Source organism: Phalacrocorax carbo, chromosome 3, assembly GCF_963921805.1.
Source record: "Phalacrocorax carbo chromosome 3, bPhaCar2.1, whole genome shotgun sequence".
Lineage (NCBI taxonomy): Eukaryota > Metazoa > Chordata > Aves > Suliformes > Phalacrocoracidae > Phalacrocorax > Phalacrocorax carbo.
Genome location: NC_087515.1, coordinates 66,859,089 through 67,147,446, shown reverse-complemented (window position 1 = coordinate 67,147,446; position 288,358 = coordinate 66,859,089). Strand labels below are relative to the sequence as shown.

Sequence of the window (288,358 nt, the reverse complement as noted above, 5' to 3'; positions counted from 1 at the left end):
GACATCTGCCTATGTTAATGTGGCTGTTATCTCCATAGTATGAATAAAGTGAGATTTCAGCATTTTACTGTAACAAAGACCTCCAACCATAGCCTCAAAGCTACAATCATGTTAGCTCTCATCTATGCTACAGTATGAAGCCATTTTTAAACAATTACAAAAACAAAAATATATTGTAACCAGATCATGCAATATTGCTGGCTTTTCTGTTGTTCTTTCTTTCAGTGCAGATGAGTCCCAAAGGACAAATGTAGTTGATGAAGACTGACCCAAGGTGGGTATATAACAGTAGAGAGAAAAGCCACTCTCTAAAGAAATGTAAACAGATCTTAAACTTGGAGTTGAAGGCATAATTTATTTCTTTTTCTGAAGTACCAGGTTGACTTAATTTGCCAGCTGTTCGTTTCCACCAGTAATTCATGAGCAAAAGCAAAGAAAACACTTTTCAGGAATGCTTCTATGCCCAAATAATAGCCATTATTTTAACTCAGAAGGTTCTCAGGAAGGACGGGGAAAATAAGCCACTAAGTCTGTAAAATGCTGCACAACCTTAAAATAATAAATGTTGCTTCTCACATCCAGGATGTGCTGAGGTTGTGATGAAAGATTGGTAAGTGGTTTTTTAGACTGCTGAGCCCCAAACCCTTCTTTCTGGATTTCTTCTGTAGTTATGGATGTCATTCCTAGCTAGGAAATGTAGGCAGTTTTCCTTTCTCTTCTGCTTCTGGTGCAAGTGATTTTTAAGAGGAAATCTAAACTAACAGATCTTCACCACAATCCCCTCTTTCCAAACAAAATCCTTAGTTTTAGGCCTTTGCCAAAAAAGCAAGTGACAATGCTTTGTGGAGAAGTTTTTTTTGTCACATAACTCCAACAACTTACAGAAACTGAAGACCAGATAAACCATTTATGAAACCAACCACAGGACCTGTTGGGGAGTGCTATTATCTGTCTTTTGGAGAGTTACATCCTTGCCGCTTTTACTTCAACCTTTTAAACAGATGAACTGTGAATCATTTCCGTGTACCATTTCCTAATCCTGCTCTACACAGTCCGACTTGCCTCAGCTGCTCTCAGAGACCAGGAGGACATCTGCCCCCCTCTGGGATTAGGGTCAGGAACTGGGGAGGAGGAGAGAAGTGACAGTCCTGCAGGCTGGTACTGGCTCCCTGCCACCCCCCCAAAACCAGAGCCTGTGATGTGACTCCCACCACCCTGACCGACCTGCCTCGGCATCTTCCCATGGGAGATGTGATTTGAGCTGGAGCTAATCCTCCCCCACTCTTTTAATCAGTCAGGTCACTACAGGGTTTGGGGTGCATAAAACACTCCAGAGCTGCAGCAGATTTCCAGTCCCAGCTGTAGCATTTTGCCTTGCAATTCAGGGTGGTTCTCAGCCTGGAGAATGCTGTGGAGTTCATATGTCAAGACAGAGCTGCTGGGAAGCCCAAGCCTTTCATGCTCCCAGTCCCACCATGACAGTAAATCAAAGCACTCAGTATTTCCTTCTGCAGAAGAGCCGGTGCCCGCTGCTCATTCACAAAAATGCTGCGAGTCCTGCTAGTATGAGCAAAGCCACCTTTCTCTGTCATCTGGCATCCCATCCTGGCAGTGGGTTGGTCTCGTACTTGCAAGGAAGGCTGTAAGAGAAGTTCATCTGCTGCACCTGTTAGAAAAAAGTCCTGAAGGCAAGCAAAGATGTTGGAATGATCCCTCATGTCACAGGCAGTGGCACTTCAGGAATGATTTCATATGCCAGCCAGACTCCAGCTTCCCTGATTCCTCAGAGTCTTGTCATGGTTCGCATACGCCATGTGGCACCAAACGTGAAAAACTGGAGACCACTGATCAGCCTGCTCTAGAAAGCAGATTTAGGGCACCGCGGATTAACTTGGTTTTTATTTGGTAGGCTTCTTGGCTTGCTTCTGTTCCCTCCCTTGTCCTTCTCCACACCTTCTCTATGTTTTTGGGCAACTTGACAGAGTTTGAGACATGCTGAAAATACTAATTAATTTATGGTTAGACTGCAGCGTTGATTCCATGGGGGAAAGGGCAGCATACAACTTTCATATATAAAGAAGAAATAAGGAACCAAGTGGCTCCAGGTCTTCCTGAAGCTACAGGGGAGGATGAACGCCTGTAAGTGCAAGCAACAGATCATCTCCCACTCTGCTGTTGTGAATCCCTGCCTCTCTCTCCCCTAGAGGAAGGAAGGAGAAGCAGCCTGCCAGGGTTGCTAGTGATTCATACGATGATTTAGGTAGCTCATGCAGGCAAAGGAGGGAACTCTGGGGTCCCTTATTCATCCCAGGCATTATGAATAAATTGTCTTTTCCATAGTTAGCTTCAGTAAAGAACTAGACTACAACCTAACCTGCATGCATACATTTATGACAGTGAAATCTAGCTCTCTACCATCTGTCTCTACCACCTTTTTGTAAACTGTGCCAGAGTGATAGCCCTAACTAATGTGTATTGGCATAAAGGACATAATTTCATCTTAGGACAAACCCCTCCCTCCATGTCCCTTGCCCAGAGTGATCGCCATGTCCTGCACAGACACTTATGGCTCACATTCAGGAGAAAGGACTGCATGTTTATAGCCACTTACCACTTCAGTGCCTGGAAGATAAACTAGCTGGAAAATGCACAAGTAAGACTTGGGGTTAGGAAACCAAAGGCTTCTCATAATGTGTTATGCTACACTACTGAGTGCTTAAAAAAAATCAGCACTGAGGGCAGTTTGATCACAAGCCACCTTTCCCTGAGTCCCCAGGAAGCAATGGTGAGACAGTGGCTAGCCTAAGAGGAAGATTAACTAGCTCAACCATCAGGTGTCCATGCCACGTACTGAAATTCAGGCAGATTCAAGTCCTACAGGTAACTCATACTAATGGCAGATGGGGGGATGTTAGTCCAAGCCAATGGCAGCAGAGCAGGAGGTTCTTGGGGAAACATGGCAAGGCCAGAAGCTTGAGGACATAGCAAGTGTCTCAGCTGGCAGCTGTGCCACATGGTGGAGTAAGAGGAAGAAAAGCACATGGACAACAGAGAGGCTCAACAGGAAAGATCCAACAGATGAAGGCAGCAACAAACATGAAGCAAATCCCAACCAAAGCAAATAGTGCAAAGAGCAGGAGAGATTGGCCCGGAGAGCAGAATGTGTGATGATCCCGAGATTAACAGGTCACCCTGGGACTGCAGTAAAAATGTGTCCCTGTAAAGAACTATGGCCTAAGAACATCTCACTGCCCCACAAGTCAGCATATGCTGGCTCAGAAGACAAAGTATTGAAAAGAGATAACACTGAAGATGTAGGAACTTGCATGATATTTCAGAGGAGGAGGATGAACTACCAAAAGGAAGAGTCTGAAGGAGATAGGAAGAAGGCAATCAGAAGATGCACCACTAAAGTGCCAAAGCACACACACACTATGTCAGCAAATAATTCTCCTAATAAGAAGAGTTTATTTTTAGAAACTAGGAGCCTTCTTATTTTGTTATCCAGAATTTAGTTACTGAAAGTGGATCATATAAGGTATATACAACGCCTGTTTTGACACACCCTGGTTACTTGACTGGCTACATGTGTGTTATCTGTCACAAAAAGTTAACATTTCATAATTAAAGCATAACCCCTCCAGGCATCATTTGTGTCATCGGCTCACATGACAGCTGCGAAGGATTTTCTTTGCAGTGAGTGTCACAAAGCAAGGCTGTGCAGCAGGGTTTCACACAACTACATTAATTTCTAAGCATGGTGGCTGCTTGCTGATTTGTGAGTAATGTAAATGTTTTGTTTAGTCGGCTAAGCTCAACAAGAAAATAACTGGGTTTCCTAGTGGACTTGGAATTTTTTGGCTTTGAATTCTGATGCTGCATCTCTTCTGTAGCACAGATTTTTGCAGTTTAGACAAGAGTGTTTCTGGGTCAGGAGGAAAGCAGACTTTATGTGTTTGTAGTGGAAATTACACCTAGAGAGCATGAATTATTATGTCTACCTAGATAAAAGTAGGTATAGCTTTAGAAAAATGAAAATAATATCTATACTAGGAATCACTGTAAAGACATAGCACCACCATACTAAAAACAAAGTATCAACATACTATCACATCTAGTACCCAGACCCTCTGCAAAACTGAAGTTTTGCACATACAAAACTGTTACACACTGGAGGCTTTGCGTTGATAATTAGCTACCTTTTGGAAACTCTTCTGTTTTATTTCCTTATCATTTCTTTACTGCCTGATCTCTTAGTGAGAAGTAATGCATCCAGAGTAACTGCAAACGTGAAATGAGAAACAAGTTAGACCATAAACAACAAAATAACTGTTAGTCAGGAGAGGATGCAGCCCTAATATGAAGGGAAGAGATTGTGACTGTGATCCATCACAGTTGTCAAAGCACCCACAGCGTTAGCCCATGCCATTGGCAGAGGGGAGGAAACAATAAAGCAAGTCAATCCAGATTTGGCATTGGTGCCTTCCGTTGTGGCAGATCGCCATGTTACATCAGAAAGCTGGAGTGTGTGATGCATGGACAAAAAGTAGTGCACACTGACCACCTTTGGTCTAAAGCCACCTGCACCCATCTACTGGACAGAAAGAGAAGTCACTTACTTGTGGAGCTGAAGATCAAGAACGTTGCTGCCAAAACTTTGCCTTTTAGTTACTCCTATGTCACAAATGCTATAGTGTAATTCAGGCTTCATTATTTAGACTGTGTCTGGGCTCAGCAATGCCAAGCTTACCTCCTGGTCCCTAATCACCACATCCTTAGCACATGTCCCGTGGGCACTAATAAACAGGGTCTGAGGAGCATCCACAGGATTGAGGAGTATGCAGAATTGAAAACCCTCCCCTGAACCACTCAGTACATACTCTCTGGCTTCCGAAGGAATAAATTCCTCTGTGTTTCTGTGCAAACTTTAAAAAAGACAGAAACACGCAAATGCCCTCTTTGAGAAGGTAGCCATAGCAAACTGAGGGTGGGAATCAAGTCCAGAGTTCCCTGACAAAGAAATCCATGTTAACTTCTGAGTCATTGTTCCCCTTGCTAGGCCTGTCTTTCCTGGTGTTGAAGGATTGCAAAGTACTTTATAGGATGCTTTAAGTGTTAATCATGAAGGATAACTGAATGGGTTGCACGGGACTAATCACTTTGGGCTCCCTATTCAACAGGTAGTAATTGTTGTATTTTAGAGACAATTCTAAAAAGTACCCTATAAATTGTGTAGCTATCAACATGGTCATCAGCATTGGTTAAAGTTTCATTACCTGCGCATCTTCCAGACTGTGAAAATTACCTGCTTAATAAAGAACATACTAATGGCACCGATGTATACTGGATGGTGGGTTTTAATCCGCTCAGAACCCCATCCTGGGCCAAACTTGCCTGTTTCTGTTAGAGGGGAAAGAACACAACAGTGTTTTTATTCCTTCTTACTCTTTTCATCTGAAATTCACTCAAAATTTCTCCCTCACGTTTTTACTTCTGTTCTAAAGTGGGCTTGAATGGGCCACAGAATTGTGTTGTGTAAGAAAAGCAGAATCCCCTGAGGTAGTGAAGTGAGAGGTGTGGAGGACGAGGAGGTATCTGGATCAAGCCTTCCTTCCTCCGTTGTTCTGCTCTCTCTCACGGGCTTTCTTGAGAGGCATCTTTTAATGTCCTGCCCCAGGTAGCTTTTCAGCACATCAGCTCTCCTGTGCTGGGAGTGCTTCCTAACATCTGTTTCAGATTTGTAGCTCCTTTGTTTCCATTTATGTCCCTTCTCAATCATTATTGTTTTTAGGCCCAAAATATTAAATTGTATAGAAAATGTCCAGATAGGCTAAGACTGGTGTATGTGTGAGGTAAATTTTATTTTAATTGTTGTTTTCTATCATATTAAGCACAGGAGGGTCAGCTGCTTTGTTGACAGGAGAGAGAAGATTTTTATCTGTCTTCATTTAACAAAGCAAAGGCTGTAGAGAGGCTCCATCTTTTACAGACCAGCTCTTGCAGCCAGAAAAACATGACAAGGTTTTGAGCTCAGAGCCCTCATCACATCACACTTCTACCATCAAATCAGCACTACTACAACAAAATGAACTGATTTAGAAATGAAGCAATTTCTTATTGTAATGAGTCTCTTGGTTACTGCAGTCCTTGCAGGATGACAGAGCCGAGGGAACTGCACCTTAAGGAGGTCCTGGTACCCATCTTTGGGTCTGATTTTTAGATTATACCAGGGCTCCCATTAGTGCAGGGCTGAACAATGAGTACCCAGGTACTGAATGAAAGTGCCGGGATGTTTTTTTATCTCCTCATGATTACCAAACAACAGAACTATTTTGCATGGTGTTAAAAAAATAAGATGGGAATAGAAGTGCTTAGTTGTTACAGTTTATGGAGGCAATTCAGTCAGTGCAAAATGGGAGCTTAATCTTGACCTACTATGATAAACTATTAAAAAAATAAGATTTAGATACTGTGCCTAATGGGTAAACATTGTACAAAATAACCTATATAGTATAAAGTAAGACAGCACAATAAATGCACATGTACAGCTAACAGTCCTCTTCATTTTCTGTTCATTTTCACCCTTTATTGCTGATGGTAGTTTCTTTTTCCTTTTCCCGTTCTCTAACCTTCATGCATGAGTTTCTAGCTCAGTCACTTATACCCGACGAGAGGAGAGGTAGTCAAAAACATCTAATATATCCTAAGACAGTGCATGGAAGTTTAGTATGTGGCATTACTTTGGGGAGCAGAGGTCATCTGGCAACCAAGAGGATTAAGCACCTCGCTGTTTGCAAGATTGTACTGGTTTTTTCCAGTGCAGCATGTCTAGTATTTAAGCTTTGCCCTGATTCCATACATTGCTCCAAGCCACATCCCGTTCAATGGAGTTAGCAGAGCCTCTGTGTAACTTCTCTGTGGGGCCATTTTTATGTTCTACGCTGGTAGGACATCAATAGCTCAGTACCACAGACGTGGTTTTGGCTGGGGTGTGGAGTTTGGAGGCAGCCTCCAAAGCAACTTGCTGCATTCTTTGGCAGTCAAACTACAGAAGCATATGGCACTGAGTTACTTACTGGATAATATTAAAAATAGTATAAGGCTCTGCATTTTAACGGAGCAACTATATTGCTGCTCATTAAACACTTCAGAAATGTCCATCTTCATAAATATAAAATATAGAATTACATATGCCAAAGAAAGGCATTATTACAGTTCCTTAAAATGAAATCTTCCAGGTTTTAAAATGCTTAGTAATACTGGCCCGCTGACATCCTTCTTGTGACCTTAAAACAATTTTTTGTTGTTTCCTTTAAATAATTTAGTGAGTGATTGCTCAGTGATGATGTTTAAATAAAAACACAATGTGATAGTTAATCTGCGAGACAGATGCTATTAATATTGGATGGAGGTAGTTTTAGAAGTATTCTGCCTGAATCTGAAGTACTAAGCTGGATATAAATAGTGGTGGATTTCCCTTATGTGGAAAATGTAATAGCCCCGTTAAGCATGTCTTCACTGCAGAGTAAGGCAGTATATTGGCCCTCAGCTTTGAGTACCAGCTTTAGCTGAGATGAGGTGCAAGGAACCAGGCTGCCAAGCTACACTGGGCTAATGAATCCTCATTAGCTTGGTGCTTCCCTGGATATTTCTGTTGGCCTTCGCGGGGCATCTCCCCTAATCCTTTCTCACTGCAGTAACTGGAGTTGTTCCAAACCTAACCCTTTGGGGGAATGGTGTCTTTTGGACACAAGGAGAGAAGCGGGAGGCAGGGGGTGATAGGATGACCCTGAGCAGCTTTGAATAGCTGAGTTATGCAGCCTAACCGTAATCACTTCAAATGAAGTAATCTCAATCTGTAGCAACAAGTAGTGGGTAGCGATGTCTATGGCATGGCCTTGGAGAGGGATTCTCTAGCTTAAGGTCACTAACCAATGGCCGAGCGACAAATGTGATGCCTGCACGAGCCCTAGCTGTCTCCATAAAGCCTCTGTGTCTGTGAGCTAGTCTTCACCAGTAAACTGGAAAAATGAGAAAGCTGAATGAAGGTGAAAAGCTGCCTCTAACCTCTCTTTTTAATGTCATTATCCTGCACAGACTGGCAGCATAAGTTTGTGTATGGGCATGATTAATCTAGTAAAATGCAGAGCTGAGCTAAGAGTAAAAAAATAATTCCACTCTGAAAATGTACTGTTACAGAGGGCTGTTATATGGTCAGATCACTGTCCTCAAATGCCCACAATTTTGACATAAGATAGAAGAGACGATTCTGTGTATGTATGTGCCAACAAAATGCTGGCAGGTATATGCTACCTTCTTTCCAGCCCACCCTTCTTTCTGCCCTAGAGAGAAGAAATGTTAAAACTGCTGCTACTTCACATTGTAGGCTATACTCACAGCTATACATTAAATTATTTTTAAACAGTTCCACTTAGAATTCCTATAACGGGCTTCATTCTTCCCTTTGTCCTTTGTTTTTTCACTTCTACTAACAAAATAAAAGACAGATCAGCTAAGGATCTTTGTTTAATAATTATTGGCATACAGTAAATTTAGTAATGCTAGAGTTAGTCCTGGAAGGATGTTAATAAGATTACTCATATTACTGATGCACTTAATAAATATTTGCTGGCTACTGCTGGGTGATCTGTAGTTCTATAATCTTATACTTCAAGTTAGGGAGGTGCCCAGCTCAGTACTGAGGGGAAGGCTGATCTGGCCGTTAGTTACTGCCCCACATTTGGGAGATGCAGCTGCAGTTTCTTGCTTTACCAGAGACACCTTTGCACAAAGCACATGGGCTAAAGTCTCACACAGGCTTTAGCACGGGTTTTTCTGTGCTAAGAGGTCCAGAGGTGCCACCAAAAGCAGCATTGCAGTCAGCAGAGGTGCCACACAGGGATCCAAGGCAGGGCACACATGTGCTGGAACTGCCCCAGCCGTCTACCCCTCCACAAAAGAAGAAAATATTTAATTTTTAACAGAGGAAGGTGTCTGTTTTAGGATTTGATTGGTGGTGGCGCAAATGCTTCTGCTGGCACACAGACAAGGGTAGTGCTGGGGTGGGATGAGAGGACTGACGCTTTTCCATCAGTGGCAGTATTTGTGAACCAGGAGCCACTGTCCCCCTCTACTCCACCATCCCATCTGTAAAATGGGGCACTAATACTCCTCTTCCCCACAGGAAATTTGATGATCGACACATTCCTGCTGCTGAGGCACTCAGGTGTAAGAGGTATATGAGTATAAGCTATATCAGGCCTCCATCCAGAACCTGGGGCATGTATTTCAGCTGTTTGTCTCACATACTCCAGTCAGAAACCTCAGAAGTTTTCTTCACCCCCCTGCTGTGTCATTTTCAGGATAACTTAACCTTTTTTCCTCTCCCTTGCAGTTCCTTTTAAATATTGGGACAATTCTGAAAATAAAAATACTATGCAGAAGAAAACTTTTTAGTACTTTAACATATTCCATTTTCCCCAATATTTTGGCCAACAGCAGTCTCATAATTTGATACTAATCTTCTCACCATACAAAAAATCTGACATATTTCACTGAATTTATTGTCTGCTGAAAAATATTTTCTGAGTCATGTAGGATGGAGGCCAGTTGGAATATCTCTGTTTAAAGACTTCAATTTTTTATCATTATGAATAATGATGGTGGTAGTTACGATAGGCATTTGCAGTACTGAAAGTTGGGACAAGGCAAATGTTTTTGGAATCCAAGTCCAGAGTTAACACCTGAAACGGTTTTCTTGATGAAAGAATATGAGAGTATTCCTACAGTGAGAAACTTTGGGCCCTCCTAAAAGAGTTACCAGTGTGTAGCATGTCTAGGTGAGAATTAACAAGGGGACAAAATAACACATTGTAAATGCTGGAAAAGTGATAACAGTAAAGAAAGTGGGGAAACCATGAAGATGCAAGAGGGAACAATCAGGAAGACTAAGATGACAATAAGAAAGGTACAATTGATTTAGTAAGGAAAATGTCTTTGGGGTATATTACTTGGAAGAAAAGTGTCCGGAGTTCTGTGATGAAACTATCAATTTTGGGTTTCTAAAATTAATCTTGTGTTTTCATGATAAACACCCTATGATCTGGATAAATTTTCTCATACTGATACAGAAATAGTAATCTTACTGTTTTCTGGTACTCAGACCTTTTCTAAAAATCTTCTAATACAGAACTTCTGCACAGTGAAATTAATTCTTCTGCCATTAGATTTGCTTTTCTTAGACACCTTTTGCAGTCTCCCAGATCCTGGTCTGAAAATCACTGCTGTAGGGAAACAGGCTACATAAACCCACCCATTTCTACTGCAAAAGTTGCAGTTTAAAGTGGGTGAATCATATTTAGTAATTTGACAAAGAAAATTCAATGACAAATGTGTTATAAAACTTCATTTTTTCCCCAGAGTACCTCTTGTTGCTATATGTAAACATTAGCAATATACACCAATATTGAATATGTACATGGTACAGCTGGTTGAACGATTCTTTGCAAAGAATACCTACAAAAGTAACCAATCTTCTGCCAGTAAGTCAGCCTAATTTCTACAAACACGTTTCTTGTTTATCATATTCACCAAAGATTTTCCAGCAATTGATTCTACATGGTATTTACAAACTATTTGGTATGACTAATGCCTTGCATTTTATTATCATTCATTCATTGCTGCTTAAATGGAGGACCTGAAATTTCTAGGAAGTTAATGTAGGTAAAGTACTTGGCATTTGTTTTCCTACTGTAGCTTTTGTAGCTAAAAACCATTAATGTGGCGACAATGTTCATTTATTGCTTTATGGTGTTTCTATACTGAATACTCTGATAAAGATGCACATTTTCATAATAAAAGTTTTAGTTCTTCAAGCACACACAGTCTTCTACCTCCATTTTGCAGCAGAAATATTTTTTTAAAAAATGTAAGTACTTCTTGTAGAGTTTGGTATTTGTGTCACTCATACAACAAAGATTCAGAGGTTCATGGGGTTTTTTTCATAACTTGTTTGCCAAAAAGTACCAGACTAACATAAGCAACAAGTCAGTCTCTTGAAATGCTTTCTTCCACTCTTATGATACATTTCAAAGCCATTAGAAGCTAATCTGACAACATTTTTATGTGACATGGTTGTCAGTAGCAAAAAAAGAAAGGCATGGGAAAGCAGTGGGAAAAACCTGAAAATAAGAGACTTCAATGTATTTGGGAACAGCTGCTAGTGAGATACATGTGTGTGCAGGAAATACACTGCCCTGAAGGATCAGCATTTCAACAGAGGTTGGATAACACTTTAAGGTATACTGTACAGTGTCTTTACTGTTACTGTATTTACACAGAGAAACACAGAAGACAGCAGCTTGATGAAACAGATTGCAAATGAAAGGAAAGTGACAACCTTTTCTAAGAAGGTTGACTTAGGAGTCTGTGAACAATTAAGAAATTAAATCCCTGTTTCAAGAGGGTAACTAAGGGCACAGGTAACACCATTCTGAAGCAATGGTTAACATGTAGCCAAAACACATCGTGGAGTCTTGAAAAGTCATCTTGAAATTTCAGCACCCACTTTGAGCGCTTCCCTGGGTGAAAGCGAGTGACCGACATTGTATGATGGGCCAGTGACAATGTTAAAAACAAGATCACAAAAGCCTTTCCAGTTCTGGCCTAATTAATATACCTACTACCTATGTTTTGCTTCTAATTTTCACTGAACTCTCCGCTTCAGAATAATTATGATTACTACATTGATTATGCGGTAGTATGGAGGAATTTTCTTAGTTTAGTTATGTGGTCTTTGTGCAATTGATCACAACGCTCAGTTTGCAAATGCATCACAAATTGTCCCGCAATTCGGGTGAACTAGCAGCGAGATGTTAGCTGTTCATTTTGCAATATTAAAGCTGCAGAAGTAGTACAAACTTCTGAAAGGCCTGGAGATAGTGCTTAATGTGACATGAAAAGCACCGAGAATTGGTGTACCAGTTACAGAGCTGAAACTGTGAATAACTTCCTACATAAATTGTATTTTTTAAATAAAAAGGCTGAATTAAGAAGGCTGCATGTGTCTTAGTGCTACAAGGTACATTTTGAAAATCCACTGAAGGAATTTAGCTGCTCCGCTCTCCGATGTTGATGACAGCGCACACCTCTTTGAAAAATCACTCTCTGTGCTTTGCATATGTTAGAGTCCTCCAGCTCCATAATCTCCCAGAGTGTATTGTTATTGCATTTTTGACAGCTGGTTCACATACCAATAGTGATGTAACCCAGCTGACCTTATACCCTTTGCAGGTCATGCATGATTCTTGTATTCACAGTTTAATAAAGCTAGGAAACAAGACTTGCATAGAAATACATCCTTCCTTGGGCAAAGTGAGTTGCAGCAGCTCTAAATTGATTTAATGATATAATGGAAATAGCAAAGTGTCTATCTGTGTCAAATTGTGTATTTTTTTTATGACAGTAAACCACCATGTGCATTTTGATTCCTTCTCAGAACAGCATATCTAGGGAGTCACAATGGATGTGGCAGGTAGAAAGTGAGTCTTTCTCATTTCAATGCTGGCTTATTTATTTTTACATCATTTAAAGCACATGATTTTGTAGTTTCTTTTGCTTCCCATCTCCAAAAACACAGTAACTCTCCCAGACAAAAAGTTCCGAACAGAATTGGTTTTGCTGCTATTTAATGATGCCAGAGTGACCAAAAATTCCTTTGGATAGTCCTTTTCATAATATTTTTAAAATTTTTTTAAAAGTTATTTTGGTGCTCTGTTTTCTGTTGGCTGTTTCTCAAAATTTCCTCTGTTAATGTTAATTAGGTTTGTAGAATGCTTGCACAGAGGATTATGTGAAGTCATGTACAAAGATGTTGCTTTACTTTGTTCTAAATAAAACAGAGAAATTTAAGATGGTGTTGATAAAGATAGTTTCAGATGCATCCTTGTGTATTATGAAAAATCATAGGAGGCTACGCCTGCTCTAGAACAGGTTTTGAATAAATGAGAGTTGTGGACTATATGAGAGTGAGATTTTCTTTTTCTTCTCTCTGCTCTATGATCATGCTTTTATTGATCCAATTCCATGCCTGAGATGATGGAAGATGTTAAACATCCCAGTAGCACGGCTGAAGTCTGTGAAACAGCCTTTACCTTGAGTTGCCCTGACGGTCGGAGCGGTGGGGAAGTTGGAATACACAAAGGAGCATTGACAAAGATAAACAGAGAGGAGCAAGAGCCACCAGGCAACTTTTCACAGCTCGGTGCGTAGCACTGCCATGAGACGCTGATGACTTCATTACTGACTAACTTGCTTCTAAGTGGAACTGATATGCCTGCACTCTCAGTGCAGGAAAGTAGTTTAAATGCCAAAATAATTCAGCAGGCTCTGCCCACTTTATTTTTCCTCAGCTATCTAGTTGTGAAGGTGCAAATATTGTAACCCCAAAGGGATTTTAGGGATCATTAGTGGCGCAGAAGGCTGAAGACATGAGTGACGCTTGGCTGAAAGCCTGCGACTGATTGGTAGCCACAAATGTGGTTTTGAACTACAGAAGAGGAGTGAGATCATCATCATTAGGAAGGGAAAGAAAGATGGAAACAAGATGACTATTTTCACAGGGAATTAAAAGATTTGTACCTTTGCCTTCAGCTTGTGTTGCTGGAAGAAAGTTTTAAAAGATAAGGGAAAGAAAAGGACCATATCCACCATAAAATCAAAAAAACCCCAAAGACTAGAGAGATTGACAAGGGCACGGGTAACACAGTGAAACTTCACTAACCTTCAGTTAATTTGTTCTTATGTTCCTATTAGTGAAACCAGAAAGATGTTTTTTCAGCAGTATTTATTTCACTAAACATATAAAGTATAAATGAGAGCAGGAGGGAGAAAGTAGCTAGTAGTTGACTTCTAGAAATAATTTCCGGTCACAACACAGTCACTTTATGAACTGTTTAAAAAAAATAACCTTCCACCAAAATCACAGTATATAAAATACTTGTCTATGTGCTGAAAAAATCCTCACTTTACATTTCATTCTACAGGGTAAGCCGCTTAAGTCCAACTTCAGCCTTCAGAGCATGACAAACAGCTCTCTTTTTAAAAACATTAAACGCACTCTGAAATATAAACAAGGCAGAAAGAAGTAACTTCTTTTATTTGATGAAACAAGAAAAAGAGAGGGAGTGGGGGAGCAAATGAAGTTTCTCTGAGGCCATGTAAGGGTTTTCTTTATTAGTTTGCTCTATCTAGAGCTCCATTCACTCTGTTTTCACACATTTCCCTGGTGAAACTTTGCAGGAAAAACAAAAATGCAACTCCTTTTCCTCAAAATAATAGCTGCAAAACAGACAACCACTACAGAAGGAAATAGGTTATTGCACCAGGAACAAGGGTCTCGCCTGAAGTCATAGGAAAGTTGCACTAAATGAAAGACAATTGACTGCACTAGACACTGGACCAAGCACTGTATGCTGTTGAGTTGAAACCACGTATTTTCATCATAAATCTGAAGCTTAGGCTGGCCTTTACAATAGTTTGGAAGTATTTAACAGAGTAAGCATGCTCTGTTGTGCATGAGGCCGTGCCAGAGCACCTCAAAGTGCGTGGCCATGGAAGCTGTGTTGGAGCCGGCTTTGGAGGGACTGTAGCCATGGGCAAGGCTGTGTTGGAGCAAGTTTGCATCTGGAGGGACTGCAGCTGTGGGTAAGACCATGCTGGAGCAGGTATAGCTCTGAAAGCATTGAGGCCCATGCAGAAGGCCACGCTGGAACAAGCGCACCTCAAAGTGACTGTGGCTCTTGATAAGCCTATGCTGCAGCAGGTGTGCCCCTGGAGAGACTGTGGCTCCTGGGTAAGGCTCCACTTGGAGCAGGTACAACCCTAAAGGACTACAGTCTGTGGATAAGTCCAAACCAGAGGAGGGGCAAGGGGAGGAGTTAATTACAATGTTAAACCTAATGGTCTGATCCAAATGGACCAGGGGTGGAGACTGTAATGGACATACCTTTAAATTGTTCTAACCCGGGATTTGAGTTACATGTTATGGAAATTACTATAGCAGAAACCCCAGCTAGCCAAGCTGGGAGCAAGGGGAGGAGTTCACTGCAATGTTAAAACCTATAACCTGGCCCAAAGGGGCCAGGGGTGCAGGTTGTAATGGTTCTACCTTTAAATTGTTGTAACCTGTGATTTGAGTTGCATGTTGTAGGAATTACTACAGCAGGAACCACCTGAACCAATGGAGGAGAAGCCTTTCAAGAAGCAGTGCAAGTGCAGCAGTGATGCGACCTGAGCTGGCTTTGGTGCCCAGTAACTCCACGCAACACACCACCTCTCCTGTCCTGAGTGACCACAAGAACAGATGGAGACCAAAGCCGTGGACTAAATGATACCCATGTATTTTACCAAAGGATGGGAAGGAGGGGTGGAGGTTAATGAGGTTGTATTGGATAGTGTGGAACCTGGGCATGATGTAAATGGTATGGAATAAGGGGTGGATACTGTCCTGGTTTCAGCTGGGATATAGTTAAATTTCTTTGTAGTAGCTATTATGGGGCTGTGTTTTGGAGTTTTGCTGGAAACAGTGTTGATAATGTGGCGATGTTTTAGTTGTTGCTAAGTAGCACTTACACTGGTCAAGGACTTTTTCAGCTCCCCGTGCTCTGCCGGGTGCACGAGAAGCTGGGAGGGGACACAGCCGGGACAGCTGACCCCAACTGGCCAAAGGGATATTCCATACCATATGACGTCATGCTCAGTATATAAAGCTGGGGAAGAAGAAGGAAGGGAGGACAGTTGGAGTAATGGCGTTTGTCTTCCCAAGTAACCATTACGTGTGATGGAGCCCAGCTTTCCTGGAGATGGCTGAACACCTGCCTGCCCATGGGCAGTAGTGAATTAATTCCTGGCTTTGTTTTGCTTCTGTGTGCAGCTTTTGGTTTACCTATTAAACTGTCTTTATCTCAAACCATGAGTTACCTCACTTTTACTCTTCCGATTCTCTCCCCCGTCCCACCAGGGGGGAGTGAGCGAGCGGCTGCGTGGTGCTTGGTTGCTGACTGGGGCTAAACCACGACAAGGTGTTTGGGGAAGACACTGCTGAAAGGCCAGGATTTTTTTCTTCTCTTTTCTCTTCTTTTCCATTCCAGCCTCTAACAAAATTAAAAGGACACAAACCAATGCAGATGAAGCCTATAGGTCACTTACCAAACCCCCCAAAGTCAAGCTGAGGCACTGTGCCCTGCCCTGCTCGGCTGACCCCAGTACTGGAGGGCAGTGAAATCAGCCATAGAGCAGGTAGTGAGAGGATTATGGGGACACAGGGAGGGGGAGGGATGTTTTCTGCACCTAAGACCTTATTTTTTGAAGAGGGAAGTATGGAATCTTTTGATGTGCAATTGGAAGCTGAGATGAGGGTGTATTTGGATGAGAAAATGGCTTTAATTTTTTACTTTGGACATTGTCCAGACTTCAAAATGAACGCGCAGAACTGTAAACCATTCTAGAATTTACTAACAAAATTCGTAAGTGTTCTGAATTAGAGCAGGATGGTGTCCCATTTACATTGCCTTGTAATTTAATTATATTGGCCTCCTTTGGAAGTACTCATTAGGGCATGGCTTAAGTTATTTGCTGGGTCCATTCACCATAGTACACGAAGACAATAACACAATTCCAGAGAGTCAGGAGAATAAAGAAAGCTGTAATAGCAGCTAACCTTCCTAATTTTTTTCTTTCCCGGTTGGAATCATTGAACTCATTGGGAATCACCAGCACAAGCCTGAGAGCTCCTTCCTGCTCAAGGGAGAAGAGAGACACCACAAGCATGTGGATGCGTTTCAGGGTGTATAAGTAGGGGAGGGAAAGCCAGCTTCACAGCGTGCATGTCTTTCCTCCAGTCATGCCAAATTATCTCTGACCTACCCGAAGGGGTCTGGAAAGCCAAGGGGGGAGAGTATCTACTGCCACCTTCTCAGGTTAGAGTGGGGGATACTTAAGACGTACTGCCTGGATGATTGCAGCAGACTCTCTTGTCTCCTTTGCACTCTGTGTGACACTGGTGTGACACTGGTGACACGACTGATCCCCTGGCCATGTACACAGAGAATTTTTGTGTGCTGGCACTAAGCAAGCATTCAGAGCAATCTAAAAAACCTTTAGTATATACAAGATTCAGGCCGATGATGGCTAAATTGCGTATCAGCCTCATCTGTCCAACTGCTGTGTACTTGGGTTGATCATCCCCTGCAAACCTCACCTATAGAAATGAGCCACAAAGAGATGTCCACACAGCCCCCATCTTTGCACAGCTCCTGCCTAAGCTTCATAACAAGCCGAGGATGCTCATCCCAGTGAGCTGGGCTGTCAGAACAGGATAAACTGCGGTCCTGCTGAGTGTTCACGCCCTGGTGAAAAGAAGCCTTCTAGCAACAAATTGTATCACTGCCTTAGATGACTGTTGGCACAGGTCTTCCCTGAAGCTGTTCTCAAACATAACATAAGGTATCACTGTAATAAAAGAGCAGGGTTATGTGTTTCATTGCCTTGAAATCAGCTAACAACTCTGCAACGTCTCTGGCCACGAATAAAAAAAACAGAGTAAATGTCTTTTGAACCTGGCTGTAATTTTGCCTCATAGAAGAAGCGAAATTAATTATATGCAAAGCAGCAGGTAATTAATACTGAGTAAGGGGTAAAGAAAAAGGCTATATTACAAGGGGAAGGCCACACTAAGACAGCAAAAAGTTACCATCTTTGGAAGTTGTCTTGGGCAAAAAAACGCAGGCATATAAATAATGAATGAATCCTGCAGGTGGGACTGCTGATGCTCTGGTATCATAAAGTTTTGTCATGTCCAGAACTGCCACTGTCAACACCTACAGTGAAGAGATTGATTTACATCCAATGAATGCACTAGCAACCTAATAATAACAATATGTTTTCCAAATAGGTCACTCTGGAAAACCTGGCTTTATTATAATTAGATATTATTGTTGGACGTTTTGGCGTCTTGAATCACGGGATCATAGGCTGTACGCTCATAAATCACACTGTATTGCTGATTTTATACATATATTGTGGTTGTAATTTATGTGTCAGTTTATATTTATTCCCCTGCTTGACATTATTCTTCAGTTTGAGAATGATTTATATATTTTTTTTCCAGTGTTATTTTGACCTTAATAAACTTTGTCTTACTACAAAGTGAATTATTAGTATATGGACCTCTTGGGCAAAGGTTGGTGCTCAGAGGAATATGACCTACTTTTTGCAGGTGCCCCCATCTTCTGGCTTCCTTGTTTTCTGAGTTCATCATGGGGGCTAACCCACACACATCAGGTCTCATGGCCAAAGCAGAGGCAGGAAAGATGCCTTTGAGGAAGTTTAATCTTTGGGGAATTGCCTTCCCCAGAGGCACAGGACACAGCCCTTTCTGGGTTTCTCCTCTTGACCAAGTAGTGCCCACCCCAGCCTTGCTCCCACAAACCTCTCTGTCCACGTGCCATTTGCTTTGCTTCTGACGGGGTTCCCAGCAAGCAGCTTCACCGTTCCTTACAGAAATCCTTCACTTGCTGGTTTCCTGGGGTTTCAGGACCTCTTTTACTGCTGCTGGCACTGAAGGGAATTGAGAAACTCAGTCACTGATGATGATTCTTCTCATTAACTTAATCCATTTAGAAGTTTCCATTTTTATACAGGGAAGTTGCATGCCTGACTGTTGAAGATGGCTTAATTCAGGCAAAAGCCTTAGAGCCTACATTTTGAAGGTGTTGAGTGCTACAACCTGAAGTCAGTGGGAATTTCTACAAGGTCAACTCACTTGAACAAGACCTATAAAAGTTGGCTTTAACTGTCCCACAACAGGCTGAAAATATAGAAATACACACCTGAAAAAAAGAAAGTATGTTTTGCTTTTTAATTTAATTCTAGCAGGGATTAAATACTTTGAGAAATAAATTCCACAGGTATTCAAGTCTATTATTCAAGAAGAATTTCTAATTTCTCTTTGCTCTCCACAAGCAAATGCACGTTCAGCCATGTACAGAAAGAATAACTGCTGATATCCTTTAGGCTTAAATAAAAACTACAAAAATGATTGCTTAAAGTATTTTAGTTTATTTTGTGTATAAAATGGATTTTTGTATTTTTATTTTAATTATATTTCCTACATAACTCACAAAAATCAGTTTATTCATATGCATTTTTCTTTTAAGGAAACCTTAAAAAGGCAAAAAATATCTAAAAGGATTACAGTATGCCTTCCAATGACATAACATCATTCAGTTATGTCGTGATCTTTTTAATATACCTCTTCTTTGTTACCCTTTTTTCAGCTTTCTCTGTACTTTGTTATTCCCTTCTGGATTATTGTAGATTGCAATTGTTCTGTATGGTGTCTTGATGTTGTCTATTTAATGTGTGAAACATCTTTTTCTGTACAGCAAAGAGTATGACAAAATGATTAAAAATATTATTTACTACTCTCTATACATCTTTAAGGGCAATACTCTCTTAAAGCTTGAGTATTTGCAATAAATTTCTCTATATTGTTCTGGAATCCAAATGCAATATCTGAGCTGGAAGTCTCAACCTATCAATCTTTTTGCATATTAATAATTATAAGAGATTGCATGTAATATCTCAGACCTTTCTTTTATCTTGAAATTGCCTGGATAGATGAGCACTAACATCAGTTATCCAGTGGGCCATTTTTTTCCTCAGTTGTACTAATAAAGCAAATCCTTAATTTCAGAGAAATTAATCCAGATTTGTATAATAAATATTAAGAACATTGGAATTTGACCCCCTAAGCCTTTGTGTTGATAGATTTCTGCCTTTACAATGTGAAGGGGGGGAGTCTTTTATTAAGACTCCAGCTTTCTTTTTCTAAAGCTCAAGTTGTTTAATATGGATATATTTCTTCCTAGAAATACCACACTGTAAATCTGTATTCCATAGAGGCTTAATTCCTAGTACCATGCATATTCTGTCTACAACCTCTGCTTAGATTTGTTTTATTCTATCAGATTCACACCTTTCAAGTCAACACAACTACCTACATAGGATAAAGCGCCAAAGACTGCTGATCCAGAATAAAGAATAGCAAGGTACCAAGTTGTTGAATACAGAAATTGAGGCTAAGCCTCTTGGAAACAGGACCCTAAATTAATCTTGTGTTTGATTTTGGACTTTGTATGCAACACTGGTCAGCAGAATCATAAAGCAGGAGGTTCACCTCCACTCCAAAAGTGTGAGAAGACTTAGGGTACACAGTTTTGTTACACACAAAACTATCTCTGGCCAAAATCTTCATATATGTTCTGCAAAGTTATTTAGTACATGGTTTATTTCCAGAGACAAACATGAGCCTGTCATTGCACAGGCTTTCTCCAACAATAGCGCCATGATGGCTGTCTAATGTGGATGGGCTCCTTTGCTTTGCTTACCAAGACATGTGTCATAACGGTCTCATTAGTATGCTCCAAAGTTAATTTAAAAATATTTCTATTGACTCCATTCAGCTTTGGATAAAGCCTTAATAGGAAAATTAATTGATCTTTAACAAGTTACACAATAGTTAGAAGCACTGAGTACCTCCAGACATGCTCGCTCTGGAAATATAGCCATGCACTGTTGGTCCCCACTTCTCATTCCCTGTTCATGACTATTAAAAGTAAAAAATGCATCTGGCCAGTAACGCAGTGATACTTGCTCAGGATGTCCATTTTTTCAGCTTCAGTGGCACATGCTAAGCATCTGAGGGGAACTGACAGGCATAACATGTTAGATGTCTTATCTGGGTGCACCATAGCCAAGATGCAATTGGTCAGATTTAGACTTCATTCACGTAAATTGGCCTAACACCATTAATTTTGTTATTTGCTCTGTGATTTAAACCACATGAAGATCATGACACAGATCTGTCTTAGAAGTTGCATGAATGATTTATTTTGTCTTCTCTGAAATGCAGTGTCTGCAGGTAGAGATTGCTTTGTGAAGTACTGCTGTAATGAACCCTTCATAAAGAAAACAGATGCTGTCTGTGTCCTTCATGCAAGGTCATGGCTGCAAAGAACAGGGAGCCTGTTTTTCACACCCCATGCAAGCTGCAAGACTCTCTGATGCATCAGGAGTCTCCCTGCCCTCCCACCTGTAAGGCAATTATTTTACACTGATCTATGTCAAATACGTACCAGAGTACATCCCAGCAATACCAGCAAGTCTTCACACTTCCCCAGAAGACTGGTCTTACTTTTTACTCTGCTCCACGTTGCTGAGGTACATGCTGAGAACTGCTGCTTCCCCTTGGCTTTTGAAGCCTGAGGCATGAACCTTGTCCTTAAAGGAGGAACTCTGGTTTCTTTTTCACCAACAGTTGGAAAAGGTAGTTAAGCAATCCAATTTTTAATTCAGGTTAAGCCAAACAATGCTGAATTCAGCTAGCTTCTATGGGAAGAAGAGGCACAGAGATCGTAGAAGTACTTGAACAAGTCGTGTGAGTTCACAGCCTGGTCCCAAGTAGCAGAAAAGGAAGAACAGTCTAAGATTTATACCACTCTTACATTCTGCTTGTCTTAAGCCACACTCAGTTCAGTAGGTAGCATGAGACTAGGATGACCCATTGATGTTTGTAATGTTCTGTTTAATAAACTTTCACCCAGCGCAGAGGCAGGGACAATACAGGGAACAGAGAACTATGCTAACTTGCATTTGGGGTCGTACAAACAGAAGCTGAAGCACTTGCATGGAGACAATGCAAAAGGTGAGAGTCTGTGAATATGAGAATGGGAAAAAATAGAGATAAAAATGAAGAGAGATGCTTATTTGCAGAAGTTAAAATCTGCAAGTGGAGCCAGGCTGACCTGAAATGTTAGCCTGTGAATGATGTGGGCTTTGGCCTCAAGAAATAATCCACTGCAGCTGTAAGCAAGACTTACAGAACTACTGCAAGGTGAGAAATGCAGCAGTTTCACATTAGGAAATGTCAACTCCTCAATACAAGCCTAATGGCTGTTCTGATTGGTTCACATTACTTTCTTAGTTGTGATCTGACAAGCACAGGTCCCCCGTTCAAGGCAGTGTCAAGGACAGTCCCTAATTTTAAACTGGGGAAGTGGTACCAAAGAAATAATCCTGAGTAGTCAATATGCAGAAAACTTTTCCTGACTTAGTGTGTACAGTGCTATCACTTGCATAAGTTGCCAATATTTATGCATTTTATGGATATTTGATCATGTTGACTTTGATATCTGTAATTCTCTCGATTCATTTATAAGTTGCATCACTTGTAACAATCCCACTATAACTAAAAGGTAAGAAATTTCCTGGCTGTAGAAGAAGAAAGCTTCCACAGCTTTCAGAGATACAGATACAAGTTTAAGTCCTTCAAAGAGTTAGACAAATACCTTCCATGTTCCTGGTCCTAGGATTTGCATTTAGATCTAGATCTCTGAATGAAGTTGAGGAAAAGTATAAGAAAATACATTTTAAAAAAAAAAAATCTATATTGCAGAAGTACTTGTGGGAACTGCAACAGCTTGCTGGAGTAAATCAGGTCTCAAAAGTGTCCACAGAATTTTAGGAAGATGGAGAAATTTCTTTCTGATAGAGACTCCAGCATCATTACTTCTTAAGATTTCTGAGGTAAGTAAGCTCACAGATGAGAAGGAGGCAAGTCAGAGACAGATTTTTTAATAGACTCTGCAAACACTAGAAACTGCATATGGATCTGAAAATGTGTAGGGTTTTTATTGGTACAGCACCATCCAGTGAAATATTTATCTGTAAGTATTGAGTACTTAATATGACCAATTCTACTTCGTGTTTAATGTTAGCTGGATAAAATTGAAGCAGTATTCTTCAGAAAACCAGCATGCTTCTACCCTACCCTCTTCCCCAGCACCTTCACTCCCTCCCTCCATCCCCCGAGTACCTTCCCAACTATCTAGACAGCTTCAGGGAAGCCACATAAAACCAGACTAAAATGAATGAAAAACCAAAACCACATTTTGACACAAAATATAACCGTTTAATTATTCCTTCCTACTCCCCCAAAAAAGAAGGATTTGCCATCCCACCTGAACCTTATTGTCACCTGAGTTAAACTCAGCAAGGAAGAAGTAGCATAGAAGCATCATATGGTCGCCACAAGCAGCAGCACTGTGTGCTTATCACTCTTTGGCTCTCTGGGATTCAACACATTGTGCTGGAGAAAAGCCACAGGGTGGATGTTGGCTGAAAAGGAAAAAAATCCTTATTTTTCTTAAAATTAAACACATCATGCAAGAAAGAGGAAAATAGGATTGCCATAGTTTGGTGGCCTGCAGCTCAGTGGTTTCTCATCTGAGGTGTTGAACTTGCCCCTCCAAACAGCTGCTCACAAAGGTTCGTGGGCAACCTTTGACCATGTACTACCACGTGAGTGCAGGTGTAGGCACAGGCATGGGCAGAGGAAGAACAGCACAAAACCCTGTTTGCCTGTCTTCTGTGAACTTGTGGGTCAGTAGGCTGTAGATGGACAGCAGGGGAAAGATAGGAGAGAAGTAGAGCACGGGAAAGGAGCTCCTGAAAGTTGTTTGATATATGAGCAGAGGTTTTGTGCAGACTGCACTGATCTTTGCAGCTTTAGGAATAGCTGTGTGTTTTAGCATTACCTTTTTCTCTGTCCTGTAGGAAAATATGCCAGGAAGATAGCTCAAACTTGTTTTACTTAGTGTTCTTCAAACCATTCTGGTTTAGGGCATCTTTCCATGACTTCTGGCCTGTGCTCTCCCGAGCTGTGATGAGCTCACATTCACAGATGTGGGTCTTGTAAGTGAAATTCAGAGTTGGAGGAGACTGGTCCAAGGCATCATCTCTCTGGATACCCAAAATGATATGGTTTCCTTGTGAGATCTGACCAGATACTTTATCAGCTGAAGTAAGCATGGAAGCAGCACACTATAATCTACTTACAGCCCAACCTACCAACAGTCAGAAGCTACATCTTACTTTGTGGTCAACTGTCAGTGTTTACCCCAAAATGTTAGACCTGAGAGCCAACCTCAGGGCTCACCAGAGGCTCCTTCTCTGAGGGTGCAACCTAATTTATGGTTGTGGCGTGGGTACCAACACCACAGCTCAAAGATGCAGGGAAGGCGAGTGCTTTCTTACTTCATCCAGAGTAGGCTGCAATCTTAAAAATGTGTTGTGAATCTACAACTAACCAGATGAAAAGAGGTGCACTCAAAAAAAGGGTCAGAAAAGTTAAATAACTGGACAAAAACTGGATTCTAAGTTTTTGCAGCTGTAAGATATAGAAGAGCTATTTGGCAATAAGGTTTTCCTTGGCTATATTGGTTATTATGTATACTTTCCATTTGGGTTTTTGCACTAATATCCCATTGGTTTGCACACATACTAGGATGTGTAGAGCTGAGAATGATACAGCAAAGGTCTGGATATTTTTTTACGTTTTCTGGAGAGGAGGGGGAGGGAGACGACCTGTTCACGCACTGGCTGTAACCAATCAAGTTTTGCATGATGCCAAAAAATTAAACACAGTAAAGCCAGACCCTGTCAGCAATGAGTTGATTGCTTTAAATAAGGGAGATTTCCTGAATGTTTAAATTGAAACTTCTACTATGATTAAAGCAAAGAGAAGTACCAGGATGCTTCCTAACTATTTAGTTCCTAAAATTCCTGTGAGGTCTGGAGATGACAAATTCAATTCTGATGTGCTGTGTTTTACACTCTGCAGGCTGTAGTAAAAGGTAAAACTAATCAAGCTTGGGTTTCCCATGGGCTGTGCTTTAAGATGTTTTCTTATTTAAAGTCATGGAAATATGTTAAAACCCACATAGACTGGGTGAAGTTTACACAAGGCAAAATGTATTTGACCATGCTTTTGCACAGTGTGCATATTTTGACTTTTCATTATTTTTTGTTTGTTTAATCCTTCATCCTGCTTAAAACTCTATACCAACCACATTTGCAGACTGAAGATGGGAAAGAACAGTTTATAACTCTCTCAAAATGTTGCTTAAGACTATTTAGAGCAGAGAATACCTTGGCAGTGAATTGAATTTCTTCTGTAAGATGTGAAATGCAGCAAGAGAGAGAATAGGCACGTACTCAACAGTAAACTTTTAATTACAGGGGGTGAAGTAGTCATGCTACTGATACTTTTTTTAGGAAAACCAGAATTCTATCCCCAAGCCTATATTTTATGGGAAAGTTTAAGTTCCCCCACAACAATCCTTCCTCACTGTTGCAAGCACCACAAAATTAATAGTTAGATGGAATGTGCCTAATTAATCATCATATGTACACACTCAACATTTTATGTAGCAGGGAAAATGACAGAAATTGGCCTTTTCAGAAGACCTGTCTCCATCAGAAATTACTATGCATGTATTCCTCAAGCACATATTTTTGAAATGATCATTTTTAAATTTCCTGAATGAAGATGATGTTTCCCATTGTGAATAAATGAAGCACTATTTCTGTGCAACCACATACTTCACCATATAAAATGATCTCATCAAGATTTTTATATCCCACCAGAAGAAATATTCATCTTTAAGTCTTCTGTGTCTCAGAAGTTTTAAAGCTGGTTTGAATTGCTATATTGTTTACATTTCCAAAGTTTAGCACTTTTCATTATGGTTATTCATTGTGGAGATATTCTTTTCAGTTCATAATTAAAATCTCCACATGCAACTTCTCTGATATGATTTCCAAGTTTAAGTTGGGGAGAAAGAAAGGAGGAATGTATTTTGAAGATTTATTATAAGTTCTGCAGTGGTCCTTTACCAGATGAATGACAGCTGGATGATGAGTATTATTTAACTGCCTGTGTCATCATTTTGCATTCTGCTTGAAAGCCTGAAGTATGTTCATAACAAATAAAAAATACAGACATAGAAAACTCACAATTAGATAGTCTTTTAGACTCTATTTCAATACACATTTGGTTTTCGTAATCCCAGAGGAACTCCTGCTGCTATTAGCAGATACCTATATAAAAACTAAAGGAGCATTTTAGAGGCAAAAAATTACTGTATTTTCTAAATGCAAAGGTTTGAACACATGAGTACAGATGCAATTGGGGTCCGGGTTTATATTTTCTCATTCTGGCCAGCTTTCACCCAGTGATGTTGCAATTGCTGAGAAACTGTGTCACTTTATTATTGCAGCCTACATGTTGGTTTTAAATAACATTTTCCATAAACAGGATTGTTTTGATTAGCATACCCTAAAGAACACCTGTTGACAAGTGGGCTTTGGAATCCCTTTAAATTACACTCCAATTAGACCATACAGTAATTGACAGTGGGGTGCTGCTGTGAGCTCCTCCCTCACGGGTCTGCCCCATCCAGCCAAGTGCAGGAGCTGAGATCACACACTCGACAGTCTTTATGTATTGCTGCATTTAGGATTAGGGTGGTTTTCAGGCTTAATCCCACATAATCAGATTGTGCCCCTGTGGAAGCAAATGATGAAATCCCCTTCTCTCCAAAACAAACAGATACACGTGGTTAATGAGGGAGCAAGCGGGTTTAACCCTCCTTCATGTGAGCTCTGTTTGGCCACATGGAAGTTTAATTTTTCATAACCTGCTAAAGACAGCCATCAGTATCTATGGTGAAATGCGAACTGGCATTGAAGGAGCAGCTGACAGAGGAAGGTTTAACACCTGCCATGCTCCCTGGCCTGGACACGATGGTGAGAAGACACCAGGAATGTGGCTGGCTAGAAATCCCCTTGTGCCTCTCTGCCTGTGCTCAGGGCATTTCAAGGAAAGAGTCTAGCAGACTTGTTACCCGACAATATCACGAATTTGATGGGGGGCTGTATGGTGAAAGTGCCTTTGCCGTGGCCGAGGCCTAGGCTTGCTGCCCACTGCCAGTCCATCCTGAAACACCAGCAAGCATGAGGGTACTAGAAAAAACCTGGGATGCCCCTGTGGACCCGCGACGTTGCGGCTGTACCTTCCAAGCGGCCCAAGGCAAGCGAGGAAGCAGGAGACGCAGCTGCAGACAATTACCGCCTGGGCCCAGACTAAACAAAGGGCAACCGCTGCAGCCCCCTGATCCCAGAGATGGGCAGCCCTGGCCAGCAGGGCCAGGAAGGAGACTTGCCCCCTTCAGCCTGACCGTTCGCCCAGGCGAGTGTTTTGCACGGCCAAGTGTGCAAGAATGACAAGTCTTGGGTAATTGTGAGTAGCAAGGAAAGGGGAAAGAGCAAATTTAGCTTTGTAAAGGTATAAAAGCAGTTCTCCCTTGTGCGGCATTGTTTTATTCCCCTCTCAGAGGCACGTCTGACTCTACCCGCATGGATTTCAGGCGCTCCTTTCGGGGAGAAGAAAGGGGTTTCTGTGCTCTTTGAAGCCTGTGTATGCTGGTCAGACAGGAAGCTAGAGCTTCTGTCAGTCAACAGCACATGCAAAATTTATCAAGTATATTACTTGACAGAGGTTACTCTGTCATTACTAGCTAACAGGGCTCTGCCAGAGAATTTTTTTTATGGAAGCATGTGCTGTCAAAGGCAAAGTGTCCATTGATTGATTGCCACAGCTGACCTAAACATACAGGGATCACTGTGTAATAACCCCTTTATCATATATAAAACACCAAATGCTAAGTTCAATAACACTAATGGTCTCACTTAAACCCCCAAAGCCAGGCAAATTCAAAGGAAGAGGGAAAAATGCCATCCTTTCTCTAACCACTGCAGCGTGCTCCGGGGCTGCTGCCCAGGATGGAGATGTGAGACTGTGGAGTGGGAGCACCGAGCTCTGCTGCCTGCAGCGGTCTCAAGGGAAAACGTCGTCCAGCCCATGTGCTGAGCTTTCCATGGCAAAAAAAACATACTTATGTATTGCTTACTTCTATACTTTCTGCTAAACAGCATGCTATGGTTATTACAGAAATACCATCTAACAGTCATGTCCAGTAGATCCTAAGCCTGAAAACTGCTTTAACATTCTCAGAAAATGGTAGGCCCCCTCTTGAAGGAGTTTCCTGGTGGTTAAAGCTCTTTTAAAAAAACAAAAAAAAAAAAAAGAGAAAGGAAGTAGCATTTACAAAAGGGGGAGGAGAAAGCTTTCCTAAGCTACAGGCTAAGCTTTAAGATCTCTATCTTTCACTTAAATGCACCATAACATTTCCTTCAGAGATAGAAATATAGGTAGAGAAAACAAGGGATGAATGTTACTTGTGTTGAGGTTTTCTTAGGGAAGTCAAAAAGGCCTGAATGAGAGAGGGGAGAGAACAGAAATAATGTTTGCATTGCAGGGTATTACAATATTAGGAGTTTGAGAAATACAAGGTTTGAGGGGGAGGAAGTGCTATTATTTGAAACTTGGAGAAGTCTGAAAACAACTTATATACCAATATGATAAAAGTGAGCAAAGGCTGAATTTTAATCTCTTACTGTTCTCAAAAAAAGAAATTACATTTTTTATTTAAATGTTACTATGAATTCTCCCTTCAATTGTTCTGTGGCTGTTAAAATCTTCCGGCTAGCTGTAAATGCAGAAGCTATTTAGACAGAGATCAGTGGTAATTTCAATAGCCAGGAGCCAAGCCCTTGTCCCTCTGAGGTCAATGACATAGCTTACTATAATAAACACACAGCATCAGGCTGAAAGTCATTTCTGGTGGGGAGGTCTAAGGTCTTGTAGGTCCTTCTGTCACGGTGTTTCCTGGAAAACTATGATAGGACTGCAGCTGGGGATGCACAGAAAGATCCTACACAAGGAAGGAGCCCTGCAAACAATTTCCGACAGAAACTACTTGGCATTGGGGTTAGACTTATGTATAGAATATTTTTTTTTCTTTTTTCTTTCTTTTTTTTTTGGTTCTGCAGACAAACCAAAATGCTGCTTTGGTTCTGCTCAAGCAAAGTGTTTGTGTAACCAGAAACAAATAGTTCCAGGCTCTCTCAGTACATGCACAGGGCTAGATCACCCTCAACATATTACAAATCATCTTTTGGAAATCAAGTATAAAAATCAACAACAGTCCTGTGTTATTAATAAGCACTTTAAAATAACTGAAAAACCCAGCAGAAAAAAAACTGGGACAGATGCCCTCTTGCTGCTGCACCTGTTGTTCTCTTGCCTGTTTAAGGGAAGCGCAGAGTAAACGCTGATGCCAGCAGAGCCACGGAAGGGGAGCAGAGTGCTCTCTAGGGATCCCCCAGCTCAGAGGCTGAAATGGGCAGGGCAATTTACTTCAGGGGCAACTTACACCCGTGTAACGCTAGCAGGGAACAGCCCAGCTCTGCAGGTGAGCCCTTGGGAGAATGCTCTGTTTCAGTGGGAGTCATAGGGCACGAATGGGGTGTCCAGAAGAGCTAAGCCAAGCTTTCTGGCAGGGGCAAATGTGCAGAAATGTCACAGCTGTAAATCTGGGTTAACATCACCTAGGCAAAACCTCCAGTGAACTGGAAAGAATTTACTGCTTCTGGTGGAAACCGTATACAAATAGATTTCCATGAAAGCAGTTTCCTAGAGTTTCAAATTGAAAACAAAAATTAGTCAGCAATTTCAGGTAAGGCTTTCTTTGGAGTACGATTGAGCCTGAAGTGAAATGTAGTAGTCAGAGACCCAGGAGTAGTTTTCCTGAACCCTCCCTAGTCAGTCCATACCTCCTCAAGCCCCCAGTTTGTTCTGCTAATTAGTACTGAGGAGACATTACCCACCTTACCCTGCTCTGTGTGTAACTTCTCTGCCAGTTGCTGTTGGTAGTCACAAAAGGGGGATTCAAACATCCAGGGTTTCTTCTAGAAGTCTTCACTACCTAGATCCATTTACCAGTAGAAAAACTGAATCCTACCTGAGTCTCTTGCCCTCAGAAGGCAAGCCCTCCTCTCCACACATGAAAAGTATAAAACAACAAAATACTTTTTAGGGGATACAGTGACAACTCATCAGTAACTCAACGATATACAGATGCTCATAGTACAAGTAATAAGTCAATCATTCATAGCACAGTGATTTAGGCTACAATGAAGCACAATTACTAATGCAATGACCTGGATAAAAGGCCGATGTGCACTGGGAAAATTTTGAAATGCTGGAGGACATTCTTTCTTCCTTATGACAGTAAGAAAATTAAGGACCTCTTGGTCAGGTCTGTGGGATTTTTCATGTGATTTGCATGTCCCATATCCTATTTTCAGCTGAAGTAGTTAACATACTGCACCACATATGCTTGTCTGTTTTCATTCACCAGTTCTTTACAGGATGTTTTCTCTTACAGCCTTAAAAGAAAAGCTCAAGCTGAAATCAGCTTCAGAGTCCCCCTTCTCAAAATAGCCAGCCATTTCATTCCTGGTGCCAGTGACTTACAGTACCTGGAAGGGAGGACAATGGACTGGCCTGTGATAACCAGCTCACACCTGTCACCTTTCTTAAAAATAGCTATTAAGTCAGCCTTTCTCATGGTTTCCCACTGGTGCTCAGTGACATTGTAAATAAACAGTGAGCGATTCTGATGACACCCTACAAATTCCTGCCATGTCCATGGAGAATCCCATCCATCCGGTCGTAGTGATTGATGCTCTCCTGTTCCAGTTTATTGCATGCCATCTCAACTTTTATATTCAAGCAATAAATTGTTAAGAGGCTCTAGTCCTACATTCACACATAGTCCTAGCTCCTTCACAGTGGTGATACTTTCAGACAAGACGTATGGGAGACTCCACAGATGGGTATTTGCCTAGAACTCCATTGGGGAGCACATGAATGTATTCTGCAGCATGACTTTGGGATGTGACGAGATATGGAGATGTATTAAGTGATTGAACATGACATTTCCTTCCTCTCTCCTGCCCCTCTTTGTGAGAGTATACTTTGCAAGAGATTCAGTCTTTTATGATTAGCCTGGTAGCACTAGAAAAAGGTGCAATGAAGACCTTTCCATGTGGCTTTTGCCGCTGAGTCCTTCACTGCATTCAGGGACATCTCAAGCCCAGTGTGTCAAACTGACTGGAGAAGTTAGGAACAAGGTGTAAGCAATCTTCCAGGTGTGGGGATAGAACAGCAGAGCACTGGTGGGAAAGGATGCGTAACACACACTTGGAGAAGAGTCAACCAGTCTAAGTCAGTGAGCAGCCGAGGGAAACAGAAGGCCTACATTTGGAAGCAGAACAGTGTTTCAGGATCCAAAGTGCTGTGCATCAACATCATCACTGTAAAGCAAAAGGCGGAAGGGAAGCCATGGAGAGCTAATAAACAGATGAAAATCTGGCTCACAGAGGTACCTGGCTCTGCTGCAGGTATTATAGTCAATTTGCACATCTTCTCTCTGAAGAGAGTTTTCTAAAAACATCTCTTTGAGAGACAGGTTTGCCAAAAACAACATTTTATCAGCAGCACAGCTTGTCAAAACCAGCATTTTAGCTAGGGCAAGCACTCAGTGTGCAAATAATGTTTTTCCAGGAGCAAAGCTTCCCCTATTGGAAGGCAGAAGCTGTTAGCACACTACTTTCACTAAATCCATCCCTCCCCCCTTCTTTTTGACAAAATGTTATTTTCATCCATCTCCTCCCCCTAATAAAACATTATTTTTGGAAAGTTCTTGCCCTTCATGAAGCACTATTTTCCTGAAGCAAAACTCCTGATAAAACTCCACTTTCAGCAAGCCTTTCTCCTTAAATTGCCGTGGTCCTCACTCCTGATAAAAAGGCGTTTTCTGTTAAGTCTCCACTTCTGATAAAATGTTACTTTTTCCAAACTTCTGCTCCTGATAAAACATTCATTTTGCCAAGATTGGCTCCTGAGAAAATGTTATGCTTGGCAAGGCCTGTTCCTGATAAAACATTTATTTTTGCCAAACCTCTGCTTGTATTAATTTTTTTCCCCTCAAAATTATTATTATTTCCCCTAAAGCCTCCTTAATATAAGATATTGGATATGACACAACAGTGGGTGACATGGTATCACTTGCCAACCAGTCTTTTATCCACAGCCATGATCGTTAATGGTAAACCCCTGAAACACTGACATTGAATGCCTCTTGCACAGTGTGGTTCTTCTGGAAGCCTTGGAAGGAACAATGAAAAAGATATTTGCACCCTTGTGCTGAAAATGGGCTTAGTTATTGTATTAGCTCCTCATATAAGGCAAACCTGGTCTTATTTAAAAGTGAATAAAATCAGAACCACCAACAGGTTAAAGGCAAAACACTTATGGGGACGTTCAGGATTTTCCAGTCCTCTAATATTCAATGTTCCAGTGAGGTTAAATGAGGTTATAGACAGGAGATCCCTGCTTGATCACAGCAAAACTTTAGACTGTCAGAAGTTCGGTGTCTATTCTGTCTCATCCTGCCCAAATTCACATTGGTGACTGCTGTACTGCACCGCACCACATATTTCTCAAAAAATGTCTTATTCTATGAGCACCTGCAAAAATCTGTTCCTGCAGTTGTGAGGTGCTGTAGGAAGGGGTGACAATGCAGAAGGCCCAGGTGTTGTGTTGGCACAAGACAAGAGAACTTGGGTAACATATTCTGGAGCACTCTCTCCATTTGCATTATCACATGTCCCTCTGTCTGGCAGTGTTCACCCTGAATCCAAGGCTCTTTACATACTTCTGTGTCAAGTCTCATTCAAGAGCTAGTAATGAACCACCTGATGTTTTTCACATGTTTGCACAAAGTGCAGCTGATCACTTACATGTGTGGTTAGGGAGCTGTGGCACACAATGTGTGAGGAAAGGGTGAGGACCTGAGTCTGTCTAGCTGGGACAAGCCTCAGGTCTCTAAATGCTGCCGGCAGCTACCTAAAGGGCACTATACAGAAGATGGATCCAGACTTTTCTCAGAAGAGCACCTCTGCAACGTCAAGAGGCAAGAGGCACAAGTTGCAGCAAGGGATATTCCACTCAGATGAAAGGAACAATAGAACCACTACGGCAGAAGTTGCATGAAAGAAATGTTAACAAAGGTCCATGAGAGTGGCCAGGCACTGGCACAGGGGCCCAGAGACATTGTGGAGTCTCTGTTCTTGGAAATGTTCAGAACAGAGCTGGACACAACCCTGGGCAATCCAACTTTGAAGGCAGCCCTGCTCTTAGAAAGAGGTTAGGCCAGGTGAGCAGAGGCCCCTTCCAACCTGAATATGCAATTTTCAATGCACAGCAATTGTCACACTGAAGCTGGAACTCAGACAACAGAGAGCATTTTTTTCACAGTGAATGAAAATTTTACCTTAAGCTGAGTTGAATATTAGACTGTAGCTGATGTGTTTTGTTTAGTCTTACTAGTTAATGTCTCATCAATTTATACCTTCAATATATTAGCATTCTGAAGGTTAGATGGAAGACAATAGGTAGTTCATGGGAAGACACATTAAAATTAGTCGTCGTGATTAAACATCTAATTTATGAAGCTTCATAGACCGAAGTAGGAGTTGGAGAAGTCAAATCTCAATGCAACCTCAGAGGAAATGTGGTAACCTGAAGACTAGCAGCCTTTCATGGAGACTGTGGAAGTATGTGAGCAGAAACAGACAAAATGGCAGTAGCACCCTTTCCAGCAGCAAAACACACTTTAGTCAGTTTAAGCCAGTTGAGAAACTGAATTTTCAGGAAGTGCCCACTGGATCTGGTCTGAAGTTTTGGTACCAATACAGGTTGCTCTCTCTTACCTCTGTACCTCTGTTTCTAAGCAAAAGAACTGTTCTGGTTTGGTTTTTTTTTTTTGGCTTGCAATATATTTCAGCCACCTTAGTGCTTGTTCTGTGAGAGCTGATTTGTGGTGAGGCTGGCTTGCCTCCCTTGCATTCCCTTTCTGGTCCATCCTTGCAGTTCCTGTTCCCAGGTTTAGGGGCACCCAAGACCTAGAGCCAGTGCTGTGCTACTGTGTGACGATCTTCCCATCACATAGTTTAATTTAGGCACTAATAACCACACTCCAGCTGGGAGTGTCATCTGCAATGCTGAGCACCAGACAGCACGTCTTTCACAAACAGCAGAGCAGCTGGGAGCATGCTGGGTCCCAGGAGCGCCTTTGCATTGTAACCCTCTGCATCAGAAAGGCCCAGCGTATATTCTGGGCAACAACTAAAGTTGAAGAGTAGCGTACATGCAAGCACCCGTGGGCTGGCCTTGAACTCATCTGCTTGTCAGCCACTGGGCTCAGCAACCAGTCAGCCCCAGTAGTAATGAGTAATGTAACAAAGAGAGCACTGGCTCAATATATTTCCCTGCTCCCTTGCTCACCAGCCTGAGAAGGAGCCCTTTGTCCTTACAGTCCTGCAAAAGTTAGTAAGTTTGCCTTACATTTTTAAATAAAAGGTTAAAATCAAAAGCATGTCTTACTACCAAGAAGCTGAAGTAATTAATGAGCCCTCTCTTGATTTCTTGCACTCTGATTTTAACAAAGTGACAGTGGACAAGATGTAGTGACATGCAAATCCCTAAGTCGTTAAGCTGCAAAACATGACAGCACTACCTTTATTCCATAAAAGGGACTGGAAAATCAGTGTTGATCCTTTCCCTCTCTCCACACCTCAGCAGATGCAGGTGTTGTTCTGTAAATGGAGTAAAACCCTGCATTTTTTTAGAACTAGTGCAGAGTACAACATTAATCTCTCACTTCAGATTAGCAAATGTAATGATCCTTGTCTGGTTTCATTTGTGTTATCTTTTCATCCCAGAATGGGAGCAATTTCTTGCCAAGAGAAGAAAAAAAGCCAAAATGTTTTCCAGGTTATGTCATAATAATAAACCTTAGAACCACTACAGCAGAAGTTGCATGAGACAAATGTTAACAAATCAGTAATAATGATGAACAGGACTACGATCTAACAGCACCTACACTGCAATGCATTTTCTGAAAGAATAATAAGAATGAGAGTCAAACACAGCTGCTGATTTGGGATGCCACATACTGTGATACTGAACTTTGGGTACCAAGGTAATGCTCTGAGGATACCCCAAACCAATGGCCCCTTCTGAAAATGTTGGCCATATATTTTACTATACTGACATTTCAGTTAAAGTCATGCTGACCTCAGAGCAAGTTGCCCTTTGCATTTTATTCATATTAGGCTTTTAGGGGAGTAATCTTATTCATAGTAGGCTTTTGAAATCTTTTATGTTTTTCTTCATTAAGACCTGGCCTCTGGATGGGCAGCTCCCTGCTATGTTGTTGTAATACTTCCGAAAGGTAAACATGTGTTTAACCATATTTTTCAGGTCCCTCAAATTTACGATTTTTTTCAGTGTCCACACTTCCATACAAAACAAACCTGTTCAAACATAGCATAGTTTCTTTGGCTCTTCAGAATTTGACCTCCCAAACATGAGGCACGTAAATCAATACAACATGTCTTACTGTACCTACACAAAGTATTTCCATATACTCTGATAAAACACAGTAAAGTAAAAAGTGCAAAGCTATTGACAGTGTGTTCCACTGACTTTCTCCAATACTCACAACCTTGCCATTTTCTGGATTCGGCCTTGGGACCCTACGGAGGTTTCTACTTCATTGTTTAACATGGGGAATTAGGGTTTCCCTGAATTCTCTTTATCACTCATGTTGTTGATAAATTTCCCATTTCTGAAATTCAGTCACTTGTGACATCCGCTGCCATTTTACCTGCCATTCCCAGTACTCGTCAGCAGCTAATCTGCATACTACATAAGTATTTAAAAATTTGGAGTTAAACTTGGAATAAAATACCAGTACCAGCCATAGTTGATGACCTTTCCGTTAATGACATAAGCTGTTTAAGGGGTATTTTTTTAAAGAGAGGGAAAAAACCCCACCAAACACCAAAAGAAAATCTATTGCATTTGCTTGTAGGAGTTATGCATCAGGCCCTGACTCATTTGCTATTCTAAATGGCTGAAGTTACAATTATGTTATGCTCAAAATATTAGCGCCATAAATAAAGCCATTAATGCTTATGTGGTTTTCTAGGAAAGCTTTACGAAGATATTTCATTTTTCTATCAATCCCTGTAGTAGACACAAGTCTAGAGGCACCCAATCTCTGTCTAGACGCTGTTCCTTTAATATAATACACATAAAGTTTGTATTGCATTTCTCTATAATAATATAACTAGTCCCCAAACAACATTGCACTAGTAAGAAGATATGAAACGTCTAGCTCCACACCTCAGGTCAAACCTTTTCAATTTGGCAGAAAGATAAATAAAAGGAGGTTAATGTTAAAACCAACTAGTTTGGTTTAAGAAAGAAAGAGAGAATGAGAACATATTGATTTTCTCTGTAGTAAATAACCATAGAAGAGGAGTAATGTTGGAAGTGCTTTGAACTCTTAGGGCACAATCCAAGTGCAATGTGTAGGCTGTGAGTTCTCCACCCAGTGAAACTAGTTGCCAAGTCATTTCTCATGCTGGGAGGAAACAAAATGTTGACACAAAAACCCCAAACCTCTGCCACCTCTCCTACACTTTTAATGAAGGGACCAAGTAACAATAATTTGAACTGATACAGATTTACTGTTGCTGTTTAAGAAATGAGAATCGCTCAGTTTGCCTGAGAGAAGTATTTCTTTCCTCTCCTTTGGAAAGCCAAGGAAAAAGACTTTGTCCCTGGTCATGCAAGTGATGAGCAGAGGGCAATGAATAACTGGATTAACCATGAAGCATGAACATCAGTGCAGACACTTAAGGATGTGTAGGCTCAGCTGTAGCCCCTGACTAGGGTCACTTTGCTGGCAGCACAGCTTGTTGCCTCCATGCCCTCAGGTCAGCTTGGTTCCAAGCTTCCTAGAGCATGAATTTCCATGGCTTACAAGATATGGGTTTAGGAAAGACAAGTGATTGTATGGGTCAACAGCACTGTATTTTGACTGTTCCCTGCAACTGTTAATTGCTATGAAATTTGAAGCATTGGAAAGGGCTCCCAGAACACGGGACAGCTGCTTGCAGCAAATACCTTTTAACAAAGTCAAAAATACATCCCCAAACCAATGTGAGTATTAGGTTGCTTTAGGAAATTCTGAGTTTCATTTCTAAATGCTTCTTATATTTTGCAGTGTACCATATGGAGGTTGTACTCATTTAATTTTTAGTTGGTGGTAACCATCAAAGCAAGTTCTAGACTAGAGAGGAAAAAGGCAAGGTGCACTGTCAGAGAGGAAGTGTCCTAGGACTGCATTAGAGCACAGATATCAATAATGTGTATTAGTATATTTTTATTGCAACAGAACTGCGTCTGGAAAGTGATAGCCACAATCACTATCCTGGTAAGATCCCAGCTATATCCCTTGCTGAATCTTGAACCCACTCACTTATCTCATAGGAAAAGCTACAGAGACCGGTCTGTAGGGTACTAGAGGAGACAGTGACACATGCCGTAAGTATTCCTGTGCAAAACACAAAGCAGGGGAGTCCACTGTTGCCTTGAAGCTATAACTTGTGTTCAGTATGCATGCTGTCAAATAATTAATTTGAAAACTAACTCTGGTAAAAAACACCAGTGAGTTATAGCAATAACACACATGGTTAGCTGAAAACTCCTGTTATCCCAAAGAAACAGAAATCACAGGGACCTTGCTCTTATGAGAAGAGCTGAAGTAAATTCCCTTATAGCAGGAAGATTCTCAGATAGGATTGACTGGAATCTTTATTAGTAAATATTAATAAAAACTTGCACTAACTGATGTCAGCACTAAGACATTCACACACAACACAGGAGAGCTGTAAACAGATCCAGAAAAAGGATGGGAAAAGAGAAAAGAGTCTTTGCAAGTAGCATGATGTGGGCAAGTGGGCCTGTGTGGTCAGGGAGAAGCAGTTCACTTTCTTGACATCCTCCCTCCTTACAGTGAGGATCTCTCTCAGGGTAAATCTGGAGATGCTGAAAAAAAACCCATTTCTTCTTATTATTTCTCTTTTTTTTCCTTCCTTCCTTCCTTTGGAAGTCCTTTCACCTGTGCTAATTTTTGTTGAGGTTACTGTTGTATGTATTATTCATGGTGGTTTGTCTGCACCTTCTCATTCTGCCACTCACCTCAACATTTTAAACCAGCCTGTTTACCACCAAACCTCCCTGGGCAATGTGATGAAGGTGTTTGCAGCCTTCAAGAAGTCCTTTATTCGTTTTGCACCTGCAACAGTCACAAAAGAAAATAATGAGCAATTTGTTCACATTATTTTCTACAAAAATGTAGTCCATCAGTGTGCTTCTAAGAGAGCAGACTTTTCTAACAGCTTTAATTACACAGCATAAAGAATTTACTGCAAAGAAAAAGGGACTCTTAGAAGGTTGGTTGTTCGCCACGGAGTATTCAAGTTCTTCTGAAGACCACATATAACTTACTAAAAGCTTAGCAATATTTTATTATTTTCTTTTCAGAAGTGTAAAAAAATACTTTAAAGTACATATATGGACTGACCACAGATTTACTGCCCCTGGCTTTTTGTAAGTCAGCCGGAATGAGGCTGCTCATGTACGTAAACGAGTCCAGCTGGTACATTTACTGGCAGCTTTATAAGAACACCTCCAGAACTGCTGAACGCTTGTGAAAGGTAGGGTATCAAACAAACTGGACTGGACATGTGGGCCAGTTGATGGGCAAGGCACTATAAACTTATCCATAACTAGTGCAGCTGTGACTATAAAACTTTTCAGAAAACCCCCCAAAAATCAGACACACAAACATTTAATGAATTTCAAATGAAGAACCTGGAATGCTTAGAGGACCATGTAATGATTTGGGGGAGTTCATTACAGGTCACACTTAAAACAAGAAGTGAGGTTTAGTAGTCAATATATTTTGTTGCTTCCTTTAATCAGCCTCAATTAAAATTTCCCAGCAACAATTAACTTTCTTTCTATTTTTAAAATCACATTTCAGAGTGCAGCCTGGTATTAATATCCAACAGAACAAGGGGACCTCTTTAATATTGCTGCCAAGAGAGTGGTAGCATTGTGGTACAAAGGCAAGCTTTGCGTATTTGTGTTAAACAGAGAAAGTAAAGCCGTTTGCCTCATGTGTAATAAAAGCCTATCTAAAATTTATTCTTCCTCTAGCAGTGAAGTACCTACATCTGGCCACTGCAGTGCCCCTTAATGAAAGTTTATGTCCTCAGAATCAATCGTTTCATTTATTTGCTTATTTTGTTCAGCAAGTATCAGCACTTGGTAGTCAAATCCTGAAACCTGATTGCAATATGTTATTATCAGAGCTTTTTCTTTTACATTAACATTACTTTATAGACATAGCGAGGTATTTGTAGATACATGTTGTTAGTGTACAGTGATAGTATCTCTTCATGTTCTGAAAGAACCGAGTAAACTTACCAACCTGGTCTAAGTCATACCTGACCACAGCTCTCAAGTCGGCTCAGAGATGATGAGCAAGATGGGAAGTATCTCCCACCAAAGGTCAAGAGAAAGTATTTCAGTATAGTAGCAGTGGACAAAGTAGGACTTTGTAGCAGTGTGTGCACCCAAGGTTTGTTTCTAGCACAATTCTTGGGCAATGGCTCTGAAGAATAGCTCAGTGATTACAACCTGCATGAACACCCCTGCTTAGCTTTTAGGATGGAGAATGCTCCCACCCCTTTGGGTCCACGGGATGCTAAGCAACTCTGCCGAGCCACTGCTGCACCCCACAGGGGCAGCTCAGGAGCCATCACGTCCTTGACCATGACACCCTGTCCTCTGTACACAGTGTATCTGAGCCCTGAAAATCACTGATTGTGCAGCCAAAGATGTGTTATGTTTATAGCTCTTTGGCAAACTGCCAGAGCCGGTGTTTCTGAGGGACTTGTGGTCTAAGTCTCCACAAAATTTGGAAATTCCTTTCACAATTCCTGAGGCAATACTACTGACACAGCTGAAGTTACTCTGGGGACTGTCATTGAGACAAAAAAGCTCTGCAAATGGAACCTGGCTAAAGCAGCCAGGCCAAGTCTCTATAAAAAAAAAGGGAGATAAAAACTGTTTGGGGCGATCTTTCTGGCTGTGTTACATTATGGGAAATGGCTGTATTCCATCTTTATCTGAACTGCTCTCTTCAAACAGCCTCAGGCACATCTGTGTGTGAAGGACGGAGAGAGCATCTCTATCAGCTGTGTGCTGGTGTTCAGGCACCACGCAGAGCATCTTCTCCACGTGCAGTTCAGCTGACCACACCTATTACAGAGCAGACCATTTTCACATAATAAAATTGTCCAGAAACAAAAATGTTGAGACTATCAAATCATATTAAGAATCTCTTCTTCAGCAAGAACCGAGTGCTCACTTTGGATTACACTGACACATTACAGTCATCAGCTTCCTAAGCAGGGCAGTGAAGCCAGGCGATTGAAAGAAACAGAGACAGCTGCAGGATTCAGTGGAATGAGAGGAATAGAAAATAGTTGTCAGGCTCTTTTGTAAAGAAACCCATTGACTAACTACTCCCTGAAATACAGTACTAGATTAATTGATCCTGTGCTGCAGCTTCTCAACCACTCAAACCTGACCTGCAGGGCTTCCACTGTAACAAGTAAGTACTAAGAAAATACACCAGCTTCGTAAGAAATACTTTCTATTTGCCTGGCCTTTTTTACTCTAATTTTCTTATATTCCTGGCAGATCTCTATTTTTATACTTCTGTTCTTGTTGGACTGGATCATCAGCAGAGCAAAGCAATGAAACTCTGAGAGAACTATGTTGATTTATGCTGGCTATGGGACTGGCCTCAAAGCATACAAATACAAAGAGATTTGACTCAATAATAAATATTACTGATAAAATCCTTCCCCTTCCTCAGGGTTCTGTACTCGGGCAGATGCAAAAGAAAGGAAGGAAAGTGCATTGTTTGCCTCAAACTGGAGGCCAAATTTCAAATGTTCATTTCCTGCTGCTGAAGCATAAATTTTGGAGAAAGAAGAGTTTCACATAGGCTTGAAAAGGTTATCTCCAGCAGAACCCCTGCTCAGACACTGTCAAAGTCAGACCATGCTAGTTACTTCCCTTTAGCATTTTGAGTTTGGATTACATTTTCTTCTGCTCCATGGTCTGATAGACCATCTCAAAGTCCCATGCTGTATTAGTAGTGATAATCCTTTCTTCTTTGGCTGAAGTCCATGACAGCAGAAACAGAACCAATCTCTTATCTCACGTAGTCGCTGTCTAACTCACCCTCCACACAGACAACCACTTATTTGCCCTCAAAACCAAGAGTCAAAAGCTGTGATTGATCTTAAACATAGTAGAGAGTTATTTGGAACCGTAAATGATCTGGACAGTTTTAAAGGCTATATATAAACTCGGTGATGTGACCTCAGATGGGCTGGCATTGTGAGCTGCTTGTTCATCCAGGTAGCTTACCAACTTCCAAATATCCACTTGTGTTTTTTCTTCTGATCATTTCCTCCAGCAGTCGTTGTCTCCCCCTGTGAAACTTTGATTTGCAGAGCTGACTTTGAAAGTAGTAATCCCCTGATACGCTAGTCTTCTAACTACTAAATAATTGGTGACTTGGTCAGGATAAGCTCTCGGATTTTTTTGATCAACTTGTGTCTTAAAATGTTCTAATGTAATTGCAAAGCACTCTGAAATCAGCATACAATTCTTCTGCTCCCTGCCTTCCTGCTGTCTTCTCACAGCCTTAAGATTGCTGATATGAAACACTGCTGTTCAGGTTGACAGAAACTATAATAAAAGCAGTTATATAATTTTGGAAGATATCTACTCCTTCCATGAGTATCTTTGTTAATATTTCCTCTCTAGATATGATGGCCTCAAGAAGAATTTACACCCTCCGGTTTGCCATCACTAGATTTAATTGTGGGTCCAGGAAGGCCTTCATTCTGTGCTCCTGCTGATGGCTTGCTTCTGTAGAGATGCAGGGATGCAACAAGGATACTGTGATGTGGGCAAATGGGAGCTGCAGTGTGCAGGAAACTAGCACTGCACAGAAGTGGTTCCCAGATTAATAATGCTGCTGAGTTGATGATGTAGTGATGAGGACCATGGTCACACTTCAAAGCAGTCTGATTGCCTACTGTGAAGCCTGCTGGCACTTTGAGCAGGCTCTTCATCTTAACACTATTTCTGTGAAGCTACAAGCTTGAAGATCTTTTTCGCTCTCCATTCAGACACTAGACAAGGAAGACCAGTGAACACAATACAGTTACACTACAACAAACAAATTAGCCCCTCAGAGATACTATTTTAAAAAAAACCCAATTAACTCCTCTGTCCATTACTAGCACCAGAATACACCTATGGCTCACTGAGAAAAGCCTTTTGTTCAAGTGCAGTTTTAGAGCTCACTGGGCTGGCCATCCTCAGACACCAGTCCAAGAATCTGTCCCGAGATACCTTTCCAAGTTATAACCTGGTTGCATTTGTTCTGCACACAATAAAAATTTAGATGCACAGTCTATTCATAGCAGCCTGTAACAACAGCAACTTGCTTAAAACTGTCATTGATTTTGTTGGTGTTGTAAATATCTCAGCAAAATGACATCGCAAGCCACACTATTATAATGTGGTTTGCTAATCCGCCAGTGTATTTTTCTAACTCTGTGATTTATGTCAAGGCTGTATCAATTGAGGATTGTAAATGCATAAATCTAATTGCTTTTGTGATTTGCTGTTGTAGAATGCACTGCATACTAGCTGCAATAACACACTCCAGGCTATGCATTTCCAGAGGATTACTGAACTTATTACTCTTCTTGGGTGGTTAAAGTCAGTCAGTCAGCCAAATACCTTTATAACACTACACATAGAGGGCCATATTTTTATGGGATAGTATATGAAAGAGATAATTTCAATGGATAACGGCCTCCCACCACTTCATAAATGCTGAGACAAAGCCAAGACTTTATTGTAAAAGGAAATTGATCTCAAGACAATGTTCTATTGCAGTTGCTGAAGATCACAGCTATTTTATTACAATAGCTGCAGCCTACTATACTGCAGATGAAGGGGAGTTAGTTATTGTGGGCTTGAACCTGCAGACAGAAGCCTGGAGGACCACATGTGCAAGTGAAACAAAAATGCCTAGCGTGCGCAGGGAGACAAAGCACACCGGTTCTGTGTCAATGAATATTCTGCTGTGGGGCTACTGCGCTATTCCTCTGTGCAGCTGAAGGAGAGGAAGGGCTAACAGGGCATTCGTTTGCGTGGGATGGGCAGTATGGAGGTAATGGATAAAGTCTGGGATCTGGTGAAACAATGAGAGTTTTCCCCTTGGATCTTAACCTTCATCTTTTGCTAGTTTCAATTTCTGCACATGCCTTTTCATGCCATTTCTCAAGAGATAATGACTGCACATCAGGCAAATGCAAAAGGCTGTTTATGCTCCACGCACATACCCTCACCCGGGCACATCTAATTGGGTGGCACAGCTCGGCCCAAGGCTTTGCACCTCTGGCAGCAGCAGTCCTGCCTGTGGGCTGCGGGAGCTGGGCATAGTTACTCTTGCTAACATACTGTCTTCAGCTGGGGCTGCCGCGCATGCTATCCAATTAGGGGCCAATCTGTCTTAGAAATACATATTTGATGACGTCCTGCCACTTGAGTAAGAGAAGGGAATATAGGAATTGCTGTACTGGATCTGTAGGGTGGATCTGACCGTGACCCCTGCCAGGTGCTCTGCAGATGCCGGCGTACCACGGTTGGCAGATGTGGGATAATCTCCACGCCATATGCATTAGGCCTCATCCTGATCTCAGGCTTAAACTCTGAATCAAGAGGTTTAATGGTTGGATGGCTTCCAGTGGGACAGTATTATTTATGTAACCAAATCAGGGTTTGTCCGCACAGCAAGATAACGGTGAGAGGGCAGCATGTTTTGGCAGTTTCAGCGTGGGAGCTGCAGCCAGGTAAAGAGACTTTATCTTTATACTTATATTTTGGCTCTTTACACCAAAGGGACTGGATGGTCAAGCTGAGCCCTGATCCTGCAAAATAATGTGTTTAAAGTAATCCTACAGAGTTTCCCCAAGGAACTGGAGGGTCCCCATGATATTTCCAGTGAGTTTTAGCACTCCAGCCAGCTCGGACCACAGTGCAGCCAAATGAGGGCATGAGTCCTTCCAGAGCCTGGTGCCAGGCACTTCCCCAGCCCCGCACCCCTGCCTCCCCAGTGCTGAGGATGGCAGGGGGGCAGCTGTGCCCCAGAAGCCTCCAGTGCACTTCCCTCTTGATCCAGCTCACGGGGAGGGATGGGAACTGCCAGCTCTCCTTGACTCAAAAGCCCGTGTCGGGAGTTTGCAGGGTTCCCAGCATGGGTTTTGGAGCAGGTTCAGACTGACCTTGTAATGCATATGGTGATGGGGATTAGGAGATTGTTTTGCCAGGTTTAGGAGATTAATTATCTTGCTGGGAGAAGTCCAGCAGGTACAGTAATACCAGACAGGTGTTTATTAATATTACAACCATATTTCCTCCTGGTGTTTGATCTCTCCAGCTCCTGATGTTGCCTCCTTAGCGGAGACAATTGTCAGCTGACACCTGATCCATCCTTTGTTTGGCACATGAATGTCTTGTATTTCACCTCCCCCCTCACCGGTGCTAAAATAAAAACAGAAAGGGAGAGGTAGGGTTTACAAGGGCGTGTGCATTAGGCAGTGGGAAAACTTGGCTAGGCTGCCCTGATCTTCCACGTAAAACGCACAGGGGCACGGTTGGGGTGGGTACCTGGAGCCAGCAGGCACTACAGGGGATGCAGGTGAGGAGCCCCCTGACTTCAAGCCGCCAGATCATGATTACAGCCCTTGAAGGCTCCTTTTCAACTGCTGTTGGAGTTGATAGAAGTGTCTTCTTAAGATGACGTCTGAAAAGGCCCATGGAAAGAGATTAGAAAGCTATTAGATATGGGGTGGGCAGGAAAGTGTAGTTATTTACAACCCAATCTGGTAAAGATTTTTCTGTGTGTTTGATTTTACACGTGATCCAGAGGCTGGGGAGAGATTGGCCTTAGAGGACTTTGGATCAGATACATGAATGTTTCAATAATCCGAATGTGACAGGCATGGAGTTATAAATATATTCCTTCACTAATTATTTTATGTTTGCAGAACTGGGTACAAGCAAATTAAATTCTTTCTCCTCTATTTATTTTACCCAAATAACCCTTTATGGTGTTTTTTAGTAACTTTTCTCTAGCAATAAAACTGTCCTGCTATCAATATATATTCAAACACAATTCTTTTCAGACTACCCAAATTAGTTTTTATTTTTGAAACATGCCACAGTGTTAAGATGTAATTCTTAACTTATGTGCTATATATTAAACACATGATTCAACAAGGAATTTGTCCTTACGCCTTCCATCCTGTCTACCTGAGGTATTTATGAATGCTTACAGCCCATGTTTGTTGCTGTAATTAACTGGATTTTGGGGTAAGCCCTCGTGGTGATTAATAGTAGAGGTAGATGTTTTGGCAGTACAAAGGAAAGTATTGAAATAGTAGCGTTTTTTCATTACGACATTTAGTTTTGCAAAAGTTAAAGTTTTTTCCAGAGAGATGGAATGGGGGGAAGAGCAGAAGTATGCTTGTGCCTTTAGGGGAAAAAAATAATTATATTCATAATGCAATAGCTTAATGAAACTCCATCGTAGCTGAAAGCTTGAGGAGAGGTCAGCATTCTCTGAAAGGATAAACAAAGCCCAGGCAGTGTGCACTGTGGGACACTGCTAATGGTATCTCAGTCCTCTCAGCACCTTATTGCCATGCAAAGCCCACCTAGGCTTGGTGAAGCCAGAAGTTTCTCTATGGGTTCGTTACTTGGTATGTGGCATTAAATGACCTTCAGCAATTCTCGTTCCTTGTGGTAGCTGTCTGAGTCACCAAATCCATGCCTGTTATTGGCACGTTTGGTAAAGGCCTGAATCTCATGGGCTCCATGCTAGACCCTAATGGATGGAGCAAGTGAGCCCCTCTTCCTCCAAACAGCAGGCAGTGTGTGAGTTACCAGTGCTGTGAGGCAGGTGGGAAATTAAGTAAAAAAAAAAAAAAAAATTGTAAATGCATTCATCCATTCATTGAGTTACTTACTTCCACGAGACTGATCCTGAGTAGACAACCATATACCTGCAGGAGGTTGTACAACACAAGTCCCAGTTTTCAAGTTTCTATTCCACAGCCTTCAAGAGGAGACTAGCTCTGTAACCTGGAAGTTGGCAGCCATGAACCTATTCTGCAAGCCTTAAGAGAAGGATGTGAACATCCTTCCCCTTCACTGGCTGCAAATAAAGCATACATTTGTATCTCTGTGTGAAAACTCTTTTGGAACTCTTTATCTATGTAATGCAAAACATCAATATGCACCACCGCCAGGACCTTGCATGGTATATTTTTCCAGGAATGGTACATGTTTTGAAAAGCACTGTTTTGGGTATTGTCACAAAGTCACTGGCTTACTCTAATTTTTCTTTATCAATATTAGTGATCTTCAGACTATCAAAGAACTAAACATATATTTTTCTTCTAACACAGACTCAACCATTTTGGGATGCTACACAGCCATTACCCCAATTCAGTAAGATACTGTTTTAGTGAGACCTATAACCCTCTCACTTTGAGAGGAACCGTGTTATTTAACATACTCTGATAAGGTGACATTTTTAGCTTCTAGAGCCTTAAAAGTGAAAGGAAAAAATGCACAGGAGAACAAGAATGGCTGGGATCGCAGTTTACAAGATAATACAGGGTCTGTATAGACTTCTTATTCTGGTATTAAAACATAGCCAAGAAAAGACATGAAAATCTGTTCCTTGTGCTGTTACTGTTCTCATTTCTTTTAGATCTCATCTCAGAAATGGTATCTGGTTCACCTACTTGGTAAATCTGCTTTCCTAGCTACTGTATTTGATGTGCTGGCTACTTGCTAATATTTTTTCCGTGTAAATCTCATAAAAATTAACTTCATTACAGTATCAGAAAAATGTCTGAAACACTTTTAGTGACACAGGAAACTTCCACGAGACCTTTTATAAACAGGGAGAGAAATTAGCTGTAATTCTTAAGCATGTGCCTTGCGTAGGAACACTTTTTTCTGACTTCTTTCTGACACTGCTTCTAAAGTTGCCCATTTATCACTAACCAGGTAGAAGTATTCTTTTTGTGTGTATGTGATTTTAAAATGATATATGTATAGACATAAATAATTTCAGGAGCCAAAAAAAATGGCAGAGAAATTATTACTTCCAGTGCTAGTGTTGAAACAGTGCCAAGCCCAAAGTTTTGTAAATTAGGCTGTAAGTGTGAAATCCCTCCAGCTGTTAAAAGTATTCCATATCTAATTATATTCACAGTTTTTCAGACTACTCTCTCCATTTGGAGAAAGCTGAAAATACATACTGTGTGCCTGGAAGTGAGATCTGCATGCGTTCTGTGAAAACCTCCAAAACATAAAGAAAGCAAATAGTCAAAATAGATAAGCCACATATTTGTACGGTTTTGTCAGTGTTTTCCTATGTGGCTTTCTTTGTTTTCACAACATTTCTTTCTAAACACCATTTACTGTAATGTGCCCACCCTGTCATTCCAGATGCTGTGAACAGTTATATGTAAGGAAGTGCCTATTTTTTAAACCTATTTATACAGGAGGCTAAAACAACAGCTGCATGAGAGCAATGAACCCCCAAAAGGAGGAAAAGTCAGTTTGCAGTCTGAAGGCTCCAGCCTTCAGAAACCAACTGTAAAAGCTCTTTGTGAGCACCAAAAGTATTGTCAGAAAGCAGGGAGGCTGCCCAATTTGGGGAATAACTTAATGCCAGACTGATGGGAATTGCATTTTTTAAAATCTGCTACTAAACTTCCTGACTCTATCAGATCCTCTGCATGTTCACATTGCAACAAAACTGATTAGTTAACATCCTTGTCACTCACTAGTAAAGATACTCAATGCAGACATTCTCCTGAATGGGAGCCTGCTGAAGAAAGCATGAAATAAAAACTAAAAGTCCTACACCTGAAGAGCAGCAAAACTTCGGCAAAAGTGGGAAGACCATTTGCCGTTAAAAACATTTGTCATCCTACTTTCTTTGTTCTCCTCTGGCTGAATTACAATTCTGTATATTCCCTGGGTAGGAACTTATATGATAATACGTATATATCCATATATAAATATGTATCTGTATATAAGCAGGTTTCCTTATTCCTTTGTTGTACATCCAAAACTTTATGAAACCAACAGGTGTTCTCCAAGATCAAGATTCCTATTAAAGACTGTTCATTTGTCACTTTTTGTTTGAACACACCTACATTACATAAATAATTCAGCCATTTAAAGTGAAAAAAAAAGTCATTTACCTTATCTATTGTTCCATATCAGAAATGTAATTTTCCACTCAAAGATCCTTTGACCCATGACCCTGTGGTACTTAATGACACATGCAGCTGTCAGTCTGGACAGTCTTTCTCATGTTGCAATTTAAATGGCTCAGAAGTTAAATGCGTTGAAATGAAAATATTGAAGAAAGACTGATTGGGTCACCCAAGTAAATTTGTGCTGCCTTGCAAGGGTAAACTGCTTTATCATAAGTATATTATTGTCTTATCACAAGAAAGGCTCAAGGGAGGATCCAGGTAACTATAGGTCCATCAGCCTTACTTCAATCCCTGGGAAAGCTATGGAATGAACCCTTCTGGGGGCCACTACAAGTCAAATGAAGCCCATGATTGGGAAAAGCCAACATGGCTTCACCAAGGGCAGATTGTGCTTGACAAATCTGGTGGCCTTCTATGACAAAGTGACTAGCCTGGTTGACATGGGGCAGGCGGTGGACGTTGTCTACCTGGACTTCTCCAAGGCCTTTGATATGGTCCCCCACAGTCTCCTCCTGGAGAAATTAATGCGTTATGGCCTAGACAAGTGGTCTGTGCCAGTGGGTGGGGAACTGGCTGACGGGCTGCACCCAAAGGGTGGTGGTAAATAGTTCCTTTTCCAAGTGGCAACCTGTCACAAGTGGAGTCCCCCAGGGATCGATATTGGGCCCAATGTTATTCAATATCTTTATAAGTGATCTGGATAATGGGATCAAGTGTAGCCTGATGAAGTTTGCTGATGACACCAAGTTGAGTGGGAAAGTAGACACTCCAGAAAGGAGAGCTGCTTTGCAGGGAGATCTGGATAGGCTGGAAGAGTGGGCCAGCAAGAACCTTATGAAGTTCAACAAGGACAAGTGTAAGGTCTTGCACCTGGGAAAACATCATCCGGGAGTGCAGCACAGACTGCGGTGCACCTGGCTGGAGAGCAGCTCTGTGGAAAGGGACCTGGGGGTCCTGGTGGACAGGAAGCTCAATATGAGCGAACAGTGTGCTGCTGCGGCCAAGAAGGCCAGCAGGATGCTGGGTTGCATCAAAAAGGGCACCACCAGCAGAGATAAAGAAGTCATTATCCCACTCAGCTCTTGTCAGGCCACACCTGGAGTACACCTGGTGTACAGTGGCATAAAGCTGCTGATGGGTTCCTGCTTTGTGATTCCCCAACCCAGCCCGAATCTCTGCTGCTCTTAGTTTTGCATAGTGGGAAAAGTTGAGTAAAGAGAGCAGAGGCAGACTTTGGCAAGGAAAACCAGTGTATAGGGAAAGAGCACACCATGGAAGAGATGGCCTGCAGCGTTAGTGGGGACTTGAGAGGCACAAGGGCAGGAGAACATATGCTTTGGGGAGTGTCCCTGAGAACAAAGGAGCACTGCATTTATTATTTGATGAAAGACATACATAAATTTGGTTTGAAAAGACTTTGAAATTAGCATAGATAGTAGAAGAAATTATTAAATTTTCCAGTTGCTAGTGGGAAGCTCTCTGCACGGCAGAGAGCACAACTTCTTTCCATACCATGGTCGGATGCAGAGTTGCTGCACTGTTCCCACAGGCTGCTGCCCTCCTCACTGGTGTCTGCGCTGCCCGTAGCCATGCCAGACAGACCAAGGTTATTCTAAAGCTCAGTGCAAAGCATGGTGGCTATCCACTCTCCTGATATGTGTTAAGCAGAGCTGGAAAGTGCTTAATAACACACTGAGTTTTCCAGAACTTTTTGCCTCTGGCAAGGCCCGGAAATGTCATGACTAATATTCTTTGGCAATCTCTGATCTGCAAAGGCAGGGCCCACCACAACCAGAAAGCAAAGCAGTGTTAACAGCCGTAGGAGCAGAAAATACTTTTACAACCTTCCATGACAAATCTATGGGTTTGCACATAGCCAAGGATGTAGCTAAGTCAGAATTACTGATCTGCCTAAAGCTGGGCACAAGTAGAAAAGTTTTGAAGGTTGAAATGCTCTGAAGTAAAAGCGTTTGGCATATTGACCAAGTGGCCATTTATTATGCAGCTTCTTCTATTCTGCTGGATCATAGCAACTTTTGAACAATACAGCTGAGTCATTTTAACACTGAAATTAGCTGACCTGACCCAATTATTTTCTCAGCAAGTTTTCATTTGGTTTTTTTTGTGAAGGATCTCGTTGTTGATAAATCATTTTCAGATCAAAAATATTCAGGCAATCAATTAAGAGAACTGGAGGTAGAAAAGTTATTCTTATTTTAATGATCTTACTCTACTTTAGGATCTCCCAGCCGTGTTTTTACATGCAAACTCACAATATTTATTTTGCTTTCCATGAGCCCCATTCATTTAAAAAAAATCCCTAAACCACCACCAACATACACATCTGGACTGCAAAACCACAGCATTCCAGGCAAAGCCAAGCAAGTGAGCAGGCAGCGCACCCAGGCAAGCTAGTGGCGTAGACCTGCTGAAGGGCCTTGGAGTGCATGCATACACTGCGTAGTCAACATAAAATCACTTCAAAGTTCATGCAAATGAAATCTGTTTGACTGTTGATGATCAGTTTGAGCTAACACATGGTATATTTAGTAGTTTTGGTTACTAACCTATGAAAAAGACTGTGGAAGGTTTTTGCATTTTTTTCATTCCAATACATACACACAGCTTTGCTTTGCTGCTGTGGTTAATCATTGTCAGATTGTAGATTGCCCTGATTGGTTTATATGTATTACATTTCAGTTTTCTAATTCTAAAAGGGTGTTTTATTTATTTGCTTGCCACAAACTATAAACACCCATTAAAAGTGTAGATAAGGAGAACTGTACAAGACAATACCCTGCTATAAAACAGCAGTGAAATAAAAGTACATAGAGATGCTGTGCCTAGTAAACTAAGCTGATGCCCTAAAGTTTCAAGCACAGTAGCTGGGGCAGTTAAGCAGATTAATGCTTTAATCTGCTCAAGCTCCTGTCCAAAAGCTGTGTGTTCAAACTCTGGCCAAGATGAGTCAGGGTATTTTGCCCAGGGAAAAGCATCAGGCCTCCATCACTGAAATGTGCCTGTCATTTACAGCATCCCTTGCCAATGAAAGTTTTCCAGGAGACCAAAAAAAACCAGGGATGTCTGGAGGAGCAGAAGGCATATGAAGACTTCTAGCTAGGCTGAGCAGCAGGGAAGTTTGAAACTAGTTAGCTCTCTCTCTCCACCCATTTGCTGCCATGAATGGAAATGAAAAGTTATTACTTGGCATTTCCTTGGATTAATTTAAATATATCTTCCTTTTGAACATTGGGAGGGAATGGATCTTTAGAAGAGAGTGAAGAGCGAGATGTAATGAGCTAAGCATTGCAGGGCAGTCCTCCTCTGATGAAGGGCAGTTTCTCTTTCTGATTTCACATGTTTTCTAAATTCAGGTTGTTTTCCAGCCTTGTTTGCTGAGCTTTGCAGTAGCTGGAATCCATGTTAGGAGCTAAAGAGGCAAATTACCATTTCCAGAAGGGTAAAAGAGATCTAGGATTCTACAGTCAGTGGTGTCTTGTTCCCAAACCAAATCTGACTGTGTATTTCAGTAGCTCCCAGCGAAAACCTGATGATCTCCAGGAGGCAATCTTCAAGCTCGTTCTTGCTGCAGGAGCACAGTGGAGACATGCCTACGCTCTAAATCCAGTCCTCTGGCAGTGTAACCTCCTTGCAGCTGATGCCATGTCCTGTAAGACCTCTTCATAACCTGACCAAGCTCCCTCTCTCAGGTTCTGGTGCTTCTTTGGCTTCGGATGTTCTCAGTCATCATCAGCTCTGCTTGGTGGAAATGCAGATGAGCTGAAATCATGGCACCGAAACAGCTGATATGTATATAGTTTGTCATGATCTTCCCTGTCTTTTTTTCTCACAAGAAAAGTTTTTCTGTATCTATACAGTCAATACCAGAGAGATTTTAAATGTCAAAGGCAAAATCTGTGAGTATACTCACAGATCCCAGTATCTAAAAAGCAACATTTTCACAAATGAACAAGTGAATATATTGATCACTTAATCAGATTGTGTTATTGAACAGGAAAACAATACAGATTGTGAAGCTTGGATGTTTTCATTTGTTTAATTTATTTTTAAACCTTTCCTCCTTAGGCCAGAAAGGGCAATGTCAAGGTGCATGAAAGGTGTGTTGTTAGTCCAAGAGTTTAAGCTACTGTATCTCACTGTCCTCGCCATGATCCTCCTCCTGCATGGACAAATGACACATTGTGTTGGCAACACCAATGTGCATCCTGTTAGGGCAAGAGTAATTTGCTTTTCTGTTTTTCACTCCAAGTGTCCAAAGGTGAAAGGACCATGTACTTCTCAGTACTCAGCATCCTAGATTAAAAGAGGTGGAGTCCAAAGTATGATAGAAAGCATTTCAACAGCAAAGTATTAAAAACTGCAAGAGACCAAGTGGTAATGGGAACAGGAAGAATTTAGTTTTCAAAGTGTGTAAGTATTGTCCCAGGTACAATGCATGTCACTTTATCATATCTGATATTATGTTTGTGAGTTACAACAATAATACCACATAAAATTTAAAAGTGCATGTCATAGGACATACCTTCCCATAACAGAGAAGAAAGTGTAATTGTCATGTATGCTGTGTTTTGCAGTCAGAAACAAAATGCTACGACCTAGGCCAATGCTTTCTTATCTTGCTTCTTGACTACACATCACCTGGGGAAGAGGAAGGGACACTATTAAAATAAAAGTGCTTCGATGCCTGGGTAACTGAACCTGTCAGAATTAAAATCTGCAAATTTTGAATATACTGAAATTAATTTTGATTCAAGCCAGAATGAGGATAAAAGTATATTCTGTAAGCCAAGCTGTTAAAAATGTCTTTAGGCCAAGGACACTGTAGATCTCTATTCCTTTTATTTCAGGTATTAATCTTTATATTCCAATATATGAAGTGTAAAATCAAAGATATATTTTTGTGGTAAAGCTCAAAAGAACATGTATCTTGTCATTCACTTTGGAAACAAAATGTTTTTAAAATCAGCACATTCCTCAGACACTTTTGATCTTGACAGAGCAGCTTACCTATTAAAAAATTTATAGCCAGAACCAGTAAGCAGCTATTCATAGCCAGAACACAGATTCAGTTGACTTCGCTTTTGCCATGTATGTAGACATTTCTCCTTCCTGTGGCATATGTTTATGCCACCTTCTTTAAATTTGCAAATGTTACATCCCAGTCCTGCCACTTGTTCTGTGTGAACGGGTTATTGCACCTATGTATCCTTTGAAGTCGTGCCTGTTTAATAGATTAGTCAAGCATATGTGACAAATAGATTTTCTTTGTGAAATACGTTATCTAATAAATCTTTGATATATGACAAAATCATTGGTGTATTTCTGGTTGGCTTCAGTCTTCCTCTGAGGTCAGAAAATGAATGTTTTGATAAAATAATCAAATACAGCATAACTTTTTCTAATAAACTTTTCATGTTTAGAGCATGTATTAACCCCTCAGTAAGGGATAACAAAAAATCTTTCCCTGGATTTTAAAAAATACTTTCAGCACCAAAGAACTGCATCCACTCAAAACCTTACAAGGCCATTTCATGGGCAGTGAAAGTGTAACTGCTGCAACCTTTACATATATGGCAACTGCTATGGTGAGTTCTTAGCGCTCCAGGAAAATGGGTAATGTAGAACTTCTCAAACAGCACATAAGTAGTCATAGGTTAAATTAAACTATAAAACTACTTCTCACAATTTGAAACATAGCAGTTAACTTTAAAGAAAAAGAAAAGAGGAATTTTATTCTTTATATTATGATGATATATGTATAGAGTAGGTTCTATATAGCTTCTGTGAAACAGGTTCTATCGATGCAGATAGGTTCTATATGTCCTTAATTAGAATCATAGAATCATTAAGGTTGGAAAAGACCTCTAGGATCATCAAGTCCAACCATCAACCCAACACTACCATGTCTCCTAACCCATGCCCTGAAGTGCCGCTTCTACACATCTTTTAAATACCTCCAGGGACGGCGACTTCGCCACCGCTCTGAGCAGCCTGTTCCAATGCCTGACCACTCTTTGTTTCTCTGAGGGATCTTTTTTTCTTTTCTAAGTAAAATGCAGCAAGCTGTAAGGAACTTGGAGAAAGAAGTGCAGTACTCCCTCTGAGGCTTACAGGGGTCGAGTTTGCAGGAGGCATCAGGAATGGGCAGATCCTCTACATGGCTAGAAACCGGGAAGTCTTTTCTTGTTTCCAGGTACATTCAGTTCTGCAAGTCCTTCCCCAAGCTTGTATCACAGTTATGCACGAGGACCCAGGATGAGACCCTGAGCATAGGTTCCCCTGAGAGTCACATCCCATCCCGCCATGTAGGACTGCAGCATTGCTCCTTCCATGCACCACATGCGAGTGGCCTGCCGCTGGTTCCTCACCTATTGCTGAGTATATCTAGAATTGTGTGTGGGGGATGGGGATTGACTTCAGTCAGGACACCAAAGGTCACTGTGTACATCTAAGCTACTTGTCCTTTCCATTTATATTGTCCTGAGATAGCTGTCTCAAATAAGGAAGATGATTTGCCTCTATTTATTTCTACTGCCCATAAATGAAGCTTGATGTGACCAGCAGAAAGCTGGGCTGTGTCACCATTAGCAAGTATCTCAATGCAATAGGAAGAGACTAGGACACCAAAGCAGCTGTGGTGCTCAGCCCCCAACATCAGCACTGCATGCTGGTAAGGGGGGTTGCTTAATCTCACGCTTGTGGTTCAGAGCTGTCCAAAGGACCAGCCCAGAGTTAGCACCCCTGTATCCCGACTAGAGGCTGAAAAGCATTTTGGTCTTGGAAGTAGAGCTTCTGGTCTCATTTCCCTCTAGAGGAATCCAGCTTCAACCCACTGAAACTGCTTTTCAAACCAAACCAAAGTGCAATAAGGGGCAATGATCAGAGGCTACACTTCAAAACCATGCTGCTGCCTGCAACCAAAATGATGACGTAGGCACAGCCTTAGCCAGACAATGTACACACGTCTAAAGTTAAGTGAGGTAAATCTTGACCAATGAACGTGACTTTGAAACTTACCTAAACATCTGTCTTCTCATGGATGCATTTTGAGACAATCAAAACCAAAGTGAAAGAGCACCACCTTTTTTTATGTTTAGGGTCACAAGTTACTGTGGCCTGTCTTTGCTATGATCAGCTGAGGGGATCTAGAAGCCAGATGCTTTTCAGGGGACCTTCAGGTCCAGCAATATTCCTGAGGGCAAAAGAAAAGCAACCAGGAATTGAACAGGCCATGCAAACACATTAAAAATGCCCCATTATAGTTTAAAGTGCTTGTTCTCACAAATCATCAAAGGTGAGGGGAAAAATTACAGGTATAAATATGTACGGAACACGGGCACTTAATTTAAGGCACAGAGGAGACTCTGAGTAAAACATGCATTTGAGCTGAAGTTACATAAACCCTTAAGTGGCAGTTTTAATTTCTCATTAATCCTTCTCCACCAAATAAAACATCTTCATGTAATTACAGCGAAGCTGTGAAAATAGTTTGTTGGAAGAGATAGACAGTGAAGGTAGTGATCTGCAGCGTTTATCTAGCCAAACTGTATTTTCTAAGCCTATCCTACTGAAGACTTTCTTGGAAACAGTGCATACGTTTGTGTGTATGCATGCATAGCAGTGTGTAACACAGCCCTGGATATTAGATTACATCTGCATACCCTTATCTATCTGCTCTGGTCTCTGCATCTTTAGAGTAGGAAGATGCATTCTTGTATCTCTTTCTAGTATAATTTGCAGGGCTGCTCAGGAATAGGAGAAGGACTTTGGTTCTATTTGAGTCATAATTTTTTAATTAGAAAAGAAATCTCTGAGCCTGATTTCATCTTCTCTAGCAGGCAGATCAGCTATTTATACACGCACACATACATTTTCCTTTATCTAACAAGTATGCCATGTTGCGGTCTCTGGCTGCATGGCCCAGCCCAAGATTCTCTGAAGCCAAGAAAAAGACATTCTTTCATTTGGCAGCAGCAGGATCAGGCTAAGACATAAAAAGTAGTGAAAAAAGGTCTTTCCTGTAGAACTCCTGGTCTTGCCTAAAGAAAGTAGTGCTAAATATTTCACAAGAAAGCCTGATCCTGCGATCTAATTTTAGACATGATGTAATAGGAGCGTGTACTAAACAACAGGAGGGAAGCGGGGGGTGGAATTAAGGACAAGGATAAAAGTAACAAAAGCATGCATTTCTCCAGCCTTGTTATTTGTGCATATTGGTAGCTCTGCTGAATGTGAAGATGTAGTTATTAATTTATTTATTTAGTACTTATTTTGTCATATGTGCTAATAACCATAGAGGTTATGCCTGCTGTTGTGAATCTTATTTCCTCGTTTCCTAAAGGACAGTTTCTTTACAGGTTTAATCAAGTAGATAAGTACAATATGTAAGGTTTGCTGGACACTTGTGCTGACTTCCTTTGCAAGATCCTGCCCAGAGCCCACCAGCCAAAAGCATCTGCTCCATGCGCATGGCAGATGGGAAGCAGGAGGCAGAGTGGAGCCAAGCCTTTAGAAGATCCTTTTTCTCCTCTCATTTGCTACATCACAAAGCACAGCTTCAGCTTAATCCTGGAGATAGGCACTGGGAGCAGTGGTTGCAGAGGACTTCACAATGGGCTTGGCCATCATGGGCTGACCAGGAAGTGGACAGGGAGTGGAGACTGCAGGCACTTGGTGTGCAACAGCACAGCAGCACTAGCACCCTTAGTGACCAGTAAGAGCACTAATTTCATGGCAGCTCCAAATCTCTGTTTCCACTCCTTGAGGTGAATAATGACAGTTTCCACTTGCAAAATAAACCAGTTCTTTCTTCAAATGAGCCTGTGTTCTCTGCTCACACCTACAGCAAGTGTGCACACTGGATTAAGGGCTCAGCATGTCTCGCAATGTGGGAGATGCTGCATTGCACAGAAATCCATGAAACGGCATTCTTTCTTCAAGTGGATTTTGCAGTTCTCTGTAAGCCAAATCAAACATTAATAACATTCAATCAACATTTCCATATGTATATATTTTTATCAAACCACATTCTCTTTCATTGTTATTTTTTCAGTACTGCTTTGGTCTCTTGCACATATACATATTGAGCAAAGTAAATAGCAGTGTAGCTTTATGAAATGTTACTTAACATTTATGAGTGTTTTTTAAAGTTTCTGATTTTGTTATGCTTGCCAGTACCAGTAAATGTGTTTGAAGTCCTTCACATGTTGCTTTGTTTATAGTAGAAACACCAGATTTTGCTGAGGAGCACATCTCCCTATTAAAAAAAAAGAAGCTGAAGTTTTATTAAATAAAAGCCTTCAGAAGAGTCAGTTGCTCCATAACAGTTGTGTGCAAGAAAAAAAAATTTCGTGTCCATTTTCGTTAATGACCTCATGAGTTTTGCTAGTTAAAACTGAAAGCAAAGAAACCAGGACTGATGCTTAACTGGCAAGAAGCCAGTACAATGAAATTAATAACATATGTTGAAGAACCCATTTGTAACAATTTTTCCATTTAAAAAAAAAAAAAAAAGTGGTGGCTTAAAACCACTGACAGGACTGTCTTTTCTTTTTTCCTTTCTTTCTCTTCTTCCCTCCCCCCTTCCCCTTTACTACATGGGACACTTTGGCTTATGTCCAACTGTGCGGTACCAAACTTGTCTCACAGTTCAGATTAATGCTTTATGCAATTTTAAGTGATCCTCTTGCAGCTGCTGCTCAGGGGGATATTGTAGTGAATGTGTTTGCTCTGAGGAGCCGGTGGCAAAACCACAGATGCAGCAGCCTCCCCTTGGCAAATAACAGATGTGGCATATGCTGCGTTCAGCCCATCCTCAGCACTTACCTTACTCCTGAGCAATGTGTGGGGCACTGCCCCAGCTCACTGCCATCCAAAACCAAATTTAGCTGTAAAGCACTTGGTTTGTGAGTTTTTTTGGCTTGACTATTCTCTGGTCATATGGGAGTGAATCTTATTTATTGATACCTGCAGTTTAGGTGGAGAAGTAAGGACCCTGGCCCCAGGAAGGCTTGCCTCTGTCATTACCCTCTGGGATATGTCACCTCCCTGTTTTTGATCTTCCTTCTCAGCCGTTGTCTTGTTTTTATTGTCGTTGGGCTTGGTTTTTTTCCCACCCCTTCTAGAGACTCTGCTGTATGTCCTCTGGGGCAAAGCACTTTCTCTTGCTAAGTTCCTCATCAGATTTTCTATGTGAAACGCCAGGCACACTGGGGCTTCCTGGCACTGCTGGGATTCTCCCACTATGAGGGTTAAGTGCCTACAATGGGATGCCCAAGCCAGAAATGGTTTTGGTCATTAGAGCCAATGGAAGAAGAGCATTGTGTTTTGAGAAATCACTGCTTGGGATACAGGAGGTGCCTTGTGTTTTCAGAGTGGCCAGTGAGTTGAAGAGGTACTTTAAGGATACTCTGGAGTTTCTAGCTGGGCATAGGGAATGACAGAAGAGGAGGATTCCCAGCTGTGGGAGTGCAGCAAGATGTCTGGGAGGAGACACTGCCTGGAGGTAACTAGATTATGTACAGGGAAGGGGAATTAACTAGATTAGGTATGAGTGAGCTGATAAGGCTGATAAGGGAAGGAAATGAATGAAGCTGTGGGTGTCCAACAGGTTGCAGGTACTGAACGACACTGAAGATGAATCGGGAAGCAAAGCAGCACTGCACCGCAGGTGGAGACACCAAACGAGCGAAATAAGGAAAAAGAGAGTTAAAGTTGCCAGATACTACAAATGAAACGAAAGTTTTCTAGGCTAATAGTGCTCACAGTGAGCTGGGAAAACAAGTTAAAGCCTTTGTAATAGTGGGCTGAATTCCTTTTTGTGTAAACTCACTGACTTCAGTGGGTTGTACAGGGTGGTACCATGCTGAATTTGGCCCCAAAATCAAAATACAGTTAAGTGCAGCTATCATGCTGTGCCCTGACTTGGAAAGAAATTGCAAGGATTGTGGATAGGAAAATCTTCAGTCATCAGTTCATTGTATGACTTCAGTAGAAAAGGAAAACAGGTGGAGCAGAGTGGGGGGAGAAGACTGAGTGTATGAATGAGGAGAGAAATCCAAATTAGTTCCAGTGTTCGGAGACTGTATGAGGTGCTAGCTCCATTTCCTCCGCAAAACTGGACACTTTGGGTCTCCTCACAGAAAGTATACCATTGCTCTGGAGATGGGACAATGCTCAGGAAATATTTGAGAGACTAAAGCTATTTCCCACTGGAAAAGGAAAAACAAGATAACAACGTGCAGTACTTTTATAACTGGTGGCCTGCATGGGCCTGGTTGACACCTACAAATATAATTTCTGATAGAAGTTAATAAGCACAGCAGGTGTTTAAAATATACTTAGCACCAAGAAGAATGGAAACTTTTTAAAATGTTTCGACGGTGAGAAGGTGTCTAGATCACAGGATAATCACAGCAATGGCTAACCCAGCCATCTAATATTGTTTAATATTTGCGTTGCACCCTGGCCAAGGTGCCAGTCAGTTACAGGAATGCTGCTGCGCTGAGCCCTGCATGCAGAATTACAGAACATGTCTGTATAGGTTGTATGCTACATTTTATTAAAAAGTGGCTGAAAATTAGGTGCAAAAATGACAATGCAAGGAAAAAAGGTGCTTACAGAAATATTTAGAGCACAGAGTGGAGGCTGGGTTGAGGCTATTTTGGAAAGGTGTCACTTTTCCAAAGGAGCAGGTAAGCCAGCTCTGGTTTTTTAGGTATGATGTATTTACAAGGGCACATGCTGTAGCGCCTGGGCATAGAAGGTCACCTTTACTGTGTCTTACCATGCATATTCAGGTTTAAGCCACATACCTATTAATTCTGAACCTCCTTCTTATTGTTATTTCATGGTTTTATTACTGAATATCTGTTAATCTGTCTTAATCAAATGTCTGACTTCAGGAGGCAGTTTTTGCAATTTTCAACACTAAGTTGAAAAGAATTATTTCTAGGTGTGTATGTGTTATCATATATGAGTTATAGGAAGCTCTGTGAAAAATGGGCTTCTCCGTCTTGCCATCAAAAAGAAAAGGAGGTTGCCAATTTGTGTCAAACTGAAATAGAAATTTTGGGGTAAAATGACAAACAAGGAAATTAAATAAACAGTCATTTGTGTAAATACAAAGATTTCACAAACTACAGTGAAACACCTTCAGATGTGTAAGCCCATTATTTGATTTCAGTTTGACCTTTATTCATTCTGAGCAGAAAAAGATGGGGTTTAAAGCAAATTCAATGCTTTACAATTTTTTAATAAATCCCTATTTTTTTTAGCCAAAACTATTAATGGAATTAAATCCTGATTTGCAAATAAACTCAGCCCCCTAAAACTTCTTTTTTTCTGACAATAACTTAGATTCCTTTTCTCCCAAATTTGACTTAGAGTTTTTTAAGATAAACGTGATTGACATCTTGACCTCATACAAGTCAATAGCAAAAACCGTATTGACTGTGACATAGTCAAAATTTTGTGTATGCAGTGAATTACTCATGACAGCTCTGCTCAATCATTGTCTGTTCTCGTCTCCTTCAGCTGGTCACGGAAAGTACTCCTAGTACCCGACTTCCAAAGTTAAATTAATCCAACTTTTAAAAGGAACTCTGTAGAACTGCCTTTTTCATTTTCAAGGTAGTTAATTGGATGAAAATGAAACTGAGACTCCATTATTCTGCATTTTACTTTGGCAATTTTCAGCTCCCTTTTTTTCCCCTTTACTTGAAAAATGCATAACGTTAAGTTATATTCACAGATTTGCAAATCTCTCTTTTATATAACCATTAAAACAGTTTTTCTTAGACTTCTGCACATTACATAAAACTGTTTTTATAACAGTAATTTATTAGGTTAAGTTGGAGAGCTTTTATTGCTCTTTATATAAAAAGGCTGGGCTGATTTTGGATCTCTTTAATGTGGCCCTTTAGATGTAGTAGCTCTGACATTCAAACTTACTTGGAATGTATGCCCAGTAGCTTGGCAGAGTGCAAAATATGCCAAAGCACCACCATTCCCTTCAGAAAAAAAAGGGCATTGTGCTCTCCTACGTTCTTGCACTATGCATAGCTGAAGGAGTAAAAATGCCACGTGAGTGTCCATGGAAAAAGGGTCTGATGCCCCAAAAGAGTCTTTGTGGGCTTCTGTGCTGGGATAGCTCTGCAGGCCACAGTAAAAATGTTGGTTTAAATAGGGAAATGATCTGCTAAAAAGAAAGGCTGAATTATGTTGTATGCTTAAAAAGGCTAAGATGCAAAAATGTGATCAGCTGTTTCAGCTCTAGTGGCAGAAGGAAAGTTCATGTAAATGCATTTTTGCCACCCTCCCATAGGAATCCCCCATGCAAGGTTATATCCTTTCCACCTCACCTATAGGATATCCTGCAAAAGACAGCTCTATGTCTGTCACCATGTAATTAATCTCACTAGACCTGTAAGAAATTAACACTGATCAGGTTAGAAAAGTAATTTAGGCCTAACAAGTCATTAGCAAGCACTCTGTGCAATGATCCAGTCTTTCTTTCTTTGCACATGCAATTTTAAGGACAGAATCATCTCTTTGACTCAAATAATTTAGCCTGGTTCCATAATGACGTTGTAAACCCAGAATAAGGAGACATTTCCAAATCTTATCCCATTATCGTTGTTAATTGAAGAAAAGCAGCAATGCAATATGGAATTTTCTCCCATGGCCAAGTCTGAAATGAAACGTTGAGGTGAAAAAAACCATAATTACATGCAATTATCCAAAAGAGCAACAGTCTTACTTTGTGTCTCCAAGCAGATGGTTTGGCATATAAGGTATTCTTTCCTTTCTTAATTTCCTTCCTTTCAGGATGGGAGAGCGCTGAGGAGACCGTTACTCATTCAGCATCTCTTGGTGAAGCTCAGCACAAGACTGTCACAGGAATTGGATGTCATCCTGGGGCTGAATGAAGACCCTAATATCATTAGAGCTGACTATATTCCCTTTAATGGTGAAGCTGGCATAAAACTTTTCCCCTCCAGGAATTTCTACAGTTTTCCAGTTTCCAACTTTCCTTGCCCTCTGCCAGTTGTTTCTGGGGCTGTGCTCTAAAGTTGGATCAGTGAGGTGATATTAGTTAAAAAGAATCCCTTAATTTTGACGTTTACTGAGCAGTACTTGACTCCAGTCATACCCTGCTCTTACATTTTTGGGGGCTGTGTTTGACCTGGATATCAAAGACACAGTGTGCCATCACTTCCAGTGGTAAAAAAACATTTCAGACCTAAAATTGTGCAGGGAGCTGGAAAGTGCAAGCGTGTAGCCATATTCTCAGCTTTTGATATTGTGTGTTGAATGATTTAATGAGATGTTTGTGGGTTACTTTAACTGGGGCTGAATTCTGGCTTGCACTTCTTTGTGGTCTGTGCTGTAAATATGGAACCAAGCTCTCCAGAAGTGAAAGTCAATGCTGTATTGCATGCATGATCTAACATTAGGCTTAAGTCATTTTAACTTTCGCTGAACTCTGCTAACTAGCCATTTTAGGGAAAAACTGCTATAAATAATGCAATTTGCAAGATGTAAATCAAAGTTGCAAATACTCACTTTAACCATTCAGCCTAACAAGGAATCAACGCTGCATACTGTAGCTGAGATGAATATCTAAATTAATAGGAATGCCCCTACAGTTCAGCCTTACAGATCAAGTTGCCTGGCAGGAACTGTAAAGCAAAGTGAAAGATTGAGATAAAATATAAGTATATTCATTCTCTCTGGCTTTTGAAATTGCTGAAAATATGAAAAGTGATAATGAACTTTATAAGCACTTCCTGCAGTATTTCACAGTCTGTATTTCATTTTTGTTTTATAGTAAGTCTTTTCAGTACCAAAATACTTGATTGCTTTTCACTGGTGATTTATTTATTTTTAACATGAAATTCAGGACTTGACTAATACACCTCACCACGTTTTTTTAAGAAGTGAGCTACCCTTTAAAGAAGCACAGCAAGATTTATCATAGAAGTTGTGAGTTTTGTCGCCTTTTAAAAGTAAAGACATGGGGTGAGGTTTTTTTACTAGACTGAAATTAAATAAACTCTGCATAAAAGTATTACTACTAAAGTGAAAAAAACACAACACATACTGAAAGGGGAGGCCTGATTCTTTTTTTTTTTTTTTAGTCAGGAAGTCCTTACATTAAATATCATTTTGCATCCTCTGAATTCCTTTGGAACTGAAACAATGAAGAACTAACCTGTGTGAATGAGGATATTACAACACTATCACTTCGGTGCTTGAAATGCTAACTACTACGTCTGATGGAAAAGTCCTTTACAGTCATGGCATGTAGCATCAGACTGATTTGATTCAGCCTTTTACAGTTTACGTAATAAAAGCTGTAGCCTTGTTACTACTTTGTTCCAGTAGGTAGGCACAGCCTATCATATCTCTCCTGAAGCAGTGCCTTGCCTCCCAGGAGGTGAGTCGTCTTCTGCCATGACAGAAATGGCCTATCCATACAACCCTCGAATGTGCCTGGGACGACTTCTGATTCATGTGGGATTCTGACTTGTCCTTAAATCCTAGAGCAGGAAAACAGGCCAGGGAGAGGCAGTGCCACTTGGCAGCTCTGTTGCACAGTACATGATGATTTGCATGGGAAGAAAAAGAATTGTAAGCAAAAGAGTAGCTTCTGAACTCAAAACTATGATGACTTACAGAGACTTGTGTCACCATGTCAAGAAAGCACTTTGGCGTGTGGTCAGTTGTTAGAGGGCATGTCCCCCTCGCCTCAGCAAAGCACTTGAGCACATGCTTAACTTCAACCATGTTAAATGGCTCCACTGAAGTCAAATGAATGTAAAATGATTCAGAGTGAGACTTAAAGTTAAGTCCGTGTTTCATAGATTGATGGCATTTAAGTCCAGGAAGAATGATAATAATCATGTAGCCTGACCTCCTTCATAGCATAGGACAAAAGAATTTTGCCAAGTGTTCCCAGTATGAAATCCACTGCTGCTGCCTGAACTGTAATTGCGCTTTCAGAAAGACAGCCAGCTTTGATTTAGAGACCTCACAAGAGAGAGAATCCATTGTATTCCTAGATAAGGTGGGTTTTTTTCAGCAGTTATGATCCTTCACTGAAATGAGCTGTGTGCTTGAATGCTGACCTGAATTTTCTGAGATTCAGCTTCCGTTAAGTTAAAAAGTCAGATTCTCCAGTTTTCTTTCTAGAGAAGTATCCTCAGGCCATCATTATATCACTTCTTAATCTGTACTTTTTAGTGAATAAATTAAGATGCTTTTTGTCTCATTTCTGTTACTGAAGTTGTGTTTGTAGCTTTTTCTGAACATTTTCCTAATTGCCAACAGCCCACTTAAATGTGTGCATCAGAAGTGGACAGAGACATCCCAGTAATGATCTTACGAGTTGTCAGTAATCTGTAGCAGTAAAACTCCTTTGTTTCTATGTGGTAGTCTTCTCCCGTACATACATCCAGGACAGTATTTGCTGGCTCAGCCCCTGTGTTGCCCGGGGAGCTCTTGCTCATCTGTCTGCACAGCAAAACCACTAAATCCTTTTCTGAGTCACTTTGTGCCTAAAGACTGTTGACCATTCTGTAAAACTAATCCATATTTTTCAATCTTAATGAAAGGTCTTAATTAACCATCTCACGTGCCATTTAGCAGTGGTACAGGTGAGGCCAACTTACCAATCAGCCCAGATTTCTGTGCGGTACTGGTATGTCTTCATCATTCCTCATAACTACCAATTCTGGTGTCATTTGCAATGATTTTGTACGTTCTTCTGTATCCTTTTAAAGAAATTAATCTTACTGAGCAACAAATCTATGCTAGAAATGTGCCTATTTAATAATTATTTATGATGTATATTCACTTTTTTGAGACGCATTGCCTAGCAGAGGGGAGAAAGAGAGAATAATGTATGTTATTCTGTTTTGCATAGAAATAAAATTGACTAGTCCCCAGTATAAAAGAATGAGCTAACAAAATACACAATGAAAAGTAAAATAGACCGTAAAAACTCTTTCTTAATAATTAATAGTGTTGGTGGGAATTTTTTCATCCTGAAGTTAGTTATTCATGTGAACTGCTTTAAGAGTAACTATTTCCTACTGCTTTCATCACATGGCTTTCCGTGAGAAAGTGAATTGTGTGATTGTGGGCGAGTTTTGCAGATTTAAGGGCTTTAGCTAATATTATGGAGAAGGGTTCTTAAAAGTATGTGGAGATTTGAGAATCAATTGATTTCACTGCAGAACGCTGATTGAAAAGAGACAATGTGATAATGTAACAGTAAGAGATTAATTGTAGCTTAAGAAATAACTATATGTCACAAGTGGTTAGTTCCTAATTGCCTTTTTAAAATGTGATTATTTCTCATCTGGCTGCTTTCCCTTTCCCTTTCTTTCGAAATTAGAATTATCAGCACAATAAATGAAATGGACTTTTACATCATATGTGAAAAACAGGCTCAAGCCTGATCGACTCAAGCCTATTTATGCAAACTTTCTTTAACTGCTGAATCTCATCAGCTTCGATATATGAACAGTAAAAGCTCATTACTGGGTGAGATATTAAATAGAGTGCCTCCTAAATACAACCCTGACATTTGAAAGAAAGGAGTTTTATAGTCTCCCAAGTCACTTGCAAAATTTGCTTTTCCTCCTTGTGTCTGAGTTTTCAATTTATAAAACAAGAATAATAATCTTAACTTCATTTATAAAATGCTTTGAGCTCTGTCATGGAAAAGCATTTTGTCAGAAGCAGAGTTATTATGCAGACCCTCTGTAGCTTCAGTCTTTTCAGAAGGTGGGTTTGCTTTGGGTAAGGACAACTAGGTGGAGACATGTCATTCCGTCCTCTCTTTTGGGCAACTTTTGGATGCACCTCCACACATACCTCAGCCATGCAGAGGCAAGCTGGTCTAGGAGACTGGCAGATCAGTCTGTAATCTAAAAGATTAATTCAAACAGAGAAACAGCTGTTTATTTCCCTTTCCAGAAGGTCCAAAGGTGAGACTGAGGGACTGTGATGCGCTTGGCTTAGTTTTTGTACAAAACTCCCTCCATTCCTAAGCAGCTCTGTTTTTCAAATAGCAATTATCATTCACCGTGGGGGAAGGAAGGGGTGTGAAGTAGATGAACACCGGAGACTCACACAATGTCCAGGGAACTTTTATTGATGGAGGAGTGCAGGATGGAAAGCAATAAAGACTGAAACCCTCAACTCTTCCACAAACTGTAACTTACCAAGCAATAGCTTCATCATAACCACATAACCCCAAACTCCCTCCCTGCTTCCTGCTGTTCCTACAGCCTCCAGGGCTTCAGGCTTTCTTTTTTTCTTTTTTTCTTTTTTTAAAGAAACATATATCATAATGTGTTTTCTTTCTTTTTTAATAAAAATATCAAAGGAATACTTATCAATGACTGGGGAGGGAGAGCTGTGGTGCAGTCTATTTTTTAACTGGAACATGCACCACGCTGTGACACACTCATCCAGGAGCAGGAGAAGATTGATGGCTAGACATGTGGAGAGAACTGCCACTGATTGAAATCAGACAACTGCAAGCTGTGAGGGAGATCCAGGGGAAACCATTTTAACCACAGTAGTCCAGTCTTAGCACACTTGGACAGGGTCTTTCCTCTTTCTGAAGTCTGCACTGTGGGACACAAAGAAACAAGGCAGTACAGTGAGGCCAAAGGCAAAATATGAAACTATGACAACTATGGAAGATATATGTGTACGTCTCTATCTATCTCACCTCTGTAAATTATTTCCTTCACTAACAGATAATAGATCAGAAATTTCATTCCTCAAGTACCAGTCGTCTTCTTACACCCTCCAGATTCTTTCACAAAGACCAGAAGAAAAAAAAAGCTTTCAAGTAGGAAAAAAACCACACACAAAACAAAAAAAAAAACCTGGAACAGTACTAGAAACCTGATTTTCAGAAGTGCTGAGCACCTGGAGTGTCAATTACAGTTACTGGGAACTGGAGCTGTTCACCATGTCTAAAGTCATCAGACTTTCTGCAGCATGAAATCATGAAGTATTTGCTTAATTCCATTTTGGAAACATATCTTTTATTTGCTGCAAAACAGAAAGAAGTGAAAAAAAGTGATGTGGAAGGGCGTGTTCCCCAGCACCCATCACTGGGGCTGCCAGGGTGGGTGTTGGTAGCAATTGCGCAGCCATGCACTTGTACTGAGACATTTTTATTTCATTACGGGTGTCAGCTTACAGCCATTAGCTAAGCAGATTGGCCTGGACCAAAAGGCCTCCTTTTTGTGTGCATGCATGTGTCTTATCGCTAGATCTCGCTTCCATTATTCAAGTCTTTAAAAAAAAAGAAAAAAGAGGAAGGAAGGAAGGGGGGAAAAAAGAAAGAAAAGAAGAAAAGAGAGTCTTTAAGTGCATTATGTTTTGTGGCTTGTCTCTGTCCTCTAGCCAGAACAGTCTGAAATAGGTTTTATTGGAAATCATTACTTAAATTCCAGCACTGGGGAGAATATTGATCTCTTGTGCATAATAGTTACCAGACTGCAGAAAGTAGCAGAGAGGGCTCCAAGTGGGCCGACATAATGTCAGTGACAATTCATTTTTTTTTTACCAGTTAGGATGCTGGTTTAATATCCTGCAAAAGGCACTTAATGCCAGCCCTTTCATAGCATCTCTCCGGCCCTGGCAGTGGTGGTGGGGGGCTGCTCCTGGGGCGGTGGGTTGGCAGGCATGTTGGAGACCTGCTTGGCCAGAGGCTGCTGGTGGAGCCCCAGCACTCCCCCAGTGCCCCGCACACGCTCGCCAGCTGTCCCAACTTTCCAAGGCGCTCCTCAATTTTCTAAATATGTGCCACATAAAAATAAAATTTTGGACAGCAATGTGCTGAGGAGCCTCGTGCCTGCAGTGCATAATTCATTCATAGTGTCCGTAAGCCCATTATTCCCACATTCCTCCTGCAGAGCTATCAATTTCATCTCCAGCCAAACTGGAATCTGAATCTTGGGAGTGCAGCGAAGTGGTGGTGGTGTGGGTATGCCACTTTCTGTTTCGCACACACTCTTTCTTGACTTTTTTTTCCCCCCTACCCTGCAAGAAATGTTACATTCATTTTGTGTTCACAGGCATGAGCCACTTTGATAGAGCCACGTGAGTAACTCCATGTTCCCAGATTTGGGAGATTTCAGGGGAATAAAAATTTGCGACTGTCCGTTACATGCTGAATCACATAGAGAAAACTACAATCTCCTTCTTCCCAAAATAAGACTGCCAGTTGTTCAATGCATCTCTCACCCACCAGCTCTCATGGGAAAACATGGGAAATCAGTGTTTTGCTGATGAGGTTTCTGCTCATCTCATAAAATGCAGGATGATTTCTATAAGTTTCCCTGCGTTTGTCATTTTGGTAATCAGAGGCACAAAACTTTCCGCAGATATCAGTGGCATTTAATTAACATAGCGACTTGGACACCTGCCCCTGTGCTGCAACAAGCTGTGGAGAACGGTTTGTACTGCATTTAATCAAGCCAGAAGCCAGCGCACTGTGAGCACACTCAGGCTGGTACCAAGAAACTACAGCATAAATTTGGCTCAAACCTCCTAGCTCTTTTTTCCCCACTGAGACATTTTGAAGCTAACCTTAAAAAACTGTCAGAGAAAGGCTAATCCATTGCACTGCAACAATAAAACAACAAAAGGCTGCTCGTATGAAGGAAATTGTGACAGATAAAAAGAGCTTTTAAGGTCTAATGAAGGAGCTGGCAAGGCAATGTCATCATGGACTTCAAGTCTGTTATCTGTATCTAGATCTGCTATCTCCTGGCTATGTTTAGCAAATAAAACCCTTTTTTTCCCTCCAAAAAAAGAATGTCCTTAGCTAAAGTTTTTGTATCTTTTTTGTTGTTGTTGTTAAAAAAGTCTTGGTAACTTAAAATAAATATTAAGTGAACAACAGTGTTTAACTAGTAATAGGAAAATCAATAGCAGCGGATCTCAGATATTCAAAACCCATCTGGACACAGTGCTGGGCAACCAGCTGTAGGTGGCCCTGTGTGAGCAGGGGAGTTGGACCAGATGACCTCTGGAGGTCCCTTCCCACCTCAACCATTCTACAACTCTGTGATTCAGGTGCAAGATATGTAAAATTTTATTTAATTGGTAATCATGTGGTTGCACAGAACTGCACATTTCTAACACAGGAGCACTTAAAGGTCAGAGACGAATGCTAATCATTTGAACAGACAAAAGGTTATTTTTGTTCTTATTTTACAATATGAGAAGTGTGTAGGGACCCACTATTAGAATTCATCACATCTAGTATTAGCTACCTCAAAATTAGGCATTTAGTTTAAGAGGTCTAGGCTCTTCTGTAATCACGTCTCTACAAAAATAGCAGAGGTTGCTGGTGTAGTCCATACCTCTTGTGTGGAGTGGACCTGAGGCAAAGTTCTCTTCATTCATGCTCAAGGTTTGTCTTGGAGGGAGCCCGAAAGAAAATTAGCACCTATGCAGAACAGACTGTCAGAGACATACAGCTATAGTAGATTTAGTCCATGGAGAATCTAGAAAGGGGAATTAAATATCTTTTAAGCTGCAGCATGATGAAGGACAGTGCCTAAGCAACTAGCTTAGAGCTGAGATTCCCCTTCTAGATGGTAAAGTTAGGTGAGATGGATCTGGATCCTGATGACTTGCTTAAGAGAGTCAATCACATCGAAGGTCCATGGCAGAAATAGAAGTTGAACTATGTTTTCCATATTCCAGTCTGGCAAGACAGACTTTGGCTAACAATGACCGTCCACTCTGAATATCTATAGGGTTTTGCTTATCATTTTCCAAAGCAGAAATTCAGCGATTTAATGCAGTCTTTCCTGGATTTCCCTGGATTTTCTTATTTTTCTTTGAAATTGAGAGGCATATGGAACATGTAAACGATACAGTAACCTTGTGAGAATTCATATGCAGTTTCCAGGAACAGACATGTTACAGAATCATTATACTGTTAGTGTCTATCTGTAGTCCTCTAAAAATCATTACAGCTTTTAAAGAATTCTAATTAGGCATGTCTGAAGCACCAAATCCAGGTGGATTTTCACCCACTTCCAATAATATGGCCACTCTGAGCTCTCACTGAAATAGATCATATCTCTGGAATCTAGCTGTAATGGAGATCTGGTTCTGACTTATCCCATAACCTCCCAAAACAAAGTTAAGTTGCTCTGATGCAGCCTGTTTTAAAGCTCTGTGGGCTTACAGCTGTGTGCCTCTTAACATACCCTCCAGACGCTTTCATTCAGTAGTTATGAAATATAGCATTAAAGCAGAGACGAACAAGAAAGATGAGATGGGTCACTCTTCTCTTCCTTTCCCCTGCAACTATTTTTTCAGACTTTCTGGGTTTGTTCTGTACTAATATGGTACTTTCCTGCATGCATCTATGGAATAATGCTATATCATCAGCATCTGCTTCTCACCTGATGCAGTATGGGACCTCAACACTAAGGGTGAAAAAAAAACCATTTCTATCCATAATTTTGAGCTCACAGTCATTCTTTTCTTAACAACTGTTCCAAGATATATATTTTAAGGTGACCAAAGTGCCATTTCCATAAAAAGGCCCTGTCATCAATTTTTACAGTACCTGAATCTACATTATATCTACAAATCTCAGCTTCTATTCAATCTTTCTGGTGAGCTAAACTAAAGTAATCTATACATATCACTTCAACATGGCCAGGATGAAATTAATCCAGTGAAACAAGCTGAGTGGTTCTGTTTTTCATACAGATCACATCTCTGCACTCAATGTAAAGAAGAAAAGATTTGGTGTAAATATGTAATATAATGTAGCTGCACCAACTTTAAACTTTCAAATTTATACCCCTACTCCCCAGTTTCAAGACTGTATGTTTATAGTAGCCTTAAATGACTTAATGGGAAGAATACAAGGGCTTTGTTTCACAGGCAGCTAGTATAAGGACTCATTGTATTGTATAGATCCATGTTAATGTATATCACCTACATAGTAAGAAGACTCAGACTCTCCTTAGAAAGCGGTAGATTAAAACCCAAATAATATTGAAGCCAATGAGCTCTCTGGGACCGGGATTTCACACAATATATTCCTGATCCATCCAGTTCAATAGATGTCAAAGACAGTAGGATAGTCTTACAGCAGAAGTTATTAGTTCATTTTTTGTTTTAAACTTGGGTTATTTCAAAATCAAAATCTTTGCACATTGGCTTAAAGCTAAGCAATTTCTAAATAGCCTGCCGGTCAGTCACAATCTGTAATGTTAAGCATGCCCTCATTTAAAAAAAATCTGTGAGTACAAATGGAGTCAATCAAGACTCAGTCTGAAAGATTATTATTGTTATTATTATCACTATGATTATTGTTATTATTGGGACAAAATAATGTGAAATCTGTGAAGTTTTGCGTTCTGCGACCAAGCATATCTTTATAGGGAAGGCCTCTCAGGTAGACAAGATGATATAGGGGATTTTATTTTTTTAGAAGATTATTGTCTGATCTGGTTCTGCTATTGCCTTGTCACAAGAGGAACTGGGTGTAAGCAGAAACAACTCCAGTTTCTCAGTTCACCAAGGATTTTGTAGTTTAGAAGAAGCCATAGTGGTTCTTCCAGATCCCCTCCCAAATCTCCTTCCTAGATTTAGAAGGCACACATTTTGAAAGCCCACATGCATTAAAACTGATGATAAATCTGCAAAGTTATTCTCAAAGAAGCAATGAAAATGCATAGTATATTCACAGATAGACTATGAACTCACTCATCATTGCTTAATAAAAGCAATTCAAAGCCAGAAAAAAATATTAGTTCCAAATAGTTTTGGTCAGGCCATATAACCACAAATATGATCATACCTCTTTTTTTTTTTAATAAACTATCCATTATGTTGATATATGACACTCGCTGGAGGTGAATCTTAAAAATGAAATCCTCACTGATGAAATCATTCAAAGGAATGAGAGCTTATAAAAATTTTCTTGTTGTAGCAGAACTGCCTGAAAAGTGGCAAAGGCTGCATGATTGTTCGCATGTGCTGTTCGCAGTCCTTTAATGAGGAACTGCAAGTGTTTGGAGGTTGTCAAAACACCTGTTTGTGGGTCAAGAATAGACTGGCCCGTCTGGAGACATATGAGCCTTTCCCAAACAATGCTTACTGGGCAAAGGACAGCATAGGGAAATATGTCTAAGATTTACTGAGATATTATTAAACTGTAGGAAAGAAAACAAACCATGGACTCATACCCATCTGCATGCTCTTAAAATGGCCCTGTAATATACACAGCTTAGCCAGGGATACAAACTCAATCATATTGCGTTTGATTTTGGAAAAATTTAGGTATGATTAAAGGCAATAAAAACGATGATGATGATGACCACCAGATCATCATATGCTAATGTTCTTGTTTCTGTATTGTACAAGAGATCCATATTGAGCTAATTCCTGGTGCAGAGAGAACAAATGCTCTCATTTAGATCTGTGTGGCCAGCAGGGAAAATGGGCTTGCACTGCTGTGGGAACAGCCTGCTTCACCAGAGGAGCTGAAATATATTCCATGCATCCCTATGCAAACCAAGACTGGAAATAACTTCAAGGCTACACATTGAGCTGGGGTCCATGCTATAATCATTCTATGAGGCTAAGCTGCACAGCCTGCAGGACTTCACAGTATGTGGGCCACAGTTTTGCTCTCAGCTCTGTGACCAAGCTACTAAAATCAAAAAACCAGTAGAAATGACAGTAATTGCAACAGGAGAAACAGTTCCCCAGTGATTCTACTAAAAGAAAAGTCTATGTAAAGGCAAGTTAATTAGCCTTTCCTGAAGACAAGGCTCAAGGAGTGAGAAAAAGATAGTCTCCAAAGGGTAAGTACTTGAATAGGTAGAAACAAGCACGGTGACATATGATGTTTTCAACTGAAATCGGTAACGATTGTTAGGGCTGTAATGTCATCACTCTCCATTGCTCCATTGACTATTAACCATTTCATGCAAAAGGGTCAAAGCAGCTGATAAAATATGATTTTTAGTGTCTCTAGATATCCAGCTTTATTGCTGCTTTTTTATTAACATATGACAACCATTAGCTGAACCTGCAGCACTGTATGTATGAACGTTATGAGCAGAGCACCTGTAATTCCCTTTGCTGGGTATTAAGTGGCTTGGCAATTTTTAGAAGATCCATTGGACAGGATCAGACTGTTGGATTTTGCTAATGAAAAGTATCAGGATGCAATCACCTATTGGATTTGCTGTGGTTTAAAAGTGTTAGCCAGTGAACTGTGCTGGCTTGGCAGCTCAGCATGGGAATTTTGCAACATGTTTCTAATCATTTTGCAAACTAATGAAAAAGGACATTGATGAAGGTTATGTTGATTGCCATTTGCACCTGTCCACCTCCTGGTTTCCCCTTTATACTTCAGACCCATTCAGAATCAACAGCTCCTTTAAATCCAGGAGGAAAAAGGCAATAGTGAGGAGAGGTTAAAATTTATACAGTTATGACATTAATTTATGAGGAAATCTTAAATCTTTTAGTCTTTCTAGACACTATTCCATCAGTGTTAAGCACCTTGATGCTTATTTCGATTTGCATGTTTCCAGTGGCTTTTTAAAGTGCAGTGATAGTTCAACAGCGCAAAAGGAATGTTAATATTATAATTCTATTAAGTTGTGTGAGTAGTGTCCAATTCCTACCACTAATATAATTTCAAGGATTATAAATAAGTAATTAACATTGTTAAGGGCCTTATTTTCAAAAATAGTTTCTAAATTTGAACGAGTATAGTATGTTCTTGCAACTGGTTTCTTGTCTCTCAAACAGTAAAGCCCAGATCCTGGAAAGCTGTTCCATCCACCTGAGTTTCTCTGCGGGGCACCTCTCCCACTGCTGCATCTTCCTGTGTGTGCAATTTTCCACTCCCATAAATCTCACTGCAGTTCAGACTTTCTCCTGGCAGAACAGCAGAGAATGCTGTGCAGCATGATCTGCTCTTTGGACCCCTTTTTGGTAGGGAAAAAAGAGAACAGATTAAAAAACCCTGCACAAAATTCTTGTTGGTCAGAGATCTCAGCACACAGAACTGCTAAAGATGACAGAGGTTAATCCAGCCTAAGTTGACCACCTAAAGTGGAACTCAGTATTTGCCAGCTGTTAAGAGTCTGGATGTATTAATTATCTCCCCATATAGGAACAATGAGGCCCATCCTGGCAAAAACAACCAGCCATCTCAGTACAACTCACTGTTCTCTCATCAGCATGGCACACAGGAGACACTATGTCATAGAAAAGAGCAATGAGAGGAACTTATTTTGAAATGGCTTTCGAAACATTGCTCTTCTGTTTGATTTCCTTCATAGTCCCAGTCTGAATAAATGCAAACAATGTCTATTTCGTACCCAAAATTGAGGTAAGCTTTTGAATATGACATAGTTGTCAATATAAAGAAGTCCAAAGGATGTCACACAGGTATTGGATCTGTTTCCAATACACCTTTGTTATGTCACACCATGAGGAAAAATGTATCATGGCCAAGTATCATTAACCTGTTGTGTCCAAATGTTGCTCGTATGACAGCTCTTGGACCTCACTGACAAATGTTTATAGGCCATAGAAATCAACTGCCCCATTCTGTTCATGCTGTGCCAGCTGTATCGCGGAGCTCTTATATTCAGGATAAGGAAGAAGACTCTTTAAGGGAAAATATTTAGAAGGTGTTATACTACCACTGGGGATAATAACAATATACAAAGGCATGTGATACTCTGCCACTAACACATCACCATAAGCATGCTTCCCATCATAACACTTTTGACTACGCTTTTAATACATCACACTTTTATCTAGCTTGTGAGGTAATAACTGTTGTTCAGATTAGCCTTTTTGACCTCCGGCACAGTCATTAAAGTCCCCAAACCTTTTAATAAGTCATGGTCAGTGCTGGGCATACCATTTCAAAAAGGATCTAACGACAAGTAGACAGTGGTTATAAATGGTAACCAATGATAAGTACAGATATAGAAACTGTTTTGCATTACAACAGGCTAAAAGTTTATGACCGTTCGAGAGGAATCACACTAATGAATGAATTACAATGAATACAGAAGATAAGTAAATCAGAAAAACCTATATAAATGTTCTCAATATGGTACTATACAAGGAGATGCACTGTGAAACTAAAAGGTGCCGAAGGAGAAAAGGAATGATTCTTCCAGCACTAAGAAGAAAGTTTTATCATTCTATTCAGTGGGAACAGAGCTGGTGCTCTATTTGGCCATTACTCTGAGGGATACCTCGTAATACATTACTGTGCTTATGGTAAAAGTGCATGTGGTGAAATATGGACAGGCTGGGTCGATGGGCCGAGGCCAATTGTATGAGATTCAACAAGGCCAAGTGCCAGGTCCTGCACTTGGGTCACAACAACCCCATGCAATGCTGCAGCCTTGGGGAGGAGTGGCTGGAGAGCTGCCTGGAGGAAAAGGACCTGGGGGTGTTGGTTGACAGCCAGCTGAACACGAGCCGGCAGTGTGCCCAGGTGGCCAAGGCGCCCAACAGCATCCTGGCTTGTATCAGGAATAGTGTGGCCAGCAGGAGGAGGGAAGTGATGGTGCCCCTGTACTTGGCGCTGGTGAGGCCACACCTCAAATACTGTGCTCAGATTTAGGCTCCTCACTCCAAATAAGACATTGAGGTGCTGAAGCGTGTCCAGAGAAGGGCAACAAAGTTGGTGAAGGGTCTAGAGAACAAGTCGTATGAGGCATGGCTGAGGGAGCTGGGGTTGTTTAGGCTGGAGAAGAGGAGGCTGAGGGGAGACCTTATCGCTCTCTACAACTACCTGAAAAGAGGTTGCGGTGAGGTGGCTGTTGGTCTCTTCTCCCAAGTAACAAGCGATAGGACAAGTGGAAATGGCCTCAAGTTGTGTCGGGGGAGGTTTAAATTGGACGTTAGGAAAAAGTTGTTTACTGAAAGAGTGGTCAGGCATTGGAACAGGCCGCCCAGAGGGGTGGTGGAGTCACCATCCCTGGAGGTATTCAAAAAACATGTGGATGTGGCACTTGGGGACATGGTTTAGGAGGCATGCTGGTGTTTGACAGTTGGACTTGATGATCTTAGAGGTTTTTTCCAATCTTAATGATTCCATAATTCTATGATTCTAGGAAACACACTGTCCCCTAACACTTCTTTCACTGAGAAGAATCAAGTGAAGAAATGACAGAATTCAGATGTTTTACTTTACTGCCTTTCTTAGATAAAATTGAATTAATATATTTTAAAACATTGTGTTTTCCATAACATGACAAATGAAACATTGAGATAAAACAGTGAAAACAGTGTTTTCTCTCCCAAAATTGTCACAAAAAGAGTTCTGTGGCAACAAAAGTGTTAAGTGAAAGTGTGATATCTTTGAAATGAAGACCTGAATGAAACAGAAGTTCCTCAAAATGTTTTTGAATAGAACAAATAAAAAATTAAATAGGCTTCAAAAGGGAAATATACAGTTGAGTGAGAAGAGCACATGTAATTAACACAGTTACATCAGATGAGATAAAACTTCAATAAAGGGGAAATCCTTTATGCCTCAGGGTGTAATTTGGGTAATAACTTCTGCTCGAGGTTAGGAAGAAATATCTCCTGTGCATGGATTATTTTACAGTTAGCATTACAAGATGCCTACCTCTTCCTCTGAAGTGTTAGTGTTGCATTTCTTGAGCATTTGGAGTCAGAAATCCAAGGTGATGTCACCTTAGTTATGAGCAGAGTCTCAAATCTGATGGGAGTTAATAATTTGTGATGTGTTCAGGATTGCATACCCCAAAGCAGCTTGTCAGGTCCCAGCCACAATGTTTGGAAGCTATTGTGTCAATTACTGCTTAATACTCCTGGAGACTAAATTCTTCTACGGTTGAATAAAAGGACAAGCCTGATGTTCTTCCCCATGTTTCACATAGTACTATTTCTATATAGGAAACTGGCCTACCTGGAAACTCCTTATGAAATTGTTCTATTACCTATTTTGAATGCAGAAAACAGATGCAGTAATTAAAAAGTAGTCCTGAATGAAATATCTGTTCTACTTCCCTCTCTTGCTCATTCTCTCCAAGTATATATTGACATGTATATCTATATATATGTATACTTTTATACATATATGTATTTAGCGAGAGATAGATAGAGGTATAAAGTGGTAGAGAACTGTGTTATAGGAACAGATACTACATGAGCACCAGCTATGTGTGCTGAAATCATGCAAACACATGTAAATTCCTCCCACAGATAAATGAAAGAAAATTAGTGTCAAAGGCTACACACACACCCCTAGGAGAGCAGAGCACATAGCATCCTGCTTGTAAAACATCTATAGATTGATGCAAATTTTAAGGTTAGCCTTTTTTCTTTTCCAGATTTCCAGTGCCTTGAATTTGGGCTAACAAGTGGAGTTTCTGCTTACATGCACAGAGTTTTAGTGCTGTCCAGCACAGCTCTCATTGCTGTCTTGCCATCTTTTTGTAAGAAATCATTATGGGTTACTCCTGATAGGCTCAACCACAAACACTATGGCATCTTCAAGTAATGACCCGTGTTCTCCAAGCTTATGTCACTGCCTCTGCATTGTTAACTCTTTTATAGTATTTAATGGGGAGAAATAAGCCAAGATCTATATTTACAAGTCTTGTAAATGGTAGAACTGTATTTTATTGCAGAGAAGTTCTGACTCAAAACCATCTTGTTTAAAGAGTTTAATCTTTTTGTCAAACAGCCATTCAACAAATGTTTTTTTTTGTTGTTCCCCCAGATGGCTTCTTCTGCAAGGAGTGACAAGCAAATGAATTGAAAATTATTACATCAATTACACAAACCTGAATGTACTATTATAAACTAATACTTGTTTGAATGCTTGATACAGATTCAAAAAAGCAACACCAATGAGTAAAATAAATCTTAAAAATCATGTTCTGAACTACTTAAACAGGCATCAAAATGACAAAAAGTAAAGAGGTTCTGTCCCAAATTAATTTTTGATGCAAAGTTGCCTAAGGATTTGTATAAGTCATTAATTTTCTTCTCCCTGTCTACTGCTGGGCCAAATAGGAAAATAAGAGCTGTCACCAGAGCTGGAGGTGTCCAGAGAAACCAACATGGGTATGTCATCTAGCACCATGAGATTAAGTAATCAGGTCAAGATCCTGACCAACCATAAAAGCATGTATAAAAGGACCCCTTCTATCCAGTGAACAGGCTGGTCCAAAGCCTGTGGAAGTCCAGCTGGCTTCAACAAGCTTGAGAGCAAGTTTTCATGAGCTTCCTAAGACATTGCCTTAAAAAGCCTGTCTTGCAGGTGAGACTCTAAAGGGAAAGATACTAGGAGATTTGATCAGCAACAGTTTTCATCAGATTTCCTAGCTGCCAAAATGTTCTCGTGTGTGAAGTAGAATATCAAAGATTACAGGTTTGAAGAACTCCCATTGACATCCTTGTTGACTTCACTATACACTATACAATTCCCATCACGTGGGCACTCAGGAGAGCAAATCACTGTCCTTTGTGATTGTCACACACCACTGGCAACAGCACCATAAAGAGAGACTTTTATAAAACGTGAATTGAACATAACCAGTGAGAACTCTCAGGAGTAAGATGGCACATGGCAAATATTTCTCTTTTCCTTGTGTATGTCAGAATAGTTTATTCTAGTTTGCCTTTAAGATGTATTTTGTCTTTAAGTCAGAAAAAGCACATCCATTTCTAGCACTGCCTTTCTAGTGTTTTTTAATCATGTGGGTTTACATCTTTTTTTGTTGTTTTTAAATGGAATTCTTTATGTTTAAGAGCCCTACATTTGGAAGAGATTTTTTTTAGACATCTGAATTGACATGCAAATCAAAAAACAGCTCTGTCTGCTTTTAAATAGGCTCCAGGTTGGAGAAAGTACTTCATTGCCTGTCTATGAACAAAGCAGTGAAAGAATAAAAATAAAGCACTTTTGGACCCAGCTTTGTAAGCTGAATCTTGGGTGTCTCTCTGTTGCACACAGCACTGCAGCAGAAGAAAGAATAGAGTGTCTTTGTGTATTAGAAAGCATTTTTCATCTCATACATCACTGTCATTTTGGTGCTGTGAGTCCAGAAAGTCAGCTAATCTTCTGCATTCAAATCAACACAAATAAGTTAAAATAATAATTTGAGGTGTTGGGGTTTTTTATAATTTGTCTCCCCCACAACTCCTTCTGCCTCTCCTTCCTTCCACAACAGATGGATAAAGCAGATGTGTCAGTAGTGAGCATTTTTAGCCAAATGCCTGTTGAGTTCAGCCTAGGTGTCTGCCTAACAACAAGCAGAGCATTCCTTCTAGTGACCTTGGTGTATTAGAAAAGGATTTACTGTCACCACTTTCCAAGCTGCATAACAAATCCTTAAAAAATATTATAGCAAATAATAAAGGGACTGTCTTGTACACACTTCAGCTCAAAAGCAGCCATACAAAAGTAAGCAGAACGGCTGAAAAGGGAAGAGACACTTCAGAGAATAATTCTGTCTGAGATTTTTTTAAAACACCAACCAATGTCCACTTGTTACTGGCCATTCACTGGAAGAGGAAAGTTAAAATCAGAGCTGCTGGTAAGAATAGCGGAGAAACAACTGGTGGCTATAGAAATCTACTTAGGACTGAAAACAAAAGGCTAGCATCTGTCAGACTCATGTAGTCAGAGAGCAAAGAGGAAGGGACAGTCCTGTGCAGATGGGGAAAGAGGGACTGAAGAGCTGGCAGTAGGGGAGAGAAGAGTGTCCTTGGGTAGTTTATAGCTGAGAGAGGAGCTGTGTACTTAGGGGTATGAGTAGCATCAGGTTTGGTGGGCAGCCAAAGATAAACCTGGATGCTTGTAAGAAGGCGGCTAACAGAAGATTTTTGTAGCTGGTGAATGAATGATCTCAGCTGGGGAGGTTTAGGCAGTGAAGAGATGGAGGATGCCATGGAGGGATTTAGCAGTTCTGATAGTGGCAAATTTTTAGTGAAGACTGTGGGAAGGTAAAACAAAGGGGTCTCAGATCAGGCACTGAGCAAAATTATAGGCAGATGGGAAAAATACGTGAGCGGACTCCACCTGAGAGTCCTCTGGGCTATTTGATGCCTAAACACATAGCATCTGATTTCCAGAACCCTGGCGTGTCTTGCTTTGAAAACTACATGCATTTCAAAATGGCACAAAATAAAAATTAAAGCTGAAACTTGCAACGGAGCAGCTATTTTGAACATTTCAAGTAAGGGGGACAAAACAAATAGGGATAACGGGCCTCACCCTTGGAGACATCACAGCTGTCCTAAAGGCACAGTGTCTTTCAGGGTTAGCTTACTGCCTCTGCTGTTGCAGAACAGCGTGGCTCTTTTGTACTTCAGAGCATGACAGGACCCTATCACGAATCTAATGCAGGGACGCCTCATTCAGTCTGTGGCAGCGTGACCTGCACTGACACTGTGATGATTAGTGAGGTTCATATTATTGAACTCCTGAAGTGCACACTGCGACTGCAGGGGGTAGGGAGCGTTCGGACAGCACGCATCTGTCTATGTGATCAGAATGACCAATCTACTGTTATAAGATTCTTTTAAAACAAAGAATGATCTTTGTTAGGCCCTGGGGGGCCCTTACCAGCAGCGTGAAGAGTACTTATTAACCATAAAACTATGTTTAAACTGATAATATTCAATACTCCTGCAGGGGAACGAAAATCACCAGGCTTGCTTGGGTAAAGGTAACCTTGTGATACACTACCAAGAGGCAGACACACACCAGAGACTGTGGCCCCAGACGTGACCACTGCTTCTATTTTGCTAGTCTGGCTGTATCAGGAGTGGCATCCCCATGCAATCTGGGCTAAATTTAGGTTCGGAACATACAGTCATTTAGTTCCGTGCCTTCATGCCTGCAGAACCTCACTAGAGGTACAGCTGATTTCAAAATCACTTCCATATTTCTATGCAGCCTCCACACATATAATTGCAGTTGTGTTGTATCACTAGGGCTGGCCATCTTACATTGGCTCTCCAGTATAAGAGGGGAGGAGGTTTGGTCCTCTTGAACAAATATAATCTTTTTCTTTTTTTTTTTAATCCTTAGTTTTTCAATGGTATCAGCATTGAAACAAAGGTCTGAGACATTTTTGAAAGTTACACAAAAAATTCAGGCTTTCCTTCACCAATCTAGAATACCACTCCCTTTGTTTCATGTCACCAGAACATTCATTTTTAGCTTAGAGAGGAGTGATCTTCAAGAGCAGGGTGGGATATCAGGGAAAATAGGGAGAAGAAGAAATGTTGCATTAGGAGTAAAACGCAAACATGATAAAAGGAAGCCAGAAAGGAAATAGGGAACAGGTAGTCAGATGGAACGATTTCTAAAACCTTTTTAAATGACATATATTTTTATGTCATGCCAGTGTCAGCGTGTGTTGACACTGCTACCAAAATTGTCTCTCTGGGACTCAAAATTTCACAAGGTGCCAAGGCTAGAAATGCTGCAGAGGAGACACTTGTGTCTGTCTCATTGTGCATTTCCTTCAAAGAGCGATATGAACATGAAGGCATAAACTTGGGTTGAGTTTAGAAGGAAGGAAGATGAAGCAAGCTGCAAAAATTATTTAACCCATCCCACCTTATTTCTGATTATCAAAACTCTCATACCTCAAGTTCTTGCTCTGGAGAAAGTCTCATTTTAGTCCCACTCAATACAAGTAGTCCTTGGAAGGGACTAAGGACCAGACTCCAGAATGAGCACATGATTTATCTGTAGGAACTAGAGAGAAACCTCAGTAACCATCCTCCACAAATCTGCATGCACAATAGTATAACTCTTCTTTTTCATAAGCTCAGAATCAGAAGCACCATGATATCATTTTAAAGCATCTGGGAAAGTTTTGTTATAGACAGATCTGTATAAAATGATTCCTTTTAATCTGAACCAAACTTCGCTAGTGGGTTGGCAGCCCCATAGTACATTTCTCTGGTAGTTTGAGCTGACTCTGACATTTTGAATTTTCTTTCTTCGCTGAGGTCACATGCAGGCAGGCAGGAGATAACACCTACAAACTCCCAGCACAGGAAGGGAAATTATAGTTAAACTTCCCCTGTTGAACAACACTAGCACTGAAGAAGTACAAATGCGTGGATACCTGTGAGTCCTCTCTGACAAATAAAGAATTTAATCTGTACCACACCAACTGGTATCTTATTTTTCTGTGACACCACAATACATGTCACAGTCAGAGTTGGAGGTGGCACGCACAGGCTTCATAGCTTATCTGTATAGTTTAAAGGGCTACTGAAGATACTTAACAGCCTACAGTACATTTTAGAATTTTATAGAAATCTAAGCAGAGGTGCAGAATAAAATAAAATTGTTAATACTTAAGGTGCATGTTTGTATATGTGGAATAGTGTCTACACAGTCAGATTATTTTAAAAATTGCAGTGACTATCGAATACAAAAGTACTTATCATCATACAGTCTAAGGTCAGATATTGAAAGGAAACCACAAAAGAGGCTGCGAGTGAGTGCCTGAATCCTAAACTGGTGAGTCATTGATAGCTACAAAAAATTACTTAAATAACCCTAGGATATCTCATTTAGCTGTCTTTGTGCAACCAGGCAACATCCATTTCGGTCTCTGAAAAACTGGCTACTTTAATAGCCAATTTCTGCACTAGACCTTCTTCAAACTGTGGACAATGGCTGCTATTGTGTGTTGATGACACAAAGCACACAGGAGGGTGAAGGTGCACTTTTTGTTTGTGTAATTACCAAACAAAGCCAATGGCAGTGAAGCAGTGTAGGCTGAAGCTATGAAATACCAAGAGTGGCAAACAAAATAACTGGGTTCAAAAGTGAAATCATCTATTAGTAATTGCCATAATTAAAAATAATAGATTGGTGATGTAGATTCCTCAGGGAAGCTGCTGTGGGTGAAAAAAAAGAAAACCCTTCATGCTTGGCTGTGAATGGGGTTCACTTTGACAATGACTGAAGACTGTCATCTCACTAGCTGTTTATAATCCTAACCACATGCTTCCCCTTCTAGCTCCATCACACAAATCACAACCAGGATAAGTGTTAACTAGCTCCTTCTTCAGACACAAGTGCTGCAAATAATTCAGTCCAAAAGCAGCATCCGCATTGTATTTTTCTTGAGCTGGAAACTGAAACGCATGAACAGGAGATGCCACCACTGTGGCACCTACTGTAAAGCTCCAGGAAAGACAAGAAGGTTCCCTAAAGATTTGTGGGATTTATCTGGAATGTTTAGCACAACCTTAAGCCCCTCTATGCATGGTACCACTGGCAGAAGCTCCACCTAGCAAGTGCTGCGCTGAGTTTCCTCACGCTGGAGACCTGATTTTGGCTGGGGTTGCATGGCTGTGGTGACCCCTGTTAGGGCACAAGCTGTGGGGTGGGACAGGGTGGCCCTGGAGGGGTGCTGGGCCAGCACCTGGCACCACAGGGAGCTCAAGCCGCCAAGGCACGACTGTGGGCCAGAATGTGGGGCACCTTAGCACAACACCACTCCTCATGGATGCCATTTAGGAGAGACAAAGGGAACTGGGGCAATGCGCATTCCTCAGAAATAATGGAGAAGCCAAATGCACCTTCACTGCTGGGTTTCTTTTGCATTTAATTTAATTTCAATGAAACAGAATTCAGATGAGTCTTCACCATCCCTGGATGCTCCTAAAACTGCTTTCACAGATCTCCCCTTTCCCTCCAGAGCTAGTCCCACCTTGCTTATGTCTACATGACACAAAACCCCACCTTCCCCGGTGCAGCATTTTCAGACATCCAAAAGGCACTTTCTCTGTGTAAATGCCTGGTATTTGGGTAAAAATAATGAAGATTAATTATTTAATTCCTAAAGCACTCCCCCTGCTGATAGACTTTGAAAGAATTGTGCTATATATTTAAGTATATGATAAAATGTAGGAAAATGTAAGAATGGTCACTGAACAAACCTTGATAATCTGTAAGACAGATTAAAAAAGACAAAGAAAAGGGACTGAATTCCAAGAAAAAAAGAGCAAAAAACACAGCAGGAAGACTTAAATACAGAATATTCATAATAAGAACTTGCTAAAAGGCAAGAGAAGTTTCTCAAAGTCCTAAGTTAGGAGAAAAAGGGACTTGTGACCTCAGTGCAGAGCAATTTCTGCAGCTTAGGTCTACTGCAACACACTGCTACCTGCCAGAGAGTGGCATTCCCCAAAATAGCAGTGCTTGGTAGAGGTTGCTGCATGTGAAGGGCTCAGTGTGTGTTGGGGTAATTCAACAGGTACAAGCCTCAGGGAGGATACCTTGAATGTTGCCAGGGCTCGGACTGTTGCCAGCTCCTAAAAGCCCTTCCCTGCCTACTCAAATCAAGTTGTTGCTTCTTAGGCAGGCCATGTAAAACAATACTGTAACGCACTAATGGCCAGAAATGGAGGCTTGAGCAAGCACGAATGTTGACAGCTCTGAAACGCAGAGAAAGGGGTGGAGAGCATGGGAGAGGTGCAGAAGGGGGCCTTACTGACAATCATGATAAATGTTTGTGGCTTTTCTTTCACACTTGGAAGTGTAACAAACACCAGGCTAAGCATTCGCAGGTAGGAATTTGGGCAATCTTTATTTAATGTTAAACTCCATGTGTAATACTATTGTGTGGCTTTATTATTACAATCTGTTCCTACCTCTCCCTCTCCTTGCCCCCACTCCCCCCAACTCCCAACATAGTAAGGCATTGAAATCATGGATGCCCTGTTTCCACTGAAACCCTTCTCTCAAATCTTTAGAAACAATCATGCATTTTTAAAGGGTTGTAAAAATACTCCTGGTACCATTGCTGAAAAATCTATCCAACTTCTATTTTCATAGGAACTATTTTTCATTATTTCCAACTCCTTCCCGCTAGTAGCTTTTCCAAAAGATGGAAATGTGTCATGATGGTAGCTCATCAGAAAAAAAAGAATCAGAAAGCTTTTCCAGGGCATTACCCAGATAATCCAGTCCACACAGAGCTCTACACATAAGCAAGCAACCCCATGGACTGGAGCAGGTCTACATACATGTGTAAATCAAGGCAGAATCATTGTGTTTGCAAGGTCCGAGCTCTGCTTCAATTCTGAAACAGAGTAAGATTCACATGGTTGTGATTCACATTGAATTTGAGCCTCAAATTTGAACATGCCAGCTTGTCATCGAGCTAGCTGCCTTTTCTTTATTTCATTTTTGGCTTTTCCTTTGTCAGTGCAAGCTTCTTATTTTTCAGGCATATATACATTTTATGAGGCAGCTCAGCCTGCTGAGCCAGGATCTTTCATCAAGGAAAGAAAAGTGCGTTGCTTGGTTCTTAGAGAAAGAAGAAAACATTGCTTGCTTTCTGGATTATGTCCAAACTGTCTGTGACACCTTTAAATACTATACAAGTAGTGCAATTGGTCATAAATTAAACTATAAATGGGCTTTAAAATACACATAGTCTGATTAGCATGTGACCAAGTGTAGCAGTCAATAGCATATCCTTACTCGATTCTACAGCTCTAGTGGTCTCTAAGGAATCTGTTCCTGAATCTTCCATGTTTTAAGAATTAATGGATTCACTGTGTTTTATACCATAATTCACATCTAGAGTACAATATCCCCTCAAATTCTCTCCTCAAAACTCCTAGAAGCCATGGTTTGACGCTTTTTCAGCCTTGTTTCTTAGATCTTCAGAAGCAACAACTTTGCCACAACCAAAAGGATCCCCAACCCAACTTTGACTCTGTCATTAAGGTATTTTAAAACATAAACAAACAAGCAATCAATTCATGTTTTCTCATAAGAAAGCCAAAACAGTTCAGGTATTTCCACAGTGATGGGTGAGTAGAAAGAAAGGCAGTTACCCTTCCCAATTCTGCATCACCTCTACATTTTATCCTATCACTATGGGCCAAGAGCTGTGGCAGAGCTTATCAGTTCAGGCACCGTGCCACACTGTCATGAATGTGTGGCTTGAGGACAACAGTAGGATCACATCTGGGTAATCGGGATTCAAAGCTGAGAAACTCACTACCATCTGTGAAGACATGAACAGTAAAGGAAGCCGTATTTCTGCTACTCTCCTCACACATGACAGCCTTGTGGAACTAAAGTTCAATTAAGGGATGTGAACATAATGTGTGGCCTTGCTATTTTCCAGAGCTCTGCTAGGAGAGCTAGCCCAGTTTCCTCCAGGTGGGTTTCCCCTCCCAGATCCACGCTGATCATGCAGGATTAGCCCTGGGGACCATTTCAGTGAATAAAAGTCATATAATAGGATTCAAACACACATTTTCCTTTTTAAAATCACTTAAAACTTGAGTGAGGAAAACTGAAAATTCCATCATGACGTTGCAAACTGCTTTTCTGCAGAACTGCTTTATTAAATTTGTCCATTTCTCACAATTACAGTAGAAATAAAGATCATTATCATTATGCTTTATTTTATTTTATTTGAAATTTCATTAAGATTTTTCATTATCAGTAGTACACAGAGAAGTAAGGTCTTCTTCAGGATACCCTATCACATTGATGGCTATGGAAAAACTAAATAGCCAAGAACAGAATTTGACCTCTGTGTTTCCTTGTCAACAAAAATAATAGAGTAGATACACATTAAAACCATAGCACTTTCCTAATTTAATAATATCTGTCATATGTGGTCAGCATACTCTGAACTATAAAGTATTTTTATATGATTGAAGGATAGATCTGTACAAGGTATTTCATGTAGCATTTTATAGCATACCAATATATCTTTTAATACATGAGCCAGAGAATCAAAGAGGTCTCTTGACTTCATATTATGCAATCTTTTCATTAGATACTTTTATAATGTGGCAGTGATATCAGAACTTATCTCACAATAGTATAGTCCATCGCCTGGCTCTTTTTCTCAACAGCTTCCTTATGGCTAGGTCATGGTTTGAAAACTTGGGACTACTTCCAAAAAACATGAGCACAAGAGACTTGTTCTAACTGAAAACAATTTTACTAAATAAAAAAGAATGTTTCTATAAATATATATTAACTGTAGACTTCCATAATTCATTTGTGTGTAGATTAGTTCTGTGTGTGTGTACAGGATACCGTAGTACACTGGATGAAATTTAGCCCTTTCATATTACTGCATTGAAATCAACACAATGCAATAATTGAGAAGAGTTTTCAGCAAATGGTATCAGCTTAAATTTATTAAAAATAACACCAGTATAAATCCAGCCACCAATTAGACAATTCAAACTCTCTTTTGCTTTTCTTTGTCTTTTTTATTCCCTTCCCTTCCCTTCTTTTTTTTTTTTTTCCTGCTACTTTATGGTAAGTGCCTTACCAGCCCTGCAGCCCTAGAAAGCATGACTTTTGGTCTGCTTGATGACACTCAGCTCTATGTAGAGGATGATTATGAAACCTAAAGAGTACTTAAGCCCTATGCAGACAAAAGCACTGTCAGTTATGACTGAGTTATTTGACTACATCCAATTTAAAAACAATAATGTAAACAGGAGCAGGACTTGAATAGGGAAGAGTCAGCAAAACCACAAACATCTCATAACTTCCAACCACAGCCACCAGAGAGAACACAAACAGCAAGTTTGTCCTTGGTTTCCTTTGTCTTTTGTTTTAGGAGCTTCACAGACCAGACTTTGATTGTTCCCAACTAGGAGTATGTATACGTTCTTCTTTTAAGTGTATGCTTAGGATACTTACGGATACCACTTCCATATCAAGTCATAACAATAAAGATTTTTCTCTGGTATGAAACGCCTGTTTCAGTGAGGAAATGCCAAGTAACACTGGTGATTTTAAAGTCAGGTTTTGGACCTCTGTCAGGTCAAACAGCTTTCACATTTATTGGTATTCCAAATCAACAGACCAAGTACACATCTGCACATCTGTTTAAACCACCAAAACAATTGTTTTGCCTTTTGTTTGCTTGCAGACTAAGATGCAGTTGAGGCTCTGTGCTTGAACTGTGTCCAAACCTCTAAGAGTTAAAAGCATATCTGATGGTAAACTGAGGAAAGGTTTATAGAGATGAAAAAATAGTACACCGTTTTGGTCAAGCTTGTGATTCAGGAAGGAGAAATCTACAATATACAGCCTGGTATATGGGCTTAAATTACTGTTATTCAGTTACAAGGTTGAGTTTTGGCATCTCTGTCTTTCATTGTTCCTTACAAGTTTATAATGTATAGGTTACAGCCTTTCCTGGTAGGCTCTGGAAGCCCTTCGCTTTAAGGAGGCCGTTCATCATTGTATCTCTGGGTAGCTTGGGGTCTCTGACTTTGGTACCTAGAATTGCTCTTTGAGCACAACAGAGAACACGCTGTTAACTATCTAACTGTTACCCAAATGAAACTCATATATTACAGTCTTATAGTAAAAATAAATCAGAACAACACAGTTTTAATTGCTATTTCTACAATAAAATTGTGGCTTATTTATATGTTGGGATTTTATTACCTACTGCAATTTATACCCACTTTATCTGGAAGTTCATGGTGAGCAACAAATAACTGCTCACAATTTTTGGGGTGATTTTTCCATGAAAACATAACTGCATCTTAAAATATGGAAAAGCAATTTCTAAGTGAAATGAAAAAAGCTTACATGGAAGATTACATCAAATACATCTGTCTTTTCAAACCATCGAGATATATAAACAACTCGTTAAGAACTGAAAAGGCCAAAGAAAAGGACAAAAGACCTTTTAATGAGAAGACATTTCGAACAGATATTTTTCTGCTTTTAAAAAGACAGGATGTTACTTCATTCCTAGGAAGATGATCTCAAATGAACAGGGAAAATACCAGAAATTTCAGCAAGCACTGTCCCTGAGAGGGCTTATGTTAAAGCTTAAAAAAAAAAGGTTGCAAGTGGAGATGTCATTTTAAATAGAATCCAGGCTCCTATTTTTCCATTGCAAAGAGTTTTCTTTTATGTCAAATGAAATTTTAAGATCACCTATGAATATGCAACTGAGCCCTTTACTGCCAAACCTGATTCCAATCCTTAAAAAATCTGTTTCTGTAATATGGCCAGCAGTGCACTAACTTCTTAAAGGTAGCCAGACATATTGGCAAAAAATATATGTGGTTAATCAGCTAAAACTATGTAGTAGTTTGGGAACAATCAATCAACTTCCAGAACTTTTAAGGCATGAAGTTTCTGTGAGGATATCCATGAGTGATGGTAATACTAATGGCTAATGTACACAGATGTTTCTGAGATGGTCTTGTCTCTATTTTTTATTTTCAAGATGTTCCTACACAAGTATAGGCTTTACTGTTAAACAAAAATAAACCCACCACAAATAAATTCCAGATAATAATACAAATATAGAGGGACAGTAGGTGTCACTTTGCACCAAGTTAAAATAAGCACTGTCAAAAATGAGGTTTGTGTTCAACCAGTGGTGTTGTCTTGATCTATGCTTATCCATACAAGGATATGGGGACTTAAAGAGGGACTTAGGCAAAAATGTAGATAACTGTATGCAATACTAGGATTCTGAAAACTCCCTTTGAGTGACGCCTTGAGGCAACATAGCAGGTAACTTGAAAGATGTCTAAACACTTGGAAACATTTCTTCTGTCTATATACAGAAAATGTCTCATTCTTAAGCAAAGCTGAGCTGCTCACTTCCACCTTCACACTTAAGCCTGCATCCAGGAACCTTCTGCTAAATTCCTTGAGGGGTTCACTAAAATATGTTGCATAAAGACACCCCTAAAGTACAGCGGTAAGGAACAGTCACCCATAAAACATAGTAGCACTCTCCGCACTTCTTTAGAATGGCTGGAGGAGGACTCCATCACTTTCATGTTCCCTTTATACCGTAACACTGTGGTCTGAGCACTGACCGAAGAAATCTGTGACCAAGGTTCACTTCCTGGCTGATCTCACAGGATTTTAACCCCCGTTTCCCACTTCCTAACTTGACTCTTCATCCATCAGGTTGCTGGCTTCCACCCTGAAAAAGGTTTATGTATGTACGTTACATTAAACTCTGCTTGGAAAAATTAGCAGTATGAGCACAGGAACCAAGAGAGACACAACAGCAGCATCCATGTGGGCAGAGTATCTAATTCACTGTGCGTTCCACTAAAAATTATGGAATTGCCTTTAATCTCCTTAAAAACACTTTCAGAAATCTGTGATCAAAGCAGACATAATAGCCCTGTCACATGAAACGGAAACCCACGTTTTTGTACTTAAACTACCGTAGTCCTGTGTAGGTCATCTGAGAATGAAAAAATGATTGGGTTTTACAGTTTTGCTGCCCCAGATGAAACCAGCTGCTTTTCAAATCCAGAATCCTTATTCTGATGGGGGCTACTTGCTCTGTTGGCAACAACCACCTCAGAGATGGTCTTGTCTTGAACTGGCATAACCTATTATTTTGGTTATGGTTTTTTTTTAATTGGGATCGATGGGTACTAGATTGGGCCCTGCAGGCAGATGACCTGCAGATGAACTATGTATTTTTGTAAAAAGCGTGTAAAGAAAGTGTGCCAAATAAATAGCTTTATTTTTGTTCATAAATGTGACAAGCTAGCATCAATGTTAATATGATGATTTTTTAGAATCAGTTTAGGATTTTTTCAAAGCTATTATGGTCACTTACATCAAGGTCAGAGGCTGGGTTAGGCTCAAGCTGAGTGTATTTTGGAAACACAACTTTCAGGAGATAGAACCCAATTTTTCTTTTTTGTGCCTTTTTTTTTTTGCCATAGCTCCACTTGTTTTAGATGTCATAGTTAGAAATTCTACAGAGTTTTCAGGTGATTTTTGTTCATATTTCGTTGATAAACTTGAATGAAGCAAATCGGATTAATCTGCCATATGAGGCAGTTAGTTACCATTTTCTACAACCATCTCACTCCTATTTACTTAAGGACCAGTTCTTGTTTTCAGGTATGTAAAAGCATTTTATAACTTTGAAATTTTTTTTCCCTTAAAGGTTAACAGCAATTTTCCTGTACACAGAGTATTTGTGATCCCAAACCATTAACAGAATCTGTGTCTAGACTAAATATTACATTTAAAAGCAAAATATTCAAAAAACAGCTACTCCTCAATTTACATACCCAGGCTTAAATTTTAGGGGTTTGTTTCCACTGCGGCAGATGATGATGTCATTGACACCTAAACCAGGACAGAAAAATGCCCGGTTTTTGGTGTCAGTGACATCATAACTAATTCAGGGACTACATTGCACCCAGAACTCCTAGGCCTGGCAAGAGAAAGAACTGATGTCAAAACACACTTACTTGTGTAAAATGTACTCATCTTTAAGATAAAAACTAGCCAAGATGTCACCGTGGAGATCTTAAAACCTTAAAAAAAGAAGGAAGGAAAAAAAAAGCAGAAGATTTTGCTGTTCGTACAGAATAGAGTTGAAAATATGTGTAAAACGTATGTTTTGGTATTTTGAAGTGGTTTGCTTCCAACAATAGAACTGCACACTCATCACTGGTCATGGGATAAGTGTGGTTTGGGGATCTGTGTTCTGCCAAGACTCAAAGCATTTAATATGAGCTTTGTTTTGGAGGAATGGCAACAGCAAAAGGGAGCTGACATACAGATGGTGGTGACTTCAGGCTTCTGAAACTTACAAGATCACTTAGCATCTGACACTTCCAAAAGCCCCACGTGACACAAAAACATCTGACCCACTAACCAGCTACAAGACTTTCCTGGATTCTCATCGGCAGATATACCTTCACATGCTCTGGTAGAGCCCAGCAGATAGTAAACTCCCTTCCTGCACAAGTCTTTTGCAACTCTCACTGGGCGGTGCTTCACCACTTTGTATACAAGGCTGACTGGTTCATGTGCATTATTAGCTTTATACAGTGCCTCTTGGGAGGAAAAAACTCAAGCGCTGCTGGTGCATACAATGGTTAGCTGGGATAGTGTGTCAAGAGGCAAAACAGCAATAACATAAAGCAAAGACACTGGTTTTTTACCATTTTTCCATGAATACATCAGCAGGTCTCATCTTTCTTACTGTACTGCTATTTAAGATGCTTCCCAATTCGTCATCCAAATTCCTCATATCTTAGGGCTCTGTACGGGTTTAGACATTCAACACCCATGGCCCCTGCAGCTCACCATGGCAAGGTTGTATCTTCCCAGATGGGATGTAGTATAGTAGTTAAAAACTAAGGATAGTAGACAATTGTTTTCCATATGCAATGTACATTTTACACAGACTTAAATATTGCATGTTTATGGATATAAATCCAAAAGTTTAAGGATGTATATTATATATATACTATCCATTACTTAACATATATTCTCTGTTTTGTGTGCACATGCATATATTCACACACTTGCAGAGCACATATAAATTATGAGCACGTGGGCAGCTGCTGCTTTCCCTGTCCAGTTTTACCATGTCAGGCTCCACTTCCTATTTGTAATGGGAGATGATCTTCTGCAGAGACACACAGCCCTCAAGAGGGCTTGACATCTTTTAATCTAGCCATATACTTTACACTTTAAGACTCCGTGCCCCTCACCCTTATTCCTCACAACACTAGAAAATCCTACAGTCACAGCTACAAAGGCCAGAATAGACAAAGGAGAAGAAATTTAAGGTCATCTGAAAAAATTAAGAGATCCAAGAACCCTTGAGTGTCTCTACTCCGACCATCCTATGTAAGGAAAGGAGCCAATGTTATCTTGTTTTGCGTGAGACTTATGCTTTGCCTTACATGAAACTGAGATGAAAATGGTAGGACTGACAAGACCAGCAAAAGCAGGTCATCAGCACAGTCTCAACTAGCTTGCCTTACTCAGGCAAGTAGATACCGCTACATTAATGCGCATTAAAACCCCATATTTCGCATACATGAAGTATTTGCAGGATTGGGTCTCCCAACAGAGATCCAAGTGCTTCACAACATGTAAATAGTGAGGAGAGACAGGGAAGGAGAAGAAAAGTTCTGATGAAGCATGAATGGAAAAAGAGTGGCAATAACATCAATTGTTAAAAGTACCAGTTGTATTCATGATGCAAGGTCTCATCCATCTGTCATTTCATTTAATGGCAGAAGGTGGGGGCAGCCCCTCCATGTCCAGCTCTCTAGTCTGCATATTTCTGTAACCTTTAAAACCACTTCCGCAATTTCTTATAAACATGGATTACCAAACTGGCAACAAACTATACAAGTAAATGCATTTACAATATGCCCTCTAGATAGCTTTACTGCCACGGAAATAGTTTTGCTGTGACCGTGGGCAGTAGGAGAGTAAGGCTGGGGAAACGACATGTTTTGTAATGATAAAATGCAGCAGATTTTAGAAGAATATTTTGCTTCTAACCTACAGCCATCTCACCTGTGAAGTGTGCTTATTAAGTTCCTTTCATGACCACAGGACCTGCAATTTATAAATGCTGCAGGTGTGAAGGCATTGTGTGGCACATTTAGGTTAGTGAAAGAACATTGTTATTCATGGGTGAAATATTCCATTTATTCAGTGGAAGAGGAGTAATGTCTGTGGGGGTGGAGAGTGTGAAGCTGATGATAGAAAGACATAAATAGAAACAGACATCTATGGAGAACCTCAGCCATTCCATTGTATTGCTGCTTCAAGCATTTACATTTCCCAGTAATGGTCAGGTGCTAGGATTTTTCCTCTAATGATGCAGGCTTGCTATATCTCCTGCCACTAAACTATTTTTAAAAGCTTACCTAATCTTACTTAATTTTTACAGAGTAACAGTGATGGTGCCAGACCATACCAAATCAGTGGCTGCTTTTACTTAGAGACCCAAGTTCCTGTCGATGCAGATTAGTCCCTGTATCACCCAGCCTTTTGCTGTGTTTGTACACAAGCGGTGCTATGGTCATCACAGACCTCTATCCCAGAAACAAATGTCCTTTAGAAGTGGGACACTGGGATTTCTTGAAGTTAAAGGCAGGGCTTAAACTATTCAGCAACTTCCTTTCTTTAGGATTTAGAACAATTGCTGTACATTATTGTTACTGGAGAATACTACATCTTTCTTTGTCTTCATTCTCTGGACTGTTTTCCATTAGCTATCCCCAATTTAGTTTTAAAGGGCAGACAAGGAACAATCTGAACACAAAATTATTTTAATGCAATTTACAGACATGAGAATTTTGTGATAAAGTTCTTTTAAAGGATACACTTAGTTAATTATTTTCACTTTGAAGAAAGTTGGATAAACCATTGAATCTAAGCTAATGCATTAGTGTGACTATAACGTTTTATAGCTAAACCCACCATGATCAGATAACACAGAAGTTAAGGTAACTGTGGCAGGAACTGTGATTTCATCTTGTGTTTTTCTAGCAACATCTGCAACATCATCTTTCATCCTTCTTCCCTCCATTACAGATACACTGGTTTCCTTGCATTTCTATATCTTCTCTAGATTTTAGTATGATTAAACTGTCTGCTGCTCTCATTCACATAGGAATATATCCCCCAGTATACGAGTAACTGAGAATAGGCTTTGTAAATACATTATTATTTTAAAGCTATATAATTGGAGGTTGGTGGAGAACTTTTGGTGGACAAAGGTATTGTTCCTCTTTCAATGAGATACTGACAGTGTCTCTAACACATCAATACTTAGCTGTTTAGATAGAATGTATGAATGCTTGCTCATTTTTTTGTCAGGCCAGCAATGTGAAAAATATCTTACACATAGCAGAGGATGTAGACTCAGTACTGTTGAGAACACTGAGAAGTGATTTTTTAAAAAAATTTGCTTAATCCCTCATTTTTCTATTTTCCTTTCAAATTTGGCTATAAGCACTTGGGAGTCTCAATTTTTCTGCTCCAAGTGTGCTGCATTTTTAAGTCAACTGGGGAGGGGTGGAAGCAAATAGCTGTCCTTGTCCCATTTATAGATGTAATAATGGCTGACGTGCTGGAGTACTGACAAGCCCTGCTCAAAAAGAAAAAAAAATAGGCATGCCAAAGTAGATCTAGACAAACACCTAATATGACTGATATTCTAAGTCTATTTTTTCTTTAAAGAGAAGTTCACAAAAGTTATGGACTAGCACTGAAACTGCTTACAAACTAAATAACTGTAACACAGAAGATTCCCTTGCTTGCATCTCTTGTATGTTACTGTACATTACAGCTGCTGAGTAGACAGTAATATTACGTTCTCATTAAGAACATTTAATGGAAGCTAAAAGAAACTTGAGCAACATCTGAATTCACCTAGAATGAAACTAAAGGGCGCCTTGAGTTGGCCAGGGCACTAGCATATTTTCTGCTAGATCATGAAATCTTTACAATTGTCAGAGCCTCAACACCTCATTCACAAGACACGGACATGATTAAGTACTAGCTCAGGGAGACTAATACCTCCCATCCAGTAACCAGCACATCCCCCTGCAGCATTTGCAAGACCCTTAGAATTGGTGGGAGCAAATACTGATCAGCTTGCAAGATTTCAGCAAATCATCCACAACAGCGGTAAAGTTGGAAGCTAATAGCTATAACAACAGCAAAAACAATGGCACATACATCTGTTTTTTAACAAAGTTTTTCTGATTTCAATGTATGACAGTACATTGCAAGCCTGAATCAAAAGACAAGTGGAAGAGAATTTTGAACCCGCATTTCTTTCAGACATACATTACTTCAGGCATTTGAAGAAAGTGTCAAACAGCTTCCCCACCCGCTTTCTCAAAGTGGAGGAGAAATTGCTCTCAAATGTTGGTTATAAACGTGTAATCTGAACTCCAGCCACTCGGCAGGGCTGCAGAAGAATTTACGATGTGCTAAATATTTCCTTTGTTCTTCCCAGTGGTAGCCTGCTGTAGCAATTAGAAAGCAACTGGCTGCACATGTAAACTGTGGCTGTTTTCTAAAGAATTGTTGATAACTGTTAAAAGCCTTCCTAAGAAGGACTTGCTCTGCTAATACTGCAATACTTAATTTTTAAATGTATGTCTATATTAATTCTCCACTTTTTTTTTCTCATCTTCTAATCTTAGTTATGTCCTCTAGGTAACTTACTACTAGGATAGAAAGCAGACACAAGTGTTGGCCATTGCTGTAATTTAGTCATTACTAACCTTAAAATACAGCCTCCCAAACCACTCTCTTTATTGGGCAGTTATGTAGCTTCCATAGGAATGATGTGTTCATGTAAATGATCCAAGCTGCTACAACAACATTTATTTCAATTTCTGCATGAAAATAATACAAAATAAAGTCAGTCCAGTTCTTATCACTTTCAACAAAGAAAGCAGTGTCCTAAGCCACCCGGCAGCACGCTTGAGAGCACAAGGCATCAAACCCCATGGTGGTGAATTTGAAGTAAGCCTGCTACAAAAGAAGTTGCAATGGTATGTGCCTCAGGAAGACTGCAGTTTTTGCAAATGGGAAAGATGGCGTTAGGAGGTGTCCCCCCACTAACATCCATTGCCTTAGCCACAGCTACAGAGAGGGCAACAAGCGAGGCAAAGTAGACAAGCTGGTAGAGCTGCCATGCAGGAGCATGGGCCATGCTGAAGGTGGAGCCCGCTAGCAAGAGGTGTCAATAAACAAATGCACTAAGCAGCAAGACAACTGCTTTTATGGGAATTAAAGTTCAGAGTGAAGAATATGTTAGCTTTGCTGGGAGCAGCCTTAGCAAGCCTTTTGTGGTCCACCACCTCCAGCCCAGGGCTCAGCGCTCAGGTGCTGGCCATGAGCCAAGGGCAGCCCAACAACCTTGCTGCCTGTGCTTCCTCTGCAAAAGAGATTGAGAGCAGCAAGGAAGGCAGAGGGAAAGCTTCCTCCATGTGCCAGCACCAGGACCCATGGGATTTGGCCTTGGAATTCATGTGGAGTCCTAACCAATACATCAAATACAGCTCCTTGGCACTTGTGTGCTATTGCTTAGCCCCCTGGCTTCCCTAATCCTTGTGAGGGTATGTCATAGTTTCCCCCTGAAGCCTGAGGAAAACACAGTTCCCTAGTCAAAAAACAGCCAACACCCATTGGCATGTCAGCAAAACACCACCTCTGGCAGGTAGCCTTCAAGGTAAACCACTGGATGTACAAGTTGAAAGCAAGCTTTCGGATACAGGCTCTGAGGAGACCATACTCTCCTCTGTGGTGTCCTTCACCCTGTTGCACCACCTGGCAATGCCTGGAATGAAGTTATTTATAGTCTTTACAATGAGAAGTCAAGTGAGTTGGATGGTTCAGGGTTTTAATAATGGGATACAGAGCTTTCTGCTTTGGGCTTGTCGGGTCAGGCCCAGGCCAGGCTGATGATAATGAGTGGAAGTCATCGCCATCCAGTTGCTTCTGAGCAATATTTGTGAAATGGGCTTGGTTTGGGCACCCTTTCTTTGAAGGATCTGCAGGCAAACCAAGGAGGAGGGCAGACTGAACAGTCTCTTTCTTCCCAACTTGTGCTACTGCCTCCTATACATTTTAAAAGTAAGCATGAGCGAAGACTGTCCAGACTGGTATTTTCATTCACATCTATATCCATCTGCCAACACAGAAAAAGTCATGTTTGCACTTTGTGCTATAGCATTGGCTCTGGTATTTCAAACACCCTACCATTCATTCTTTTATTAAGGACAACCACCAGTTTGCTTCTTCAACTGGCCAGCATCTCATCACTGTTATAGACTTGCATTTCTTTGGATTTTTAGGGCAAATGAATAACCTCTGAGACCAAATCGTGACCCATGTGCCTGTGTGAATGCTGAATATTTTTGTGGTCAGTCCCTCACAGGAGCAAATGATTCATCATCCTGAGACTCCAGTCTCATAAGATGCTTGAAACACAACCCATCCCCAGCTGCCATGTTACATGGAGAATCCTGATGATCCCATCTTTTTGCAATTTTAGTAGTGAAATGAACAAGAACTCACTATGTGCCTCCTTTTGAGTCATCAGCCAAATATTGATTTGTGCGTTCTGGATTGATTTTAATATTCAGCAATGTTGCTTACTCATATATAAAGATACAGCAAGGAACATGATAGGAAGAAATGGGAACAGAGAACAATTCAGTGGGAGTTGAAGAGAAAGGTAGCCTTAGCGGTTATGCTCACAAAGAGTAAAATCAACACAGGGATCCAACGGGATTTACTTTGATGTTCTCAGTGTTCGTTTCAGCCTAGACAGTCTCTTCATTCATGCTTACTTTTAAAACGTAGTAGTATAGGAGGCAGTAGCACAAGTTGGGGTTCGTTCCACCAAGTCCAGCACAGTTAGGGTCTGCTCTGGAAAACACATCTTACCAAAGACTTAGAAAGGTGTTAAAACACGGCCTGTAGAGTGTCTACACTCTGCCAGGTGGGGCTCAAAACTAGGGAAGAAAGAGACTGTTCAGTCTGCCCTCCTCGGTTTGCCTGCAGAGCTTTCAAACAAAGGGTGCCCCCCCCCAAAAAAAGACCCAGGGAACTACAGGCCAGTCAGTCTCACCTCTGTGTCCAGCAAGATCATGGAGCTGATCCTCTGAAACTACGCTAAGGCATAGAAAATAAGGAGGTGATTGGTGACAGCCAACATGGCTTCACTAAGGGCAAATCGTACCTGACAAATTTGGTGGCCTTCTATGACAGGGTTACAGTGTTGGTGGATAAAGGAAGAGCAACTGACATCATCTATTGGGACTTGTGCAAAGCATTTGACATTGGCCCACATGACATCCTTGTCTTTAAATTGGAGAGACATGGATTTGATGGATGGACCGCTCACAGGATAAGGAATTGGCTGAACGGTCACACTCAAAGAGTTGCAGTCAACAGTTCGATGTCCAAGTGGAGACCAGTGATGAGCAGCGTTCCTCAGGGATCGGTATTGGGACTGGCGTGGTTTAACATCTTTGTTGGCAACATGGGCAGTGGAATTGAGTGCACCCTCAGCAAGTGTGCCATCAGCACCAAGCTGTGTGATGCAGTTGACACGCTGGAGGGAAGGGATGCCTTGAAAGGCTTGAGAGGTGGGCCCATGCAAACCTCATGAAGTTCAACAAGGCCAAGTGCAAGGTCCTGCACTTGGGTCAGCGCAATCCCAAGCACAATACAGGCTGGGCAGAGAATGGATTGAGAGCAGCCCTGAGGAGAAGGGCTTGTGGGTATTGGCTGATGAGAAGCTTAACATGACCCAGCAATGTGCGCTCGCAGTCCAGAAAGCCAACTGCATCCTGGGCTGCATCAAGGGAAGCATGACCAGCAGGTTGAGGGAGGTGACTCTGCCCCTCTGCTCCACTCTCATGAGACCTCAACTGGAGTAGTGTGTTCAGCTCTGGGGCCCCCAACATAAGAGTGACATGGATCTGTTTGAGTGAGTCCAGAGGAGGGTCATGAAGATGATCAGAGGGCTGGAGCACCTGTCCTATGAAGACAAGCTGAGAGAGTTGGGGTTGTTTAGCCTGGAGGAGAGAAGGCTGCAGGGAGACATTATATCAGCCTTCCAGTACTTGAGGGGGTCCTGCAAGAAAGCTGGAGAGGGACTTTTTACAAGCGCATGTAGTGATAGGACAAGGGGTAATGGCTTTAAACTGAAAGAGGGTAGGTTTAGATTAGATATGAGGAATATGAGGAAGAAATTCTTCACTCTGAGGGTGGTGAGGCACTGGAACAGGTTGCCCAGAGATGTTGTGGATGCCCCATCCTTGGAAGTGTTCAAGGCCAGGCTGGATGGGGCCTTGGAGGGAGGTTGGATCTCAGTCATCTTTAAGGTCCCTTCCAACCCAAACCATTCTATGATTCTATGATTTATTACTTCTTTCTTGGAGATGTATGCTTCTGTCTTAGCTTTATATTGCAGCAGCACTGACATCACACTGACATCAAGTTTTTTTTCTTGCTTTGACCTAATAAGAGGAACACTCTTTTGCAGGCTCTTCCAGTGTAAGAGGATACCACTTGTCTCCCAGACTGTAAGTTTACATCAGACTGTAGTTGTAAATCTAAACACTAGATTGATTAATTTTTAGCACTATGTGTTATGGCAGAGTCAACAGGGCCAAAATAAGATTGACTCATTGGGCACCACAGACTCCTTACAATAGCCCTTCCTGCAGAGAGCTTCCAATCCAAATAGATAAGACAGACCACAGATGCAAGGGAAAACAGAAGAAAAGTGAACAGAGAACTCATCTAAATTCTAAAAAGAGCTCAGACTAACATAATAACCTCTGAGGATACATATTTATAACAAAAAAAGCTGAATAAGATCCTACATTTGGGCTTTTTTAGCAGGACTGCATAAAGATGTTTGAAAGACATTGAGAATAAAATAAAATAAGAACATAAAATTCCTATATTTCATGTTATTTATTTCCTCTTATAAACAGACTGTCTATGTCTTAGAATTTATACAAGCATTTTCTTACCCAAGGATTTCAAACAACTACCATTTAGTGCAGACTCCTCATTCTCCAATGCCATGGATAAATACTGTTCTCAGTTTACAGACTGAAATACAGAAAGTCAAAGGACTGGCTTAGTATTCGCCTAATGAATCCAAGCTGAGGCAAGACTCAGAAGCAAAGACGTGCAGTCCGGACTATTAGATAGGTGACATTTGCCTCGCATTCTACTGACCTATTTTGCAGTTAGACAGTGCTGGGGTCATCGTGCTCAAGACTTAACGCGCGTTGCTGTAGACTCAGAAGAGCAGGAAGAGTGGATGGAGACAGAGGAATAAGTCATTGTCTCTCAGAAAAAAGATAGAGCAGTGGAGAGATGGCAGAGACAGCACAAGTTATTATGATAACAGTGATTTAACAGTCTGTGCGACGAAAGACAAATCCTCCCCATTAGCATTTTGAGGTAGCTCTGATCAAACACGGCCATATCGCATATTTTTACCTCACTGATCACTGCATTTAGAACATCAGCAAGAAGCAATGCAACAATTAAATTAAAGTTATTAAAGTGCTGTTAAATTTCACCCACTTGTACATCAGCTAGAGTGTCAGTAACTTGTGCCATCGGTCTCTGATTATTTTTATACTTTGTTTGACAGACACTTCTGGAAATGTCTTCTTGTTTTACGTCGTCAGCAGAGCTCCCAGGCTAAGTTCCTTACGTATCTTCCAATGCTGCTAAGCTGATTGGCATTTACTTGTACCCCCCCTCACTATAAGAATCATGGGGTCTGACTTGGCAAGAATCACCTCTTATTTTTCTTTTTCTTTTTTTTTTTTTTTGTTTTTGAACGGAACAGCTGCCCTCCAAATTTAAACCCATCTGGTCTTATTTGAAAAACGAAGGGGGAAAATTTAAAATCAGTTCTCACTAATTAGAGGAAAATTGTGTGTAAACAATTGAAAGGTCTTTTCATACTTACAGCCTGACATTTCCACAAAGAGCTTAATTGCTTGCATGGGCCTAAAGGGTTATGTTCTTTTTTTAAGTTGCATATGCTCTCTGCCAAATACTAGCTTGGACATGCTGTGAGTGATTTTTGGATCACCAGCAGCTCTTGCTATTTTAGGCTCTGTCACAGCTTGAAGTTGTAATTAATTTTGAGTATCCTGACAATCATAATTATGATAGTCCTGGTTTCTGATAAGGCTCACTTAGTGTTGGGGGGTTTTTTTTGGTAGGGAAAACTTTCGTTGTAGTATTAGGAATAGAATGTCATACTGCAGACTGTCACACTGCAATAAGTTCCCAATTTAAAGAATAAACACCTGCTGTAGAGTTGGGCAGGAAACACACTTCTTGTCCCATGAAACTTTTCATAAATGTTCCTACCATGAAACCAAGATTCCTTGAAGTTCTGTTTGTAAAATCAGATAAAGTAAAAGCCAGTCAAAAGCAACCCATCATAGCGGAATACTGTTTCGGATGCTTGAGATGCATATGAGAGACAACTTCAGTTCTTTTTATGCCATCCTCCTTATCTGAAAGTGAACAGCCCTAACAAATAGGCCACTACTTTTTTCCATAAGAAACCTCTCCTGCTGGAACCACCTAGGTTTATGTAATAAATAAATACTAAATGGAGCAGAGCCTTTAGTTGGTGTCTTTCTCTGTCCAAGTCAGTGTCTGATAAAGTTCCTCTTTACTATTCTGGGGTTTATATTACTTTCTCTTCCCATGACTTCCTTCAGTTTCTCTCTAGTTTTGATTAAGAAATCAAGTTTTGGACTAGAGAGATCCCCAAAATACTGCACTGAACTGGTGTGCTCCTATGGAAAGTTTCCATTCCTCTGAATATTTTTCTGTGGTTAAAAAAAGTTAAAGCTTTGAAAATTTCTAATTTGTTCCCTGAAACTTAAAAAACATTGAATTCTTCTATTACAGGTGAAAAAGCATGATGCTTACAGCTTCCAGTATGGCTTACCTTCTGCCTTCACATCACTGGTAATTTGTAATAGCAATAATGGCAGGGGTATTTTCCCTTTCAGGTTTTTAGAGACATTGAACTAAAAATTCACTGGAGTTGGTAGCAAGACAAGTATACAGTGGAAGAAAATGTTTGCTAGACCTTTGGATTCACTTCTGATGGCCCTCGGAAGTAATAATGTCTTCCTCAACTGTTTTATGGCCCTTGAAATGGCCATACTGCATTCACTTCACACCCCAAACTAAGCACATGCGTCATGCTGTAGTCACTGTTTTGTGAGATTTATCCTCCCTCTTTAGCAGCTCCCATTAACAGCAGAAGGAATTACATGGTTACAGAAAGGAGGATGTCCCTTCTGCAAGAATACTTTGTGTGTTATTTGTAATACAACACTCAAGGCCAGCTTGTACTTACAGGTTTTGGCTGATCTAGGGTAGTGCAGGACCTCACTATAAGTAAGGAAGCACCTCAAAGAGTTTGTTAAGGCATGTATTCCTAACCCAAGAAGCAACCTGGTTAGGTAAGAGAAGACACACAGTTCTGTGCCATCCCCTGTCCTGGGAATCACACTGCCTGTTTACACAGACAGCTCAGCTGGCTCAGTATCCAAGAAAGAAAGGAAAGCGATGTCTGCCTTCTTGCCTGCTCCAGGGGGACTTCTTCCATCACTGGGATCAGGAGAAAACCTTCTCTGTGCTTCTCCAGCACAGCAATGGCAATTTTACCTGGATTCATAGCATCCTTTTGCTTTCTCTTGAGAAAGAAGTGCCAGCCTTAACCCTTAAGAGATAAAATACAGGACTGCATCACTATTTGTACCATATTCAGAGAGTTCTTCCAGGGACCATAAGCCCTAAAATCATGCAAGTTTGAGAGGATCTCTCTTTTTTTTAATCAATAGTGTGAGTTTCTAGCTCCTCTTCCTTTGCCAAGAGGAGTCTGACAGTGTAAACAAGTAGATAATAAATGCTGGGAAAAAAATCAAAACAAGAGGGGCAATGAAAAGATCTCATTCCTTGTTATAACTTTCTTGATTGAGGGTTTTTAAAGGAACTTTGCAATCTTGTTTGTTTGAATCCAGGTTTTTCAATGCCCAGAACTGGTAATCCTGGCTAAATATTTCCTAAATCAGAATTAACACATTTAAAGCTACCCACATTTTATTTGGAATGAGAAGGGGAGAGCTTGGAACTTATTCTCTTCATTCAGTGAAAAACTCAGATCTAAACATGTCCAGCTTTCAGATCTAAGCATGGATGTGAGAAATTCACAGGGAGTGCCGCAGAGACACTTCAGAGCTACAGCCTCAGTCATGAAGGAATAGATGGCTTACTGCACCTTCCAGGACCTTAGTCTGCTACAAGAGGTTCTCAACTTCCTTCTCAGATTTTGCCTAATCCTATTTAAATATTTAATTTTAAAATTTCTAAGCAGCTGAAAATCTGCTTTTGGATATGCCCAGAAATCTTTTTTTACAGGACTAAGCAACTTGGTAATTCACTCTTTCTTGGAGCTCAATGGGATTTTCAAATTAATTGTTGCATCACTGAGCTCTCAAATGAGCTTTGCTCTGGTAGCCCGTTTTTGAATACCCTTAAATATTCAAGCCCAGCACAACTATGGCCACCAAAGAGGTTAGCAGTGGTTAAAATATTTATGCAACTTCAGTCCTATCCTTTTTCTGCCTACCTCAGGCTGTCCTGGAATATTGAATTCCCTCCTATTGAAATAGCTCCTCTTTTTCAAATGAAGCTGTCGCTAGTAGCAAGACTGGAATCCAGGGCTTCCCTCCTTACGGCAGGTGGCCTGCCGTTATGTCTGATTGTACTCATACTTTCCCTTTCTTTAGACCAATAAATTAAAATATCTATTTTTCTCTCCCAGTATAGCCTCTGGGTTCAGCATCTTCCTTTGCATCCTCAAGAAAATGTTACAACAGCCAGACCAGACTTGTGACTAATAACAAAGAAGGAATGAGATGCATGACAGTCATCAGCTCTAAGCCTGTACTTATTGAAATGCCTCTTTAGTTATTCCAGTTTATTTCACCTATAATTTTTACAGTGTGTACTTGGTTAAGGAGCAAGATAGTGAAGTTTCATAGATGTGCGTCTAGGTCAAGTTCCGGGTATTTGCCCTCTCCTCCCCTCCCTCCACACAGTGTAAATGTGGCATGAGTGACTCTCATGTCTCTCGGTCTGTTGTATTTTAATTTCAGCCTCAAATATTCCACTTTGGAAATCCTAATACACATTCTTAAATCTCTGAGAAATTTCTAGCGCACTAAATATCACACATTATGGATCTTCCTTGCATATGTGTTTTGTCAAGTCTGCAGATTCTGCCGCATGCAGCCTCTGAATGTGACTGTGCAAAGCCTTTGGGGGCACCTCACCAGTAACAGTGATAGATGTAAGAGAATAGTTCCTACACAAATATGTCTCTGAGGGCAAAATTCTTGCTCCTTGCTCTTCCCAGTGTATTGCCAGGTTTGGGGATTCCTGAAACACAGGGAGTACCACCAGCTCCTTCTATGACACCTTCAGGGACGATGAAACAACTAATCCTTGGTTGTCAAAAAAGAAAAAAGAAAAAAGATACATGAACACCTCACTCCAGGAGGGGAGATTCTGAATCCTGCTGCCCTGCAGCTAGTGTAAGGCATCTGTGCCCTAGAAAGTACTGACACCTAAGATACACCACGTCCTCAAGGCTTGCCCTGGTCCCTGCTCAGCGTGCCGGCTGCTGTGAATTCTTCCTGGCGCTGGGGCAGGCGGGCGTGTTGCGCTTCTGGAGCGAGGTGCCTGCCTTACAGGCACTGCCACGGAAAGAATTACAAGGCCAAATTTTCTTCTTTGGCTTTGGCCTTAGGATGCTTGAGATTAGGCAGAGCACTGCCCAGTGTTGCCAAAGAGCCCTTTGCAGGCTTAGCCTTTAGAGTACAATTTCCCTCCAGATGTGAATGTATAACAGACGACTTAGGAAGTAACGGCTTAATTGTTCTTTAGCTAGTAACCTTCTGTCCTGATCATTAAAACATTTATGTACTGTTCAGAGTTTGTACATTGTAGTAGCAATTATAATGACATAGATAAAATAAAACAGACTGATAAACTTGTTTGTTTTCCCTTAGTTTTCTTTCCAGACCTGCTATAATTGTTTGTAATAACAGAAAGAGTAACAATAATGCTTGTTAACTGGGTTGTTGTTAAGGCATGGAGTGGATTCTGCTCATAGCTCACTACTGAATTCCCGTGTGTCCTGGGGCAAGGCTCCCGGTGCTTCTGCTCCCCTTTTGTAAAAGGAGAAGAAAGCTCCATTTTCTACCTATTCTATGCATGTCTTGTCCTTTGAGAGTTATCGTGTTAGGGATTAATCTTCAGGCCTGCCATGAAAATCTTCCTTAGAACAATATCTGATCACTGCAAAGTCTGTTTGGGCTCAGAACTTCATTTTACACTGAAAACCCCACCAATACCCCACTGTGATTTCATTGCATGTCCAAAGCCCAGGCATAAAGCCTTATTTCTTCTTTAGAAAGATTCAGCTAGGTGCATCCTACACCCACTAACTGGTTATAATTTCTATCTAAATTATGTTCAGGCTACTTGTTGTGGAGAGATGCTAGCCAAGTAAATATGATAAAATCATTCAGAAAAACCCTATTTATTTTATTTAAATAAATTCAAGATGAGTAAGTGGTGCCTCCGATAAAACGAAACAAAACAAAACAAAAAACCTCAGTTGTATTAAAATTTTCATTCTCGCAGGGATGTAACCAGTTAGGTTTTTTACTTACGTTATTATTATGTGAGTACATTATTATTATTATTGTTATTTACAGTTCTAATTATTATTTTTATTACTCACATTGCCACAAATGTGCAAGGTTTACAGGTTTTGCATCTAAAAGGAACGATGAGGGATGATGACCCCAAAGGACATAAATTATATAATTCTATGTAGTTTTAATTCATCATTAAAATAAGGTTTTTGACTACAGCATCCAGACTTGTTTAGGAAGATATAAGGAGATGGTGCAGGTGTTATTTCCTGTTGGAATTTGCTCCAGTGACGAACACCCCTTACACTTGAAAATATGTGGGTTTCAACTTGAATGGCTTTAAATTCTACCCATTTGCTCTTCCTACTAGATGCAGTAGGTATCTAGCAATTCTTATTTCTCCCTGTAATAGTGCCCAGGCACTGAACATTGACATTACGAAGCACACCATCAGCGGTCTCCACAAATGCTGAAAACCGGTTGGGTTTTCTGCTGTGCACCTAGAAGGAGATCAGTTTCCAACTAGTTCAGACTGTGCCGAAATCCAAAGCTCTTGCAGAAGATGCCTTGCATGCAGTCAAGGATAACAAAACAGTTCTAAGATTTGAAAACTAAGCAATTAGGAGGTCCAAAAAGCCACAACTAAATAGGAATTTGTGTCTTGAATTTTATGAATAGGGAAAAACGAAGAGTAGAAAAATATTGCAAAAGGGTCTGTGAAATCATTATTAAGCTCAATTCTCCATTTATTCCTAAAGAAATAAATGATGTTGCCCTAACTAGTTAAAATTGGTCAAGTACCCTTGAATATTTGGGAAGAAAATAAAAAACTTACTCGTACCATAAAGCTGACACCAGAAGGCATGCAGTTTTCTCTATGAAGAGGGATCGATTACATGTATATTTATAGCTTGTGAACTGGGATTGCAAAATGTGGGCCAATGACTCGCATGGGCTCCCAGTGCTTGCTGTTGGAGTATTGCGCAACACTCGCACACGGAGCACGTGGTCGCTACGCTTTCAGGGTAAGACTGCATCTCCCCCTGTGTGGCTGCCACAAAGAGTAAGGGTGTCCAAGCAAGCCTGGCATAACAGATCAACATAACTTCTTTCATCTTCTGAGAGCTAAAGTTAAAGGTCTAACTCAGCAGTTATTTTATCTATTTAGTAAATTAGCTTTTTTAACTGAGCCTGGTTTTCTTTCATCTCCTTTAGTTTCCTGCCAATACACATATTTCTTTTGTCGGGCCATATAACGGCTTCTACTTTCTGAATCACCTGTATATCATGTAGTCACAGAGCAGCAAGGGAGAACCCCTCTGGCTCCAAAACCCAGCTTCCTGACACTCCTGGCTGCCTTTCAGCTATGATTTGCTTCCTGTTTGCACTTGGGAAATAGGGTCATGGAGAAGATGACAAACTGTGCCATAGCAGGGACACACTGCCTAGATGAGACCCTGCACTAAAAGGGGTCCTGATAAAGGCAAATTGCCAAACAGCATCATGGGCCCTCCCTTTCACATAACTTGATGTGACAAGGAGTACCTGAAGAAACCCTGAGTGGAGTTTATTTCTCATGTCACCTGATGCTACCTTACTTGGTGCCTAGGCTTTTGTCATCTCTGTGGTCTTGGGACCAGAGTCAGGGCTCAGCCAGCTAACATTAAGCAATGGCCCCATTAAAGCTGCTGTTTTCCAGGAAGAAACAGTTTGAGGTGTCACGGTATGTTTATAGGAACACAGTTTTGTTAAGCTGTGGTTTATCAAGTTGAATGAGGAACTAAATTAACTACTCATTTAGTAGTCCTCACATCAGAAAAACCCACATATTGAGAATTACTGAAATATATTTAGCCATCTACACAGTAGCAATCAAATATATAGTAAAAATGCAACTGTTAAAAATCACAGAAAAGACATCTTCTTAAAAAAACCAACAACTTGGAGTATGAACTTTGAATGAGTTTATTCTGTTTTCTAACCCAGGAATTAAAAAAAAAAATAGAGTAATGAATGATCTTTGCATTCAGCCATGAAACCCTACACCGTCATAGATGTTTTTTTAACTCCTTTAGTCAACTCAGACAATCCTTCTAGAGGGAAAAATGTGAAGGTCATAAAAAAATGCATACCAGAATATTACATGTAGGTATTTAGAGCTGAATGAACTAAAGGCTTTCCCACTGGATTCATTTACCCTCCAAAGTAGCCCCTCCTAAAAGATGGGTCTGTATGATTAAAATATGGCCAGCATTTTATAGTAAGCCTTTACTTCTTTACAGTAGCTAGCTCTAGGGCATATTTCAACTCCCATTCAAATGAGTCTTTCTATTGACTTTAAGGGGAGATGGATTGAGTCTTTTAACAGAAGTCTTCTGGCCCCATGTGCACTTATGTAAATCTACACTTATTGGATTAGATGACTTCATGAAGTCTCTTCTAGCACCATTTTTAAGCTCCTTTTGTATTAAAATGTATAAAATGTATTCAAATTAAAATACTTGATTTCTCAAATCTGAAATTTCTGTTATGCAGAGCAAAAAATCATTTGGAAAGTTTTTTATTGGGACAATTTATAAAATTTTAGTTCTTTACTGAAATAGTACTGCATGAAACAGAAATTTTGTTTCCTATTTGACTCCCATGCTTATTAATGTTTTGTTTTACAAATGTATAGCAATTGAATGGTCTGAGTGCCTATAAGAACATTAGATTATTTTTCGATGCCAGTAAATACTATCTCTAATGGAGAATATTCAGCCTGAAGGTTATATCAAATTCAAGCAAGAAAGGTGAATGCAGCCTTATGCTTGCTTGAATCTAATTTTGAAATTAATAGTTTGAGATAGTGCATTTTAAAGCAGTATCTTTTTCAAATAATTTAGAGATTAAAATCAATTCTTTATCTACATGTTGATATATTTCTAATCTGCTTTAGATTTTATAATTAATTGTATTAAGCAGCACAAATTGCATACATCATAGACAACATATCAAGAAAGAGATGATTGTACCTCACATGTTTTACACCTGAGGCCTGACTCTGTGATATTTAGTGACCCCAGGTATAATCTGCCAACTAAGACAGTCATACGTTGTCAGCAATGGATTTTGACTATAGTAGCAATTTAGGCAGTGCTAAAGACAGCTTAACTATCAGTATAAAAAAAGACTGAGCCATTTTCAACAATATATCAAAACCTGGTGTGGAGGTGATTCTTTCCATTAAACCTCTTCCAAGGCTAAACTCACAAAGTACCACCCAGAGAAGGTCCAAGTGCCCTGCAGAAGTTGGCAAAGCCAACCTCCCGGGAGCCAGTCCTATGTGCTTTTCAGCAGAAAGCAGTTGTTACTCGTTCCTTCAGGGGACCATCTCCTAACGTACTGAGCTGAGCTCAATAGCTACATCTGCATGAAGCAGTGGCAGAGTACAGGCCTAATCATTGCCCAGACATTGCCCGGTACTAGCAGGCTATTTGGCATGGGTTTGGCCCATGGTAGCTCATGCCTGGATTATGGTGGCCTTCTATGACAAAGTGACTTGTCTGGTTGACATGGGGCAGGTGGTGGACATTGTCTACCTGGACTTCTCCAAGGCCTTTGATACGGTCCCCCACAGTCTCCTCCTGGAGAAATTAATGCGTTATGGCCTAGACAAGTGGTCTGTGCCAGTGGGTGGGGAACTGGCTGCTGGGCCGCACCCAAAGGGAGGTGATAAATAGCTCCTTTTCCAAGTGGCAACCTGTCACAAGTGGAGTCCCCCAGGGATCGATATTGGGCCCAATGTTATTCAATATCTTTATAAGTGATCTGGATAACGGTATCAAGTGTAGCCTGATGAAGTTTGCTGATGACACCAAATTGCGTGGGGAAGTAGACACTCCAGAAAGGAGAGCTGCTTTGCAGGGAGATCTGGATAGGCTGGAAGCATGGGCCAGCAAGAACCTTATGAAGTTCAACAAGGACAAGAGTAAGGTCTTGCACCTGGGAAAACATCATCCGGGAGTGCAGCGCAGACTGGGATGCACCTGGCTGGAGAGCAGCTCTGTGGAAAGGGACCTGGGGGTCCTGGTGGACAGGAAGCTCAACATGAGCGAACAGTGTGCTGCTGCGGCCAAGAAGGCCAGCAGGATGCTGGGTTGCATCAAAAAGGGCACCACCAGCAGAGATAAAGAAGTCATTATCCCACTCTTCTCAGCACTTGTCAGGCCACAGCTGGAGCACTGTGTACAGTTCTGGTCCCCTCTATACAAAAAGGATGTGGACAGGCTGGAGGCGGTTGAGAGAAGGGCCACCAAGATGACCAGAGGACTGGGAAGCCTGCCATATGAGGATAGGCTGGGAGAACTGGGTTTGTTCAGCCTTGAGAAAAGGAGGCTCAGAGGGGATCTCATCATCATGTATCAGTACTTAAGGGGTAGCTACAAAGAAGATGGAGAGTCCTTTTTTACACGGAGTCACATGGAGAGGACAAGGGGGAATGGACACAAATTGCTTTTGGAGAGATTCTGATTGGACACCAGAGGAAAATTTTTCACAGTGAGAACAGTCAACCATTGGAATAACCTCCCCAGGGAAGTGGTTGACTTGGCCACATTGGACACTTCCAAGATTTGGCTGGACAGGGTGCTGGGCCATCTTGTCTAGACTGTGCTCTTCCTAGAAAGGTTGGACTAGATGATCCCTGAGGTCCTCTCCAACCTGGGATTCTGTGATTCTATGTCAGGGCATGTTTGGGAGAATGTGGGCGTCTTTGGGGAGAACATCATGGTATCCCTAGGACAGCTGCTTTCCCAGCAGCTTCATGAAAACCTGTATTTTCAAAACCATTTGGTTGTACTAAAATGTTCAGTAGATGCAGATTAACCTGGGGAAGGGGTTTTACTCTTCTACTCCTGTTAGTGCCAGCTGCCTCTGCTTTGTGATGTACTTGCTGTAATATGTCTGTACAGCCCTCCAGTCAGACTGGACCACTGTGGCTGCTGTTCAATATTATTTTCCTAAATATTTCTGCTCCTATAAAAGTTGAAGAAATTTCCTGACAGGCTCTGTTTTCGGTAGTAGGAGGAAAGTATTCAGAACAGATTACAGTACTTAATTTTTAAAGAAAGACGGAAGGAAGGAGCACATAGATATTTCTTCTTAAATAAGAAGTGGGCAGAACGTGTGATGGTTCCCAGCCAGGTCCTTAATAAAACGAATGATGTCTGTGTTCCCCAGAGGGCTCATGACGCCACTTTGGAGTTTGCAGTCAGCAAGAAGCAGCTCATATTGCACACCGCATGACACTGGAATATGACTAATAAACATCAGGAAGTCCCCAACGGCTGCAAATTTGGCAGCGCTGTCTGAATTGGCCCGTCATGATGTTCGTAAACCTTGTGAGCATACTTGGGCCCAGTTTCAAGCGGATAGTAGATCCCCAGGTTTTGATTTAAGGCACCTCGCTGTTTAAGAGAACCTGGCAACTGAAATAATAGAGGTGTTGCCTGTGAAGCCTGAGGTGCACCAGCTAAGCAACAGGGAGCTGAAACTTGTGCAATGCTTATCTGGTTTAAATAAGGCTATTAACATTCCTCACTAGCATTCATATACACGCATTCATATTAAAAATCTAATAAAAATATCCAAACCACATCTGGGAACTAGTCTTCTAGGTCGGCACCACTATTGTAAATTTTCACAGCTAACTCACCAACTTCTCAAAAAGAGTTTCTAATGGAAATGTTCATAGGCCATTAGCTAAGTACAGTGGTGAGAAAGGCACTGCTAAAGTAAGAATGACCATGAGTCAGTTTAACAAATAATAAAATACTAGTAAACAGATGAGGCTTTAAGCCTATTCATTAGGCTCATGTTCTGATGAGTTAAAACAGACTGCTTATTTCTTGTCCATAAACACCCCCAGGCAGTGAAAATCTGTCACGGATAAGGCTGGTGTGACAAAGTTTGTTTAGTTCTAGAATACAGTAGTCAGAAAAATTCAAGAAACCACATATGGTGACATAGTGCCCTTAAGTCTGTAAAGTCAGAGGGAAATTTTCTGGTTAAATATTCTGATATGTTATAATAATGTGTGTTATCCTACTAAAAATTAGATATCTGTGGGACCAGTTTAGAACAATGGGACTGCTAAGAATATCGTTACTAAAAAGCGAAACCATTGTCTGAAATGGTCTCCGGCTGGAGGGTTGTATGGTGGGAAAATATTTTAATGGGGTTTCCTATTAGTGTAATTGTTCTTGAGATGTAACACTGGTATTGAAATACAGCAGAATATTCACCATGTGTGTCTCTCTAATAGACGGTAAGTCCTTCATGGCGATTTTCTTTTTAAAAGACCTTCCTTCCAATTTTTGCTCTGTATTGCGATTAATAAATTCACAGGCTAGTACGGTGCATGACACATTTAAGCTAGAGTGGCAAACAAACATGTTACAGCATGGGATAGGCAGATCTGGGGAAGAAAGAGGAAGCCATCAGAGCTTATGATACATACTGAACCAGCAGCCTGCATGGTAGCTCATGGAATCCAAAGCCAAGCCTACCCCCTGCCAACAGTTCACAGCCAAAGGGTCTTAGCCTGCAAACCCTGATAATTCGTAACTACTCAAACAGAAAAAAATATTTGCAGTACTGCTCTGCAAGCAGATAAAATATAGGCAAAATCTGGCAAAAGCAGGAAGTGAAAGGAAGTTAACTGGCACATTTTTATTAGTTCCATTCTTCTGTCACTTGCCTATTGGTCATAGTATATAAACTCATAGCGAACATATTCCATTAATAGGTCTATTTATACAGCAGTGCGTTTAAACCCAGTTTTATATAGAGTGGATTTTTATATAGATAGTGGATTTCTGTGCAACCTAATAAGTATATGCTATGATTTAGTGGTTTGGATGTTAATGAATGCTAAGATATTTGCACATTACAATACTTTAATAGCCCACTACAATAAGATACATACAATTTTATGGCTAACGCTTTTTATAGTCTTGTATTTTTTTCCAGCCCTGTGTTAAATACTTTTTCCTTGAATGGGAATGGCAAAACTCACAGTTGCCTCAGTGGAGATCTTAGGTTAAGCTGTTTCCCACATTTACCACTTGTTCTTCTTACAAAACCAGTCATTATTGTGGGTTATGTTAAGTACACTTCCATTACAGGCAAAGCAGAGGTCCTTTTTGAGACAGAGGTCCTCCTCAAAGTGGAGGTCCCCTTTGAGACGATGAAACTGCGGTGTTTGATCACCTTATCTGAGTATCATGTTTGTAAGCGGTCCTCCTCCACTTTGCCTGACATGGAAGTGTACTTAAGATCGCCTACAATAATGATGGGCTTACAGTTGTCTCTTGGTCTTTAGATTACAAACATGTCACTCACATAAGAGGATGAAACTCCTCAGTTCAGCATTATACGAATGCCACGTGGATATTGCAGTTCTGCACTGCTTTGAAGAACACAGAATTTTTGCTAAGCTTTGTGTGAGTATAACCTGGTTCTGTCCTACAGAAACAAAATTAGGCTGCAGAAATGGTTCATACAGATTTTTTGCTACAGCTCTGGCTTTAGTTACGTTTGCTTTTGACTTTACTATTCATATAATTCATGTAAGGATCTACAACTATCCATGTTAACTGAAATACATACCGAATTGGCACTATACATATGCTGATGCATCAACGGCGTGGTACTTTCACAAGTGTAAATTACAATATCTCGGCCTAGGTGGCATATAGATAATTTAGTTTTGCTTACTCAAAGTTCCTGCTGAGTGAAATTCGGATCCCAGGGAAGTCAATGGGAGTTCTGCTTTTGATTTTCACATGGCCCAGGACTTCCTATCCTGTGTTTCTAAATGAGTGCAGTGGTGGGTTTTAATTTCTTTTTTCAGAGCTGCTATGTTACACTACTTCCTTTTCTCAGACGATTGCTGATAAGTGATTCTGGCTTTTCTTGTTTAATTTCTGTGTGTTACGGATCATATGTAGTGGAGGGAAAAAATATCACTATTTAAGGTATTGGTTTCTTCCATAAACTCAGGTTTCACCAGTATTAGGGAAACTTAAGAAACCAGTGTTCCCTGGAATGTATCTAAGATTCCCCTTCTGTGCTGGGACATCCTATTCTCCCTCTGCAAGCACATATTAATGAAATTGCCAAATGTTGTCTCTAGCACTTGTCTTCACGGTTTCAGTGTTGTTTTCTAGTGTGGAATCTATCCCCCCTCACAATTCACGGCAGTTTCAGACTTGCTTCTGCCAGAAATAGGTGAAGGTGGTTGCTGGGGACAGAAAGTATAATGCTGGGACCTAGTGCAAGGGCCACTGCTATACGAGATGAAAGTGATCTAGTTTCAGGAGAGCTGAACGCTGGGAGGGCACTGCTTATGCAACATTTTTACCAAATTACTTAATGGGTGAAGAAAAATATCTAAGACAAGTTCTTAGCACAGTCATGCCTTTAATCATGTGCATTTTTTGTTGATACTCGTGCTCAAGCTAATAAAAGGACCACTCTTTTCTACGTTGCAGAAGTGTTTGAGAAACAATTTAATATCAAAGCACTTCAAAAGCCATAATATAAGGTATACTATGCATTCAAGCATTATTTTAAGGAATCTGTCTCCTTAATTTTGCCTTATCAAACAAATCCTTTCTTTGGTTTCATCTTTTTTTTTTTTTCTGAGAAATAATGGCAAAACATGACACTAATAGTGAGTTTACAGACATAAAAACCAGAGGCTGTTAGTTAAACAGGAAACTTAAGCTAGTATATGCTGTGTAGGCTTCCATAGTTCTTTGCTGACTGCAAAGCTGTATAGATTTACAGCTATTTACACTGTTGACTGAGCAAGTAACGTTTTCAAGTTCTCAGTTGTTTAAAGATGGCATACACTTTTTACATAAAACTGCGTAAAATGGGGTTTATTCATATTTGAACAATTCATGGTGACTTTACTATTTGTATTTTTTAAATTCTCAGAATTTAAAATAAAGAAGAAAAAAGAAGTAGTACAAGAATTTATAAAAACCTTTTCCAGCTAGGCTTTTCAGTGCATGGATGGAAATTAAACAGCTTTTTCTGTTGAAGGGTAAAATAAAAAGATGTGTTGATGAGATGGAAACAGAAAAAAACCAAAAGGCTGAACAGCCCTAGTAGTAAATCATCTTCTCCATATTTCATAAAAACAACTAAAGATTTTTATGGAGGCTGAAAAACACCCTGGACCTTTGGTGTTCATCAAATTACAAATGATTAATTCACCACACGAAAGATTAGATTAAACCAACAGTTAGGACTGTATGTTTTCAAGAGTTTTTTCCACATTGAAAATTATGTGTTGCTGGCTTTAAAAGGCCTTAAAAGGATTCTTCATGAGACTGTTTAAGGCAACTTTAATTGTAGGAAGTTCAGTAAGAAGATTAGAAGATGTACCAAAATATTAAATATTGTACATATAGGAACCAAATATGGCCCTTCTCAGCGCAGTCTAGATTTTAAAAACTAGGATGATTGGGATACAAAATTGATTTTTAAGCAGAATCAACATTAATAATAGTAGAGAAAACAAAATAATCCGGTATCAGCTATAATGGGGAGGTAGGGACAATGTAACTGAAGACTCCAGCCAAGATTTTCAGCAGCAGCAGGTATTTAGAGAAGTTTTCCAGCAGGCTGGTAAAGCTGTTTTGCTGCAGTTCCAGAAGTGTGAGTTTAAATTATGCTGAAGACAACCTTCCAGTTAACCAAGGCAAATAGGTACCTTGCCAGTTGGGCTGAGGAGCCAGTTCTCACCAGCTCCTTAAGTCTCTTGTGCACTATTGACTACACAAGCTGTATTGACCATTCGAGCTTCTTGAGTAAGTTGGTAGTACTTTGAAAAACTAGCAAACAAACAAACCCTCGTTGTAAATTAACCCAGGGCAGACATATTATTACTCCCACTATACCATTTAATCCTCTGCCCTCTTTCCTCCACCCTTCCAACAGAAATACACGATGAATGGAGCCAAGTGCCTTAAGTTTTATGGACAGTTTCTCATTTTATGAGCTGTGCCATTTGTCTCCATCCTGACTAAGAAAAGGTAAGTACCTCAAAGGACGTACATGAGAATAAGGAAGAGACCTTTCATAATTTGTGGTGTTTTCTTTAGTTACATGCTTTCAGCAGGAACAGAGATTTATCATAGGAGCAATCTATCTCTCTTAACACTGAAGTATGCTGCAGCAGGTGGCTCAAGCCATGAGGTGCTGGCTGGTTCGCCTATGTAAATTACAATTTTTTTTAGCCTTGTGATTTGTTAAATCAGTGAATACATATTTATACAAGGCTACAGTGACTACCTGTAGCGAAAGGGTACATGACTGTGTCCATCCATTTTGCTTGTTAAAATGATTGTTTTAACAGAGCTGCAGTGCTTATATCGCAAATGGTCCTTGCTTTCTCCTAAGTGCAGTCTCATCCAGTGTATTTATGCTAGTAGGTATTGACAACTGTAGCCACAAGGAAGCCTGGAGGGCCATGACACTTCAAGAGGGAATACAGAACAGAAGATAATTCTGCATTTGGGAAGAAGAGGGATCCAGCTTATTCTGTAACCCTGAAAATCAGAAAAAATGACCTAATAATTTGAGAACAAAAATTCCTACTTATACTTCTCTTACATGACGTGCAGGATGGACCACAGGGCCAATATGGTTTGACAGGAGGTGCAGGTTCTGCTCCAGCTACTGGTACTGAGGAATTGTTTCACCCTGGGGAAGTACTTTAACTAGTCTATGTTTGTTTTCCTATGCCCTTAAATTTGAAGCTCTGCAGGAAGGTTCCTTCCTTTTCATTAGATGGTCATATAACACCCAATATAACAGAGCCCCCGCCCTGGACTGATATGCATTTTCTTTCCCAAAGCAAGAATAAATCTGGAAGTTTCTATTGTTTTTCCATAGCAGTGTTAATTTGAGATGTATAAATCTATATGATAGATATGAAGCTTCGATATGGAAGGTAGGTAAAGATGGCATCATGTTTAACATCACTTTAGCTGCCTCTGCAGGATCATCCCATTATCCCTGTGGGGACTTTACTTGCCCACCTTTGCTTTTTCTTTCTTTAAAAACCTTTTATCAGGGCTCATGTAATATGTTGCATTGTTCTAATTGATGGGGACTGACAGGATTCTTTTCTGAGCTTGTCAGTGCTCCTCTTTAATTAGCCAGAAAGACCACTGCTGAGTGACAGCAGTGTATTCTTCCCACAGGTTCCCCAACCCCAGCTACTACAGGGCATGTGAGATGGGACCCGAGGGTAGCAATCAATTTCTGGCTTCCAGAATAACATTGTCAGATGATAACCACCATGAGGTCATGAAGCCAGTATTACAGTTGATGGAAGCTTTTTTTAAATTAGAGACTTCCAATGCTGCAGACTTACCCTCCTCTTACAGGAATTTTAGTGTAACTATAATCAACGTACAGAAAGAAACAACCATTAAACCTGTAGATGTTTGAAAGATTCTTTTATTTTACTTATCTGTGATTTCTTCTTCCTCTTTTCTTGACTCTTGGCATTTGTGTTTTTTTCATATATTTAGTACTTACAACTTGCCCAAGCACTGGAGCAAACACTTGCTCAGGATTCCTGCGGCAGTGGAAAAAGTCTTGCTGACAACATTCCCTACCTGCTGCTCCTGCAGACAGAGGATTTGTTTACAGCCTCATGATATGAGGTACCTGGGGCGCCCAAGCTCTGTACCTCTGCAAGGTCTGTCAAACTCGGTCTTTGTACAGTTCCCTGAGAAGAATCATTCATGCTTCATTTTCTTGTCTTCTGTAAAATAGCGTTAGAAATATTTATGCACATTACAAGGAGAAAACATTACATCACTGAAGTATGACTAAATGCCAGGGAAATCTCAAAAAACTGTTAAGTATTCTTTTAATAAAATGCAGCTTCTTCATTACGACAATACTAATGGAATTATTTTACCATGTGAGTGGAAGATGCCAGAATTAAAACTAAAAAAAAAACCAGAGAAACGCAAGAGAAAATGAATTGGCAGTTCTCAAGAGACTAAAATAAGGCATAAAGAATGGTGCCTTAACTTTAAATTAAATTCTACTAAATGTGAAATATTATTACACTATTAATCTTACTAAACCGCCTCAAAATTATAATTTAACTGTAAATATATATTTATTTAATTTAGACAATTGAATGTAACATGGACAATAAATCTCTCAGGCATTTGTGTACAAACTACAGATGTGGGATATGCAATACAAATATGATACATATCGAGTCACTTCAAACAGAAAATGATCACAAGGGTAAAAAATAGGGGCCAATGTCAACACCTTGTTATCTCAACATTATAAATGTCACCAAACTCAGCTGTTACAAGAGTGTAATTCCTCCTTCCATGGGCATTTCTTGCAGATAATAATACAGGCTGCAACTACTGCAGGACCTCAGAAGAATTCAGACCAAGAACTCTCTCCTACTGAAGATCTTATTTAAGTCTGCTCGTTAGGCCTGTTTCTCCATCATTTAAAAGCTATAAGAATTTTAATTGCCACGTACTTCCCAGAATTAAAATTACAGAGATTGTTTTTCCTTACTTACCTTATTCTCATTGAAGTATTAGTGGCATTAGGTTAAAAAAAAAAAACCACAAAACCAAAACAACCCACATTCCTACCTAAACAGGCTGAGAAACTTTTTGTGGTTCTTTTTTCTGATGGAGGAGATCTACCTCCTCTACAGGGAACTAGTTGCACTCATCCTTCCTGGCTGTCACTTGGCTGTATGTTAGGGCAATATCGCTGTTTTTAAGATTGTTCTGCTTGAGAATAATTGCTGAAACAAACCTCACACTTCCTCTGACTCAAACCTTTCTGTTTTTTAAGAAAGTATTAATTACTTCAGCAGTACCTCTCCCTTCCAGAAATCCTGTTTGACGTTACTATTAATTTATAGCACTCTGCATAATACCACAAAGGACAAGTAAGAAGGTTCCTGGAGACCTGAGCAAACTACTTCACTTGCCCTCTGTTAATCTTTTCCTCCTGAAGCTCTTTCACCATGACAAAACATTTTTTTTTAACTTTCAAATAGGTACAAATAAATCTGATACAAGAATATTCCTGTTTTTCTCCTGGCACTATGATATAAATGCCGTTACCATTCATCTTCAGAAGTGAAGGTACCTGGAACGATGTGGGAAAACATCTCTGCCACATCACGCAGAAGGTATGCTGAAGGAAGAGCTCTAGAGCTGCCCACCCCCCTCCTTACCAGTTAGTAAATCTCTGACTTTGCATAACTAACTGCGTATTTACACAATTAAACGTAGCATGTCCTCTTGCTGCCAGCTATGGTAAGATCAAGCTTTAACTACCACACTGTTAAGCAAAGCCATGATACTACATATCTGAGCATCGTAACTGTGGTTTATGTTACCTAAGATATAGAACTATTAATTTATTAATTCCTCTTCCTCCCCTACAAGTAAGTAATATTAAACTCCATCCATAATACAGTGAAGTTATTTTCAAAGTTGTTGCCTGTTTGCAAAAACAAAACCTGAGGAAAACTGATAAATGTTTTTTTTTAAAAAAGAAAAACATTGTTAACAGGATGCAGGAGGATGAGGATTTCAATATTTGTTGGAAAAGGTTGAGTAAATTGCCTGTAAATTATGCAGTCTTCACAAGCTCCGAGCAGTAAAACTGTTATTACACTTTGCATACTATGTACCTCTAATACTCAATCTGAAGTTCATTTATCAACAACCACTCTTGTATAAACAATCCACAGAGAAACCTGACTTGTTTTCACTTGTTATTGATGATCTTTCAAAACTCAGAAATTGCCTCCTCTTCAATTTCCTACCACTGAATTCTTAGGTAATCACCTCATCAATAGTCCTCAACAAAAATAATTGTTTCCAGAGCAAAACTCTCCCCAGATTTTAGGCCCTTTAAATTAGTCCCTCTCTGAGCTTCAAAAGTGTGAATAATAAAAAGATATATATAAAAAAAGCTCAGAATGTGCATATGCTTTTATTAAGTCAGAAGTGGAGAAAAGTTTTCCCAGAACAGGATATGGGGCAGGCAAAATGAAACACAGGCTGCCACCTTTTAGGATATGTATATTTTTTTTCCTTTGACATGAAGTTCAGCCTCCAGTTTAATTTACATAGCAGTACAAGTTATTCATATGCTAATAAGGCACTCACATTCACAGCCAATCCCAAGTGTAGTCAACTAATGCAAAAGGTGAAGGGGAAGAGAACTTTGCATGTCTTTTAATGAGGAGGTGTACCATAGGGCAAGGAGTGGAGAGTTACATTAACTGCTTTGTTCTCATCTGTGGTCCACATCCCCTGAGACTCTTTCCTGCACCCTCTCTTTTTCACTGTAATAGCAAAGATGATAATCCCGAAGAAAATGGAATTTTCTGCTAAGCAATAACAATGAACCATGTGAGCTTGGCAAACCAGAATTTGGCGGCCAGAGAAAGCAGCTGAGAGATAGGGAAGCATTTGTTTTATGACTATATCCATGAAGAGAGCCGAGAGACTGACAAAAGGGAACATCCCACCTCAGAAGATGCTGAGAACTGGGTGATAAAAGCGTACAGTCAAAGAGAACAACTAATTGCGACATTGATAAGAGCTAAAACTAAGGCTCCTTTAGGTGAACTATCCTCATTGCAATACTAAAAATCACGCCCATAGGCCAGAAACCACCCCCTCGAACAAGCCCCTTACTCTCTGAGCATGTGTGGTAAATTTAAAGACAGCTGTAACTTTAAGTCAAACTGAGAAAGAAACTAACCAGTTATTAGCTGAGAGGTGTGAATATTAGCTGTGACTGACGCATTTAACTCTATAAATGCCTTGTAGTTTCTCGATGTGGTGTGCTAGCTGTGTGGAGTTACCACCTTTGCGCAAAAATGAGCTGAATACAATACCTCCTCTCTGTGTCTAGTTTGGTGTTGCGCACCCTGGATGAACAAACCAGCTTTTCCAGATAACAAAGATTTAGTTTTAGTTCTTTAAAATATTTAAACTCTTTGTTACTAGGACTAAAAAGAATATAATGGTAGAGAGATGAGAAAGGGCAGAGGTTCAGGGGAGCACATTTCTCTTGATGACTCCCTCTGCCTCCTGTTTCAGCCTGCTCAGGACTGCTTTGGAGACCACTGTCAAAAATGTCCTTTTCCTGTCCCAGAACTGCTGTTGCCCAACTGCTAACTAATGGAGAGAAAGATGTGCATGTACCGTTGCATCAATAATCAGTCACACACAGAAACATGTATGACAAGCTATTCTCCCCCAAAAATGGAAACAAGAAGGCATGTAATCGCTGCTTGTCTGATTTGGGAAAATCAGCTGACTGCTGCCCAGGTAGCTCTCATAGCTCTTGATATATCAACATTGTTCAGTTAGCTGAAACAAGGCTATATGGCGTTAAAGAGTTTCACATTAGCATCTTCTTATCTTGCTTATAATTTGGAGCTGATGGTTTCAGAAAGTACATCAATCGATTAGCTGCTTCTTTACTGAAAGTCTGTTCCATCATATATGCAGTCCTGTGTAATTACAATAATAGCGTCCACACAAAAGCTACAGCTGTGCACCAAGGTATGTTCCAGTTCATGCTAAAACTGAAGAGCTTCTTTCTATTGACTTCAACCGGTGGATGACCATGCCAGAGAAATTATGTTATAAATATCTTTTGTGAAGCCTATAAGACCCCTGGGGCAGAGACTGTGCCTGTCTCTGTTTACAGAGAGCAATAAGACCTCCAAGCAGAATGTAGACATTGTAAGTAAATGTTAATAAGTAACCAAACATAAATATAATAACTACATTAATAACTAATAATACATTACATAAACAGGCTGGACCCCCTGGAAGAATGCAGAAGCCATGAATATTCATCATTCTTTCAGAGTACGTTTATCACTTCACAGCCAGAATGGAACAGACTCACCTCTTCCTTGATGTCTTAAGATTTCAGTGCATAAAGAATGATTTAATAAGGAGCTTGCCCTCAGGATTAACTCACAGCCATGTACAGAACAGTCCTCTACAAATGCTGTTTAAATGCCCTTAGAGTAACCTAAACAGTTTATTTCTGATCGATATCTCTAATATTCAGGATGAGGTCCTCACAGAAACCAACACCTGAAGAGTCTGGTAAGGAATATCCCAACACAAGTCAACGTTGCAATACTTTCTGAAAATGAAGGATAATGGTCCCTAAATGCTGTGCCCGGCTTTCTGCCTATAACCATACTTAAGAGTGCTGCAACTAAACTAGCAGCTTAAATCTATCTATACTTTTGGAGCTGTAATTTACAAGTTCAGAAATGTCCAAAGTCTTTGAATAGAACATTTTAAGAGGAGAAAGAAACTTGTACTTTGAAATAAAACAGGTTTTCTGAAAACACTCTCTAACATAATTTTTTTGAATCTCTGCTTTTCATTTTACAGTTTTCCTGTGTTTCCTTCCTCTATTGCACACCACCTGCAAATAAATGAGTGAAATTGCCTGAGCTTCATTTAATCTTAGACTACTAGGAGAATCGAATTCAATCATGCTTCTGGAAGAAACAAAGTTATTTTTAGTGTAACAGTAATATATAATGTCATTTGTAGCGTCATTTGGCAATGACATTTTTACTTCTATAAAAGATGTGAAAAAGCTCATGGCCAATTATTCTTTACTGAATATATGTTATTACATTATAATGCAATACAGCAACAACATGATGTTACAGTGTAGTAAAAAGTTCTTGGCATGAATCTGTATTTGAGTTTATTGCATAACGAGCTCAATCCTACTCACAATGACATTGATGAATGCTCTGCCATTGGTTTCACTGGAAACCTCAACATGCCTGATAGTTGACTAATAAACAGAAGTACTCTCTTACACAGACCGTTTCTGATCAGTGACAGTAAAATGATTATATCATGTCTTTGGTTTATGCTACCTATACATGTAACCAAAAACTATTTTCAAAATGATGGGGTTTAGATCTCACAGAAATTGAGGATGCTTTAAATAGATTTATAGAAATAGTATGGTGGCCATCTCAAAGTTATTCTGTTGAAGAATGTTGTAACCGGATATAAATAGGCAGACAGAAGTCTTAAAAGATGGCTGAAATTCCTAGAAGTAATCAGAAAGTCAGGAAACTACACTTAACGTGAAACTGATTAAAAAGCAAGTACAAGGGAATTACGCTCAGCAGCAGAACTAATGTTTAATGAAACAGATTAAAATGTTCACATTTTTATAAATCATCCAAGGATTGCTCTTTATTTTATTTGTGATGAAATGAAATCTGAAACAAGGTTCTACTGCCAGAATAAACACGGACGGGTGTGGGGCACACCCTCAGCCCTCCCCCAGTGCCAGAGGCTCTGGAGGTAACGCGAGCCCTGAATTCTCTCCCACCTCCCCAACAACCTGACACAATGTTGTCTCTGGAACAGGTCTACCAGAGACTTTCAGGCTACATCTGCACTAGGAAATGGCCTGGGGATTGCTTCTCTGCCCTGAGGCCATCTGCCAGAGGAGCGTTTCTATTAAGCTAAAACTCTCACTATCAACTCCCTTATTCTCCAGCACAGGGTGGCTGGACCAGGCAAAGCCCCAGGAATGGTCCTTGGCCCATATTGCACTCTGAACTGCACCAGGGCATTTTTTAGGAGAACACTGTGGAGAAAAAAACCATGCCAAGAAGCAAGCTAACAGATCTGTGTGCTAGCCTCGATCACTGCAGACACAGTTTTTGTATCTCACAGTGACAGGGAAGACATGGTTCATCAAAAAAACCAAAAAAGTATGGCCCAGCATTTTCTCTGGGTAGGGTCCATATATGGACCTTCATGAATGAATTCACCTAATGAAACTTCATGAAACTTCCATGAAACAGGAAGAAATGGTATCCTGCTGGAAGCTGAGTGGGCCTCTCCCAGGAAGGAAAGAACGATCCTGGTAAAAATGCAGGATGCAAATTAAAATTATCAGGCACACCTCATTCTGCCTGCACAGCCAGCTGAAAAATGCAGGCTTTCCTTTGCACTTAGCCAACTTTGTTTCAAGCAAGCTTTAAAGACAAAACTTGCACTAATTTCAGTGGGACTTTTGCCTGTGTATGGGATACAGAACAGAGCCCTCTCCTGGTGAGCACTGAAGATAATTGAGGACACCCCCGGCACCGTATTTGGCACTGCCCGCAGCACATATCTATGCGATGAAGTATTGAACGTAGGCACTCAAAATAAAATATTAGAAAAGCTCAGCTATTTGGAGCCATGGAACCTTATGATTGAGGTCAGATTTGTTTGGATTAAAAAAAAGAATATATGGAAATCTAAATAACCCTGAAATGATGGCGTACGCGAAAACTGAAACCAAAAGACAGGTTATATAACGCACTTAAAGGCACAGCTGGCACTTCAAGTTCACAATGACTGGCCAGTTGTAACCTGCTTTTGAACCCACAGCTGAACCCTGCATGTCGAATTACTGAAAAGGGTGGGTCACCTTCTTTTTAAACCTGAAATCCGATAACTGGGGCAAAAGAACCCCCATTCATCCTTTCTTTTTATGACTATAAAGCCATGAAGCACCAATAATAACCTTAAGTATACAGATCAACAAACATTGCCTAATTAACACACTTTTGGATTTCGTACTTGAACCTGAAAATAACCCACCGTATTTCAAAGTCCTGTTTTCGTAAAACAGAATTTAGAACAGGTACCTAAGCTGGATGCGGCACATGGTAGGCACTTCAATAAATCATGATACATTGCCAAAATAGTGGCTGTCTGCCATTAGATTTTCTCAGAATAATTAAGTAACAACAGCAACACCACCTTTTTGTCACTGAGATGCAATGTAAAATATGTGTTTCGTTTCAAAATTACTTATAAAGAGTCTAAAGCCTATATTGTTTGTAGTAATGCAGCAAACATGATTGTCTGGAACCATAATGCTTATGGCTCTAACCTCACTAGATTTCACAAGGTAAGTCGTGTTAGTAGTAGGGTCTGCAGTATTTGCATGGAAGACCTCCAAAGAAATTCCAAGTTACTGTATGAACAGGTACTTGTGCAGGGCAACATTCTTCTGCTGACTCACCATCGAACCAGCATAAAGTATACCATCACAAGTGCTATCTTTGTATAAGAGGTAAAACCAAGGATACTGAGCACTAGTGGTCATTAGACACACCATGGTAGTTACTGCAAGTGTAGGAGTGCCTGGCCAAATACCAATCTAGATAATTACATCCTGCCTACTTACATTCCCCCGTTGCTTTAAATGGATAAGGTATTATTCTTCTATTCTTGTGTAAGACTGGATCCTACAGCCCTTCCTTGGGCTCTGTTAGGACTATTTCTAGCATGACCTTCTCCATGCAGGGCTCTATATGGTCACACAGAGTCATTTATATGACTCAGTATATTGTACTAGATTTTGGATTTGCCGCCTTCTGAAATCACTTCTGCTGAGCTGACGGCAATTTACTTCAGCCTAAAGGCACCGATGTAACCAAAATCATTATTTAATTCCTACCTGTGAAAGCCACATTTACAATAAATCACTGTGAAAAACAGGCGTTCGGTTATGAGATCAGTTTCTGTGGGACTTCCTTCGGTACACATGACTTAGGCCAAACGCTCATTAGGTTTGTGCATGACCCTGCCCACTACCATCGAAATCAATAGCAAAAGAGCAACGTGGTTCAACGACAGCAAGGCCAGGCCCCTTAACGGGAGACTTGTCTTGGGCCCTACCGTGTAACTCCCATCCCTCCTCAGTCTGAAATGTGTTACATCGAACAAAGGTCATACCTAATCTTTTCAAGTCGGCTGTATCTTACATTTTAAGAGAGGGTGCAACAGATGGTTAAAAGCTTGCTTTAAAGTGATATGTCTATTAAAACAACCCGTGTTATTAGAGGACTGTTCCCTGTAACAGGAATTTGTTTCACTGAAGTAATGTGGAAGGAAACCAGACTTCAGAAAACCTTCATTATTGTGTTCGAGTACCTCACGTTAGACCGCTGCTGTTCACAAACGTCCTCTCAAGAGGAAGGAGTTGTTAGCACGTTCCCCTACAGAAGGAGCCTGTTAGCAAGATGGGTGCTGGCGTTAGTCACGACTGTTACTCTGCAGCAGGGTTGTCAATCGCAATTATTGCCTGCAAATCTGAGTTTCCCCCCCTGCCAGTTACTCTCTAAACTCTCAGAGTTCACTTCATATTTCTGGCTTGTTCTACACCATGTCAATTTGAAGGCCGGCTTTTGGGGGCTTTTTTAGTTTAAATGTTTTTTTTCTAGCTGTATTTGTGTAGGTCAAAAGAGTTTTCCAAGTCTGTTCTCCTTCTGAGTGGCGACTCTCCCAAGACAGCAAATCCAGGGCTTTTATAGACTTGTTTTCATGAAGATTTAGTCATCTTCAGTCTGAAGTTATTTACAAGAAAGATGACCACGTCAGTACAATTCGTTGAATGCAAATTATGAAATTCAAAGACAGACAGCTTGAGTAAAGTTATGCTTTAAAGAGTATCACTGAATGCAAAGTAAGCAAAGAGAAGGCAGGTAGGGAAGAATCTTCACAAATCTGTACTTTTTTTCCTTACTTCATGTGAGCTGCTGACCTCAAAAGCTTCTGACATTCAGTACTTCTGAGAATCAAGACTTTTCCCTCACGCCTCCCTCCAGCTATAGGGGCTAACTTTTGCCTCTTCTTTTGAATTTTTGACTTGCACCCTTTGGAGAGTGACGTTACTTGATAGAAGGAGGGTGATGCAGCTGGTTGAACGAGAGCCACCCAATCTGCTCAGTGAAATAATACTCAGGAGGTAATACAAGGTGAAGGGTAAGAGTATGAAATGTGACTAGGCTATTAGGGATTTTCTTCTGTTTCTCCACACTAGGTAGTGAAAAGGACCAAAGACAGCTGCTGAACTTCCAGCAGAAAAGGAGGTTCAGTTTCAAAGCAGGAAAAGGGCTTTGTCTCCATCCACACTGTCCAGCTCGAGAGAAACGTGACAAATGCATCCTCTAAAAGGGTGCAGCAACAGGTCCTGTCGTCTAGTGCTTCACCAGCCTTCACATACTCCCAACCTTCCCAAAAAGCCAGGGCTGCTTTACAGTGTTGGTTTACTGTAGAAGAAACAAAAGGGAAGGGTGAAATGCCGACTGTGGTACCTACACTCGAGCGGATGAGTGTTAAGTCAACTGCGGGCTGACTCGACACCCGTGACCTTCAGGGCCCGCTCCTCCCGCGCTCCCGTCGCTCCCGGCCGCTGGGTCCAGGCCCCGGGCTGCCAGGCCGGGGACACCGGCGCCGGCGGGGCTGGGGCGCTCCGGCGGGTGCGGGACGGCCGGGACAGGCGGGGGCCGCCGGGCAGACCCTGGGCCGTGCCCGCCGCGGCCTGCCGGGGCCCGGTGGGGCGGCAGCGCAGGCGTGCTGAGCGGGGCGGCCCGGGCAGGCGGCGGGGGGCGGCGGGGCCGGCGGGCTGCCGCGGCGAGCGGGGGCCGGCGCAGGGCCCGGCCCCGGCGGCACCTCCCGGCACAAGTGCAAAGCGGCGCCCCGGGGCTGCGCGGCCTCCCGCGCCCCTCGCCCCTCACCTCCCCGCTCCCGGGGCGACCTTTTCGGGCGGCAGGGTGTTACCTTTTCCTAGCACAGTCCCGTCCCTCGCCAGGGAAACTTCCTACGTGCCTGTGCGTGAGAGGCGACGAGTTGCGCTCCCTGAAGTGCGAGGAGTGTTTTGCTTCTCCCCTACCAGCCTCCTCCTCCTCCATCTCCCCCCCCCCCCCCCCCCCCCCCAAGTCTCCCCTCCCGTTTTGCTCCGCGTTGCGCTTTATTTGTGTGTGGAGAAAGGGGGGGGGACTTGTAGAGGGGATGTCCTGTTTTTGCCAGAGGAACAGTGCAAAAGGGGAACCTCGGCTCGGAGAAGGGACGAGAATAAATAAATAAGGAGCAGCCCTAAAATAAAGGTAGCGGCGTATCCCGGCAGCGAGAAGGTGAGTGTCCCTCGGAGTTCCCCGTCCCCGGGTCTCCCTCCCACCCCTTCTGCTCGGAGGTGGAGGGAACCGGTTCCCTGTCGCATGTGCACGTGTCCGTGGAGATGGGTGTGTGCGTGTGCTTGTGTTCAGGGTTTATTTAGCATTGTTTTCGTGTTGGTCCGATGACCAAAAGAAAAAAAAAAAAAAAAAAAAAAGTTGCTGTAAAACAAACGTGACGGGAAGGAGCAGCGGAGCCGTCCACCGCGGCGCCGAGACGGGCTTTCGCCCCCGGCCCCACGCGAGTTTAGTTGCAAAAAACCCGGTCTCCGGTGCGGAGGGGGTGACTTTCTGCCCCGCTCCAGGTGACAGTCCCTGCCGGTTTGCCCTCGCCCCCCGCGGTTACCGTGGCTGCTGGGGTAAGCCCCGAGACAGGCGCCAGCCGCGCCGGCTGCCATCGCATTGTTCCCCGCTTGCGCCGCCCGCCCGCCCCCGGAGGGGCGGAAATGGGGGGCCCGGGCTGCGCCCCGCCAGCGGACGGGGGGATGCGGGCCCGCCTGGGCGCGGCGGGAGGCAGGACGGCCGGGGGGGCTCTGCCGGCCGCCGGATCGCCCGGCCGCGCCTGTTGGGGCCGGAGCCGGGGCCGGAGCCGGGGCCGGAGCCGGAGCCGGGGCCGGAGCCGGAGCCGGGGCCGCAGCCGGAGCCGGGGCAGGAGCCGGGGCCGGCGCCGGAGCCAGGGCCGGCGGCGACTCGACCGGAGGCGGAGAGAAAAGTTTTCTGGCGGCGGGGAGCCCCTCCGGCCAGAGCGGCATGAAAACACGCCGGGAGGGTAGCGAGCCCCTTCCCGAAGCACGCGTTTCTGCCCCAGCGCGGCTGGGGTTGGGGCAGGGCGGGGGGTGAGGCAGCTCGGCCGGGACCCGCGGGCACAGGCGGCGGCGGCGGCTGAGGAGGTGGGTTCCGCCGGCCGCCCCCGGCCGCGCTCTGCCCCGGCCGCCGGCAGCCCTGGGGGTCTCCCCGCCCTCCTTCCTCCGGGCGGGCGGGCGCGCAGCGTTGGGGGCGCCGGGGGACGGGGCGGGCTGCTCCGGCCGGCAGCCGCCGCGGGGGCTTCGGCGGCCGCTCCTCCCGGTGTCCGAGGGGAGCGGGCACAGAGCTGCCCGCTGTTTTTGTTCCTCGCCGTTTCCTCTCCCCGAGGGATCCCTTCCCCTCCCCCGCCCCGGCTTGTTTTTTTTCTTGTGGTTTAAAGACAAAACGGTGCGTTTTCGGTCGGCTGGTCCCAGCTCGCCCCCGCCCCCGCCGCGGGTCCCCGCCGCGCCGCGGGACGGGGGCAGAGGAAGGGCGTCCCGCCGGCGGTGCGGGGTCTTGTGTTTTGGTTTGCAAGCGTTTCCACGTGGGGAAGCCTCTGTCTGCGTGTCTGTGTGTCTGTGCGTGCGTGTGTACTTGAGCCGCGAGGAGGTAACAGGATTCTCCGTGTTCAAACCCAGTGGGCTGTTGGCCATTAATTTCCCTCTCCGGCTGTCATTACAGACACTTCCAAAATCAGATGCCCGCGGAAAACCGCCGGCTGGGTTTCACAGGGCTCCGGCGGCGGCTCTCCCCGAGCCCGGGGGGGGGGGATGGGGTGTGGGGCGTGGGGGGCGCCCTGCCCCGTCCCCGGGCGGCGGGGGGCTGCCCCGGGGCCGCCGCCGCCGCACCGCCCGGCACCCACCCGCGGGGGAGCGGCCCCACGGCGCTTCCCACCGAGCGGCCAGCGCGGGATCCCACGGCGGCGCCGCTGCCAATCGGTAATTGGCATCTAAAGTTTCATTTACATTTATGAAACTGCCGCTGAGAGCCAAGTAGGTGCGGAGCTGCCTTCCCGTTATCCCGCGGGCAGGATTTAAAGCGGGGCAGGGGGAGGTGGGCGCTTATCTGGCGAGTGGCGATGTGAAATAGCTGGTATTTACAAAAATCCTGGGAGGCACGCTGTACCAGACAAGGGAGCGCCTTGGCCGATTCGAGTTTAAGCATGAAGTCATGCTAGAACAGTAAGAAACCAGTATTTTCAGTTTTCTGAGGTTTGTTTTACGTGCTTCCCTTGCTGAGTGGAGAAAGTGTATCTAAGATAAACTAACCAACAGTTTAGATTGAGAGTGAAGCGTACAAAGCAAGCATCTTTTCTCTATGGTAAATATTTTTTTTTCGGTCTGCCCTCAGTGTTTAATTATTATTTAAAGAGTGTACTTCGCATTGAAGCTCAGGTTATATCATCGTTTCGTTTCCTTAACACTCAAAAGAGAAGTTTCGTAAAATTACTGTGGGTTTGACTTTTTCTCCTAGTATTTTCTGAAAACGCTGCCGAATAACAAACGTTTGCATACCTACAGTATGTATCACACTGTGAGTAAAGTGGAAATACAGATTGACGTTGCTGTCCCTTCCCCGTGATTCTTCCTGTATGTTTGACATCTAACATTAGGTGGGCTACGTCTGAAACAGCTCTTCTTGCTTTCTTTTGAAAATTCTGATGTTTATGTTCTTCAATCAAATTTAATAAAAATGAAAGAGGAATATGTTGACTAATCTTTTATGTATCTGTTCAGATACTCGTATGCAGTTATAAATTGTTACGTCTATATGGTTATACTGCCAATAAATTTAGTTGAAGGTTACTCTTGCTGGGTTTGTATTTATTAATGGCTTCACAACACTTTGCAGTAGAAATGTATTCTGCTATATGGATAACACCAATGGGATGGATAAATTCTAAACAAGGCATTTAATGAGTAGAAAACCGGTGGGTTCCCAGTTAATTGCAGTTCCCAGTTAAAATGTTTCAAACAAAGCAACGAGAAATACGGCTATGGATAGTATCCTGTTGCATATTTTTAGCCTCTGATGCAAGCTTTCAGAGCTACTCTTTAAACTTTATGCAGCTTTCACCTTTCAGACCTAGAATTAATCAATGTTAACCCACTGGTATTTGGTATGGGAAAGGTACCTGTCTGTTTCCTTGATGACCTGCTGGCATTGCATGATGTTCAATGCAATCTTCCAGTGTCAAAATTTGAACTGCCTTTTCCACTCTTAAATATGAAAGCTAATTCAGAAATAAGAAAAAATTCCTGGAATTTCTGTCAGACGCTCTAGGACACAACTACTAATATTTTCTGTGTTATCTTTTTCTGTCTTGAAAGTAGGGATTTTATGAACTCAGGGTAAAACAGGTCTCCCTTTTTATAAGGAGAGTTTATTCAGCATACTTCTATATTGCAGCTGCTGATCATATTTCATAGAGCTGTTAAAGCACTTAAAACCTAAAATTAGGTACTGTCTGGTAGTAAATATTTCAAATCACTCCTTGAAGAAATAAATAGAGAAATGGGCTTTAAAAAAAAGAGGCGTTTTGAAATATATCATTGAACAAAAGTAATCTTGCTTTGCTTTTACTCAAAATAATGCAATTACAATCTGAATCACAGATTTCAACACAGTGTGTTTTTCCCTTAGGTTTTCTTGATGTCCTGCACTTTTATTGTGATTTTATACTGACTTTATTTGATATCATAACCTGGTACTTTGTTCAAGCTATGTTTACTGTGGCAACGCTTGTATTAACAGGTATCGAATTAACTTCTAACATACCTGTACTTCCAGTTAGTATTCTTCTGATACTAGGAAATGAAATGCAGCTTCCCTTGCCTTCCTGGTACGCATGTTTCTGGATGGCTTTTAATTGCACAAGGTGTATGCTTGCTTTTTTTTCCAGATTGAAGATGAGTTAATTTACAGATTTGTATTTTTTTTTGTTTGGTAGTTTTGTATTTGTCTTTTAGTTGAACATGGGAATAGGTTTATTTGCTCATTTTCATTCATTTTTAGTATTGTCAGAGTTTGCAAGAAGAATGCAAACACAGAGGCATCAGACTAACAGACATTTGTCAAGTTGATCAAATATTTTTTAAGCTTTTTGCAAGTTCAGCACTAAGCCAAGTCTGGTAGCAGAAACACTCAGATGTTTTTGGTTTTTACTTTGTACTTGAGAATCCAGTGTTATTTCTGCTATCTAACGGATCTGTAATCTTCATGCCGTTTTGCGTTAGAAAAGCAGTATTTATGTTCTGCAAATGGAAGAAGATTTTTCATATTTGGTCATCAATTGAGAAGCTTGTAAGTAAGGTTTTAATATGCGGTATTAGCTTAATATGGGCTATTTGTCTTTTTTTAAAAATTTAAATATTGTGTAAATATGTGTCCAACTTAACCTTTTCTGTCATTGAAAAGCGCTAATTGATCTTGCTGGCTCTGACATAATAGTATAGTTTGATATTTGAAACCTTTCAGCTTTGGCATGGCCCTTTAATCACCCCTGAGATTTCAGGGCATGGTTTTACTGAAGGCATAAACTGCTACTCTTTTTAAGATTAAATAAAAATGGTTATTAAAAATAAATTATCTTTATGGTCTTTTAAAGTCAGTAGATGTTTTACCTATCAAAGCCCCAGGCTTTACAACATACATTAGAAACTTTCTGCTTTACTTGTATGTATTAGGTGACATTTTAGATGTTGCTGTACAGAAATCAGATTTTTATGAAATAATTTTTTGGCCAAGTCCACACTTCTGTGTTGCAATGTTATTAAATCTGTCATTAAATCAGAAGTGCTTAAAGGAACTTGGATGCACTTTGCAGTGCGAAAGCTCAGATACGAAGAGTGCTTATCTGTCAAGTAAAGAGTAAAATTTATTTGAAAAGGCAATAAAAACTTACATTTTTTGTCTACATTGTAGGTTCTAATGCTGCCAGAAAGATTCCTTTTGGGATGCCTATAATACAGGGCCTTGGTGAAAACTTATTTTAAAGCAGTTTCTTCTTTTTGTCTCTAAGCCTGAGAAATGTGTTGAATAGCGGGCCTGCCTTTTGCTTTAACGTTAAACAGTAAAATTACTTTGATGATTGATTATCCTATATCAAAATGCATCACTGGGCAGTCTCACTCACAGGATTGTATATAGCCAACCTGTCAGACTTTTGAGCAAAATGTCGAATGCTAATGGCTGTCTGAGGAATACTAAAGGTTAAGCATTTTATTTTCAATTTGTTTAAATTTTCTTCATGATAAGGGAAGATTGTAATGAGGAGTGATTATCTTCAGAACTTATGGCGGTCCGTATACCAGTAAGACTAGTGTATATTTGGCCTGAAGCTATTAGGCTCAGGTACTAGACACTGAACTTTGATTTAGTCTGATTTATCATGGATTTGAAAAGAAGGATTTTGGAGGTTTTCTGTGCCCAAATTCATTTGGAAGTCTGCGTCCTTTTGCTAGGATTAAAACATTAAATAAAATTGTGGCGATTTTTTGTTAAGCAGCTGTCCTTAGAAGTGCAGTGCAGCAAGTAATGTTGCAGGACACCTTAGCGCTGTTTAGTTGGATGTAATTTAAGTGCTGCCTCTGAAGAACTCAGTCTGTCTGGGCTGACTGAATACTGTGTCTTTACACCAGGGTTGCCTCCTGTTGTGGCTGGACTATACAATTTGACTAATTTGGAACACCAAATTACAAAAAGACCTCCCAAGGCAACCTGCAAAATATTCGCATACAGAAGACGTTTTCATATAGGTGATAACTTTTTACTTGGGTATTTAAGCTAATATGCACTAGATTTTTCTTGGCAACATTAAAATTTATTACTATTGTGGCATGACCCAGTATAAGTTGACATTGTCAGCAGTGTAAACAATTACTGCTGCCTTTTTTTTTAATTGGGTAGACGCAGCGAGTAGCTAGTCTGCTCTTGACACATATATAATTAAACCACAAAAACCTACATTAAAATACCATGAAGGGTCTGATTTAGACCACAAAAGTAAAAGAAATACAGAGCTGAGTTTGCAACTTTTCAAATAATTCTCCTCTATGACTCTGTGTATATAACTATTGAAATCAATGCTGGTGCATGAGGTAATTGGAAACTTAACTTGATGTTTTGTGCCAGATCCTTAGCTGTTGCAAATTGGAGTAGGAATGTTCAAATTACTGGAGTGGTCTCACATTATGCTAGATGAGTATCTAGTCCTCTATTCTTAGTGCAGTCTGGGGTTTTTTGGTTTTGGTTTTTTTTTTTTTGGGGGGGGTATTGTAGTATACTTTATATGTGTTAGATCACATGCACAGAGGAACGATCCTGCAATACTTAAAAAATGAAAAGGACAGTTAAATATAAATGTCCAAGTCACATATTCATGATTTCTTCCATTTTAAGACATTTTCATACTCTTACATTAGTATATCTCTTTTTATTTTTTACAGCGTTTTATAAATGAGCACAGAAGTGCCTTTTACAGTAATTGTATTCCTGAAAATGATGCAGTTAGAAAGATTGTTAATTGACTGTATTCTTTTAATTCCTTTCAGGCAACTTTGTTGCTCAGGGAAGTGAATAGTCGGGTTGCGTTTACTCAGGGACATTTTGTGACTGCCAGACCTATTCATTGAAAGGTGTGCAGTCCGTTTACCATGTTAAATCCTTTTTATTCCTTAATTCCTTTTTATTTACTGTAGTATATTCCCAGAGAATCACAGAAAACAAAGTTCACCTTACTCCCAAGTGAGAGCAGCTAAAACAGCCTATGTACAATCCGCTTTATGCATCCTGACATCATGCTACATGTGAGGTCTTTCTTCCAGCTCTCCTGAGTGTACCAGTGTAGACATGCTTTCACAAAACCGGGCACAGCTCAGGCAGATTATGCGCATTTCCTCTGCCAAGTTCTAGTAATGCAACTCAGACTCAACCTAATGTTCTTCTTACACAGAGAGCGGTCGTCTTAACGCAGAGAACTAGGGAGCTGGAAACTAATAGGGCTGAATAGTAGAGAGGTTTTAGAAATGGAATAATTATGTTTTGGGAAAGGGTCTCCGAAATAAAATTTCCAGGTTACCCAAGGCAAGATTTGGAACTGTGGTAGTTTTTCCAAGTGGAGAGATTAAAGTATTTTTCCATTCTGCCACCTATTTTTATGCTTATTCTATTCTGGTGTGATAGAAGGAGCTAGTGTGTTCATATTCATTTGGTTCAGTTGATTGCCCCTTCAGAGAAGGAATTTTTGTGTTCAAAGCACCATCTGAGTGCTGAGCTCACTGTGCAGCGGTATGTCTGGGAGTCACCTACAATAAGAGGTCTTTCAGCTAGAATGGCCAGCTGATGTGTTTCTGAGTCGTTGCTGCTAGCTAGTTAGCTATGAGTCAGCTTGTTTTCCAATTTTCTGATTAAACGGTAACATAATTTCTCCAAGGGCTAGCTGAGTAGTCACATTTTTGGCTTAAGACAAATGAAATCGAAGGAATTCCTCCTTGATAGTTGTGAAAGTACCCGTCTTGTTGGGGTCTTTCTTAGATCTGCATTGAAGGAAGTCCAGGGTTGGAACTGCAGCTCAAGAGATGCTGTCAGATCAGGACGAAGCTTGCAGCAGTTTGATTGTAAGGTCTGTAGGAAGAGGTCCATCATTTTGCTGTGTTTTTACATCGTTTGCTAGGGGTCTTGGTTCATATAAGCAGTAATAGCAGTAATCTGCGTGTGGCTCCTTGCTGTGTGTGACCAACTGTATCCGAAGCTCCTACATCCATCCATTTTCTGTGGCAGAGGACGGAAGAGCGTGAAGCTAAGTTTTCACGTTTGGTGGCAGTGCTTCTTAAGCAGCCCTTTACCCCTCCTCTGCTGGCCACTTGTTTAAGCTGGATCTGTTCCTTGCTGTAGTTCACAAACAGCTGTGCTGGCAGCGAGGCAAAGGTCAGAATGAGTGGCAGCACCCGCGCTGCTGAGCCTGGCACCGGCGCTGCAGAAATAGCTCCGGAACCACAGTCTCCGTTACCTAATCTGCCACCTCTATTAACTCAAGTGCAGGGTCAAGTCTGCGGGATAGGTGGAATTTTTCAGAACGAAAACATTATCTACAGGAATGATCCCTTGATATTTAACCGAAAAGTTTTCTTCATTTGTGTTTTTTTAACTAAAACTAAAGTCGCTGCAAATAATTTGCAGATATATGTGCAGGTTAAAACAATAGGGAAAGTTTTGGTACCTTTGGAGGGGACAGCTATGATGTTCTCAAGGGAAGGCAGGAGCTCAGACGCAATACCAGGCAACAGAACATTTCCAGGTCTGTGGACCACTGTCCCAAAGCTGGGCTCAGTGGGGACAGGTAGAATGTAACTGCGCTAGAAGGAGAACATCATCGCTGAGGGCAGCAGCGCTCGTGATGGGCTGCACTCTTTTACCACTGTTCCTGGGGAAAGAAGTGGAATAATTTCTCAGAAGTGGCCATTACTTCGCTGTCACTGTAGACAAGTGCTTAATTTATGGTAACTATTTTTTATTAGTCTCCACTGTCACAAAGTATTAAGTTACATGCTATCACGTTCCAAATGCCTTTTGTATGTTGTTCCCATATAACACTGAAATATGCATGCTATACCACATCACGGGTTTATGAACACTCAAGCACAGCAATCTGGTGATACTATTTTTGATGTGAGTACAAGTTCGATTTCTAGAGATAAGAGTAGTGATGTAATAAAGTTCTGTAAGGGTTTTGAGTTGGCATAATGTTTTGCTCAACAAACTTGAAGGACACAGAATCAACTTTGCACAAATGATATGGATTGAACAGCAAACTAAAGCACAGATTTCAAAAATACTTAGTTGCTAATGAGTCTTTAGAGAGGACACTGCTACACAGAGTCGTTCAGGGGTTAGTCATCAAATCAAAAATGACTTATTTATCCTGTGACACAACGATTAGTAAGTTCTACAAGAAGTAATACCTTTGATTGGATCACTTGCTGACCCAATAAAAGAGATCTCTCTTCTTACAAGCTTTCTTTTACTTCTGTAATTAGACTGTCATGCCTATAGTACTGCTACTACAGAGACTGAGGGAAGAGTAAATAATGAAGAGAGCAGATTGCTAAGGGTAGTCTGACTCGTTCAGTAAACTGAGAGCGAGCAAACAGCATGTGCTTCACTACAAGCCAGTGGTTTATTTAAAAAAATAACTGGAGGTCATAGCAAATGATCAGGATGGTATCATAGCCAAAAACGTATTTTAAAATTGTTATTTAAACAAAGTACTAGGCAGAGTAAGAGAGGTTATGTTACCTGTGTAGCTAGTGTGGGTACAGCTACTACTGGAAAGTGGCACTCTCTTTTAGCTTTAGAAAGGAAGCTGGAAGAATAGAAGTTTTAGATATAAGACAAGAGGAGTAATTAGACAACTGGAAACCGTATCTTCCAGGGAATTAGCAGATTTTAGTTTACCAAAGGAGAATGTAGCATAGTTTGATCACAGCTAATAAATACCTAAGTGGGGGAAAGGAAATCTGATAAAGGATCCATTGCCAAAACAGTTGTTTAATTAAAATCTGACAATACCTGTTTTTCACAATTCCTGTTGCACACTTAGTGCTGGCTCTCAGTCAAAGAGAGTCACCTGTGGGATGGGGGGGACTTCACGGCATTTCAGTTGTGTATGGGGACAGCTCTTGTGAGGATCATTAGCTTAAAAAATGTAGACTACACAGCACTTCTAATACTGGGTTTAGTGTTTTCTTTGTGCTGGACAAAGGTGGCACGTAGGAATTTTGCTACTTTTCATTCATTGCCTTCTGATGGTTTCAGTTTAGCTGGATGGCCGTGGTGCAGCAGTCTAAGCTTTGATGAGTAATAATAGTCCTTACGTTCTGTCAGAAACGGTCTGAGCTGCGTGCTGGCACCAGCCGGAGTTCCTTGCTCTGGGACAGTTTTGCATTCACATTTCTTTGTTTCCTGTTGTTTGGTAATTCCTTGAGAATACAACACTTTCTCAGATGCAATATTTAGGGGTTACTGTCAGCTGTAATTAAGAAAAAAGTTTTATTTCTTCTACCAAAGTAAGAGAACCAAAGTACCCAGGCTTATTTTCGGTAGCTTTACTTTTATATTTCTTCCTGGCATTTCAAAATGGTCCATTCGAGAAGTGTATGTGAAACACTTGCAGTAACAGGAGTGGCAGCTGCCGGCCAGGGGTGGGCAAGGAAGGTGACAGCCAAAAAGGAAGGGCAAGTGGCAAGCTTCCTACTTCATCAGGATGTTTCTAGGAATTTTCGCAAGTATTTGAACTTCTTTCGTAATTGTCATTGCATGCTCACACTATGGAATACACTCTTGAAACTGTGGCATGACTTTTTAAAACAAGTAAGATGTATAGATACTGTCTTGTCACAGCTTTCATTTTAATATGTGGTTGGATTCTTTGGGTTAATTTGTCCAGCCTTATAAAACTGCTGTTTGCTTTTACCTGGAGGATGTGCTCATTTTTAGGTTCTCCTAAATTCTAAAATGATAAGTAGGGCTTCTGTTTTAGAAAGAACCTATATTGTTACCATATGCTATTTTTGTGTCACAAGGTTAATTTTTTTTTAATCTGTCGAAAGTAAATTTGACATGTCTTTTGGGGAAGGGAGATAATTAATATTTTCAAGTTGACAGTGTCACTTTAAATATTCTGTCTAATCAAGTATGGCCTTTTTATTTCTGTTTTCAGTGGCTTCTTTATAAAGAAATGAAATGTTTTATTTGGTTTGTTTTCAGCTACTTTCTACAAAAAAGAGAGGGAAAATGTCTCAGATATTAACCAAAATATGTTGTGTAGTAAAACCCAAAATCCTTCCCCCTAAAAAACCCCTAGTTGTTCAAAACATTGACGTGGCCAGCTAGTAGGAAAATAAAACTAAAATTTTTATTAAAATTATAAAAGAGTATGATTCTATCTGTGGCATCTTTGCATTACTTTTTGTTTCCTCTGGGAAAAACCTTTCTTTTTGGTAAGGATTGTGTGGGTTTGATCAACCAGGAGTTTGAAAACACCACATTTAATTTTTTTTTACTAATCAATTTCCCTTTATATTTAGGGGAACACAGTGGGATTCTAGATTAGATTTGTTTACAAAACCAGACCAGAAACAGTCTCAGCATTTGTTTTATTTATTTCTGTCTGGAATAATCTGTAATTGATTAATCTGGAATGAGTCGGAAAAGGTCTGTGTAGCTGCATGCCTTATCTAAGTGTGAGTGAAGAGGTCTCTCGCAGTTGGGAAGCCCCCAAGCATCAGTGAATACACAGCTCTGGTTTTAATCTCAGCAATTTCACAGCATATTGTGCAATGTTAGGATAAGGGAGGAATTTCTGAGTTTTAGAATTCTGTACTCTGAAATCCTTAAAGCTAATCGCTTTTATTTGTTGTACAGGTGTGGGAGGGGAGTAGTAGGAAGAGTAGTGGAGTCTGTTTTAGACATATTTGGGTACCTGTAAAATTGGTACTCAATTTTGCAAGAGAGATAAATGCTGAACTGAAGTACTGTTTTACCTAAAATAAATGAGATACAGTGCTTGCAGTTGTTTACCATTTGCCAAGAAGTCTTTCTGTTTTCCTGTTTTTCCACTTGGTTTGTTGCATGATGATAATGGGACAGCAGGCAGATCTCCTGCCAGAGACACTTCCTATTTCTTACCCGTTTTATGTACCTAACTGATGCGGAGACCTCATGGTATGTGTTGCTCTGCTTTTTTGTCTTGATGCCTGCATTTCACTGGAATCAAATGGTTTTGTGGTGGCTTGACTTGTTTCTAAGTTACAAGTGCTGATGCAGAGTGGGAATATCATCTTAATTTTTCTTGAATAAAATGTCCACAGCTACCACAAAAGCAAAGCCATTCTTCAGGAAACTCAGTTCAAGGAAGAAAACTGCATTAAACTGGCAATTCTACAAGTGTTCACCAAAGACCATGCAGAATTTGCAAGGCTGTGTGTAAGAAATATATAGTGACTGGCATGAAAGCCAATTATTTGACTTGAGTTTTGAGAGGTTTTCAGTGTATTACAGTTTGGTTGCACAAATAATGTCTGTTTTGATTGCTCTATTCAATATCTGGCATGAATTCACAGGCTTAGAAAGGAAGATGGAAATGACAAATTATGTCCTAGTTATAGATGTATAATTTTTAAGGGGAAGGAGAAGGTAAAAGGAAACCAGATGAGCACGGAACTATAAACGCCTGACAGCTGTTAGAGACCCCTTCCCTGTTCTTAACATACACTATAAACTAGTATGGGTAATTCTGTTGTCTCAAGGTGTGGAAATGGCTGAGTTGTGTTACCAGGAGCAAATGCTCTTTCATTTCCAGCGGGGATAACAGGCAGACCCTAAATCTGCTGTGAATCTGAGCTTTGAGGTTATCAGTGTCCTGATGATGGGATACGAGCGTTTTATTTTTAATTTGTAGTTGCTTTTTTTTTTGTGCTACTAACGTTTGGCATTGCACCTTGAAACCCATTTGCTTCAGAAGCATGGTTTCTATATACATTAGAATATATAGGATAGCCAGTATATATGTATTGGAATATGTACCGTATACCCAGTTTAGATATCTACATGTTCTTATGCACATCCGTGCCAGATACTGTGCCAGGATGAGAGTGCTGAACAGGTCCTGAAGGATGTCCTGCACAGCCCCCTCCATCTAACTGGTACGCTGGTATTTTGGTGTGAAAGTGAGGACTTTTGTTTATAGAGGAAGCGGCTGGGTCCGTTTGCTTTTCAGCATATCCTGGGAATTCCTTCCATATTGTTTCCCTTCAAAAGAGTAGCAGGACAGTGTGCGTGGTTGCAGTAGGTAGGAAATACATACGTGCTCAGACGCCTACAGATGTTGTGTGAGTTGTTGAGTGAACTCCTATAGCAATTCTGATAATTCAAAATGAGGAATAATGTATCTTCTCTATTTAAGATCTCCATCTGCAAATGCAAATAGATGTAGGTAGACGCTCAGCAGAACAAAGACCCCAGCAAAGATGCTTTCCCTCCACCAGGGGCCGCTGGACATGCTCAGAGCTAAAATAAACTGGACTCTCAGGATGGCAGGGCGTGCTGTCCTCTCAGCTGCAGGCCCAGGGCTCTGGGTAGGGAAGGAGCTCAGCATTTTGGAAGTCACTGATAGATGGAGAAGTGTGTCCTGGGTGTGCTACAAGGGTTCCAGAAAGGTCTAAAACTTCTCTTAAGTGTGAAATTCTCATCCTCAACAAGATAAAAGTGGACTGAAACCAAACTGATCTGAAGAGAGCCATATCTAACCCTCTGGAGATGAGGGCCTGAGAAAAAAAGTATTAGAAGAGGAGGAAGGGAAAGGTGGACATTCCATATTTCCCTTAATTCTCTAGAGTGTGGAGCAAGATTTGTTTCTGCAATGCAACAGGAGTTTTTAAGGAGGCTCATGTCACTCGCTTTGATATCAGGTAGATAGCAGTTACTTCTGCTAAGCCTAAATAAGCATGCAAGATGCCCTAGCCACTTCTACTTCCTGCAAGAATCCTTCTGATTAAAAGGAGTGCAAAAAGAAAAATTTGAGCACTAAAAAAAAAGGTTCTGTATGCTTTCTTTCCACCTGCCAGTTTTCCTCAGGAAAGCAGTACATGTCCCTGGCTAGGTCATACTGTCAGGACGGCTTTGCTTGTCTTTTAAACTGTTGATTATGTTCATGGTATTCAAAATTTGTTATTCATTTGCTCTCCCTTGACATTAGATATAGATGATAATGTTTCTTGCCCTTTTTTTCCACTAAAGAATAATTGTTTTTATTAGGGTTGACATTCCTTTCAAGAAAACACAGCACTTATATAAGAGAAAACACAAAAGTCTATGAAGCTAAAATTAATTAACCACGAAAAATATATCAAGCAATAGCTTTTCTGAGATTGTCAAGAGCTGAATTTTCATTTTGCCTTACAATGTAAGATAAGAAAGCTGACATGTTTTTTTCTACTAAAACAAGGACAGACAGTGATGTTTAGTTTCTAGAAAGCCCTATGGTTATAATTTTATTTTAAAAGTGTTAAATTTATATGGTTTTCTTATTGACTTGTCTGATAGTAGTTTCAAGAGAGTTTTGAAGAAGGCTAGGTTATAAAGAACGTCAGTCTCACTCCTCATCTGAGGCACGGATCTTTCTTCTTTTCCAAGTGTGATACTAGTAGGGACTGAGAAAGCAGTATGTTTTTACTATCTAAAATCCAGGTTTTGATTGTAGATCTAGGCTAAGTGGAAAGTCTAAAAATCAGCATTTGGTTTCCTTTTCTTTAAATTTAGGTTATATCTTATCTGCTTCACATGAGACTACAGGTGATAATGCATGCAGAGAACTAGAAGAATGTTCTCCTAAATAAGAAATGGTTGATTGCTAGGTGGTACCTGTTCCTTCAAATAAACGAGTTTCACGGGAAACAACTAGCATGAAATAACCTAATTTAGTGAGATTGTAGTGCATATGCACTAGTTCCTTGCACAGATTCTCTTTATCTGCCTTGCATAACCTTTCATACCTCAAACGTGCTTCATGCTCCTCAGATGACCTGTAGGAACGGCGCAAACCCAGACAGAGGCTTGCGTGAGACTGGGGAGTTCAGACCCTGGAGGCTGTGCTCATCGTTGGCACCTTACTGCTGCACGCCCTGCATACATTCAGTTGCAGTTATAAGCACTAAGTACTTCTACTATCACAGATTTCTGAAGTACACCACTAGAAAATGAGAAATTGTCCTATTTGTGACCACTTCTCTCTTAACATTTTGACTCTCAGCCTGAGGCTATGATAGAAATGAGTTCTTTGTGACTGTCAGTTAATTGTGTTAAACACAGCAGCATCCTTTCTGTTTGTTCTCTAGGCTTCTTATCAACATATTTCAAAATGTAAAAACAATATAGTATATTTGACTGGGATCATGCAGTTCCTGTACTATACTGCCAGAGAATCATGCCAGAGCATCACCATGATATAACCTCAATAGAAGTAGGTGTTCTTCACTTAAAAAAGAATAAAAAGAATCTGACAATGTGCCCAAGGGGATTATCATGTGAAAAAAAATGTTGTGGTAGGAAGTGAGGACCACCACCCCCAGTAATTTCATTTAGAGGATCAACTCCTAGTGGACCAAGAGAGGACTTTCTTTGTAAGTTTTTGGGTTGAAGTGAAAGGGATGAAAATTTTTGTCTGATAGGCAAAATCCTCTTCCAGATTATGGATTCTTCCTGGAGCTCCATCTCTCCATCTGGCTGACTGGAGGGCCTGAAGCAGCCTCTGAATTACTCATGGGAAACATCAAGTGCTTTAAGGCTGTTTTTTACCTGTGGCTCCCCAAGCTTCACATTCTGTCTTGAGCTTGTGAAAGTTGCAGCACAGGATCTTATTAGACATCCCATAGAAAATGAAACTGCCTCAGTCAGTTCTTTCTTTGTTGCCATCCTAATTTTCTGAAGAAACCATTGTGAGGGCAGATACTGCATCCTTGCTGTCTTACATTTTCAGTCATTTACGAAGAAGTAGGCAGCAGATCCTCAAGTAGTTTTGTATTGTTTTTAACCTATGGGTGTGTCTCTGGGAGGAAGCACATGTTTCTCCTCATGGTCAAGTCCTGGAAGTTGCAGTTTAAATTTGATGAAGTGTTTTATTCCCCCAGATAAAAATAAATAAATAAAAAATTAGATTTAAATGCATTTGTTGATGAGGAAAGTCAGGAATCCTCCTAATTAAGACATTTCTTAGAAAGGTAAAATTTTTATCTGTGAGCATAAAACACTTCATCAGTTTTAAAGCCACATCTGCAAGAACTGGATCAAGAGCAGAAACAGGCATTTTTCTTCATTCTGGCTTGTCTGTGAGTTTAAGACTTTTAACAACAGTTTTAAAAATATTTAAACCCAGTTAGAAACACTTGCAATATAAGAGGGGTAAAAGTGCCCTCCCTCCCTCTGTTTTTAATCTGGTTCTCTTGATGGGATAAACTACAAGGTTGAATTGGTAACTGGATTATTGCCTCATAAAACAGCACGAGGTTACTATTATCCTTTAATTTTATATCTTTATTAGGGAGTAATGTTGGCCTTATTTGAGTCACTGACTTCTCTAATGGTTTTTCTCCTCTTTTACAAATTTATAAAACTAAACCCTAAAGGATTTGGTCTAAGTGCAATTGGCATAACTGCCATTATAAAAATCATTGTGTTAGCAGTTGGTTATAATCAGCCACTTTAACTGGGCTCAAAATGTAGCAGGATTTAGCTGTTGATAGGTAGAATACTGATAAAATATTAATTCTGATTTTCATTTTTAAAAGTTCAGTTTCCAGTGAGAGTATTCGAATTTTGAGGCAGTGTGAAGATGAACAATGAGTACTAGAAACTATTATAATATAGCATATTCGTGCAAAGGATATATTTAAGTCATTGTGTATTTCTGCAAAGATTAAACAATCTTGTGTTTGTTGTACAATTCAGTAAAGTAAGTTCAAAAATTCATGAAAGTCGGTCTTTTTTAGAAGGTGACTAATCCAAGTGGCGTATTTAGTGATGTGTTCCAGTGGATACATCCACCTGAGTTTTGGGACACAACACACATTGTGGGCGAGTCACAGGCAGTTCTTAATAGTAAAACTCCTGTTGGACTTAACGTGGTCAGGGTGTATTTAAACTATTGACACACTTTATTTTTTATGGAAAAATGTGACATCCATCTGTTGATTTCAGTGTGCTTTGATTAAGATCACGATCAATATGGGAAGAAACATGAATATGGCTCTGTCATGGTATGGCTCTGTCGTTGAGTTGAGTTTCACACAGAAAGTGAGGGATCTATCACCTTCAGTGGCTGACAGACAGAGTTAGAGCATTTAATGTTTGACTGCAAGCCAGGTACTGACTTTCAGTCAGTAAACTTAGAAGCTAGTCAAACAATTTGTTCCGAATCTTGTATTTTACCACTGAGTGCTTGACGGTTTCTTTCCACAGGCAGTCTTGATAATGCAATAACATGCACACACTTCAAACTCTTAATTAAATTAAAGCAGATTTTATGTTTATGTTATTCATAGAATATTTTAGGATCGGTTCTGAAAATTTGCCTTTGTGTTTGGAATTGGCTCCTTTGGCAGCGGCTGCCACAGGAAATGCCTTGTAGAGCTGCTTTCTCTCAAAATACCCATTGTTCTTGATAGGCTTCTCTCTGAATTTTGCCTGTAGTGAGTTTTTAAAGAAGCCTTTCTATTACCCTTTTGTCTCCATTGGACAAAGACTGCAGAAGATTTTTATAAACACCAGGATGTGGGCTCCATGTTGACCAAAAAACCATGGGAGGTGGTTTCTGTTTTGGTGAAGGCATCATGGGTGAGGATGTCGATGTCTTGGATCCCTCCAAGATTTTGTAAAACAGGAATTATTTTCAGCTTTCAGATAAGGTGAAATACATGCAAAACGATTTGCTTGCGACTGGTCTTTTCCTTTTGTAACTTTATGGCAAAAATTAATGAAATGCAAATGAAACTTTTTTTGAAACTTGAAGAGGGAAGGAAAACAGGAGGGTGTAATCTGGTGGCAGGAGAAAGGGGGAATAAAGGTGAGACTGGGAAAAAAAAGTAGACTGGGACTGTAAACATGCATGTGTGTATGTTCTAGAAAATACCTAATGCAAAACACAAGAAAATTTCAGGAGTTATATTTTGGGGAGTAAATGGAGGTATGGCAAATAAGTGGCACTTCAGACAAAGAGAGGAGGTATTCACAGGGCGACATAAGGCGGTGGATGGGGATATGTGGCTGCAATGGCTTGTAGCTCTGGTTCCTTTCAAATGTTCTGTGAATGCCAGTAGAGCTATACCTTGTTTAACCTCAAGTAAGTAATGGTTATGTTTATGCAAGTTGGAGGTAGCATAAAGTATAAGTGCTTGCTGGTCAAAATTTAGAACCAAGATCTGTAATAAGTTTGTGTTATTGGGCATACTCCCAGGTAATGGTTTCTTGGGGTGCCTTGGCTATAAACACATCCAGGTTGTTCGAGTTCCTTAATTTATGTGTTTACATACTGTTATATATTTTGTGTTTTTTGTTGTTTTTTTTTTTTTTTAATTTAACACTAGCTTTGATTAAAAATAATAATTGTATATATGAAATATACCTGGCACTTGTTCTAAATTATGCAGGTTTGCATATCTCCAAAGTGGATGTTTTCTGAGAATGGAGATCGTAATGTAATTGTGTGGCTTTATAGTTCAGGTTACCATAATCATTCGTATGCAGAACTCTTAGAAAATATAATTTTCCTATTGAAGATTTCAATATTTGTTGAGAGTGATTCAGCCTATGAGAGAAGGCATAGACATAGTAGATAATTAGGGTAATGTCTGTCATTTAGCACTTTGTCGGGAGCTGCTTGTTATAAACCACTTTGTGTATTTTATTTAATCCTAAAGGAATTTAATGGACCTTAAAGATGGGACTTCATGCTGATAATTGCATAATAACCTTTTTCTGTCAGACACTTAATGACTAAGAGGTTATCATTAAATGTGTATTAAGCAGTTTTGGTTGGCGTTCTGTAATTTTCTAACATGTTCTCCCAAGGTTTACCTTTTGTTGTCTACTTAAACAGCTGCCTATATTAAACATTTTAGCTTTTTCATTGGTTTGTTTTCATAACTTTTTTTTTTGCAGGAGTTGAAGAATTATTACTTAAGTGTGTACCTCTTTCTGTTGGTGTATCTTAGGTAGCTTCCCAAAATAATACTGGAGGTGTTAAAACACTTTATATAAAATTAGGCTTCACAGAAGTCAGTGGGAACTTTGCTGCAGATTTTAGGGAAAGCACATCCTCAGTTAGGATGTTTGTTTATTGCAGATTTGCCTGAGAAGTGAGGACCGCAGACCAACATGTTAATTTTTTTCTCTTCTTTTTAATTTAGTCTACTGAGCTGTAAATTGAAAGGAAGATAATTTCTGCCTGTGGGCGAAAAGAAAGGTGACTAACCTCCATGGAAGACTCTCAGGATCTAAGTGAACAGTCAGTAAGTACAAATTTTGCTAAACTGAATGGAATAAATTGAACTCTGTTCAAGTTGTGTTTGAAAGGATTTTACTTTGGATTTGAGAATGATAGTAAGATATGGGAGAAGCTTCTGAGCTTTTAGAATCAATCTTAGCTCATACATGAAATGAGAGGTTTTAATCTTTATAACGTTTTGAAGGTAAAAGATCATAGCTATGTAGGATTTTGCAGAACTAGAATCGTTGAAGGGCTGATGGATATAACTAAGGTACACTGGAAGAATAATATGTTAAAAACTTGCACAGCAGTGTGCCTTGGTGAAATAATTATATGAAAATGTATATTCATAGTGGTCTGTCAGTTTTGCCGAAGGAAGAGATACCAAAAACGCAAACAAGAAATCTCAGATGGTCAGACTGTGGCAGATGACGTACATGAAGTGCCTCAGGACTCTCTTGGATTTCAAGGGGACTGTGAGAATTGGCAGTATATCTCCCTGTCCTGTGTCAGAGGGAGATTCCCCTTGTCATTGATGAAGTAGCTCGGAAAAGCAGGGTGGACGTTTCTTCTCCTTTTTCCGTTCTAATTTTTCCTTTCCTTTAAGGATGTGGTCTCCAGACTTCCTTACCACCAGGCTGCAGTTCTGAGGAGGCAGCATGCTATGATCAAATTTAAAGTTGGCTGGGTTTGCCATCCAATGTATTGGCTTTGTTTCTAACATCTTAATTTCTAGTGGTCACAGTACTGGCAGATTTTGTGAGCAGCATGATCCCCACGAGTCTCAGCTTGGGCTCAGTGTACTAAAGATGAATAACGGGATTTCATATTTCTATTTATGACATGCTGAAAGAGGTTATCCATGTAATAAACTAGTTTTAATATCTTTTTTTTATAGCAGATACTTCTATAGGTAACGCAATTGCAAGGAACTGAGAAGGACTTGCATATATTTTTAAAATGTCAGTAATTTACTTTAATAACGAGTACTTTGCTCCTGACTGGATAGCTCCTACCTGAGACTTTACCTTGGACTAGAGTTTTATTGCTGATTTTAAATGGTACAGAACTGGAAAGTCTTAACAGTGTCTTAAGTCACCATGGTGGCACTACTTGGGACAGCTGCCTGTATTTATGTATTTAAACCGTTCCCAACCAAAACTTTAGAACATGTAAAAGGTACATGGCTTCATAATTTAATAAAGTTTTATAAAGGTCATAAAAGATTAAGCAGAAGTTCTTCTCTCATAGTCTGTGAAACAATTATTCTGTGTAGTGTACATAGTATGGGTATTAATAGGAAGTAGATGAGCCGGTTTAGCTTAGTGCAAAAATGTGTTTTCATAGTAGTTAAAATATTTTTTCACCACTGGATCCCTGATAAATACCTACTTTAGTAGCCATTTTACTACCTTATCGTAGTCTAATTTCTGCAGTATTTTTCGTAGTTGCTACATAGCTTTATGCTAATATGTGAGAACAGTCTTGCAGATTACAAACTGAGGTGAAATCTGTGCCATGTTGCATGTGGAGATAGGATTTGTTGTCCTTATACTATTGTTAGTGTCACAGGAAATTGTGATTCTTCTTACGCTTTGCTGAACAGTGGCAGGACTTCAACGGAGTGGGTGGGAAGGGTCGGTCCCTTTTCTTCACTCCCTTTATCCAGGTGTGCACCCAGACTAAGATCTTGCCTAGGTGTTGGGCACTGTTCTGGGAAAAGGAATTGTGTGAAGCCCGTCTGCGTAGAGCAGATACTGAACCTTCATTTCCCCACTTCAAAAGCCTTTTCACTATTATATCATGATTAAGCTCCTCTCACAGCCAAGCTTTAAAAAAGAAATTACGTTTCTGGCTTATTTCTTTAAAAGCTGCAGGGCAGGACTGCGGGCGGGAGATCCCATGTAGAGGGGGTGTTTTCTAGCTGAGGCTTTGGTTGTTTAAGCTCCAGGAAAGTATCAGATGTATATTCTACACACCTTCTGCTTGTACTGCCCTGGTGTTCTGTAGTGGTTAATGTGTTTTGTACTGGTTAGCTCCAGGCAGTTTCTGCTCATCATGCAGGATTTCTTGTTCTTGACATGTTCAAGGAACCTGGGTACTTCATTCCAGCTTCAGGATTCCTCTCTGGGACCTGGGTGCGTAAGAGTTAGATCATGGAAATTCAAGGAGCCTAAGGATCTTGCCACCGCTGCGGGCATATTAGATTGTGTGAATAAGCATGAATGCAAGACCTGTGCTCAAGCTTGTGCTGGCATCTTGCCCCAAATATTCTAGTCCTTGATTACTTGAAAGACTGCCTCCCTCGGCAACCGAGATGGGTTAGAAGGTACTTGCTGTTGGATAGTATGTTTGATGGACAGCTGAGTTTTCTGAATAGAGAGATTGCTTTATTGAATTCATTTCCCTGGGCAGTCTGTTAAGAGCCTTTTATCCTTGGGAAAGGAGGCCAGGCACATTTACTCTGGTTAATTAACAAAGTTAATTTTCAAGTTTTATTTTAAAGAAAAGAAATTATGCTAATTTCTGCAAGTAGGTCATCCTCAAGTGTGGTGGACTGCAGTGTAGCTTTTATTGTGACAGTCTGCTTCATAGTCCTGAGATCCCTACTACTCTTCTAACTCGAGTGTTTGTTGCATACTGTATCTTCTATTCTTTTAAAATATAAGAAATGATTGGTTCTATGATTCCTGTCCTTAAACTATATCAGAGTCAGGTGAAACTGATATGATCATAGTTATGAGCAGTTCCAGAGCATCCCGGTTGCCATATAAGAAATAAACTCTTCCTCTTTTGTCTCAGAGCAGTGACTGCAGGACCACATGCTGCTTCAGAAATCTAAGTGCACCCCTGTTCTCTGAGCCTCTAAAGAACTGCATTTGACTGAATTGAGCAGCTGCTGTGTTTTCTGAGATGCCAGCTTGATTAGATGTAACATATACACTATTTATTACACTATGTCACTATTTATTTTCCCTATTGTTATTTGTAATAAATTCCTTGCCCCTGCTACGTTTTAAATCCTCCTGTACCGACTGACCAGAAGTCAGTCTCCTTGCCTGCTCTTTGTGTTGTAGTGCCTCTGTGCCGAGAAATCTGTCATGCTTGCTTTCTTTTGTCTTCTCACTCCCAGTGCCATGTGGCAGAGGTGGGGAATCTAGTCTTGATCTAGATTGTACAGTGATCAGAAGAGCCAGCATCAGAGTGGAGTTTATTATACGTTGGTTTTCCTGTCTTTACCCACAACGGCATAGGTAAATAGCTGTTGTTTTGAAGATCAGCAGGAAAATGATGCAAGTTGCTACCTGACACAGGAGGTCTGGGATCCATCAGGTGCGTTTGAGATCCAGGGAGTTCCTGCAGCCAGCGTGGAGACAGGCTGGGCTGGGGCTCATCAGTGGTACTGTACCCTCTGAGGGGGGAGCTGTGTCCTAAAGAGCTCACAGCTTTCTTTTTCTTCCCCAGTTCAGATGCAGAATATGCTCAGTACATCATGGATAGGAAGATTTGTTTATGAGTATTCTGAAAGAAATAGGAGAAAATAGTAGCACAGGTATTTCACAGACAGAAGAAAATAACGAAACGGTCCTTTTTATATTCTGGTGTGATGTCTGTTACCGTGTACAGGGTGCTACGTATCAAGGAAAAAAATGCTTAAAGCCACATAAATTGGTTTTACATGTACAGATGTAGCTAGGTGAAGATGTAGTTTTAATAACTGTGATTGCTATAGATTTTATACACACTAAAAAGTAGAAGACATAATGACACACATTAGATTTTATATTACTGTCATTGTTCAAAATAAATATCTGATTTTTACTAAATTCTAACTAGAAATACTTTTTCAAAAGATGCATGTTAAAAATTGCTCTATTTAGTTTTGAAATGGGAGAGAAGGAAAGTTAACAGATCTTGTATTTCTGAAGAATCTGGCAGTCGGGAGACAAAAGGTTTTTAAGACTGGTCTGGAGACAGTTAATAAAATGATGAGTGTTTAGCACCTTAATAGTCCTCTATTGTGCCTTTGTATAGCAAACAAGCATAGGATTTTGAGAGTTTTACACTCTTTATTTTATCTTCTTCTAGTCATTATTTGCTGTTCAATCTCTACTAGTAGAGGAAAAATAATTTGGCCTCTAACTTGCTAGTTTAGGATTTCAAAGGGCCTTATTAGAAACTGATGTAATTTCATCCTCTGGCCTTTTTATATAACAGTGTGCATATTTAGATTACTTGATTTTAACTTAGAATTAAACAATAGCTTGCAGTGCTGTAGGACAGGACACTAGCAGATGTGAGGTTAAACCTGAATGAACAGGTTTTCATTTTTGTGACATTTGGACAATCACCCCCATTGTGCCCTGGGTAATTTACTTGCTTTTCATCAGATTATACCGACCATCATATCTGTTACTTGCATTTATGCTCTACTTGTGGCTAGACAATCCCTCGCAACCTTTTTCGGACCATGTTGTTTCGACGGTTTTGTTTTGTTTTAACATGGGAGGGTGTCAGATGTGATCCTCTTGCAGATCAGTTTTCAGCTGTAGCTACGTCTCTGTCGCGCGGGCCCTGCGCCTGCAGCATCCAGGGTGGGCAGCCTGCTTGCGCCCTGGGAGCTTCGGCTGAAGCTCGTTTCAATGAAATGAAAAATAGTTTAAAGTCTTTACTGAGTTTTAAATGTCAGTCATACTTTAGAAGACTGTTCTGTATCACAGCAGAGCATGTTGTGGTTCTTATCTCTGTGATACCAATATTTCTGGATTGGGATATTGGGACATGTGGATAGGACTTGGAATATTACAGGCAATTCATCTTGTCAAGTTAGTGACGTTGGTTGAAAGAGACTTCTGGAAGTTATCTAGGCTAGCTTCTGGTCATGAAATGCTGGCAGTATGCACAAATATTTCACTGTTATGAAAGCAATGAACTATACTGAATATCAATAAGCGAGTACCTTCTGAAGAAATTATGGGTTTAGCCAGCAAAAAATAGTTCCCTTAATGAGTGATTATTTGCTTTTAATTAAAAACAATCATTGAAGAAAAATGCCATAACTTGAAGTAAGTTGAAGTAAAAGAAAATCATCATGTCTTTCCCAAGGTATATTTCAGAGGACTTTTGAGTGTTGCTTAGCTGTTTTATTATCCCCTGTCTATAGACAGAGAAATTGGCACAGAGAGATGGCTTGCTGTAGATGATCCAAAATTATTACCTGTTTTGAATTACAGTGGATCAAGAATAAACTGTAATACCTTAATTCCTTGTCTGTAATCTAGCAGGAAAGTATAGAAAATTTACAGGGCTGAGCCTTTCCTATTCCAACAAACTTGAGGTAGAAAACGTTGTTCTCTCCCTGCTGCAAGACCTTTACATATGGCATAGCAGCCTCTCCGAACACATAAATACTGTTTTTCTGATTACTTTGCCCTCTACCACGTCAGCATTCTGTCATTTCTATACCATAATCCACCAGTGATAAATCTGAAGGTGTTTTTTCCAAGCTACATTAGTGGTTGTGTATGTGTTTTATTTTTCCCATTTACCAAATGGGACAGACCGAATGAGACAAAACTCAGAAGCAGATAATGCATTTTGACATGTGGAATAAACTGAGCTGATTCATGTTTCATACGAATTGCATATCACTGGAGAAATACAGATCGGCGTTGGTCAAAGATACAGATGTTCACTGTTGACACACACGTCATAGAAATGTGCATTACCTTCTGTGTTAATTAAAATTATGATTTGAAAGGAGTTTTCTGTAAAAGCTAAGTAGACAATCTGTTAAAGAAATATCCAACAGAGTGAGACAGAATAACATTCATGGCTTGTAACCTTGTAAGATGGGTTGAGGAGTGGGGTTGGCACACAAACAGAAACGTTCCTGTCATCGGCACTGTCACGTCTCCTGTGGTTCAGCTCTCCACCTGTCTCCTGGAAGATGTTACTTAGTCAGTATCAGAGGTTTACATGGAAAGGCATTGTAAGGGCTGTGGTTGGTAACAAGGAAAACCAATAAAAGAAATATGTTCTGTTGTCACACACTGTCCTTGGAGCACTGACAAGGACTGACACAAAACTACTCTATAGCTTGTTATGATTGGTATTCCTGGCCCCAGACTGGAATTTTAGGGGTGAAACTACTTGGGAAAATTGCTACTACCACAAGCTATGTGAACTTCCCTCAAGGTAGATACAGTCTTCTGCACAGGGTTCTGCTCTAGGGTTCCTGGAGCATGGAATTCTATATTAATAGTGCTGTTACAGCTCTGATGCTATAGGGATATCAGAGGCGATTTCTATTATATTATAACAGATAAAACCACTAGAAAAAAATGGAAAAAACTTGCAGGTACAAAAACTTCTTTTCAAGGCCTGAAAACTGGGCCAACTTAGACCTTCTTTGGAGCTTCAACAGGGGCTTATTCACCTAAGAAAAGGTTTGTATATATGCATGTATACATAAGATTTGGAACACATGGGCCAGCCTAGTGAAAGGTATTGCTTCTCCCTATAATTTGTGCTTCTTTATCATCACAATCTGACAGACACATTGCAAGCTCTGCAGATGGATTTTGCTTGTAAGATATGATACTTGTTCAAGCATTTAAAATGCCACATTTATAAATGCTATACTTTTAACTGATTTTAATATTGTATTTTAACTTAGAATTACTCATGAAATTTCCACGGATATCCATGTCAGTCCTATCTGTGAATGCAAAATGAAAATAGAATAATTTCCTTAGGACAGTGATTGTACATCAGCTTAGGCTTTTGATTTTGACAATGTCTAGGTGATGTTAACATATCCAGAAGTACTTTCTTCTTCAGTAAAAAAGGGTTAGAGTTTTGTAATGCACAGAGAATATTTGACAATATGGCAGTGAATCAATCTTCTCTAGCCTTTTCATTTTCTAAGGCTAAAAGTCTAGTGTTTTTGCGTCTATTAAATGACTGTGTCTACATTTTCATGTGAAAAGTATGGATTACACTGAACATATATTTGGTTTATTCTCATTTGATTATTGTAAAAAGTCCAGATGCAGCAGGTTGCTGAAGAATGTGTGGGGCTTAAGGGATGTGATTAAGCCCACTGAAATCAGTGGGATTTCTCATGTGCTTTAAGTTAGGCATGTGCTTAAACACTTTCCTGGAAAAGACTTGGAAATACAGTACAAAATAAAAGCAATCATTTCAGAAATATTTTATTAGCAAATACTTCTGAATGATTTGTGGCTATGGCTAATATTTGTTCAGCATCATATAACAGTCATGGTTTCTTTCTTCTCCCTGTAGTAACTTTTCTCTGAGCTCTACCTCAGTATCTGAATGGTCGACTTGGAAGTCAACTTGTAGTGAAAAAAAGAAGAATGACAGGGAGAAGTGTTACATTTTTAAATAATAAAATGACACTTAGATGAAGAATCTAATTTCATATTTTATAAAGTATGTCTTTAACACATGGAGCATATGCAGACCCCTTAAACCACAGTCACATCCTTGTCCTCTTTTATATTAGGTTAAACCTCTAGCAACTTAAAAGAGGAAAAGTTAAAAGTGTTGAAATGTTACGGCTACGGTGAATGGAAATAGTTTTGCCATAATATACCTTAAGGCAGAACTTGCCCCAGAGGATCCCATTGAAGAAACAATGAAAAACTTCTGTTGCTTATTTTATTATTTTTTAATTGGTAAAGTATTTTCTTTTAAGATTGGTTCATCCTCCATCCTCTGCAAAGCAACACCTGATGACGGATGAGAATACTGTTGCTGTAGCATGCTTTGCAGTGTGCCAGCACTTGGACTTCAGCAGTGATTGTGCTTTAGTCCAAGAGGTCCTCTGACCCAAACATGAGGCAGCACTGCAGCTGAGAGACAAGAGTTTTGTGTCAGAGTGTTACTCTCTTATAAAGGCAACTTCTAGGTGAGAAACTTCAGTTTATTTCAGCCGAGACCAGAGTTGACTGAACAACCCTTTTCTTAAATGTGGCAACAGATGTAGTTTATCGTATCTCTCTCTGTTGTATACATGGTAACTGCACCCTGATACAGGTTTCATGATATTTAAGGCAAAACCAGACCAGAATGTTGTTGAACAGAGCCACAAATAAGCTGAGTGTTCATTTGTCAACTAACAAGAGGGCTGAGAAATACTTTGAAAAGATCTATAGTCCTGTAGTGTGTAAGAACCTGTACCTAAAGCTGAAGTTTTTTTACAGAAAATTCACTTACCCTAGAAAACCTAGGCCACCTGTAGCAAAACTTTTGTGTTTCAAGAAAGTCAAGAGGTTTTCCCATTTTCAAGGTTCAATGCCTAAAGCAGGAAAAAAAAAAAAAAAGAGAGAGAAAAAAAAGGTGGAGGGGGAAATTTATTGGTTTGCACAGGTGCCTTTGAATAAGCCTGAGTCTCAAATGCAGTAGGACTTGCTGGTTGACACAAGTGTGTTCTTTCACTGACACCAGTAGATGATAGAGCTGTATCTGGGCAATAGGCAAGGAAGACATTCTATGTTTGAGACTGATATAAATTATAGTGTAAAAAGTTTAATGTGCTTTCCTGTAGTGAAAGTAAAAGCCGTATACAGAGATCTGAACAATCTTATGGTCAGATGTTATTTATAACATGAGTTGTCACTGGTATGCACTGGAAAAAACCCAAATCTTTACAGTAAATAGCAACATTACAATAATTTTTTTTATTATTGTTTAGCAGGAATAAAAATAGCAGTGTAACAAAGCCCAACATATTATGGTATTGTGGATGTATTACCAATGTAATACTTTTAGTGTGCTCAGTATGCTGTGTGGCTTTTGTGACCAGCTTCTGAAAGAAGTTTATAAGACACTACTTACCAGTGCTAATTGACATTAAGAATGCCAATGGAGAATATGTGGGGGTTTTACTTTTTCCCTTGTGAAAACACCTGCTGAAGTTAGAATTTGGTAGCATCAAAAGGAAGAGAATCCACTGCAAAACAGATTTCAAAGTGGGGACTAAACATGGTGTTTTTATCCTTGGGATCCTTCAGGCATCCTGCTCGGACTCATTGCTAAGCTCAGGTGTATGCAGGTTGACATTCTCATCTGTATCTCCAGTATGCTCTTCGCTCTACATCCGACTAGCAGGGAGGGTACTTGGGAGAGTGGCTCTGATTCAGAGGGCCTGGAAGAAAGGTGCAATTTGATGCCTAATGCTTCTTTGGTTCCTTCACTTGCTGTGCCTCTCATCCTCAGTCCCTACAGGCTCCGGTCTGGAAAATACTGGGCATAGAATTTTTGAGGCATATATGATATAATTTGATAAGGTAATCCAGAGCTGAAATGTTAAATCTGAATCTTAGGTTAAATATAGAGGAATGAATGTTAATGAACCCTGATTTTTTTTCTTTTTTTTTTTTTTTTTTTTAGTGGAAGTAGTGACTAATGGGATTTTTGTAATGAAAAAAAATCTTTAATAGTGCAAATCTTTAGTCGCTCGTGACTCTGTGAAACTGCGTTTGGCGTTTTTAGTCTTTGGTTCTGGGCCACATGAAATTTCTGTTTATGTGATTCAGTCAAAGTATACAAGGGAAGGAGCTGAAGCAAACCTCACTTATTTCTGAAATGAAAAAAATGGTTTTCTTATTTCAGTTAGTAGTGCTGTTAAAAATTTAGCACAGTTTTTCAAGTTTCAGTTTGTCACACAGTCACCTTCCCTGTGGGACTGCTCGTGGCTTTGCAGTGAAATGCATTGGGGTGCCACCTGAGCATATTTGAGATTTACATAGTGAACACCCACAGCTTGGGAACCTCATGTTGCTGGACACGGCAGCGTAGATACTAAATTGCTTCTTTAAAAAAGTCAAACTATGACTGTAGGTCAGAAACCAGCAGTGAGTAATGTGTGCTTAAACTGTTCTTAGGAATTATTTTTACTGACTCTGAGTAAATGGGATTTGTGCATTTATCAGTCCAAGTAGGATTAAGTATGAGAAAAAACTTGCTCACTAACTGGTGATCCTCACAGTGGCTCTCAAGCAGCTAGAAAAACCCCTAGCTTCTCTTTTTTCTGCCCATTCAAAGATTCTTACTCTACTGTTAAAATTCTTCCAGTAGCCTGTGCCTTGAGTGCAGCATGTTGCTTCTCAGCAGTTCAGGTGTTTGCTTGAGTAGAATGGGCTGTTATTTCCTTGCCTCCTTTTTAGGTTGTTTTATTTCAGATATGAAGTAAACTTGATAGTATGACAATTTTTTGAAACAATGAAATTAAAATAATTCTGCAATGAAATCTGTGGAATGTTTGTATCCTTTCAGTGGGTTTTGCCATCACATGGAGCAATGCGTTCTGTACTTAACATAGTTCATTATCTTGTTATCTTGTGGTTTACATCAGCCACTATTAATTGCATTTATTTAAACAGCCTGGCAGGTACTGGCCTTGAGGGACCCTGACCATTATGGGCATCTGAACTTCACTTGCTTTACCTGCTGGTCACTGTGGGCCGTTCCAGGATGCTTTTAATCTCACTTATTTCAGGAATCAGGTTCACTCAGCCTTCTCTGCATTGGACACAGGAGGCTCTGTTCCCAGGGGAGTACTGCAGATAGCAAAAGTGAATGCTGTGTACCGTCAGTCAGATCCTACATGCAGAGTTCTAACTGTTCAGGAGCTTGAATCCAGCCTCAGCTTCCCCTTGTATACATTTGACCGCTTTATTGTACACTGAGTCATACAGTTAGCTAATGGTTATCATCTTCCATTACGTATCTATTATCTACTTTTGAATGATTAATTACTCAGAGTAAACTCAAGTGCCAGTCATTAGCACATTCACATGTTCAGGTTATGCTAAATAATCTTAAGAGCTGCATTTGTTTCTTTCTCTGTACCTTCTCTTCCATGCAGTTGTAGTGGTCCTTGTAATGGTGATAGAGCTTTGATGGCTATGGACATCCGGACACCCTGTTCTTTTTCCTGTTATCTAACTGCTTCTCTGGCATATTCTCAAGTTCATTGCTGAAGTTAAATAGCTTTGATAATAAGTTTTCATGTTTTTTCAGTACTTCTTTATAAAAGTGAGAATTAACCTGTAGCCTCTGTAATGTGGCACCTGCATCTAGACGATTCATAAAAATTAAGCTAATTTAATCACCTTTTCCCATAGCTTTGAAGGTGCAAGGGACCTCATCATCAGTTTATTATTTCCAATGGAATGAAATTACCTGTTTATTAATAGATGTAGTAAATGACAATTTAAACCATATTCTGTAGGGCATCGTAAGTGAAAACCATAGGCTTCCAAGGAGTTGATACCATACTGAGTTTTGTGTGTAACTTGCTTTTAGCTCAAGGAATCCAGAGTTTAATTAATTGAAGGAAAGTTTTACATTTTTCTTCCAAGTTGCTGAATTTAATCTGGAGATATCTGCAAAATTAAGTTAGCAGTAGAGGAGATAGTCTTTGTAGGACCAAGGGCAGTATGTGAAGCATCATTGGTTGATCGTTCATAAGCTCTTCAATTCTTTCTTGTTAGTACGAGAGTCCAATAGTACTTAATTTTGGCAAAAGCAAACACACACTGATAAGATTTCCCTGAAGAGTGAACATTGGCCTGAACTTCCCAGGTTGAAATAATATCTAATTTTAATTTAAATGGAGTAGAATTAACATTTTGAGAACCTTATCCTGAACTATTTACTGAAAATCTCTAAGTTCATGTAATTTAAACCGTATTTTAGAATATGCCTATGGTTTCAGATGTATTACAATAACAATGTTATACTTCTGCTGCTTTCCTGGTGCTCTTGGATGTCTTCTGTTCTGGACATTAACCTCGTAAAGAGTTCTGTTGAAAGTCCTGGTGTTGAACTGTGATAAGTTCAGACTCTGAATAAGTGCGTAACACGACATCCTGCCAAATATAATCAGGTTTTCAGGAGTGACTTATTTGTCCACAGTTGAAAGGTTTGGATTTATCTAAATGCCTGGGTATTGATAAAAGAAGACCTAGAATTATTTAGAATATTGGCAATTTACACATTCTGTAGCCATGCAGCTATAGTTAACCTGTTGATGTTTCTTTTTTATGTCTACAAAAATTGAATACATATCTAGAGCCTGATCCCAACATGATTATTTCTGTGTCATGCAGCTGTAAAATTCACCAGTTGTGAAAAGCCTATCAGTAGGGTGTCAGGCAGACCTACTGTGCAAAGAGTTTATGTGAGCACTTAAAAAGGATGGGAGAAAAAGAGATATGTTTAGATCATACTAACTGCTACTTTCATCTTCTGTGGTGTGTGGGAAATTGTATACTTTGTCAGACAAGGAAATCTTGGTGTGGTCTACATGCTACAATACATAATGATAAAAAGCAGATTATAATGGTCAGTGATCTTGTACCACATATTCCTGCGTGAATGAATGAATTTCTCATGTTTATGAAGAGCCTACTGTGCGCCAAAAAAACCTCTGTAAAATTCTATGTCTAAGTGTACTTCCATTTATAACTGATCTTGCAGTAATAGTCAGAGCTGCGGATATGACATGATTGTGGATCTGCAAATCATGCTGCAAAGGTCACCCAGTTTACCTGCAAGAGTGTGGAGCTAATGAATGACTGTTAATTATCCCAGGGGCAACACTATTCTTTGCTGTCTGGGTTTACTTGACATGACATGCATTGAAGAGGAAGGATGCCAGCTGGTTGTAAAAGGGCTGGAGCGTGGCTTCTTTAAAATCACCAGTTACAGAAACCCATCTGGCATGTCCTAAGAGCAGGAGCTGGCCTACTAGCTGTCCTCCTCCAATTTCCAGCAGTCTCAAGGGACACTCTTGAGGCCTTTAGTGAATACGGGATGCAGTGTCTAACCAGGAGCAATGCAGTATTTCGAAACATCCGAAATTTTCAGCCGAGTGCTTCGCAGTGCTCAAAAATTATATTTGCTGCTAGCATAGTTTCAGAAAAAGATGAGAGAAAATATCAACATTCACAATCCAGTCTAATCAAGAGTGTATTTTTAAATATATTATCCATAATATGTACACCGTAAGACTCAGGAAAAGGAAAAAAAAAAAGAAAGAAAGAAAAAAACCAACACGGCTGATAAACGCCACTGGCAATCTCCCCGTCATTATTCTATGAAAACTGACATTTTCCTTTACGGAGTCTGAAACTATTGCCATTAGTAGTAGCCAGTATCCTTCCAGCAGACTTTCTTTGTCTTCTTCCAGTTGAGGTATTCCCTGCGTAGTGAGAGGAAGAAAATACAGAAAAGTATTTTTCTTCATGAGTAGTATTTTAAGCTGTTGTTCAAATGAAGAGACTCAGTTTGTGAGTTTTGGCTGTGCATGGTTTGCATGGTTTCCTTTCTATGTCTGTGCAGCACTAGTTACCTGGCCCCTTGGACTGGAAGGATTTAACTGGAGCCATCACAGCTTAAGCACTGTAATTTTAAAATTCTTTCTAGGCAAGGCTGTACCGTAACTCTTAGCTAAAATGGAAAACATCAACAAGATTGTTTATTTTACTGAAATAGTATGACAGTTTTGAATTGCTGTAACTTCTTCTTGCCTCTTCAGTTGCCAGGCTCTAATAGCAATGACACATGTTAATTCCTTTAAGGAGAGGGATTGCAGTGGATAGATCAGAAACAATGTCTGAAGTCCAGAAGAATGACACTAGCTTTGACAGTTTTATGTGGACTTTATGTGCATAAAGTGTTGTCCGTATCCCCATTTGTGTATGGCAGATACTCTATGCACTGTACTGATGAGACACAATGTTGTTTCTTCATGAATTACATTCAATCATAGAACATAGCTAAGCTACATGGGTGAAAGGTGAACCCTTTTCTCAGTTTTTTTAAATATAATACTCATACCGTCTGTAATACCTAGCTCAGTTCTTTTTGAAAGATTTGCATTTTCACTGAGGAAATTTTCAATGGAAAATATAAATAAGAATGTATACGTTATGCATGATTTTCTTGCAGATTTTTAATGCTGAAAGAGAGCTAAAGATATAAAACAGCATCTATGGGGGAAAACGGTAACCAACTGTGTAAATGATGATTGTGAAGATATGTTGACCCAGTGTATACGGTAATGTAGAAATGTGAAATGTAGCATGCCTACCTGCTGGGGTGAATAATACAGTCGAAATGTTCAGACACGGCTCTTTCACTGTTTCGCTACGCAACTGTGTTTACTTTTCATATTTTATACTTTTCAGTGCTGCTGCTGTAACAAAACATCAAAGCAGCACGACCGAGTACTACTTGAAAAATGAAATTTGTCTTCCTTGTCCTTTCTTGTCTAGGGAAGGCTCACGAAACATCCTCTGATGTTTGGAGCTAACGTGGTCTGTTCCCATTATTTACCCATCCTTTACTACTGTTTGCTGGGAGAGTATGGTAGAATCAGTCCCTGCTATTCTGCTGCTGCTCAGTGGTGGCTTTTGAGTTTAATATTAACAAAAAATTTGTCTCAGACAATCAGACCATTATAAAAGTCTTAAAGGTAGTTAAGGTACAGACATATTAGATTGTTCAGGGAATATCTCCAGCTGCTTTTTTTTTTTTTTTTTTTATTTAATCCTTCCTTGTAGTTCATAAGAGTCTTCTCTCTCAGGGGAGTGTAAATATTTTCCCTTGAAATTTGGGGTTGGAAAATGGTCTTTAGTAGATGCCACAGTAAAAGCAGGCAGCACAGGTTTGTGTGTAAATCGGTCCCTAAGAATAAGATTTCTATGATGGTGATGAAGATCTATGGAGGAATTTTGTCTCTGACTACTGCTGCAGAGGTGAGACCTTTTCATTTGGCGACATAAAGAGGTTACTGTTATGTGAAGACCAAAAACGTGTTTCTGCCATTGTCTTTGATTTCTTAGTCTACAGTAAGCTCAGTCCAGCTGGGGGAAGAGACTAAGCTGTCTTACCTGTAAATCCTAGTAATGTCGCCTGATCAGTTTGCGTGTGTGACTTTTCTGCTTTCCCAGAGGAAAATGCCTCCATTTAGAGAGATCCAATGAGTGAATTACCCAAGGCCAAACTCAGCTATGCTTCTACGTTTGACATCCATAAGCTCCACTGGAACTTGGCTTCATTCCCAGGGCTTCCTGTTTGACATCATATTGTGCATATTGTGAGGTTATAATGCCCTGTAAGTCATAAACTTAATGATGTCAGATTAAAAGGGGGAAAATGGAGAAAAGATTCATCTTAGAAATAAAGAGAAACTGTAGCTGCCTTCCAAATGGAAAGAAGATGAAAGAATAAATCATTCTCTCATTTCTGGAGCTGACAAGACTATTCTGCATTAATAAAGAGGGAATACTAAACATGTAATAAAGTGTAATAAAGGTATTGCACACTGTGTAGTACTTGGCACTGTCTTCCAGTGAAAGGATACATAAGTGGGCCGATGCTATGTGGGCTTGCAACCGTCCTTCAGCTTTTTTGTGCTTATTGTACTTCTCTTAGTTGCATGAAGGAAGCTATTAATTACACATCATTTTAATGGCAGAATCTGCTAGAACATAGGAGATAACTGCTGTGCTTGCTCTACCCAGTACTCACACAAGTGATGTGTAACAAAGGAGACATGCCTTTTTGGTGCAGAGAAATGTAAGTCACCATGGCACAACTAATGTTAAAGGGTTCTGTTTGGGCCCCTCACTACAAGAAAGACATTGAGGTGCTGGAGCGTGTCCAAAGAAGACCAACGAAGGGTCTAGAAAGCACATCCTATGAGGAGGTCTGGAGAAATGGAGGCTCAGAGGAGATTTTATCACTGTCTACAGCTACCTGAAAGGAGGTTGTAGCAAGGTGGGTGTCCGTCTCTTTTCCCAAGTAACAAGTGATAGGATGAGAGGAAGTGTCCGCAAGTTGTGCTAGGGGAGGTTTAGGTTGGATATTAGGAAGAATTTCTTCACCAAAAGGGTTGTCAAGCATTGGAACAGGCTGCCCAGGGAAGTGGTGGAGTCACCATCCATGGAGGTATTTAAAAGATGTGTGGCTGTGGTGCTTAGGGACATGGCTTAGTGGTGGACTTGGCAGTGTTAGGTTAATGGTTGGACTCGATGATCTTAAGGGTCTTTTCCAACCTAAATGATTTTATTCTACTCTAAAGCTGTGTAAGTGATATAATAATAAAGCACGGCAAGTACTGTGTCTACTCCAGCCAACCATCTTTCTATCCCCATCTGCCTTAAGAGAATAGAATAAAGTCATCTACGTAGAAGAAAAAATAGAATTTCTTTAGTAGTGCATTTAGGCTGGTGGGTATGTTGTGCTGAAATGGTCTTTCCCCCACCACCACCCCTGCCCCTGCTCATTACAAGCTCCCTTTGCTTGAAATATATTTGAGTAAACCTTTTGGGAGAAGGCAAAAATTTTTCCAGAATCTAGTTTATGATGAATAGCAGTCTAAGGTTCATTAGTAGTCTCATTGTATGCCTGCATATCCTGGATCCTGTCTCCAGTCGGCACATTTTGAAAAACATCCAACATCTGTCTTACTACCAAGAGATTTATAGTATAATTCCAGTAGAACACGACATCCATTTTCTGCCCTCATATAAAATCAAGTCCTTGAATTTTGACAACATTTAGATACTCTAAAGACCTAAATTTTATTCAAATGCACAGTCCTCTCTTTTTAGAATTATGGATAAATGACTAAATCTTTACATGTATTGAATAGAACAAAACATTTATAGTTAGCAGAAAGTGCGTATTAAGTGGGAAGTGTAACTGTTACACCAGCATGTGTCTTCTAGTTGTGACAACAGTGACCATCATTACGTATATAATTGGCCATATATTTTGGACTATTTTACAGTGCCTAAAATGGTATTGTACATTTTAAATCATTAAACTTCCAGAATTTAAAACTATCCTACTTATTAGGCAATGTATACAACTTGAAACAATTGTGTGGTTTTAGTAAGAAATATTATATACATTTTTCTGCCATCAGTTAAAGACCTCCCCCATTCATATGACACTAAACTCTTTTGAATAGTTGTAGTAATCTTTATTAAAAGGTTATTACTGTATATACTGAATAACAGACTAAGTGCCTACGACCAGTATTACTTTTTGGCTTAAGAGTTATTGCTTCCCTGGGACTTCAGTAATTTGCAAACTCTCTTTAAAGGCAAGAAGTCATAGATTAAAACTAGGGCCACCACTGGTTTACAGTGGATCCTGCCCTTCCTTGGAGTGGTCTGCTCCATCTGTATGTAACCTAACGTCGTTTGATTTTATGCAAGGGAAGAGCTGTTTGAGGATTAAAAATTCTCTGTATCGTATGAAGAAATACACTTCTCACACTTGCTGTCAGTACACACTGTAATGTATAAAATTTAGTGGAAATGGTTTAAAGATTTTTTTTTTTAATGAACCAGTTTAAACACCTGTTAGATCTCCAGCAAAAAAGTCACTGTTTAAATACTGAAATATGTTAATACTTTAAGTGTTGAATTTTGATAAGCCAGTAAACACCTGCTAATTCAGCAGAAAATTCTTGGCTCCCAAAACAGCAGTAACCAAAGAAACAAAATACACGGTTACAAAAAGAAACCTCACAGACCCTCCACTGTGTTATGCCGTGGGATTAACAGGTGTACGCACCTTATGTACCAGTGTTTTGTAGTTCGTACTGGAAATGTTTGTCACTTGAGCAAATTCAGTCTAAGGATGAGAGAAAATCTGGCAAATTTTTGGAGATTTGATCATGATTGACTTGTAATGGTGTGTATGTGTGCCCAGCACATACCTGTAAATTGACTCTATGTATGTATATTGGCTATTAAGAGAAACTGATACAAAGAATGAGTTATAGAGAATCATGAAGAAAAAATAAAATCCAATCCAGCTAATTCTGTAGAGTGTTTACAATTAGTGTGGCTATAGGAGGTGATGGATTTTGAAGGCTGTGGAAAGAAACAGCCCATGACAGGGTATTTTGTCTTCATACTCAAAGAAGAGGAACTCCCGCATCCTTATTTGGCATACTAAAAGCACACAGTAAAGAAACCGCTGCGTGGTTGCATGGGTTTGTGATTTGCCTTACAGATCCTTCAGTGATAGTTGCATGATGAAAAGGAAAGCCTTTGGAAACTGTTAAGTCAGTTATAATAGCAATGCATTAATAGGTATACAGAATTTGCAGCCCTTTGCTGTTTCTGTCCCACTTACTTGTCGTGTTGCTGTGACTTGAAAAGAACGTTGCTTCCCCTCCTGAAATACCTCTGCAGTCCTGTTAGTATGCTCAGGTTCTATACACCTTTCCATTACATAGGGTTGGGCTGACCAGCAGGTTCTCAGTTGATGAGTGCTGCCTATTTGAAAACTTTTCCTGTGGTTTAATTGCATGAGGTTATGTTCTGGTAAGCGTAAGTAGAAAATAATATCTCATTAGGCTGGCTATTTTAGCTTTCAAGATTATTTCACAGAACTACCTTTAATAACTCAATAATTGAATTATGCAAAAGCTTCTGCATTTTGACAGATTGTCTGATTGCAAAATATGTTAGTATTGTTGTGAGGGGTTTTGTAGCTTCTGGTTTGTTAAATCCAAAGTTTAGAGTGGCCAGTGCTTACTAAAGTTTCTGCTGATTTCCAGTGTTAATAGAAAGTGCCAAGGAATGAAACTGCAGCTTTTAATTTCATTTTCCCGTATTAAAATTATAGTTATCTTGCAGTGAGGGAGATTCCAAATCTAAGCTTTATCTCTTTGATCAAAGCTCTTATGGGCAGCAGAGTATTTTTAAACTTTGTGGTTCTCAGTGTAATGTTCTCAATGGTTCTGCCATTGCATACTTTTAGTCAGCTTAGTATTATTTTTAAGTGATAGAAGATCAGCATGAACTAGGTGAAAAAGTAACATTTTTTAGCAAAACAGTTACTTGAAACTAGATAAGGGGTTTGGTATTGCCATACATACGCATAATTACCATTCTTAGACTTGGTTTTCTCCAGCGCAGACCGCAGGGTTTTCCTGCTGGCTGATAATCACATGCAGATATGACAGCATGTGAAAACTTGGCATTTTTTCAGACCTTGCCAGTGTCTCTTAATCCACCTGGCCCACGCGTGCTCTCCATCAGCTTCCCGCTTTGCTCAAAGCAGCTGCTGGGCAATGTTGCTTGCTGGTGGCCACCTTATTTTTCAGCTTTGGTTTTCTCATAGAGAACACCACTGAGTGGAAAAGAAGATAAATTTTTGCTTTGCAGTGCTGCTAGTGAAAAAGAAGGAATGACCTTCTTGAAGTCATCTTCCCTGTGCATGATTAACACATACAGAGTTCTTTCCTTCCCTCTCCCTGTTTTTGCTAACTCTTAACTAGGTACGTATCAGTAGCTCCAAGCCACCATGACAAACAGCTCTTTGGCCACTTGCCACTTGTCTACATTATATCAATAAGCTGCCCATCTGTTGGAAAATGAAATAATGCAAAAAAAGGGTACTTTGCACCTTTTGCAGCACTTTTTGCAGCGGACTAGGCATGTGCGATACTGAATGGGTCCTGGGATATGGTTATACTCAGGCCTCCTTTTGGCTATGCTTCATTTTACAGTGGAGTATGCTTAGCTGTGCTATGTTTTAAGCAGTGCATCATATCTTAAAAATACAAAAGTCCATAAATGAAAGCTTATGTTATGGAGCTTAGTTCTCTGTTACTTTTACATATGCACTTTATGTCTGTTATACCCATTTCCTATGGTACCAAGGACCTGATTCAGAAAAGCATATAAGCATGTGCTTAATTAGGTGCTTTCCTGAATAGGTATGCTTTTCTGAATTGGGGCCCATAAGAGTAACTGGCATGTGGGCTGTAATCTCCCACCTGGGACATTCTGGGGTGGATATTAGAAGACAAACTAGTTTTTTTCTGCTGTTCCTGCTTTCTGGAAGTCTCCTACTGCTCTAGATGATTCAGGTTTTGATAAGGTGTGAGCTGATATCAGCTGATATCTGTGAGCTGAATCAGGCTTTATATTTATGGTATTCATCACTTAAATCCCTTTGTTTTGAATAAATACAGGTTGTAATTGATAGAAAGTATATTTGCATTTCATGTTAAAAAGCTAGGTGCCATGGCAGCTGTTAAAGAAATTAAAGGAAGCCTTCATCTCAATCTGGAAGCCACCTTTGTACCCTTTGGTTTTGATATTCAGTGGGGTTTAGTTTTTATTTTTACAACAAAATTAATTTAGTTATTTCGAAGATCATGTGATTGACTGCCCAAAGTGTGTTCTTTGGCGTAGACCCAGATTCCTGTTCTCTTTTGGAAGTGTTACAGCTGCAATAAATTTGATTTCACCCTTGATAATTTCTATAATGCGTAGTAATAATGTATTGCTGATTTAGTGTTGTTGCCTCTCTGCTAAGGAAAAAAAAGGTCACAAATCACAAAATCACAAATTTTATTGTATTTACTGCACCTAAGTAGTTGTATGTACATAAAATTCAAATATGTTTCAAGATTTGTTTGGTGTCTAGTTTTGGGACGTTATTCAAATAACATGAACTCTGCAGTTCGCATGTTATTTGTCATTTCTGAGAATTCTGGTAGTTCCAGTGTTTCCTTTGAGGTCTCTTCTGAGTATTTAATAGAAAAAAACGCACAGGAATCAAGAAACTTTGTCTCTACTTTCATGAAGCCCAAAATATTCTTTATTCTTGGCAATGTAATCAAATATTACAAACTACATATACTAAAGAGGATCTTTGGATGAGTGGAAAAAAGTTAGCTTTTTATTTTTAGAAAGTCATTAAAATTTTTTTAAGCTGTTTTGTACTTTTTAGAGTAGTATATGGGTATTGAGCACTCAACTACTGTTGAACAGTAGTTCTGTGGTCTTCTGTTGTTATGCTCATTTCATAGTTGCACCATTTCTTCCAGACTCTCTTTCAGTTGCATAAGTTAATAACCTTTTTAACTATTGCATTGCTCAGACAGACATCTTAACATTGTAGGCTTGTTCTTTCTTTTTGCTTGAAGAATGATTATTACTTCATAAACCTTGCTGAAGTGATTCTCTTAGGAGAGAAACTTAGCCTGGGAGCAGGAAGCAAGAATATAAAAAGGAGAGTGACCAAAACCCCATGCCCAGACCCCTGCGTTCTGTGTGATAAGTCGGACATTCTCTGAGAAGCCTGATAGTACTTGCTGGTTGAACATTGCCATCTCTGTGCTTAGTCCCGTTATAGGACGTTTTTGACAGGTAAGATGGTTGGCAGCTGTTAATGTATAGGTTCAGACGCTGCTTTCCAGCCCTGTGGAAGACAGGTTGTTTCAAGGACTGACACCATCGCCGGTCTGCCGGCTATGCCCATGTACCACCCCTATGTCATCACTGACCCTTTCTTTTAATATTTACATTTATCCCTTGCTAGACACCGCCGTTTGTAGCTCATGTACCTCGTACCAAAGGAAGGGCTTCGGTTTCCTCCCTTCCCGTGATATTGCGACCTGCTGCCTGTTTGACAGCTTGACAGGAGGAGGTAGCTGTAGAGAAGATGCAGATTCCCTATACAACCTTTAGGGAATGTGATGCTGTGATGCTTTTGTAACCAACATCTTGAGGTGCATGAAGTACTGAATATGAAAATGATCATGAGACATCATGAATGAACAGAAACAGGAAAAATGATGATTTCCTGTTGGGAATAAATTTATAACGAGATGGCAACTCTGCTGCTACTATTTCACCCACTTTTTATTCCCCTCTTCTGTAAGTAGAAAAATAAAGCAAAAGGCATAAACCAAAACTTTCAAGGGCATCTTTCCTCAGCTGCCCGTTCAACCCTTCAGGTTCTGCGAAACCAGAACTTTCCTTTGCCTCATTAGCTGCAAAGGAAGATCCTTCTTTTCTTTGTTGTTCAGAGCACACTTTGAATAATTTAGTAAGCACAAGTGATTAAGGCATTAAGAATTAAAGTAGCTTTAGAATCAGACTGTGGTAATGGAGAAGCCCAAGTTCCCAGCTGAGCAAAAAATGGGAAAAACCTTACCTTTTCACCTAACTCCTGTAAAACTGGCAAGGGTTTGTTGGAAAGAACCTGACTGAAAACCACTTTTTTTTTTTTTTTTTGGTTAAACTTAGGAAACAAACTTCTCAAAGAATGGTAGTGGTTCTTGAATTACATTCTCAGACTTACTGTTCTGTAAGCTCATCCTTACAAAGTGGTGCATAGTTTTGGCAGCATATATTTTACTAAAAGATTCTGAAATAAAAATATTCATCCTTATTTTTTAAGTCTTTGGATTATGGGTGTCATCCTAACATACTTCCAAGTCTTCATTAATTATTAAGTTTTTAGATCCTTCATAGAACATTGCTGAATAAGTAACAGAAAGACTGTTGATGAAAATGCTGGTTTTATTATTCAGTGGATGCAAGAAAAAGTGTATTTTATGGGGAAAATTGTTTCACTTTGTATCCAATGGGTGCTGGGCTACGTTCTGCCTGTAAAATGAAATGTCAAAACCAGTAAATATCTATTAACCTCTTGGCCTGCTAATGAATTGAGGTAGTTTGTACAATTCTATGAGGTTATGATTTGTGCTAAAAGAATTTATTTTATTTGCTGAATTGATAAACTTCAGGAGAGTCATTCAAAGGTAGATTGATAAGTAGCCAGTCTATTTTTCAGTGGTGTTTCCATAACTATGCATAGTTCCAGGAGTCCAATCAAAAGCAATTATAATCAATGTCTTTAGATGGAAAGCTCCTAACATAGGTGAAATAAGCTATTCTTTTTAAATAGACAGAGATTTGAGAGCCCAGGGCAAAATTACAGAAGCAAATGCTTCCCTTTCCTGCTCCAGTCTTTTTGCTCTTCCCCTTCTACCTCCGTCCTTTCAAGTTCATGGGTCTGGCAGTAAACTGGTGGAAAACAATTATATATCTCATTTCTCTAAGAGCATTGTTTGATATCACTGGTGAGCATTGGTCTCTTGCCTCAAAGGGGATAAGAGCAGGGAGTGAGTAACAAAACAAAGTTATTCAGGTAAAGCAACCTGAATACTACATCAGGTACTGTTGTCCTCTTCTGACTGGTCCAAGAAACCACTCAGGTGTGGCATCTAAGATGTTGCATCCAACCATTAAGATGTGGCATCTCTCTTCCTTTTAATTTTTCTATTCTTAGCATAAAAAGGTTTCTGTGAAAGAGACAGCAGTAATTGCAATTACTAATATGAAGGCATGGTGGCTGTGGGCTCTCTAGATCTTCTCCCTGTGTCTTTGCATACTTCCTGCATATGTTCAGTTGCACTCATTTCTTGGTGGAGAAAAGGCTTTTCCATCAGAAAAACCCAAGTATAAATGGAATCAAGGGTGAAGGAGGTATGTGTGGGAGAAAGCAAATTAAGCCCTTCACCTTAGTTTAGTGACGGGAGCATAATTTCTGATACACAGTTACGCTAATGATGTACATCTGTTTCGATCCAGAATAATAGTAGAATTGACTAAATTAGTAATTGCTGCTCTCTTAAACCACCATGGTGGTAGGCAAAATCCACCGATAGATGCAGGCTCAAATCAATGGGATTAATGCATTTTCCCCTACCTGTATGGCAGTTAAGTTGCAGTGTAAGCATCATTGTGTTTAAAACTCCATGATAATTCCTCAGAATGTCTTCTTAGCTTAGTGTAAGGTGATGGTGTTAAATCACCAGAGAGAACACTCCATAATTCTTCCAAAAAATAGGAAGACGGAGCACCCAACTATACATCACATTTTAATCTCTTTTTTCCTACTATGCCTGAGGAAAGCCAGAGGGTGTGTAGTCTGGCAAGTGCAAAAGAACTCTGCTAAAGGCTTCTTTTTGAAAGAGAAGAAAGAATAGCATTTAGTACTCTGTCGTGGTTTAACCCCAGCCAGCAGCTAAGCACCACACAGGCACTTGCTCACTCCCGCTCCAGTGGGATGGGGGAGAGAATCAGGTAAAAGTGAGAAGACTCATGGGCTGAGATAAAGGCAGTTTAATAGATAAAGCAAAAGCTGCACACACAAGCAAAGCAAAACAAGGAATTAATTCACTGCTTCCCATGGGCAGGCAGGTGTTCAGCCATCTCCAGGAAAGCAGGGCTCCGTCACGCATAATGGTGACTTGAGAAGACAAACACCATCACTCTAAACGTCCCACCACTTTCTCCTTCTTCCCCCAGCTTTATATGCTGAGCATGATGTTGTATGGTGTGGGATATCCCTTTGGCCAGTTGGGGTCAGCTGTCCCGGCTGTGCCCCCTCCCAGCTCCTTGTGCACCCCCAGCCTGCTCGCTGCTGGGGTGGGGTGAGAGGCAGAAAAGCCTTGACTCTGTAAGCACTGCTCAGCAGTAATAAAGTGTCTTTGTATTATCAACACTGTTTCCAGCACAAATCCAAAACATAGCCCCACACTAGCTACTGTGAAGAAAATTAACTCTACCCCAGCCAAAATCAGCACATGTGTAACAGATTATTTTTTCTATCTGGGTTTGCTGTCAACCAAGAATGTCAGTTGTTCTGTCTTTTCTATTCCCCCCTTGGAATTATATTTTGTTAGGAAAGTTAGCTCATGGAAGAACTGGGCATGCCTGCACCATGCAGTGGTGTGAAGTAGGAATACACAGTGGTGTCTATGCTAATGAACAGACTGGAAGCATGACCAGCCTGGTGAGGTGTGCTGAAAGGTAGGTAGAGTGGGAAACTGGCAGCAGCTTTAACCACCAGATAAATGCCGAGGGAAAAGAATACATTATTTTTTTTCTATAAAACTACTAGTAAAATTGTCAATATAAGTATTGAAACTGGAAGAACAGTTAAGAGGGATATTTTTCCCCGTATTATTTTTCAGAGGAATAGAGCCTTGGAATTCCAGAAAATAAGAACATACCTGACACTTTGTCCATTTTTTTGTGGGTAGTTTTTTCAGCAGAGAAATTCTAATTTTGATAAGGAGGTACATATTATACTGCTCAAAGGTGATGGGTTCCAAAGGCTATAGCTGTCTTGAGAAAGGCTTTTAAGTGGGGAGGCTTGCTTTTTGGAAATTTTGCCAAATGGCATTACAATAATATGTTACTTTTTAGTCTATTATTTGGGGGCTGTATTTCCCTAGAAATCACATATCAGGATAGAAAAGCAGTGAAGGAATGTGGCTTCTGTATTATATTCTAATTTTAAATTACAGTCTGACTTCATACGTTTTTACCCACATAGCCCACATCCCTTTTAAAAGGCTATCAAGCAGCTAGCTCCTTGACTATAATTTTTCAGATAATCCGCACATGTTTGGAAGCAGGGCAGAGCACCTATTGAAGGCGATGGCTATTCCTCTTTCCCTCCTGTCCTCTCCCCTGTCTGGTGGAGACGAGGGACCAGGGGCAAGTAAGACATTAGGGAGGGGAGATAAGTTTCTTATTGTAGGTGTGTGTATAACCAGCACTGCTGCTTATATGCATGGAAATACCATTGAATCATCCATTAAAGTGTGTATATATACACATACCTAAATTATAGCAGTTCTAAACTTATTGCAAAATATTTTTTGGTGATGAGCTATTAAATAAGCTAAATAATGTAAGTGAAACCTATGCTTCGCAATAATTAAACTGTAGCTCTAGGAAAAGATGTTACAACGTGCAGTGGAACCATGGGACTGACAAGAATCAACAGTGACTTTCTGTCTTTCACATTTCAGGTAGTATTTTGTTGCTGGAAGCCTAGTCATATGGTGTCAAAGGACTGACGTAATAATTTTGCAGATGGTAAGAGAGGGTTAGAACAGATTTATGGCACAAAAGTGTTCCTTTCTATAGTCTTTCAAGATAAATTATATATGAATGTTTTAAAAAGTCATACAGGTATTCAATGAATCAGAACATTTTATATCTATATATATATAAAAGCAGTTTCCTAAATTGCAGAGTAATGTTGTAATTTACTTTTTTTAAAAAAAGAAAAGAGGAGCAGTTACATATTTTCTACAGTTTGTATAAGAAACAAAGCAGAATCTGTGATATTTGCAAGAATACCAAAGATGCACCATTCCATGATGCTCCATGGAGATAAAACAAGAGATGAGAGTTGTCAGTCTTTCAATATAAGACATTTCTGGTTTTGTGCAGCAGCTGAGATACAATGTCAAGAAGAATTACAGCTAATAAGCCAGGGTTTTGAGGAGCGCAGTTTTAGATGTTGACATGTACTACTCCAGTATCTCTCTAGTTACCTGTCTCACTTCTGCATATTGTCTTCAGCATTAAGCTTCTAACAGTAATGTCTTGGATGATTTCATGGGACATACGGAGTTAAGACATATGGCTGGTATGTCTCTATGTGTGTCCATCTGTGGGTTATTTTCACTCCTCTGAGACATGGAAATTGAGCACCCTTTATGTTAATTTTCTTGCTGCATATCAGACAGATTGAGAACTTAAATGTGTTTATATCTATTGCAGGCCATCCCTTACTCTTTTATTGGAAAACACCCTCCCAGTCATTAAAAAAAAGGCCAGTCTTACCTAGACACCTGACTGGGCCAGGCGGCTCATGGTGGGGGTGGGTCACTAATCTAACTGGTAAATAGCAGGCTAACAGTCAAGTCCATTTTGTCTGCTCAGCATTTCCCACCAGACAGACAATTACAGCACACTGACTTTTTTGGCACCGCCTTTCTATCTCCGTGTAACGTATGTGGAGCTCAAAAAGTAAATTAAGGCTCAAGACTGTACTTAGATCTAAATACCTAAGTAGATTCTAAATACCTTCTAGATTTAGCCCTTAATACCTGGTTGGTTACAGTTTTGGTAACACTGCTAGCTGTTCAGTAAGATTATCTGGTGACCAAAATGGGCACCAGATCTATCACACACAAGTGTGTGCTACTTTGCTTGTTACTGAACAGGAGCAATGATGTTCCTTCCACTGAGGCCTTTGTTAACAGCAGTCCTGTGGAAGACACTGGATGTTTTGAATGGGTCAGGGGCACCTAAGGGAGGTGCAGCTTCAGCATTCAAAGTACTGTGGGTGTTTTTGTATTATTTTAATCAAAAGTATCAGTACTAAAGCTTTTCCATACTGACAGAGAACTTGCATCTTTATTTGGAGGAGTCTCTGGTGTGAGCAGAATACTGCTCGAAGCAGCGACTTTGGCTATTCCCTCTTCTGTCTGTCTGATATATTCAAGGATTGTTTGGTGATCATGAACTTCAACATATGTGGTGCTTTTTGTACACTAAACTGTGTTTTGGGAAAGCAGTAATATGCAGCAGATGGAGAGCAGACTGCTGGCTATGCCTTAGGCAAATGTAGCTGCCTAAAAATAGCACCATTAGCACACAAATGCACATATTGGCATGGTGCACTTCTAGAATTCAGCTTCATACTTTTTTCATTTTTCCTTACACTGAAGTCTTTTAAACAGGTCTGTGAGGTTTTGTGGAATGTACCCTGTCACTGTGAGGTGTGGTACACTGCTGGAATATTAGAGAAAATGCCTTTCCTCTATTTTGAATCTTTTTGTTACAGTATTTTATGTCACTACTTGGCTTCCTCTCTGCTCTTTGTTTTGTTCGCTCTATGGCTTATGAAACATCCTCATTAGATCTTTCTTTCTGGCCTGTTCTAATAGTGCTGATTCACTAGCAACTGATATTCCTTTTTTCTTTTTTTTTTTTTTTTTTTTTTCACTTAACCAACAAGAGAAAATTTGCATAGCATTATGAAAAGGGCAGTGGGAAGTATGGTACAGCCAGGTTCATCTTCTCCTGCTACCAGTGACATTTCTTCTTTTCATTAATCTTTCTCCTTTGGTTCTTTTAAGTCTTAAGACATTGAATTTGGAAATTCAAAATAATTTTCTGTAAACCTATCTGAATTATTTTTTTCAGCCATCTCAGCTGCTTTGTGCTACAAGGAAGAACTTGGCTAAACTGCTGATATGTAGAATCCTCACAAGTACTGAAGTTAGAGTTCTTTTTAACAAGTTTGAAGCTGACCATCTCATCCTTCCTCCTGCCATGTTTCTGCACACATATACCTCTGTTTATACTTGGAGGTGCCTGTCTCACTTTATCTGAATTGTATTTCAGGTTGTGTGCCTTGCTTGTGAAAATTGCTATAAATCTGTCAAATGATATAGCTTTTCAGGTTAGGACTAAAACTTTGTAAATCTGTGTCATCATCATAATCTTTTAAAAGATGGCACAAATGGTGACATCTGGGAGCCAATTCATCATTTAATTAAATTATCCTGTAATGAAATCTGCCTTAATGAGATTAATTTTAATTATTAATCAGGAGCTGACATGGGCACAAGGCACCATAAATAATAAATGGAAGCTGTGTCTGCTCTGTTTCTAAAAAGGACCTACTTTAGAAGAGCAGTGCTTTTCATAAAGCTGTGTTGTGGTTTTTTGTGCTATCACAATCTCTATTTTGTTGAGTTTGGTTTCTGTTTTAAACTTTAAGGCAGAATATTAGTCCTGTTTCTGTTACTGACTAACTGTTGATGCTTTAATACTTCATTTGATTCAGTCATTATATAACCAGTTACCTTCATTATTCCAGAAATAAATTCTGGTTTTGTTTTTATATGTAATAGTTAATTATCAGAAGTGTATTTTAGAGGTAAGTAATATAGGTATAATTTATTGAGGCTGTGCCCAAAATATGCAAGCCTTTGTGCTAGTCTGTGCTATCACACCTATGTTTATATGCATACATGTGCTCACACTCGTGCAGCTTCTCTCATGTTCTGATGTAATGTCCATCTTCATGTGGATTACATTAATGTTTGTATTATGAATGCTGCTTGTAAGGACTTTTGTTGCTTGGCCATAACAGAAGTTTATCTGGAAAGCATGGCTGGCATAGGAGAAGTGATCCCTATGGGTACCAGTCAGAAACCCTCCATGAGCTTTGTCATTATTGTCTTACATGAGGGGTGAACCCTTTTGCCTTTATCTCCATTAACAAGCAGGACGCCACTGTGTCCTCACTTGCCAAATGCAGACTTTTTCCACAAGGTCGGAGCTGATTGTTCGCTGTTCACAGAGAGATTATTTCTTTGGCCTCCTGTGCCGTGCAGGTTACCTGCCATCTGTATTTGTTTTGAGGGAACTGTCATTTGTTTTAGTTACAGCATTCCGTGAATATTTGGTTTCCCTTCATTGTCTCTTGTTGAAAAATCATTTTACTTCAGAAAGAATAATAAGACCAAAGTTAGAACAAGAGCTGTTGATGCTGGGGAGTATCAGTAACAACCTGCCATGTACGGGAGTTCCTGAATGAATGCAATTTTTGTAGGCTACTATTAGCCTGTTAGCCTGATAGCGCAGCCCGCGTTTGGGTCTCATTAGATTAGGGAGTGAGTAAGCACACGAACAGATTCCTCTGTCTAAGTTGAGGGAATTCCTTCTTCTGCAGCCATCATGGGTTGGACTCAAGGTCCTTTTCTTGATACATTTTCTTTCTATTTTTTTTTTTTCCACTAAAATCAGAAGATTGAAATTTAATGTATCTTACCAATTTCTCAGTATATGTGACTACTATAGTATCTTCTTGGTATATATAATTCATGAAGGATCTTAGGCCACCACCCCCCAATTTCTCTTTTATGCAGTGGCAAGCAAGACAGTAAATAGTTAGCATGCCTCATTTTTGTTTTAGAATTCTCTCAAGAGATGGAGATCTGGCTGATCAGCTCTTCATACATTTCCAAAAGCCATACCAGTAGGATTCTGCATGGAACACTTCTGAGGACATTCAGCACACTTGGGAGGAGAGGGTAGATTCTCTCATGGATAAAGTTAAAAGATAGGAAACAGGAACAAAACTGCCAAAAGAGATTAGATTATATCAAGAAACAAAACAAAACAAAACACAACTTTTTAAAATAACAGTTAAAAAAGTCAACATTTAAAGATCCCACTGTTAGCTCATGAAGTCCACTACTTAGTGTCCCTCAGCTGATGTAGTCCAACAATTGCTGCAGGACTGTAGAGTAGTTTGGTCAAGTATCACTATGTGATTTCCCTGTTCTTATGCATTTTCAGTATCTGCTGAAGGTGGGATTTTGGGCTCAATGAATTTTTTTTTGTTGTCTTGTGTTGCTTCACAAGCTACATTTTCTTATGTTCTTAAGCAAAAATTTGCAAATGGCCAAGCACCCGTTGGCTACAATATGGTCATAATTAGCTGTAATACCAAACCAAAAGGTGTTGGTGCTTCCCCTTTTGTCTTTCACAGAAATTAATACCCTGATTTCTACATCAGCATAGTAACTTCTTGCTGCCTGAGGTCTGGTTAGAAAATCAGAATGGATTGTTGACTGTAGAAAAGTTGGTGTTAATCTGGATGTCTGAGAAGCTTATTGAGCATACTGCAATAGTATGATCTCCTAAGCAGACTACAGGGTGATCACACAATCTAGGAATGCAGTGTGACCCACTCTGCTAGCACAGGGTGTATGCATTTGGGATCTGCATGTGCCTCCAAACAGAATACCTTGTGCCTTACCAGAGGGGCACATTTCACTTGGTTTTGAGCCAATGAGCTCAGTGCTGTAATCTTTCCAGTGCTGGCCAGTCAGCCCTTGTGTCACTGTGTTCTGTTAAAATGCAGGATGTTCCACTGTGTGTTAGCAGCCAGGTTTATTGTTGTGGGTTTGGTGGGCTCCTATGTACATCTCTGCATTGCAATCAAACTTCAAGTTGGCTTTGTTATTCAAGAGCTGATCCAAAGAGCATCAACACTTAGACGAGTCTTCCAAGTAACTGCTGTAGGCTTTGGAACAAGTTGAGTATTAATAATGCAGGCTGGAAACATTCAAAGAAGAGTCACTATTTCACACATGCGCGCGTGCGCGCGCACACACACACACACACTTAGATATGTTCAAAGGATTTATTATCCAAGGGCTATGGAGAATATTTTGTTCAACAGCTGCACATAAAAATAATACTATCCAGTCAGAAAAAGAGAAAACTCAGTTCTGGCATGGTGGCCTGGCAGATGTTAGGAAGTCTGTTTTTGAGGGTGGGTGTGCACCCATACCCGGGTGTGTATGTGTTTGCAAAGTTGTCTGCTGATCCAATTCATTTCTAGCTTTCAGGGAGAATTATTGCAAGATTTCAGTAATCTGTGGATTTATTTTAAAGGTTTTAGTTTTCTGTTCCGCTTCTCCCAGATGCATTCAATAAATGACAGATTTGAGGGTAATACTGGCTAGTCTTTATATATTTAACACTCCATCCCATTCTTTCTTCAAGCACATACTGAGATTTGGCCAAATGTTTAATATCATTGTTAAGTTGCAAAATTAAACCTTGGCCAGTTGGACATGATCTACTTGGAAGAGCGCAGCTCTGTAGAACATTCTGGTAGTCTTCTTGGCCAGAACAGCCATAATATTATGCAGTCCACTAATTGCCTTGGCTCAAAGTCAAAACAACCTCCAGGCCATTAACTTAGCCTTCCCTTAACTGCTGAGAAGTGTATGCTCCCCACAGTTTTTATGTGGACGTAGACCCTCTGCATTTGGACTTGTCCCCGTATACCTTTTTTCCATGTTCCAATGTCCCAGCTGGCTCCCACTGAGTTTAAAATATGCCATTTGAAACCATGTTTTCATTAGGCTTATCACCCCTGCATACTGATCTGCTTTTGATCTCATTGGGTCCACGTCTGTTCTATAATTGGTTTGTCCACATTTCCTAATGTATAAATGGATAAGGAGATTTTAGGTGAGATATCTAACTTGCCAAGAAATTGGAATTTGTAAGTTCAGCCAATCTAGATTTCCACCCACTTTCTGAGGTGTACGTGTGAATGTAAATTGGTTTTGGTCACTTTAATTTACATACCAAAGAGTGAAAAGAAGGTGTAAGTTACTATAGGAATGGATAACTAATTAATGTGTGCTCCTTTTAGTTGCATTACCTGTTTAGCCTCTCTCCTGACCATTCAGTGTATCAGCAACACCTTTATAAGCTGAAACATATTTAATAATTTTAATTCAGAGATAATACATATAAAGATGTAATCTACAATTTGCGAATGAGTGTGGATATAAATTTGCCCATTTTATGATTCTAGATTCACTCATTTCAGTCTTAAGACCTGTTCTGCCATCCCAAGAGTCAAGAGACTAAAAATCAAGCTAACCAGGAGAAATGTGCCCTATATACTCTTCAGAGCATTCTGGGTCTGGCTTATGAGATCTGTGGTAGATCTGCTCTTAATTTCAGTGGTGAAAAATCAGACCTTCAGAACTGTAGTCATCTTGCTCTTGTTTAAGATTTCTTTGATTTAATTCAAGTCATGATTGTCTGGTTTAAGTCAAAGTGATTTAAAACACCAATTATAACCATGATTTGAACCACCCATCAGAAAGAAAGGTCTTTATCTTTCTTTTTATGAGCACTTGCAATTTTTTTTTTCTTCAGAAACCTTGTCATTGACAGTATAACCATGAAATGTGGACTTGTATTGCATGACACCTGAAAAACAAGCATTTGGGGTAACAAGTGATTTTTAAAGTAATTTTATGGGCTTACTCAGCTTCTGAATCTTAGTTGATATTTTGTTAAAATATGGATATCATCTTTGTTACTATGTAGAAATTCAAATTGGGATCAACCTGCATTTTGGATGAAAATCAGAATGCCACCCAAATGCAGAAAAACATTTAATCTCTTTATTGAAATAAACCAGCTTTAAATAGTTCAAATACATAACAAATATTTTCATGCATGTCTAAAGGATTTGTTATACAAGACAATTATTAATCACAGTTACTAAGTGAACAAGTCATCACATTGGGAGAGATTTTCAAAGCTGCCTTGGTACATAAAGATGTTGAAAGGTATACAGAGGATTTTCATATGTTACAAATGAAATTAATTGATGACCTCTAGAAAAATAATTTTGATTTGAGAATTAGGTTTCTTCTTGCTTAGACACCTTTGAAGTTCTGTGTACCAGAAACCTTCAAAAATTAGTTTAACTAGTAAAGCTCAGCTTCTATTGTTTTATTTATTATATGGATTGGAAAGGAGAAAATTTCCTGCTTTTACATATCTTAATTGAATTCCTTTAAATTAGAGGTAGAAAAACTTGATTTCCCTTGACAAGAAAACTGAAACTTAAAGTGTCTAGGAAAACTCATTTCTATGCAGGTGCAAACAAAATACTTATATGAAAAACATAATTGCCAACATTTTATCCATTATATATTCTAAAACAATGACCTGTTTGGTATATTATGATTCTGTAGTTTACTTTTTAACCTTGAGTTATAAGTTTTTCTTCCTATGTGTCTGAAATTAAAATAGAAGTTCTTGTTATACATTTAATAGTGACTCAGTAACACCATAAAAAAAAATCCTATTCACTCAATAATTCTAGAAATTTTGGTGTTAATATAGAATGATATAATTACAAATAACATTTAAAAATGCTTAAAAATTGCGTAAGTTTTAAACACACAGTGAATGCAAATTATTTAAGTAGTAGAAAATACATATCCTTTAAAGTGTGGCTTCTCTGACGGTTTTCCATATGATGGACACAAGTCTTTTGGAATGTTTTGGTACCTTTAATTATTTGTGCCAGTCTTTCTAGATACTATAATAGCACTTTAAAGAAACTGGCCATCTTTGAAGCAAGACAATCTTGTAGAAAGATAGCTGTGTTCACCCCACCTTTGGATAGTGTGGATAAGTGATATCAGGCTTCCTTTCCTCCTCAGCAGAATTTTCAGTCTTACTCTGGTAGACTTTCAGACCATATTCTTAAAGTTGGACAGGCACTGAATCACGTGAATCAGCTCATGAATCACCTCTTCATAACTTGGTAACTTTCAAAACTTGTACAACTTAAACATTAAGACAAAATCTGAAAGATGTTTCTGGGTAACAGTTTGTATGTCGTAATGGTTAGTGACTTTGTATTCTATCAGAATATTTGATCTTTGTTTTTTTAGTCACAGTCTTCATTGCCAGTTCTCTCATGTGGATGAAAGTAATTGTATGTCCTTCTATTTAACCTAATCAGAGTAATCAGTGACAATGAATACTCTGACTTTGAAACTGAACTTTTGAAAACCTGCATGATTTAGTGCCCAAATTCCTGGGTAAATTCTAAGAATTTCTATTTTCTGCTTTTTTACTATTATCACAGCTCCTGTTTGTATTCATTCACATTTTTAGAATTAGCTGTCTGAATCTCCTCTCTGACCTTCAGAAAATGGTTTCAGTTTAACGTAATTTTGCAGAAAAATTCCTCAGCTGCTGTCTTGACCCTCAGAAATCGAAGATTCTGTGTAGTTTTTATCATAAAAATAGAGACATAATGAAAAACTCCGTCTTCTGTCTCTTCAGCTTTAAGGCCCGCTGGTTTCATTTTCATCTGTGCTGGTAAGCTAATGAAGTTTATGTGATAAAGATTCAGAAAAAGTGAGATACAGAGTTTGTTTCACGCAGTAGGAAGCTTTGTAATCTTTTCACATACTGTCAAATGGAAGACATTAGTTAGTGTTTCCCAAATGCTCGAGTTTAATTTTTCATTCACACATGTTCTTCTGAAACAGTGTCAGCTCTTTTTTATGTTTGATTTTCTACATTTCATTGAGTTAGTAGCTGTTTCAAGCTACTTGTCCCCCCCAGAATTCCTCTTTGAGCTGTTTAGTTTATTCTTAAACTTGGTGCACCTCCAGGTCCTATTTATGTTCCTTTCCCAATAACAAACTCCGAGACAATGCATCCCTCTGAGCTTGCAAAACTAACCTAGTAATCTGTGGTCGTCACTCCCTTTTTGTCTATATGGTAAATCTTATTATAGAAACCAGAAGTTTAGGTTTTGTTTAACTGAAAACTAAAGTATCAGCCTCAAGGTTCCCAGTGTTGTGTTTCTTTTCACTGAAGCAAAATCTTTGATTACACTACAGAAGTCTTTGTCCCTTTAAATAGGAAAAAAGCAGAGCTTGCACCACTGCTTCAGGCATCTAAATTTACGTAGGTATTTAGTGAACCAAAATTCAGGTTCATCCCACCTAATTGTAACTGCCCTTTGAGGAACCCAAGCTAGAAGTCAGCTGATGAAAAGACGTGGCCTCTGCAAGACTGAATCGGGTCTTGGTTTGCTGGGTTGTATGCTGAAAGAGTCTGAAGTGGGCTGTTAGTCTTGATTATTAACTATTCAGAAAGAATGGTGGAGTAGAGTTGTATTGTAGTTCCCTAAAATGTGATTAAACCCCTCTGCCCTGACGCCCTCCATCCCTGATAGTGCTGAGATAGGTAGGAGCTTTGGTACTCTACAGGACAAGCATAAATGACCTCACACAAAAGCCTACATTAAGGTTACCCAGTGGTCAGTTCTGAGTCTATCCCAATCTTTCTGTGCTGCCACAGGAGAACTGGGTGGGACGGGGGGGAGTCCGCACTCTTGTGTTCAGTTCTGTTTGCTCAGCCTGCTATGGGTTTGGAAAAATTGCAGAATCCAGATATGGGAAATGGAAATCAATAAAGACATTCAAAAACCCTACCCTCATTTATGGACTGTGCCAGGTGGAGTTGACAGATGAGTGCAGAAGTGCATATCCAATAATGACTAGGATAGGGACTGGAAGTCAAGTGCTGCAATTTAGGGAGTATTAAGAGAAGTTGAAATATATTTCAAACTAATAAAAGGAATATTTTTCTACCAGCACATAATAAAGATTTGGAATTCATTGCCGTTAGAGAGCACAGAGGCTAAAAGCTTAGGTTTTGGATGAATGAAAGTATTTAATGAAAAATAAAGACTATCCACAAATATTAAGTAGTTTTGCTTTGGTCAGATATGTATTTCACACACCAGCAAATCCATAGAATATAGAGGTAAGACTGAACATCCTGTCCTGGCAGGCTGTTCCATAACTTTGCTGGACGGTGAGGGGACTCTTGCATCTACTTTTCAAACCATCAGTAATGTCCCCTGTCATAAAAATGTCATTGTATCCCGTATAAGCCAAAAATCTAATCTGGTAATTTAATTTGTAATAGAGACTAAAGGCAGAGATACCATGGTTGATGTCTTCTAAACTTAGCTCTCAGTCAGATGTGGAGTGCAGCACTCACTGGGGAAAACCCCCCAAAACTATTTCCTACTGCCAGTTGCCCCTGCTGCCCGCTCAAACAGGTGCTCTTGCAAGAAGGACTTCACTTGTGATTCCCTTTCTTTCTACCCTGCCCCTCTCGCAGGCACAGCCAGGCATTTATTTAATTTTTTAAAATCCACTTTGGGGGTTGTTTTAAACTTCCTTTTATCCCTCAGTGCTCTTAATACAGCACTTGGGCACTCACAGCAGGGACACAAGGCAGAGCTGCAGTTCCGTATAGTAACAGGGTACGAGTTTTTTGGGCCCTGCCTCTGTCCAGAGGTGATTGTTTTGGGGCCAAATCAGCAGAAAGCTTGCATAGGTGGCTTTGCCGTTCAGTAAAGCCATGCATTCTGAATATATGATACAATTTTTCTTACAGTGAAATCGTTGTCCTTTATTTTAGCTAGATATTTTAGCTACCAACTTCCATATTTCCTCCCTCCGCTGTGCAACTCAAGGTATTTAAAATATTCTTTAGTATTTTCTAATATTCCCTTGAAGTCTTAATGTAACTGAAGATATTTATAGTGGATTCAATTTGGATGACTATATGTGTGCTTGAATTGTTTAAAATCTCTGAAGCAATATTTTTGTGCACTGTATAAATTTTTAGTAATATCTCCAAGTCTTTGTAGATCTCTAGAAATATGCGTGAGGAGTGAATCTCATTTCTAATTGCACATATATAGTGTGATCTCTTTTCGTTGAAAACAGTAAATATTACAAATCTGGAAAAGAGAAAAGTTCTGAAATACCTGGCAGAAACTTTACAAAAGTATTTCAGTTCAGGTTCCATTCATGTGGTGATTTACACATATGCCTAACTGCACACCGTGAATAATCTTATTACAGCCAATGAAACAATTCACATGTGAAGAAATAATCACATGCATATGCTTTTTAATAGGTTATGTTGAATACTCTTACTGGCATAGAAATCAATATTTTGGAAGAAACACCTTGCTTAAATGTGTATTTCCAAAACACTTTCTTGTATTCTAAAAATGACCAAAATACAACTATGTCTGTCTGAGTGAGAAGAAAAAAGTTTATCTGTACTTATTTTGTAGGGCCAGTGACCAGAATCACTATGTAACCTTCAAAGATGAGAAAAATCACTTTGGCATAGTGCAAGGAAATACCATTAATGTTTTTTGCCTGTATTCCATTAGGGTTCGGTGCTCGGTTCCCATTTCAGACAGAAATTTTGTTCACCTGCAAAAGTTACCAGGTTTTCTTCAAATTGTTTCATTTTATGTGTATTTCAGTTAATTTCTTTCTCCACAGAAAAAGCATTGAAGCTTCTACATTTTACTCTCAGTCTTGAAAAGGTGCTGTTTGATTGCTGGAAATGATCAAAAGCCCAGCTGGAGCAGCAGAATACAAAGTTCCCTGTTTAGGCCATAATGTAAATCTTTAGAGGTCTGTTTTAGGAAAATAAGTTTATAGGTACACAAGAAAAAAACCTCACTAAGCTTTTAAAATTTTTGCCTTTTTGGTTGTCAGTTTTGAATCACTGTATAACTAATGTCTCATGACAGTGCCAGAAATCTGATTTTATTAAAGCTTCTGAATCATGTTATGAAATAATATTATTTGTGATATCTTATATTTTATTTATATATGCAAATCTAAATAGCATATAAAACCAACTTAATCTGCATTTCTGCACTTGTGTCCAGAAATAGAAATCATGATTCAAACCAAGTAATTCTTCTAAAAGCTTGTGCTGATGCTGAGAAATTGGTTATGACGATGGAGGATGTTTGCTCTCCAGCACTAGTCACTTGTAAGACGATCCACCTTTGAAGTTGCGGTAAAACCTCTGAAACACTATATTTTTGAGTAGGGTGGTGTTGAAATCTGTATCCTGATCCAGATTTTGCTCTCACTTACAACCGTGCAACCCCATTGAGTGTAATGGAGTTGCAAGTGTGATGAGAAGAAAACCGGATGCAGTGAATTAAAACCTTCTTTATACGTAGAAATACTAGGTGAAAAAATACAGCAAGGGCCAAATTTTGCTCCTATATCATGGATAGTTTTAGGTTGACACTGCACTAAAGGAGAGTGTTGTCGTAAGTGGACATTGATACCATTGTATTTCCAACTGTAAATCTGCACATTTGAAAAATACTGAAGGATTCTTGCATTTGAAGCAATGTAGAATTTTAAGATGTTTTACAAATTTAAAAACCTTGTAGAGTTCAGTAAGTGATCAGTTTAACACAATGGTATTTTGGCAAAACTATCTGTGGAAGCCAAAACCCACATTCTGCTCTTGATTATTGTGGTGCATTCCACACAAAATTGATGAACATCTCTAGAGAACAGAATATGCCCTACATTCTTCTGTGTTGCAGAGGACTAAAAACCTAACTTAGGCTTCAGGATGCAATAGCTTAAAGCAAAGGGCGGATTTAATAAAATTACAAAGAGGGAGGATTGTATTTATTTAAGCAGTAAGCTGTCACTGGAGGAAAAAAGAATAAAAGCCTATAGTGTAGCACAGCAGAAAAAGGAGCAAGCTGCTGAAAGCTGGATAATTTTGGGATATAGAGATGTCACTTCCTCCCTTTGCTGGGCTGTGAAATTCTTTGTAATTCCCACTGGTAAAGCTTCCAACACAAACAGTGGAAAAAATGGAAACTTCTGTGCAAGTCCTCCTTTGATGAGCAGAAGAACATACACATTCAAAAGAACAAATTTATAAGCACCATGTTTGATACCAAATTCTTGGAAGTATTATGGAGAAAGGACAGAGATCTCACCCGAATCAAGAAAGCATATATGAAATTTAATAATAAATTGTGTTTGTAAGGAATGATTTTAGCAACAGATGCATGCCTAAAAAATGTGGAATACTACCTTGCTTAACAGTTACAGTGTTACCTGTAACTTCAGGGGAAAGCTGGCTAAAACATGTTTATTTCGGTGTGATACCTGAGGTTTTTTGTTAACTAGCTGTTAGTCTCTTTAGATGAAAGATTGAGAGATGATTAGTATGGCTCAGCAGTATTTTCAGAGTATGGGTTCTTTATTAACATATTGGTGACTTTAAGCATAAATGTAATTCTACAGAAAAGCTATAAAAAACTCTACTAAAAAAAGTAATCTATTAATTTATCTGTGGTCCAGAATTTTTAAGGACATTTTTAAGAGAGTGTCTCATAGTTGTCTGAGAACAGCTGTTTCCAGTAAAGACCAGGTTAACTGGCTCAGGTAAGCTAGGCTTCTCCCTGAAATGTCCGTAACCAGACATGAAGGAGCCCACGAATTTTCACTGTAATAGCCTATGTAACTCATGTATGCCATTAGTTTTTACTTACGGCTCCCTTTCAAGGTTTTTATACAGTGAAAACCATTTCTGTATAAAGTGTCTGGCTTCCCTAAATTTATGAAAGATAAGCTTCATTCACTCACTTTTAATTTAGTTTTGTTTAAAGGAATTACTGTACAGGCAGTTACAAAATCACAGATTTTGTAATTTCTTTTTTCTTTTGTAATTTCTTATTTGTAATGGTTTATTTTTAATGCATGTATAAAATTTATCATGTTGCATTGTAAGTTCATATTTTAAAAAAAGGACAATGGAATTTTTCTTACATACTTACGTATCAGCCTTAGTAAGGGAGGCGACCTCAGTTAAACTGCGGGTTTTGTTAATCCGTTAAAGTGAGAGCCTAAAGGAGATTATTTGCTAAAGAAGAGTCATATATGGATGATCTTTTTCAGGGTGAGTCAGCCATTCCTTAATTCCCATGTCTCCCAAGTCAGAACCTAAACACCATCTTTTCCTTCATGCACTTCCCCTACCATGCTAGGCTTTGCTCCAGGCACAAATAAACAGTGTGAGTCCTAGCACTGTGCCCAGAAAGGTCAAGATCTGTTGCTGCTGCTCCCGCTTTTGCCTGCCCCGGCACAAAAGTACTGCCTTGAAGTGGTTTGCATACCAGAGTTTAGGAATCCCTGCTTTGGTTGTCTCCGGCCTGATATTGCTCCAGCTTTCTGGTGAGGAGGTCTGTGGTAATTATGGAGGTGCCAGTCAGCTTTCAAAACAAACAGTAAGTTAAAGCAAGGATAGAGCCCGTGTTTTATATGAAAAATCTATCATGGCTTTCCTGAAACTATCGTTTCTGAGCATGTACAATGAAGTAGTCATGTGTGTACTGAGGGAGGGGGAAGAGGGAGGAGAGCTGGTCCTGTCACAGGAGCAGAACAAAAGCCGAAACAAGTGCCTAGTACAAGCAGTGAAGAGTATCGTTCCCATCTGAAAAAATGAGAGATGTAAATGGACAGCATTTTGTTTACTCAGACTGGATGTTACCTAGAATCGGAGGCTTGGCTAAGAGCAATCAGATGCTCAAACGCTCTTAATGAGCGTCTTTGAATGCTTAATGGTTAAAACGATTGAAAATAAGGTCTGCTGATTAGAAGTTCAAGCCAAAAACTCCCAACAGTTCGACCTCTTATCTCCCTTGCAGCTTTCAGGGTCTGTTTCAAAAATTTAAGCTCCTTCCCAAGTTTCACATAGCTGCAATTCTCTCCTGTACTTGTTTAAGGAAATTTTTTATTTGGGTAGAGAATAAACCTGGAAGATTATACTGGAGTTGAGTCTCTAAAGCCATAAGAAAAACTAGATTTTAAGTTTTCAGTGTTGAGATCATATTTGTGCCCAGCACTGACCACTGACATTGCCCATCTTTTTTTTTGCCTTGGAAAATGTGGTAATAAAAACACCTAAAAATTAGTGGGGCCTTGAATGAATCTTTTATAATTTTTTTTACCTTGAATGCCTTTGAAAAATAAGGTGTTTCATGACAACTTCCCTTTATATGAAAACTCTTTTCCCAAAGTTTGTGAAAGCTTGAAAACTTGACATGCATTTTGAAAAGTTCAGGATTTTATTTATTTCTTTGTTTTAAATCAGAATTAATATCGGAGACACTTAAGACAGCAGGTGGAAGTGAGATGTAAATGAGTACTCTCTGAAAAAAAAATCATTGAAACCAGTGAAAGAATTCGAGATGGAGATGTTGAGGCAGAAAATACTGTGTTGCCAATGATGACAATTTTATTGTGTTTATGGCATTAATGCTTCAGGTCAAAGGCTTAATATTTCAAGTTAAAGGCATGAAGATGTATAATTGCATTTTGCAGACTTCCATGTAGGACTGCAGAAATAAATTGGAAAATGTGAGTGCTGAGAAAACATAAGGCAAATTAAGAACACCTTAAAACTTTAAAGAAAAAGGTGATGTTTTAAAGCTCTTTTGGGAATGTGATTTGTAAATATGTACAGTTTGTTGCTGCTATTAATTTATGTTTACAATGTAGAATTCTTATTTATGTTTCTAAACTTTCTCCATTATCACTGTTTGAAAATCCAATATACTCAGATGTCTATTTTTTCTTGGAACTCAGAATTTAGCTAGATTCTGTCTGTTTTTCGGTTATTTTTTGAGATTTAATCAAACAGTTTTTAGGTTTTGGTAGCAGTTTCAGTAATGAAAAAAGGGCATATCCTGAAATCCAGCTGGCATGTGCGGTTTTGTTGTTGTTGTTCTCTGTATTCGAGAAGCAGCTCTGTGCAAGGCTGAGGGGAACAGGGAGAGGGAAGGTGATGGGGACTGCGATGAAACTGCAGACCTTGCTCTAAGGAGCTGCATGCTGGTGAGTGCCCAGGCAGAACATAACACAGTGTTAGTGGTGGCTGGAGAGTCTAATAAATACAGTATCACATATGGATAGAAGTATTAGAATAGTAATGATTTTATTTGTCTCACTCCCTTGATTTTACAGACAAGCCATGGAAAAGGTAGGAGGCGCTCATGAAGTGAAATTCAAAGGATAATTTGTCTTCCCGTAAGGTCTATGGGATTGCCACAGATACAGCTCAGAGAAAACAAACAAAACAAAAAAAACCAAGATGACAAAGCCGTCTTGGAGGGGGGTTGTAAATTTAAATTTTATTTAAATTTCCTTTAAAAGCACAGCAGTTCAGATCTGGGAAGTTATTCTTTCTGACAGTTTTGTAACTAAAAAGACAAACTAACAAAAAAAAGGTAAAAGCCGTCGAGCGAGTTAGTTTTTTGACAAAGCTAGGTTGGTTGGAGGCACCATTATACCATTATCCACTATATGGATAAAGGTTGATACCCCCAGGGCCTGCCGTGACCTGCCAGAGCCAGTCAGCCAAGCCAGGGAAACGCTGAGAGGCCCCAAGAGGGGCAGAGTCAGGGGCTGGCGCAGTCCCCTTGATCAAAGCACCTTCAACCCCCTCTTTCAATGCAAGATCAGAGTCCACTAAAATATTTATTTGGCATTGAATTTGATCTCCTGTCGTGAAACTCTTGACCAACCCCAAATCTCACAGGCAGCCCGTTCTCAGAAAGCGTCTCCACTTCTTACACTCGTGGGTCTTTTTGTCAGTTTTATCACTGTATTGCTTAAGAAACCCTCCTGACCCGAAATGTGGAGTGGTTGTGGTGGCACTCAGAATGTATTGGATAAGGCTGCTCGACAGCAACAAACTCTCTGCTACTGCGTGTTCTTCCCCCTAATGTACCTTGAGAAATATTTAATGTCATACGATAAAATCTGAAGGAACAGTAAAAAAACAGAAACTGCAAAAATACATTCAAGGGAAACGTGTTCCCATTAGTATGTTAAAAAGAGATTACCGCTTACATAAATAGAGCATTTTCCTTCTCTCCAATTTCTCCACCTAGAGGAAAAAGATAAAAAAGGTAGAGAAATCTTTCTTACCTCCACTACTGTTTTTATTAATCTGCAAAGCTGTGGATATAGCAGTAACTGTAGCTTATGTGGTCTTGCATAGTTTGTTAGTTCGTGACAATTCTTAAATTCTTAAATTCTTAAATCTTAAATTCTTAAATTCTTAAATCAAAATCTTAAATCGTAAGGGTGTGCTAGTATGCTTTTCTTTTTGGTTTGATATTTTCCGTGTTGCAGGCAAACAGGAAAAGTAGTATCTGAAGTAATTTTCACTACTGTGGTCCTAAACCAAATGCTTCTGGTTGCAGAACTGTTTGAGAAACTGACAATATTTAACATTTCATGTTTTCATTTTTTCTCAAATGAGTACAATTTTTATTCACTAATGACTGCTATTCTCCTGTCTGTCACATTTGTGTCCTTAGGATGGTGGTGTAAATAAAGGGCATGAAGAAACTTCTGATTTATGTGCCCATAGAGAACATCTCCTTGGTAATGTCGATTTGCAGACAGAGTAGTTTGTCAGTCATAGGGGTGCTGGGACAGTGGTTTCCCCTGTCAGCCTGAGAAAGGAGCTTGTGCTGTAGATGTAAAAATTTTCTCTGATCATCTCTTAACACTACATCTGTATGCACAGGATTATGCCATAGAAATTTTTTTTTAATCACCACTATGCAATAAACACCTTAAAAGTATATGGGAGTGTACTTTGCCTCCAGGTATCCAGGCCTGAGAAATGACAAAACCAGCTTCTTTTACTGGGAGGAGGAGGAAGGCTGATGGTCGTTTCTTTGGTCCATGCATTCTTGTGAGCAGAGACATGTTAGTCTGTGACCAAAGGCAGGAGGACAGAGGTGAAGTGGTGGCAGGGGGTGGCAAATGAGTCTGCTCTGGTTTGGAGCTGCTGAGTGAAGACCTCCTGCTAACGGAGGTGCGGAAAAGGGGTGGCGCGTGCTCCTTAAGTGCTTCTGGAGTCTAAAACCAGCCTGGTTTTCCGCTGCCTGATGCCTGGTAGAAGAAAAGACAAATTTTGTTCCTCGTCTGCTACTGTGAAGACTCTCTGCAGTTCATTGAGCAGTGTCTAAGGATTTGAGCCTTATTGCTCACTGCTCATGTATGTCCCGTGCCTTTCAGTCTTCCCTTGGCAGCATTTTCCATGATGGCTTTTTCCTTTGTTTCCCTTTTTTTGGTGGTGAAAAACACAATTGCTTGCAAGCAATCTTGCATTAGCAGCCTTCTCCATCTGATGTATTAGTTGCTTCAGCAGTTAAGAATGAGGTTATGCCCAATGCTAATGTCAAAAACAACATCTGAAAGCTGATTATGCTCTCCCCAGTAATTTATATATGCTCCAGTGGGTTTCCATTGTCAAAGAGGTGGGCCTTTTTTATGCCACATAATGCAGGAAAATGAGGATTACTTGGATTTCAGTGCATGAGATAATAGCAGCTGACAGGCACCTGTTTAAGGAAGTATATTGTATTCGTAAGCACATGTATTTTGTAAAAAGTGAGATTTCGTATGAAAAAACTTTTGTACTTAAACTTCATAAACAGGTTTAAGTACAAAAAAGACATCAGGGAGCTTGGATGGATGTATGTATTAGTGGCCCTTACAGTCCTGACAGTCCATTCTAATAATAAAGCGTGGGACCTGTCAAATGATGGCACAAATATCCTAATCTGAAATGACATGGCTTTCTAGCCCAGTTCATCAATCATGTTTTATTAGCTTTAACAGAGCCAAGCTGCTATCTGTCATTTCGGTGCTGTAGTGGTGACAAAAACTGGTGCCGAAAATGTGCTGCAGGTGTAACTTTCACTCAAAGAGCGTTTTTGAGCAGCAGTCAAGTTTGCGTTTGCACGGGGAGAGAGTGCCATCTTCAGTTTCACATCTCCACATGAAACAAGTCTGAAATTTCTAGTGCTGCCCGATGGTTAAAAAGTGAGGAAAAAAGTATCAGCAGAAATTTAGAAATGGTTCTGAATTCTTATTTTTATGAGACTTTGGACTTGGAAAGAAGAGTGCTAAACACCATGTTCTTGTTCCTGTTTTAAGACATAGTTAATTTAGATACGTCTGTTGTGATGAGTAATTTCCAGTAAAGTAAGGTTGGGCTTTGTCCTTCTGGTTTGCGATGCTGTGTGAAGAAAATAACAACTGCCAGTTGGATCGCAAACCCCTTGTAACCAGTAGCACATTGTATGCATAAAAAAGGCGAGTGAGGAGTCTGTACGCTGCTGCATATTTACTGTGTTCTGTAAGAGCCATCAATTCCACGTATTCTTTCAGCCCAGAATTGACTTGGTGCTTGCATCGGGGTCCTGGCACTTGAACCTTGTTTTTCTTGGCTCTGTGTCATTTTGCAGCAGAGCTTGAGGACACTCCACATCTCTTGTTTCCAGCATGTTAACATATTCAAGTAAATACTATCTGGCACAGGCGCATGCATTATCCTGTGGAGGATTATTTGTAAAAGTTTTAAAGTCCAGATCAAACAATGGCATCCATCTTCCTTCCTCCTGAATTTCTTTTATTCACAAGGTGAATGTTGCTAGCAAAGTTCTTTCTCTGATCTTTAAAAAGACTTTATTTTGTCAATATTCACAGATAAGGTTCACACCCATGAAAATCCATATTACTTGCAGAATATCTGCCCAGGTACATCTTTTCTGTATATTTTAACACTTAATAGGACTTTGCACAATACGGAGCAGATGTGTCATAGCGACAGCAGGCGAGCAGGGACCAGGAAGGTGGTTTCATTAAAAGAGCCTTGGGATAAATGCAGCACATTAGATACCCACTGAAAGACAGGAGCTGTTGATGGGGTGACCTCTGAATGCAAGTCATCTTACTATAAACAGAAGGGTGTGGAAAGCCATTGGACAGAGCCAAGCTTGTTTACTATCCCGATCTCCTCTTAGTTAACTTAAGTAACTGGACCGTGCTAGGCTTGGTGTGACAGTTTGAGGAAGAACAAAGTGTCTTCAGTATTTCTGACTTTAAAAAATCCTAGCTGACCCATGCAAAAGTTTTTTGGACCAGAAAAACTGTCTGCACACCTTAACTGCTGTACAGTGGAAATTAATTAGGGCTAAATATAACCGATACTCTCTTCTTTGTTCTGGAAACTGACTGCACATTTGGGGAACTCATTTCTGTTCTTCAGAGGCAACTGAGGTAAGCTTATGGTGGATTTTAATTTGCGCTATCGATGCAAATGTCGTTTATTGATAAAATGGGAAACAGAAGTGGGTATTAATGGCATAGTCAGATTCTATTCTGAAAAGGAGAATTTTTTTCATTTCTGTAGTACAGTTTCAAACTTGTTTATGGAACAGCACGTTTATTCATAGTGGCTCTAGAGTACCGGTGTTTAGGTAGGTCATAGGACTGAATCTCTCATGTTCTTTCAGGAGCAGCTTTTTCTTGAGGCAGGAGGTTACTGGCCAAGTGCTGTAAGAAATAAAATGTGTCATTCTGTAATATGCTGTGAATGTCACATTTTGGCAAATCTGTGAGCAGTTCGTTGGTGTGTTATTCAATACATTATTGTAAGAGGCACTTAAAGGCCAGTATGCTGAGACAGGTGTCTAGACATAAATTGAGTTCAAATTAATTAGCCCTAAACTACAAAAACTGTGGATACAAATAAAGTTAATTTAATTTGCTAATACTTCATGCGACTCCATTTAGTCTTTTTCTAGGTTGATTAGACATTAGTTTGGAACAAATAATGCTGAAGTGTAATTACGCTAAAGCATCAGTCCTACCCTGTCAAGTTCGCTTTAACTTTCTCTGTAATGTTACCTGCCAGTTGGCAGTAAGAGTTTGTGAGTCTTTCTTCATTGTGAATTTGCTTCAGACTGTTTGATGCATTTTGCAATTGCACAGGCCGTTTTTTGAGAATAAATTCTGATTAAAAACTTGCTTCTTCAGGGAGCCTGGGCGCATGTGCTGCTGTTGTATTCGGATGTTTTTCTCTACCTCGGGGTCCGTGCAGCAGGCGAGTGCGGCGGTGCCGCCATCCTGCTGCATTCAGAGGGCCACGGTGGGAGCTGGCATAATGATTCCTGCTTCTTAAATGTCCGTTTCATTCAGGGAAACGCGGGAGGGGTTTACTCTGGGAGTGCAGTTTTATTGTCGTAGTGCAGCAAGCAAAGTCTCAGGGAAGAAAGAGCAACCCAGTTTGGTCCAGCTGTAAACAGCCATTTACTGCTATAGGGAACTGTAATGTGTAGGGAACCTGTTCGGAGGAAAGGTATGATACATTATTACAGCCAGTAAGTTCTTCAATTTTGTGCCTGGGGTCTGGGGAGCAGCAAGCAGCAGGATCCAGTTACATGTTTCTTTTCTTGGACTTGTTCACTGTTTTCTGAAATGCATTTCAGCTAAACAGCTTTTAACTGTCTCACTACCTCTTGTGCCATTATAATTTCGTTATCTGCTAAAGTAAACCAAATGTAAATTCAGAAAAGGTATACAAAGTGAGCGATACTTTAAATTCCTGAATTAAAAATACAGTTCTTGCCAAAGCATTTTCCAAGATAATTTTAGATTTATTAAAATACTTAGTATAGCTTGTTAAATGGTACAGAGAATCAAGTAGCATCAACCTGGCATGAATGTGGATGATATCAAGCAAAAGAACTTGAAGTTGGCTTTGGGGAAATGTCTGTATGTTTGTGTGATCATGCAAGCGTGTATACGCGTGTTAGCGTGTGCAGCCAGGGGAGCTAATTCATCTGTTACAGAAATGAGAAGTCGAGGTTACTTTCTGAACTTAAACAGATTGTGGTTTGATAAAATGTCTGAGTATACTGTAAAATAGAGGAAGCAAGTGAAAAACCGCACTGTATACTATCCGTCTCATTCGCATGCTTACCTATCTTTTTAATCTTCTGTTTTCTGTTGTTTTCTTTGAAAGAAGCTCCACTTAAATTTTATTGAAGTTACATTTCCTTTGGGAGAATATAGGAAACAAATAGCACTTTATTCGGTTTTAAACTTCGAATTGTAGAATTTATTTAGTAAATGTTATTTACAAGGGATTAAAATTTTAACAGATCATTTCAGTATTTTTAAATAAAAGAGCATTTACATATAAAAGGTATGTGAGCAGTTTGTAGAATTTAATGCTCTGGTTAATATGCTACTTATTTACTTTTCATATTCTATTTTATGAACTCTATTTTCAGTTATACTGCTAGAAAAGATAAGAAATACACATTTTTAAATAACAGGAAATATAAAATCTATGTGGTTTATTTTTCTACTCTGTGCAATAGTTAATCATTGCTCTGAATTAATACATGTTTAAACAGTATTGAATTATAAGGAAAGAAGTGAAGAAAGTGTGAAGATTTTTTTAAAAGCTAATGTTAAAATTAATCCCAATTTAGCCCCCAAATGATGCAGTTAAAACTATATATGGAAGAACCTGGACTGATTTGAAAAGCATAATTATTTTATTGTTTGTGTTGGATTGAACAGAAAGTGGTAGGCAGTATCCCAACATAGTAGAATTTACATATTATTTTAGCTAGAGTTAATTGAAGATTTGCTTCCTAAATATTGAAGCACGGTTATCTGTGTGTTCTCATGGTAATTCTGTAATTGTTCTTCAAAATTAATTTCAGGACTATTTAACGGTTGTTAACTGAGGTTTACAGTTATATAACTGTGGCTGATCATCTGGGCTAACTGATAATAAAACCTTTGGAAGGTAAAATAATCTGAAGTGATTTCACCTAAACAGAGATTCTGTATGTATTGTATATATTTATTTGCACATGTAGACAAAAACATATCCTTGTGTGTTTGCATGAATGTTCGAACAGTTCATGAAGGGGTTTTTTCTGGATAAAATGAATTATCTCATGATTAGACTTTTGCTGTACTTAAAAGTATTTGTAGTGCTACTCCAGGTGAGCTCTGCATTCAATTAGAGTCACAGCTAACAACCAAAGGTACATGTTGCTCTCTGAACGTTCAAAATGTTAGCTCCACTGAAGCACAGTTTGACTTGATTGATACTTGGATTTTAAAGCAAATAAGGACTAATTTTTGCCTGTGGCAAAAAATCTTTGAAGTTTCATGCCTGCGCCGAGGCTGGATTAGTTAAGCGGTAGGACTGGGTCTGGGACTGTGACCCTGTTGTGCTTGGCATGTTGTGATAAATGGGGGAATCTTTCTTAACCTCGTGGCCAAAACATTCCAGGATCAGGTTGGGGAGACAGGAGAGGAGGGAGGCGGGTCGAAAGATGCAGGAGTCTTGGCACGTTGAAGCCAGAGACAAAGGACACTTGCTTGTTTATCTGAAGCAGGGGTGAACGCGCAGACTGTTGTGGGAGAAAGTACTGCAGATGCGTTGCAATATCATTTATTGTGATTTCTGACCGTTGACCTTGGTACGGGAAATTCATCCTTCACTCTGAAGCTGTCTCTTTTTATTTTTGTTTTGAATGCTTTCAGAGTTTAGAGGATCTTGGTTGTTATATTTTCCTAAGGAGGTTTTTTATTTAATGCTTGAGATGTGTGTATAAAACCATCCAAAATATATTGGAAGAACTCCTTATTCCAAGAAATTGCCTGTTGGTTAAAGAATTTACTGGAGGAGTGCAAATATAAACAAAATGGTATGAATTTGAAAAAAAAAAACCAGCAACCCAACCAGTTAATTAATTGCTTCTGGAAAGTTAGTTCAACTATTTTGTTTATAGAACATTTTTAAAAGTAAAACATAATTTTAATATTTTTAAATTATATATTTTAATATAGCAGTATTAATAAAAATCTGAAAAATATTTGGATATGCTAAAGTAGTATACTGGGATAAACCAGTCAAGTTTTCAAACCTGAAAAAAGAGGCAAATGTGAGCTGAAATATGATCTATCAAGTGGTTCTTTCTTGTGGCATTTTAAGAGCTATACTGCCTCTGATGTTGTCCACATTGACTAATAATGAAAAATGTCTATTAGATGATGGTTTGGTATTTATTTACATATTTTATACTGTAAATACAGCTATTCTGGCTAGTATTAAGAACTAGCATAAAGCAAATGAATAAAAGGATGGTAAATATTTTTAATGTGCTTTCTAATTGTGGCCTTTGTTGTTACCGGTATACAAGCAAACATATGTTGTATCTCTGTGTGTAGATAAAATTAATCATTTCTCCTTTTATGTCTAATTTCACCGAATGATATTTTAACACTATGATATTAATAGGATTTTTAATGAATGCTGTGTTGTAAATGTTCCTGAAGTTTCCCTCTTCTTTAATATTTGAATAATTAAATGTAAATCAAATATATAAAAAGTGGTCTCACTAAATAGGATTTTGCTTCTGTGCTGCTTAATAGCATATAGTAACTGTGTATGTTACATGTATTATATTTTCACATGTATTTATTAGAAAGTATTTTATCTGTGGTTTGCCTCTGATAAACTATTATTCTTTTCTTCTACCCTTTAAAAAAATTAATTTCTTAGCAGCATTTTCTTTGCTTTTATTGAAGTGTTCTAGATGCACTGAAAACTGAACTACCCAGAAATGAACTAGGTTTGGTTGCATGATGACACAAATGTATGTGAATAGGTCTTTAGACTATATCCACTTGTTTGTAAGATTTTAGTCTGCAACATTTTGTGTCATTTTATCTTTCCACTAACAAATTATTTTTTCACGAGTTAGACAACATATGGGCCATAAAGAACTGATTATTTTGTTTTGACCAGCAAGTAGTTTGAGCTAGTAAGAATTTTTGCATCCTTACTCTAAGAGAAGTACGTTGCCAAAGTTTTTGGTTATCTGATGTAGTTTATTAATGTTCCAACAGCTGCTAGAAATTATTGCTACAATGCTAAACAAATTAGCTTCAGTAATGAGGAAGAACAGAATGTATGAAACTGAAGAAAAAGGACAGCTGTTCACTGTAAATGTGCAGGCGATTTACTTGGTAATTTTCAAGGTGGAATGTGATGTGCAGTTGCTTATTACCTTTTCCTTCTCCTTCCATGTTACGGTTGCAACGTAGTCATTTGAATACATTTTAAGTAGGTGATTTTAATTGGAATAGCCTCTGTGCGTTATACAAAAAATACTAGTGTTGTACAATTAGCTGATGACTTCAGCTTGGGCTATGTTCATAGACCAAAGTATTTGTTCATGATAGATAGTGTCTGTTGAAAAGTCAGATATTTATGGCTGAGTATCTTTGATCTACTACCAGGAGAAAAACTACCATGAAATATCAGAACAGGGGGGTTTGTTGCTGTTTGTAATTTTTTTTTAAAATTTATTTTATTTTATTTTAATACTGTTTTAACATGGTGTCCATCTAATTACCGTCTTCCGCAATGGCTACAGGAGTCCACCAGCTGATAATGGGTAGACAGGTGCTGAGCTAAAATCATGTTCATATTACCTGCTCATATTACCTTGTTCATCCTCCCTACAACCTGTCTTCTTGCTCTGTCCACCTGTTGCTTTCTGGCATTAATTGAGCCTTCCATCCTACAAAAGCATATTCACATATTTACCTTCTTTATTCTGAATAGCTTCATTGAAGATAATAAGCCTAACCACCACGTTCTTGTTTAGACTTAAGCTTAAATCTTTGTAGGCTTGTCTGAAGCCTGACAACTTTTAAGCTCAGGAAATGCCTTTTGCTCAAGTACTAAATACAACATAGCCTCAGTTAGCCATTGCTGTTACCCTCACTGCTGTTGAAGCGAGGTGAAGGCACCAGTGGAAGCCCGTGTGAGCCTTGGTGGGACTGGGCCGTTTTCCACACTTATTGCAGTTGGTCACAAACAGCCTGTTTGCATTCCCAGATCTCAGTACATGTACTCAACCTGGAGGTACTCCTGACTTTCGGGGTTGGGAAGGACAGCAGTGAACAACTGCTTATAATCAACAACTGTTGATTATTTTAGTCAGAAAGGGCAAAATTGTCCTGACAACTTTTAGAGCAGGAATTTTAAACGCACTAGAGTTCAACTGGAGCTGAAGAAGCCAACAGTCTGGAGTGATCCTTGCCTGCAGCTACAGTCAAGCCTCCCCTTTCTTGAGCCTGATCACAGCAAAAGTACCCAATGGCCATTTGCAAGACCGTTTAACTGAAGTTTACATTTTAGAGCATGTACAGTCTGAATTCAGGTCAGGATGTGGAACTGAATCGCTTTAATAAAGAATTCAGATGATCTTTTTTGATCTGTGAGTAACAGTCGGTTATATTTTCTTGTATTTTTCGTTCTCTGTGTCACATATGATACTGTCCACTGAATACAGTTGTCTTTCGTGAGGGATGAAGATGAATCTAGAACACATAGAAGTTGAGTCCTTCTTAATAGACACATGCTAAAAATTTTAAAGAAAAGCTGCAGTACAGCACTAGTTTTTCTCCTTTTCTGAACTACATCTACAAGGATCAGCATTTCTTCTGATTCTGTAGGACATACATGTGCTGGACGGGTCCCAACAGCATGGATTGTGCTGTCAGAACCTGCAGGTAATACGGTGATCTCCTACCATTGCATCTGGCTCATATAGCTATAGCTACGTAGGCTTGGGATAAGACCAACAGTGAAGAAAAGTTGGCCAAAAGTGTATCTGAGCAAGAGTGAAAGTGGTGCTGGTAAATGAGCAGCTACACTTTGAAGAGCTTGTGTCTGCCATGTTGTCTTGAATAGTTCAAGTCCCAGCCTAGGAACTTTCTTTGGATTGTCGATAAGCCAGGTTGTCGTGTAGCTGAATCCACATGCAATGCTTTCAATATACCCAAACTACTCCATCCCATTTTATCAGACCAAGATATGCATCAGGCATTCCTTCATTATTAAATGGGCCAGACTTCTGTGAAGGCTTTGGTGCTTGAAAACTAATTAGCGCAAAGCTCACTTCAAGTCATGATATTGTGAACACATTAGATGTGTCTTTTTTTCCACTAAATGACATTTCCTGAACTTTTCGAATATAGTTCAAAACCACAGTCCTTGTTTTTAAAGTCTGTTTAGCTCTGGGGTAAAGAATGCAGCTGATGAGAACACTCGTCCTAGACAGAGAGGGTGGTAAAGCCGGTGATGTTACAGACGTTTCTTCCTCAAGGCTGACCCAGCACCTGGGAGTGAACTCTCCATGGAGCTAAGAAACCAGAGATTCTTGACCAAGAGAGTAAGGCATGTTTCTGGGGGCTGATCTTCATTAGCCTTAGCACATAGCAATACTTGTATTAAAAATACGGAAGACAAACAAAGGAGTAAAGGGAGAGAAAAAGGACTTCTTTGCTAAAACAGAATATTGTACATATATGTGTTTCGTGATCTCTGGTGAGGATGAGTATTTGATGGATGTGTGATCATGTTGTTTACTGCACTTGGGTATCGGTATGCTCCTAGGTAGAGAACAGGATAGTGAAGAGCGGAAAGAAGATAATCGTCAAGGCCATTTATTTAAATTTCCCCTAAGTGAGGGATGGAAAAGCTGTGACAAGTGTTCTTTGATCTTAAGGGGGAAAGGCAGATTATTTTCTGGTGAGGCAAAAGACTCAGGAGAGAAGCTGGCCTTTGTTACTGGGGAGGTCAGTATGTAAATTCTTGGGTGAGCTAGGGGAAAGCTAGTTCCCAGTGAGGCACCAGCATCTCAGAACAGAGAGGTGCGTTGTGGCAGAGATACTTGACTTGTGCTAGAGAAATCAGCATTAGCAGAAGAAATATACTGTACTGTTGCTCGTACAAGATTATTTCCACATGAAAAGAAAACAGCATGTTTTATTATGCGTTATGGCACAGTAGTATATGCCTTTAACAAAATAGCTTGAAGTATTTGCATGATGCATTTGCAACATGGCCAAGTTAACACAGCCATAGGAACATTAACTTTTGAACTTCCTGACTTGTCATTGCTTTAAATTTCAGCTTCAAAGTTTACTTTTTTTCTTTGCATTTGTTGGCCCTGGTTAGTTTTGAAAAGCGGGAGGAAAGAAAATAAGTTCAGGTTTTCTGAGGGGGCACTGAATCTTATGCATATAACAGGAGATGACTTGCTATTCCTCTGAATATTAAATGATAACTCCAAAGCAGTTTTGATACACCTAATTTGCTTATGATGTTTCTCTAAAGCTGGGGAATCACAAGATTAAATCTAGAAAGCATTGCACAGCATGGTTCTCTTCCTGCATCTCAGTATGTTTTTCTCCTGAAAAGAGATCAATGGTATCTGGGACTGCTGAGATTTAGAAAGCAAACACTTAAAACTAATTAAAACTGTGTGATCGCAACAAATCTGGTGGAGATCATGGGACCATAACTGGAGTAAAAGCAGGAAGCATTTTTCTGTGTCTAGATTAAGAACAGTATCTTCTAGCTGATTTCAATTTTGGAGATAGCGGGGGGGCACCAAGGGTATACTTGCAGGTTCAGCTGCAAAGACACATACTGCTGATTTGAAAAGGTGAAAAAAAGCCAGAGGTTTGTCTTTACTGTTTTTTAAATAGAGAGAGAGAAAGGGAGGGAGTGAAAGAGAGAAAAATACCATGTGAGAGAGAAAAAAGAGAACGAGATATTTCCAGCATTAGTGCTGTAGTGTTTCTTCCTGAACCTGATTCGGACAATAAATGAGCTGCTCCCAGCTCCAGACTGGTGGAGCTTCCCTGCCTTTGCAACTGCTGAATGGGGAGCTAGCTCCTCTTCTTTCTTCTTTTCTTTCTGGGAAGGGAGCCAGCCTGGTGGCCCATCCTCCCAGCAGGGCAGGGGAAAGTGTTCTGTGAGCCCTGAGCTGTTAGGTAACCCAGGCTGAAACAAAAAGTGCTATTGTGGTGTGGCATTTGCCCTGCCTGCCCCACCAGTTAAGGGAAGGCATATTTCCTTCTTTCATCTAACACAAAAAAACAAAAAGAAAAAAAAAAGAATGCCATTTGTTCCCACAGTGCATGTATAAATGCATTTCAGAATGTAGAAGGTAGTACTTTATAGGTTACGATCACTTAAATTATGACTTGACTGTCACACCCGCTGATATTTTTAAAGTGCACTTGTGCCAAAGGCAATTTAAAATGTGTTTTAAAAATGTTTGCAGGTATAAAAGACTTGAAAGAAGCTTAGAGCTCTGAACTAAGTGAACCCATTAATCAGGTTGCAAAAACAAACATGTAGGAAATCCTTCCACTAGTAAGAAAGTACCAAGGAAGGAAAGTTTTGACCCCAGAATCAGGCTATGAATGAGAAAATTGAGGAGTTAAGGTTGTCTCAGGTTTTTATCAATTTATGCTATAAATACACCTTAATAAGACCTCCTTCTGTAAAACTTCTCAATAGAAACACAGCTTTCATAGTGAGGGCAGTCAACCATTGCAATAACCTCCCCAGGGAAGTGGTTGACTTGGCCACGTTGGACACTTTCAAGAGTCGGCTGGACAGGGTGCTGGGCCATCTTGTCTAGACTGGGCTCTTCCTAGAGAGGTTGGACTGGATGATCCCTGAGGTCGCTTCCAACCTGGGATTCTGTGATTTATATCGGATAAATCTTTCTGATTTAAGTTGCACAAAGGCTTGTGTCAGGGCTGTGCAGTGTTCCTGAAAGAAACAATCATTATGGTCTCCTTTTAAGTATGAGAAAGACATTTACCTGGATTGAATAAATCCCTGTTTACTTTATTTTCTATGTACTGTGCACATCAACATCAGCCAGGGCTCTAGTGTCTCGCTACTCACCATCCCAGCCTGGTGAAATAAAATAATGGGGAAATGCAGTGCCACTTTGCAGCCCCTTGGCCTGTCTGTAGGCTGGTTCCTGTCGAAGTGTCATCCACACTGTTCTCTGCAGAGGTTTATATGGAAAATCTAAAATGTTGTGGCAGTGATGAAGAGCGTCATCTCAAAAAGTGGAACCATTTAATGAATTAGTATATATTTTGTAAGTGATAGCTCCTTCTTAAAATGATTAGAGTCAATGACTGGTTCAAAGAAGCTGAGGCTCTAAAGCATGAAACTTTAGCAGGAGCCACCTCTCTTCACTGTTGTAGTCAGTGTCGCAGACAAAGAGTCCAGACAATTTCATGGAAGATGTCACGAACGCGCAAGCTGTGTGGGGACAGCGGGCACTCCCTCACTCTCTGGCAGCACTGTCCATTTCCTCAATGTTTTCTCCACTACCTATCCTCTTCAGGAGTCAGCGGAGGAGAGCAGCCATTATTCACAATTTATCTTGGCATAATTCTTCTCTGTCTGAAATAGATGACTACTCCAGGTCAGGTGAAATACACCTGTATCTTTCTGTTAAAGGAAGCCTGCGGTGACAAGCCTAGATAAATTTAGATGCCTAAACTGGAGGTATTTGACACTAGACGTGGTCCTTCTGGATTATTTTTCACTGCAAGTTAGATGTACACCACATAGTGTTGCAAACCAGAGTGACTACTGTATTAGTCTGGGCAGAGGTGGGGGAGACAGGAGGGTAGCAATGATACATTTCATCATCAACATGTTTCTCTGAGGAAAGGTTTGCATGGAAAATAGAAGCGATGGTGGAACAGCAGTGGCTTCCCCTGTTCCCATCCCTTCCTCTCAGCCCTGCGCTGCGCCACACCTTTGAAGCTCCCATGCAATATCCACAGTGTTCATATTCCTCCCGCCTCTTGAAGACATGGAAACATATCTGACATCTTTAAATATAAAGTCTCATCTACTGTGCTACATAAAATATGATGGTGAGCTTCAGCAGTCTGCTTCCATACTCCAACCTCATAAGTAATTTGCACTATAATTTCACTTAAAAAAAATATATAGTTCAGCATATTCAAAACTCGATCTGTTTTGATTAGAGTTGTCAATTTTAGTTGACGGTGTAACAAGAAAACAGAAGAGACTACTGAATAGCTAAACCTAGTTAGGAATGAGCTGAAAACTTGTTTTCACTGAGGACTAGCTCATATAGCCTTTAATTTAAAAAAGAAAATTACCTTAATAGCGAATTAAATTCACTCTAGTGAATTCCTGTTGATTTCTGAGTGAAATCAATTCCTATAGCATGGTTTTCTTCATTGCAGTTAGAACTACTTCAGATCTGCTCAGATATGATAAATCTACTTCAGGATGTGATTCAGTTAAAATATAGCTATGTACAGTGCCTGCACTGTGAAAAATCGGGGAAAAATTTCTATTGCTTCAAGGTCTTTCACTCAACAGTATCATCAGTGTTTGGGTTTTTAACTAAGTCAGAAACCTACTTAAAACTTGATGGTGAGTATATAGTACTACATTTTTAATACAAATTTTCATTTCTTTTCATACAAACTTTTTACATATATTCTGTAAGGTTATTATTATTGGGCTTAAGGAACTGAAACCCAGATGTGACCTATGGAAGTGTAGCATAACAGTGATTTACTGTGAAAGATTCAGTTGAGAATTTGGGATTATTCAGAATTCTGTTCAGATCTTTGTCTAGGCATCCTCAGCATTTCTGTTTGGTTTTGCAGAAGCTTCACTGAGATTTTGTCTTCACACGACATACACAGCTATAGCATTATTTGAATTTAGCCATCAAAAACTGCTTCATTTTCAATAATACTTGTATATTTTTCAAAATCAGTTTAAAAGCATATACATTTTCAGAGTGGCTACAATTTGTTACTAAATCACAGCACTGTATCTTTAAGCTAGCCCTTGCCCTCTTTTTATAGGTCAAGATAATGTCATTTGTTTTATGGTAGCAATGAACAGTGTCATGGTAGCAAAGGAAATCTTTGTTATGCTAGGTAATTGTACAGACAGTCTCTGTGCTAAGGATGTTATTGTCAAGATGGTTATAAAACTATACGTAAACAGTGTCAAAGTCAGCATCTAAAAAATATTTGAAGGGGAATCTACTTTTCTTTACTATTCATTCTCACAGCAGTGTAACAGACATCCTGAGCCATATTCTTCACATGTATTTCTATAAAACTGTTCCTCTGAATGCCCCATCCTCTCCTGGGGTCATTCCACAGACATGGTCCCTTTCCCTGGACGACAAGCAGAAGCTGGTGAGCTTTCACCAGGGTGATTTGCTGTAGGGAAGCATCCAGGCAGTAGAAGTATGCTTGCTCTGCCCACACTCCAGAGCAGTCAGAATTGGCAATAGCACAGGCTAAGCAAGCACATACACATGCTTTGAGATGTCTTTGGGTCTGCAAAGAGTACTTTTCCCTCTTCATTCTGTCTCCTTGATGTTAGAGCTTCCATAGCTCCACCATGCAGAGCTGCTTCCTCCAGACCCAAAGCGTTGCAGGTGCCACTCAGCCCAACTGCACGCCCACCAATCTGGGAGGGATGCTCAAGGCCATATTTGATGAGGGAGCTCAGCAGGTTCGTTGCCAGAATAATTTACTGCTGATGTTGCAAGATTTTTCAGCTGTGCTTATTGTAAGTGTTAGAAGGGATTTCTCACCTGGGTTGCATTATGAGTTTAGTACCATGAGTGTGTACACGAGAACGCCTCATAGAGCAGGACTGGTTCATGGTTTAACATCTAGTGCAAGAAGTCCAATAAAATCATGTTAAAAGCATGTTAATGTTGCAAAGGAAAACATCAGAAGCAAGGAAATGCCAGAATTAATATGGCCTGTGGAAATCCTGTCTCTTATGCATTATGGTGCAGCTCTTATTACATGACACACTAGGCCTTCCAGGGGATGTCTCCTTTTTTCAGTGAATGTGTAGTTAGATTTTTCTTTTTAGATTCCTCAGCCTATACTTGTTAAACATGAAGCATCCAATGTCCATACTTAATGTAAAATCATTTCTCATATACACTAAATTAAGAACTTCAGTATTTAATAAATGCATCTCTTTTTCACAGTGCCCTCATAGTATCGGACACTTAAAACAGTGTTCATGTTTGAAACCTGCTGGACTAAGGCAGAGATGAAGGCAGAAATTTTGTAAAATAATGACTCTATTTTCCCCGATTTAAGGTAAATCAGACCTTCATTTTTCTGGATAAGCGTAACATTTATATAGCAACTTGTAAGTTCAAAGTATAGTTTCCCAGCTTGGATCATTAATTAGATCTGCAGTGCAGCTGGTGTAGCAGAACTAGCCTGTTACTCTGGCCAGACTGGTCACTAGAGAGTTTCACAGATATCTGATGAATAGTGTGTTTATGGTGTTAGTCCCAAATCTAATTAGAGGAAAGAAGAGCAAACTGTGCTGTCCTGTCCTGTCCCAGACAGCCCTAGTACTCTTGAACTGTCTACACCCCACTGCTGCATCTGCCGCATATTTTTTTGCCTGGTTTCTGCCCTCCTCTAATTTTGCCCCCTGCAGATCCCATTCCTCTTTCGTCCCCTGGTTTCCATTCCCTCTCCCTGTTCCTGTTTTTTCCTCTGTTACTCCCTGTATTTGAGACTACAGGGTTTTTCTGTTTCAGGGTACTGCCTGGGTACCTACACGTCAGGAGGTGGGACCGACAGAGCAAAGAGGGACAGTTTTGCTAATGTCAGTCCCTTTCCTGATGTCACGGGGGCTCCTGGCACTCAGGAGAAGTAATCCTAAGTCTTACTCAGCGCCAGCATCTTTGAGACGGAGAGTATTCAATGCAGATAGGGTCTTCACAAATTCAGAAGCCAGACTACAACAGGAGTCCTCTCATGGTGTGGAAACAGGGCTTCTGGAAGCTTATAAACGGCAGCAAACTTGGGCACCATTTCACATGGAAGATGATTCCTGGGTACCAGTACACCTTGGACTTGCCCCACTGCCAGTTTTGGGATTCTGCCTCCAAACTTGCAGGCGCTGAAGCTACTCAGCAGCATAGTGGCATGGCTTTTAAAATATGAACATAACAGCAGTTTCTCAAAAATTTGGATTTAAGGATTTTTAGCTGAAACATTTCAAACATTTTGTAGCAGGCAACCAAGGTAGGAGATTTCAGTGCAGCTTGGCAAAATTCAAAAACAACTGAAACTGGTATCTTACCGCTCTTTTGAATGATTCTCAACATGCATAAAACTAAAATGGTGAGAAAACCTGTGTAAACAGAAAAAAAAAAAAAAGGAAAACAGAGAGGAGTAAAGAAAAAGGTTCTTTTTACAACATTTAACACATGAGAATGTAAATAAAGGTGGTGTTAGTGAAAGTTAACTATTTTGAAAAAAGTCAGCAAGGCAGATTAAGAGGAAAAACAGGGCAGCTGAAGACAAAGGAAATTATATTTAGTCTTTGATCAAAAGTTTTCACAGTGATTTTCTGTTCACCTTCAAAGGTGGGGTAATTTTGTGAATAACAAAATGTGTTTTGCTACTTGAGCAGCCCTAAAAAGAAATGGTGTTCATTCCATACGGTGACTTGAAAGAAAATCACATGCTTGTTCCGCCTTTAAGAAACATTTTTATTTATGAAATGTTTTCTCTCAAAGAGGGACCCTAAAGATGCACAATGAAGTTTACATTTAGCCTCAGAGAAAAAGGCAAGTCTATACTACGTGCTTATGCTGCACGTTTCCTCAGAGAATGATCATTGACTAACTGCATCATCCATATACCAAATTGAAAACCTGAAATATTCTTATTTTTAAAAATATTTTGTTTTCACTGCAATATTCTTGAATACAAAATACTCACCCTTTTTTTTCCCCCCAAGTTTGTTTCATCTCACAGGAGGTGAGTCTTTTTGATACAATCAGTCTGTGGCTTTTCTGCTACTCCCCTTTAAGGTATACCAAATTCTATTTTTTTTTTATGTCCACCACACAGAACATAATTTTTCAGTCATTTCAGTTGCTTGGTAATGTTGGTCAGAGCAAAAGCAAAATGCAGTAGTAACGTGAGCAGGGGTAGGACAACCTGTCTGTGAGTACCCAGCTATTGCTTCACTGAGATAAGAAGCACTTCTCATCTCTGCCCAGGAAAACCAGGGCTCTTAATATATTGTGTATGTTAAAAGTGCTCACATAGCATTAGTGTATGTTTGAATTCCCTTCGGGCTTCTGTGGTAATTGCCCACCAAAGGACCTGCCATCACTTTGCAAAATCTGGGTGTTGGGATGTGCTGGGTGACTGTCAGACTCCGCAGCAACTGGTTAAAGTCACTGGTTGAACTTTCCTGACCTGGGGAGTGAGATTTGAGCCCTACTGCAAATGTGGCAGAGAGTGCTACTGGTGGCAACTACATGAACGGCAAAGGAATTGGAGAGGAATGTATAAATGCCAGTAAGTTTAACAGCAAGGAGATAGCAAAAACAGCCTGGAAGTGAGAATATCCTAAAGGGACAAAGTAAAAGGAGCTTTACTGAGATTTAAATAAGTTAGATGCATTTAGATTTTTAATTCGTTTCAATTACATTACAGTCTTATATTTCATGTTTTTATATAATTATATAGTTCTAAATGCATTATATTTTTAATTATTGTAAACGATACTTTATATGTAAAGTTAAAGGATTCTTTTTCTGGCCAAGTCCCTCTGCAACTCGGTTGAGGCGATATGCGTCTGAAAATACACACTTCCTTTCAAGGAAGGGCTGTTTCAATTCCAGTGTCTTTGAATGATTTTGAATTTATTTTTTAATGGTTGCCTCTGATGTTGACACTCAGTACACTAATTTGAATATTTCTCTTTGTATATTAATGCACACTGCAGGTATTTTTCTCTATCATGTGCTTATATCTCAAATATTTTACTGTATTTCAGATCTAACGTTACTTTAATAGGAACGTAGTGAACATAAAGCTATAGCAATGATGTTTGCATCTGAAAGTTTATGAGATAGTGCCTGTGAGTTTTGGGTTGACGTGAGCCTTTGCTGTCTTTCATGCTGAGCCGCTGTGCCCTCGCCTGTCTCTGATACACCGCGACCAGCAAGTGCATGGAGTAGCACAGCAGGAACAGTGGAGAAACAATCCAAGAGGAGGAAAATCAGTGGTGAAGAAACTGAATAACTGGATAGATTGAAAAAAGTTCTGTAGTAAAAATCAAGCAGAACGTCATATTTAGAAGAGCCATTGCATTTGCTACTTTTTTAGTGTTTCAGATAACACCTGTGGCAATAATAAAGACAGTTTTAAGTTATCGTCATGGGGAAATTTTCATTATTGCTACTGAAAACTGATTTCTAGGAGTAACCATGTATGCAACCATGTTGTTTTTTAAGTATTTAGAATGAAAATGAAGAATAAAAATGACCATCTATAGAACCATGCTTGTATTCAGACATTTATGAGTGATGTTGCATGGCATTTGGTTGAGGTATTTAGGAAAAATACTTAGCATTAGTCTAATCCTTTTTCTGTTGGAGTTGGTGAGTATTTGCCAATGACTTCAATGGAATTGAGTCACAGTCACAATTTTTTTTCTCTCAAATGCTTTTAAAGTAGCAAAAAAGTATAGAAGAATCTCTTGATGCAAGGTTTTCCTGAAAACTGTCATTGAACACTTGCTCGTTGTAATGGGAATGCTCTTTATTTGTGTCAATTACATCAAGTGAGTCTGAGTGACTGTGATGTTTCTAGATGGCTTTAAAAATTGAGTTTTGAAACCTCCCACACAGCCCTGGATTCTGCATTAGCACACAAGTGAGCAAAATGTTTTTTTCCCTCTGCTGAAAGTACCAGAAATTTAGATTACCAGAAGGTACAATTAAATTTTTGCAGGAAATCCTGAAGATCCCAAGGAGATACCTAGTCTGCAAGAGAACAGTCTTCTATTTTTATTTGAAAGAGATGGATTTTTTTGACCTTTAATTAGCTAACAGCAATGTATTGCAGTGATTAGTATCGAAGTTGAAATACCTTTTATGCAGTTGCCTATTGCAAATATGTGTAGAAATGGTATATGTGTTCTTTGATGCATTAGGAAAATACAGTTAACATACAGTTAGCAGATTCACAAAATGAAAATTAATGTATGAATTATTTAGTTAATGCTGTGCTTTGCCCCAGAATCTGGTGTTTATTATTGTGCGCTTTAGCAGGAAACAGAAGCAGTATCAGTTGGGAAAATATTTCTTTACTGAGCTGAGAACAGTATGGCTTTCTCGTTTCGAAGTGGGGAACCTGGCTCTTTGGTTTCTTTGTTCCTAGTTAGACTACTCCCAAGCTATTTTAGCCGAACATTTTACATACTAATGGAGCCTGGGGAAGTGCAGTTGGCAGCTGTTCATGGGATAATAATGAAACACACTGTTTAGTACTGCATACTGCTGCTGTAAAATGCGGGAAGTATTTTATAGCGATCATGGTGAGCAGAGCTGGATCCACTTTAGGCGCTCTAAGTGCGTGAACCGTGAGCGAGGAAGTTGTGTTTCACGTGAGAGTAACTGGCACTCATTTGCTTTTGCAGGTAAAGAAACCGTGTACGGAGTCAGATGGTTCAGAGCCGCAGAATCCCAGGTACAGTAGCGGGGGGCAAAGACCGACTGACCGCAGCACGGTGGCGGGATGCAAGGCGGAGCTGTGCTGCGGCTGCATAGCATCAGAGCGCCAGAGACCTGTTTTGCAAAGAGTGAATGGTCGGATCAGTTTTAATGGTTTTTACTCCAGAAGAGTTTTCTCCCCTTTCCTAGTTAAAGACACAGGCTAGCATCTAGGTGGTCAAGTTTAGATGGTGCCGTAACACTGAGTTGTCATCCTCAATTTAAAAAAATATTCCCATTAAATAGTGTAGGGAAATCTGTGTAAATGAACGTCACATTCTTTATTTGTCCTTTTTCTGCATACCTGAGTCTTGAAGTTTACTGATAATGTAGTTTATTTGGGAAAATTCACCTTTATCAGAACTTCTTTGTTTCACTTTTACAAAACATGGCACTGCGTTCCTAAGTTAGGAAGAGGCCAAACATTCTTTGTAAAGAAACTTTTTCATTTAGTCTTTGCTAATTTCATGTACACGGAAAATGGATTTCATTTCCATGTTTTGCACATATGTGTATGTGTAGCTTTGAGCAGGTGACGTAGTAATTGTTTAGATGTGCCATCAAGTTCCTGTTGATTAGTGAGCTGTCGAGCAGCAGTGGATGACTTTCTTCAAGTTCTGTGGCTTGAAGGGTTTTTGTCTTTCTCTTGCTCCTGTTTAGAAGACCTGTTCCAGTTTCAGAAAAACTCAGAAGCTTTAACTAGGAGGGGAGAGCCACAAAACAAACCTGACGTCACACTAATATTGTGATTAAAACTCAGAAAAGTGAAGCAATTCAAGGTTTGCCCCCAAATCCCATCCTTAACTATGTCTTTGTGCTACTGTTGCAGCAGGATCCTCTGGGGGTCACCTGCGATATCCAAGACTAATATAATCCCTGCGGCTTGAGCTGTGCTGTGCACCATCTGAATTTCTTTGATTAGCTTTCCATGTCAGTTATTAATCCTTTCATTTAGTTTAGTAAGAACTGAATGTATGTAAGGGAATACAAAATTTAATGTCCAAACACGCTTCCAGTGAAGTCAGTAGCAGTTTTGCCCTGGACTTCAGTGGAGGCATGTTTTGCCCTGCAGCCCTTGTTTAATAACTTCTGAATGAAAAATGTATCTGCTGTGCTGCTACTTTGGATTAAAATTTATTATTAAGGTCAAGCTCTTTCCAAGTACTTTGACAGCACGGAGAATCCCCGCTTAGCAACACACTTGTTCATGTGCACAGTTTTAAGTGTCTTGCTTGTCCAAACGAGACCTTTACATCTCAAGTCTTTAAAAATTATCAAGTCCATAGTCTGATGTAGTTTCATCAGACTATGATATTGCAACAAACCTGAGGACCCAGAATACAACGTGCTATCATTACCTCTGCACATCAGGAAATTGCTTATGAGCTGTAGATAAATTCTTCATACCAAGTCTGAGGAACAGGATACTTTTCTTCTCCCCGGTGCAAAAGGAACCCGTGTTACAAATAGTCAATCTGGAGGCGAAGCCTGGTAGTTTCCTTTTTTAAAGGTGCATTTTCAAACAAAAATGCTTTTCATTTTGAGCTCCGCAGCCTCAGTTTGAGGATATATCAGATACAGTTGGGATTAATGTTCCTGGCCTGAGTGTGTGCAGTGCTGTGTATACAGCCTGAAGCAGGTTTTTTTGGTCAGATCTCGATTTGCGATGCGACTTTGGTCTTGCAGGGGAGTCTCTGACAGACCTTTGGCCGGAGCGGCGCTAGAGGGCACCGCGCGGCACACAAAACTTTAAAGCCTGGAGCAAGGTAATTCTTCTCTAAACAAGGCTTAAGTGAAAACATTGCACATAAAATGAAACATCAGCATAAAAATGAATGCTGGAGACACACAGCCTTACAGAATAGCTCCTGGCTTGGGACCTAAGGCCAATATCATTCATTTATTTAGCTAGCTTTATAGTCTGTTGGTTTTGGATTTGAAACTATTATAATAAATGCAGATGGAAAGTGTTTTTACAGTAGGGAAGTAATTAAATTGGGTGTGGGAACTTTGTCAGGAGAATTCTTGGAGTGACATGTGTGTATCAGCAGATTCTTTGTCTTGCTTGGCCTTAGTTTGTCTTCTAGAAAGAAACATTCAGACTGCAGATGTGACTAGTAAATTTTTTTTAAGGGAATTTACTAACCTATGCAGCATATCAAAAAAGCTTTCCAGAAGTATCCAGCTATACATGCAGTAAAAATCAACCGTTGCCAGAATTTATTTATAGAAAATGGCTGCGATCTTGACAGACGGGTAAACTGCACAGATGGAGAGGGAAGTGTAGATAAGAATTGAAATTGTAGATAGGTGCATTGTAAACACAAACGGAAGCATGAATGACTCTTCAGTATCTCTTGTCGCAAATTTTGATTCACAAATGACTTTGTCTTACAAATTCTGTCTAAGTTCCCTGGGAGTTATTTTGCCAAATCCCTGTGAACTGGTTGTGGATACTTCCTTTTATCCCCAGATGTTTAGGTAGTATACCTAATCATGGTAGTATTGTGGCTGTATCAATATTAAGGCATTACTTCTTCATGATTTTGTAATAAAAATCAAATTCACCCTGCAACTCTGGATAGCCATCCAGTCATGCAAAATGCTTAGAGCTTTCTGGAGCTGCTGGTGTGTGAGACAGAGGCAATAAATGGTTGGGACTTGCCAACCATCGTACTACAGGTCTGGATGAGACAGGAGTAACATGCATGGGTGACAACTGTGACATGCTGGCCCTGTATCAAATTCACTAGCAAGTTTAGGAAGAGAAGTTCCTGTTTTCAGAGCCTATAAACATACATTGCTCTTAATTGCCTTATATCATGGGTATACTCTAACATGGTACTAATTCTGAGTATGCTGAATGGCTGCTACATTAAATTTAATGTCATACAAGAGTCACTGAAATCTAGTGCCCTGCATGAAAGTTAACTTGTTTGCAGTTCTTAATGAGCTCCCTTTTCACAAAGATAATTAAAACAGCCATTTTAATTCTAATAAGGGAGCATTTTGTTGCCCTAGAACTTCTAAGCTACACTCACAGCCTCATACCCCAAGACCTTGCTGCAGAAACGAGTTAAATACTAGAATGTGTATGATTCTGAAGTCTGGAAAAATGATAAATACTGAGTCCCAGACTCCTGCTCACACTCAACTACAACAAGTTCAGTTTGGCCACACATCCCAGGGCAGCATCTTTCTTTAAGACAACAGAACTGCTTGATGAACACATCTTTGCTACCTCCAAATCCTCCTTCCCTTCCCACCAGGCCTGCCAGAGATTCCACTGTGAGACTAAAGTCACATCAGGTGTTGAGATCTGACAAAAAATGCTGGGTTTTCTGGGCTATAAAATGAAATAGGGAGGAGAGAAATGAGGGGAGGGAGAGGAAGTCCCTGCAAACGGAAGTTTAGCAGGGTCTTCTGCTGCTTCCTCAAAGTCCGCTGATGACAGGAAAAAAATTCATGCTTTTTTACTCTCTGAAGAGGATAGGAGGCTACAGAAGAATGAGGGGATTTTTCTGACAGCTAGACACAGTTTCTTTTTGTCTTGGAAGAGTAAAGGAACATGGCCATATATTTGGTATACTTTCCCTTTTCCAACCATGATCTTTATATTGTGAAGATGATATTTGTGGCGAAAAAAGGGAGAACTTGAACAAATAGTTTTGTAAGTTTATGATGAAAGTTAGCTGACAAATTAACTCATGAAAATACATGGTGTCAAAAAGGCATTATTTTTGTATTCACAGAAGGGCAATGGATCTTTGTATTGTTAAGTTAAAGCTAAGCCCTATGGGGTGAGAAGCCCTCCATTCTTGTTGCATAATTTTTGCTGCAAACCTGTGGATCCAATATCTCAAGCTATATTAATTCTTCCTGTCTTGTCTTTTCCTTTATATGCTTTTTTTTTAATTTCTACAAGTGAAAGAAAGGGAAAAGAAGCCACTCTTAAGCAATTGCTCCATTTTAAAACTTTATTAGATGCTATAAGAGTGTAATGAGAGGCTTTATAGCTATTGTGTTAGTACCAGCTAGACAAAGTTTCTTCCTATATATTACTGAACTACAAATTCACTGATGATGATCACTGGTAAATGTTGAACCATATGCACAGACACAGTTGCCAGATAAACAGGCTGTCCAAAAAAGCACAGAGGGATTGTTTTATGTGTTTAAAAAAGGTCTCAAATATTTCAATTTAATATGGGTTTCAGTGAGGGTCTTAGTGTAGATTGCAGCTGTTCATCAGATAATTGCTCTTCTGTTCTTCCACACCCACAAATCTTAACAGTGTACCCACATAGTAAGATTTAAAAGGTATGAATTCATGTTTCTGTTTCTTCATCATAAAAGTCTCTCTTAAAACCTCTGAATGAGAAATAGGCTTTCACATTTTCTCACTGGTCTCATTTTGATACCTACTCATGGGTTTTCATTGGTCAGGATATATAGAGTGCATGTACACATCCAGAGACAACTACTGTCATTAATGCATTCACAAGTAAATAGATGGTATTGAATGCCAGTGAGAGCTACAGCAGTTTTCACATTCAGTTCACCGGACCAAGGTTTGTTTCCTCTGCCGTCTAGGGGCACTCTTGTGAATACGATGTACACTGTACCTACTGTATCTGACCTACACTAATACTGCCTGAGTGCATTACTGAACAGTGTTTCCATGGGCATCCATATATTTAACAAAAATTAGAAGGAAAATAATGTGTGTCCTCTGCACCTTATTCTGAACAACCAGACCATCAAAAGAGTTTCGTTCTCACCAGTTTGGACTGTGTAAAATACACTTGAGATTTCTCTTTCACTGACCAGTTTCCTCAACAAGACCATCACAATCTTATCTCAGGATGATGACAATGATGGTTGATTCTTTCAGTCAGGTATTGGCTTTATTTTAGTACCATATAATTGTCTATATTTACCAGATCTAACACTGTAACTCCTCAACCCAAATCCAAGCTTTACAGGCATTTGCAGGTTCTGTGATGAAGCTGTCATGCCTTTCCAAAACCTATTTGAACACAGTTCACCCTCTGCATACCCATTCTTAGGAGAGTGAGACCACCAATACCTTCTCATTCATTTGAAGTTCAAGAGATGAACAACAAATGTTTATTGTTACATGGTAAAAATTTACAACTGAGTTGCCAAGCAAGAAAAGCCAGCAATAGCTATGGAAAATGTCATTATAGTTTCAGCAATTGTAATAGAAAAAATAAATATTGGTTGTACAGTAAAAATGGGCAAGCTCAGACTACCAATCTTTCATACGTGTTGTTTAGCCACATTATGCTCCCTCATTTTCTTCTCATCCATGTCTTAAAAGTTTTTTTAGAAGGTGTTTGTTGTCTGTGAACCATATGTAGCTTATCTTAGCTAGAGGGTAACTGAAATGCTTTTCTGAATAAGGAGTAGTGTGGCTCCACTGTATTTCACACAGAATAATCTGTAGATCATGACACAATAAATGGGCTTCATTTGAGGAAATGAGATATTGAGAGGTCTCTGATTTAGACTCTGAAGGTGAGATTCATCCTGAAGTAGATGTGTAAGGTAGGCACTTCCAAGATGCCATTTATCTGATCTTCTTTCTGTTGACTGTGAAGACAGCTTACTGTACCCCCTCTACTGAGCAACCATGCAAACCCACCAGCAACCACCCTCTGTACTGCTAATTTATTACAAGAAGACCAGCTAGATACGCATTATGAGCAAAGGCAATGAAAGCATTTATTTTGATTTTACAGATTCTGCTTTTCTGCAAAACTGTTCAGTTCCCGAAGGGAAAACCTGCATTAAGAAAATTATTCTTTAGCCAGGAAAAAACACTTTGTGACTAGCTACTAGTATTTCTTGTGTTTGGGGCAAACTATAGAGGAACAGATACAGCAACACAAATTTGCTATGAAAACACAGAATAAATAAAGTTGAAAAATCAAAGATTGCTGCAAATAATTTTGGGTACTGGAAGAAAAAATCCAGTGAACAGGAGTGATAGTACATGTCTGTCAGAATATAGCATTCACGTCAGTGAGGCCACTACAGTTATAAACACTTCACCTAAGAGAAATGTTTGGCAGGATCAAGTCCAGACTTCTCAGTCAAGACAGTGGCTGGCAAAAAAGTATCACAATTTTCCAATTTTAAAATAACTACGTTGTGGAATAAGATCTCTCATAAAGGCTACATTCTGGGACACACAGGCTTAGCTTGCAGTCAAGATAATGTTTTATACAAATCTGTTACTTATTAAAGGGTTGGTGCACGTATTTAGTCTGCATGCCACTTAGGTGGTTTGAGTTAATCAAAAATATAGTTAGTGAGATGACTATGCAGATACATGTAACTAAATGGCATACAGCATCCATGACAATTGCACAGCAGTTGCTACGAGAAGCATGTTGCTTTGCTATGTACATTGTCTTTTCAGGCATGTAGTTTTCAGGCAGTGTCTTTCCTATTTTTAGAGCAGTCTGTGTGGTATCTCTCTGCCTGCCGTACACTGCTGTTCTTATTCGTTAACTTTAGAAATTCAGTCTTCTCATTACCCGAAGTCTATTGAAACTGGTCACTGTCTGCCCATTGGTTTTTGTTGGCTCTAGATCAAGCCCCCAAAGAGTTCTAAATATATATTTGATATGTTTACAGAAATTACAATAATCTATTTAGAGTGCAAACACATGGTAACTGATGACATCACAGGGAAGTATCCGAGTGGTTTATATTAACAGATCCCTGTGGCTTTAACAATAAAATTAATGTATTTTTTATATTTTAGGTATGTTACAAATTCCTGGCTTTTGTGGGTTTTTGTAAAAATCAGGCATAAAATATTTTCTATTATATTCGGCATACTTTTTCTGGGTGATCCCATGCCAGATCATGTCAGCGTTAAGAACTCCATTAACCTGAATCAGTGGTGGGTCAGACTTTGGAATAAATGAAAGCAACAAAACCCAAGGTTTGAAGACTTTCTGGAAATCTGTATCACCTTATTGAAAAAAAATATAAACAAGATATTAACAGAAGTATTGATAGAAGTAATTTGGACATTTTGGGGTAACCCTTAAGTGCAAGTATGTAGTCTTTCTCTCTAACATCACATACTATGAAAGATAAGAGCTTTCTAGTATGGATTTGTGCTACTGGAATGCAAGAATCAACCACCAGTAATGATTTAAAACCTATTTTAAAAATAGAAAAAAAACTAATACAACTGGAAATGAGATGAAGATCTCTAAGAAAGAGAGAAACATGCTATTCTGAGAGGTCTGAGTTTATTGTTAACTGTTAGTAGGAATATGTCCTGTTTATGAGATAGAGGAGATAATACAAAATCCTGTGCAAGTGCAAGCTGCAATGAGCTAATTTAAATTTAAAGGATTTATTTTATTTGATGTCCCCTTAGAAGTGTGCTGTCATTCCTGTTTGTTAAGGTGTATTTTGAAAATGTTTAAAATCCTACTGAATAATGGCTAGAACCATCTACTCTTAAAATATTTCATGACTGCTTATTTTTTTCCCAGTTTTCACTCAAGAAATACACAAATATATATTACAAAGTAGTTGGTATGTTATATGTATTTATTCATCAGATATGACCTTATGTCTTACATATCTTAAGTAAATCTCCTAAACATTAGCCTGTTATGAAAGCCCTTCCATTTGGTACAAGTATTACATATTTCTTGGAGTGAGGATTTGAACCAAAGTATCCTGTAACCAGCACACATAAATCTAGTCCCTTTTGCTGTCCAGGACTGATCTGTGAGTAAATTTTCCATCATCCTGAGTAATTCCTAGCTTACATGCTGCTATTGTATGAACAATGGTGGTGACTCCCAGGATATTGCTGTGTCCGCATCTGTTTTAAACTCTTCTCATCGTTCTTTCTTCCATATGCGCTTCTTCAGGGAAAAGAGGTGTTTTTATGTGAATGTTTGTGGTTAGTTGTGAGGAGGACAGGAATCACCCTAAATATTTGTATAATTAATAATTTTGACATAATTGTGACATCCAAAGTGCATTGTGATTTTTGAGCCTGCTCAAGAGTGCAAGTTATTTAGGTGACCCCAGCCATGGAACCACCCTCACGTATGCTGAACTACTGTTACCTGTATTCTGCCAACATAGGCAATGGGTTGGTGAGTCCCCTTCAACCAAAATGCATGTTAGTGCTCTTTATAAGGTCTAGGAAAAGCTGGCAAAAATGAGGCTCTAGAGCCATGTGAACAGCTAAGTATTAATGGCAGTTGAGAACCAAGAAAACCGCCAAAAGTAAAAACAGATAAGGGACTACTGAAGAACTAAAAAGGCAGCGATAAAAATTTCAAAAATTTCATATATAAGAAGCACACTAAAACCAACTTGTTCATAGTAATAACTTTAAATCAGGAACGGCAACCTATAAACAAAAATGTACATAGACAATTAAACATGAATATTATAATCAAAGATTCTTGGAAATACATTGAAATAATTGATTTAATCCAGTAGTCATCATTTCAGAACAACTTCTTACCAGCACAGGTACAGCAGTGTGTGGTGCAGGTCTTTCATCGGTATCTCCAACCCACTTTATCATCCCTTTTATACAGGGCTGCTGTTGCACGGCATAACTTGGGCAACTACGGCAGCTGTTTTTACACCAGGCAGGAATGATAAGGATATATGTTCTACTGTCTTTACTACTGGATAAATAGGTGCAACAATGTCACATATATGCTGATGGCAGCAGTTAAATGCAATTTTGAGTCCATTTGTGAGGCTATTGTCACTCTTCCCTCATCCACTTTCTCTAGCTGGAGCTGCAGGTGTATGGGGGGAGCAGGGCTGCAGCCATCCCAGGAGCTTATCATGCACCTGGTTGTTACTCATCTGTTTTGGACAGAAAAGATACAACGTTGGGTGAACGGGCCAGCATCCTCCCCTCTGCCTGTGACGCAGCTTGTTTCTGTCAGATCATGGTGTGGGCACTGGTAGCCCAACACACGGCCTGAGCTATAACCAGTTGCATAGATAGATGGTATTTAAGTTCACTTTTATGTGTGTTCTTCCTGCTGCTTTATAGAGCAGCCAGCGTTTGCTAGCTCGTTGCGAAGTGCCCTTGGATTGCCCGCAGTTCCAAGGTGTCAGTCTGGCAGTCGCTGGCCTGGCTGAAACTAATTTCTCTGTAAAGTGAGTATATTGCTGCTCTGCGAAGTGGGTTGGCAAGGTCCAAGTGATTGGCCTTTAAAAGATGAGCATTGACTCTCAGAGCGAGCATTCATTATATATCCCTCTCTGTTCTTCCTCCCTACCCACCCCCACATTTTGACTAGTTTATACTGAATCTGTTGATCTCCTAAGTCACAGTACTTTTTTGTATAGCTGGTCTTCTTGAATTTCAAAGAGAGGGAAAAGGAGTGCATGTATTTCTATATTAAATAATAGAGTAGTCAGAATTTAACATTTTTGAACCTTCAGGAATGTCTTGGGATAGGGTAAAATAGTATTTGTGAGTGAAAGAAGATAACCTAAGATTACACCTGCAAGTATTTTTACTTAATCCAGTAGTTTCTTAGAGCCTTCTCTTAAAATTGAACTGGATTTTGAGCCATAAAATGACAGTGTTGGTTCTTGAAGTGCAGCACATGCAGACAAAATGAGAAGGAGCTCCGTTTCTTTCTTTCCCCTCATTCTATTTTTTGCTCTGTCATATCACATTACAGCAGTACACAGGAGAACTAATTCAGACTCTGTTTTGGCTTCTTTGACCTCTTAGGTACTCCAAATATATTTTTCCATTGGTGAGTCTGAATAGTAAAAGTATTTGGTTCCACCTACTTTGCACTTCAAATCCGGTAGAATAGAGTCCTAGAAGAATGCAGACATTAAAAAAATTGGCCATTTACATCCAAATCCCCTATTCTAAGATTGGTACAGGTTGCTTTTTAAAGGAATCACTTTTTTCATCAAATATTTTTAAGTGTAAATTCTTGGTTAGATATTTCACCTGTTAGATGTTTCAGCCTGTTCAGACACATTTTACATACCATCAGTCAGTCTATGTACTTGGTAAGCATTTAACTAGTATGCTGTGCTAGTATTTAACATGCCAAAAATCACCTCTTTGCCGTCCTACCAGATCCTGATCAGTTGATCCTGGCTAGTTGTTTTCTTTCTGTTTTCTAATATCTGCATCTTCCACAGGTTACACACGTGTGTTAAAACTGTTATACTTTTAATATTTCAGACTTGGTCTCCTCTCTTTATGTTAAGGTAGCGTTATCAGAGAGTGATTCTGTGCTTCAGCTCTCTCTATGCACAGCTTAGTCTGAACACCCGTCATCGTTGTCCTCCTCTGGGAACAGAAGTCAGAGGATCCAGATGACAAGTACGGAAAGAGACTCCTCCATAAGCAGCATCTGGCTCTGGCAGATTTGTCAAGCACTTCTGCTAATGGGTTTGGATTTGCCCAGGGGTCTTTTATGTGGTTACATTGCAGATGGTCTGTCTGTTCTATCTTCTCCTTTTGAATGCTTTTATTTAAAAAAAAAAAAAAAAAAGGCAAAAAACTTTCATCTGATCCTCAGAATTTACACTCCTTTCCAGCTGATAAGGTTCTTTATGGGTCTCATAAGATTCCTGTGCAGGCTCCTTTCTGTTAGAAATCGCAAAGCTTTCCATATACCCAAACGTGTGTCTTGAGTTTTGTTGGCAAATCTGGACTTAGGTCTCCAGTTTAGCTGCCAAGTGATATAATTTAGTGTGATCTGAGTCCGTATTATTGTCAAATTTCTTTGGGAATTACTTTATGTCATTTGTAGAGCAGAGGTAACTTTACCTCCCCTTGAAGCATGAAATATACTTGCCTTCCACTAGCCGTCCACCTTTGAAAACCAAAGTTCAAATCTGGATTTGTTTAAATGTGAAAATGAGTATGATGGTCTCAATCTAATTCATAGGGGATTCTTGTCTGCCATTTAAGAGAGGCCCAGGACTGAAGCGGCAAGTCTGTGGGAAGGTATGTTTGGCAGATCTATGGAGAAAGGCATACACAGTGCCCAAATAAATAAAGCAATTCCACGGATCGACTTCTTAGCAGAATTCTTTATTGTGTGGTGTGAGTGCAGAAGAGGGCAGAGAGGGAGAGCACCCTGTTTCGTGAATTTCATTTTAGTTCTGTTTCAATTTACAACTGAATCTCCGTCACTTTAATTTTTAAGGGGTTTTGGAATTTTATTTGCTTTTCAGTGTAGAAGTAATTGGCAGGTGACTAGACATAAGATCATGTTTTATTCCTATGTTATTTCAGGTTTATGTCTTATTTTCCTTCTAATTATGTATATTAAATTAAACAGAAAAAAAACCCTGTGCTGTCAAAGATGCAGTGCTTTTCATTACTTTCTCAAAATAGTACTAGAGAAGGATATTCACCCCCCTTAGCATTTCACTATTACACCATATTTCACAACAGAAATATTTTAAAATTTCCTGAGAAAAAAATATAATTGAATTATAGAAAGCAATCAAGTTATTATTAACATCCCTTTAGTGCCCTATCTCGCAAACCAGGTTTGCTAGGGAACCTGTGCTAAATGCAGTAAAGTCACAGTCTGAAGTCTGCAATATAGATGTGGGTGAACTTAAAAACCAACTCTTTAGGGTTTGTTTCCCCCTGCCATGCTTTTTCCTCAGGACGTTGACAGAAGTGGAGATTTAATGATTTCTAAAGGCTAGGCGGTCTGTCAGAAGTCATAGCGAGGTCAAACCATTTGGCGTAAGCCAGGCTTTTAGCAGAGGGAGCTATAAAGGACAGTTTCCACCAGAGCGGCTGGTTTCCAGTGCTGCCATGTGTGTGCGGGAGGCAGCGAGGGGCTGGAGCCGTGGCTCTGCCCGTGCCCCGCTCCCGCGTCTCTGCCCGGGCAGGCTGGTATCCCCCCACTGTGGCTGGGGTGTCGGCACGCAGGCTAAGCTGGAACTGGAGGTGTTGCAGATTTGCAGCTGGTACCTGCCCTTTCTCAAGGCTCAAGGGGATAATTCAGGGGTGAATTGTGCCCTAGAGTCCTCAGAAACACCTATTTATTGACTCTTAGAAAAATCACCTACTTCACCCCAAATTAAAAAGGTACATAAAAACCGTGTGTATGCTTTAAGTCTCAAATTATAAAATGACTTGGGGAAATCAAACAGCGAAGCAAAATGAAAGGTCATAATTTGATATCAATTGTAAAGTTGGCCAGCATGAGTACATTTATCAGGACACCGTTCTCCCTCTCGTTCAGGATAATAGAAATTGTTTTGAATGTATTTAGTTATTAAAAGTAAATGCAATAACCCCCCTGTTCTTTCAGGTGTACAGGTAACAAGGTCTCCTGGACAAAACGAAAAGGGATGTGTGCAACACACATAATGTACCTTGCCATGCAGAATGGTTATGCCCAGCTACACTATTACTTAACAGGAATGGTCAGATGCTGAAGCAGTTAAAGCATCAGGCAGAACGTTGCATATATTTTTTTTATATATTCTAAACCTAGCTCGTTGTTGTGACTGCGATTAGAGAACAGAAATAATTGCTTTTGACACAAACTGTTTTGGAGCCAAACATAATGTGCTCCACATGAGGTAAACTACAGAATATTTGTCTTGGGAGCCAAGGTAAAGATTAAGTTTAACTTTTAAGGGAAACTTCACTGTTAAAAGAGAGATGCGTTAATGTTTCCCATGTTAAGACTGCTTGCCAGTAACTCTGTATTTTATATTTACAAAAAAACAAAACAAAAAAAAACCCCAAACCCAGAAGATTCAGAATGTTTGCATTAAAACGTGACGTTTGAATGGAGCATGAAAACTACAGGCTTTTGGCAAGTCCTGTGTTCTGCCCAGTCTGTCATCATAACTCATTCTTTCTGGAGATGGATTAAGTTCTTGCAGGCCCCTGTACTGGTGGCTAAAGAAATTACATTGAAATGAGGTATGATCACTCTAATACAGCACACCTGAAGGAGTTTCTTTTCCCTTGGGCAATCCCTGAAGAAGAAGAACCACTTTTCAATAACTAGTTTGAAATTTAACAGGCATTTCAATTCAGGGTAAGTCAGACACAACCCACCCTCTGTTGGTATGAAAATGTGAATTCATACTTACATCATGCAGTCCAGGCTCCACTGAAGCCAACAGAAAAATTACCAGCCTTTCATCCTTGATCTCCCAATTTTCAATTTGCTTAAATATTATCTTACATTAATAAAGTTGTGATATTATATTGCAATTAATAATGTTATTACTATATTGGAATTAATGAATGCAGATGTGGACCAGGCACCAATATCTGGACCCAGGTATCCCAGCTCTCCCATCTCCACTGGTGGTGGTGTTTATGTGGCAGGTCAAGGCAATGAGGTACCTTCCCCCTTGCTGAAAGTGTACCTCCAGCTACTGCCAAGACAAGCCCAGAATGAAGGGTACATGAGAGGGGCATCAGATATAAATGGAAGAGCTATCCCATCACAAAAGCAGGTCTCCAGCACCCTAGGAAAGCGCATGAGGAATTACATCACTTTCTTTCCAAGAAAAAGTAGTTTGAAGCTATCATAGTGATGAAGTTATCCCTAGAAAATCCTCTTTCTCATGTGTGAGTGAGTACCAGCGATTTGGAGGAACTCCTGTGCTTTGATGCTTCTGTCCATCTCAGTCTGCAGTTAATGTGGTTTGGAAGAGGGTATTTCATCTCATTAAAGAGCGAAGGTGCCAGAGCAGCCCCATACTCATTGTCCCTAGGACATCAGGGCTTCAAACAGCCCTTCCAAAACTTCTCTCATCATTCCACTTAAAATCAGACTGTCATGCCACAAGGAACACTGCCTTGTGTTTTCACAGAATCACAGGTTGGAAGGGACCTCAGGGATCATCTAGTCCAACCTTTCTAGGAAGATATTTTGAAATTCTGTGCAGTAAGCCATGTGGCTTCAAAGGTTATGTCTTACAAAGGAGAGGTTAGCAACAGGCTAGTAATTGTCAGAGCTGATCATCTCCACATTCCTCTGTATATATGAGAAATGTTCATTGTTGCTCAAATTAGACTTAAAAACGCAAGAGAAAGACTTAGTGAGATTCTCCGTTCATTGGTTTTGTTACCTGTTCCTTACCTCCGACCAAGTCACCTGTCAGAGAAGCAGAAAGGACTCTCAGACTCCCAGCAGAGATTTCAGACGGGACTCTGAACGGTTCTGCGGAACTTGTGGCGTAGGAGGGAAGGCCACAGGCTTGCTGTTTGCGTTTCAGCCGTCTCCACAGAAGTGTTTGTTATTTGTTTATGACACAGCTCATCATGTTGTAAGAACCACAGAATTTGCAAGTGCCGATCACATCTGGAAGTGATCAGAAGTGGAAATGGGAACTGTTGGGTGAACTACTCTTTGAAAATGTGGCCCTGTGATCCAAAGCCTTGCATTTAGATCTTACGTATCTGTAAACTGGTAGTCTGTATTTCATGTAAGTTGGATACTTGACAGCTCCCCATGGAACCGCAGTGTCATTATCGCTTTTGATTTATTTAAATACTCACATAATGACTTCAAAACCTACTTTAGTCACCTTTTTTTAAGTAGCGGGTTAAACATGAGTTTAACCTCCTGTGTACCTTTACGTATTTTCTGTTCACACCGGGACTAGGAACCGCATAATGCAGCCTGCGGACTGCGTGGCCAAGCTTGTAGCAGCGTGTGAAACATGCCCTTGCCTGAGCCTGAGCTGTGGCAAGAGGTGATTGCTGCTGTTGGGGCTGTGTGAGGCATGGGTTTGGTGCGTGCCAGCTGGTGCTCAGGCACACTCCAGTACAGTCCTGCTTCACGATGGGCCAGACTGTATGTGGACTAAGAGAATTGAGCTCCCTACCGTTCCCTCTGCTATTCCCTCAGTCCCTGCTCCTTGCCACATATTAGTTTAGATGTTCTCTGTCTGGCTCTCAGAGTGATTTTCTCCAACCAGCTGCCTTTTTCTTTGAGAAGACAGGAAATATCTCTTCAGACACCACATTACCTCTTTCCAGATACTTCCTCCAGTGCCTCGAGCATAGACTCTGAGCTAAAAATCGTATCACATCAAACCTGTGGCAGTCACATTCGTGCAGCCCAGAAAAGAGGTCTCAAAGGCTGGGATCCAGCTAGCCGGAAGTTATCGTTTTGTGTTGCTTTGCTTTTTGTGTGTGCATCAGTTTATTACATCAGAATATAATAGTTTCCTGTATAAAACCATCATTTGCCTTTGTCAAAGCAAACCAATCCCAAACTGCAGGTTGGGGAGGTGAGGTGGAAGGGGAGCTATACAGAAAAAAAGGCTTCCTGTTGCCTACCTTTTCAGTGACAGCCTGTCTGTTTTGCTAGTGTAGACCTGTGTTTTATAACTGAAGAAATGTGAGCATAGAAAGGGTGAGCTGGAATTTTATACTGAGGTAAATAATAAGTTCCCCTCCCCGTCCCCACCTTGTCCTGATTTTTATCTATTCATTTTAATACTTGTTGGCTTTGGACAAATAGACTACACGTCCAACAGGAGAATCCAGAAAAGGTTCCTAGAAATTATTGTGTGTTTTATCTACAAGTGTGGAAATCCAAATAAATTTTACATTGTCTTTTAATTGTGTCAGGGAAATGACATTCATTCCCAATAAAAGTCAGAAAGCAGTGAGAAAATAACAATGTGAATTTGTGGCCAACTGAACTGCACTAGAATAGAGAGTTTTCTGTGGTTTTCTGGAAACCACATTAAATGACATTAAACTGAAATAAAATGTCTCAGTCAATCAGAAACCAGGGAAACCATACAGTTACTGACTTTTAAGCAAATAATAGCTTTCAGCAATTATACAGCATGACAATCCAAGCCTTCTAAATTTATTGCTGTGTTGAGTCATCACCAGAGCAAACCCAACCTTTTCACCTTCACTTTATTCCTCAGGCAGGAAAAGAAATCGTCAATTTTTCTTTTCCAACAAAAATAAACTTGAATTTGTAAGCAATTATTTTTCGCAGTTTTTAGTCATATTTTCTTACAAGACCCACAAAGAAGAAATCCATGTATCCTTTTCAGTAAAGCAATATCTGCTTATAACTATAACAATAGCTGTATGCAAGATTAACAAAAGCTGTGGCCTTCTGTGTCTGTTCATGTGGTGAGAAAAGAGGGAGGCATCAATTTAATGAAGACCAAAAATGTCTTCACACGTTGTTGTCAGGAAGCACAAAGAATCTCAAGGTGGCACAGGGTCAAAAAGAGAGAGCGATAGCAGAGGTTTAACCAGGGAAGTGGGAAGCGGGGTTAGGGAAGAAGCTGCAGTGCTGTTAAAAGAAACGTCCTTTTTCTCTAGCTGTGAACGGCATAAGGAGGCACACTGCGCTGCTGGCCTTTGTCACCGAACCTGCTTGCCCCCGTTCTCAGCCAAGCCTTCTGCACCAAGTGCATCCTGAGCACTGACACTGGCTGCCTGACAGACAGCGCCTGTAAAGTAATACTGTCTGCATGAGGGTTTTTTCTCCTGGAATTAGATCTTGAATAGCCAAGAGAAAGACAATAGGCATGAGAGCAAAACTGAGATACAGTCACAACCAGTGCCACTTTATGTCCCAAAGGATCGCCTAAGGAGTCCCATCCTCTGCAAGATAAGCAGTATTGTTGAGATCTAAAAAGCTATTTAACAAAATCGTGCAGTCTTGAGTGTTTCTCAAATTGTTGTTGTTTTGTACTGAAAGGATCCTCTCCACAGTGCGGTATTGCAATCCCTGGGTAGAAGCTGTTTTCCTCTGAGCTTGAACTCATGCACTGGAAACCTGCGTGATGATATTCAGGCTTGTAATTAATCCTCCATATTCATAAGGACTCTACCGCAGTCCTTATTGTACAGTTCTACAAAGGTGAACTTCATTATATTTTTATTGTTTATCAACTGTCTGGTATTTATAAACATGGCAGAAAACTCTAATGTTGCAATTCTTCATTTCGCTAAGGTTTCCTCCCTGTGATACCCTCTATCTGACATCGGTTGTAGATTGACGAAGGAGAAATAATTTTATTTAATATCAATGTGGCATTAGTTTTGCTTCTTTCTGTTATATTTTTTAATGTGAAAGTTGACACCCTGCCTACAAAACCATGAGAAATAGAAATTACGTAGCTAGAATCCACCTTCTCAAAAATGGTGGCCAAAAGTTTAGTACTTGTTTTCTAGATTGTTAAAAAAAAGTAATAATATAAAATTCTGAAGAGCATTTGCTGGTTTTATTCTTATACCATGACATTTTTTACTGCTTCTTAGCACTGTATCAGATCACTTTACAAGTTAGGAAATGAGGCCTCAAGGAGAGTAGAAAGGAGGTCTTGCTAGTGTCCAGCAGTATTATTTGTTTTTAACTCTCTGGCAGGCTCCCAGAATTTGCATGGAGGAGAGGCATGCTTTTGCGAGATTGTGCCTAGAATAGCAAAAGATTTGCTATTTTGGCCATCTATTAAGCTTGAGAAGATACACAGTAGGGGTTGATGAGCCTGGGAAAACGAGAGACAGTCGTCTCAATGGAGCAAATTTATCTCATCCGTTTTGCTGTTTCTTCATTACCTTTTACAGTGGGGAAAAAAAGTGCCGTGCACAGCATAAAAGCACCTGGAGAAGAAAACATTATTAACCTGTATTTCAGGGTTAGTGTAATGGTTGGGAATGTTACCCATTTGAGGAGTGCTCTTAGGCTGTGTGTTGTGTTACATTATTTGCGGAAGTCTTTGGTGGAAAGATGTTGGAAAGGTTTTTAGTGTGTGTGTGTGTATATTTAGCACCAAAGGGTTATTAAAAGTTTGCATGTAGCTGTGTGCTAGTGTACATATATTTGTATGCATGTGTGTATTCCCTTGAAACCTGTCCATCATCCGGAGTCCCTCTCTCTCCACCTTCTTCCTTACTGCCCACTCTGGTCTTTGAGGACTGTTAAAGGGTTGGTGCCACTTTCTTTTAATTGCATATTTACAGTTTGTGTAAGTGCAAGTAAACATGAAAAGTCCCTGGCCTAACTGTAAATGTAATGTGTAAAGTACAGTTTTCTTAAAAACCAAAACAAACAAACCCAACCACCAGCAACAACAACAACAACAACAAAAACCTAGGAAAAACTCTATAAATATGATGTATCTCTTGTTATTGATTGTTATAAACTTTGTTGCAGATTTTATGTAGATTTTTTTTGGACGGATGATATTTGGGCATGTGCATCCATTCTAATTTTTATGTCAGCGCCCAAGGCTTGTATGAGCTAGTTCAGACTGCATGTGGAAGAGAGGTGGGCACAACAGTCATGTCCAAAACACGACTGAGAGATTTGGCTAAAAAAAATTTTGTGGGAAATGGAAACAAACCCACCCCACTTTTCTTCAAAACTGGGTAGTCAGTCAGAGAGCTGAGCTAACAGCAGTAGGAAACAGATTTAGCTGAGTGTGAATAGATCCCAACTTTCATATTGCTCTAAAAGTTAATTTTAAATAAAGGGAAATTCTCTGTTTAATTTGAGAAGCTCCAAGGTAGCTGACGTCTTAATTGGACAAGGCTCCAGGTTTCTGTGAGAAAGTCTGGGACATAGAATCATAGAATCATAGAATCATTAAGGTTGGAAGAGACCCTTAAGATCATCGAGTCCAACCGCTAACCTATCACTGCCAAGTCCACCACTAAAACGTATCCTCAAGCACCACATCTACCCTTCTTTTAAATACCTCCAGGGATGGAGACTCAACCACCACCCTGGGCAGCCTGATCCAATGCCTGACAGCCTTTTTGGTGAAGAATTTTTTCCTAATGTCCAACCTAAACTTCCCCTGGCGCAGCTTGAGGCCATTTCCTCTTGTCCTATCGCTTGTTACTTGGGAGAAGAGACCAACCCCCGCCTTGCTACAACCTCCTTTCGGGTAGTTGTAGAGAGCGATAAGGTCTCCCCCTCAGCCTCCTCTTCTCCAGGCTAAACAACCCCAGCTCCCTCAGCCACTCCTCATAAGACTTGTGCTCTAGACCCTTCACCAACGACATGTAAGAACTGGGATTACAACAGGGGTGTAAGAAAAGCAGGGGAAAACTAAATAAAGTGTATTTTTGCCACAGTGAAGTTTAGTAAAAATTCCCAGAAAGAAAATTATGTGGAGAATTTCTTTTTAAAGAATTTTAAAAATAAAGATCCTTCTAAATACTTGTAAAGAACTTTGTTCTGATTAATTTATAAACTAAATTAAATTATTCCATTTTATATAGCCTTAAGCTAATCCTTCTTTCAGTTCTCTTTTGTTTTGGATTTGCAGCAAGTGCCGCACAATGAGGAATTAGTATTTGTAAAGTGTTCTCTCTAGACTAGGGTTTAAAGTAGTTTGTTTTCACATTAGAATATTTATTCTTCTATAAATCTTTGATAAATTATTTCATATTTTCAAACTTGTTACTAAAAAGTTTGAAATACAGTAAAAGTAGATAATGTAGCAAAAAGTTTGCATTTTTAAACATCTCTTTAAAGAAGAAAATTAAATATGATTTACTTGTAAAATTCAGTAGTAATCAATGGAGTTTTGAACTGTGGAAGGACTCAGCTCTTAGTCCACATTTCTAGTATCTTAATTGGAAATGCAAATGGATAACAGAGTTATAACAACTCAGAGTTTCTGGAAATAGATTTTAATTCTGCCGAAGAAAAGCAGTGCACAAATGTATATGTGATTGTAATGAGAGAAAAAAAACCACATGAATTTTGAAAGCACAACCCTAGAAGCAAGGCTTGAACTTTTTACCTTTAAAATCGATGCAAACAAAAGCTATACAGAAATACAGTGATGCAGTTGTCAAATTGGGCAACCGTAATTAACCATGCTTAAACCTTCCTACGCAAGGTTGGGTCATGGTGTTGGGCTGTGCGCTCCAGTGGTCTGGGGTGCATCACGAGTTCTCTTCGGCTGCCGTCATAAAGATGGGGAGGGGGAAATTATCTCTCTGGACGCTGTTCCTTAACCCATTTCTGAACATTGGTTAACCCTTGAAAATTTGTCTCTTAAAGCCAGTGAACAAAATGTGGAAGGCCCAGGATTCACGCACAGCCATATTTTTTATACAAACCCACTTCAATTTGTTGAGGTTGTCCCCATCCAGGTTGGAGTTGAAGCCTACGGGGATCTGGGAGGCTATTCTATGTGAATGGGATGTTTTAGAGGCTTTTCCAGTAAGCCTCTAAAATGATCCACTAAGCATGTGCAAATACCAATTTTCAAAGACTTAAAGCGTAGCCAAAGCAGAATAAAAGGCAAATCCATCTTGCCAGCTTTCAGGTTTTTGCTCAGGAGCTTGGAATCATGCTAACATTCTTCAAACACACAGTCAAGAGAAAATTAAAACATCTTCTTACCAAGTAATCTGTTTCCTCTCAAAATTTGTCTTTTGATACAATTTAGCATTTTACTTAATTACTCTGAAAAGTACTCTGAGACAATGCAAGAGGGGGAAGAGGAAAGCTCAAACAGTTACGTGCCTGGCAGAGAAACAGAAACTGGAAAATAAAGTTGTACGGTGTAGTTTTTAAGCCTCTTTAACAATAGAATTTGTTCTGTCTAAATTGAAACACACTGCATTTACTAGAAAACAGCCTTTAATAAATAACTGCATAAACTTAAAAGTATTAATTGGTCCTTCGGAGATCACTCTTTTTTACGTTTTTTAGTGCAGGAAAACACATACTGAACCTGAACCTGCTTTTGATTAAGTCAGTGAAAGCAGGACTCTGATAAACATTTAGTTTGACAAAATGAATTCAAGATGTTGGAATTATTTCATCCATTTTTTAAGCATTCTTCCTGAATCCTCCATTCACTGAAACTGTAAGATTTCAGTAGGTCTGTTACATCTTTCTGAGAATTTTGTAGGCTAAAGGTAAACTAAATGCATCCAGAAAGGTGAATTGAATGACATCTGTTACACAGAAGGTAGCGTGTGCACTTGCATAAATAAATTACACAGGGATATATTAAAATAATCCCCTTACTTGTTCACACAGGATAGAGCACCCAGGATAAGCATAATGTATACACATGGTTTTGTAAAGCTTTTTATTGGTTTGGATATCCTTTTTATCCTTAACAGAGTACCAATGAGTGCAAGATGTTTTTTACTCATGCAGAGAAAATGTCTATTTGTAAATGTGCTACTTTTAAAATAGTATTAGTTAATTAACTTGCCGTGTCTGTGGACTGGGGTGCCATTTGCTGCAGAAAACAAATATAAGGTGAATAAAATACTTCTCTGCACAAAAGGTTTCTTACTGGTGTGGAACAAAAACTATTCCTTTTACAAAGTCCGATTGTTTATATTCTTTGCCAAGCAAATGCAAATCAGTGGACTTAGTTTTCTGATTAAGAAAATCTGATTCATTTGCTTGTGAAAAGTGCTGAAGACGGATACTTCTTAAATACGCTAGCTAGGTAAAGCAATGATTTTGCTTATGAAATATTGCTGAAGCATTTGCATCTGTGGCCATGGTATATGCTTGTCTGAAAAGAATCATAGAACCATTAAGGTTGGAAAAGACCTTAGATCATCAAGTACAACCATCGCTGACAAAATTATTGTCATTTTTGTACTAAACAAGAAAAAAAGCACATGTGAACTTTCTAAGCTAGTTCTAAGCCTGTTAGGTATCTCTGGGCTGATCATACTTGAACAGGAAATCATGACACTTAAACTGCTAAGTGAACACGTGGGGAGTATTACACTGTGTATGCAATGAACACACGTTGTTTGTTTTGTGTAGCATTCTCCTGCTCCCTTAAATACATACAAGATGGAAACTCACAGACTTTTTTTAACCTTTAGCTGCTATCCTTGTACAGAAACTACTAAACAAAAACTGACAGACTAGTAAACCACTTGAGTTCATTTTATTTCTTCTAACACTGATCACATTTCCAGTAGACAGTAAATAGAATGCACTGCTGACAGATGTGTAGAAATGTATATACAATTAGATGAAGAAATCCGGGTCAAGGCAGTTCAAATCTCAGTTTATGCCTTTGCTTTTCCTTGAATATGGCTATAAAATTCTTACCTGCTGATGCATGACCTCCTGCAATATCAGTTTTCCCCTGCTCATCCAGGCTGCTGCTGGGGAGGCTGCCTTGCCAGTGGAGTATTGGTGCAGCTCAGGCTTGATTCAAGGATTTACTGGAGTAAATGAGATTCTTTGGCTGGGCTTCATGTGCCTGTGGGTGAGGCCTTTCTGCATTTGCCCAGCTGAGATGTAGTATCTATCTCCTACGTTTCCTGGAAGATATTCAAGACAGGAGAGTTCTGCAATCTGTGTCTTGCCTTAAGTGAATGCAATGAAAGGCAAGCTAAAGCATCCAGGAGGTGAACGGAATTAGGAGCACAAAATGGGAGCCCATTTTGTTCTGTGGTTGTTTTGCTTCTCCTTATCTTGGGGAAAAAAAATAGATTCTGACAGCAGACCCGTATTTGATGGAAAGACGGTGGGTTTTTGGTTGGTTGGTTCCCCCACCACCACCCCGAGGAGGATGTGTGGAGCACAGAAGATAGAAAATTTCAAAGTGAAACTTGCAATAAATACTTAAGATCCTGGGTGTTGCCTTGAGTTTTCAACCGCTCTTCCTGCCCAGAATATCAATATACAGGAGCAGTGATTCTTCCTGTCCATCTCTTTCCTAGCCATTTCAGTTTTCTTCAGTGCAATAGGGCTTTTACAGCTCTGTAAGACAATCTTTCTGTTGGCCTTTGTGTAGTATACATATGATAAATGGTTCTCCAGTCACAGATGGGCTGGCAACTTTGCTTATACATAGCAAAAACGTTTCTTTGGGGAAAAAATTCTGTGTAATTAATTTATAAAAGAAGCAAGGAAAAGGTGAGCACGCACTGCAAATTGGATTGCAATTACCTGTCTAACAGGAAATGCTCCTTGTCTGCTTTGTTGCTTTGTCTGCAAAAGGCAGACCTGTTATCACTGAATGAAAGCCATCCACAGTCCCCCATATAACTGTGATGCTGAAATCCAGTGCAGTCTAAATCCACTTTAAATTTTACGTTTCTTAGAAATTATTCAGAAGACACAAAGTATCAAGTGAGCTAGTAAGAATATATGCATTTGTAAGAGTGAAGAATCTTCCAAATGTACGTGAAAGTTCTGTTCATTCACCTGTATGGTCTGTTGCTATGATTTAGCGTGGATGCAGTGGCTACCAGTGTTTGGAATACAGACAACAGGAGGTAGAAGCTCCTATTCTGACTTTTTGTGTGATGACTGACTTTTCACTTAATTTCTCTGTTTTGTTCTAGGAAATACCTATAGACATGCATTTAATCCCATCATCTGTCCATCCATATATATGCACTCCCTCATGCACATCTTTAACAAGTTCTTTAAGCAGTTTCATAAGCCTGTGTCATTTACTTCATGATACCTAAAGGAAAAGTGAAAAATACTGGCCTTGTTTCCATTCACATCAAATTAGCTACTTTCTTAGGTTTGGTAAAAAGCAAAGAAGACCTTAAAGAAACCTGTACTGATTTGTTAATCTGACTACATTGGAACTCTCCATGTGAAAAAGTTGTTATACAAGAAGTAGATTATTATAGATAGAGTCACATGCATTTAAATACCACCACCTTCTTCTTTAACAGGTCTATGGAAATGCAAGATCTAGCCAGTCCTCATAATCTTGTTGGAAGTAGTGATGCTCCGGGTAGTTCCAAACTGGATAAACCTAATCTCAGTAGCACATCAGTTACCACAAATGGAACAGGAGGTAAGTGTAAGACACTGCTGGCACATAGGAAAATTTGGCTAGTTTTTCATCATATGCATTTTAAACATAATTTCAAGAATAAGCGTAAAGCCCATTTATAAACCCAGCAAGAATTATGAAAAAATGGCAGTTATACCAGTGTAAATCTACTAATTCCAACAGCACTTCTTCAGCTTGCACAGCTGTAGTAGAAGGCACAACTGTGCAAAGGTGAAACAAGGAAAATCTTGGAGTGGTTTATTTGAACAAAGTGGTAAATGTTTGGTTATACCTGTTGGTAACTTGAAATTCTATGTCATATTTCATTGCTGAGTAATAATTTACTCTTATATCCTGAGCTACACAAATTTAGGTTGATTTAAAATATCTGTCAAAAGCGCATCAAAATTAGGCTTAGGTAATTTTTTTACATGAGGAATGTACTAATTCCATTTCTTGGCTGGTAATGAAAGTTTGTCATAAAAATATTTTTAGATTTTCCTCAAAAGTAACTGGTTATTACTGCTGTATCTATTACTGCAGGGACAGCACTACTGTGCAGCTAAAACACATATGTTGCAATGCTTTCAGATAATAGATTCTGCCATAGCTGAATTGGAGCGGTGGGAGGCAGGGTACCACATTCTGAGGTGGAGTCCTGGTCTCATTAGTGTCCATGAGAGTGACACCATGGATACAAGTCAGGCTAGAGTTTCAGCCCTCTTTTTTGGAGTTTATATGTTGCTGTCTACTTTAATAGTTGGCACTAAGAAAATTCTTTTAGTTTGCTCTTTCTGCCCCCGAAGTAAAGCATTTTATTCACCTATACCTATTAAAAAAAAAAAAAGGTCAACATCAATTAAAAAATGCATGTGCATGTGAGGGTAACACAGCTCTGCAGGGAAAGGCTCAACTATTAAGGTTCAATCTATTTATATTTTTAAATAGAATCCTTACTCGGGCAGGAAGAGAAGGGAAAACTTCAAGCATACCATTAAAGAACACTAATAAATAGATGCCTCTGTATTATACTTGCATAAATAAAGCAGTTAAAATAAAGTTCATAAAAACAATGCAGTGAGTTAAAAGACTTAGCTCAAAGTGCAAAAACACTTACTTGCCTCGAAGACTATTCACATACCCTGAGCAGACATTGGGATGATGAACTGTTACACCATTCCTGTTCTCAGGAGACAACATGACTGTGTTAAATACTGCAGACTGGTTGCTGAGTTGCAGTACTCCCTCTTCTGCAACAAGTATGGGAGACCCTGGTACAGTGCATGTGTGTGGTGGTGTGTCTCTGTGACTGCTCTGTAACATCTCTCTTGGTTTGCTCTGTTCTTTTGTTATGCGTTTTGAACATTTTCATGGGGTCCCCCCCCTTTTTTTTCCACTCCTTCTCAGAGGCCTTTCTCACAGCCAGAAAACGGGTAGGGAGTTGCAATAAATAGATATCTTACCATACTTTGAGAGTCATTTGATGAGCAAGGAGAATTTAACCCACTTAAAATTAGCTGAGAGACTGGGAGAGCCCCGTGGTGATCAACATCGCTGGGAACTGCCAGTAGTCAGCATTGCTGGAAGTCAGACCAATGATTTTCCACAGAATGCCCATTTGTCTTTCTTTTATTTTTAGGTACAACATTGCATGATTACCTGAGCACAAATCAAGGTTGACATTATTGTTACTACTCCTACTACTACTTTCATGATTAATTAAAGCTTATGTCTAGTGTGCTACTGCATGTAACTTGCCACATTACAAACATTTGGCAAAATTTTCCAGGCTGTTTTCATTTATGAGTTTCCTTTCATGTGTTATTAATTGTTAGGAGTTATAATGATGAATAATAATTATATATGTGACACTGTTGCAGTACCTACAGGATTAATTATAGGTGTAAACATGCGTCACCATGACTCCCTACAAGCCATTACACAGGTGCTTAAGCTATTAAGCTGTGCAGGTTTGGACTAAAGTTAGAAAGATCTCAAACAGTTTAATTTTAAAAAACCAAAAACCCTTAGAATTGGCTTGCCAGCTGTAAGCCACATATCCAGAGAGAATTTACCCCCCAAAAAATTCAGACTTAAGCACAAATATTGTTTGCTTAGAATAACTGATTCCATGTGAATGCTCCTGCTCAGTTACAAGAATTTAAGTTTAAGGAAGGACTAAACTAACTGTTCAGCATGTTCAGATAGGTGTGGAAGGTAATAATTTAAGTACTAATTATCAGTAGTGAGGAAAAGTAATGTGAAAGTCTTTGCATTACTTGCATTAAATCTGATTTTCCATAGGCAATAGAACATCTAGATCTGTGCTTCTAGTTGAGTATATTCCTAGGAAAACCGTTAAGGCTTGCTAAAAGAAAGAGGAAAATCAGTGCTATGACAAGCTGTGTGGTTTATTGTTTTACGTGAGCTTTTAGTCAAACTTGTTTGCTTTAATAGCTGTTGCACTTGCTTGTCCTGTTTCATGCATTTCTTGCCCCTAAAACTCTGTGTTCACTTTCAGTCCTTAATGTAGAGAGGTTCTTTAGGAAAAAAAAAAGAGGTTGGCAGAGTAGTAGTCATGTTGGTCCGCTAAGTCCTTTCATCAAGTGAAGAACTTACATTGTGGAAGCTGTTGCCTGTTGGGAACTATATTCTGAGTTTGTCTTAGAATACTTAAGTTTGGAATGGATCCCTGGAGGTCAGTTGGGCCAACCCTTGCTCAGAGCAGGGCCAACTTTGCTGTTAGATCATGTTGCTCAAGGCAGTGTCTAGCTGAGTGTTAAATATCTCCAAGGTAGAGGTGCCACAGCCTCTCTGGACACCTGACCCAGGCCCTGACTACTCTCACTGCGAAGAATTTTCCTCTTACATCTAATTGGATTTTTTCCCTTGCTGCAGCTTGTGTCTGTTGCCTCCTGTCATTTCACAGGGCACCTTTTGAGAAGTGTGCCTCTGTTTTGTCATCTTTGCACCTTCCCATTAGATAGCTGCAGGCAGTGATTAGCTCTCCCCTCAGCCTTCTCTTCCTAGGACGGAACAAGCCCAGCTTCTTCAGTCTGCCCTTGTACATCAGGTGCCCAAGCCCCTGAGCAGCATGATAGCTCTACTCTGTTCGCATATGCAGTCTTCGCCTTTAGCAACACTGAACTGCATTTCCAGCTAGAGATTGCTTTTCATTATGTTTTTACTCTTTCTATATATATATAAAAAATAAAACGAATCCACACTTTAAAAACCAGAATATTAGATGTATAAAGTATTCACCCAAAATACTGGTTCAAACTCTGAGTCTTTGCATTATGTCTAGAGCAGCTGCCCTAGTAGTATCAGTACCATGCTTTATCTTGCATGTGGAAAACACAGGGATGATTCTGTGTTTTTAATTGGTGTCAATTTTTATTTTTATTTCAGCTTTAAATATTCCTGGGTTTTTGATCTGATGTTAGAATCCTTTTTTTTTTTTAGTTAGCTTTGTGCTTTTTTCCCCTTTTGGTTTAAAGACAGGCAACCTAAAGAAAGAAAGGTAATAGTCTAAATGTGTAGCTATACTGAGGAAAAGACGACGAATTCCTTACTGTGATAGAAACTGAATATAACAAAGTAGAACTGTTTAAAATGCAGCACATATAAAAATACTTTCTACACGTATTTTTCAACAAAACATAGTGCCAATATGATGTTTTTCCTCAAGTGCTTGAGAGAGTGTCTTTTGGTTTAGATCCTTTTCGACTTGACAGGGAGAGAAAGAGATGGTGACTATTGGTGCTGGTGGAAGTGCACTGCAGCTGGCATTAACCACAACTAGACACAACTCTAAAGTCAACTTTTCAATTCATTACTGAAGTTTTTGTAAAATAAAACAGTTAGGCACATACTGGAGTGTCTTTCTGGATGCAGTACTGAACATAGTTTTGTAGCTTGGTATGGGCAATACTGGAATACGTCTTTGAATAGAAACAGATAAAGGTACTAAAAAGTAGTTTTTTTCATGTAGGTAGATGTCGATACTACAAAGATATTCAGAAGGGAGAATACAGCTCTTTCCAACTTAGTATGATTTTTCATTCTCCTACTGAAGTACATGCAGACTTCTGTATATAGTAATCAGAAAACAAATCAGTTTAGTTACTTTTCATGCTTCAGGCAACAATACATGTTCCACATGACTGAGAGACCTGAGGTACAGTGCAGGCAATTGTTTTGTGACAAATGACCACTAGGCTTTCTCTTGATGTATATTTTATTGATCTGATGAAAATAAAATCACATCTTTCTCATCTAAATAGAGAAATGGGAATGGTTGATTACCTTTATGAATGACTTTGTTCATTTTGTGTAATTTTTGTCACAGCTATTTTTTTTAAAATCAGAAGATAATAATCTGCAAAATGACAAGGAGTACACAGCAGCTTGAAAAAATGTGGCTAAAATTCTTCCCTGATGATTTCATATTGAACTAATATCCTGCTGCTTGCAGGAAGAATGTATGGGTGTGGCAGTTCTATTAAAAAGAAACTGTAATGAAAAGAAGTCTACATTTAAAAGACACACACTCAAATATTTTTTAATCTGGGACAGTAAATGGAAAGATAGAACTGTATAATTTGTGTAAGAAAGTGCTACTTGGTTTCCGTAGCACTGAGGCACCGGTGACACCACAGGGCAGAGTTCCTGTCACAAAGACAAATATGTCCTGGTTCCTCAACTGTGCCCTACGTGACAAGTGTCCCTTTGAATTCAGCGTAGGTCACTTTTGCAGTTGTAGGTATCTGCAGCATCCCATATGACTTACTGAAGTAAGATCCCTCAAGAGGTGTGACTGGAAATCAGGTGTGATATTGCAGGTGAGGTAATTCATGCAGGTATTCATCACAGGTAGCTGTGCTGGTAGCTATGCAGTTGCCTTATGAGCTCCTCGTTGTGCTCACAGCCACAGGGAGGAACAGCAGTATGGTTCTGTAGGCGTTGTTTTCCCATGAGAAACCCAAACCCTTTATTTAGCTCACTCACTACCTTTTCGTCTACAAAGTGTAAGAGGGATGGTGAACTCGAGGGCAGCTCAGGCTGTATTTGGACTGAATTGCCTTCTGGAAGTACCTCTTTTTCTCAACTGGACATAAAGGGAGATTAGTATGCACCTAATTTATATGCTTAAGTTAGGTGACTTGAATCTGAGCTATAGTTTGTTAAAACATTGCCAGCTCAGAACATGAAACTCCCCCACTCCCCTTACTGTTGCCAGTGAAGTCAAACATGGATGCAGTGATGTTGACAGATGAGAGCTTTGGTCAGCTTAGCTGATGTCCCTGAGAGGCATCAGGTAACTAGCTGGCAGAAGATGCCTTTGCTTGGCATATGTTAGACCTGCTGGGGGGCTCTGCCAGCCCAGCTGTCACAGCAAAGGCTTCTCCACAAACCCCGGACAGCATCCTTGGAATTTCCATACCTGGCGTACGACCACGGTAGTGGCCCATGCAGGTCCTCAATGCCACTTTGCTCTGTGCTCCTGGGCAGTAACCAGCCCTGTGGTATCTATAAGCAAGTTGCTGATCTATAGGTGATAAATGCTCACACACCCCCTAACTGATCTTCACAAAGCTATTGTCATAATATGTTGATTGTTTCCACGTTTGCCGGTCAAACATCTAATAAAAGCTGCAGTGTATTCTGTGCCACTGTTTCTTACCACATCAATTAGAAGGGTGATTCCCAAACTCCATTACAAAAGTCCATGCCAGATGGTCTGTTCAGGTAACATATTAAACTATAAAATCTAGATTGCCCCTGTGGTCCTTTCAGTTATAGCTTGGATGGTAAAAGTGCATGATGATCTGTAAGAAATAATTTGAGTTCAGAGTGGACCCAAATGTTTGGTAACCTCTGAGTTAGAAGCTGACTTGTTGTGGCTGTTGTTTGTGTCCTACTCTAGTTCTTTTGCTTTTTTTCTCTTTTAAACTTCTCCATTTATGGGAAATTGCTTGCCTGTGACCTAGCTCAAAAAGCCCCCACAGACTCTGTAAAAGGGGAAGGGGAAAGGCGGAATGCTGGCACTGTGAAAGTAATTTGCTTCTATGTGAGCATGAAACCATATTATTATTATTGTTTCACTTGTCAGGCAAAACTATTTTTGTTATGTGCTACATCCCTTGACAGCTAACGTTTCCTTCCTCTCTGCTGCTCTTAGGGGATTGTTAGAATCAATTAGATTTAGGTTGAAATCTCCCCAGAAGATATTCCTTTAAATAAAACCAATAGATAGACGAATGCACAGATAAAAAGCTATGTAGATGCATGGCCATTCCAGATGGAGCAAGTGTAGATTGTCTCTACGGTGGTAGAGTGAAGGTCGAAGCTTTTGCATCGCATGCTTGTTCTAGCTGGACTACTGCTAGGGAGATGGGCATGAAGACTCCAGTATAAATTTAGAAGTAAAATCTCATGTCTACTTATTCTTCTATGTAGTGTCTCTTCTTGCAGTCAAAACAGAACCCATGAACAGCAGTGAAACAACAACAACAACTGGAGATGGATCGCTTGATACTTTTACTGGGTCAGGTAAAGCCAAAATAAGATCACGTATTGTTAGATGTGCATTAATAGAGCATAACTTTCACTAATGAACATTTCACTGCATGGAAGCAATCTTTAAAAAAGTACAATGAAGTATCATTTTAATTAATAATAATAATAATAATAGTTTTTTCATTTTAGTAAATGAAGATCTACAACTTTCATGAGCTATGATCTTAAAGAAGCATTAATGATGCCTAAGATGATTACTGTATGCAAAAATCTTATAGTAATAATGTTATTATTGTACTGTAGACTTTTCTCAGTGTTAGTCTTGTACAATCTTAGGAGGAAAAAAATGGATTGTATTTGTAACAGCCATTCTAATTTGTAAAATTTAAAATCTTAAGGATTATATTTCAGTGCTAATCTTTTTATTCCTATGAGCAGTGTGTTAGTTTAAACACTGACCAGATTGCCATAAGCTACTTTCCTTCCATGAAAATAAAGTCTGTATTTTACTTTAAATAATCATAAGTTTCAGTTGCTTCTTCTTAAAAAATTCAAACAAACAGCAATTTTTAAGTAGATACCTATAAATTATTAAAAGGTGATGAACTGTGGAAAAGTACAGATAATCTGCCTTCTAATCATTAAGCTGAATCCTGCTAATAATGATTATTAACAAGGAAAGGGGGGAGAATAAATTTTGCATCTGAAAATACCAGTTCAGTGATGGCCTGACTGAAATGTCACTGAAGCCAGGAATTTCCACTCCACGCTGATACTACTGTTACTTTGGTAGACTTAGGTAGCCAAGCCCTATTTAAAATACTTTGGAAATCACAGTGTTTCTGTGTAATGAAAATGTTCTAAAAATTGAGTTTACATTTCTTGAATTGTTTTTTAGGCATCAATAAATTCAGATATGCTCCAAAGTTGGCTATTCAGAAGAGTATTAATAACAAATCTAGTGCCTGAAGAAGAGGTCTTTTGTGGGATGTAAAGCAAGCACATGCTATTTCTGATTAGAAAAAATGAAAACATTGTCCTCATTATGATTTTACTGAAAGGAACCCTGTCAACTTAAAATCTTACCATTTCCATAAAAAATTAATAGTCTTGGCTAAAAATTAGCTTTCCTATTTCTCTCTGTTGTTACTGTATCCTAAATTGTATTAGTAATGATTACAGATTATAACATATCCAACCGTATATATGATTTTGTCATTGTTGGTAAAGTTCTATCAGGTCCTGCCATGTATTTAAGACATACGACTTGGATTCCATGTGTAAAACATGGCTAAGGCAACATTTTCATGAAGGGGTGCATTGAATGTACCATGAATTGCAGCCTCCAGTTCAGGTTTAGATAGCCAACTAACAGCTCGATTTCCTCAGGTGCCACTCACCTGTTAGCTTCCACTGACTTCAAAAGAAGTGTTGAGACTTCTACACTTTGGAGATTTGGACACAATTGGTGCCTCCAAAAGAAGTCAGGAATTTGAGCCTTACACAATAATTTTTGTCTGTTAGCCACCTGCATACTCAAAGGAAATACGAACCTGATTCTCAGTTTAGGCCACAAACTCAAGTATTAAATGAGTGTGGTCATTCACAGTGGGAAATCAATAGTCTGCCTGTCTGGGACATGTGCAGTCTTCATCATCATCAGAGCGAGACACAGAGCTGCCTCGAGAACACACTAAGCCTTTCATAAAGAGTAAATCCATTACTTTCTCACTTGCCTTTTACCGGTACTTGCAAATTGGACAATTTGGTTGGCTCAGTTTTGTGGAAGAAGTGCTAAAGAACAATAAAAACTCATCCAAAAAGTATTTCTCTGACTTTTTAAACTAACTGGTTATTTGGGAAGTTGAATGGGTTGCAAAAACAATAAATACTCACTAGTAGAAAGATGTCGTTTCAGACAAACCGGCTGCAGTTGAAAATAATGCATAACAAAACCCAACACTGAACAGTTTGGTTTTTCCTAATAATCAGTTACATACATTATTCCCACTGTGACAATGCTAGCACTTTCCTGCAGCTTAGAGAGCACCTGTGAGCTCATTTTCGAGAGGATGCCCAGACATATAGGCCACTAGCAGGGATATCACCCACTCTGTCTTATACAAGCCTCCTTTGTTGAGTAGGGAAGGATTTAGGTATGTTATTAAATATTTTATTAAATGAGAAATGGGTGAAAAGAAATCCTTGTGCTGAGATCCATTTGAAAGTCTGCCATGCAGAAATCCTCTCCTTCAAATATTCTACCCATTAAAATTGATTTCCATGCTCCAAGGGCAATCAAAACCCGTGACGTGTCCTGGAGCTGAACAGAAGGCTGAACAAGCCCTGTGGGGTGTAAAGTAGCCAACTCTGTCCCTAATGACCAGCTGTAACACAGAAAGTGATGGTCCAAAGGTCTGTGTGAGGTACAGGGCAGGAGAGACAGATTAGGTTTCACAGGTAACTGTGATGAACCCCAATTTTTGATTGAAAAGTTGAAAAATAAAGCACATAGCGCTCTTGAATTTAGAGTGACAGTTGCCAGAGTGGCCTTGCCCAGGACATTGGGTAAGCTACTGCTCAGGGCTGCAGCTCGTGTCATGCAGCTCACACTCAGGGCTCTGGGTCCTCTGTCCTGCAGAGCTGCCCCAGGAGAAACAGTGCCTCTTAGCAAGCATTAGCCAGGTGGAGAGTCATGTTGCGCAGCCCTCTTCCTCCTCCTTTTTCTTCAAAGAATGACAGTTGGTAATTAATATCGGTATACTCAATTTGAAGCTTTGCGGTCCTGCAGCAGACTCCCATTGGGGTGGGTATTCACAGGATGTGGAGAGCTGAACAGCCTTGAACTGAGCAATTTCATTCTCTGTGATTCTGCTGCAGCTGCTGTACTGTGAGTGCATGCATTCTGGTGTTTATATTGCTTACAATGCTGGAGTAATTTGAGAACTGTTTATCATTTTAATGGAGCAGAGAACGAGACATTTGAAGTTCTCATCATCCTTTTCACTTAGTATTTATTACACACAAAAAGGTTATAGAAAACGATTTCTGAAGGCTATAAGGGCAAAGTTAGGAAACGCCACTGCTGTATAACCTATGTTTGGTTCCCTTGTGTGTAGACATTGTGATTTGTTACTTAAATGAGATCCTTTTAACCTAACCTCTTTGCACAGAATTTTCCAGATGCATAATGAAAAAATACAGAATTCTGGCCTGTGTTGATATACTGAACCCAACACATGCTATCAGAACAGTTTATGGCATTTAAATTCTCCACAGCCACCTTGGCAGTTGAGCTAACAGCGTAACTGGTAAGAGCCGGCTGTCAGCTTCTTGTCCCCTCTTTTAATCAGTTAGCGGGGGCTGGAGTACGCCCTCAGCACTGTAGTGAGACTTGAGAAATCAAGGTTCTTATATCTGCCCTGAAGAGCATTCCTCTGGTAAATTCAAGTAGTCTTAGAAATATTTGAGTTCTTCAGAGAAGAAACAGTTTTGATTTTGCTTTTCATATAAGCAACATAAAACAGTGTTTAGCGTCATTCATATAAATGGCTATATATAGTGGCATAGTGATAAAATCCATAACAACCTGCCTCCACCATCTCCTCCATTGCCAATAGTTGTCAAAACTAGGGTTAGGAGGCTATCCAGCAGTGAAAGTTGTTTAAGTTTGATAACCCTTAGAATTAGCAGTCTGATCCGCGAGATACAGGTGTGGTCCACAGGCTCTTCTCAGTCATAATGTTCTCTTATGGTAGGTATTACACCCTGTGTTTCTTAAACATCTCACAGTCTAAAATGTAGTGCACAAATCAGTGGGACAAGCTACCAGAGAAAGAGTGAAAGGAACAGACTTGTAGTTTGAAAGATACACAGTCTACTCTGGCTGTCCTTACCTCTTTTTCTCTCTCTTCCCTGCAACCGATAGCATCGTCAGGCAAATTGACACCAAAAAAAAAAAAAAAAAGGGAAATTTTAAACCAGACACATTCCAAAAGTATTTTATTTTCTTGTCTAAATTTATGAAGTAAGGTATATGCAGAAAAAATAACAAAGCAGGCAGGACAGTTTTTACTGAAAAATATTAGGTTGTGATAGCGCAAGTGATTTAAATGAACAGTCATTTATTTTTTTGTAGTTTACGTCAGGTGTGGTAGAATGGTAAATGTGCTTTAACTAAATGAATTAATCAAGTGAGCTGTCATGCAGCAAATGATCAGACAAAAAGTGGAGCAGTACAGACAAAAAAGATCCGATAAGCCGATAATGGATCACAAAAGTTCCTTGCCCTGCAAATCACCAAGGTCACTCTGTGCTCGTCTTTAGAGTCATAGAGATACAACAGGGAAGACTAATTACTCTTCAAGCTTTAAATAACGGAGAGCATCCTTTAGAGTCCTGTGGGCCTATTATGTTGATATATACAGCTATAGGTTTATCTAACTCTGGGAATAGCTGTGTGCACGCCTAGTGAATCACTCTGCAGAATGAGCTTTAACCATGGAAAGGCGTTCTAAGAAAAAAAGAATATCCACACAAAATTAAATTCAGCAGACTTCCCTCAATATCTTTTCAATCAGCAACTCTTTTATGAAATCTGGTGGCACATGTTCCAAAAATTATTATCCAATTCTTCTTTATTTTCAAGCCACACTCAAGTGCACATTTAAAAAATAAGCTAATTGTTTTTCTTCTATTGTATTTTCCTTTTAAGTCCTATGTGTTCTAAATGCATTGAAACTAGCTTTAAAAATATGAAGTTCTGCATATGTTCAAAGCAATAGATCTCAGAGACGTTAATTAGGCCTGGATGTAGAAATACATCATGTTTCATAAAATAGTTAGGAACCTAAACCTATTTGTCACTTATATAATTCTGAAAGTTCATTTCTACTGCCATTACGAACAACTCAGGAAGAGGGTACACTTTGAAGTAAAACTATGATTGATTAGACTAAAGAAATTCCAGTACTTCGTTGTGTACTACTTTAATCTTTTGAAAAGTGAATGAACAGCAGATGGCCTAATAAAGACACTCTGTATGTTTGCCCAGTATGGATTTGCTCTGAAGGGATTGGTTCAACACTTTAGGGTACATATATTTGGAATACATCTGTCTTGACTAAGACAGATGGCTAAAGGAAAGAGAAACTTCCAAACACTTGGAATTAATCCAGCGTGAGCACCGCTTCTGAATGAAATTTTAACGGGATATGACTATTGTTCTGTTAGCTTTCTTGGAAGAATGCAGCTGTGAATAGTACAGACGTACACAGTTTTGATGGCTACTGGACAGGACTGTTTATGCTTACTTTTGAAATAAAGCTATTGTTGTTAGTGGCTATGTTCTAGTTGGCCTGTTGGTAAGGAACGGTATTCGTTTTCTAGTAGTCAATCCCGTATCTTCCATCACCTAAACTGAATAAAATTAACCACACCCCTATAAAACATATTTTTCCTACCCAGTATTAAAATTAAACTTGTTAATGTGAGACTTTAAAAGTATGTGTATGTTATTTCAATCCCATGCAATACCATATGTGAAATCAAAGATTATTTTTAACTACCAATTTTAATACAGCTTGCAAATTTGAAAGATCTATGGTGTGTGGATCAGATTATATATGAAATTGCCTCTGCAGTATATTCAGAAACATGTCAGTCAAGCTGAAAAAGCATGGCATACCCATACCAATTAGAGAGTTCTGTACAACAGTGAATGATTTGGGGTTTTTTTGGTTTTTGTATTAAGACGTCGCAGTTCAGGTGACATCTGCTTTGTTGATAAGCTGTCCCTTTCAATAAACTTCTCTGCTAATGTTGCTGCATTGGTGTTCAGACTGTTTGGCTGCATTGGTCTCATAATGTTTCTAACTGCTGTACTCTTGTTTTCTGTTTTGCAGTAATAACAAGTAGTGGCTACAGCCCAAGATCAGCGCACCAGTACTCTCCACAGATATATCCCTCCAAGTTAGTGTCTGCACCTCTTCTAGTCTTTTATAGGGAATTGACCTTGGCTGTAGGCAGTTCTGTGGTTTGTTGCAAACAAGTGTTCATCAGCAGAAGAAACAGAGAGAAAGAAAAACACTTAAGCCTCAGTACTGACTCCATTATAGCGCTCTCGCCAACTTTTTTTTCCCTCACATGGCTGCAGAGTAAGATCCTGCTCTGTGCAGTACAGTATTGCTGCACAAGAAATACCCTTGAATATCTGCACACAACAGAAGATAAAAATCGGACTATTACATTCTCAGACATCAGCATCTTAACAGTGCTGGCAATGTATACAGACATATTTTGAAGAAGAGAGTTTATATTTAGAAATCACAATCGCATGTGCAAGATTTGTACTGAGGGGTAACCGTGTCACGGACCCTCCCAGCGCCAGCATTGCCAAACACTTCCAAACATTCCACAGTCATGAACCACCCTTTCCTCCTCCTTCTCCGATATCATAAGATTTAAAAATCAAATAAATTGGATTAGCTTTTTAAGCCGATGGGCGTTGTTAGGAATAGAAAATTTCTTTCACTTTTTTTTTTTTTTTTTTTTTTTTTGAGGAAAACAGACTCTTGGGCAATCACTTGAATCCAGGAGCGGGAACTTTAGGAAAAAGCACCGAAGACGTTACTTTAAACTGCTGCAGTTGGCAAGCTGTTAGTTTGCTTGCCCAGCGATCCTTGTGCATAAGGGTGGTTGATTCCAGTATGCCATCTATTTGTTTCTGTGTATTTGATACAACTACCTATGTGACTTTGATACAGAGAAAACATTGAGACCGTAGCTGATTGGGCTTTTTCAAGTTTCTTTAACAAATTTGCATTCATATCATGGTAGCAAATATGTATTGACACAGAAAGTAGGTGCCTGAACTAAGAACAGTCCACCTTATTCCACTTAAAACAGGTTTTGGCAAACTATATCTGGTACTTTTGGCCAAATACATTGCAAGGTTTAATAGAATTTTTAATCAACTGTAATAATTTACTGGCATCTAAATTAATGAGTAATCCTTTTCTGATAGTAACTGCTGCCAACTGTACTGAACTAATTAGAAAGAAAAAAATTGAAAAAAATTAGAATATGAAATTTAGTCATGGCTTTTAATGGTCAGGTTTCAGTTAGTGTAATTCTGCAGGGTATGTTTATTCAACTCTTGGTCCATAAAGTCTTATTTGACTTACAAAACAATCCAAGACAAATGTTTCTCTCTATGTTTTTGCAGCTCTGGAGGGCAAAAATTTTAAACTTGATTTTATTCAATCTCTCTGTAAAACCCCAGTATTTATAAATAAAAGACCATTTTTATTTCCAGTCTATTTTCCTAGCCCATATTTTCCAAATGTTTAAAGCCCATCTGGTTACCAAAGTATTGCCGTCAATATATTTCATGCTGCTCTCAGTGGGCACGATCCATCTCCCATTGAAGCCAGAGGCTAGACGTCTGTTGAAGCAGAACCGTACACAGAGGACATAATGTAGTAGCTTTAATGTTCACCTCTGTATTTCCTTTATTCTTCTAGTCCAAGTTTCCCCCCACCGGATTAAAAAAGCATGAGGGCTTTTCTGAGTTAAGGAGGCTGATCTTGGCTCAAAGGGGTCAAATCCATATCAAGCTGTGTAGCGGTGGCACAGTCCACCTAGAGATGGGCACAGCAGCTTGAGAATTAAATGGTAGTGATGGGACAGCACAAAATAGTCACCGTGCCCTGGGGAATGTGAGCTAGAGTGGTTTTCAGCTTATTTCAGTGGGTGATGGAATAAATCCCAAAAGAGGAACAGTTGGCAGAAAAAGGAACTGCCTTTGGACATCTTTAAACCTTTTTCTTTACTTTATTGCTTGAATCAACATACAAAGTATTTGTTGCCACAGTAATGCTATTTTTCCTAATATTTAGGCCCTATCCACACATTCTTTCTACACCAGCAGCTCAAACAATGTCTGCCTATGCCGGACAAACCCAGTATTCTGGAATGCAGCAACCAGCGGTCTATACAGCCTACTCACAGACAGGACAGCCGTACAGCTTACCCACTTACGGTATTTGACCTCTTATTACTTCGCCTTACGTAGAAGTAAGAGCAATGCCGACGTGAACATTTTTTCCTTTCTTTTTTATTTTCCCAACTGTAAGAAAATATTTTAAAGAATCAGTTGAAAATTAATTTCTTATACAGATTTGGGTGTAATGTTGCCAGGCATCAAGACGGAAAGTGGGCTCTCACAGACCCAATCACCACTGCAAAGCGGGTGCCTCAGTTACAGCCCAGGGTTTTCCACCCCACAGCCAGGCCAAACACCCTACTCTTATCAGATGCCAGGTGAGTAGCCACCACCCTCAGGGCTCATCCCATCTCACTGCTGCCGATGACCCTTCTTCCCTCATATCTGTGATGTATTTTCCATTCCTTTTTGTGAACTCTGGCAAGTACGCTTGTCACTGAGAGCTACTTTTACCTTTAAATTTAAAGCTAAATATTCTTTCCAGTACTTATATCTCAGTACTTATATCCATTACTTATTTTCCAGTGCATATCTCTATTCATTTTGGTTAACTGCTGATTTAGTTCTGCTCCTGCAATGCAGTCCCTATTTGCACCTTCATTTTCTACAAGGTGAAATCCCACGGCACAACTGGAAGCATTTGTTGTATTTGTTAGCATACACAAGTCACTTTTCCTTGTTTCCATGTGTCTGAGTATGACATCATTTGCTGCTTGTTTCTTTTTGGTCTAACATAATTTGTTAGAATTTCTTCTTAATTCATATTTATTCTTTCATTTGTTTTTCAATTATTAATTCACGTATTACCCTTTGATCATTGATAACCTGTTTTTATTTGGATAATTTTTAAGCTTCTTACGCAACGGCTAATCTTTAAAATATTACACGATATGAATCATCTGATATGTTGAAAACAAGGACATGCCGCATTGCAGATCAATTAAAAACACCTGGAAGATTAAAATCCTCTTTGAAAAGATTTTTGTTTCATAAGTGAACATACACTAAAGTGTTAGAATTTAGAAATGAATGCAAATGAGAAAAACAATATTTGAGGAGAGGTGAGACGCTGCAATAAATTGAAAAATGCTTTCTCAGTCGGTGTAATGACTTACGGCCAGTACCTTTCTTGCATGGTGTGAAGAGGAATGTGTGCCTGTATGCGTGGAAGTAGCATTTCATTTCTTTTGAAGTTTCATTACAATGTTTTAGTGTTTAAACAGAAAATAAAAGTTGTTTGTTCTTCTGATTCGTCTGTATCGCTACATGGAATATTGTATCTAGAATTTTATTTTGATTCACAAGCAAGTACTCACAGTTAATTGTATATTTCAATTTTAGGTTCTAGTTTCACACCATCGTCCACTATTTATGCAAACAATTCTGTTTCAAATTCTACAAACTTCAGTAGTTCACAACAGGTATGAATATTAATATTTTTGCTCGTCAGTAACCAAAGGATTTATATAACTCAAATGATTGCTTTTTAAATTATTATTTAGATCATTTATGTTGAATTAGACTCACTGTGGTTCAATGCTATTTTCTGTGGAAAGTGATCAAAATCCCAGTGGAAGCCTAGTTGCATCTTCTGGCTCTTCAATACTTCAGCAACCTCCCTGTAGTCTTTTAGTAAATATCCTTAAAGTAAAAAATGTTAAATATCCTTAAATAAAAAAAAAAACCAACCTCAACTAAACCCCCAAAACTCTTGCAAAAGCCATATGATTGCACACTTAGAAATACTTAATGGAAAAATCACTCGTTACTCTGCTTGAGCAATCTGCTGCATTTGCTGTTTTAGGATTATCCATCATACACAGCTTTTGGCCAAAATCAATATGCACAGTATTACTCAGCATCGACATATGGTGCATATATGACCTCAAACAACACGGCTGATGGCACTTCATCATCATCAACCTACCAGTTGCAGGACTCTCTCCCTGGCCTGACTAGTCAACCAGGTACAGATCTACATTCAGGTGAAAACAATTTTTTGTATTTTATTCTGTACTCGTATAAAGACAAGATTTCCATATCCACCTTGTTTGAACATTGACATTTTAAGCTCATGCCTTTCAGAAAAGTTTATCATGCAAACCAGCCAAAATAAGCTTTTTTGCTTGTTTGTTTAGTTAGGAAACCTGTCTAGTTTGTTTGTTAGTCAAATAAAGCTGTCTGCAGACTGAGATGGTTGTCTGTGGAAAGAGTAGCCTGAGAAAAGTTACAACAGTCTGGTAGGGATCTGTTACTACTGAAAACAACCATACCGTAACAAACCTGTAGTAAATTTTGAAATAAAAATTCAGTGAGCTCTCCTATCACTGACAGTGGAACATTCCTGTATCCACCTATGTGTTCTGAACTATTGCTGTAAAGAATTTAAAACAAGATACTGTCGTTCGTTTAATTATGCCCAAATCATGCTAGCAAGAGTACATGGGCTTTATTCAAATGCATGCAAGATGTGCTTGCTAATTCACAAATTTAGGTAACTAAGAATAGAGCAATCAGTTATCAGTACAAGTCTCTAAAAAAAATAGCATTGAAGTAGTTGAAGTTGCAAGAAGAAAGTTCTCAGGAGATATCGGGCGCCTCAATGTGCCTGCCCTACTCTGCCCCCTTGTGCACATCCACTACAACACAATGTTTTGTTGCAGGGTTGCATTCCTAGGGCAGCACTGCTGGGTAATGGCAGCTCTTCATTTTTTCTCATTATCGTTATAACCCAGTTCACAGTCATTTGCCTGTTCCATTCTATGTGTTCTGCAATTACAGATGTTAATATGGGTTTCTTGCTTCTTTTTTTTCATGCTAGATTTCTAAGTTCCTGGACATCTCACCAATTTATTTTCCCCCATTTAATCTAAATGGGACTAACGTAAATAAAAATTAAATTTATGTATTTGAAATTATGCATGGTATAGTGGGGAGCCATGAAGAGCTTGGTGGGCTACTTTAGGAATTCACAGCCACAATCAGATGAGTGTGGTATCCTTACTGGGTGAACAGAGCCTGCTTTTTCATGCTCACTTTCCTGTATTGCTTCTATTGTATAGGAAGTTCTTAAAGATCTAGCTCAGTATTATGTCATACATTAATAACCTAAGTAGCCTACTAAGGCTGCATGTAGCATCCATGGGAGAGGTTATCAGTTGCTAGCCGCCTGGCTCAGCGCTCTTAGAGCAATCTCTTCCACGGATGAAAATGAAGTGTTAATCAGTAGTCTCAGAATGCAAATTTAGGAAGAAAAAGCTAAGAGGTAACTTGAAATCAAGTGACTTGAAATCAAGTTGCAGGACATCCATAACAGACACAAATCATATGTAAAGTATTTTTAACAGAGTGTGAAGAGTACTTACAAGTGTTTTGATAACTGCATGTCCTGTGTACTTTTCCTTGCTCCTTTGTTATTCCTCCATATACTTACTTGAGAAAATCAGACATAGTTTCCCATATTGTTTTTCCCTTGTGTATCTGTTTTTCCTAGAAATGGTGTATAAATTTATTATGTATTACAAAACCTCTTAGTATTGAATAGCATTGGCAAAGAAAAGGAATCTTACATAGCTTGAACAGGTTGAAAAAATATTGAAGGCTTCACATCTATGAAAGAGTAAGGATTTTTCTTGTTTGTGAATTGTTTAAGCATATGAGCTTGTTTTCCTGTTAGGTGGGTTGTGCATCTGAACTTACAAATCTGCCCACATGCTCCTTATTTCTGTGAAGTGCTGCACTGATCACGCGACCCTCCGCTGAGAGTGAAACACCCACTTTGTGAATACATGACATGCCTGTGCCCTTCTCTGTCACTGTAAAAATAAATTTCCATCAGTGAGGTGCAGTGTCTTGGAGATCACTTCAGATATAGTAGATCATACTGCAGAGCTTCACCACTCACTATGTTCACTTTCTGCCTAACAGGCCTTTATTGCTCGGTCCTTAAGACTTATTACAACTAAAGCCTGAGATTAAACACAGCAAGGCACTTCATTCTTCTGCCATCTCTGCTAGCTATTAATTCAAATAACTAATCAAAGCCTCTAGTACTCTCCACACATGCAGCATTTCTTGTTTTCATAAAAAAGCCCCATCAGATCAAGAGTAAATATCAGTTACAATTTTATTTATTGACTGAGTAAAGAAAATGAGATGAAAATTGAAAATACTCTTTCTGCTACTCATAACAAGCAGTAACACATTACAAGCCAGGAAAAAAATAAAAAAGACTTGTAATGTTGAAGCCGTCTTCTGTCTACTCTGTCTGATAAGAATATGTAACAAAAGTCAATCCATAAGGAGAGTATGGCAGGGCTCAGAAGTTCATCCATCCCACATCTGTGTAAGGCTCAGCTCCTTAACCTTCCCATGGACTTTCTTCTGAGCTTGTATTGTCCCTTCGCTATACGAAGATTTTTCAAAATGCACTCGTTACTGCAGAGTATCTGTGAGACAAATAGGTATCTTCAAGGGCACTTCGTCTCAAATTGGGATATTTCAGATTAATCCTGAGATGAGGTCTCAGGAGATGAGTACATTCGAGTATATTTGATGAGTACATGAGTACATCTAATCTAGGGCAGATAAAATTCTAGCAGAGGAAATAGGCCTGGGTAAAAGCTTCACCTTTAGGCACCTCACTTTCCTATGTCCAGAGTTTGGCGAGGTGAGTCACTCATAGGATATTTGCTCCAGTTCAGTTACTGGGATGCAGCAGAGTTTGGTCTCTTAATTTGGTACCCACGATGAAGTCACCCTTTGCAGCTTCTCCAGGAAATGGCATTAGGTCTATATGCAGACTGTGCCCACACCTCTTTTCTCCTGCTTAAGCGGTACAACTGTGTTTTAACAGGGAGGAAGGGATGTTCACATCAAACTGGGGAACAATGGGGAACAATGTTCTTGATATGAAAGACTACCTCCATTTGTCATGGTGGTGCAACTCCTTGTCCTCTAACTGGAGCTGCTGCAAGGTCTCCACAGCATGGAAGGCTTCGTGCTAGACATGAACCAGTGTATGAGTATGTGTATGAACATCTGTGATAAGTTGTCGTTACATGTTCTGGTTTTAACATTTTCCTCTTGCTTTACTGGATCTCTGATGCTGCTCATAGTTCCAGTGGGAGGAGGCTATGCAGTGTATTTATTAGGCATGTGTTGAATATTGGAAAAGCCAAAAAATCTCAAACATTGCAATAAAAATCTCTGTCTAATATGAACTGCAGTAGGAACTCTTTATGAGGGTAATGTTTTCAGTACTCTTTGGTACTAGAATTTCTCACATTCTTTTATGTTACTTGGCTGAATTTTTAATAAGTTTTCCTTTTATCAGCATTGAACTCATTTCTAAAGCAAATGGAGGATAAGAAAATGCAGTCGCTCCTGTAGCCTGCTGTTGGTAAAAAGCAAATCAAGCAATTAAGCCTACAGTTGTTCAAAAAAACGTGCACTACTGACTTCTGCAGTTCTAAAATAGATGCATACCTTGCGTTCAAGTAAGAGACAGCTGCTCATTCTGATTTAGAGATTAGTGTAATGAAATAAAGTTGGCTTTAAATATCTAGAACTTCCAAGGTACGGTGATTAGTTACAGTACTGATTAATGGATAATTATGCAATCATGTACAGCATTGACCCAAGCAGAAGCCTGGGTCAACTGGTAACGGCTAATGCTGAATGAAAATTGAAGTTATTTACTTCAGTTGTTGGATACTTTCAGAGAAGATTTAGAACAGGGCTTTTTTTGTATTTTATTTTTGGTAGATTAGAGTAAACACAGTCATTGAGAACAGATGTTTTAATATATTACTGTAGAAATGAATCTTGATTTTGTTCTAAAATGTAGAAATGTTATAAATAAGAAGACTTTTGTGGTAAGAATGTAAACACTCATCTTCACTTACTTAATTTTTGCCTTTTCATTTCTGGGGTTTTGTTTTGGGACATTTTTTCCACTCTTTCAGAAAAATCTGTGAAATTATATTTTCGTACAGCACTCTTGCACACTCAGAACTTCTTTTGAAGCCAGTGTAGCTTTTTCCTGCATGAGGATTCTGGTTATGAAACATCTTTCTGTGCATTTGTACATTTACCAAAGTATATTTTCCTCTTCTTATGGGAAAAGAACTAAGATAATGTGACCTTATTGATTGCTCCGCTGCCTGCAGTGTCCTAACTGACATCAACACTGTGCTGGGAATAGAAATGATTAGTCAACAAGAACTCCCTCTCCGTTCTGTAGGGACAAGTGAAAACACCATGGGAACATTATTCATTAGTTATTATTATTGCTGCTTAATTTTCCCGTAATTTCTTGGCAAGTAAGAGTTTTAGCTGAAAGAGAAACTACTACAGAATGTATATGGTCCTTATCCAAATCAGGGCAGACCTATTTAAAATGGTATCTAGAATACATTCTCAAGTGGCAGTTTTGAAAATCTCTTCTGAGCTGCTGCCTGAAAGTTTGGATCTGTTCTGCCTAAGCAGAGAACCACATTGGTTTTGTAACACTTGAAGTAGGTGAGTTCGAGAAAAAAGTAGTAGCGTCTTCTTCCAGGCAATAGCAGAATAATTTGAGACTTTTCCAGGAAGCAGGAGTGACAGATTTGATTTCTTCCTGTTTCATGGAGGATTCATTACTTTCCACTTGGGGATACAGATTCTGGGCTATGAAAATGTCTTTATACTTCATATATATCAATCATACAGTCAAATAAACAAGTGTACCCCAGAGAAGGCAGTGGAACCTACATATGTCCTTCTCCAGGTAAATGTCCTAACAAATACACTAACTTTCTTCTTGTTCTCCCCTTTCCTTGAATCTTAAATTCTTTCTTCACAGTGTCTAGAGCTCCCGTTCAGGAATGTGACATTATGGGCTTAAATTTTTTTCTTCCAAGAAATACAACAGTATTTTTTCAGTCAAGATATATAAATATATCTCCCAGTGTATTTATTTTAATAATCTTCCATGTGTGGTTCAATGTAAGGTATAAATAAATGATGGATGAGATTAAGAATTTAACTATTGTGTTACATTATGCACAGACTTTTAACTGAGACTGCAGTCTATTTTTCCTTCTTGGAGCCTGCTAGGCCAGAACTGGTGGTTTTTTTATTGTGGAGGGAGAATGAGGTGGATGACTCAGGGAAGATCACAGAAACATTCAGTCATTCACACTGGAAGGGACCTCTGTGGGTCTTTTGGTCCAACCTGCTCGTGGATGAGCCAGCTTTTATCATGTTGCTCAGGGCTGTGTCCAGTGGAGTTCTGAACATCTCCAAAGATGGAGAATGCACAGCCTCTCTGCGGACCTGTCCCAGGGCCTGACCACTCTCACAGTGAAGGATTTTTTCCTTGCATCTAACAGGAATATCCCTTGCTGTGATTTCCATCTGTTGTGTCTTGTCCTTTCTCTGCATACCTCTGTGAAGAGTCACTCAGCCTTTCCTCCTACGTGCTCAGCCCCTTAACTGTCTTGGTGGCCCGCACCTGGACTAACTCCGGTTTGTCAATATTTCCCTTCTGCTTGGGGACCCAAAACTAGACATTTTTCCAGACGTGGTCTTGCAAGTTCAGAACAGAGCAGAAAAATCACTCTCCTTGCTCTGCTGGCTACGTAGTAGTGCTCTTTAGTAAAAATGAAAAATGTTCAGATTCCAGGTGAAAATCAGGTGCATCATAGATGATTCTTGGGAAATGTTTGTACCAAGAATTTATTCTGCAGGTGTGCCGTCATGAGCACTTCTAACAAATATTACCAAAGTGGCCCAAAACCACACAATTCTATGCAGCACAAGGACTCCCTTGAATCAAACTCTGTAGTAGATGTCAGATCAAAGCTGTACCCTTTCCTTCTTTAATGGAGAAAAATCAAATTGTTAATAGATGATGAAGGAGGATTTATGTCATTTATGTCATATGTCAGGAACCTAGCCAAACTGCCTGTATTGCTAGCAGTTTTAAAGGGGCACTAAAGGTACTGTGTTATGAAGAAAAGGATATTTTCCACCTACTGAGCTGTGGCATAAAAGTACTTTGTAAAGGGAGGTTCCGTGCCATCCTTCCTGGAGGTGCCTTCTTCAGTCTGTCTGTCTTACATAACTACTGGTTTGTTACCACCTCTAAAGCCCTTTGTTACCAGCAGAGGCAAAATAGATTAAATGGGTAAGTCAGGGATAGGCCTGAGCAGGCAGTTAAGCCATGCTAGATCAAAGGTCCTTCCAGCACATCTTCTCTCTGACAGCAGACAACAGCTGACACTTAGAGAAAAATGATCAGAATACAAGAAGTACAAGTTCACCCTCTTTCTGTTAGTAACTGGAATATTGCATTTAATATTATGACTTTCCTCTGCCGATTTATGGGCAGAGGTAAGGTGAAAAAAAAGTGAACCCTACTAAAGAGCTGGTGACATGGAAAGAGGAGATGAAGCAGGAAGCTGACTGGCTGTTCTGGTCCGTGGACGAGTGCAAAAGGGTGTTCTGGTAAAAGTAACACAGGACGTGGAAATCTAGCTGAACTCCAAACATGGGAAATCAACTACTTTAACTAAAAGGCACTTCATGATTTGAGAATTCATTAGTGTGAATTTAAAATACATATTCCTTGGATATATCAATATTTTGCATGGGCATGTATTTGTATCTGCGCGTGCGTAAGTGTCATTTTAATCTTTCTCTTATTCTGCTAAGCTTTATAATGTTTCCTTGGTAAAGTCAAAAGTGTATGTGGCATCTGCAGATTCCATCTACGTAAGGCAAACCACATTATCACTCATTTTAAAACAACTTTTTTAGGTGCATCTTGTGGTTGAGTTTTCATACAGACATGTCTAGCTTTGAGGAAAAAAAGTTCATTATTTAAAAATCCAAGCACTAATTTTGCCATTAATGGTTGACTTTACAGGGGAGTTTGACACAGTGCAGAGCCCCTCCACGCCAATCAAAGATCTTGATGAGAGAACATGTAGGAGTTCTGGGTCAAAGTCTCGGGGTAGAGGGCGGAAGAATAATCCATCACCCCCTCCGGACAGTGACTTGGAGGTATGCCTGCGGTAATTGATGAGTGGTAACGTGGAGGTTTCTTCTGATGAAAAGTAAATTCTGAAAACTACAGCTGTGGAAATAGCTTAAAGCATTTTAGAAAATGCCATGGACTCAGTCGCACTGACTGAATATAACAGATATTAGTTGCTCTTTTAACATACATGTACAATGAGACATTGCTGTTCTGTATGAAAAAGTTAGGCAGAAAAGTAAATGTGGTTCAGCCTTGCACTTTTTAGCTCTGAGACTGTGTGTCTTTCAGTTTCTCATGGAGTAGAACCACAAGACTGTGAGACTTCTGTGTTCAAACCAGTTGCATTTTCTTCTAATTTTTTGAATAGGAAATCTCAAATATATTGATCAGCTTAATACATTTATGGATGAATGCAGCATAAATAGGCAGGATCATCTGGCCATAGCCTTTCAAATACTTGTGCACAGGTTTTTGTCCTTGTGCTTGTAATGTCAGTGGATTTCAGTGAGGCAGCTTACGTCAGCGAAGTTATGGCTGTACTTAAGTATGTGCAAGATCAGTGCCTTAGTGAAGAAATATATCTGCCTAATATATGGGGTGATGATTTAAAATATAAGTAACCTCTTGGCAATGGAGTAATTATAGTGTTACTACTCCTGTGTTAGCAGTGCACTGCCTTGCAGTGACAGGAGGAGGAGGAAGAAGAGGAGAAGGAGGAGGAAGAGGAGGCAACTGGTAGCCTCTCTGTGTGTGAAACACTCCAGCTCTGGCATAAGGGGAACAGTGCTGCCCACCGGTGTGGTGTGTCCCCTGCTGCCACCAGACCGGCAGCGGGAGCGAGCAGCCCTGGGCAGCCCCGCTGCTGTGCCTTCACGGACCAGCTCCGGGTGCAGCACGAGACAAGACTGTTGCTGGGCCTTGGCCGGCCACACAGCCGCTCCTGGGGTGGCAGGGTGGGCTGCAGCTCTAGGCATCAAATCTAAATGCCATTGCATTTATACAGAAACTGTTAACACATTTTTTGCTTTTCAAAGGATTTAACCTTTTCAGTGAAAAGATAATTTTTTAAATTTTTTACGTTTCAGTTTTCCCATTTCTTTTATAGTTTACCAGTGAAAATAGACCCCTTATCAATATAAGGAGTTTCTTTCCTTTTTTTTTTTTTTTTGAGTTAGAATAATCCATTTTCTCCTACAATACTTTTTAAATTCTGTATGACATTATATGTGGCATATAGCACTTTTACCCAAGACTTTAATTTTAGCTATGCAGGGGAAATAAAGAAGAATCTTGAATCACTAAGACTTGCAGAGAAGTGTCTGAGAATACTGTTTATCCTTAAGTCAACAATTATGTTTGACACCCATCGTGTTTTTGAAATCTGTGTTATGCAGCCGTTTTGAAAAGCTTTTTAGGGGACAGGTAAGAAATGGCTGAAGAGTTCAAAAGTTACTCTCCTGACTTCTTACCACGCATGATACACTGTTCTTGCTGATTTTCAGAGAAAACCTGCTTGGTTTAGTGGTTAGTCCAACTTTAGGACTGAGCTGACTCTTAGCCCCCCAGTGGGATGGTGGTGGGACTTTGATGTTATTTTTTTAATAATGCTGTCCCCACTTCTTTTTTCAGCGTGTATTTGTTTGGGACTTGGATGAAACAATCATAGTTTTTCATTCGCTGCTCACAGGATCCTATGCACAGAAGTATGGCAAGGTATGTGAGGCATGAATTCTGCATTGATTCACTGTATAGCAGCGATCTGGCCTGCACACATATGTGTTTTTCACCTTCCACTTTCATCATGGCTTGGGTGAAGGTAAAGGGAAAGCATACAGTAAACCCCATTTTCAGAGGGTTACAGTGAAAAAGTCAAGGAGAGAAATGAGACACAGACCCTAAACACAATATATGAGGCAGGGCTGAAGCAGATGCTGCAGATGAGGGGAGAGTTCATAGAGGAACAAGGACGAGTTCCTGAGGTACGCTGGAAGAGATGTTGCAGGGAGATAATATAGGTAAATGGAAACAACTGACTATGTGGATGCGTAGAGGAAGAAATAAGAAATAAACTGGAGCGATGGGTGAATTTATGGGGAAATTGATGAATCAGAATGAGCAAGTAGGAGACAGACCTGCTTCAATGCCAGCTGCAGATGTTATTCTTTGACTCGCTATCTTTTCTGCTGAATCTTTGGTTCCCTTGGCTGGCTCTGGGGTGAGTAATGCTGGGGAGTGAATCCCTTCCCCAAGCAGACAGTTGTCCTCTCCCCTCCGGTGAGATCCAAAAGCAGTTCAGGTCACAGAGCAGTGAGCAGGAGAGCAGGAGGAAGAGCGAGGGAGGCAGTTGCATCCTGCAGGAGCAAGAGCTCCCCTGCTGCGACAGCAGCGAGCCCCGCTGGGCTGGTGGTGGGAGCCCAGGGAATGCTGCTTGGGTAACGGTAGAAGGGACTGGTGGGAAGATCAGCGCATAGAAGCAAGAGCAGACTGCTGGGAGGGGTAGAGCTAAAGGCCTGGATTAAACAAAAAATGAGGGCAAATGTATGGAAGGGAAGAAAATGGACAGGGAGTATATTGGTATGTAGATACGTGGTTGTAGGTTTTCTAGGTGTTGTGCCATTCAAGTGTGACTAATATTGTATGTATGCTTATATATAATTTTATAGAGAGAATTATATACATATAACAGAATAGAATAGAATAGAATAGAATAGAATAGAATAGAATAGAATAGAATAGAATAGAATAGAATAGAAAACATAATACACATATAAAGATGTATGTAATGTAATTACAAAGGTATTTCTTTTTAAGAACATAACCGTGTACATACTGTGTCAGACAAAGGGCTTGTTTAGTTTACGTTTCCTGCCTCTTTATTCTGGCCAAAATCAGATCCTCAAGAAAAGGATGTGAGGAACTGTACGTTAGAGAAATGCTCTCCACACATGCCTCCCCAGCCAGGGGGTTAGAAATGTCCAAGACCAGATCTGTGAATTATAACCACAGATGGGCCAGTGTTTTGAGACAGCTGTTTGTGGTTATTAAAAGAGAAAGCTAATAGGAAAACTCACAGGCCCAGACAAAAATCTGATTTTTTGGAATGCTAAGATAAGGGTAGTTATTCATGTCTCTTAAAAAACAGCCTTGCTTGTTTTGCAGCTCCACAGTGCCAAATCAGTGGACATTTCTGTACTCTTGTCAAAAACTCCTGCTGTTTTTCAAACACTGTAACAGCAGAGACTGTCAGAACCATTTCTGATGTAGTTGTCGAAACAAGAGAGAAACGTAGCTGAACATGAGCATTTATATCACTTTTGAGTGTGGCCCATAGACTGCCACAGAACTTGTTGAATCGCCTCGGTGATGTAGTCATTCCTTTCATCCTTTTTTGATTGTGCCCTTAGGATGTTTTTATCTCATGCACCAGCTCACATAATATATGAGCAAAGTCTAAGTCAACTTTAATACAAAGTTTTAAAAATCAGAGCACAATTTGTAGTCACGAACATCTGTGAATATCTTTGAAAACTGTCTTAGAGACAGCAACAGAAATGTAATTCGTCTTTGTTTCTCACTGTTATGAGTAGGGATACTTGAAAAAATCCCAATGCCACTGTTCTTTAAGAGCACATCTGCTGCTGTAATCAACTTTCCGTACAGAGTCTTTAGAAACAGTAATGGCGTATTAAAAGCCAGTGGTACTAACAGCAGATAAAGTTGTCTTGTATAAACTAAGAATATCTCAAGGGCAAGTGAAATTAATGTAGCTATACTGCTGAGATCAGCATCAGTAAACAGATGTCATGAACAACCATGAAGCAAAAGGAGAGGAATTCTTAAGTGAAATCCTTTTTCTTTTGTACTGAGAGGTGGCATCCATTCAAGTAGGGAAATGTGTTCCTTTACAGAGACTGTAAAATAAAAGTAGTAGACTTTTTCCTTCCTGCAGTGACTACCTTTGCCATATTTATAGAGAACTCGTTGGAAAGGTAATGAATAATTGCCAATGAAACTCAAATATATATACTTTTGACTGCAAGGAGGCTAGAGCAGTAGGAAAGGGAATACAGGGAGAGTTTATCATGAGTAGGCTTTATCTCTTGCACGTCACTGAAGTCTTGCCTGAACTTAAGATGGGGTGTGTCTGAGCCTAAGTGCCTAAGGCGTTAGACATGGGAGAAGGGAAGGATAGCACAGCTGGACCTCAGTCGGTCTCCGGTACATGACCTGTTTAGCAGATGTGGCCCTTATCTTTTCTGCATATGATTTCCATCTGTGAACAAGGTCTTAATCTGGACTGAAGTCTGGATTGTAGGAAAATAGGTTGCTATGAGAGTAAATAGTCCATGAATTGTGAGGTTATCAGTGGAAGTCTTGTGAGCGCATAAGTCTTTCAAAAGTGTTGAGAGAGCTGTTAATCCTGGAAAGGTGGTATAATGTTGTTACTTCACAATGAAAAAAAATTTCAAGGTAGTGTAAAATAATGGTGATACTAAACTATTTATTGTGGTGATTTGCTATCTGATTTAAAAAAATAAAGGCATGTAATGTTACGCAAGCACTCAGCTGTGTATATGCACTGTTTTTCCATATGTATTTTTCAGCCCATTTTGTATAACATTATAGTGGTTACTCCCAAAACAAAACAGCAAACAAAAATTCACAGGAAAAGCAGAGTTTTCCCCTTCCCCCATATTTAAATATGCTAAATGAGGTTAGTGAGTCTTCAGTGTGACCATTGCTTTAAGGGAAGGCATTTCATAGCAAGTGTGCTGACTTCATACTTTCAAGGCGTGTGATATTGGGTTTAGAGCTAGTGTGAATATACAGACAGGCAAGGACATTCACCTTCAGTTCTTTCCCATCTACTCCTTGACTTGCAAACTTTCATCCCCCTTTTCCGCTAGACCTTTACCCTATTTCTTGCAGTAACTGTGCGAAAACACAATGTTAAGAAACGAGTCTTTTAATCTCAGTGCTGTGCTGCAGTTCAGGCTGTGCAGGAAGTGCAGCGAGGGGAGGTGTCGCATGTGGAGGTGGCCATCACACCGTGATGGCCAGGTGGAGGGACCAATGTATGTGTGCAGGAGCACTTGAGAGCCACGGTGGTACCAGGAGACAAACAGTGTCTCTTTCAAAAGATTTCTACAGTTTAAAAAGCAGTTGAAGTAGAAGAGAAAAGGGAAAGGAGAACCAAGCATCCTCGAGGAGAGATAGGAAATGGGCGCATTTATTGGCAGAAGTTATGTGGGAAGGCCTGGATCCAGTAGTCAAGTTTCAGGTAATGTATTTGTCAAGAGAACATCAGATTTCTGACTTATGCCTGAGGATTTCTGAAGTTCAGAATGGAAACGCTGCTCAGTGCGCACTTGTCCAGCACTTTGCATGGTGTGGTATTTATTTCATTTCAGAATTTTATAGGGCTGTTATAATAAAGATGTTAAAAACAAAACTAGTGATGAGGTGAAAGATTTAGCTTACTGGATGCAGCTGTAAGCATCTAATTTGAAACACAGGGCACATTGCTGCATCTTATCTAGGCACCAGTAGATTACAGCTGTAAACTCCACTGAAGTGGGAGAGATTTGGCCAGTCAATGCATCACTTTGATATTTAAACTATAAAACTTTTCCAGAGGAATAATCTATGGCTTGCTGTTTTTTACCTGTGGGTGTTTCTGTCTGACTTTTGGTATAGTGGTAACTTTATTGGACTGGTCAGAGCTAACATAAAAAGGAGAATAAACCCTACACTACACCTTTGTTAGGTTTCAGGGAAACCATGCTGCTTCCCAGCAGTAAGAGTACCTCTCACTGTTCAGCTTGTTTGCTCATCTGCTTTGTACTTCATAAAACTAGTACATTTCTATTTTTAATTATTTACTGCAGGAGCAAATTATGAACATTGGCATTTGAGCTCTTATATCGAGACTTGTGTGGCTGGTGATGGTTTTTGCAGCTGAGCACCAGTTGGCAGATACAGTTTTCTACAATGCTGAGCTCTTAAGTGAGGATTTGTTGATGTGACAGGACATGTGTTAGGACATGTCATCATCTGTTAAAGTTTATGAGGTACATTCTTACTCCCTGTGAACAGTGTGTATTCTTTGTTCCATTACATTCCAGTTATTCTTGCTGATTTAAGGCTGATTAAGCTGGAGTTTTGTCTACCTCCAAGCATTTAGATTTCATTAATTTCTCCAGGTCAATCCAGAGGGCAAGGATGCCCAGATAAATGCTGTGACTCAAGGTGCAACTGGTTAAAAAAGAGTGAAAGTCCCTTGTGACCTTAGATGGGGGAGAACGTGATTTCCAAGTGCAAAAATCAGAACAAATCCGCACTCGATGATCACATTTATACATTTTTGATAGCATTACCAGTGACAGAAGGTTGCTGGGGAGGCCTCATTAACCTTGCACAGTTCTCTGGAAAGGCCTCAGAAGCTTTTTATTGCTCAGTTTCTGCTTGTACAGTCATTAAGCAGAAAAACTTTGTCACCATTAGCACCCATGATGACATTCCCAAATTCACTCATAAAAATGCTTTTGTCTGCCTGTATTAATAGAGTATCTCTCATGATCTCCAGTTGTCCTCTCCATTCACTCTCTCGTTGTCTGAGACCTCTGAGTCCATTTTCCTACCGCCTTCTAGAGAGCATGGAACAGAAACTCGCTATGGAGTATGTGTGTTTTCCTTCATCAGCCACCAGATATGGTTATTAAGAAGAGATGTAATCTCTTCCTCCATTACAACCCACATGAAGCTCTCCTGGGAGCAAGTGTTGCCTGTGAGAGAGTGAGGGCTGAACTTAAATCTGAAATTCCTACATAATGTAGGAAAGTGTCTTTAAGCTTAAAATATTGGTATTTAAGTATAACCATTTCCACTTTTTCTAGAGGTCAATTTTGTTGTAAGTCTGTTCAGGACAGACACATGTTGAACATCTATTCTTACAATATTATTCATGTATTTTGCTTGTTTTCTCACTTATTTTTAAGGCTTTATGCATATAAATTCTAATCACAATGAGTCCACCTGACAATCTATATATCTGTTTTCTGAGATTTTTTAAGAAAAGGTTTTTTGTGTGTGTATTATTTATCCATGAAATTAAATTATTTTGAACATCTTGTGCTGAAACCTGACCTTCTAAGACAATATTGAATAGTTTTCTTCCACTAATGGACACTGAGCTTTTGGGGCTTTATTCCAGTCACTTTCCTCTTGGTCAAAACATTTAAGTATTGGTCCTCCCAGAATATTTTTACCTAGTCTCCTAGGAGGCATTCCAGTGGATGGACCAGTCTAGTACAGAAGTCCACAGACAGACAGTCTGGCTCCAGTTTAGTGCCTTCATACTAACGTAACTAAAGTAATTTGTATTTTGGTATACAGAAGTACCGTAGCTGGTCTTGACTCTTCTGCACGCTAATGATATCTGGCTAAATCATGCCCCTGAGGGCCAAAGAGTTGTACTTCTTTATTCTGCAAATTATCTGGGGGAAACTTCCAGATTTTTGTTTTTATTATTGTTGTTTCCTCTTCTGTGTATGCTTGTGCAGAATAGCACAAAATACCATTTTGGCAGAAGTTCAGTCTGCCTTTTATTCAGTTTCTCGATTTGCTGTGCTCAAATCTGTATCAGCTGCACGTTTCTTGCTTTCCTTTCAACGCTCATTTTTTTGTGCCACTTGAGTCAGCCTGCAGCTTCTGCTTCAAGTTGAAAGACAGTAGAATGATGATTGGGATGTTTCTCTGCATCATGCAAACATTATAAAACCACGAGACCCTGACAAATCTGCTTTCTCTGTCTATTTTTGTATCTGAAGGAATGAACTTAACATGGCAAGAGCTGGAACGTGATGTTTAGTCTTGTTAAACAGTTGCTGTGCAAGTTTTGGCCAATTTATTAAAGGAAGAATTGTTCATTGTCCTGAGAATTCAATTCCAGTGACTCTTCTTAGCTTAAATTGTTATGGGGAGATCCCAGACTGATTTTATGCTAAGCTGAAATTAATTCTCTTTGCTTTATTTTATTGTACATATAATACCTAGCAATATCCTACACATGCCTTTGTCAAAACAGGAACATAGGAAATCTCATTTTAACAGTAATAAAGTCAGGCATAGTTGGTTACAAAAATACTACTAATAAGAAAATCATAAAAGCTTTGTCACATTTACGTCTTTCAACTATACTAGGCAAGGCAGGAAATTGTGATACATAGTTGGTAGTTTCTGTAAAAATAAATGGGATTATAATGGAATATGTTATAGCAAATTTCCTCGTTTAAGTCTGCTTCCACCCAGGAAGGGGAAAAAAGGGGCTGAGAATCAAAAGTCTGAGATTCCAGTCTTGGAAGCACTCCAGTGAATAACTTTACTCACATAAATAATAATAAGTTACCACCTGTGCATAAAGTTATGCACATGCTTTAGTGTTTGTAGGACTGAGGTAAAGCAGCATATTGCAAATACTCTTTATTATATTGTGTCTAGGAAGAAAAATTATAATTTACTGTACACGGGGAAAAAACGCTAGAGAAAGGAGAGAGCAACACATGTTTGTGTGTGATGACATTTTGATAAAAGCATTATGGCTTCATGAGGAATCTCATGAGCCCAGAGTATTTTGATGATTTGTGTTCTAAGTATCTTACATGAGTTTTTGCAAATCTGTTAACCTGTGTTCCTTAATCACCTCCTTGAAAAACTGACCTTCGCACTTGCTGCTGCCCTCAGCCACGTGACTTTCAGATCCAGTGAACGTGACTGCAGAAGCCGTAGGGGATGAAGTTATGTTACTTATGCAACTGGTTTTTACTTCTGAAAGGTAGTCTAGACCAGGTCAAGGGTCAACTTAAAATTATTTCCTTTCACTGCCAGAGAATTTGGTCTAACTTCAGATCATTACAATTCCTTGTACAGTATTCTGCCTTTCAGGTCTGACTTTTTTGTGAGCAAGGGTCAAAATATGTCTATGTTTCAGATTTTACCATTAGGTTTTAAGTGCTTGAGAGCAGAAGCCATCTTTTATTCTGTCACTGTGAAGCCCTGGAGTAGAGGACGTCTGATCCTGATTGGGATGCCTTTGATCCTAATACTAACAAATGATCGTGTGAAGTTTTGTGTGATTTTGTTGCCAGATGCTGGTAATCTTTTAGACTTTTAATCTCCAGATATTTAAGAAAGGATTTCTGAAGACTTGCTAGTGTCAATCAGAGTTTAAATGATGATATATAGATTTTTTTTTCCTATTTTAATGAGAAGAGGATCACATCTATTTGAAAAGTCCATTGCAGTACATTAAGTATAAAAAAGTTAACTGAGCCCCACAAGCTCAGGCAGATGATTAAGGCAATGATAAAACTAGTTAGCAGGTGTCAGCTAAGCGTCAGGAGCTGTCCATATGCATTCTTATTCTAAAATAAATATAAGGTAATGCAAATTGGCTTACACTCTTGCCTAGGAAGCCTAGCAAGGTTAAATTAATTTTCTCACATTTACTGTACACTAAATGCTTTCAGACAAACTCTTGTTGCAGGTTGGTAGATTTGTGGTATCTTGCTGAGGTAGAGTGATTTGATAGTGTGGAAGCTGACCTACGAACAGATGCAACATTCTGAATGAATCTCATCCAGGGACAGGAATCCTGTATTTCATCAGAAATGAAGGGATCATCTGTAGCAAACAAACAAATTTACATATGCTTTCCCATTCCTGTGGACCACCTAACGAGTTGTGCCATAGATTGTAGGCGCGCTGAAGAACACTTAGAAGGACACTTACAGGCACTTTGTTGAATTAATACCTGCAATAAAATCATAAAGGAGAGCCTGGAAATTCGTAAGTTAGTGTCTGCATGGAAGAAGGGTAAATACTGAGAGGGAGAAGGACCAAGTGCAGGGTTTGAGGATACACGGTGAGCAGCAGAAAGCGTGGGAAATAAGTGATATAGGCTTAAGCATAGGCAAGGCACTGATGATGTATCTAAAGTGAAACTCAACTCGGGGAAGTGGGCATAGGTTCAGACTACCTTTTGTATTTTTACAGAGTAGAGACATTAGAAATTGAAAAGGCCTCTTAAACCATACCTTCCTATCTCAGCATAGAATAACTGCTTACAAAGCAACCATCTGGTAGAGATGGCTACCTTTCCTAGTTCAGTTTAGCATGACCTTGGTGAGGACTTCTGTGTGCCCAAAAGCTGGGAAGAAAAACCGAGAGATCAGAGGAGTTGTGCAGTGGAGTGGGTGTCACATGGAGTAATTTCATTCCTACCTCTGCTGCTGACTCATTGCATTGGGTCAGAAAAATTGGTTACTGCTCCATGACACGGCTTTTTTCTGCCCACAGATTGACAGGGAAGATAACATATATTTTCGTAGAAGTCTCAGGGATGACAAATATTGTGTATTCTTATTATAATAAATATTGGTTTTCTTACATATATCTTCTGTGAGAAGTTCCTTCCCTGTTTACAGCCTTCCTTATGCAGGTTTACATATGGCCAGCAGGTTTTCCCCTGTCAGTTTAGCCAGGTTACAAATGCCTTGACTTTCAAAAAACTTGATGTTTCAACACCCCCAGCTCCCCAAATGTTCTCACACAGGTTCAGCAGTCTCTTCTTGTAGCGTTATATTAAAATAGTTCAATACTGAAAGGATTTTAGAGAAATCTCTTGCAGTGTTAATTTTTCAAAACACTTTGTATACAGCTGTTTTTAAAGTAAACCTGATATAACTTAAAGGTATTTAAGTAGTTAACCTTGCTTTCTGTTTTTTAAGGATCCACCAATGGCAGTGACCCTTGGACTGCGAATGGAAGAAATGATTTTTAATCTTGCTGACACACATTTATTTTTTAATGATTTAGAGGTAAGAATCAAAGGAACATAAACACCGTTATGCCTGGGTTTGTAACATAGTGGTTTTGCTGTGCATTAGTGTTTGTTGTGTGTGCCATTTTCTGCCTATCTAGACTTTGGGTTTGTCATACTCTAATCAGAGAGAGGTTAGCCAGGTGGCAGTGACGTCCCATGGCACCAGAGTACTTCCATGAAACTAGGTGAGAGAGGGAATCTGCAAACTATCCTTTCCTCTCTTTGTCCTATGGCCATCTTTTCAGTTTCCATGGATTTAGAGCTGTCTGCAGTCTTTTCCAGGAGGGGGACATAAGCACCTCCCATTCTTTCTCTCTACATTCGCTTTCAATGGGTGCCATTTTCTGACCACAAGAGACTGTGTTCTTCTCTTCACACACCTGAGTAGCCTTTTGGTCACAGGCTCCCCCTTTCCTGCTCAAAGGTAAAATATTCTTCATTTACCTCTAAGACTGAAGCATGAGAGACCTGGGACTATGATAGGTATACTCATCAGTGATGTCTTCCTGAGGTAACCGACCATATGTTTTGTCATGATGTACCCAGGGTATGCAATCTGGCATCCAGTCAGAAAAGGGAGAGACATCTTCCTAGGGAGTGACCGCTGTGACTGCTCACCTGTCAGAAGTGCACAGATGGACTGCCACAGGGACAGTGTGCTGGGCTGGGCTTCACAGAATTTTTGTTTCACTCACGGAGTCCGGATCTGTTAACATGGAGAGTGACAGTCTTACAACCATGTGTGTCAAGAGGCAGGGGGTGAAAAACAGTTCTTGAATTAAACTACGGGCTTTTCAGACCTTCCCCTGGTCTAAAACAGTTGTTTTCTTACTCAGCGTGGATCCCAGAGTTCCCTCTGTGGACAGATATTTTGCCACTAATGGCAGCTGGAAGACTTTGAGGTTTTGTTTAAAATGCCAGAGAAAGGTCTCTAGTGAGTGAATAGAAAAAATGAGGATAAGTGAGATTTTTCCATTCACTGGGAGATTGATTTTTCTAGTGTGCACTTATTTTGTTCCTTCAACAACTGTAGGCAGTAAGAAAAGCAGACGGTACCAGGATGCAATTGTCTTTCTTGTCCCTTGCAGACCTCATTTATTCTTAGCTCTTTTTAAGTCAAAAAACTGGGATCTACTTCACCCTATACCTGGGTTGCACTTCCTTCTTCCAGCAGCAGAAATGTAAGAAACTAAAGACCCCGCCAGTCGGTGTTTTACTGCAGTCCTAGTGAGTCATCACTTGACAATGCAAGTGCATTTGGTGAATGTTCTCCTGGTGCCCCGTACGAGAGAGAGATTCCAAAGCAATTTTTTCAAAGCATTGCTTAAATTTCTTTTTAGCAGACCTTTGCCCCTGTGTGTTCAGATTTCATGTGGCACCCAATGAACTTTAAGCTGTTTGGTAGCATATGCCCAGAGTTCTTCAATCTTGTGCTGAGTTCAAGTGGAAGAGTTCAGCAAAATGGAGCTTTGCCCTCTTTCCATACCTCTTTATTCTTGCTTATGGCCACTGAATCTTCATGCCTTTCATTATTTATTTTCTTTCTAGATCTCGGGTTCAGCTGTCATAGGTGGATCATCACATTTTGTATATTCTTCACAGGGTGGTTTTAATATCCTGTCCAAAAATTCATAGTCCAGCTCATTCCAGAGCTTGAACAGTATCCAAGTGGTTTTCAGTTTTAGATAAATCAAAAAATACTACTTAGGGACTCTTTTGGAGAATCTCATAACTCAATCAATTTGATTTGATTAAAACCAATTTCTATACGCAATTAAGTATTTTCTATCCCAGAATTCATCTTTGTTTCAAAACCAACTCTCATATAAGACTGTCAAAATTCCAAACTTCTTGTTCTGAAATGAGCTGTATGCACACATTCTGGCATATGCAAGAAGATCAACAATTTTCTGTCTTCTTAGCAAATAAGATAAAATTGCATGGCATCCTCTGCCAAAGTACAGATGAATAAATCTGCCTGTTTAAATGTTAGCAGAGCACGTGGTCGTTACTGAATATTACAGTGCATCTGCATAATGAATGTGTATCAAATTCTGAGAATTCCCCAATTCTGACTTGGGGTCTCTCTCTCTTCTCTCCTCATCTCCATATCTCTTCCTCTGTCTTCCTCTCTCCACCCTTCCCCAGGAGAGGGGAGTAAGTGCTGAGCTGTTGATGGTCATGGCCATCAAGACACAAGACCTTCAGTTCTTACTGGAGGAAGTGAGGTAGGCCTTTATTCACTAGACAGTTTACTTATCCTTTCATCATCTCACTTTTTTAATGCTGAGCCATCAGGTCCCTTACCTTCTGTCTTGCTTTCATCTTCATTCCACAATAAACCTCATGGCTCTGGACATGATGACTGTAATGTACTAATGAACCTAGATTCCTGTAATATTGACTCAAGTCACTACATCCGCTAAGCTCTCTTCTTTTCACTGTCTTTCTTGGTTGCAAACACTGCATACCAGGGTCTGTTAATAATAACCAAGTTATTGAAAGTTATCACATACAAAAATAAAGTTTGCCTTCCTCTATGCAAATCTGTCTCACTACAGTGACTGCTGATGCAGAAATTCCGATGTGCTGAGACATTCCCCACTGACCCAGTAACCCATGTTCTAATCAGCCAAGCTGCACTTTTATTTCAGGCTAGGCTGTTCTCCAGCTATTTCATTCTCAGTGTATAAATTTTAGTTAGCTTGAGAAGTATCGCTTGGGAGGGCAGTTGGTGTTTTGCCATGAACATAGGAGTCTGGTGCTCTAGAAAGTTCATGTGCCGAAACAATGCTTAGAGATGGAACTCAGCTCTGTAATAATACCCAGACTAACACATTCTGTTCTCAGCCTGGTTAGGGACAAAATTAAGTTTTTCTCCCTATCTCAGTATTAATTTTAAGACAGCTTTTAGAAATTTTGGTAGGGCATACTCTGCATGCAAAAAACCTCACTTTTGACAAATTGCAAGCAGGAATTTGGACATCAATCTTTCAACCCCATTATCCCCCTCCACTTTCAGGATGATGAAGAAAAAAGAGTATTTCAAACAAACTGAACTACATTTCCATTTTTATTATAATCTTACTATATTTTAAATAAGATTTTGTCATCATTTTTTCTTATTAGAAATGGAAATGAGAAATAAAAAATAGGATTTAGATAAGTCTCAGAATTTGGGAGGCAGGTCAAACTAGTTTTAACAGAGACTGAAACATATACCTAAAAAGAGGGGTTCTGTATAGCCTGAGAAAGCATAGTGCTGAATATCCTCTCAGTAATAACATTTTTGTGTTCAGTGTGGTGAGTCAGTGTTTTTACTGGATAATGAAATTACTGTCCATTCCAGGAGGATAATTTTTATGGATGATTTGTTGATTCTCTACTTTCAATTTTTCAGGCTTTAAAAATTGCTGCAGAGAATTGACTGCACTCAGATATAATTTAAATTAGTACTGCTTCAAGCAAAAGCCAGTTCTTGTACCTAGATTCCTTTCCTGTACTCTCAGTAATAGGAAATATATTTTATCCGTCTTAGTTTTGACCTTGCACTGACAGTGAGCCACTGTGACTTGAGTGTAGCCAGTATTGTATGTATACAGTACAGTACTAAGGTAAAAAGTATTTTACCTTAACATTTAAAGTGACAGACAGTCTGATTGCTTTCCATCCTTCCTGCGACTGTTTGGTCTTTTTTATAAGCAAACTCATATCTAGTGTTGTGCCACCAGTTTCCTGTTTCTCTTGGGAAAAGTAGAGAACTATCTCAAATCTGCTCAAACCGTCTGCTTTTTCCTTTTTTCCAGAAAGCTTTTTCACACCATATAAGTGAATTTGTAAAATGTAAACATTTTACTTGAAGTAGATAAATAAATGTGAAAACAATATAAAATGAAGCAAGGAGTGGTGGGCACATGAGTCTGCTGTTGGTCAGCAAGTGTATATTGCCAGTATGGTGAGGAGGTGAGCCATAAATCCGAGAGCAGAAAAGGAAGGAGGAAAAGGAGGAGGCTCGAGAGTGCTGTTGAGTTTCATCTTCTGATGCGGCTGGAAACTTAAGAACCTTCTTGCAGGGACAAGGGGCAAGTAATCGGAAAACTGCATGTTCCCCTCATCTCCTGTTCCTGGAGTCAACAAACAAACTGTGAGATAAAAACCCAAAAGTAAACAGCTGAACGTTTGCCACCCACTCCTATTTAACTTAATAATGAAACTATCAGCAGAACAATTATCTGGAATTTTCAAGGTCAGAACAATGTAGCTGAAAAGCTTAACAAAACCCAAACAGCAGCGACAGTCCTTATCCATTGCGGCCACTGTGTGCCCTCCATTTAATGAGTACACCTTCAAGTCCACAGGACTGATTTTTAAATGTTTGAAATTATCTTATGCTTTGACCAGTTCAGGGAAGTCTGTGAAGGTGATTAGGAAGCCAGATATTGCTCAGATATTGCAAAATATAGAGTTAGAATTTGTCCCACTGGGGCTTTTTGTCTGATTTTTGAGTTTCTGTCCTACACTGGGTGGAGTATAGTTGCATTATTTTCTGGAGTGTAAATAATAAAAAAGGATAAAGAAATTAATCTTTTGATTCAGCTGCCACGTCCCCTTTTCTTTCTCTTTTCATCTGCTATTTACATCCAAAAGCAGCTTCTTTAAAATATTCCACAGCTCAAAATAATGTCCTCAGACAGAACCAAAAAATTTTATTTCTCCAGTGGAGAGAAGAATGCTTCATTTTTTTCCTTGAATGCAGCTCCTTCATGCTTGTCTTAATGGATTAAGCCAGATGAGCAGAGTTTGGCCACTCATTCGTTTAGTCTTGGCACAAAATTTTAAATTATTATTGCTTGTAGGATGCAATGAAATTATATATTTGAAAATTAAATGTATTTATACAAAAAAATTGCTAATTTATTTTTTTAACAGCTTAACTTCATGTAGGTAAAAGTCTGTTAAGTTTTCATTCAGTGCAAAGCAAACAAAACAGAAAGAAGAAATGGTAATTCCCCACATTAACACTCTAGGAACTTGTGGCATACACATTTGGAAATCACTCCCCTGTTCAGACTTATTCTTTATCTGGACAAATTAGCACTGGTACAAGATTGGAAATGCAGAACTGTGTACTCCTGCATGTCACAGAGAGTCTGAATTAAGTGCTGCTTGTCAGCAACTTTATTTGAAGTCAGTGACTCAGACGACTCTTTATTTGAGGCAGAGAGCTGTGCATTTAGAAAGCTCAGCCTCATTTTGTCTTAGCGATGAGATTAAATTATCTGAAAACATTAGTTGGAGAGTAATGTTTAAATACGTCCTTGAACTTTTCATAAGATATATTAGAATTATGTTAACAACAGCTATTCTAAATATTAAAAATTTACTTACATACAGGAAAGTAAAATCTCCACACACTGAATTTCAGGTGTGTCTGTGGGTTAAGATGGTAATTCTAGCAACTACAGAAAACAGTAATACAATGCCTGTTCATATTTACTGTTGCATGGTGGCTTATTTATTTATTTGTGGTTCCCCCACATTTTTGTACCTTTCTGCCATAACCACTGTGCAGAAAAGGATATTTGATAGCTATCCAGTTATAAAACCAGCTTGGAGAGGAGTTCAGTTTTCGAGTGTATCTCGGTTCCCTGGAGTTACTTCCATCCCTTCCAAAACCAGGAAATAATGAAATTCTCCAGACTGCTTGATTATCTGTGATTTTCCAGCCAAAGGCATTTGGATAAATCAAGAAAAGAATCTGATAAGTATCTGAACTCCTAGAGACTTCATAGAAATTACAAGCCTGTGGAGGTTCATCATGATTAGCTTTTAGGAAGTTAGGAAATAAGGTTTAGGTGATTTTGGAATATTGGTATGCTAGAGAGACGATAAACAAAATTTAGAATTGTTGGCTTTTTTCAACTACAGTAATTTTATTCCAAAATCACACTAACATTACATATCACTTTTCTGAAGGCCTATTTTAACTAATAATTTATACAGTGTAGGAGGAGTTGAGGGTTGCATTATTTTACAGAAATCGATGGTAATAGAAGCTGTAAGTGTACATACGCTGCCATCTTCTGGTGGACTTTGTGGCCTGCACCGATCACTTCTTCATCTGTACTAAACATATGGAGAGCATAGCCCGTTATAAGGTAATTTATCTTTTTTTTTCCCAACAGGAGTGTGATCAAGTTCACATAGATGATGTTTCTTCTGATGATAATGGACAAGACCTAAGGTAAGATAGAGCATTTGTTTGATTTTCTTTTCTTCAAAGATTAAATAAATTGAGCATTTACAGGAATACATTGTATTTATTTTTACTGTATTTTGGGTGTTTGCAGTACCTACAGTTTTGCAACTGATGGCTTCCATGCAGCTGCAAGTAGTGCAAACCTTTGTCTGCCAACAGGTGTAAGAGGAGGGGTTGACTGGATGAGGAAGCTGGCTTTCCGTTACAGAAGAGTAAAAGAGTTGTATAATACTTACAAGAACAACATAGGAGGTGAGTTTAATTGTCACAACCAATTTAGAATGCTGATCAGGTTAAACTGCATGGACATGAACTCTCACCGAGGGAATGTGCCTTGGAAGCCACAGGGTGAATAGAAAGTGATGTGACTGGACCTTGAGCTATTGAAAGCTGCTGACTGTGATGGCAGAGCCATCACAGGGCTCTTGCTCAAGAGAACCAGAGATGGACAAACTGAGCAGGCTTCCACAGAGCCCATTTTTCTCCTTCAGACACAGCTTGGTGATACCTACCTTACTGATTAGTTGGGCCACTTGTTCTACCTCAAATATGCTGTTATTCTAGGAAAGAGGTTGTATAGTTTCCCCAGCACAATTTGGTTGTGGCTGGCCAATTCCATCCTACATTTTCATGATCTAGTTGGTAACAACACACTGTCTGCCAGATTCTCTGCTGGGCACCTGCTAGGCTGTTTTCACCAGTGGATGCAGGAAAATTCCAGCCTGCCATACCACTAGCCCCTTTTGTTGACTCTGTAGCTTACAGAGTTAGTTGTGTTGCAGGAAATCTGAGTCTCATTTGGGCTGAGAACTTTCCTGTTACTGGTTTTGTTCATGGACTCACTCATGTCCATGCCAGCAAGCTTGCAGGAAATCAAGCAGTAGAACTGAAAGAATCTATCCTGGAGAGTCCTGTGTGACTTGCAGAGGCAGCCAGCCCTCTTCTGAGGAGGGAAATATCTCAACTGACTCCCTCAAGAAGAGCCTGCAAGAACAGGGAATACTTAGAAGTCTTCGAGCATTGCTACAGCCACAGTTGAGAATAAGATGAGGACAACCCTACCAGGAAGGAGTCCAAGTGAACACTCTTCCATTCTATAGTATGGACTTTTTAAACTCATCTAAAATTTATTTCAAAGGAACCTGAAACTCAAAGTAAAGCTCACCTTTAGCAAAACCAGACAGTTTGGTATTCAGTTCCTGCAGTCTTTCAAAAATGGGAAACAGTAATACTAGTATGGACAGTGAATTAGTCGTTACCGTAATAATTTTCTAAACTATGTAAACCTGAAATACGTATTTTCTCTTAGAAGCTCAGTCTTTACTTGCCACAGGATGAAGCAATAGGAGCAAAGGGTGATAGTAAATGATTGTCTTTCACTTGCCCTGCCTTGACCTTCATTGGAGTCACGAATGGAGTTTTTATATATTAAGAACACTCAAAACAGTAGTCCAATATCTGAAACCCAGTCCAAATGTTTACTGGGTTTTCTTATATCTCCTAATGCATCTAAGATTCTAAAGCTGCTGCATTTCATAAAACCTTTAACATTGGTAAGAGCTGAAGTCCAAAAGCACAGCACAGGGAAACACACTGAGAGGAGCAATCATTGCAAAGGCAGAGTGCAGATATGTGGTGCATTGTATTGAGGTTTTTATTCTCTCCTGCAAATCGTGCTTCTGAAATACATTCCGTCCTTAGTGGGCAAGTTCCTTCATTCATCCTCTACTTTGTAGCTTTTTTAATAATCTTGTTATCACATATGTATCTCTGTATTTCAAAATAGCTGTTAGAAGGCAACAGAAGGCTAGATCAAACTAGATATTTTTAGGTTGCTTCATTTAGATTTTTGAAGACAGTCATCACCACTTCTTGGGAACATAGGGTGTGAAACAGAAGAGGGATAGTAAAGGTCATGAAACCTGCTTCCCTGCTTTTCCAGGACCAAATTTAAAATATCTTGGTTCCAAAGAACTCATGTCTCAACATTGAATAGGCTGGGTGTTTTTTAAAATCTGACCATTCATACCCAAAAGGAGATTTTAAGATGCTTTTAAGAACTAACTGAGATATGAGAATGTAAGATGTACATCTATTTCAGGGCTGTAAATGCTATAAAAGGAGCTATCATTACTAACTACAACAGGACATGAAGAGCAAGACATCAGCAAATGTATTTCCATATGTGTAACCTGAGGTTCACCTATATACAGAGTCATAAGCAGGGCAGTTTTAAACATATGCAGATACTGCAAAGGCAAGTTTATTCTGAAGTCTCTTCTTCAGTGAGTGTCTCTGCCTATGATCCCAATGGCATGGGTCTCCTTGTCACTGCCTCTGATAATTAGAGTCAGAAGTATGTAAGGAGTTGGTTTAAATGTGCATTTCTGAAAGATATGCTTTGAAACACAATAAAATAGTCTGAACAGATTAAAAAAATCAGAGGACTAATTATTAGTATCTGCAATACTCTCTGACATTGCTTGATATAGTAGAGTGCAAATAAAAACAGAGAGCAATTTACTGAGCCTTGAAGGCAATAGATCTTCTCTTTCATGTTTTTTCAAGTTCTAGTGGAATTTAAAATAGAAACAACGACCATAAAATCTATACATTCCAGCAAATGCAGAATTTAATTTGGTTTTTGTTTTTTTTGCTTTTTTTCTTTCCTTGCTTTCTTACGTAAAAGGACTGCTGGGTCCCGCTAAAAGAGATGCATGGTTGCAATTAAGAGCAGAGATTGAAGCTCTGACAGACTCCTGGCTAACAAATGCACTTAAATCATTATCAATTATCAGCACAAGGTATGTATTTGAGTCTACTGTAAAAAAGTTTCTAGTTTTGTACTTGTGCTATTTTTTGACATTTAAGGTTACAATAAATGGGGCTTTAAAGAACAGAACAGGTCTAATACAATTTTTGAATAGGATGTAGGAAAAATTCCATGGAAAATCATTTCATTTTCAGTGATTCCAGCATTTACTAAAGATAGTATGAAGTGTCTTCTAAAATAGGATAGATGTCCCTGTGTACATTGAAAGGGTATTGTAGAATTCTGAGCCAGCCTTTACTTTATTATCTTCTGGGCAGCATCCTCTGAACTCCACATCTCTCTGTTCTGTGCTTCAATGTTTGTGCCTATTCACAGTACTACCTGAATGCTCTGTAGATCCCAGGACACAAAATCATTCTTCTTCTGTCCTTCCAGACAAATCAGTATGCTTAAGCATATCTCTGTTTTCCAAAGAGCAAAATTCTGTTTTAGCTGAGTTAGAAGTCTGGGTTCCCAGTAATGAGACATGAAATATGTTGTTCCTTTGAAATAATAGAACTGTGAACACTGCCGTGCAATAAGTATCTCATCAGAAATCCTAAAAAATTCTGGTTTTAAACCATCAAAAAGAACAACGTTAAGCCATCTTGTCTTCTGAACATGTCTCAGAAAAGATTTAGTGTCAAGTGGAAAGAACAAACTTGGAAAAATGTTGAAAACTTACTTTCAACACAACAACTTTTGCAATATGGTTATCTCCTTGTTATTTATTTAAGTGTCTTAAGCACCTCAAGAGAAAAAAGAGTTTAAAAAAAAAACGTGTAAGCCATTGTGTTTAGCTCCGCATTTCTTTCCAAATTGCTAGTCTTCAAAAAGAGCTAAACATTACCTGTACGTTACTGACAGGAAATTGAGATACATAAAGGCAGAAATAGTAGCCTAAGGTCTTGCCTGGAGTCTATGGAAGAACCAGGAGATAAAAATACAGCTGTTTGCTCTCAGCTCCATGTTCACACCACGGTCACACTCATGTTCCAGCCTGTGAGTGCCTAAAGTAGCCCGGCTCCAACGTCTCTGTTGTGTAACTGCTAGCACTTCTCCATTCAAGTTTTCATCCTTACCACTCGATGCTAGCATATTAAGATGATTATTTCTCTCTCTCCCTCTTCTCAGAAATGTTCTTACTCTTGAAACAGGAAGAAAGTGATGTCATTGTGCAGAAATGTGTATTGGCTGTTTATTTCCACTCAAGACAGGAGTAACAGACAATGTTTTCTCATTCTCCTAATTCTTTTATTTCGCTGGTAGCTACTGCAAATTAATTGCCAGCATGAAAATGATGCTTTCAAAGCATTCAAATGCCTGTTTTTGGAGGTAGTTGGTGATCTCAAATGCCTGTATTTTAATGGACCCATCTTCAAGAACCTGTTTTATATAAACCAGTGTGGAATGTTTCCTACAAATCAGGCCTGCATATTTTTAAAAGGATTTTGCCAGGAGTTTTATGTACATTTTTCTGGAAGTGATGGTGCTGAGCAGCTCTGCTGTGTGAGTGAAAGTAAATGTTGAGAAATTCTGAATATGGTCTCCACAGCTGGTTCACCTCATCAGCATTTGGGTAATGGTTTTAAACTATTTAAACTGAAACTATTTCTCTTATTTTAGGAGTAACTGTGTAAATGTGTTGGTAACAACAACCCAGCTTATTCCAGCACTTGCGAAAGTTTTGCTATACAGCTTAGGAGGAGCTTTTCCTATTGAAAATATTTACAGTGCAACCAAAATAGGTAAGAAAATCATTCTTTCATCCATTCTGACTGCATGCATTACCAATATTTTTTTGCCAGTAGTGGATGGATTCCAAGCCACTTCCCTGACACTTAGGGTGTTAGTTATAAGATTTAGGCATTGCACATGTTCACATGTGTTTATGTCAATAAATTCCCCATTCGGCTCATTTTTAATGATGCCTGAAGGAATAAAGGTTCCCATACTGATTAAAAGTCTAAGAAAGTCCTAAGTATGGTGCAGAAAACAAAAAATGTGCATAAAAGAATGAAGAAAGGTGTTTTGTGAATTCAGATCTAAGTGAAACTTCTGTTAGGATGGTCTCTGCTCTGACCTTCAGCTCTATGTAAGCTAGGCCACAACTTCAGAAGCTTTTTCTGGAAGCATAGTACATCAGTGATGGTAATGACAACTGTTACCAATGCAAGCTGTGTTGATGGATGCCACAAGGACATCCCTGTTCTGTTGATAACTGTGTACCTCTTGGTATTAGTTGGAAATTTATGGTTTTTGGAAATCACGTCCAAAATTTTCTTGTAAACCAAGAAAAGTTATCATTCCTGTGAAATGTGACACAGCCTACGATGACTGATAATTTTGGCAGGTTTCGTGATTTACCAATTATTAATTCAGGAGTGCTTAATTTCTATACCTATGACACCTTATATAACATGGAGTGTGACACTTCATTGACAAAAGCATTACAGTTCCTAAATGATTTTCACAAGTGAAAAAACAATGCATACTCTAACAATGTCAGGAGAAACTATTACCTCAGTCATCTTTTAATTAGCTGTAGCTGTCCTCTAGACAGAAATGCATCAAATACTTTAAAAACTTAAGTCAAGGCATGAAGTATCCCAAATACCACATGGTACTGAGCAGCCTCTGGAATTCATGTCATCTGTCATACAGCCTGTACATGTTGGATTCAGTCTCTGATATTGCACTCGGACCAAAGGAAGGAGCATTAGGAAATAGTGCCAAAAGCACAGAAGGGGGTGATGAAGTGAAGCACAGTCTCTGGAGGCTCTGTTGAAGTAATTCTGCACCAGGAATTCCTTCTGGGAACAGTGTGGCCACTGTTACACCCCTGTCGGGAGCACAGAAAACTCTCTCTACTTTTCATCTCAGTGATCTTTGCACTGTGCTGAGCACAGGACTATAATTGCAGCTGTTGCTTGCATGCACTGAAATCTGGTCCTCACTCAACAGTTAACACACATGAAGCTTTTCCTAATCATAAGCCCTTTTTTTGTGGGACAGCTGAAAGAAAGCAAAGAGGAGAGCAGTAGGAATCGGAGATCTAGAAATCATGAGCTTGTGAGAAGAGACTGAAAAACCTGGGGCAGGGATAGACGTAATAGCAAACAAGGTAAAAAGCTATTGCAGAGCAGAAAGAAATAGTTTTTCTCTACATTGATGGGAGCTATGACAATAGGTGATGATCCCTTTGCTATAGGGCACATGTAGGTTACTTGTCAAAGAGAAACTTCCTAATGGAAAGGGTTAATTAAATATGGAGATCGCTTGTGGAAACAGTGAAATCATCATATTAGGACAGGTTTATGATCAATAGCACAGGCATTTGTTGGTAAAACTGAACTCGCAGTACAATGAGAAGATCAGTAGATGACTTTGCTTGGTCCCTTTCAATCCTCTTCATTGTTGTTACTGGCTTAGCCTGCTTGCTTCCACATTTCTCCAAAATGCTTCATGGAAGTTCTCCCAGGAACTAATTTTATTTTGCTTGTCCATTGTTCTTTGAACACTTTTCCATAGCTACATCACTTATTGTTGCAGATACATTAGAATTAAAATTTCTGCCTTCCTTGAAAACTTATTACTACTGTAATAGGGAAATATTTTAATTAAATGATTCATTCACTGACCTATTCATTTTTGCAGTGCTACTGATTCCTTTATCTTAGTGGTTTTCCTTTATCTCTTAAGAAAGAGATTTAGTTTTACCTGGAACAGCTTAGTGCCTCTAAGGGAATTGACTGCTTCTTACCAGTTTTGGCTCTAAATCCCAAGGCTGGGAACTTTTAAAGAGTACTAGCAACAATGTCTTACCACTGCAATAATCCTTTGTAGGGCTTCACCATGACTCACTTGGTAGCTTGAATAAGTAGTGCATTGTTTTTCAGGCAAAGAGAGCTGTTTTGAGCGTATAGTGTCCAGATTTGGCACTAACATAACTTATGTTGTGATTGGAGATGGCCGAGATGAGGAACATGCAGCTAATCAGGTAAATTCACTCTGAACTCTTATCTCATTTATCTTCCAGGAAAAGAAAGTTGCTTTGAACGAATAATGCAAAGGTTTGGCAGAAAAGTAGTATATGTTGTAATTGGGGATGGTGTAGAAGAAGAACAGGCAGCAAAAAAGGTAACCTGTCTCCTGAAATGTTGGTGTGATACATAGCTACTAATGCAAGCCTTTCTGTTTGCATTTCTGTCAGTGTTGCACAATGACAGAATGACAAATAATTTCAGTCCACAGATGCAAGGCAACAAGAGCATGATGAGATCAAAACTTAGAGTAAAATGAACCATTTGGATTCTAGCATTTGCTTCACTTCAGTTTGGAAAGAAAAAACATGCAAAACTGTTTTAAAAAATAAATGAAAAATGTTTGCAGCAAAAATGTATGACTAGCTTCAAGCAAATTGAAGATAAACAAAAGAGATAGAAGGGGCTATGACGTGATGGTTGAGTGGTGGTTTTCTTTAAATGGTGAAATCAGGGAGGTTTCAAGAGAAATGTTACAGAGAATGTGGAAAAACATCTCGAGGACTCTGCAGATTTTTTGCTGGTATAGATGAAGACCTGTAGTTTACTGGAGCAAATATGATGAACATATAATTTGCTTCAAGCAAGACAAATCTGCAAAAGGGAAAAGAACACAACGTAGAGATTGTTCAATGAGCCTGCGTTTCTATAAAAGAACTGTATCTTTAAAAATACTAAATTTTCTCATTTCAATAATTCAAGTCTAAATTTCACCAGATAAGTTTTCAATGTTCAGAAACAGATCAAATTAGCAATTTGCACCATACTTCCCAGTATAACCTTGGAAGTGTGCAGAAACTGAAAATTTTTGCATCACGATGTCTGCACAGGACAAGTAATATAGATGTCTGTTGTGCTAAGAGTAGTAAAATAAAGTGCCATTTTAGTGTTGTAGCTGGAATGGAAACAAAATGAAAATAACCAAAATGCTCATTCCAAATGGTTCCTTAATATAGGTACAGTACTGGTGATGGGTCTTTTATAGTTTGCGCTATACAAAGGTGGTTGGATTGTGTACTTTCCAGTTTGGCATGCTTTTTTCTTAACGTTGGCTATCTTGCATGGATAGATAGAGAATTCGGAGAGATGGATGAATATAGCACATTACAAATAGATCTGAACACAACACGAAAGTATAGGTTTTTCTGAACCTTTTGCTGAAGGAGGACAGTGCATATATCTGCATCTCTCTCAGACACTGATGCTTTCTGCAACACAAATTATCTTTTTTTTTAAACCAGAAGTGTGTTATTTTCTTATCCAAAGAGATTTCTTTTTCCCCCCTAGATGGAGAAAAATGTAATTCAACTCAGTTTCTAAGTGTTGTGTGTGAAGCCTCTTCTAACGAAAGTCTTACAGCCCTTTAAATGATCATTTGGTATTTTGCAAAGTCTAATAAGTGGAGCAGAAAGGGATTTGCTATTAATGCTCCTTCATATGGGTTTGCATGCTAACAATGAGAAATTAGGCCTTAATAAATGTCGAGCTCTTTCCAAAGAAACTATTAAGAAAGACTATGTAATTATTTTAACCTCAGTTGAAGTATTAAGCTCAGATCTATTTTGGTCTGATTTTTGTCAGTACTTTACTAGCAAAAATCAATCCAGAAACACAGTGGTGTAAAATACGTGGTGGTAATCTGACTATCCTCGTGTGTCATATACCACCCTGTGTCACCGTGTTCATCTTTCCTGACCTTTTCCCCCCTCTAACAAACACAGCACAACATGCCTTTCTGGAGGATATCCAGTCATTCGGACCTCTTGGCTCTCCATCAAGCACTGGAACTAGAGTATTTGTAACTGTGTTCTAAAGTTGGCGATCCTGGGGTTTTTTATATATATATATATATATATATATTTCAAGTACACTGAATTTTTATGTGTGATTCAATGCCTCTGGCTTTACACATATGAATTGTCTTAAGAAGGGAAGAAATATTTGGAATTAAAAATTCCAAATTGAAGAATTCAGATTGCTGAATGGAGTTAAAACATTAGTGCTACGTAAGGAAGCTCTATGGTCTTATATATGCAACGTTTTTAAATGAATTAAAACTGTGGAGGTTGCTGGTACACACCAAGTGAGCCCTGACAGGAGTGAACAAAGGACTCAAACTGGCAAAGCACCAACACGCGTTTTTCAGCCGACAAGGTGGTGTTCAACAACATTCCTCAAAATGGGATATATTCTCAGCACTGAGGTTTGAACCAGACTTTAGCCTACCTAACCCAGAAAATCTGAATTGGAATGCACTCAGACTGTATAATGACAATCCTGTCTAGACCTGTAATTTGTGTAAATTATTGATGAAAATAATTTACTGTGACTTTATTAGCAGCTGATTTTGGAAGTGGATGCAATTTTTTCTTTCTTTTTGGGGGGCAGGGGAGGGAGAGGGTTATATAATATTGTCTCTTTTATAAGTTTGGCAAACAGAATGTGCATAATGATGTGTTGTGCCTTAAAGACAAGACTGTGTTTGTGTGTTATAATGTAATTTTGGTTAAAAACTATGTAGATAAACAAAAAAACCTTTGTGATAATTTTTGACATGACCAAATTTGAAATTCAAAGAAATCAAAGAGCAGGGCTGCACCAAAGCATTTAAGTATTTGTTGCAGTAAGAAAAAATAATAAAGGAAAGTTTGTGTTTTTATTTGGATTCTGAATAATTCCACTGATTGTTTGAGGAAAGCTAAGAGTATATTGGGAGGTTGATACTGGGGACCGCTACCTTGAAAGCTTTAAAAAAACAAAGTGTGTAAGACCTTCAGCATCATTTCTTGATTCTCTGACAAGAGAACTAAGAGCCATATTCATTCATTACTTAGTCCACTGAAAGCCATACAGTGAGTGCATCTGTTGTGTATAAAGGAGCAAATCCCTACCCAGCAGACAAAGTGTGCAAGTGGCATTACTGGAAGGTGGAAATGTGAAGTTAAGCCCAGATGGGGAATAAAACACATTTTCATTAGGAATGAAAAATTACTAAAGAGTCTCTCACCAGTCAGATGCACAAATGATGCTACATTTAGCATGTCAGGATGAACACAAGCTGCTGAAATTGCTGGCATGATGTCATTGGCCATTTCAGGAGCACAGTCCACTTCAGTAAACATAACAGCATTTTGGTAGCTTTCCCATTCTGTTCCACATTCATGCGTCTTCTGGTTTGGGTTAATATGATTTTCCTCACCCATTTTTGATTGCACAGCAATATTACACAGGAGCAACGCTACATGTTTTTGAATCAGAAATTTCAGTAGCACGTCAGGCATCTGAGGAGAGGATAAGGAGAGGATTTTTATGAAGAGATATTGAGAATGTATTACCTTAATTTTCATCATTTCTGTTAAAAATTACAGTCCACACAGTGATAATTACCTTGCAAGTTTTGAACATGCTACCTTTCAGTTTGGAAAATGAGCAAGGTCCATATTGCACACAGGGTCCCTAGCACTCCACGTGCAGCTTGAGCACTCTGAAACAACAGCGAGTGAGTTCATCTCTCAGGCAGAAGGTGGAAACTGCTTTTTGATTTTTAACACTGTATGTAGAGACAGCTGAGTTTGCCTGTACTCTGACTGCATGAGAAGATGCTAAATGTAAACTCCAGGATGCCTACAGAAGCGCAGTAGTCAGCACTGAGGTGAAGATCTTCCCTTTCTGTGCTGTGAAGTCACCATATGTCTAGTTACCAGGTGGTAACTTCGTTGATTTAAACACTGTAGGTTGTATGAAAGTTAATTGGTAGGTGAAAGCCTGGAGCCACTAAAAGTCCAAGGCAAAACTCTTCTATAAATTCATAAAAATGGGATTTCATTGCTACGTTGGAATTGGATATAAAGTCACCACAGAACAAACTAGTGATGATTTGTTATCACTGGACAGTGTGAAGCTATCACACGAGACTTGCCACGTGTGAAATCAGTACACATCAGTTACTCTGGTGATAGATTTGTGTGTCCAACAAGTGAAAACAATGCATACCTTCTTTGTATTTACAGTACCTGTCTAGTCAAATTTGGCCTGGAAGTACCTTTTTCATAAATAGCTGTGGTACCAGCTTTTTGTTGTTTTTCAAGTGGAGGAAAAAAAGTGTTTCTACTGGAATAGGAAAAAAGGTGAAACAAAGCCCTTCTCAAGTTCCAGCGTCATAACATTGCCTGAGAATATCAACATAAAAGCTGTTATAAAACAAAAAATTGGTATGGTGAATTATCTTATTTTTCTTTTTTTTTTTTTTTTTTTTTGGACAAGTCATAGTGTTATTTAAATGCATGAAGTAATATTATTTCTCAAGTTATTTGTTCAGCTTTTCAGTGTTCTTTTCTAATCAGATGTACGAACAAACATTAGGCCAGCAACAACCATCAGTTCTAATAAAAGGTTTGCAGTGCCTTCATTGGAGTTGTGCTTAGCTCTCTGTGGCAGGTATGGCTCAATGACTGTATTGGACTTCTAGAGAGGAGACGGAGGCAAAAGGAGGGAAGTTTTACAGAGCATGACAAAGTTCAGTTTTTAGACTGGATTCTGTGTGCTACCATAGCAGAAGTCAGTTGTAAAAATAAGCAATCCACAAAAATGTAAATCCAAAGAAAATTCAAGGATTTAGCTCAAAAGCCTTTGCAATGCTAAAATTCTAAAGCAAAATTTCAGAGCACAAATACTCTCTTGCTAAGCACAAATTGTTATATATCTTTAAATAAGTGTAGTACATGCCTGCCTGGTAGAGAGAAATTACTCTGATACATTTTCCTGCATGAACAATACAGAGGAGAAAATAACCAAGGCAGAGACATAGTCACGCCAGACTGTTCCAGACGGGCCTAAGTGGATTAAACTGAAGGCCAGTCATTTTGACATTGAGTGCATTTTAATTCGACAGCATATTAATCAGAAACTGCCTTCCCTTCAGCCTCTCCTCGACAACCAAGACTGAGCACAATGTCATGTTTGCACGTATTTGGGCAAATGAAGTGCAGAATACAATGCCTTTTGCTGATACTCTAGCAGTTCTCAGTCAGCACAGAACGTGAGTGTTCATTAGGATTTGAATAGTCAGCTTGCAGAACACAAATATGGTGTGATCGCAGTCACAAGGTAGTATCTTAAATAGATAAAACTCAATGCAGTTCAGTATATCGGTAAAAGAAGACAGGAAAAACTAAAAAGGATGCTTCTTTTTAGATGCCTGTGGAGATTGCGCACAAAGATACAGGTGGCAGCCAACTCCCAGACCTGTTTTCATTAGAAACCACTGTGAGCAGCAGTGTTTGCATCTACAAGCAGATGCAGAGTGTGTTCCAGTGTAAGCACTGATGAGGGAGATGAAGCCAAATCAAAATCCTGTATACAAGAACACTTCATCTTGGGGCAGATGAAAACCTGCAGCCAATCGGAATTGCAGAGTTTATGGAGAATATGGGCTTGGCCCACAATAGGAAGACTGGATTTTAGCTGTGAGGTTGTATCCGGATTCAGGGTTTTGGTTCAAAAGTCATCTCTGTTTTACAAGGTTGACACCAGGCATATGGTCTAAATGAATATGGTATTTAGAGTCTCTGAAGAGGAGCTGAAGTGACATGAGCCAAAATCCCAGCAACAGCAGTGTTTTGGAGATATAATTGAAGCCAAGGGTCTCTGTCATGTATTAGCAGATTATAGTTTAATAGGGCTTACGTAATTTAAGAAGATGTAAATTAAAATTAAAAGCTTGTAAAATTATGTACATCTTTACTATTTCTCAATAAATACACTTGGAAATGTCATTTTCTGCACTATACCATGTTGTAAGATGTTTGGTTTGTGGTTGAAATCCTCTGTACGCAATGTCTCTTATGGGAACTCAGCGTGACCTTGGGATCTTTTTAAGTATGCCCTCACTGCCTTTGTGGTTCATGTCTGGAGCAACACGGTGCCCTGTGGTCTGGTAGAGACTGGCTCACCTGCAGGGTGGAGCCCCTAGAGGGAACCTCACCAAGAAACCAGGTGCCACACTCCATATGCAGCCTGAAACAACTAACGCCTTTGTTGCGGTGTCCTTGGGGCAAAATACAGATCAAACTGGAGCCGTAGCGTATTCATTTAAATTCCCTTACGAATTCACTTACTAATATCATACTAATATTATTCTTAGGGACGTGGGTTGTTCAGGAGACAGACTGGGCTACTGAGGGAATCAGCCATTCCAGTTGAAGCTGAGCCTCACAAAACTCAGAAATGTCTTTGGGAGCAGAGCTTCATGTCTTAGTGTCGTGGTTCAGCCCCAGTTGTCAGCTACTCACCACGCAGCCCCTCGCTCACTCCCGCCACCCCTGTGGGAAGGGGGACAGAATCGGAAGATCAAAAGCAAGAAAACTTCTGGGCTGAGATAAAA

At 39.7% G+C, this 288,358-nt stretch overlaps 1 protein-coding gene across 9 annotated transcripts; it reads left to right on the top strand.

Moving 5' to 3' along the window:
- Positions 1-128,042: 128,042 nt before the first annotated feature.
- EYA4 (EYA transcriptional coactivator and phosphatase 4) lies at positions 128,043-284,635 on the top strand. Of its 9 annotated transcripts, none has more exons than XM_064447251.1 (20): positions 128,043-128,497; positions 147,277-147,378; positions 210,554-210,603; positions 234,325-234,449; positions 235,619-235,687; positions 240,891-240,983; positions 246,854-246,920; positions 248,849-248,991; positions 249,150-249,272; positions 250,297-250,376; positions 250,760-250,940; positions 257,867-258,003; positions 259,610-259,693; positions 268,768-268,857; positions 275,048-275,106; positions 275,213-275,373; positions 277,811-277,925; positions 279,560-279,681; positions 281,973-282,073; positions 283,698-284,635. In XM_064447251.1, the coding sequence occupies exons 2-20, from the start codon at positions 147,346-147,348 to the stop codon at positions 283,776-283,778; spliced, it is 1,914 nt and encodes a 637-aa protein (XP_064303321.1). In that variant the 5' UTR covers positions 128,043-128,497; positions 147,277-147,345; the 3' UTR covers positions 283,779-284,635. The 9 variants fall into 9 exon arrangements, with proteins under 9 accessions (XP_064303321.1, XP_064303319.1, XP_064303320.1 ...); XM_064447249.1 differs by having other exon boundaries at positions 249,129-249,272; positions 250,760-250,922; XM_064447250.1 differs by lacking the exon at positions 281,973-282,073 and adding an exon at positions 281,833-281,933 and having other exon boundaries at positions 249,129-249,272; positions 250,760-250,922.
- Positions 284,636-288,358: the final 3,723 nt, after the last annotated feature.

What these genes read in the sequence shown, in the direction of transcription:
- EYA4 (XM_064447247.1), top strand. Translation starts at nt 147,346, where the DNA reads ATGGAAGACTCTCAGGATCTAAGTGAACAGTCA. An exon ending in TGATACTTTTACTGGGTCAG is followed by an intron (nt 240,984 to 246,853) that starts GTAAAGCCAAAA and finishes TCTGTTTTGCAG; the next exon opens with TAATAACAAGTAGTGGCTAC. An exon ending in TTATCAATTATCAGCACAAG is followed by an intron (nt 277,926 to 279,559) that starts GTATGTATTTGA and finishes CTCTTATTTTAG; the next exon opens with GAGTAACTGTGTAAATGTGT.